At 37.0% G+C, this 288,358-nt stretch overlaps 2 protein-coding genes and 2 non-coding genes across 6 annotated transcripts; 3 read left to right on the top strand and 1 right to left on the bottom strand.

Annotated features, from left to right (window-relative positions):
* Positions 1-89,242: 89,242 nt before the first annotated feature.
* TRNAG-UCC (transfer RNA glycine (anticodon UCC)) lies at positions 89,243-89,313 on the top strand. Its single transcript has one exon. It is a non-coding gene; the product is annotated as a tRNA-Gly (tRNA).
* An 18,156-nt stretch (positions 89,314-107,469) lies between these two features.
* Positions 107,470-214,259, top strand: MNS1 (meiosis specific nuclear structural 1). 3 transcript variants are annotated; one of them, XM_077128009.1, is made up of 11 exons: positions 107,470-107,602; positions 108,457-108,678; positions 140,285-140,412; positions 159,354-159,456; positions 161,905-162,134; positions 162,728-162,944; positions 163,045-163,152; positions 166,354-166,611; positions 190,593-190,718; positions 190,845-190,952; positions 207,624-214,259. In XM_077128009.1, the coding sequence occupies exons 1-10, from the start codon at positions 107,600-107,602 to the stop codon at positions 190,935-190,937; spliced, it is 1,488 nt and encodes a 495-aa protein (XP_076984124.1). In that variant the 5' UTR covers positions 107,470-107,599; the 3' UTR covers positions 190,938-190,952; positions 207,624-214,259. The 3 variants fall into 3 exon arrangements, with proteins under 3 accessions (XP_076984124.1, XP_076984125.1, XP_076984126.1); XM_077128010.1 differs by lacking the exons at positions 159,354-159,456; positions 207,624-214,259 and having other exon boundaries at positions 140,285-140,398; positions 190,845-192,704; XM_077128011.1 differs by lacking the exons at positions 107,470-107,602; positions 140,285-140,412; positions 207,624-214,259 and having other exon boundaries at positions 108,565-108,678; positions 190,845-192,706.
* Positions 174,994-175,098, top strand: LOC143656602 (U6 spliceosomal RNA). The gene has a single exon (XR_013162519.1). It is a non-coding gene; the product is annotated as a U6 spliceosomal RNA (small nuclear RNA).
* On the bottom strand, positions 191,667-280,971 carry TEX9 (testis expressed 9). Its single transcript, XM_077128012.1, has 12 exons — positions 280,767-280,971; positions 280,575-280,666; positions 253,735-253,798; positions 236,429-236,508; positions 231,527-231,575; positions 221,436-221,518; positions 219,736-219,914; positions 216,129-216,211; positions 215,529-215,702; positions 207,567-207,701; positions 192,842-192,976; positions 191,667-191,986 (listed from the first exon to the last, which is right to left on the bottom strand). The coding sequence occupies exons 1-12, from the start codon at positions 280,791-280,793 to the stop codon at positions 191,909-191,911; spliced, it is 1,179 nt and encodes a 392-aa protein (XP_076984127.1). The 5' UTR covers positions 280,794-280,971; the 3' UTR covers positions 191,667-191,908.
* Positions 280,972-288,358: the final 7,387 nt, after the last annotated feature.

Raw genomic sequence — 288,358 nt, 5'->3', positions numbered from 1 at the left:
GGGAGGGAGGGAGAGAGAGAGAGAGAGAGAGAGAGAGAGAATGAATAAAATATGGCATATAAAATCCAAAGTACAAAATGGTAGAAGAAAGTACTGCCTTAACAATAACAACATTAAATGTCAATGGATTAAAATCCCCAATCAAAAGACAATAACTGGCAGAAATGATTAAAAAATAGGATCCATCTATTTGCTGTTTTAAAAAGACTCACTTCAGACCCAAGGACAAAAATAAGTTGAAAGTGAAAGTTTAGAAAAAGATATTTCACACAAACAACAACAACAACAAAAAGAGTGAAGTAGTTTTACTAATATTTGGCAAATTATACTTCAGATATAAAACAATTAAAAGAGACGTAGAAGGACACTATATACTAATAAAAAGTTCAATTCCTCAAGAAGATATAAGAATCATAAATATGCACTAAGCCAGAGTACCTCAAAATATATGAGACACACACTGGCAACACTGAAGGGAGAAGTAGACACTTCTGCAATAATAGTTGGAGACTTCAATACACCTCTCTCATCAATGGATAGAAAATCTAGACAAAGAATCAATAAAAAACAGAGATATTGAATAGTATGATGAATGAACTAGACTTAACAGACATTTATAGAATACTGCACCTCATGATAAAAGAATACACAATTTTCTCAAGTGCTCATGGATCATTCTCAGGGTAAATCACATGTTAAGTCATGTTTAGATTGTAAGCTGCTAGAATGTGATATACCAGAAGCAGAATGGCTTTTTAAAATGGGAATTTATTAAGTTGAAGATTTACAATTCTAAGGCTGTGAAAATGTCTAAATTAAGGCAAGGCTATAAAAATGTCTAAACTAAGGCAACCATGGAAAGATACCTTGGCTCAAGAAAGCCAATAATGTTCAGGGTTCTCTCTCAGCTGGAAATGGTGATGTCTGCTAGTTTCTCTCCAGCTTCTTCAATGGCTTCCCAGGGGTATTTTCCTTCTCCATCTCCAAAAGTCTCTGGCTGTGTGGGCTCTGTTGGCTCTGAGCTTTTTCCAAAATGGTTTCCTCTTAATGGGCTCCAGTAAGCAAACCCACCTTGAATGGGTGGAAACACATCTCCATGGAAACCATCTAATCAAAAGTTACCACCCACAATTAGATGGGCCACATCTCCATGGAAACTAGCAATATTGAATGAAAATTGGCTTTTCTGAGGTACATAATAGCTTCAAAGTGGCACAGATCACAAAGCAAGTCTCAATAAGTTTAAGAAGGTTGGAATTATATTAAACACTTTCTCAGATCACAATGGAATGAAGTTGGAAGTCAATAACAGGCAGAAGGTCAGAAAATTCACAAATATGTGGAGGCTGAACAATACACTCTTAAACACTCAGTGAGTGAAGGAAGAAATTATAAGAAAAATTGGTAAATATCTTGAGGTAAATGAAAATGCAACACAACATATCAAAACTTATGGGATGCAGCAGAGGTGGTTCTGAAAGGTAAATTTTTTGTCTTAAATGCTTATATTAAAAAAGAAGAACTCCCCAAAAAGAAAAGCCCAGGACCAGAGGGCTTCACATGTGAGTTCTACCAAGAATTCAAGAAAGAATTAGTACCAATCCTCCTCAAACTCTTCCAAAAAACTGAAGAGGACAGAAAGCTACCTTACACATTCTATGAAGTCAACATATCCTAATACCAAAGCCAGACAACAATACTACAAGGAAAGAAAATTACAGACCAATCTCTTTAATGAATATAGATGCAAAAATCCTCAACAAAATACTCACAAATTGAATCCAGCAGCACATTAAAATAATTACACAACGTGACCAAGTGGGGTTTATTCCAGGTATACAAGGTTGGTTCAACACAAGAAAATCAATTAATGTAATACACCACATCAATAAACCAAAACAGAAAAACCAATGATCATCTTGATTGATGAAGAAAAGGCATTTGACAAAATTCAACATCCTTTCTTTATGAAAACACCTCAAAAGACAGGAATAGAAGGGAACTTTCTCAACCTGATAAGGGAAATATATGGAAAACCCACCAGCTACCATCGTACTCAATGGGGAAGACTGAAAGCTTTCCCACTAAGGTCAGGAACAAGATAAGGATGCCCACTGTCACAATTGTTATTCAATATTGTGCTGGAAGTTCTAGCTAGAGCAATTATGCAAAAAATAAATAAATAAATAAAAGGCTTCCAAATTGGAGAGAATGAAGTAAAACTTTCCCTGTTTGTAGATGAAATGATATTATATCTAGAAAATCCTGGAAAATCTACAGCAAAGCTAACAGAGCTAATAACTGAGTACAGTGAAGTGTCAGGTACAAGATCAACATGCAAAAATCAGTACACTAGTAATGAGTAGTCTGAGGAGGAAATCAACAAAAAAAATCCATTTACAATAGCAACCAAAAGAACAAAATTATTAGGAATTTAACCAAACTTATTTAGGAATAAATTTAATTGTAAAAGACCTTATACACAGAAAACTGCAAGAAATTGCTAAATCAAAGAAGACCTAAATAAATGGAAGGACAAACCATGCTCATGGGTTGGAAAACCAAATGTAGTTAAGGCATCAGTTCTACCCAATTTGATTTATAGATTCAATGCAATACCAATTAAAATCCCAGCTCTCTGCTTTGCAGAAATAGTAAAATCAATAGCCAAATTTATTTGGAAGGGCGGAGTGCCCCAAGTAGCTACAAATATTCTGAGAAAGAGGAATGAAGTGGCAAGTCTCACACTACCTGACTTTAAAGCATATTATAAAGCTACAGTGGTCAAAACAGCATTGTACTGGCATAAAGACAGATATACTAACTAATGGACTGAAATCGAGTGTTTAGAAATAGACTTTCTCATTTATGGAAAATTGATATTTGATAAAGTGGTCAAACCAACTCAACTGGGACAGAGAAGCCTCTTCAACAAACGGTGTCTGCAGAACTGGATATCTATATCCAAAAGAATGAAAGAGGATCCCTATCTCACACCTTATACAGAAATGAACTCAAAATGGATCAAAGACCTAAGCATTAGAGCTAAGAACATAAAACTTGTAGAAGAAAATGTAAGGAAATATCTTAAAGATCTTATGTTAGGAGATGGCTTCCTAGAATCAAGTCATGAGGAATGAAAAAAGAAATAGATAAATGGCATATCCTCAAAATTAAACACTTCTGTGCATCAAAGGACTTTGTCAGAAAAGTAAAAAGGCAGTCTATGCAATGGGAGACAATATTTGAACAATATATCAGATAAGGCTTTAATATCCAGAATATATATAGATCATACAACTCAACAGCAAAATGACAAATATCCCAACTTAAAAATGGGGAAAGACATGGACAGAAACTCTTCTAAGGAGGAAATACAAATGGCTCAAAAAACATGAAAAGATGCTTAACTTCACTGGCTATTAGGGAAATGCAAATAAAAACCACAACAGGATATCATCTCACACCTACTGGAATGGCCCTTATCAAAAAACAGAAAACTACAAGTGCTGGAGAGGATGTAGAGAAAGAGGCAGATTTATTCACTGTTTTTGGGAATGTAGAATGGTGAAACTGCTCTGGAAGGCAGTTTGTCAGTTCCTCAGGAAGCTAACTATAGAATTGCCATATGATCCAGTAATCCCATTACTAAGTATATATTCGGAGTAATTGAAGGCAGGGACACGAATGGACATTTGCACATCAATGTTTATAATGGCATTATTCATGATTGCCAGGAAATGGAAACAGCCCAAATGTCCACCAAATGGCGAGTGGATAAACAAACTGGCCTGGTAAGACAGAATAAAGTCATGAAGCATGCAACAATGTGAATGAACCTTAAGGACATTATACTAAGTGAAATTAGCCAGAAACAAAAGGACAAATTCTGTGTGATCTCACTAATATGAACTAACATTAATGAGAATTAAATTTGAGAGCACAGGTTTTCAGGAGTTAGAAAGAGGATAGAGATCAGGTATTTCTTGCTGAGGAAGTACAGAATATTCATCAGTATTGATTGTACAGATCCATAAATGGATAGCACAAGAATATCTGATGGTAGCACAATACTGTAAGTACAATGAACAAAGATGAGTGTGAATATGGTTGAAAAATGAAGGCTAGGGGCATGTATGACACCAGAAGGAAAGATAGAAGATGATGACTGGGCTGTATAACTTAGCGAAACCTAGAGTGGTCAATGATGGTGATTAAATGTACAAATATAAGAATGCTTTTCTATTTATAAAAGGGGGGATGAATGAATGTCAGCATTACAAGGTGTTGAAAATGAGATGGTATATGAAAAAAATACAATCAATGCAAACTACAGTCTATAGTTAGCAGTAACATGGTAGTATGCTTCTAGTAAATGTAACAAAGGCAATATATGAAAGCTAAATGTCAATAAGAAGGGATTATAAGGGAGGGGTATGGGATTCTTAGTGTTGATGTTCCTCCTTTTATTTTATTTCATATTTTTTATTCTTCATTTTTCTTTTTCTTTATCTCCCTCTTTCTTCATGAAAGAAAAAGAAATGTTCTCACATATATTGTGGTGGTGAATGCATAACTAAGTGATTATACTAAGGACCATTTATTGTTTACTAAGGATGGATTATATGGTATGTGAATAAAACTGTTCAAAATAAACAGAAAGACACAAGTGCTGGAGAAAATGTGGAGAGAGGGATGTACTGTTCCTTATCTGCTATTGGTAGAGAAGTAAAATGGAGCAGCCCATCTGGAGAGCAGTATGATGGTTCCACAGGAGGCTAAGTATAGGAAAGCTATATGATCCAGCAACCATGTTGTTAGGTATATACTTGGAAGAAATGACAGCAGGGACATGAATGGACATTTTCATACTGGTGTTCAGGGTGGCAGTATTCACAATATGCAATAGATGTAGGTGGTCTAGAAGTGCATTGACTGATGCAGCTGCAAGAAGGAATGCAGTTGTGAGGTATGCAACTAGGTGAATTGATCTTCAGGATGGTATATTGAGTGAAATAAGCCAGAAATGAAAAGACAAACATTATAACACCTCACTAACATGGACTAACTATAATGCACAAACTCTAAGAATTGAACTCGAGAGCATGTATTATCAGGGAAAGGCTTATTATAAAGATTCCTAGATTGTAAGCTCTTACAGCAGTCATATCTATTCCTGAGTTGTAACAGTTACTTCTGGATTCTGAGATCCTGAGCTCTTTGTGTATAACCTGGCCGGTCCCTGGAATTTTAGGTATCTGGGTGATATCTGAGACTCAGAGCTAGAGGTTTTTAGCTCTGAAAGTCAGCATTACCCCATACAGCGAGTGTTTAAAAAGCTGAAAAAGAGATCAGACTTCAAATAGAGGTATGAATAAAGTGGATCTGGTTTAGACTAAGGTAGATCAGACTAAAGGGTGAAGGATGATATTGACTGTATTTTAAAACTTCAACATCTATGTGACACCAAAGGAAGAAATGTTTATTTGGTGCAAAATTTATATTTTTGGTAGCACACTATCTAACTTAACTTGTATTGTCAGTTTATTAGTACACCATAATTACATGGAACCTTGAATAGGGAGTAGGATCTTATTGGTTTGTACAGGTTAGTGTGATGCCCCAATACATCCCAGTGTAATTTGGGCAGAGAATAAGAAAGTATTTACAATCTCCCTTGAGGACCTGGGGAAAATATTGAATTTCCCCACCTGGGGAATTTTAGGTATTCTTTAAGCATTGGGGACTACCATTTTAATAGGCCAAGTCCTCAATCTTGGGGTTTTCCTTTATGAAACTTATTCATACAGAGGAGAAGCTAAACCAATTTATAATTATGCCTTAGAGTCACCCTCAGAGAACTTCTGTTGTTGCTCAGATGTGGCCTCTCACTTGAAGCCAACTCTGCAGCTAAACCCACTGTCCTCCCCCTCACCCCCACTATGTGGGACATGACTCCTAGAGGTGTAAATATCTCTGGCAACATGGGACAGGGTTCCCTTTAAACAGTGTATAGACAGGTGTGTAAAAAAGTAAAGACAAAAAATGAATAAATAATAGGGGTGGGGGATAAGGGGTATGGGATGTTTTGGGGGGCTCTTTTTCATTTTAATTTTTATTCTTATATGTATTTTTTTGGAGTAATGAAATTGTCCAAAAATTAATTGCAGTAATGAGTGCACAACTATATGCTGCTACTGTGAACTATTGATTGTACCCTTTGGAAGATTATAGGGTATGTGAATATATCTCAATAAAATTGCATTAAAAATGCTGAGCTGAGCAATTACTTATCTTTCTCATGATAACATGTAGAGGTTCAGATGGATAGATGCACAATCATTTCCCAGAACAAATTGAAAATAGTATGAATATGTGAAAAGTAGTATCATGCAGGACTGGAAAGATTAATGGAACAGACACAGTACAGAAATAAAGCCGATAGTTTTGTATGATGATTTGAAGCTCTATGTACCCCAGAAAAGATCATGTTCTTTAAGTGAATTTATTCCTGTGTGTGGAGATCTATTGTGAGACTTTTTTTTTGTATGCTGTGTGTGTGTGGGGGGTGTCACATTTCCTTCTTTTTCCATGTGAGTATCCCCCTATTGCAGCACCATTTTGTTTGTTTGTTTGATTTTTCATTTGTTTGCTTGCTTGTTTGGGAAGTACATGGGCTGGGAACTAAACCCAGGTCTCCTGCGTGGCAGGCTAGAATGCTACCACTGAACTATCCTGTACCCCCAAGTGAGACTTTTTGTTTAGGTTATTTCAGTTGAGGCATTAGTCTTAATACTCAAACTGGGGTCTTTTATAAGAACCTGCGAGAAAAGGACTTACATGGAAGCTAAGAGAAATAGAAGACAAAGAAAGGACAAAGTAGTTGAGAGAAAAAGCCATGGAACCAAGAAGGTGAAACCAATGAAGCTTGAAAGAGAAGGGAAAAACTAGCAGATGCCCATTGTGTGCCTTGCCACGCACCAGAGAAGCCAAGATCACGTGTAGCTGGTCTTCACAGAGAAAGCATTGCTTGTTGATGCCTTGCTTTGGACATTCTCATGGCCTCAGAACTGTAAGCTTGTAAGTTAATAAATCCCCATTGTAAAAGCCAATCTGTTTCTAGTATATTGCATTTTGGTAATGGTGGCATCAATGGAGAAAAGATATTCTTCAAATAAGTAATGGTTCAGGCAACTTATACCAAAATAAATTCCTCGCAAAGCAACATTTGAAAATAAAAAGGACCCAATGAGAAATAAGAAATGTAGATTATTATATACAATTTTAAAATGAGTGTTACCTTTTTTAGCATGATGTAGAATGAGGATTATATAAATGAAAAGAATAAGTGAATTTCACTACATAAAAATTAGAAAACTTTCATGAAAAAAATGTAATAAAGTTAAAAACAACATGATGGCAAGCATTTGAATATAATTTGCAAAGTACCATTTAAAAAAATCCAAATTGACTCTTACAAATCAGTAGGAATAGAAATATGGGAAACAACATAAAGAGCCAGCTCACATAAAAAAGTACTAAGGGAAGAAATGTTCATCCAGCACACACTTTAAAAGATTTAAGTGAAAAAAAAGCGATGAGATATTTTTTCTTTTTTACCTATAAGCTTAAAACCTTTGTTTGATATTACTCCTTGTTGGCAGGCATTATAGGTACATGTGCTCTTATAACCTGGGGATGCAAATTTAAATTGGTTGTAACTGATACAGCGAAATTTGCTACATAAATGATTTTTGTCAGGTTTATTGAGGTATAATTTTATACAATAAAACTTACTTTTCTAAGGTGTACAGGTTCATGAATTTTTGACAAACTGAGTCATATAATAACTACAACAAACATTTACATCATCCAAAAAAGTTCTCTCCTGTCCCATTGATGCAAATCCGTTTCCCTTATCCCCAGCCCCTGGCAACCTTTAATCCAATTTTTGGACCAGTAGTTTTGTCTTCTATAAAATATCATAGCTTTGTGTGTCTGTTTCTTCCATTTATCATAATGCTTTTGACTGTTGTAGTATGTATCAGAGGTCCAATCCTTTTTATTGCTGATTATTATTTCATTGTACAGATGAGCCAGAGTTTGTGGCACCTTGCTGAACATTTGAGTTGTTTCATCTTTGGCTATTATAATTAAAATTGCTATAAATATCCATGTAAACATTTTTAAATGGACATAAATGTTCATTTTTCATATGTAAACATTTAGGAGTGGGTTTACAAGGTTGTATGGTACATGTATTTTTAACTTTATGAAGTCCACTATTCTGTGTATCAGGGTAACTGTACCATTTTGCATCCCCACCACAAATGTATGTAAGTTCCATTGCTAGCACTTGATATCGTCAGTTTCTTTAATTTTAACCATTCTAGTGAATTTTTAGAAGTATTTTATTGTAGTTTTAATTTGCATTTGCATGGTGACTAATAATACTCATATTTTTGTACTTATATGACAACCATATTTCTTCCTTGATAAATTATCTGTTCAAATATTTTGCTCATATTTTTATTGGGTTGTTTGTCTTATTATTATTGAGTGATAAGCACTCTTTATATATTTTGGATTTAAGTCCTTTATCAATTATGCATTATAAAAATATTTTATCCCAGTTGTGTATTATCTTTAATTTTCATAACAGTATCATTTCAAAACCAGAAATTCTTCATCTTGATGATGTCCAATTTATCAATTTTTACTTTTATTGTTATGTTTTAAGTGCTCCTCTATAAGTAGTTTTTTTTCCTTTTTTTAAGAGAAGTTATGCACTTATACAACAATCCTACATAAAATGCAGGATTCCCATAAACCACCCTAATATTAACACCTTGCATTGGTGTGGAATATTTGTTACAATTGATGAAAGCATATTTTTATAATTATACTATTAACTACAGCCTATTTTTTAACTTAAGGTTCATTGTTTGTTTTGTTCATTACCATGGATTTATTTTAAAATTTCTATTCTAGAACCATATATGCAATCTAAAATTTCCACTTTTAACCACTGTCAATACATAATTAGTGTTGCTAATGACATTCAATGGTTACACTACCATCAACATCATCTATTACCAAAAATTTTCCATCATCCCAAATAGAAACTCTGTAAATCTTAAGCCTTAACTCCTTGCTCCCTGTACCCACCCTATCCTGGGGTAACCTATGTTCTGGATTCTAACTCTATGAGTTTACTTGTTCAATTTCCTATCAGTGAGAACATACAATATTTGTCCTTTTGTGTCTGGCTTACTTCATTCAACATGATGTCTTCAAATTTCACCCGTGTCGTCACATGAATCAAGACTTCATTCCTTTTACAGTTGAATAATTTCCATTGTTTGTATATATACCACATTTTGTTTATCAATTGTTCAGTTGATTGGCACTTGGATTGAATCCATCTTTTGGCTATTGTGAATAATGCCACTGTGGACATTAGTGTGCACGTCTAAGTCCCTGCTTTCAGTTCTTCTGGGTATATACCTAGTTGTGGGGTTGCCAGTCATATGGCCATTCTATACTTAACTTTCTGAGGAATTGAAAAGCTGTCTTTCACAACAGCTGCAACATTTTATATTGACACCAACAAGAAATATGTTCTTATTTCTCTAAATCCTAGCAAACATTCGTAATTTTCCATGTTTCAATAATAGCTATTCTAGTAGGCATGAAAGAGTATTTAATTGTAATTTCCTAGTGGCTAATGGTGTATATCATTTTTCCATATACTTTTTGGCCATTTGTATATCTTCTTTGGAAGAATGTGTATTCAAGTCTTTTGCCCATTTTAAAATTGGATTGCTTGTTTTTTGTTGTTGTTGAGTTGAAGCATTTTTTTAAATACTGGATATTGAACCCTTAATAGATAGGTGGTTTCCAAATGTTTTCTCCCATTGTGTAGGTCATCATTTTACTTTCATGAAAAAGTCCACTGAAGTTCAAACGTTTTTAATTTTGATGATGTCTATTATCTATTTTTCTTTTGTTTTTGATGCTTGGGTATAAGATCTAAGAAATCATTGCCTGAATCAGAGTGCTGAAGATGCTTCCCTATGTTTTCTGCTAAGATTTTTATAGTTCTGAGTCTTATATTTAGGCCTTTGATCCATATTGAGTTGATGTTGCATGTGGTATGAGGTAGCATACCACCTTCATTCTTTTACAAATGGAGATTCAGTTCCCCAGCACCATATACTGAGGTGAATATTCTGTCCCAATTGACTGATCTTGGCTCCTTGTCAAAGATCAGTTGGCCATAAATGTGAAAGTTGATTTCTGAACTCGCAATTCAACTCCATTGGCCTATAGTCTGTCCTTGTGCCAGTACCATGCTGTTCTGATTACAGTGGCCTTGCAATTAATTTTAATATCAGGAAGTCTAAGTTCTCCAATTTTGTTGTCTTTTTCAGTATGGATTCAGCTATTCAGGGCCCCTTATCTTTCCATATAAATTTGATGATTGGTTTTTACATTTCTGCAAAGACAGTGTTTGGAATTTTGATTGGGATTGCATTCACTGTGAATTGCTTTGGGTAGATTTAGGCTTCCAATATATGAATATGGAATATCATTCCATTTATTTAGGTCTTCTTTGATTTATTTTAATAGTGTTTTGTAGTTTTCAGTGTACAAGTCCTTTACATCTTTTATTAGGCTTGTTCCTAGATATATCATTCCTTTAGTTGCTATTGTAAATGGAATTTTTTTCCTCATTTCTTCTTCTGAATGTTCATTGCTAATGAATAGAAACACTATAGATTTTGGGATGTTGATTTTGTACTCTGCCACTCTGCTGAATTCATTTATTAATGATAGGGTTTTTGCTATGGTTTTTAAGAATTTACTGTATATAAAATCATGTCATCAGCATATAGGGAGAGTTTTACACCTTTCTTTCCAATTTGGATGCATTTTATTTCCTTATCTTACCTGATTATTCTGGCTAAAACTTCCAGTACAATGTTGAATAACAGTGTTGATGGTGGTTTTTCATAAATGCCTTTTATCATACTGAGGATGTTTCCTTCTATTCCTAGTTTTCTATGAGTTTTTATTAAGAAAGCATGCAAGACTTTGTCAGATGCTTTTAATGCATCAAATGAGATGATCGTATGTTTTCCCCCCTATATTCTGTTAATGCGCCATATTACATTCATTGATTTTCTTATGTTGAACCATACTTGCATACCTGGGATAAATCCCACTTGATTATGGTGTATACTTTTCCCCCCAATTTTACTGAAATATATTCACACATCACACAAATCATCCAAAGTATACAATCACTGGATCACAGTATCATCACATAGTTGTACATATGTCCCCTTGATCAGTTTTAAAACATTTCATTACTGCAGAGCAGAAGCAGGAATAAAAACTAAAATCCAGATCCTCCCATAGCCCTTATCCCCCTTATTGTTGACCCATAGTATTGGTGTAGTAAATTTGTTACTGTTGATGAAAGAATATTAAAATGTTACTGTTAATTATAGTCCATAGTTTTTAATAGCTATGTTTTTCACCTATACTCCTCTGATTTAGTTTGTTAATGCTGCTGGAATACAATATACCAGAAGTGGAGTAGATTTTAAAAAGGGAATATATAAAGTTACAAGTTTAGTTCTCAGACCACAAAAATGTCCAAGCTGAGGCATTCAGAGTGCTCTCAAGGTTCATCCATGTTGTCACATGCTATAGGACCTCATTTCTTTTTATTGCTGCATAATATTCCATTTTATGTATATACTACATTTTGTTTATCCACTCATCTGTTGATGGACTCTTGGATTGTTTCCATCTTTTGACTTGTGAATAATGCTGCTATGAACATTGGTGTGCAAGAGTCTCTTTGTATCCTTGCTTTCAGATCTTCTGGGTATATATTGAGTAGGAGAATTGCTGGGTCATAGGGGAACTCAATATTTAGTTTTCTGAGGAACTGCCAAACTGTCTTCCCCAGTTTTACCATTTTACAATGGCTTTACAATTTTACATTCCCACCAGCGGTAAATAAATGTTACAATTTCTCCACAATCTCTCCAACATTTGTAGTTTCCTGTTTGTTTAATAGTGGCTATTCCTTTACGTGTGAGATGATATCTCATTGTGGTTTTGATTTGCACATCCCTAATAGCTAATGAAGATGAACATCTTTTCATGTGCTTTTTAGCCATTTGGATTTCCTCTTTGGAAAAAGTCTATTCATATCTATTGCCCATTTTTTAATTGGATTGTTTGATCTTTTATTTTTGAGTTGTAATATTTATTTTTGTATATACTGGATATAAAACCCTTATCAGGTATAGAGTTGCCAAATATTTTCTCCTATTGATTGGGCTGCCTCTCCACCTTTTTGACAAAGTTCTTTGAAGCACAGAAGTGTCAATCTTGAGGAGTTCCCAAATATCTATTTTTTCTTGCATTGCTTGTGCTTTCAGTGCAAGGTCTAAGAAGCTACCTCCAATCACTAGCTCTTGAAAATGTTTTTATACATTTTCTTCTAGGACTTTTATGGTTCAGGCTCCTATATTTAGGTCTTTTATCCACTTTGGGTTAATTTTTTGTATAGGGTGTTAGGTAGTGGTTCTTTTTCATTATAGCACCATTTAATGAAGAGATTGTTCTGTCCAAGTTCATTGGATTTGAGGACCTTGTCTCAAAAATCAATTGACCATATCAAATAGAGCCAAGAGGTTACTCTGGAGGTTGCCCTTATGCAAGCTTCAGTTAGACCTTGCTGCCTATCATAACCTGCCAATCCCCAACCAGGACCATTCCAGCCAATCCTAAAGAACACCTATGGCAATTTATAAGATTCCACAAGTGTTTCAGGCACTAGAGTAACTTTCCAGAAACCTACAACCTCCAGATGGGTCCCTGGTCCAGATAAATCCTGATATCTAGCCCAGCCTCTCCAGGAAATCAGATAGTTCTATCTCCCTGACAGACCCTGCCAATATCAAAAATTTAGAATTACCATACCCCAAACAACCCCAAATGAGAGGTATGGAAAGATAAAAGGTGATGGTGGAATTATACTTATAAAAGATAGGATTTAACAAATGAATATGAATGCTGAATCATTAAATTGTTATCTTTTTTAGTCTCCAGTATTTTAGAACAGCTAAAAGTAAAACCCAAAAATTGTGAAATTGTAACTAATGTCAAAGTCTGAAACATGTTCTACAACTAATTGTGGTGCTGTGCTTGGAAATTTATAGCTTTTTTGTATATGTGTTATTGTTCACAAAAAAAGAAGGAAAAAAAGTCTATTGTGATGATAAAACTGTATTTAAGCCCTCTAGCCTCCTATATTCTGGAGCAGCTAGAAGGAAAAATATGAGAGGATCGTATGGTAGCCCAAGACAAGATCTGGGTTCTATCCTGTAACCAGTTTTTGTTTTTAATTTTATATTAATTTAAAAAAATTACAAGAAACAAACATTCCCAACACATACACTCAGCAATTCACAATATCATCACATAGTTGCATATTCATCATCATGATCATTTCTCAGAACATTAGCATCAATTCAGAAAAAGAAATAAAAATACAACAGAGAAATATAACAAACAGAAAAAAAAAATTTTACAGGCCATACCCTTTACTGATCCCTTTCATTGATCACTAGCATTTCAAACTAAATCTATTTTAAAATTTGTTCCCCCTATTATTTATTTTTATTCCATATGTTCCTCTCATCTGTTGACAAGGTAGATAAAAGGAGCATCAGACACAAGGTTTTCACAATCACATAGTCACATTGTGAAAGCTATATCATTATACAATCATCATCAAGAAACATGGCTACTGGAACACAGCTCTACATTTTCAGGCAGTTCCCTCCAGCCTTTCCATTACATCTTGGATAACAAGGTGATATCTACTTAATGCATAAGAATAACCTCCAGGATAACCTCTCAACTCTGGAATCTCTCAGCCATTGACACTGTCTCATTTCACTTTTCCCCCTTTTGGTCGAGAAGGTTTTCTCAATCCCTTGATGCTGGGTCTCAGCTCATCCTAGAGTTTTTCTCAATCCCATTGATGCTGAATCTCAGCTCATTCTGGGATTTCTGTCCCACGCTGCCAGGAAGATCCACACCCCTGGTAGTCATGTCCCATGTAGACAGGGGGAGGGTGGTGAGTCTGCTTGTTGTGTTGGCTGGAGAGAGAGGCCACATCTGAGCAACAAAAGAGGTTCTCTTGGGGATGACTCTTAGGCTTAATTTTAAGTAGGCTTGACCTATCCCCTGTGGGGTTAAGTTTCATATGAACAAACCTCAAGACTGAGGGCTCAGCCTATAGCTTTGGTTGTCCACACTGCTTGTGAGAATATCAAGAATTCAACTTGGGGAAGTTGAGTTTTCCCCCATTCTCACCATTCCCCGAAGGGGACTTTGCAAATACTTTTCCACTCACTGATCAAATCACATCAGGGCATCACCTGGACAAACCAGCAAAATCTCATGTCCTATACAAAGTTTCATGTACTTAAGGTGTTCAATCAACTATCTACATAAGTTATATTAGGAGATGCACTAGTCAAAGTATAGATTTGTACCAAATAAACATTTTTTGCTTTAGTCTCACACATTAGTTGAAATTTTAAAATATTAAGTACCATCTATTTTCAGCACACTGCAGTAATGACATTCTTTTGTACTTCCTCATGCAAAAACATTTTTTTAATTTGTACATTTAGTCACTATCATTATACACTCTAGGTATTCCTAGATTACACCATCTCAATCTTTATAGCCTATCTTTCTTTCTGATTTCATTTATGCCCCAGCCCTCCTCCCTCTATCGTTCTCATATGCAGCTTCACAGTGTTTTAACATAATTGTATTACAGTTAGGTAATATTGTGCTGTCCATTTCTGAGTTTTTATATTCAGTACTGTTGCACAATCTGTATCCCTTCAGCTCCAATTACCCAATATCTTATCCTATTTCTATCTCCTGATGGTCTCTGTTACCAAGGAAATATTCCAAGTTTATTCACTAATGTCAGTTCATATCAGTGAGACCATACAGTATTTGTCCTTTTGTTTCTGGCTAATCACACTCAGCATAATGTCCTTAAGGTCCATTCATGTTGTTATATACTTCATAACTTTATTCTGTCTTACAGCTGCATAATATTCCATCTTATGTAAATGTCACAGTTTGTTTAGCCAACTGTCTGTTGATGGACATTCTGGCTGTTTCCATCTCTTGGTAATTGTTAATAATGCTGCTATAAACATTGGTGTGTAAATGTCCATTTGTGTCCTTGGCCTCGTGTCCTTTGAGTAGAGACAGCATATAGATGGGTCCTGTTTTTTAATCCATTCTGCCAAACTATGTCTTTTGATTGGAGAGTTTAATCCATTACCATTCAGTGTTATTACTGCATGGGTAGTACTTTCTTCTACTATTTTGCCTTCTGGATTTTATATGTCATATCTAATTTTCCTTCTTTTTACCTTTACTCATAGTCTTCCTTTCTACACTCTTCTCCACACCTCTCTCTTCTGTCTTCGTATCTGTTTCTAGTGTTCCCTTTAGTATTTCTTGCAGAGCTGGTCTCTTGGTCACGAATTCTCTCAGTGATCTTTTGTCTGAAAATGTTTTAATATCTCCCTCATTTTTGAGGGACAGTTTTGCTGGATATAGAATTCTTGGTTGGCAGTTTTTCTCTTTTAATAATTTAAATATATTATCCCACTGTCTTCTCGCCTCCATGGTTTCTGCTGAGAAATCTACACATAGTCTTATTGGGCTTCCCTTGTATGTGATGGTTTGCTTTTCTCTTGCTGCTTTCAAGATCCTCTCCTTCTCTTTGACCTCTGACATTCTGATTATTAAATATCTTGGAGTATGTCTATTTGGATCTATTCTCTTTGGGGTACACTGCACTTCTTGGATCTGTAATTTTAAGTCTTTCATAAGAGTTGGGAAATTTTCAGTGATAATTTCCTCCATTAGTTTTTCTCCTCCTTTTCCCTTCTCTTCTCCTTCTGGGACACCCACAACACGTATATTCATGCACTTCATATTGTCTTTCAATTCCCTGAGTCCCTGCTCATATTTTTCCATTTTTTTCCTATAGTTTGTGTTTCTTGCCGGATTTCAGATGTTCCATCCTCCAGTTCAGAAATCCTATGTTCTTTCTCTCAAAATCTACCATTGTAGATTTCCATTTTTTTCATCTCTTCTACTGTGACTTTCATTCCCATAAGTTCTTTGATTTATTTTCTCAGACTTTCAGTTTCTTCTTTTTGTTCTTTCCTTGTCTTCTTTATATCCTCCCTCAATTCATTGATTTGGTTTCTGATGAGGTTTTCCATGTCATTTTGTACATTCTGAATTAATTGTTTCAGCTCCTGTATGTCATTTGAATTGTTGGTTTGTTCCTTTGACTGGGCTGTATCTTCAGTTTTCTTAGTGTGATTTGTTATTTTTTGCTGGCATCTAGGCATTTAATTACCTTAATTAATTTATTCTGGAGATTGCTTTCACTTCTTTTATCTAGGGTTTTCTTGCTGGACGAATTTGTTGTCTATCTGTTGTTTGACATTCTGTTCAGCTTTATCTGAACCTTTAGCTTAAGTTTTGTTTAACAGAGGAGAATTTTTCAGTTCTTGTTTTCTTGTTTCTTGCCCTGCTTGTGCGGTGTCTTTCCCCCACACACACTTAGGAGGGTCTACTTAGATATTATAGACCCCAGCCAGATTTTCCCAGACCAAACTGGCCTCCTATCAGGAGGAAAGAGTCACCTGCATCAGTTTTCCCTGAGGGTGAGACCCAGCAGGTTGAAAGACTTTCCTGTGAAGTCTCTGGACTCTGTTTTTCTTATCCTGCCCAGTATGTGGTGCTTGTCTTCCTGCAGGTCCCACCAGCATAAGATGATGCGGTACCTTTAACTTTGGCAGACTCTCCCTGCTGGGGTCGTGGTGGAGACAGAGGAGAGATTGTAGGCTGGTTTTAATGGCTTCAAATTACCAAGCCCTGGTGTCTGAATTCTTTGATGGAGGGATTCCACGTGGGTGGGGCTTCACCCCTCCCCTGGGAAAGGCACAAGTTCCAGATAAGCCCCCAAAAGAGCTCACTTCTGCCTATGCCTGGGGCAGTTGCAGCCTGAAAAGTCCTGCCGCTGTATCCAGAGGCAGTCAAGCCTTTTTACATACACAGCCACATAAACCTCTGTTTCCTTCTTTTTTTTTTTTCCTCTTTTTCTGTCAATCCTGCCCCCTTGGCGCCAGGGCAAAAATGAGCAACCCCCGCTTTGATCAGGTTCACCTAAGCTGGGGGCCTATTTTTAGTAGTCAGAATTTGTTAATTAGTTCCACAATTGGCGTTAGATTATGCCAGTCCCTGATGCTGGTAAAGTCCTTTCCTTTCCCCTCTGGGAAGCAGCCTGTGGGGGAGGGGCGCTGGCCGCTGCAGCTTTGGGAACTCACGGTTCTGGGGGGTGCTCGCAGCCAGTCCAGCTGGTCCAGACTGTGGTACGCTGTGTGTCCGGTCACTATTGTGGCTCCGGGAGCTGTTCTGTACTGTTTCTGGTTATTTAGTAATTGTTCTGGAGGACAAACTAAAATGCGCACATTGTTAAGCCGCCATCTTGACCCGGAACTGTAACTAGTTTTGAAGAGTGCTTTGAAAACTATTGCTTTTTTATTTGTTTGCTTTGTGTATATGTTATACTATACAATTAAAAAAAGTTTAAAAAAAAGAAAAAGAGAGAGAGAGAGAAAAACAATTTCTATCTCTCTCCTGGAATTAACTTCCTGAAAAAAAAATCAATTGACCACAGATCCCAGGGTCTACTTCCAAACTCTCAATTCAATTCCACTGATAAATAGGTCCATCTTTGCACCAGTAACAAGCTGTTTCGAACACTGTGGCTTTATAATATGCTTTAAAGTCTGGGAGCTTGAGTCCTCTCCTTTCATTCTTCTTTTTCAAGAAGTTTTTGGCTATTTGAGGCCCCTTACTCTCCCTCTCTCCCTTGCAAAACAGGTTGTTGGAATGTTGATTGGTATTGTATTGAGTCAGTAGATCGGTTTGGGTAGATCGACATCTTAATTACATTTAGCCTTTCTATATATGAACACCATATGTCTTTCAACTTATTAAGGTGTTATATTATTTATTTTAGCAATGTTTTGTAGTTTTCTGTGTACAGGTCTTTTACATCCTTGGTTAAGTTTGTTCCTAGACACTTAATATATATATATATTTTTTGTATACTGTATGGCAGGGGTCACATTTCATTCTTTTTCCATGTGGGTATCCCATTATTGCAGCACCATTTGTGGAATTTTTGTTTTTTTGTTTTTTCTTTCTTTGCTTGTTTGTATTGGGGAAGTGCATGGGCTGGAAATCAAACCTGGGTCTCCCGCATGGCCAGTGAGAATTCTACCATGGAACCACCCTTGCACCCCTAATACTTGATCCTTTTAGTTTTGATATTGTGAATGGAATTTTTTCTTAATTGCCTCCTCAGTTAGGTCATTGCTAGTGTATAGAAGCACTACTAATTTTTGTTTTTGATCTTGCATCCCACAACTTTGCTGAATTTGTTTATTAGCTCAAGTAGCTTTGTGATAGCTTTCTCAGGATTTTCCAAATGTAGGATCATATCATTTGCAATAATGAGAGTTTCACTTCTTCCTTTCTGATTTGGATTCCTCTTATTTATTTTTCTTGCCTAATTGCTCTAAGTAGAACTTCTAGCACAATGTTGACTAACAGTGGTGACAGTGGTCATCCTTGTCTCATTCCCAATCTTAGGGGAAAGCTTTCTATCTCTTACTGTTTAATATGATGTTGGCTGTGAGTTTTTCATATATGCCCTTTACCACAATGAGGAAGTCTCCTTATATTCCTACCTTTTGAAATGTTTTTTTCAAGAAAGAAGCTGAATTTTGTTGAATGCTTTTTCCACATCAATTGCGATGATCATATGATTTTTCCCTTTTGATTTGTTAATGTGTTGTATTACATTTTAAAATTTTCTTGTGTCACACCCCCCTCCCCTTATCAGCCTGAAATAAATCCCATTTGGTGTTGATGGATAATTCTTTGAATGTATTGCTGTATTTATTTTTAACTATTTGTTGAGAATTTTTGTATCTATATTCATTATAGATGATGGTCTGTATTTCTCTTTCTTATAGTATCTTTATCAGGTTTTGGCATTAGAGTGATGTTTGCATCATAGAATGAGTTAAGGAGTTAAGGAATATCATTATTCTTCAAGTTTTTGGAAGAGTTTAAGTGACAGTGGTGTTAGCTCTTCTTGGAATGTTGGATAAAATTCCCTCTGAAGCCACTTGGCCTTGGGCTTTTCTTTGTAGGGAGGTTTTTTATTATTAATTTTTAAAAAATATTTTGAATTGTGAAATACAACACATATACAAAAAAGCAACAAATTTCAAAGTACATTGTAGCAAGTAGCTATAGACCATGTTTAAGAGATTGGTATGGGTTACAATTCCACAATTTTAGGTTTTTCCTTCTAGCTTCTCCAAGGCACTGGAGACTGAAAGAAACATCAATATAATGATTCAGCAGTCATACTTATTTGTTAAGTCCTATCTTCTCTATTATAGCTCTTCTTTCTGCTTTGATCCTTCCCCCAATCTTTCTGGGTATTTGGGTTATGCCCATTGTCATGGTCAGGTTCATGTGTCAACTTGGCCAAGAAATAGTTGGGCAAGTGCTGGCTTGTCTGTTACAATGAGGACATTTCATAGAATTAAATCATGATCATGTCAGCTGCATCCACAGCTGATTCCGTTTGTAATCAGCCAAAGGGGCGTGTCTTCTGCAGTGAGTGATGCTTAATCTAATCATTGAAAGCCTTATAAGAAGGATTCAGAAGAGACAGGCTCTTCCTGTTTCGGCTGGTGAGCCTCTCCTGTGAAGTTCGTCCAGACCCTCCATCAGAATCGTTGGCTTCACAGACTACTCTGTGGATTTTGGCCTCTGTGTCCCGCGGTCACGTGAGACACTATTATAAATTTTATATTTGCTAGTGTTCCCTGTTGATTCTGTTTCTCTAGAGAACCCTAACTAATACACCCATCCTAACTCTTTCATGTTGGAAAGGGGTCATTGGTAATATGTGATAGATGTATGGAAGAAGTTGTTGTTCTTGGAGAGGATGGCCTCTCTGGATTTCAGGGCTTATCTGGCCTAGGACCCCATCTGGAGGTTGTAGGTTTCTGGGAAGTAATCTTAGTATATGAAATCTTTGTAGACTCTCAGATAAAGCTCTAGGTGTTCTTTAGGTTTCACAGGAATGGTTTTGGTTGGGTAATTAGCAATAGCTAGCTGAAGCTAGCATAAGAGTAGCCTATAGCCTATCAACTCTATTTGTATTCTCTTAGCCATTGATACTTTATTTTGTTACATTTATTTTCCCCCTTTTGGTCAGGAAGGCATTGTCAATCCCTCAGTACCAGGGCCAAGCTCATCCCTGGTAGTTTTGTCCCATGTTGCCAGGGGAACTTTCACCCCTAAATATCATGCCCACATGGGGGGTGAGGAGGGCAATAACTTCACTTGCACATTGGGCTTAGAGAGAGTGAGGCCACATTTGAGCAACAAGAGAGGTTTTCTGGAAGTAACTGTTAGGCATAACTGTAGGTAGACTTAGCTTCTGTTACAGAAATAGGCTTCACAAGAGCAAGCCTCAAGATCAACAGCTTGGCCTATTGACTTGGGATGTTTGGCACACTATCTGGGGTTACCTCAGTGGTAAAGTTTAATAGTTTCCTATTTTTTCTCCCATTCCCCGAGGGACTTTTCCAATATATATATTTTTTAACATTTTGATTGTATAGTATAACATATATACAAAGAAAAGAAATAAAGAAGCAATCATTTTCAAAGCACTCTTCAACAAGTAGTTACAGGACAGATCCCAAAGTTCATCATGGGCTATCATATGATCCTCTCAGATTTTTCCTTCTAGCTGCTCCAGAATATAGGAGGCTAGAGGGCTTAAATACAGCTTTATCATCACATAGACTTTTTGTGAAAAATAGCATATATACAGAAAAGCTATAAATTTCAAAGCACAGCAACACAATTAGTTGTTTAATATATTTCAGAGCTTAACATGGGTTACAATTCCAAAATTTTAAGTTTTTATTTCTAGCTGCTCTAAGAAACTGGAGAGTAAAAGAAATATCAGTTTAATGATTCAGCATTCATAATAATTTGTTAAATCCTATCTTCACAGTATAACTCTACCATCATCTTGATCTTTCCATCTCTCTCTTTATAGGTGTTTGGGCTATGGCCATTCTAACTTTTTCATCTCAGAAGGGTCTGTCACTAATATGGGGTAAAGAGATGGAACTATCTGATGTTCTGGAGAGGCTGGGCCCTCTAGGTTTCAGGACTTATCTGCACCAGGAACCCATCTGGAGGTTGTAGGTTTCTGGAAAGTTACTCTAGTGCATGGGACCCTTGTGGAATCTTATATATTGCCTCAGGTACTCTTTAGGATTGGCTGGAATTGTCCTTGTTGGGGTTTGGCAGGTTATGATAGGTAGCAAGGTCTAACTGAAGCTTCATAAGAGCAGCCTCCAGAGCAGCCTCTTGACTCTATTTGAATTCTCTCTGCCACTGATATTTTATTAACTCCACTTCTTTCCCCCCTTTTGGTCAGGATGGAATTGTTGATCCCATGGTGCCAGGTCTGGATTCATTCCTGGGAGTTCTCTCCCATGTCATCAGGGAGACTTTTACCCCTGGATGTCATGTCCACATAGGGGGAAGGGCAATGATTTCACCTGCAGAGTTGGGCTTAGAGAGAGTGAGACCATATCTGAGCAACAAAAGAGGTCCTCCAGAAGTAACTCTTAGGCATACCTATAGGAAGTCTGAGCTTCTCTCCTACCTCCATAAGCTTCAGGAGAGTAAACCTCAGGATCGAGGCAATGGTCTATTGATTTGGGTGTCCCTATTGATTTGACACAATATCAGGGGATTCCCTGATGGTAAGGGTTAATAGGGACTTTCTCCTATCTTTTAAGGGACTTTGCCAAAACTTTTTGATTATCTGCTTAATATACTCTAGGATGTATTCAGGTATTATAATAATCTATACAGGATTAAAAGCCCTCTTTCTTATTCTGTGCTCCCTGGGTTTCAGTTGTTCAAATGAGCTATACAGATAAGTTGAGTTAGATTATGTGCTACAGAAAATTTCATTTCCAGACCGAATAAACATTTCTTTCTTTAGTCTCAGAGAGTATGTGTGATTCTAAGATATAGACACTGCCTTCCTTACCCCTGCATTATGAATTACTTTAACCCCAACCTGATTGGCTTCATTCTTACCTCTAAATATCAGGTGATATATATATATATATATATATATATATCAAAATCTCAAAATTGAGAAATAATAATCTCCACTCTGGACTTACTGTGTCTGCTCTAAGTTTACAATCTAGGCCCCTGTTTTCTTATGAGCATTTTCTAAAGGAGACTATACCATTGTTGTTGTTCCTTTGTTTCTAGCTTTTTTTGCCAAATGTCCCACATGCTCATTCACATCATTGCATGCCTCATGACTCGGTTCCTTTTGGTAGCAGCACAACCTTCATTCATAAATATATAACATTGTTCACCAATCTATTTCTCAGTCAGTGCATCCTTTAGCCACCTGCATTCCTCAGGCATGATGTATAGTGCCCAAGTCCACGTCCATCAATAGTCTCAATTTTAGATAATTTCATTGTTCCCAAGAGAAAGAAAAAGCAATAAACCCTCCCTCGCCAAATAGTAAATCTAAACCTCCTCTTAACTCTTGTCCCTCCCCCCATTATTTACCTCTGCTGTAGCTGTGGTAGTGCTGATGTTTTCCTTTTGAACATAGCTCATAGCATGCAATAGCAGTTTTCCCTTGTAACCTGGACTTAAACACTCTTTGTACAAGAAACATATCTTTGAAGTAATGCTTGCGAGAACTAATTCATATTTCTAGGGTTAATCAGTGTGACACGTACGTCTATACAACACCTTTCAATCTTGTTCATCCTCAATATGGTAATATTACTTAGGAGACCCACTAGTGAACCTCCTTCACTTCTATCTATTCCCCTATATTGGAGTTCAACCTCATTAACTAACTGTTCACCCAACACTCACTTCTATGTATCTCTAAGTCCCCTATATTCTGTATTATAAACCTCTGATAGTACCTTTATACGGTCATAAAAGTGGAACCATACAGTTTCTATCCTTTTGTGTCTGGCTTATTTCACTCAGCATTATGTCCTAAAGGCTCATCCATTCTGTCATGTGTTTCAGGATGCCATTTCCTCTTACTGCTGCATAATATTCCATAGTATGTATATACCACATTTTGTTGATCCACTCATCTGCTAATGGGTATTTGATTTGTTTCCATCTTTTGGCAATTGTGAATAATACTGCTATGAACATTGGTGTGCAAATGTCTGTGTCATTGCTTTCTGCTCTTCTGGGTATATATTAAGCAGTGCTATTGCTGGGTCATACAGCAAGTTGATATTTAGTTTCTTAAGGAACCACAAACCAGTCTTCCATACTGGCTACACCATTATACATTCCCACCAGCAGTGCATGTGTCCCAATTTCTCCACACCCCCTCCAACATTTATAGTTTCCTCTTTGTTTTAATAACAGCCATTCTTAAAGGTGTGAGGTGGTGTCTCATTGTAGTCTTAATCTGCATTTCCCTTACGACCAGTGAAAATGAGCATCTCTTCCTGTGCTTTTGAGCCATCTCTATTTGCTCTTCAGAAAAATGCCTATTCATATCTTTAGCCCATTTTATAATTAGGTTGTTTGTTCTTTGGTTGTTGAGTTGTATGATATCTTTGTATTTACAGGATATCAAAACTTTGTCTGATATGTGATTTCCAAATATTTTCTCCCATTGAGTTGGCTACCTCTTCACCTTTTTGACAAAGTTTTGAGGTGCAGAAGCATTTGATTTTGAAGAGTTTCCATTTATCTATTTTTTATTTTGTTATTTGTACTTTGGGTGTGAAGTTTAAGAAGCTACCCCCTATTACTAGGTCTTGAAGATGTTTCACTACATTTTCTTCTAGAAGCTTTATGGTGCTAGTTCTTATATTTAGATGTTTGATCCACTTTCAGTTAATTTTTGGTTAGGGTATAAGATAGGACTCTTCTTTCATTCTTTTGGCTATTCATATCCAGTTTCCATGTCCAGTTATTGAAAAGACTATTTTGCTGTAGTTCAGAGGATTTGGGGTCCTTGCCAAAATCAGTTGACCATAGATTTGGTGGTCTATTTCTGCACTCTTAATTCGATTTCTTTGATCAGTGTTTCTATCTTTGTGCCAGTACCATGTTGTTTTGACCACTATGGCTTTATAATAGTTTTTAAAGTCAGAGAGTGTTAAAATCCCACTTTGTTCTTCTTTTTAGGGTGCTTTTAGCTATTTGGGGTCTCTTTCCCTTCCAGATGAATTTGGTAATTAGCTTTTCCAAGTCCTCAAAGTAGAATGTTGGAATTTTTATTGGTACTGTGTTGAATCTGTAGCTGAATTTGGGTAGAATTGACATCTTGACTATCTTTAGCTTTCTTATCCATGAGCAGGGAATGTCTTTCCACCTATTTAGATCTCCTTTGATTACTTTTAGCAATGTTATGTAGTTTTCTGTGTCCTTTACATCCCTAGTTAAGTTGATTCTTAAATACTTAATCCTTTTAGTTGTTATTTTGAATGGAATTTTTTCCTCAACTGACTCAGCTAGGTCGTTGCTTGTATATGGAAATGTTACTGAATTTTGCACATTAATTTTATATCCCACCACCTTGCAAAATTTGTTTATTAGCTCAGTAACTTTGCTGTAGATTTCTCAGGATCTTCCAAGTATAGTATCATGTCATCTGCAAATAATGATAGTTTTACTTCTTCCTTTCCAGTTTGGATGCTTTTTATTTCTTTGTCCTGCCTGATTGCACTAGCTAAAACTTCTAGCTCAATGTTGAATAATAGTGATGACAGTGGGCATCCTTGTCTCATTCCTGACCTTAGGGAAAGAATTTTCAGTCTCTCTCTATTGAGTATGATGCTGGCTATCAGTTTTTCATATATTCCCTTTATCATATTGAGGTAGTCACTATTGATGTCTATGTTTTGGAGTGTTTTTATCAGAAAAGTATGTTGAATTTAGTCTAATGCTTTTTCAGCATCAATCGAGATGATCATGTGATTTTTCCCTTTCAATTTATTAATGTGCTATATAGCATTCATTGATTTTCTTGTATTGAAGCATCCTTGCATTCCTGGTATAAACCCCACTTGGTCACGGTGTGTAATTCTTTTGATGTGCTGTTGGATTTAATTTGCTAATATTTTATTGAGAATTTTTACATCTATGTTCATTAGGGAGATTGGCCTGTAGGTTTCCTTTCTTATAGCATCTTTACCCGGTTTTGGTATTAAAATGATATTAGCTTCATAAAATGAGTTAGGTAGAGTTCCTTTTTTCTCAATTTTTTGGAAAAGTTTGAGCAGGATTGGTGTTAGTTCTTTTTGGAATATTTGATAAAATTCCCCTGTGAAACCATCTGGTCCTAGGCTTTTCTTTGTAGGAAGATTTTTGATGACTGATTGAATCTCTTTACTTGTGATTGGTTTGTTGAGACTTCTATTTCTTCCTGAGTCAGTGTAGTTTGTTTGTGTGTTTCCAGGAATTTGTCCATTTCATCTAAGTTGCCAAGTTTGCTGGCATATAGTTGTTCATAGTATCCTCTTATGATTTCTTTTATTTCTTCAGGGTCTGTGGTTATGCACCCGTTCTCATTTCTGATTTTGTTTATCTGCATCCTCTCTCTTTTTTTCTTTGTCAATCTTGCTAGTGGAACCTCAATTTTATTGATGTTCTCAAAGAACTAACTTTTGGTTTTATTGATTTTTCTATTGTTCTTTTGTTCACTCATTCATTTATCTCTGCTATAATCTTTCTCTTCTTCTGTTTGCTTTGGGGTTAGTTTGCTGTTCTTTCTCAAATTCCTCCAGATGAGCTGTTAAGTCCTCGATTTTTGCTCTTTTTTATTCTTTAATATAGGCATTTAGGGCAATAAATTTCCCTTTCAGCATATCCCATATGTTCTGATAAGTTGTATTCTCATTTTAATTAGTCTCCAGATAGCTACTAATTTCTCTAGAAATTTCTTCTTTGACCCATTGGTTGTTTAAGACTGTGTTACTTAATCTCCATATATTTGTGAATATTTTCATTATTTGGTGGTTATTGAGATCCAGCTTCTTTACATTGTGAATAGAGAAAGTGCTTTGAATAATTTGAAAGTTTTAAAATTTTAAAGACCTGTTTTGTGCCCCAGTATATGATCTATTCTGAAGAATGTTCCATGAGCACTAGAGAAGAATGTATATCCTTGTGTTTTGGGGTTCAATGACTTATATATATCTGTTAGGTCTAATTCATTTGTCAAGTTGTTTAACTTCTCTGTTTTCTTGTTGATCTTCTGTCTCATTGTTCTATCTGTAGAGGAGTGTGGTGTATTGGAGTCTCCTACTATTAATGTTGAAACGTCTATTGCTCCTTTCAGTTTTTCCAATGTCTGTCTCAGGTACTTTGGGGCTCCTTGATTGGGAGCATAAACATTTATGATTGTTATATATTCTTGGTGAATTGACACTTTAATTAGTATATAGTGCCCTTCTTTGTCTCTTATGATGTCTTTATGTTTAAAGTCTATTTTGTCCACTAGTAGCATAGCTACTCCTGCTTTCTTTTGGTTGCATAAGAAGTAGCTTTTTGGTTGCTTGTGCGGAAATCTTTTTCCACCCTTTCACTTTCGATCTATTTGTATCCTTGCATCTAAGATGAGTCACTTGTAAGCAGTATAAAGCTGTATTATATTTCTTATTCCATTCTGCCAATCTGTATCTTTTAATTGGTAAGTTTCATTCATTAACATTCAAAGTTAGTACTGAAAGTGTGTTTCTTGAATCCACCATTTTATCTTTTTATTTTATTTGTCAGAACTATATATTCTTTTCCCTCTTTCTCTTTTTATCCTTTAGGTTACCCTTACTGGTACTCATCAATTCAGTGCCCTCCTTCAGACCTCCCTCTCCTGTCATTTTTTTTTTTTTTTTCAGCCAGCAGAACTCCCTTTAGCATTTCTTGTAGGGTTGATCTCTTGTTGACAAATTCTTTCAGGACTTTGTCTGTGAAAACTTTAATCTTCACCTCAGTTTTGAATGACAATTTGGCTGGGTACATAATTCTTGGCTGGAAGTCTTTCTCTTTCAGGATCTTAAATATATCATGCCACTGCCTTCTCACCTCCATGCTGCTAGTTGAGTATCTGAAATCAGTCTTATGTGGTTTCCTTTGTATGTAGTAGACTGTTTCTCTCTCATTGCTTTCAGAATTTTCTGCTTTTCAGCATTTGACAGACTGATTAGTATGCATCTTGGGGAAGGCCTTTTTGAATTTATTCTGTTTGGAGTCTATTGGGCTTTGTTTGACTTGTTTATTTAGGTCCTTTATAGGGGTTGGGAAGTTTTCCCCCATCATACCCTCAACTACTCTTCTTAGCCCTTTACTCCTCTCTTCTCCTTTTGGGACACCAATGACTCTTATATTTGTGTGCTTTGTTTTGTCTATCATTTCCCTGAGATCCAATTCAAATTTTTCCATCTTTTGTTGCCATTTGCTCTCTTAAGTCTTCGAAGTCAGTTATCCTGTCCTCTATATTGCTTATTCTTTCTTCTGTCTCTTCAAATCTGCAGTTGTGTGCCTCTAATATGTACTTAATTTGGTCCACAGAGAATCTCTGTGATATCTGCTATTTTTCTGTTTATTCTTTCAAATTCCTATTTATGCTCTTCAACTGTCTTCTTGTTCTCCTTCATGCCATTTGTCATCCCACTTATTTTATTAAGTACAGTTGTATGAATATCTTTGACTAGTTTTCCAGCATCTGGTTCTACTCTGGTGTTTTAATTTGGTCATTAGGCAGGACTATAGCTGTCTGCATTGTAATATGCTTAGTGATCTTCTGTTATTTTCATTGCATGTAAATATCTTGTTCGATTTACTTTGAGAGTTGATTCTTTCAGTAGTCTAAGGTCTTGTGTTTGTGGGTTGGATATGCCACAGGGAGCAGGAGAGGAGGTGGGGCACAACAGTGAGGTGATTCACTGTAGCACACGTATCGGCGCAGGTTGGGGATGTTACGCTGGTGCTTGTGAATGTGGGCGCCCAGCGGCCAAGGAGGATGTAGCTGTGCAGGTGCAGTGGTCTGGGGGGCATAATCCTGTTGTGCTCTGGTCTATAGTGCAGGGGCCTTTGTGCATATGTGTAGAGCTGTGGCAGCAGTTTGGTGTTATGCCTTCGTGTGTTGGGGCAGATGTGACCTGGCTGCCCAGGTCAGCGCTTTCTTAGAGCTTGGAAGCGTGACTTAGGGCTGTGCACATGTGTGGGTCTAGGACTGCTGCAAATTGATGTTCCCAGAGCTGAAGGAAGTGATTGGGGCCTGTGCACATGTGCTGGTCTAGGAGTGCAGTAAACTGATGCACAGAGCTCAGGGGGGCAGGGTGAGGCTGTGCAACACTATGGGCAGGGGGCGGGGGTAGCCTGAGTACAGGTTAGTGCTCATAGCCTTTATGTACTGGTGACAGCCTGAAGGGAATAGAAAGGGGGAGGTAGTACTTGACAGAGGTGCAAGAGAGGTGGATTGGACTGCACTTGGGGTGGGGGTGTGGGGTGGCTACACACACTGGGGGCTGGTGGGGTGGGGTCACTTGGAGCATGGGGAATGGGAGTGGATGATGGAGTTTGGGTACATGGTGTGTGAGGTGAGTCACAGGTCACAGGTCTGCACCCGTGAGGGTAGCAGGTTCAAGGAATGCGGCCTGGCTTACTTTCTAGTCCTCAGCTCCCCATCCATGCACTCCTACGGGCTCTGCACCTCTGAGCCAGGGTCCAGCTTTCTGCCTCTCAGTTCCTCAGCCTCTGCAACCAGGGCCACCCTATGCAGTACAGAAGGCTCTACCAGGTCAGGTGCACTCTTGAATTGCCATCTCCCACTATTATTGTAAAAACATCTGTTGTTCCCTTCAGTTTTGTTAATGTTTGCCTCATGTACTTTGGAGTTCCTTAATTGGGTGCATAAGCATTTATGATTGTTTTTTCTTCTTGGTGAATTGTCCCTTTTACTAATATATAGTTTCCTTCCTTGTCTCTTAAGACATCTTTACATTTAAAGTCTATTTTGTCTGATAGTAATATAGCTATCCCAGCTTTCTTTTGGTTACTATTTGCATAGAATATCTTTTTCCATCCTTTAACTTTCCACCTGTTTGTATCTTTGGGTCTAAGTTGAGTCTCCTGCAAACAGCAGATAGGTGGATCATATATTTAATCCATTCTGCCAATCTGTGTCATTTAATTGGGGTGTTTGCTCCATCAATGTTCAAAGTTATAACTGTAAAGGCAGTTCTTGATTCAACCACCATATCCTTTGGTTTTTATTTATCGGATCTCTCTCTCTCTTCCCCTCTCTCATTTAACTTACCTTTACTAATTAATAATCTTCAATTCTCTGCTTTCCTCCAGACCTCTCTCTCCTTTCTTTTTTTTTCTCCTTCAGCCAACAGAACTCCTCTTAACATTTTTTGTAGAGCAGATCACTTGTTAACAAATTCTCTTAGCATTTGTTTATGTAAAGATTTTAACTCTCCCTCACTTTTGAAGGACTGCTTTACTGGATAAAGAACTCCTGGCTGGAAATTTTTCTCTTTCAGAATCTTAAATATATCATACCCTGCCTTCTCGCCTCAATGGTGCCTGGTGAGTAATCAGCACTTAGTCTTACGTGGCTTCCCTTGTATGTGGTGATTTGCTTTTCTCTTGCTGCTGTTCTCTCCTTCTCTTCAGCATTTGGCAGTCTGATTAGCATGTAACTTGGAGTGGATCTATATGGATTTATTGTATTTGGAGATCACTGGGCTACATTAATTTGCATATTTATGTCTTTTTAATGTTTGGGAAGTTTTCCCCAATTATCTCCTCTCCTAGCCTTTTACTCTTCTCTTCTCCTTCTGGGATACTAAAGATTTTTATATTTGTGCACTTCATGTTGTCAATCATTTCCCTGAAATCCTATTCAAATTTTTCATCTTTTTTGCCATTTGTTCTTTTGTGCATTCAAATTCCGTTGCTCTGTCCTATAGTTCACTTACTCTTTCTTCTGCTTCTTCAAATCTGCTATTATAGTTTCTAATATATCTTTAATTTGATCTACAGTATCTTTCATTTCTGTAAGTTTGGCTATTTTTCTATTTATTTGTTCAAATTCCTCTTTATGTTCTTCGAGTGTCTTCTTGGTACTTCATCTCTTTAACAAACTCATTGAAATTATTTAGAAGATTTGTATGAATATCTGGATTAGTTGTTCCAAATTCTGTGTCTCCTCCAGCTTTTTAATTTGGTCATTTGATGTGGCCATATCTTCTTGCTTCTTCATGTAATTTTGTAATTTTTTGCTGACTTCTTGGTATTTGTTTATCTTGATAAGGTTATTTTGAAAATTGATTTCCCTCACTCATCTTAGATTTTAAAGGTGCTTGGATTTCCATTGAATTTCTCTTTTGGCACTTGGTTTATCAGTAATTCCTGGCCAAACCAGGGCCAGGGCCTCAGATAGGAGGTGCAATAGTTTTGGGAGGTCCATTAGAGCAGGGCAGAAAAGCTGTTTGCCAAGCTGCACTTTCCCTATTTTCCTGGCGATCTTGGCCCTCCTCTTCCCCACAACCTCCTCTCCCTGATTGTGGCAGCCTGCTGTGCTGGCTCCCAATCCGGCTGCAATCCAGTAAAGGCTGCAGTTCTCCATGTGCGCTGAAACCCACTGACCCCAGGGGTAGGGGATGGGCATTGCACACCTTGGCTGAGACCCTGCCTATGGGCACGATGTGTCTGGTGAGTCTCAGGCTCCTGTGTGGAAAGACCTCAGGCTGGGGGACTGAGATTTGTTCAACTTCCCAAGCCAGTAGTCTACCAGGAGTGGTCTGCTTTTTGCCAGCCAGCAAGAGCTGGGTTTGTTTTAGGGCATGCTTTGACAGTTGGGTCATTTGTATTTCTCAGCCAAAATAGGGTCAGGTTCCTGTGCAAGAGGATATAGACTAGCTCCAAAAGCTCTGGCATAGGATCTGGAGAGGCTCTGAAAAGCCCTGCAGTTCCCCTGCACTTTCTGGCCTGCCTAGCAGATGGCATTATTTGGTGACTTAATCATCCTCAGGAGCTGTTTATGTCCTGGAACCCAGGCAGTGTCTGACTTGACAGGGCTGATATTGCTGTGTCATGTGCACTCACTTTGCTGGTCAGAATCTGACTCAGTGTAGGGCTATGTCCCCTGCTTTACTTGCCACAGAGGATTCCCCCAGCTGCCCCAGTCTGCATTTATCCCCCAGGTGAGGATCAGGCCACCTGGTGCTATTTCCCTCAGAATGGGGGATGGGCACCAGGTCCCAGGGCTGGAAACACAGTCTCTACATCTCAGTAGAGAAGACTTTCAAAAGGGTTCACATTCAGAGAGCTGCCGAGGACAGTTGAAAGGCTGCATTTGATGGGCATGGACCAAGTGAAGAAAGTGCAGCTTTGGGGGGCCATGGAAGAAGCTCCTAGTGCCCTTCCTGACCTCTCTTTCAACCTCTCTTGAAGGCACTTTGGAGCCAGCCACTGCTCCACTTGTGGGTCCCTGACCTTGTTCCAGCAGGAAAACACTGACTTGGGAAATATCTCTCTGGTGTGCCACCCCTCCTAGAATATGCCCTTCAGGTAAAAGCAGCATGAGACAATTAAAGCTATATAAGAAACAATTGAGGCAGATGGTTTGGGAAAAGGCCTACCAGCTTTAAGTCTGACTGTGAAACAGCCAGGAGAGGAAGAAAATCTGTCTTCTTGGAAGCAGAGGGACATTCAAGCTCCTGTAAACAGGGGAACTCTTAACGTCACTACCAAGCACAAACCAGGGACAAGACACAGGCTCAAAAAGACAGGGAGGACCTGGCCCCTTGCATTTGCCTGGGCAGGCCCTCTAATAGGAGGGCTGATGCTCCATTGCTGTCATATAATCAGCTGGATACAAAACAGACATCAAAGGGAATAAATTGCAGAGCTAACATTTAAAAATATTAATATGTACAGTGTGCAACAAAGGATTACAGAAATAAAAGCAAAGAAACAGGAATGGATGGCCCATCCAAAGGAAGATGATAAAAATCCAGGAAACACTGATAAAGAAGACCTATCTGTGGATATAACAGACAGATTTTTTAAAAAATTATCTTCCATATGCTCAAGGAGATGAAGAAAAATACAGAGAAACAATTAAAGGATGTAAGAAAAACAATACATGAAATATGTTAATAAAGTAAGAGAAATTTAAAAAGAAACCAAACAGATCACTGAAGTTGAAGACCACAATAATTGAAATAAAAAATTCACAGGATCGTTTTAGCAACCAGTTGGAGCTGGCAGAAGACAAAAATGAGCAAACTTAAAGATAAGACACTTATATGATCAGGCTGAGGAGCAAAAAGAAATAAGAATTATAAAAGTGAAAGTCTAGCACACCTATGGAATATCATCAAGTATACCAATATACTCATTATGGGAGTCCCAGAAGAAGAAAGGGAGAATGACAGAAAGAATATTCAAAGAAATAATAGCAGAGAACTTCATAAACTTAGCAAAAGACATGATTAGGTACATCCAAGAAGCCCAAAAAATACCAAACAGGATAAACTTGAAGAAAAAATATAGCCAGTCACATGTTAATCAAACTATCAAATGCAAAGGACAAAGAGAGAGTTCTGAAAGCTGCAAGAGAAAAGCAACATGTCTTATACAAGTGAGTTCCAGTTAGACTAAATAAAAACCTTGGAGGCAAGAAGGCAGTGAGTAGAATACTTAAAGTACATAAAGAAAAACAATTGCCAAAAAAGAATTTTATGTCTAGTGGGAACTTCTTTCAAAAATGAGGGAGAGAGTAAGACATTCACAGGAAAAAGCTGAGTGTGTCAACCACTGTAGACATGCCCTACTAGCGATGCTAAATGGAGTTCTTTAGACTAAAAGGAAAAGATGTTAGACAGTAGTTCAAAACAGCTAAAGAAATGAAGACCTCTTTGAAAAGTAACCATTTGGGTAATTATAAGAGTATAGGGACAGTGTACAGGCATACCTCAGAAATATTGTGGCTTCAGTTACACATCACCCCAATAAAGAAATAATACAGCAAGGCAGGGCACATGAAATTTTTAGTTTTCTAGTGCTTATAAACTTACACTATACTGTAGACTATTAACTGTACAATAAAATTATGTCTAAAAAGACAATGTATGTATCTCACACAAAATGAGAACATACAGTTGGAAAAATGGTGCCAATGGAATTGCTTGATGCTAGATTGTCACAGATCTTCAATTTCTAAAAAAACACAATGCTTGGGAAATTCAATAAAGCAAATCGCAATAAAATGAGGTATGCCTGCATGTGTATACTATTAAAGTCAAGTTAGTATTAAAATATTATTGTTATATATTTAGGATGTTACATTTTAACCCCATGATAACCACAAGGAAAATATATGAAAAATATTTCTAGATAGAAATGAGAAGTGACTCAATAAAGGCACAATACCAAAAAAGTCAAATAAATATAAACCATCAATGAAGAAACCCAAAGTTGGGTCATAATAAATACTTTAAAAAAAAGTCTTAAATATACTCAAAGAGCTACAGGAAAACAATGACCAGGAAAAAAACAGAAAAATGACATATGAACAAAATGAGAGTTTCAATAAAAAGATAGAAATCATGAAAAGGAACCAAACAGAGCTGAAGACCACCATAACTGAAATTTAAAAATTTCCTAGAGGGTTTCAAAAGCAGGTTAGAGCTGACAGAAGAATCAGTGAAGTTGAGATAAGACAACTGAAATTATTTAGCCTCAGGAACAAAAGGCAAAAATAATGAGGAAAAGTGAACCCAGCTTAGAAACCTGTGAGACACCATCAATAATACTAATATATGTATCATGGGAGTCCCAGAAGGGAAAGAAAGAGAGAAAGCATCAGAAAAAATGTACAAAAAAAGAATGGATGATCTTCCCAAATACATACCCAAGAAGTGCAATGAACTTCAAACAGAGAAACTCAAAGAGATCCACATCAAGACACAATATAATCAAATACCAGAATGCATTATAATCAAATACAGAATTTTCTTTGGTATTCAAAGAATTCTGTAAGCTACAAGAGAGGAGCAACATGTCATGTACAGGGAAGCCTCAGTAAGATTAAATATTGATTTCTCACCAGAAACCATGGAGGCCAGAAAGCAGTAGGATGACATATTTAGAGTGCTGAAAAAAAGTTACCAACCAAGAAAACAATATTTGACAAAACTGTCCTTCAAAAAGGAAGAAGAGAGTAAGATATTCCCATATAAACAAATGCTGAGAGAATTTGTTACCACTAGACCAAGCCTACAAGAAATTCTAAATTGAGTACTTCAGGTTAAAAAGTAAGGACAATAGACAGCAAATGAAGGCATATGGAGAAATAAAGATCTCTGATAAAGGTAATACTGGAGTAAATATAAATGCTGGTATTACTGGATTTTAGTTTTGTAACTCCACTTTTTACTTTTTAGAAGACCTAAAAAAGCAAAGGAATAAAAAGTAATGATAAATCTATGGTTTGGGATACACAATGTATAAAGATCTAAATTGTGACAAGAACAAAATTAAAGTGGATAGTGGGTAGAGGGGCATAGGAACATAGTTTGTGTGTATTATTGAAGTTAGATTGCTGTAAAATAAAATGAGATTATTATAGATTTACCAAGTTAAATTTAAGCTCCATGGAAATTCCAAAGAAAATATCTGAAAAATCTTCACAGAAAGAATTGAGAAGGAATTCTAAATCTTTCACTAAAAATTTCAACAAAATACAAAGAAAAACATTACAGAGAGAATTAACAGGCAAAAAAGACATATAATACTTACAAAAACCAAATAGCTAAATGGCAGAAGAAAGTTCTATATTATCAGTAGCTGTTTTAAATGAGTATATTAAAATATTCTGACAAAAGTCAGAGATTGGCAAAATGGATAAAAAAAACATGACCCAATATATGCTGTTTATAGGAACTCACATTAAATACAAGAACAAGTAACACATGGAGTTTCAAAGTGAAAGGATGAAAAAACATTCAACACAAATAGTAAACAAAGCACAGCAAGGGTGGCAACATTATAACCAGATAACATATACTTTAAAAGGGACAAGGAATACTATATATTGTTAAAACAGTCAATTCTTGAGGAAGATATGCAATTATGACCATATATGCACCTAATAAAATTATATGAAGCAAACATTGACAGATTTGAAAGGAGAAATATGCAGTTCTACATTAATAGGTGGGATCAACATACCAGTTTAATAATTGGTAGACCATCTGGACAGAAGATCAATAAAGAAACTGATGACAATAAAGAAACAATAACTAGGCCTAACAGGTATATTTAGAGCACTTCATCCAAATACAACAGAATATACATACTTCTCAAGTGCACATACATCATTCTCTATAATAGACCACATGATACATGATAAAACAAGTTCCAATAAATTAAAAAAATTTTGAAATCATACAAAATATCTTCTCCAACCACAGTGGAATTAAGCTAGAAATTAATAACAAGAGAACTGAAAAAATCCATAAATATGAGGATCTTAATACACTCTTAAACAATTGGTCATAAAAGAAATAATCACAAAGAATATTAGGAAATATCTTGAGTTGAATTAAAGCAACACTACAACATACCAAAAGTTATGGGATATAGCGAGGCAGTTGTTTTGGTTTGTTAAAACTACTGGAATGCAATATAACAAAAATGGATTGGCCTTTCTAAAGGGGATTTATTAAGTTACAAGTTACAATTCTAAGATTGTGAGAATGTCTAAATTAAGGCACCAAGAAGATACCTTCACTCAAGAAAGGTTGAGTTGGGATTGCTCTGTCACATGGGAAGGCACATGGCCACATTTGCTGTCCTTTTCTCTGGCTTCTGGTTTCAAACAGCTCTCTTACCATCTCCAAGCACCTGTGACTGAACTTTCTCTAAAATGTTCACCTCTTAGAGGACTCCAGAAGCTAATTAAGACCGAACTTGAATGGGTGGGATAACATCTCCATGGAAATAATTGAATCAATAGGTCCCACCCACAATTAGGTGGGTCATAGCTCCATAGACATAACCCAATCAATAGATTCCACCCACAATAAGTCTGCACCCACAAGATTAGATTAAAAGAGCATAGCTTTGGTTGATCTTGGTCAAGATGGTGGCTTAGCAAGGTGTGGTATTTAGTTCACCCTCCAGAGCAGCTAATAAATAGTCAGGAACAGTACAGAACAACTGCTGGGTCCACATCAGTGACTGGACACACAGCGTAAAACAGTCTGGACCAGCTGCACCAGCTGCAAGCCCACCCAGAACCGTGAGTTCCCCAAGCTGTGATGGCTGGTGCCCCTCCCTCACAAGCTGCTTCCCAGAGGGGAAAGGAAAGGGACTTTACCAGCAGCAGGGACTGAGTGCAACTAAGCTCCAATTTTGGAACTAATTAACAAATTCTGACTACTAAAAATAGGCCTACAGCTCAGCTGAACCTCCTGTAAAAGCAGAGGGATTTTTGCCCTGGTGCCGAGGGGGCAGGGCTGATGGAAAAAGTGAAAAAAAAAAAAAAAAGAAAAACAGAGGGCTTTTTACAAATTGAAAAGGTCTGGGCTTTGAAGGAAAGGAGGGGACATATAGGGCCTGGAGACACACAGAGCAACATACCAACTTAAGCTCTTGATTGGCAAACCCGAGGAATGGGGGTCCTGCTCTGAAAAGGATTTTTCTCTTTCATTTTGGTGGCTGTGTTTCTATGACTTGGCTGCTCTTTGGATACAGCTGCAAGGCTTCTTAGGTTCCACTGCCCCAGGCATAGGCAGAATTAAGCTTCTTTGAGTGTTTGTCTGGAGCTTGTGCCTTCCCCAGGAGAGGGGTGGGGCTCAGCTCAGGTGGATTCCCTCCCTCAAGGAGTTCAGACCCCAGGGTCTGGAAAAGTGAAGCGAATAAAACCGGACAACAACCTCTCCTCTGTCTCCACCATGCCTCCATCAGGGTGAGTCTGCCGAAATTAAAGATACTGCATCATCTTATGCTGGTGGGACCTGCAGGCAGACAAGCACCACATACAAGGCAGGATAGGAAAAATGGAGAGCCCAGAGACTTGATAGGAAACACTATCAATCTGCTGGGTCTCACCCTCAGGGAAAAATGAAGCAGGTGGCTCTTTCCTCCTGAAAGGAGGCCAGTTTGGTCTGGGGAAATCTGGCTGGGGTCTATAATACCTAAGTAGACCCTCCTAAGGGGGGGGGGGGAAAGGCACCATACAGGCTGGGTAAGAAACGAGAAAACAAGAACTGAAAAATTCTGATAAGCTAAACAAAACTAAGCTAGAGGGCCAGAATAAGGTGAACTGACTGTCAAAGAACAGATAGACAACAAAGTCATCCAGCAAGAAAATCCTAGGTAAAAAAAAATGAAACAATCTCCAGAATAAACTAATTGAGGTAATTAAATGCCTGGATGCGAGTAAAAAATAATGAATCATACTAGGAAAATTGAAGATATGGTCCCGTCAAAGGAACAAACCAACAACTCAAATGAGATACAGGAGTTGAAGCAATTAATTCAGAATGTTTGAACAGACATGGAAAACCCCATCAAAAGTCAAATCAGTGAATTGAGGGAGGATATAAAGAAGGCAAGGAATGAACAAAAAGAAGAAATAAAAAATCTGAAAGAACAAATCACAGATGGGAATGAAAGGCACAGTAGAAGAGATGAAAAAAACAATGGAAATCTAAAATGTCAGATTTCAAGAGGCAGAAGATAGGATTAGTGAACTGGAGGACAGGACATCTGAAATCTGACAAGTAAAAGAAAATATAGGGAAGAGAATAATGTAAAAATATAAGCAGGGACTCGGGGAATTGAATAACAACATGAAGTGCATGAATATACATGTTGTGGGTGTCCCAGAAGGAGAAGAGAAAAGAAAAGGAGAAAAATTAATGGAGGAAATTATAACTGAAAATTTCCCAACTCTTATGAAAAACTTAAAATTACAGATCCGAGAAGTGCAGCATACCCCAAACAGAATAGATCCAAATAGACAACTCCAAGACACTTACTAATCAGAATGTCAGATGTCAAAAAGAAAGAGAATCTTGAAAGCAGCAAGAGAAAAGCAGTCCATAACAATCAAGGGAAGCCCAATAAGACTATGTGTAGATTTCTCAGCAGAAACCATGGAGGCGAGAAGACAGTGGGATGATATATTTAAATTACTAAAAGAGAAAAACTGCCAACCAAGAATTCTATACCCAGCAAAATTGTCCTTCAAAAATGAGGGAGAAATTAAAACATTTTCAGACAAAAAGTCAGTGAGAGAATTTGTTATCAAGAGACCAGCTCTGCAAGAAATACTGAAGAGAGCACTAGAGACAGGTATGAAAACACAGAAGAGAGAGGTGTGGAGAAGAGTGTAGAAATGAAGACTATCAGTGAAGGTAAAAAGAAGGAAAATTAGATATGACATATAAAATCCAAAAGGCAAAATGGTAGAAGAAAATACTGCCCATACAGTAATAACACGAAGTGTTAATGGATTAAACTCCCCAATCAAAAGATGTAGACTGGCAGAATGGATTAAAAGCAGGACCCATCTATATGCTGTCTACAGGAAATGCATCTTAGACCCAAGGATAAACAGGTTGAAAGCAAAAGATTGGGAAAAGATATTTCATGTAAATAACAATCAGAAAAGAGCAGGATTAGCTATCTAATATGCAACAAATTAGACTTCAAATGTTAAACAGTTAAAAGAGACAAAGAAGGACACTATATATTAACAAAAGAAACAATTCAACAAGAAGACATAACCATCATAAATATTTATGCACCAAGCCAGAATGCTTCAAAATACATGAGGCAAACACTGAAAAGAGAAATATACACTCTATCATAATAGTTGGAAACTTCAATTCCACACTCTCATCAATAGACAGAACATCTAGACAGAGGATCAATAAAGAAACAGAGAATTTGAATAATGTAATAATGAGCTAGACTTAAAAGACATTTATAGAACATTATACCCCACAACAGCAGGATACACCTTTTTCTCAAGGGCTCATGGATCATTCTCAAGGATAGACAATATGCTGGCTCACAAAGCAAGTCTCAATAAATTTAAAAAGATTGAAATCATACAAAACACTTTCTCAGATCATAAAGGAATGAAGTTGGAAATCAAAATAGGCAGAGTGCCAGAAAATTCACAAATATACGGAGGCTCAACAACACACTCTTAAACAGCCAGTGGATCAAGGAAGAAATTGCAAGAGAAATCAGTAAATATCTCGAGGCAAATGAAAATGAAAACATGATATCAAAATTTATGGAATGCAGCAAAGGCAGTGCTAAGAGGGAAATTTATTGTCCTAAATGCCTATATTAAAAAAGAAGAAAGGCAAAAATCGAGAAATTAACTGTCCATTTGGAAGAACCAGAGAAAGAACCACAAACTAACCCCAAAGCAAGCCAAAGGAAAGAAATAATGAAGATTAGAGCAGAAATAAATGAAATTGAGAGCATGAAAATAATTGAGAAAATCAATAAAACCAGAAGTTGGTTCTATGAGAAAATCAATAAGATGGATGGACCCTTACTGAGTTTGACAAGAAGAAGAAGAGAGAGGGTGCAAATAAATAAAATCAGAAATGGAAGAGGAGACAACCACTGACCCCACAGAAATAAAGGAAGTAACGAGAGGATACTATGAACAACTTTATGCTGGTAAACTTGACAATGTAGATGAAATGGACAACTTCCTAGAAAGGCATGAACAACCAACTTTGACTCGAGAAGAAATAGATAACCTCAACAAACCAATCACAAGTAATTAATTGAATTAGCCATTAAAAAGTTCTCCAAAAAGAAAAGTCCAGGACCAGATGGCTTCACGTGTGAATTCTACCACGCATTCAAGAAAGAATTAGTATCAATCCTGCTCAAACTCTTCAAAAAAATTGAAGAGGAGGCAAAGCTACCTAACTCATTCTATGAAGCCAGCATCACCCTCATACCAGAGCCAGACAAAGATATTACAAAACAGAAAATTACAGACAAATCTCTGTTATGAATATAGATGTAAAAATCCTCAACAAAATTCTTTCAAATCAAATCCAACAGCATATTAAAAGAATTATACACCATGACCAAGGAGGATTCATCCCAGATATGCAAGGATGGTTCAACATAAGAAAATCAATTAATGTAATACACCATACCAACAAATCAAAGCAGAAAACCACATGATCATCTTGATTGATGCAGAAAAGGCATTTGACAAAATTCAACATCCTTTCCTGTTGAAGTTTACTTTATTTTGGAAGGGAAAGGATGATTAATCAAAAGGGGGTATGGGTTTTTGAAAAACAGAATGCTATATTAAAGAAAAATTTAATGGCTTAAGTAAGATTTAAGTTAGAAGGTACGTTGATATGAAATTTTAGGAATGAGTGAAGGAATTAGGATACACAAAAGTGTAAATGCATGATAATGCATATCATGATTAGAAAACAGTATACAAGTCAATCTGGAGAGAAAGATTATATTGGCAATGGTGTGAGATAAATTAAGGAGGATTAAGGAGTTTGAACTTTATCCTGTAGGCACTGAAGAATCATTGAACCTTTTAAAGTTGGAGTGGTAGTGACATCTGCAAAGTAACAATTGAGGAACATTTATTTGATCACATGAATAAGACGTCTTATAATGGAAAGAGCAGAATGAGGGGATCAATTTAAACTATTGCAATAGTCAAGGTGGAAAGTAACAAGGTCTGAACCACAATAGATCAGAAAGGAAGAGAGAGGTGTAAAAAATGAGGATAAAGTCTATGAATGTCAAAAGAAGAAACTTTTACTAAGTGCTTCCTAATAGTAGAATTTAAATTTATGCAAACTTACTACTTTGATAGTGTGCCTTTAACAACATTAAAGCCATTTTCTTAAATCAGACAATCCAAATCTAGTTTGATTATGAATGAGATTATATTAGTCAAGCAACTAGTGTAAGTATATTGTCCCATTATTGAAAGAAAGGTCTTTAAATTGTTGTGGCAGGAGGTGATTACATGATAAACTTAGTTAAACAAAAGGCAGGCCATTTTTGGTATCTTAAAGAACTTTGAAAACAAATTTGTTCCTCCCCCCTACATGGGACGTGACTCCCAGGAGTGTAACTCTCTCTGGCAATGTGGGACAGGACTTCTGGGGATTAACCTGGACCTGGCATCATGAGATTGAGAAAGTCTTCTTGACCAAAAGGGGAAGAGAGAAATGTCACAAAATAAAGTTTCAGTAGTTGAGAGATTTCAAATAGAGTTGAGAGGTCATTCTGGAGATTAATCTTATGCATTACATATAGCTATCTCTTTTTGAGTTTTTAGTGTATGTGAATAGTTATCAGGAAGTACTTGAAACTGGCCAAGATGGTGGCTTAGTAATGTGCGCGTTTTAGTTCATCCTCTAGAACAACTACTAAATAACCAGAAACAGTACAGAACAGCTCCCGGAGCCACGATAGTGACCGGACACACAGCGTACCCCATTCTGGACCAGCTGGACTGGCTGCAAGTCTCTAGAACACAGGGAGAGCCTTCCAAAGTTAAAGGAGCCACAACATCTTTTGCTGGTGGGACCCGCAGGCAGACAAGCACCACATACTGGGCATGATAAGAAAAACAGAGCCCAGAGACTTCACAGGAAAGTCTTTCAACCTGCTGGATCTCACCCTCAGGGAAAACTGATGCAGGTGACTCCTTCCCCCTGATAGGAGGCCAGTTTAGTCCGGGAAAACCCAGCTGGAGTCTGTAATACCTATGTAGACCCTCCTAAGGGTGGGGAAGGAAAAGGCACCTTACAAAAAGGACAAGAAACAAGAAAACAAGAACTGAAAAAATTACCCTCTGTTAAACAAAACTTAAGCTAGAGGCCCAGAGAAAGCTGAACTGAAGGTCAAAGAACAGATACACAACAAACTCATCTAGCAAGAAAACCCTAGGTAAGATAAGTGAAAGTAATCTCCAGAATAAACTAATTAAGGTAATTAAATGTCCAGACGCCAGCAAAAAATAACAAATCACACCAGGAAAATTGAAGGTATGGCCCAGTCAAAGGAACAAACCAATAGTTCAAATGAGATACAGGAGCTGAAACAACTAATTCTGAATATACGAACAGAAATGGAAAACCTCATCAAAAACCAAATGAATGAATTGAGGGAGGACATGAAGAAGGCAAGGAATGAACAAAAAGAAGAAATGGAAAGTCTGAAACAACAAATCACAGAACTTATGGGAATGAAAGATACAGTAGAAGAGATGAAAAAAAAAACAATGGAAACCTACAATGGTAGATTTCAAGAGACAGAGGTTAGAATCAGTGAACTGGAGGATGGAACATCTGAAATCCAAAAAGAAACATAAACTATAGGGAAAAGAATGGAAAAATATGAGCAGGGGCTCAGGGAATTGAATGATAATATGAAGCACACAAATATAAGTGTTGTGGGTGTCCCGGAAGGAGAAGAGAAGGGAAAAGGAGCAGAAAAACTAATGGAAGAAATTATCACTGAAAATTTCCCAACTCTTATGAAAGACCTAAAATTACAGATCCAAGAAGTGCAGCATACCCCAAAGAGAATAGATCCAAATAGATGTTCTCCAAGACACTAGTCAGAATGTCAGAGATCAAAGAGAAAGAGAGGATCTCGAAAGCAGCAAGAGCAAAGCAGTCCATCACATACAAGGGAAACCCAATAAGACTATGTGTAGCTTTCTCAGCAGAAACCATGGAGGCGAGAAGACAGTGGGATGATATATTTAAATTACTAAAAGAGAAAAACTGCCAACCAAGAATTCTATACCCAGAAAAATTGTCCTTCAAAAGTGAGGGAGAAATTAAAACATTTTCAGACAAAAAGTCACTGAGAGAATTTGTGACCAAGAGACCAGCTCTGCAAGAAATACTAAAGGGAGCACTAGAGTCAGATATGAAAAGACAGAAGAGAGAGGTGTGGAAAAGAGTGTAGAAAGAAGGAAAATTAGATATGACATACAAAATACAAAAGGCAAAATGGTAGAGGAAAGTACTACCCAAACAGTAATAACACTAAATGTTAATGGACTGAACTCCCCAATCAAAAGACATAGACTGGCAGAATGGATTAAAAAACAGGATCCTTCTATATGCTGTCTACAGGAAACACATCTTAGACCCAAAGATAAACATAGGTTGAAAGTGAAAGGTTGGGAAAAGATATTTCATGCAAATAACAACCAGAAAATAGCAGGAGTAGCTATACTAATATCCAACAAATTAGACTTCAAATGTAAAACAGTTAAAAGAGACAAAGAAGGATACTATCTACTAATAAAAGGAACAATTCAACAAGAAGACATAACGATCATAAATATTTATGCACCAAACCAGAATGTCCCAAAATATGCAAGGCATACACTGCAAATACTGAAAAGGGAAATAGACACATCTACCATAATAGTTGGAGACTTCAATTCCCCACTCTCATCAATGGACAGAACATCTAGACAGAGGATTAATAAAGGAAGTACTTGAAACTGTTGAGCTGTAATCCAGTAGACTTGATTCTTGAAGATGACTGTATAGCTATATAGCTTTTACAGTGTGACCATGTGATTGTGAAAACCTTGTTACTGACACTCCAGCAGATGGACAGATAAGTGAGAAAATAAAGATGAAAGATAAATAAATAATAAGGGGGTGTATTAGTCAGGGTTCTCTACAGAAACAGAACCAACAGGAGATATCTGTAAATATGAGATTTATAAAAGTGTCTGGAGCTGACAGCTCCAATGAAGGTCCTCAACAACCTGCCTAGGAGAGGCTGGCTGCCTGAAGCAGGAAAGAGAGGGTCTGTATTCTGAATTCTCCTTGAAAGCCTTTGAGTGATTGGATTAAGTTTCTCTCATTGCAGAAGACACTGCCCTTAACTGACTGCAGATATAATTAGCCATGTATGCAACCAACATGTTCATGATTTAAGTCCATGAAATGTCCTCACAGCAACAGATAGGCCAGTGCTTGCTTGACCAGACAACTGGGTACTCTCACCAGGCCAAGTTGACATATGAACTAACCATCATAGGGGGATAAGGGGTATGGGATATTCTGGGTGTTCCTTTAAATTTTTGTTCTTATTTTCACTTTTTTTGAGTAATGAAAATGTTTTAATATTGATTGTGGTGATGAATGCATAACTTTATGATGATACTGTGAACCATTGATTGCACATTTGGTTGATTACGTGGTATGTGAATATAGCTCAATAAAATTGCATTAAAACAAATTTGTTTGGAGACTTTGCAGTACATATATGTATATATTATATGGAAGATATAATTGGCAGTGGTTAGGTCTGGTTTGTAGGATTATATTGTATTTTCTGTTTTTGCATTTTGACAATTTTGTGGCTTGAATTATGTACCTCAGAAAAAACATTTTCTTAACCTTAATCCCATTCCTGTGGGTGTGAGCCTGTGGTAAATGAAATCTCTTGGAGATATCTTAGTTAGGTTGTGACCCAACTGATTGAATGTGAGTATTATTCTGATTAATGGAGTTCATTATGAGCAGAAGAAAGTCAGACATAGTAATAGAAAGCTGTGGGGAGAAGTGGGAAGCCAGAAGTCAGCAGAACCTGAAGAGAAATGAGAGGACATCATCATTTGATGGAAAGGCCAAAGAACCCAGGATTACCAGCCAGCGAAACATTTCAGACCCCAAGAGAAAGCAAACCCTCCAACTTCTGAAACCATGAGCCAATAAATCCCTCCTGTTAAGTCAGCCCATTGTGTGGTATTTGTTATAACACCCTGGAAACTAAGACAGAAAATAAATAGATATTTCTTTTTCAAAAAGGATCAAAACTAACATTTTAAATTAAAAAAAACAAAAAAACAAATAAAAAAAACCTTCTCGTTTCCAAAATGTTAATTGAGGGTAAACAGCAGAAAGAGTGGATGTGATGAAATATAAATATGCCCTCTGGACTGCTTTTATTTTTGCAAAGGAAGACAAACAGCCACTTCCAGAGGCAAAGGTATTCTTAGGTTGCACATGTGCCTTTGACTGTGGCCATCCGTGTTACCCTTGTGAAGTGAAGGAATTTCCACGTGACTCTAAGGAGGTTAGAGAGGTGAATGGGCGTGATCCTAAAAACTAAGGAAGGTTTTTAGCATAATGGAAGGTCCAGAGAATAAAGAAAATGACCCAGTGCAGAGAAGTTGAACTATCCAGTCAAGAAGAAACTTAAAATGTGTGTACAGGAATCTTTGATCGAGCTGATGGGAATGACACTCCCCCTCCTGGCCTTAGCTCGGAGAAGGAGAGTCTGGACTAGGAAAGCTAGAGAATTTTCCCTGTGAGGAGAACCCCAGGAGGATACCCGGTGAGCTGAGCTGGTAAGAAACATGCCTTCTAGAGTGGCTGGTTGATGAGGGAGGAAAAACAGAGAAGCAAAGACCCTGCTCCTGAGAAATGGAGGAACATGATAAAAGAATGTAGGTGAAGCAGGAAGCCCAGTAATCCCAGAGGCTGAGGCCTAGGAGAGAAATCTCTATAAAAAAAGGGCACTGCTACTAGGGAAGGGCCCAATTGCTCCAGATTGCTTCATACCAAAGTATTGCAGAATTGCCCTTACCGTTTGCCTTAGCTGTGAAAATATATAAAGCACTCACCTCCATATTTCCCTCTACTGTAAGCTATATTTGTATAACTAACAAATATATATATGTAGCTATAGTTATATATATATTTCTATATATAACTATAGGGCACCCAGTTGGTGGAAGAAGCATTGGTGAAGATGACAGAGTCAGAAAAGGAAGGCTTCTGACATTAATAGAGGGAAAATTGCTTCACAGAACTTGGCTAAGAGTGTTATGCATGCAGTGTTTTCTTTTAATTTTCACAAGAATGCTATGTAGTGGATAGTTTTATAGACTTGAAGAGAGAGGAGTTGAATAATTTGTGGCAGAACCAACTAGCCAACATAAGTTTGGTTTGAGGGCAAGGCCCTCATTTCCCACTTCAACACGTCCATAAGTCTCTTGCATTTGGAAATTCACCTAAATGTAGGTGAATCAAGAGAAATAATTTCAGTGGGAAGAATCATCTGTTTGGCATCCTTGTTAGCAGACAGTGTGATAAAGCCTAGCATATGACCTAATTTCCCAAGGATTCCAAGGAGATCCTTCTTCTTCAAGACCCCAAAAAGCAGAAGTTTTCTATTTTTCAAATGAAAAATTCCATGCAGTAACTCTTAAATGCAGCATCATTATATTTGTGGCGCTAATGGAATTAGACCAATTCAGTCACATAAGCAGGAAGCCGGGCATACAATGTTTAACGGGTATGAAAGGTTGAGGAAATTAAATATTATTAAATGTGATTTAGAGATGTATAAAGATAGCTCTCAGAGAGGAAGCCATTAGCAGAGTTATGTCTTGCCTAGATTTTTCTTTTCTATTTTTGTATTAGAGCACAGCTACTGATAATCAAGAAAGATTTCTTGTTTCCAGGGTGGAGGTAGAAAGTAACCAATTACACTAAATTGAAAGTATCATTGCCGGGGGTGGGGGAAGGAATAACAGATAAGAGTGATGAGTGCATTAATTTAAGTTTCGACAAAGAATTTTAATGAGAACACTTAGTTCGTTCATTCATCATTCATTCTTTCATTCTTTCTTTCCAATGCCAGGCATTGTTAAGTGTGAGAGAAACAATAATGAGTAGGGTATGGTCTTTACCTCACAGAACTCACAGTGCAGTGAAGGTGATAGAAGGCAATAGATATAGGTAGAATGAAGCGGAATAGGCTTTAGAGGGGCAGCATGAGCAAAGGGCAGTGGGAACCAAAAGAGGGAGGGAGAACTGTGTGACTGTGAAAGCTCTTCATGGGCCAAAGGCCTAGCCTGGGTCCAATCCCGGGAATGGCTGTTAACATTGCAGCTGCAGAGCTGTGGTTATACCGCTAAAGCAACAGACAGTGAGCTAGATGAAGAAGCTAGGACCGGCAACTTCAGTGTTGTGGTTAACAGGTGTTAAAGCAAGTACATGTATGAAGAAAATGAAAGAGGAAACTACAGTAGGGTTTGGAGAGATAAGTGCTCTATTAAATGCATAAAAAAAACAACAACGCAAGCAGGCAATTTCATTATTTTACTAAAGTTTAAATTCATCTTCAAATTATCAGGATCCAAAGCCTTTTTTTTCCCCCCATGATTTTTCTATGCCTTGAGACTTGCCCATTTTACAGCTCTGATTTGGAAAAGGGCAGAGATATTGGGAATCAAATGTTTGTAAGTCAAAGCTGGACCTCAGTAAGAAAGTGGCTAGAGGTTTGATTAGCACCTTATTTGGAATTTTCTCACCCTGCTAATTCTTCACACTCTATTCTTCTTCCCTTAGAATTTGCAATGCCACTTTCATTTGTTCATTCATTTGCTAACTAAACACAGAGTGCAAACTTTTCCTAATAACATTGAAGATACATTGATATTTACAATTGAACACCATCACCGCTGTCTGGTATTCAATCTGGATAGGAGGGCAAAACACAAACATTCCCAGTGCAAGGGAATCAGTGTGTAAGATGTACATTGGAAACACAATGGAAGGACTGACCTGCCTGGGAAAGACATCACAGTGGAAGACACTTGAATTCAGTTTCAATAGATGAGTAGAAGTTTTCAAATGGAGAAGGGTGTCAAAGAACTTTCCAAAGAGAGAAAATAGCCTGAGCCAAGACGTGGAGGCACAGAATTGAAAGGAATGTTCAAAAGAGGGTGACAGTGACTAGCTTTCAATAAGGATTAGAACGGCAGGAGATGAGCTGAAAGGTAGACTGGAACCACCGTATGGGGAAAGGAAACAAAAATTGCATTAAAAGCTTTAGCCCCTCTGAAGTTATGCATTCAGAGGTAATGGAGCTTGTCTTTAGTTGACCTTAGTTTGGCTTTTACCTGTTGTCTACTAACCCTGTCATTCCTAGGACAAAGACTATAAGTTATATGGTGATTTCGTTGTCAGTACTGATCAATAATCTATAAGCAGAGGGATCACTGTCCTAGTCTTTAAAACTAACGATGCTTCCCAGAGCCTGCTCTTCTTGAATGACTCTAACTAGCAACTATTTTTGCATACAATCCATTATAGGAGATATAGATTTCATGTATGTCCCATGTTCCAAGTGGGGGTTCTAGAAGATAGAGGGATGAAAGAGTTTAATGTTATTGATAAGACTTGGGGAATGTAACACTTTTTAGTGTGAACAAAATCAGTAGCAAAAACCTGCATTGTGGTTGTTAAGGAAGAGCCATTTGCCTTTCAGTGCGTATAATCTAATCCTTTTATAGTCTCTTATAAAAGGATGGTGGCAGCATTAGGTGGCAGAGATAAGGAAAGATACTAATAAGCTCTGATCTTGTAAATGCAGAATGCTGGGCCAAGAACTAACTATAAAAGCCTTTGCCAACAAGTAATCCACAACTGGCATTTAAATAAAATGTGAGTACTTCTCCTTTTCTCTCTCTCTCTTCTTTTTTTTGTACAACACCAGTCCACCCAACAAAGAAGCAGAGGCCTTGAGTATGTTTTCCTTTAATTCCACTGAGGGTCTTTGGCTTCATGAGCAAAGGGAGATAGGAATTTCTTTTTAAACCAACATTTTAAGCAGGTCAGCTGGGAACCGAAGTACAGTCACATGTTACTGGTGCCCTTAAGGGGATGATGACACCAAACAGTAGTGGGTGTATTGTATAGGCCTTCATGACAAGCATCGTGATCTAGGCTTTGGCGTATTTAAAACTGCTAGTTGCCAAAGGTGATGAGCTACCTCCATGCAGCACAGAAACGATTGTTGGAGGCTGTGAAGTGGAGTCTTGGGAAATTTGAGCATTATTGTTTTCTCCTGATCTGAGCTCCTTCCCCCCTTATATGACAGTTGCTATGCACAAAGCAGGTTACCCCATCGCCTTGGGTAAATAAAAATCCAAACTGAGGTTCACAGAGGCATTATCCATCTGCATCTTGGTGCACAGCTTTTCCATATTAAGACAGAACTCAATGAGTAGCAAGAGGATTGTTTGTGCCCGGGTTATGTCTGCTGCATTCCAAAACTAAGGTGAAATCTGTCCTCAGATCCCTGAGGTCTAACTAATCCACTAATGAACTGAGACAGCTTGATAGGCATTTCCACCGAATTCCCAGATTGTTCTGTTCTGGGAAAATATTTTTTTCCGTTGAAAATGCGGTAAATGTAATGGGCCCCACTCAAAAGTGACAAATCTCATTGTAAAATTGGCAATAAATGAATTGAGTCAGTGATGCCTTAAAATAGTCTGCTGTTCCTAAAGTTATATTCCAGAGTCTTATTGTCAAGAAAATATGATGGGTTTATTAAATGCCCTTTAGAATACTGTACTTGAAGTGCCTGTTTTATCTTATGCAATTTTTCTATTTAATCTGAGCTGTATGTATGCTGCTGCCGCTTCAAAACATCTGGGCACAGCAATTTTTTCCTTCCTGCACCTGCAAGGGAAGTACACACATAAACAAAAAAGAAATTAAATCTTCCGCAGAGCTGGGGGAAAAAAAGAACCCAACCAGCCATGAAGCTCAAGGGAGCAGTATGACAAGTGCTGAGCTGTAAACAAGCTTGAGAGGGATTTAATTCTTATGACAAGTGCCAGTGATGGCATCTCACATGGACTCAGCATATGCACACATTTCAGAGAGGAGCCACAGAGGATTTAATGCAAATAGAAAATAAGAAAAAAGAAAAAAGCTCTCAGCACATCAGCTTCTCCTCATCTATAAATAGCTAAGCAAATCAGGATGAGCTAGTGTTGTAATTATCTTGATTTTAAGAATTTTTGCCACTTAGAAGAGATTTTTAGAGTCTCCTCCCTGCTCTTTATAATTATAGCTGCTGTTCCAACCTCTGCCAAGGGCTGGTGTTTGCAATGTGATATTTGCCAGGTGGCCGCTCTGCAGCAGAGAAAATTACCAAGTTTCCTTGGTTGGTCTGGTTTTGTCATTTCAGATCCAAATCAAAACTTTAGAGGGCAGCTATTCATCATTTTGTGACAGCTACTTCTTCACTTTTGCTCCTAACTTTGGGACTCTGGTGCTGTGGGGCCCTTTTGAACTTGTATAAATGACATGACTATGATATCGGAATAGCTGTGCTCCACTTTGCTTAGAATCATAGGCAGTTATGTCCAGAAAGGATTAGAGACCAAGCCTCATGATAGCCCAGAAGCTGGGCCCCTTCCAAATGTGGACTCCATGTTTACTGATCCCTATTTTTTTGGTATTGTTCAAGGCCTAGAATGTAGGGTGAGAATCAGGGTGGGGAGTGATTCTTAAAATCAGACAGGTGGGATGGTGAAAACTCTGCTAGCTGTATAACTAATACCCATTCTTCCCTTCTCCTGTATCAAGAGTAGGCACGTTACAGTCCACAGGCTAAACCCAGCTTGCTGCCTGTTTTTGTAAATAAGGTTTTATTGGAACACAGTCTCACTGTGTATTGTCTATGTAGGTTTTCCTGCTACAACAGCAGAGTTGAGTAGTTGCACAGACAATGTATGACTGGTAAAGCCTAAAATATTTACTATCCGATTCTTTGCAGAAAAACGTTGTCAACTTTTGTCTTACATTAACGGAACTCCATTTTGGTTGGGGCGACCATGTGTCAGTTTTTAAAAAATCACTTTCTTGCATCCAGGGCAGCCACGTGGTCCAGTTCTGCCTAATGAAGTTGCAACAGAAAGAACCAGGTGGGACCTCCAGGAAAGCTATTGTTGTTCTCAAAAAATTAGCACCCGTCATTTGCCCTCTCTTTTTACTTTCTTCCTGTGTGGTCTGACTATGCTAATATTTTGATGATTCCCACTGATGGAACATGGTGAACACGAGGCTCTCTCGTGACCGTGAGAATGATATTCTAGGGATATGATGGGAACCTGAGTTCTCAATGACTTCCTTGAGCAGTTTCTCAAGTCCTACTACATGTAAACAGGGTTTCTACTGCATGCAAACAATTGGGCTTGGTGTGGCATGAGAAACTGCCCTCCCTGTCCTTCTTCAGTGAAAGCATTCTAGGACTAAGATTAAAAACCTCCAAAGTTTTGAAATGGAATTTCTATGTGCCTTCAGTGTTAAATGGGCACTTGGATCATTTTTCAATGAATGACTCAAACTATTAACAGTGCACATTGTCTGTATTGTAAGGGGAAAGTCCCCTGGATCTCTTTCCTAAGTGTCAGCTACCTTTGCAGTATACACCTCCTTAAACATATTAGCTAGCCCCACTGGTCAATAGTGACGTTCCTTTTGACTTAGTAGGCAATAGTGATTGAATTTAGAATGTGAGAAGAGATGGAACAAGGTAGAATATTCTCCAGGTCTTTATTTGTAGACTAGTTTTATTCCATTTTTGAGGAGGTAAAAACCATTTCTGAATAATTTCATCAGCTCTTCCTCTAATTAATTCTCCTTTCCCTCTTTTCTGCTCTTCTATGCAACCTTTTCTCTGCTACAATTTATGTGCTTGATACTTCAGGGAAGTGGTGGTGGTGAGAAATTAGGAAAGTGAAAGAATGGGGAATTCATGAAATAATCAGTGAAATTTCTTCCCCTCATCTCATCATATCCTGATCAAACTACGTCCATCAATAGACATCTCACAATACAATCACAAGAGTAATAAAATTGGTCCACGTCAAAAATGGTAGCTTCTTGGAACACTGCCAAAACCATCCCGCAGCAACCTCTGCTTCCTTCCCTGGACTTCAGTAGGACAGCAAAGATTCTGAATGAAAATCTTAAGCAGTTATTGGAATATCTTATCTTTTCTCATAAAATCCAAACAAAACCCATTGAGAATATGCAAAGATGTTATGGTAGAAAATATTCCTGATACTCAGGACTCCCAAGGACTCTCCTTAGGAGTCCTGAGTCTATAATCAAGTATCAAGTATGATCTCACCTTGTATGAGATCTATGTTGATTTTTAACAAAGTTCTAGAATTGAATTCCTATGAGTATTTATCAGTACAAAATTTCCTTCATTATTGAATAACAAAATGCTTAAAACATAGTCTAATGTAATGTGGTAGACTGAATTACATATTCCCTCAAAAGACATGTTCTTAATCTTAATCCACAATCCTGTGGGTGTGTAGATTTGTAAATAGATGCTATTATTAAAGTGTGGCTAACTGAATCAAGATGGGTCTTAATTGTATTACTGGCGGCATTATTAAGAGAAGGCTATGCAAGAAGACACCAGAAGTTACTGGAAACTGGAAGAGCAGACACAAGGAGAGAGAGACGGCCAGGTGATGAGAGACAGAGATGCAAGCTAAGGAACCACAGACATTGCCACAAACCAGTACCGGATGCTAGTCTTTAGAGAGAAAGCATAACCTTACTGAGACCTTGTTTTTCAACTAACAGCCTCTAAAGCTGTAAGCCAAAATATTCCTGTTGCTAAACCAATCCAGGTGTGGTGTTTGTCATAGCAGTCTGGCAAACTAAGACATGTGGCCATTTTTGTGAATGCATCTCTCACAGACATTGTTAAGAAATGTATAAAAAATATATTTTTTTGGTATTAAGTTTAAATATTATTCAATAAGCATTTGGTTCCTTCATTTGAGAAAGCCCTAAAGTTATTTTCTCTTTTCATAATTTTATTTACAAATTATTGAAGACTCTGACTACCACGCTTGTGAAGTTCCAAAGCCAAGTGTGGTGGCTTGGAGTTATGTAACCCAGAAACTCATATTCTTAATCTTAACCCATTTCTGTGGGTGTGAACCTATTGCAATAGGATGGTTCAATGAAGTTACTTCAGTGGATTGAATCAGGATGGTTCTTAACGCATTGTAGGGAGGCCAGAGAGAGAGAGAAAGCCAGGGAGCAGTCAGCAGCTGGAAATCAAGGGGACCCAGAGAAACAAGGAGAAGACATTACCATGTGCATTTCCATGTGACAGAAAAGCTCAGGACAAAGGATTGCCAGCAGCCAGCCCCAGAATGCCAGACTTCTGTGAAAAGGGATCATCTTGATGTCTTCTTGATTCTGGACTTTTTCCTAGTCTCATAACTAGGAGAATTTAAATTCTTCTTGTTTAAGGCAACCCATTTCATGATATATGCTTAAGCAGTGAAGAAACTAAAACACCAACAAATGTGGTTGAGTATATAAAAAAGTATAATCATGATATACAAGGCAGTTGGTGCTTTGAATACTCATATTGCCACAATTTAAAGCTGTCATTCTCTCCTCTTTCTTCTCCTATGAATGACATCAGCTTCATGACACTTGCTTGTCATAAACAAGGCCCTGATATGTAAGCAGATCCATTGATGTCCCAGCCACCTATACGTGCATCTCTGAAAGTACAAATGTTCTGGCAATATTCCTTAAATTAAAACAAACAAACAACAACAACTAGGGCTTAAGAGTCCTGGGACTAGGATGACAAATATAAATAGAACTTTTATTTGAATAAATAATGTCTGGGAAGTTTAAAGAGCACTAGAACTTGCATCTCTATGGCAGGGAGAATTCTAAGATGTCTCCAAGATTCCCAAGCCCTGGAGTGCCCACCCTGTATAACCCCCTCACCCTTGAATGCAAGCAGTACATGTGAATATGATGGGATGTCACATGTCAGATTACTAATAAATTGACTTTGAGCTCATCAGAAAGTGGTCCTGAGAAATTAAAAGTGTGAGACGGCCTCTGGAGGAGACCATGTAGCGAAGACCTGAGTGCAATGTTTAGGAATTACAAAAAAACCTCAGTCCTACAACTGCAAGGAAATGAATTCTGCCAACAATCTGAAAGAACTTTGATGAGAACCCTGAGCTTCAGCTAAGACCCCAGCCCCACCTGCACCTTAATTTCTGTCCAGTGAGGCCATGAGCAGAGGACTCAGGTAGCCCATGCTTGGACTCCCAACCCATGGAAACCGTGAGGTAATAAGTTTGTGTTGTTTTAAGCTACTAAGTTTGTGGTAAATTGTTATACAGCAAAAGAAAGAAAAAAAAATCACAAATCCAAAAGCTATCTTTGATAATGCTCAGAGCTATGGGAATTCCATATTCTACTGAGGGAAAGAGATATTTCTCATTAGAAATTTCTAAAGTTCTAAATGGATGGTTTGTTGGCTGGATGGCTTTACTTGGCAAGAATCACACAAAAGTTCATAAGGATGGCTTGATCAATGGTACAATTCATTCATTTATTCAAAAAATATTTGAGTGCCAACCATCTACCAGGCATGATTCTAGGCACCATTTTATAGGCAGGTGCTCACGTTTTTTCATTCCCCCCCCACCCCCCGCCCCAGATACTATTTCTGCCCTTCTCCCTTCTCTGTGTCTTGGAAGGCTTCATTCTATAGAATGCTAAGGGGCTTCCATGTACTCTGGATTCACCTAATGGAATAAATTAGCAGGATGTTAAAGGACAGAAGGAGTATGAAGTCACAAAATTTATTTCCAAGATTTTTCCTTGGTGGGCTACCTTAGGATGGCTCTTATTGTGCTCTTCTCCTACCCCAGTCTCTCTGAGTGTTGGTGCCTGCCCTCTCACCTTATCCCAGCCCAGGGATGATAAGAACTCCCTTAGTCCTGGTATACTACACTTTCCCCACTGCCGCACCTAAACCCTGCCCACACATTTTAAATCGGTTTCTTTACCAAACTCACCTCATCTCCCTGATGTTTGAGAGTGCTGTCTCTTTCCTGCAAAGACCTTGAGGATCAGCACTTATATTATCCCCACCTCATCCTACCCTCCCCCCTCCAAAACTTGGCATTTGGAACCATTTGAATCAGGAAACTTGGAGTCTACTTGCAATTTAGTCTCTACCTGACTACAGGAACATGGGCTTTCGAGGGGATGCTATTTCCTAATTTGTAAAATGAGAGAAGAGGTATTTCTAAGGCTTCTTCCAGATCTCATGGTCTATAAATTGGTAGGCAGATTGCAAAATGCACTTACATTATGTGAAGTGCAGGGAAAATATAATTTCTTTTTCTGTGACTGATCTGGACTTGCTCCTGAATCTCAACCCTTTGGTGGTGGAGAAAAATAAAACCATATTCAGGCCAATCCAATGGAATAATACAATTATCCATTTAGGTAATACTCAGTCTCTCTAGGTAGAATGCTAGTCTCTTAAGTTTCTTAACCCAGTTCCTTTTTCAACTTCTCTCCAGGATGGATTCTGGGCATATGGAGGGAGGTTGTAGCTTCATGACTAAGGAAAGGAGTCTAGCTCCTTGGATTTGCTGGCTCCTCTGGTCTTGGAAGCATTGTCTCTTCTCAGTCTCATTGTAGCCTGTCCTATGAGTCTTCATAAGGTCCAGGGAAGGAATCAGCAAACTTTGTGCATAAAGGGCCAGATAGAAAATATTTTTGGTTTTTGGACCATATGGTCTCTGTTGCAGCTACACAATTCTGCAGCTCAAAAGCAGCCACAGACGATATGTAAACAAATGAATATTTATCTACAAAAACTAGGCCTCCAGGTTTGATTTGACCAGTGGGCCATAGTTTGCTGGCTTCTTGCATAGAGGCTCCGTGATTGATTGGGTTTCCCTTCAGCTCTTTCTCACATAGACCCACCGCCTGCATCCTCACCATGCTGGGCTCCATCTGGCTCCCTATCCTAAGGTGTCCACTCCCAGCCTCTGCTGTAACATCACCTCACCACTTCTATGTTAAACCCTTGTGGCCCTCAACTCAGAAACATGTCACCTAGGAAAAGACAGGCTCAGGGGTATTAACTAGATCTAGTCTCTTTTTGATGCACCCTTCCCACAGCATATACCCCTCAGTTTAGCTGGGTGCTTCCATAACCACCTTGTCCCAAAGCTTTGCCCCAAGAAGAAATGGAGACCTAAGGACTGTGGAGTCCGTATAACATCTCTTCCTCTTCCTGTTCCCTCCTCACTGTCCCCTAGGGTCAGACATTCTGACCCTCATTCTTTTTCTGCCCTAATCTTATTCTTACCATAGAACAGTTAAACTTCTTGGTCTAGCTGTTATAGTAGAAGGAGTATATTCTCTGTATTATGAGAGAAAAATCTTTGAGCTAGCTCTGCCATACTTAGTTCTTTTTATGTTAAAGGGGGAATAAAGGAATTTTGAAAATTCTACCTAAAGAAAATAGTCTGCCATGTGGGAGACCCGGGTTTGATTCTCAGACCATGCACCTAAAAAACAAAAAAAAAGAAAGAAAATAGTCTGGCTTTAGCACTGACAATCTTCTGCAAAATTCTATTTTGAATATCAAGAGCTGAGTGTTAACTCTTTTACTCTCTTTGCATGCCTTCTGGAACAATCATCCCCACTCCCACCACTAAATACACACTTTGCCTCTAGTGGGCCATGGGAAAATCTTGTAAAGAGAAAAGCACATTACTATTTTTTTCTAAATATTACCTCTGTTACAAGTGAAAGAAACGGTGTGAGGTAGTTGTATAAGACACACCAGGAATGCAGCCTCATTTGTAAATATGTATGTTTATCTTTTACTCAAATCAGGACTGACCACTCACCTTACTCAACAAAATCTGGCTCCAAATGACCCTGGGCATTTGGAGTGTATATATATATATATATATATATATATATATATATATACACACATAGTAGATGTTCAATTAATGGTACTTTGATAGCTATAGCTATTATTAGTCGAAGTTTAAAATGCCTTAAGAAAAATGTCTTCCCAAATGACAACTTTGAAGGAAACAATGGCCATTTTGATTTATAAAAGCTGGTAAATTTGTTTAAAGAAAATTGATCAGATTAATGGATAGTCAAAACTCTGTTTTTGAGCTTGTAAAGGGTTTGTAAATGACCAGAATTGAACTAAATTGAATTGGATAATGCCCAGGTAAGTCTCTGCTACCTTAGACTGTGCTTCTTCACTCCTTAAGGGTGACTTCTCGCAGAAGAAAGCAGTGAAAGTTTGGATATTGATATTGGCATTGGATATTGAGTATAATTTGTGATAAGAATTATATATAGTTGCCTTTTCATTTTTTAAATCACAATGTTTGATTGGTAAAGTATAAGTAAACACACCAATAGAACATACCACTTTAACTGAACAAACTAGCATTTAGACCCTGAAGTTCATAACAAGAAGGAAGTGGTTTTAGATTTTTAGGAATAATTCTATCATTTTTAGAGCGGTTTCCATTCATCATTGTTGAATAGCAAAAAAAGAACAATCAAGGTAAACTCAATTTCCCCCCTTTTATTCTCTTCATTCTTATTAATTCTTATGGGAAATGCATTGTTAAATGACGTCAAATAACAAATAGGTTCAGAAGTGTTTAAAAGGCAGTACCAATTGTTACATTTCCCACAACACATCCACATCAGAAAATAGATTTGGTACCAAGCTTACTGATGCTAAGTCTTACTCCACTGATTTCTATTCTCTGTGGAGATGCAGACTCTACACTATTACCTGAAGATTGTTTTATGGATTTTACTTTCTTAACTCCCATGACAGACTTCAAACAGCCACAGCGCCAGTCTTATCAAAGTGTAGCTGCAGACAGCTGCACTGTTTCCCAGTGTTTTTGATATTCCTTTTTTTACTTTAACTTTTTACAATTTTACTTTTTTACAATTCCAAGTGATTGACCTGTACCCCTCAGTTTAATTTTTATCAGGTGTTTATTGGAGATAACAAAGGTGGCGAGAAGAGTGAGCTTCATGATAAAAACTGTGCAGAGGTAAAGAAACGTTTTTTGGGGGAGTCCTTGTCTGTGGAAATGAGGAAGTAGACTAAAGAGAAGAAAAAATTACACTCACAAAGGCTCTCAAGCTGGAACTCCATAGTAAAAACCAAAGGACTGTGGAAAGCAGGAAACAAATTTGAGAAAAGGATAATGAATCCTCGGTGCCATTCTCTTTTCCTTTGCCATTTGGCATTTTTGCTAACGCTCTGCATCTCTCTATGCTTCCTGGCTACCTCTACCTGGCACAAGGGCATCTCCCCTAGAACTCCCCTTCCTGTCTGTTATTTCCTTAACTCTCATCAGTGTGTACTTCTCCTGCATCCCTGCCCCAGGTAATGGTACTGCTAATTCTATGAGCTGATAGTGTATGTAAATGCATTGGTGTCTGGAAGACACTGTCTTTGAGGTCTATAATGAGAATTTGGGGTGCCTGGGACTTGTTTGACTCTAATGCAGATAATATCAATCATGAGAGCAGACCAGTTGGGAAAATCATTGTGGGTAAGTAGCTGCTCTGAAGGACCAGAGTCCCTCAAGCCATATCTGCTTCATCTAAGCAAAGAGCCAGTCCAGCTCAGGCACATCAGAACATCAAATTTCAGTTTTATGATGATAAAGGCACAAAACTGAGGGAAGATGGCAGGGCAGGTGGACATAAAAGTGACAGCAAAGAGGCAGCAGTTCACAAGAGAAAATCAGGAGGTCAGAAATGCTAAAAAAAAAAAATGCAGCTTCTGACACCTGCCTGCTGTAATTTATAGAGTAGTAGAGATAGAGTTCAAAAAAAAAAAAAAAAAAAAAGGAAGGGAAGGAAGCAGGAACATTGAAAAAATTGCATTTTTCAACATTTTTAGCTTAACAATCCTTCTTCTTTCACTACTCTAGTCTCCGTAACACTACACACTAGTGTTTTTCCGGGAGTTCTTTAGGAGGGTCTGTGGGCTTAAAATAAATACTAATTAAACATCTCTACAAATTTCCATGACCAAACACACATTCATTCATTCATTCAATCAATAGTTATAGGAAGCCTTTTTGCTCTAGGCGTGTTCTGGTGCCAAATAAGACAGAAGTGTATCCTTAATGAGTTCATTATCCAACCCAGGAGAAAGACATGCAAACATGAAATTGCAATGTTGTGGGGTGAGTGCCCCGATAGATGTATCTGTGGAAGGAAAAACAAGTGAAGGAGGAGAAAGTTCAAGGACGGCATTCCAGAGGGTGTGATGTTAAATGGCTAGGAGTTTGCAGGGTAGACAAGTGGGGAGAGAAGCATTGCAAGCAGTGGGAGTCCAGGAACAAAAACCCAGAGGAATGAAACAACAGAGCGCACCTGAGGATGCAGGCGGATAGGAAGCTTAATGAGGTTGAAAGGAAGCAGGGATCAGATGGTGAATGGTTTCGAATGAATTGCTAAGGAGCTCGGATTTTATTTTAAAGGTGATGAACAAGTTGAGGAATCCATGACACCTTTCTCCTAAACGCACTCTTGGCACTCCCCTTCCTTCCTTTCAATGGGCTTGTCTCCCCTCAGTGGCCAAGAACTGAGTCAATCACACTTCTCAGTTCCTGGCACCCTGTAAACTTGAGTTTAGGCATGGACCTTCATTTACTTCATTGTGTTACTTTTATTTCATTTTCTGTTTTTGGCTATGATCCCCAAATCCATTTCCTTCTCCCCAGAGAGGCACACACTGATAGATTTGGCAGATGTCCTCAGGTATTTATGTATCCTTGTAAATTGTCTATGTTCTTTTGTGTGTATGTGGGTTTTTTTCCCCATAAAACAACTTTCTTCACATACCATACAATCCATTCAAAATATAGAATCAGTGGCTCATGGTATAATCACAAAGCTATGCATTCATGACCACAATCAATTTGAGAACATTTTCAATACTCCAAAAAGAAAATCCTCGTACCCCTTACATCCCTCTATTATTGACACTTAGCGCTGGTATGGTACCTTTGTTACAACTGATGAAAGAATATTGCAACATTACTGTTAACTAGTGTCCATAGTTTGCATTGGCTGTTTTCTTCCCATATGCCACCCTATCATTAATGCTATTAGTAGTGATATACGTTTGTTTTTGTTCACAGAAGAACATTCTTATATTTTCACTTTCAGCCACAGTCATCATCCACATCAGAGTTCACTGTGTTATATCGTCCCATGTCTTATCCTGTTGCTTTCCTTCTAGTGACATACACGACCCTAAACGTCCCCTTCCCCAATCACACCCATAAATCAGCACTGTTGCTTACACTCACAATAATGTGCTACCATTACTCCTATCCATTTCCAAACCTTTACAATCACCCTTATTAAAAATTCTGCACAAATTAAGCATCAGCTCTCCGTTCTCTACCCTCCTTCTATCTCCTAGTAGCCTATACTCTGGATTTTAACTCCATGAGTTTGCTCATTATAATTTCATATTAGTGAGACCATACGATATTTGTATTTTTGTCTTTAATTTATTTCACTCAACCTGATGTCTTCAAGGTTCATCTATGTTGCTTGCATGCATCAGGATTTCATTCCTTCTTATAGCTGAATAATATTCCACATTTTTTTTTTATCCACTCTTCAGTTGATGGATACTTGGGTTGTCTCCATCTTTTAGCAATTGTCAATAATGCTGCTATGAACATTGGTGTGCAAATGTCCCTGCTTTCAGTTCTTCTGAATATACACCTGGTAGTGGGATTGCTAGATCGTATGGCAATTCTATACTTAGCTTTCTAAGGAGCAGCCAAACTATCTTCCACAGCGGTTGCACCATTCTACCTTCCCATCGGGAGTTAATAAGTGTTCTTATTTCTCCACATCCTCTCCAACACTTGCAGTTTTCTGTTTTGTTAATAATGCCATTCTAGTAGGTGTGAAGTGATATCTCATTGTGGTTTTTATTTATATTTCCCTAATAGCTAGAGATGTTGAGCATCTTTACATGTGCATTTTAACCATTTATAGTTTCTCTTTGGAAAAGTCATCAAATATTTTGCCCGTTTTTTTTTTTTTTTAACTTGGGTTATTTGTCATTTTATTGTTCTATTGTAGGATTTTAAAAATATATTCTGGATATTAAACTCTTATGGATGTGTAGTTTCTAAATATTTTCGCCCATTGAGTAGGCTGCTTTTTCACTTCCCACAAATGGTATTATGAATTTTTTTTCATTCAATACTGTGTTTTGCACCTTGTGGCTTTGTGTATATTTAACTTGTTGCTTCCTACTCCTGAATAATAGCCCCTACTATCTAGTCACATTTTCAGATCCATTCCCCTAAAGATGAATGAGAGGTTGTCCTTAACTGCCCCCCAAACAAACAGTGTATCAGTTTTGGGTAGGGGTTTCTTGAAGGTGTATAATCATGAACAGGGTTGTAGGTATAAATTGTAGGAATACTTGGTTTCACCAATAACTGGCAGATTGCTCTCCAGAATAGCTAAACCACTTTCCACTCCCACTAAAAGCACATTTCCCAGTATCCTCTCCAATCTAGGGTATTCAGGGGGCTCTGTAAGTTTTGCCAAGCTTATGTATATCAAGTGGCATCTCATTTTATTACATTTCTCTCACTGCTAACATGGTTGAGCAGCTATTCATTTATTTGATAACCACTCAGATTTCCCATTATTTGAATTTTTCATTTATATTCATTGTCTATTTTTCTGCCATTTTTTCTTTTTCTTGTTAATTTTAGGTATTCCTTGTTTACTTATGTATTAATCTCTTGGCATCTTCAATCATCACAAACATTTTTTTTCCCAACGTGTTACGCATCTTAAATTTATCCATGCTGGAAGTTCTCAATATTGATAATGTCAAATCCATTATGACATATGCCTATTAGAGCTTGTTTCTACCCTCAAAGAACAAAGACACTCTTTTACAATTTCTCCTTTGGCTTTATAATTTTACATTTTTATATTTAGTACTCATCGATTCAAAGTTTACTTCTGTATATGGTATAAGGGAGGGATCCAAATTTGTTTTTCTCCAAATAGTGAGCAAGTTACCTCAGATCTCTACTGAGGAGTACATTTCTCCCCACTGATGTGAGATGCCACCTTTATCATTTATCAATAAAATAATACATCCCTGGGTCAATTTCTCTGAATTCTATTTTGTTCCATTGCTCTGTCTATTTCTATAGCATTACAACAATGCTTATGAAACCTCTTGTTTCTGACAAGGTAGATTCCTCCACCCAAATTCTACTTTTTTCAAAATAGATGATGTTATCTGTGGACTTTTATTCTTCCATATAAATTTTAGAGCTTTTGTCAAGTTCATCAAAAAATGCTGCTGAAAATTTAGATTGGGATTTCTTTTGCAATTATGGATTAATTTGGGGGAGAACTGACATCCTAAAAAATTAAGTTATTCAATCCATTAACATGTAAAATCTCTCTATTTATTCAGATTCTCTTTTATACCCTTTAAAGGTTTTAGATTTTTCTCCATAGAAGTCTTGTGCTTGCTTTGTTATTTCATTCCCCGATGTTTTATAGTTGATGTTGCTATTGTAAATGATGTCATTTTTAAAATTACATTTTCTCTTTAATTGTTGATGTAATAGAAATACTATTGGATTTTTGTAAGTTGATTTTGTGGTTGACAAACCTTGATTCTCTTATTAATTCTAAGAGGTTGTTGAGTCTGTGGGGTTTTCCATTTAGGTGTTCATGTCGGCAGCAAATAATGACACAATAAAGTCTCTTCCTTTTCAATATTTAGGTTTCCTATGTCTTTTTATATTTTACTGCATTGGCCAATACTTACAAAATTAGGTTAAACGATGGTGGTGATAGCTGTCTGCTTGCGTTTTCCTGACCTTAAAATGTCTGCATTAAAGTTTTTCTAGTTAATATGATGTTTGCTGCAGAAGCCAATAAATATTCTGTAACAAGCTGAGGAAGTTCCCTTCTATTCCAAATTTTCTGAGATTTAAAAAATATATATTATATACACTTTGTTGATTTTCTTCAATGCGTTTTAGGCATTTATGAGATAATTGTGTCATTTTCCTTTTTAGTTCATTAAAATGGTGATTTATGTAGAAGGATTCTCTGTTGAGAGGCCTCCTTCACTCCTAGAATAAACCCTATTTTTATTATGATATTTAAAAAAACTGTTAGATTCAGTTAGCCAATTTTTAAAAGAATATTTGCACCCATTTCTCCTATGAAATGGGTATACTTTTCTTTACTACCGTCATTTTATTTTTCCACGTGAGTATCCCCTTATGGCAGCACCATTTGTTGAATTATGTTTGTTTTTGTATCCTGTATGGCAGGAGTGGTAGTTAGATTCAGTTGTCAGTTTGGCCAGGTGAAGGCACCTAGTTCTGTTGCAGTGGACATGAGCCAATGGTACGTGAGCCTCATCTGTTACTGATTTCATCTGATTAGGACGTGTCTGCTGCAATGAATGACGTTTGACTTAATTGGCTAGTGCTTAAATGAGAGAGCGCAACATAGCGCAGCCCAAACAGCTCGGCATACCTCATCTCAGCACTTGCAGCTCAGCCCAGGCCTTTGGAGATGCAGAAAGGAATCACCCCAGGGAAAGTTGTTGGAACCCAGAGGCCTGGAGAGAAGGCCAGCAGAGATTACCCTGAGCCTTCCCACGTAAGAAAGAACCTCAAATGAAAGTTAGCTGCCTTTCCTCTGAAGAACTAATGAAATAAATCCCCTTTTATTAAAAGCCAATCCATCTCTGGTGTGTTGCATTCCAGCAGCTAGCAAACCAGAACAGCAGGGATCACATTTCATTCTTTTTCCATGTGAGTATCCCCTTATTGCATTATATTCTGTTAGAATTCATGTTTTACTGACTTCATCAAGTGTTTTGAGAAACTTTCTTTCTTTTTCTATTTTCTGGAACAACTTCAATATGGTAGGACTTGTGTATTTCTATAAAATTTGATAGAATTCACTTTTTAAGATTCTGGGACTAAATGATTCTTATTACTTTTTTGTATGGGGTATGGAGGAGTCATATTTCATTATTTTTCCATGTGAGGATTCCATTATTGCAGCACCATTTGATACTTTTTATTGTTTTGGTTTTCATTTGTTTTGCTTGTTTGTTTGTTTTTTTTAGGAAGTGTGTGGACCAGGATTGAACCTGGGTCTTTCACATGGCAGGCGAGAATTCTACCACTGAACTAACTACCCTTGCACCCCCTCTTATTACTTTTTTAGAGGGAGAATTCTTTAATTATTTTTATAATTTTATTAATTGTTTTGGTCTAGTCACATTTTGTATTTCATCTTGCATCAATTTTGGCATTTGTATATTTTTCCAGGCAAAAATTTATTTTGACCAGGTTTTCAAATATATTGCTGTGTGTTTTGTGTGTGCATATAGAGAGGGTACATATATAATTTAAATGTCTAATTTCTGTGTTGTGTTTATTTGCACAGGCTCTTGTTGTTTTTCTTTATCATTCTTGCCAGAAGCTTATTTTATTGATTTAACAAAATACAGATCTCGCTTTAATGAAACTTTTCTCTATTTTGTGCATATGGTGTTATATTCAGTATCTCACTGATTTCTGATCTTATATTATTTCTTACCTTCTTATTTCTTTGGGCTTATTCTATTGTTCATTTTCTAAGTTCCTGAGGTAAACACTTTGCTTATTGTTTTACATCTTGTTTTCTGATAAATATATTATTTATTTAAGGTTGTAAATTTCCTTCTAAATGGTGATTTAGTGTGTTGTACGAAGTTTGACTGGAATATTCTAAAGTTATTCATTCTAAGTTTTCTCTTTAACCAAAGGGTTTTTGTACATTTTTAGTTTCTAGCCTGGAGAAAGGTAATCATATGTATGTGTGAGTGTGAGTGTGGGTGTGTGAGTGAATGAGTGGGAAGTACGTATGTAGACCTTTCATGAACTGGAATACTTAGGTACCAAACTGCTTTGATCTTAGACATCTTGGATGGTGGGGAAACACAAAGAGAGGGGAGACTTTACTATGACCTTCAAACTGCTGCTGCATGGATGAAATGAGAAAATCCTACACTGTGGTTGGCAGGAGTGGATGGTTAAGCTGGTACTGCTTTTCTTCATCGTTCTTGCTTTGTGAACTAATCTTAAGCTTATTAGTAATGTAGCTAGGAGTCATGCCTTAATGAGGTAGTTGATCCTGAAACTAAGCTTTTCTATGCACGTGAGCACTCTTGGAGACCTCAGAACTATTTTGGGTGATAAACTTTGTACAAGACTGGGTCGTCAAGCAGGAGAGGGTCATTATGTGTTGGCCATCAAATGTTAATATGGCTTAATTTGTACTTATTGGATATATTGGTTATGTGTGTGTATACATATTTATATATATGCATATGTGCATGCACATTTATGTATTACCACATTACACATATTCAGAAAGCTGTATAACATATTACTTTTTTTGGAAATAGGATATAGCTTTGCTAATCTTCTTCATTCATTCAACAATTTATCACGAATATAGTATTTTAATGGTCAATAAAAAAATTACTAATACTCCCTAATCAGAGAAAAATGAACATATTTGAAAATGTTAGGTATTCACCCACTACTAGCCTGTCTGATCAAGCCCAATTTACTTAGCAGGAAAGTATCCAAACATTTAAGTATGCAAATGTATAATGCCAAATGAGACATCGTTTAATTCCTTTATTGTCTTACAGTGAAAGAGAGCAAATGAGCAAGTTGATGGCTTTATGCCAGTTATTTTTACTATGATTTCTTTTATACTAAGGTATAGCTGAAGGCAAACCCTCAAATTCTAGTATGAACATGCTGCAGCAATAACATGAATATTTTAGGGGCTATAAGATTCCTTTCATGGGTTATGGTTGGAAATAAACATTTTAAGTTGTACTGCTTTGGCAAATAAGTAATAAAAGACTGGGACTAAATGCAAGAGTGTATGGCTCAGTCCCAGCCCTGCTTCTGACAGACCCAAGTTCTCAGTGTTCAAGGCCTTTCACGTTTAACCTTCTTTACTCTTATCTTTCTAGATTCCTCTTTTACCACTCATCCTCTTCAATTCATCCCACCTCCCTCAAGTCACATAAATCTCCTTAGAGGAGACCTGCATTTTCACACCTCCTGTTTTAGTTTGGTAAATGCTGCAGGAATGCAATGTAACAGAAATGGAATGGCTTTTCAAAAGGGGATTTATTAATTTACAACTTTGGGGCCATAAAAATATCCAAGAAAAGCCAATGTCTGTCACATGGGAAGGCATATGGCTGGTGTTTGCTTGTCCTTATTCCCAGTTCTGTTGCTTCCAGGTTCTGATACGGGTGGTTTCCTCTCTAAGCAATTGTGGGCCTTCACTTAGCTCCTCTGGGACACAACTCTGGTTCTTGCTTGCTTAGCATTTCACAGGGAGGTACACGGCAATGTCTGCTTGGCTTTGCATCTCCAAACATCCGTGCCTAGGCATCTGCTTTCTCTGTTGGCACTCAAAGCATCTCCAAATGTCTTCATCTCTGTCAGCTCTGAAGCAGCTGTGTTTTCTACAGAATACCTCCTCTATAAAGAACTCCAGTGAACTAATCAAGACCCACCTTGTTTGAACAGAGTCACATCTCTGTCAAATCAAAAGGTTATACCCACAATTGAATGGTTCAATCTCCATGGAAACAAACTAAAGGTTTATAGTCTACAGTATTGAAACAGAATGAAAGGACATGACTTTTCTGGGGTATACAACACTTTCAAATCAGCACACCTCCCTAGTATTGTTCATTTACTAGGAAAAGTAATGAAATGAGAATCAGAAAAAAATATTCATGAATTTGGGCTCTACCTCTTACCAACAGTGTGACTTGAAATCAGTCATTTAAGGCCTCTGAGTTTCAGTTTCTCAGTCTGTGAAATGGGGAGTAGGAAAAGAGAGGGGAAATAAAAATGTCTATGCCTACCTCACAGGGTTGTTATGTGGTCAAGTGATAAAATTTGTAGTCCACAAGCTGTCTCTGACATGTTCTTTAAGAATCAATAGCTCTATTGTTGCCCCTTATCATATGTTCCTTGACATCCCTAGTTGAAATTAATTATTCTCCTTTCAGTGCTCTCAAAGCACACTGGTTAGATCTTTCTTTTCCAATGTAAGAAATTTCTTTTAGAATTAAATCCTGTGAGATTTTCTTGTCCCATGGAACTGGTATTTCTTCCTTATGGATGATGAGAAACATGTAAGTGATCTTATTTTCCTTTACTCTAGTAAAGGCTTTAGGCCAAACCACAAAAATTATGACTCGAATATTATTTAAATAGTTTATTTAACATGTATTACTGAGTACTTAATTATTTGGGCTTTATCAGTGTACAATACAGACATTGTAACAATGGAGCTAACAGTGTTATATTGGAAATGGACAATAAGCAATAAATGATGCAGTAAATAAGTCAAATTACATGGAATACTAGAAGGTGCTAAGTGTTATAGAATAACAAAAAAGTTGAGCAGGATAAGGAGCACTGGCGTGTCAAGGGTAGGGGGATGTGTTGCAGTGTTTAATAGTATAGTCAGGGGATTCCTGGGTATTGAGAAGGTGGTATATGTTTATGTTTTTCTCCTTCTGGGCTTAATAATCTATTCCAGTATTTGTCATGCTACCTGTTTGTTAGTTTGTTTCATTATTTTGCAGTATTTGTTTCATATAGCCTACCTCAAATTCTTCATGAAATATAGTAGGTTATGATTAAGAAAATAAGATTTTAAAAGAGTACCTTTATTTTAGCACAATTCCCTTAGAATCAATTTGTAGGCATCTTTCTTCCCCTCTAAATTGTCTTTTTCACCATGGTATCCTCTCCAGCTCTCTGTCTAGTGCATTGCTCATTTCAGGGATTCAATACATGTTTCTGGAATTCTATTCAATTAGAAAAATAACTCAAAGAATATGTCCTACTGACCAAATACCAGCGTCAACCAACAGACATTACAACAGTGGCAGCACTGAGAAACTCAGATTGGCTAAGCTAAAGAGAGCGCAGGTTGTGGGTTTGCTTCACAGCCCAACAGCTGTATTTCCTCTACTCCTTTCTACCAGACTGCAAGCTTATCAGCATCACCTACCCATCTTGCAGATGGCACTATTAAGACCATATAAAGCCCCTTCCTTCAGCAAGCCTCAAAGCCCTGTCCCAATGACAACATATCCAGAGCATTCATTTGGATTCAAAGGAAGACATGATTATTCCTGAGAAGAACTACCTGTTCAGTCTTTAACCCATTTGTTTAGTTTTTTTTTCCATTTTCCAAAAAAAAAAAACCAAAAAATAAAAGCAGTATTTTTGTGTTTAAGGAGCTTCAAGAATTAGTGAACCTCATTCTCTTTCCCAAGGCATATCACTGCTTAAAAACACAAAGTGCTGACTTCATCAGTGGTTTCAGAACCCAAGGCCTCAGCACAGCTTTTTAAAGACTCATCCTCATAATAAATTACTATTTTAATGATAGTCCTGGTAACATATGGTGAGTGGAAAACACTTTCTGTAGATTAAGCAAAACATAGTTTCCATTAATGGCTTACTATACTTGAGAACTTAAAGAGATTTAACTAACTGTCTATGTGGTGCAGTTTCTGCTGAATTATTTAAAACATCTCCTTACTACTTAACTTTGAATTTGCCTGGGAAAATACAAGGCCAATTAAAACTCTGTCATTGCTGCCAATGCCCTAAAAATAAATAAATGCAAGCTAAATCCCAACCACAAACACATTTCTCTCTTTATACTATGACCTTGCTGCTATTTGAGATTTAGGCTAAAAAAATAAATAATATACAAAATTTGCAGAAGGAGGCAGCCGGAAGCTTAGGAAATTAGCAAAAGATTAAAATCTAATGGATGGCTTTTTGGATGTGCTGGAGACGTGTACATTTGCCTACTCCATTCAACATCTCTGGAATTACTTATATAAAACCTGACATTAAAGATGTTGGTTCAGTTGGTTGATTCAACTTTATTTATTGTGATAAAGAATCCAAATTGGATGCAAGCATAACTTTGGCTGACTAGGTTTTATTCGTGGTTTGCTTTGCTTTATTTTGTTTTGCAAAGCTGGGTGTACTCTTGTGCCTCCCCACCTTTCTTCTCATTTTATTGACTTGAAGTCTGCCTCAGATAACTTCTTCAGCATACACCCAAACTTTCATATTTCTTATACATACTTCTCTGGCTCCCAAGAAACCTATCTATAGGTCCCTTCTCCCATCTGGACTTTCTGCTTCTTACTGCCTCGTGTCCCTTCCACTCCATTCTAAGCACTCTACCTAATGAACCCCTCCCTTAAAGTAGTTCTCAACTTACCTCGTTTGGCTCCAGGCATTCTGATTACCCTGTCATGGTTGTGCTCTATTATTGGCATGCATGTCAACTTTCCTCAATAGTTTGCAAATATGGTTTCGAGTTACTTTTGTGTTCCTGCACATTAATACAGTGTCTTACAGTAAGCTCAATAAACGCTAGTGATAGGCAAGGGAAGCTTAGAGAATCCATTTGAATCAGAGCGCCACCTATTGGTATAGATGCTTAGTACTACCAACAAGATTCTGCCCCATAACATATTCATAAATACACAATATGCACACACAACAGTACTCAGTTTAATTAAGGAATAAGGAACATGCTATATCATATCAATATTTGCTCACACCTTTTATGAGATCTATGTTTTCAAAAAAGAAACAGCGATGGAATACGGAAAGATCTCCATTTGGATCCTCTAAATGAAACTGTCATCTCCAAAGGATGGATGTGAGTTCTGGCCTATCTTCTTTAGATATTTTACAACCTCAGTTTCTTACTATTTATTTAGAACAATCATATCTAAAATCAGTAACTGAGAGAATAGACAATGAAATGTCTAATTGCCATTAAGTTCTTATGGAAATGGCATGGTTTTGTAAGGAACACTAGTTTTTATTTTTTTATTTTATTTTTTTCATAGGTGGGCACTGGGAATCAAACCTGGGTCTCTAGCATGGCAGAGAATTTTGCCAATGAGCCACTGTGGCACCGCTCTGTAAGGTTTTTATTCCTGGAATAAAACCTTGTTTAAGTTGAGCTGTCCCTATAGAACTAACCACATCTTTGTGCCATAAACAGCTGAGGAAGCATAATTTCTCAACACAAAGTGGAGGGACGATATAAAAGAGCAATATTAAAAATGTATTCCAAAATAAATGTTGCTTTAGAGGGAAAAAGTATAATCCCTACTTGTCAGAGTGACATTTGAGCCTATTAAATATTTCCCAAAACTTTTAATAAATCTGACCTTTCTACTCACTATAAAAGGAACTGGATTGTAGGTAGATTTAAATAAAATGCACCGAAGTAGGTCTGTAAATTAAGAGAAAACTTTTCTTTCCTAACATAGAGGCTGATTTGGGTAGCATGGGATCATTAGTGACCGTACAGATCCCCCATCTAAAATCCAGAGACAGGCTCAGCTGCACAGAGAAGCTTTCATTTCCAGCAGAGAGGTGAACTCCAAGCTTGTCACTGATTTTTACACCCTCTTAATCTTCCTGTTTATTCTGTGCTTCATTAAAGTCAATCTCCACAGGGCAGACTGTCATCCAAGCTCGACCTGTCCTGCTGTCTGCTCTCTCCAGAGAGCATCTTTCATCCTGATAAACGGGTTGTGAGCTGTGCACGTGACTGAGCTCCTTAAGGTAAATAGATTACAGAGAACCCACTGGATAGACTCCTTCCATGCTGGCTCAACTGAATTTGATAAACAGAATCATTGACATGGAGACAATGCTTCCCAGAAAGATAGGTTTCAGATTTGCTGTTTTAAAATGAGATAGAGGTTGCTTATTTTTATCATCATGTCATATCATACCTTTAAGGCTACAATAGCTCATGTCATTCATTGGCCAAGTGTCTCTCTCAGGATTTGGTATCATCAATAAGCATTTATAGGATTATGTATATGTAATCTCTTTCTCTCTCTCTCAGAGAGAAGGGTGGCTGTGGTAGGAAACAGAGTAAAGCCTGTGTGCTGGGTTTGGTGTGTGCCTGTTTGTTGGACTTGCAAATCAGGTTATACCAGCCCAACTGTTAATTCTAGGTGAAAAAGCAACAACTGGGGCCAGAGACTGGTTTCTGTAAACTCACAACCTATCTAATGAAAAAGAAAAGATACCAAAAATATTGTGGTGAGGGTAAAGGTATGGGTAGTCTAACAGAAGTTGGAAGCTTCCATCCTAAATAGCATTTTTTTGGGAAAGTGTTACAGCTAAGCTCATTTTTACTTAGCTGAGGATGTCTGTCCAAGTCCCTGCTTTCAGTTCTTTTTGGTATATACCTAGAAGTGGGATTGCCAGGTCATATAGTAGTTCTATGTTTAACTTTTTGAGGAACTGCCAATCTGTTTTCTACAGCAGCTACACCATTTTACACCAACAATGTATGATGATTCCTATATTCCTGTATCATCACCAGCATTTATTTTCCATTTAGAAAAAATAATAGCCATCCTAGTAGGTGTGAGTGGTTTTGATTTGCATCTTACTAATGGCTATGTTGTTGACCATCTGTGCAGTCTTATTGACCATCTATAACTCTTCTTTGGAGAAATGTCTGTTCAAGTCTTTGTCCATTTTTAATTCTCCTTTTGTTCATCTTTTTTGTTGTTGAGTTTGTAGGAGTTCTTTATATATTCTAGATTTAAACCCTTACCAAATTTTATGGTTTCTAAACATTTTCACCCATTCTGTAGGTTGTATTTTTACTTTCTTTGTAGGTTGTCTTTTTACTTTCTTTATAAAGTTCTTTGATGCACAAAAGTTTTTTAATTTTGATGAAGTCCAATTAATTTTTTATTTTGTTGCTGAGACTTTCAGTGACAAGTCTAAGAACCCATTGCATAATACAAGGTCCTAAAGATATTTCTCTGTTTTCTTCTAAGAATTTTTTTAGTTCTAGCTCTTATATTTAAGTTGTTGTTCCATTTTTTAGTTAATTTTTGTATATAGTGCGAGGTGGGGTCCAATTTTCCTTTTGCATGTGGATATCCTGTTTTTACAGCACCATTTGTTGAAGTGAGGCCATTCTTTCCCCATTAAATGTTCTTAGTTCTCTTGTCAAAACTCAATTAGACACAGATGTATGGGTTTATTTATGTGTTTAATTCTATTCCATTGTCTATATGGCTGCTTTTGTGTCAGTAATACACTGTTTTTATTACTGTGGCTTTGTGATAAGTTTTGAAAACTGAAAGTGTGAGTCCTCCAACATTGATCTCCTTTTTAAAGATGCTTTTGTGTATTCAGGGTCCATTGCTATTCCATATGAATTTGAGGATTAGCTTTTACATTTCTGCGAAGAACCTTGTTGGATTTTTTTATTGGGATTGCATTAAATCTGTAGATTACTTTGAGTAGTAATGACATCTTAATGGTATTAAGCCTCCTAATCCATGAGAATGGAATGTCTTTCCATTTATTTCTGTCTACTTTAATTTCTTTCAGTAATGATTTGTAGATGTCTGCATTCAGATCCTTTACATCTTTGATTAGATTCATTCTGAGATATGTTATTCTTTTAATTGCTATTGTAAATGGAACTGTCTTCTTGACTTTTCTGATTGATCATTGCTGGTATATAGAAACACCACTTAAATTTGTATATTGATCTTGAACTTTTCCACTTTGCTGAATTCATTGTTTCTTGTATGTTGTGTTACCATATCAGGATCACAATTATGTCTTTCATTTCTTTGAAATGAGAAACACCAGTATCAGACATGTGGCAAGACTCTAATACTTATTCTAAATTTGGGAAACAGAAATAAGAATTCACAGGAACCATACACAGCTTCCTTCTTTCACAGAAGAGGAAATAGATCCAGAGAATTGCTACTTTATTCACTCCACAGATGTCTAATGAGAACTTTAAAGTCACTGTGCTGGGCGCAGTAAAGGAGATGGAAAACCCAAGGGATGGGTTCATTCTCATAGACCTTTTAGGGAGGAATAAATGAGAGGTCATGTGCACCAACCATCGAGGGGGAAAACCCATAGGAAGATAAAAATAAAGCCTGAGGTATCTCAGGTGAGGGGACTATTGCTTCAGATGAGGGAGCTATGCTTAGCTGAAGAACTAAAGGGTAGTTTTATAAAGAAGGTAGCAACTTAGAGGACTTGATGTATAGGAATGGGAGGGAAGAGTATACTAATGTGGATGAATTTTGACATCTACTGAGCTTTAAGTCCAACTGAAAACCAGACCACAGGAGTTGTATGTGACAGCAGTGATTGTGGCTCCTGTCATTGTCTGAGCTTCCTGAGGGTCTGCTGAAGGAAGACACTTCAACCTACCAGAATCAGAAGTCCTCTTCATGTGGCCATCCCAGTTACCCCCACTCATAGAGGGCTCTCTCTTTCTTCCTGCCATTTCTTAGTTTCACTTGTGTGCTGTTACTTTCCTACAAGTTCGAGAAAGCTTGCAGTACCTTAGTGCTTTTGGCAGCAGGCAGACTAAAGTGGGCCTCTGAACGTGTCTCTCCCCAACTCTGGTAGGCTGGAACAAGGCACTCTTATGGGCCTACCTCCTCACTGTTCTCCATAAACTGCAATTCTGCTCCCTGCCTTGGGCCTAGGCTGAGTATCACAGGGTTCAAACTGTGTTCCAGGAAACAGAGCAGCTGTACTGTCCACTTCTCTCTCAGTTCTGCCTATACACTACCTCCAGGGTTTACCCTTCCCATGGAGGGGTGCCAGGTTGAGTCTGTTTTGGGGGAAAGCCAGGATAGGCTGAGCAAGCTGAGCACAAGCAAGGAGTCTCTGAGCTCCACCTCTTTCTTCCATCAGGTTGGCTCTCCAGAGTCCTCCTGCCTGCCCAGAAGGGTCCTTTGCCCAAGTCAGGACACCTGGCTCCCTGACCCTGCCTAGAATTCTGATCCCACCCAATAGGAGGAGGAGCTTCAGCCTGATCTTGTTCTTACTCACTTGGCTCATTCACAGGCAACTCAACTGGCCAAAGCAATGTTCCACCCTCTGAATCTGCTTTCTTTTGTCTCCCTTCCTTATTTCCTTTGGATTTATAGAGAATGGAACATCACCAGAATGCCAGGAGAGCAGCAGGGAGGCACAGAAAGCCTGGATAATATGCTTTTTTTTAAGCTCAACTTAAGAGCATACCCCCACAATTTCCTCTGTTTTGTTTCTAAATCTTAGCATTCAGACTCTTGCCCTCAACTTAACTGGGTGCTGATTGACAGCCATACCAAGAAGGGTTCTGAAAGTGGCATCTAGATGAAAAGGGACCTCTCAGACACTCCCCTCTCCCCTTGATATGCTCTCCAGCAGCTCGTGAGACCCTTGTATCTTAAATCCTTAGTCTTCTGTCTGGTGTCACCGGTAGTACGTAGGGTGGGGAGACCCTCCACGCCAGGGTACCCTGGGATATCTTCCCCTGTGGTCCTCAGACTTCTCCCTTAAGCCTGGGAAAGCTCTAATTCACTATCGCTTCAGGTTTGAGGTATCTTTTTTGCTTTGCCCTTTTAAACTTCCTGTATGCTATCCTTTAGTAAAAATAAACATTTATACATATAAAAATAAAATATACCAGTCCTACTTTTTTAAGGATTGTAATTTCAAGTTGTTTAATGTCAGCCTATTTGTGGTAGGGTGATCAATCAGGGCTTACCCAATTTATTCTTCCCACCTTCCAACTACACCTCACTCTTACTACCTGACCATGGATGGGAGTCTCAGCCTTGACCTTGGTCTTTGCCTTGGGCTATTTGTTTATCAGGACTCAGAACCCAGCAGGACATTGGCGGTGGCGATACTGAACATGATGAGCTCACACTGCTGCTCCATAGCATCCAGGTATTGCAAACGCCATTTGCTTAGCACTTTCTGTGGTTTTGTCCCAAGTGAAAAGGTCAGAGGGGTGACTTCTGTGTGGTAACCAGTCCCAAAGGTTTGGTATTTGAAAGTATAGGGAGCAACCTCTAGATCCTGACCTGCTGCTGCTTCAACCTGGAGCCCTGGAAACTGGTGGTCACAGAACAGCCTGGCTCTGGGCCAGACTGAATGGGTGGAAGGTAACCAGACCCCAGGGTCCCACTTCCCCCTCTACGTCCATCCCCTGTTAGGAGTTGTTAAATGTCTTAGATTAGCTCTCGATCCAGAGATATCAACAGGCAAAAATGACATGAAATGCACAGACATATAAGTACTTAATATTTATGTCTCCTTTTAACATGAGTAAAAACTGAAAATAAGAACACACAAAGCAGAGTTTGCATTTCAGAAATTTTCATATAGAAATATTTAAATGTGTGATACAGATTATCCTTTACAATCTACTAAACAAATGTTTTAGAATCCATGAACCCAAGGTTAATCTAGCTAGAAAGCAGATTTCAAGCCTTGGCTCCCTCTAGTGTCCCTAACTCAACCTGTGTTTCTGGCCTAAAATGCTCAGTACTTAGGAATTCCTTCAAATGGAAATTCAAAGCCTATTTCAACTAACTGCTATTCCACTTAACGATCCATGTTGATTCTTGACCACATACATCTCCTCCCTCTATGAGCTCTCTTGTTATTTCTGTTGCTTACAGTGAGCATTTTATTATATTGTTCCATAATCTAATTGTTTCATGCGTATTTCCTTTTACCTCTTTAAATGGGAAACACATATTATCAGGTGTGGAATAAGCATCAAATACTTACTTTAAATATGGGAATCACTACATTAGAGTTAGTAGGAATGTTAATATAGAATTCTTTTTCCATAGAAAGGGGAAGAAATCTAGAGAAGGGCAGCTTTATTCATTCTACAGATGTCTAATGAGAACTTCCAAGTCCCTGTGCAGGGCGCAGTTGAAGAGATGGCCATATACAAGAGGTAAGCCCAGCTCTGGGGGACTTTCAGTTAGAAATGTAAACGAGGTCATGGGCAACAACTGCCAAAATGGAAACCGATAAGGCAGGTAAAAAATAAAACCTGACGGATCTCAGGTGAAGGAGCTATTCCTTCAGAAGAGAGACTAATAGGGACTTGATGGAAAGCCTTGAGGATGTGTAAGATTTGATTATGTGGGGCTAGGGGGAAAAGTGTAGTGGTATGAAAGCACTTTCAGGAAAAGAAGCGCAACAGGGAATGGTAGAAGCTGAGTCTGGAACACCTTAAGGTCAAATTATTGAAGACCTTGGATGCCAACGAAGAAGCATGCATCTAACTGATGAGAAGGAGGTACTACTGAAGGAAGAGAAATTTCAAGCTTTTTGAACTGGGCTCCTTGTTAATGATGTGAATTTCCTTAGAAATTCCTTAGAAATGTTTAAGTACGTATTGGATGGACTTTTACACACTGATCTACTTATCACTTACAGAGATCTGTAAAGAGGATTTATACATGGACTAGGTAACTGCTAAAGTTACTTCTAATTGAAATTCCACAGTTAGGATCTTTGTACCAGGAATTGACCCCAAATTAGAGGTTTCATAAAGAAAGAACTTGTATTTTATTTTTGCACTTACTAGGTGTTTGGTGAATCTTTCCTCAATTAAGAAATGGCAGGAACAGAAGTGTACTGTATAAGAATTATTTGGCCACGAGGTATAAAGTAGATTTTGCAGAAGGGAGAGACTGGATACAGGGAATCTGATCAGGAAATTATTATTCATTTTCAAGGCCTAAACTAGGTTACTGAAAATAGGAATGGAAAGTAGATTAACACTGTGCATGTAGAATCAAGAGGACACGTGATTTGATTAGATAATGAAACGTAGAGAAAAGGAAGAGTCAAAACTAAGTGAAAGGCATCAAATCTGGGTGACTAGAATAAGAGCTATTCCAGGGTCAGATATATAAGGAAACTAGGAGAAGGCAGCCAAGCCAAATAGCAGCAGTGTGAGACAGAAACCTACAAGACTCATGCTCATGTATTTGTTTGTTTGGTTTTTGTAAATAGATCGTGTTGTGTCCTTTGGTTGACTCATAATCATCAGAAGTCATTTAAAGCAGCAATTAAAATACTGTTGTTTATCTCAGAGAAGTTTAGCACTATCTGTAGACAGTGCCCATAATTCTCACTACAGAAACAGAGGTGGTTGGCAATTGATGGACGGAATGATGCTGTCTCATAGATGAAGAGTTCATATTTCTTACTGAAAACTGATAGATCATAGATTCCATAATATGTAGTCCTGCAGTCATGCCTTGATATTTCCACTCTTCTGCAAAACCATGTAGAAAGCATTAAAGAAAAGCTATTTATGTAAATTATAATATCCCATCTCCATCTCAGCAATGGCTTTTAGAGTGTTCATATATAAAAGTTCCCTTTTGTACATTGTCCTCCAAACCCACATTAGTTTTATTCTAAAACTCCATTTGCCCTCATTGACTTCTCCAATTAAGATGTATAGGTTTATCATTTCAATGCTGCAAAGGTAGTTAGAGATCATGTGCCTTCTAATTGAGTTGTGTGGTTAGGATTTTTGAATCAAGAATTGATACTATATTATAGATTTCACGAAGAAAGGTCTTGTACTTTTTTCTTTTGTTTTTTAATTATAGAAGTTATGGTTTTACAGGAAAATCATGCAAAGAATACAGACTTCCCACATGCCACCCTATTTTTAACATCTTACATTAATTTGGTACATTTGTTATAATTCATGAAAGTACATTTTTATAATTGTACTATTATCTATCATTATTTATAATAAGCTTGTGTTGTACAGCCATATGTTTTTTAAAATTTGTTATTCTAGTAACATATATACCACCTAAAATTTCCCCTTTACCCACATTCAAATATATAATTCAGTGCTATTAATTATGTTCACTGTGCTATGCTAGCCTTAAGAGTCAGAGTTTTTCTTAAGAGTATATATTCTTAAGAAAGGGAATCCATCTACTTTTGGACAGAGGACAAAATTCCAGAATTTCTGCATTCCTAACCATCCTTTCTCCAGTGGACAGAGAGAATCCCTCATTCTTTCATCTTTTATTCACTCGTCACGTTCCAACACGTCTCAACTCTCTGCTTCTATATCTAAGCTTGAGGCAAACAGTTCCTCTTCACTACCGGTTAGCTCCACTTCATCCTCCAAAACCTTACTCAAGTATCAGCTTTCTGGTGAAGCCTTCCCTTTGCCCTTTCAGTTAGAATAAATCCTTGGCAATCTGTGCATTTCTCCAAATGGCATTTAAGACCTTTCTGCATTATTGCATTGTGTTTAACAGCATAGGATTTAGAGTTTAACCAACTGTCTCTAGTCTCTACCACTTACAAGAGGTTAAGAAACCTTCAAGAAATTAGTTATTATTACTATTTTATTGTAATTATTTTTGACCCTCTTCCTCAATGGATTGGAGAGTTCCACAAGAGCAAGAAGTATATCTTATTTGGCTCTGTATCCCCACTGCCTGACAGTGACTGGCATATGGTAAATGCATACTGTTTGTTGAGTTGGTGGAATAAATGTTGACTGGTTTGATAAGTAGTTAGTTGGATGGTACAATTTGAGAGACACTGGGTATCCGAGACCCTGAGCAATGGACAGCCAGACACAATGGATCTGAGCCAGGGAGTTGGGTGATACCAGCCCATGGGCAGAGGTGACACAGGCAACAGCAGCTTTCTCCAGTTCTTCACTATCCAATCTCTCACTCCTGCCAGGCAGGCCTTCATGAGTTCATCCCTACAACCTCACTAGACCTTTTCACATGTAGGTCACCCACACCCTTCAGGCCCTTGTCTCCCCTCTCCTAATTTTACTTAACATCTCATCAACATTTGACACTGTTGACTACTGCCTCGTTGAAACACTCCTTTCATAATTATTCTTCTGGTTTTCATCCCACCTCATTGGATGGCCTCTCTTATACTGTTCATTCTGGATCAACCTCCTATTCACAATCTTTACACATCCTATACACAATCATTGTGTAATTTTCCAACTTAGCTGTACATTAGAATCACTGGGGAGCTTTTAAACCTCCAGTCACTCAAGATGAACCCAGACCAATTAAATCAGAATCTGTGAGGGATGGGACCAATTCAAAATTGTTTAAATCTCTCCAGGTCATTTCAATGTTCTTCCAATGTTATAAAATGCTGTTCTAAATATTGGAGTCCCATGGAGCTCTGGCCTCAATTCTCTTCCCTTCTCTGGCTATACTGCCTGGTTCCATGGGTTTCGATACATTTCTCATCATGTTGATATGATGATCTATACAGCTAGTGCCCCTGAACTACAGACTAGTACATACAACTGCCTATTCAAGGTTTCCACTGAGATATAGACATTGCAGATTTAACATGTCCAATTAGAGCTCTGTACTTTTCCTGGGTTCCAGATTTCCTTTTCTAGAACCCCTTGTTCTAGGAGATGGTGGCATCATTCACCTAGTTGTGCCAGCAAGGACAACCTGAGCATTATCTTTAAGTCATGCATTATTTTTTGTTCCCACATCTAAACCATCATCAAGTACTGTTTGTTTTATTTCTATAATATATTCTGGACCCAACCACTTCTCACCACCTCTCCCACCACCATTCACTCCTAAGTTGCCATCAGTCCTCACCTGATCTGCAGCTGTGGCTTCCAGACTGCTCTCTCTCATTTTACTCTTGTTCCTTTATAGTCCTTTCTTCATACAGCAGTTAGAGAGCTCTTTAATAACTGATCTCGGGTGGTGCAACCATGGCTCAGTGGCAGAATTCTTGCCTGCCATGCTGTGCTGGTTTGAAAGGATGTATGTCCCCTAGAAAAGCCATGTTTTAATCTAAATCCCATTTCATAAAGTCAGAGTAATCCCTATTCAATACTGTATGTTTGAAACTGTAATCAGATCATCTCTCTGGAGGTATGATTTAATCATGAGTGGTTGTTAAACTGGATTAGGTGATGACATGTCTCCACCCACTTGGGTGGGTCTTGATAAATTTCAGGAGTCCTATAAAAGAGGAAACATTTTGGTGAATGAAGGAGATTCAGAGTGGAGAATGCTGCAGTACCACAAAGCAGAGTCCACCAGCCAGCAACTTTGGAGATGAAGAAGGAAAATGCCTCCCGGGGAGCTTATGAAACCGGAAGCCAGGAGAGACAGCTAGCAGATGACACCATGCTCGCCATGTGCTCTTCCAGCCGAGAGAGAAACCCAGACTGTGTTCACCGTGTGCCTTCTCACTTGAGAGAGAAACCCTGAACTTCATTGACCTTCTTGAACCAAGGTATCTTTCCCTGGGTGGATGCCTTAGATTGGTCATTTCTGTAGACTTGTTTTAATTGGGACATTTTCTCGGCCTTAGAACTGTAAACTAGCAACTCACTAAATTCCCCCTTTTAAAAGCCATTCCATTTCTGGTATATTGCATTCCGGCAGCTAGCAAACTAGAACACATGCCAAAAAAAAAACACCTTATTTCAAATAATATTTTTCCCTCTTTTAAAAAAACCCTCCTATTATATTTAGAACAAAATCCAAACTCTTTACCCTAACCTTCAAGGTTTTCCATGATGTGATCCCTGCCAACTGCCATAACCCAGCTACCCTTCTCCCCTTCGCTTCCATGCTCCTGCTACACAACCTTCTTCCTGTTCGTGGAACGCGGCCTTTGCTTAGGATGTTCTTTTAACTCGATCTTCACATGGTTTGCTCCTCGCCATTCAGGTCTCTGCTCATCTGTTACTTCTTCAGAAAGGTCTTCACTGATCCCACCCCTCACAGCTAAAATGGCCACTGCCCCCCTCAGTTCTCCTCTCTCTTAACCTTATTCTCTCTGTTGCTCTTATTATTACCTGAAATTACAGTATTTGTTTATGTGTTTATTTCTTTGCCTCTCCCCAGTAGACTGTAAGCTCCACCAGGGCAGGGTCCTTGTCTGTCTTATTTTCTACTGTATCTCTGGCATCCAGTAGGTTTAACAATGAAGTGTTAGACCCATTGTTGAAATTTAAATGATTGTGAAGCAGACTGTGTTACCAAGGTGTTATTTTGAAGTGATAAGGACTTTCAGCTCAAGGTAGGAGTATTAGAGACTCTATGAATGATGACTTAGGAGAGTCTATGGCTCCGTCTGAGCAAACTGCTGTTCTTTCTGTAGTCATGGTGTCTGAAACTCTTCGGTTGGCAACTCAGATCCCTGCCTCTATGTTGCAAGGTTTGCAGACTTCTCTACTAAAATTCAATGGGAAGAAATTTTCTGAGGGACTATACCATGAGCAGAGGGGCCTAAGAAGAGCTAGAAGGCAGATGATTGTCATACTAAGTTTTCTTCGCTGTGCCCTAAATATCCGTGACAAAGCCCTTTGGGAAAACAGTCCCAGAGAAAGCTGGATGGCTCTAGGCCTTAACAAAAAACAGAAAGTAGTTCTATAATGGGTAATTTTAAAATATCCAGATAATCACATTTTATTAGTTAATAAATATTAAGAACATATATTTTCTCATTATGAAGTAATACTTATATTTTAAAAATATGTTAGAAGCAAAGAAATTGATTGCCCTAGTATTGCAATTAGGGTTCCTTAAGAAGGAGACTCAGAGACACATTAGCATGCAAAATATTTATTAGGGAATGCTCTTGGGATCAACATTTGTAGAAGGGAAGGAGGCAGGATTTGGCAGAGGGAAAAACTGAGCTGCAACGCAGTCTCTACAAAGGCCTAAACTCACCTTCTCGGGAGCTCTAAAGTTGGGATGACCCTTCAGAGTTGACTCCCCTTGCATTGAGGAGACTGAACCTTCATGCTCCCACATCAACCAGTATAGGATGCAGACTGATGCTGGGTAACAGCTCTCTGTAGCCAAGAACAATTTCTGGAGAGGGCTGTATCTAGAGGAATAAGTTCTCAGACCCAAAGATAGATTCGGGTAACACATCACAGTATCTACTATATCTGGTATTTTCATATTGATGTCAAGTTTTTATTGATAACATTATTCTGGGTTTCTCCTGCAAGGCTATTGGATAAGTTATGCGCTGAGAGTCTACACTGAGTTGGCTTTACCAGTGAGGCATCTTTTCTTGTTGATGTGCTTTCTGAAATACTTTCACTTTTCTATCCCTAATATGTGATATAATCATATTCAGATAAGAGTATTGCTTTTTAATGTTATCATCATTATTATTCTTATTTAACATTTTGTGAGGTATTCACAGGATGCTCTAGGGTCCTGGAATTGTTTTCTTAGCCATCTGTGGACAGTCAATCTGACGGATGAGAGACCTAGGATTTGACTCTCATTAATCCTACAGGCTTATTTGAATTCAAGTTCCAGGACTTTTCTTTAGAATAAACAAAATAAGTCTCAGCCTGAATAATGTTGGAAGAGCTAATTATTCACTCTTCCCATTACAGTTTTGCCTACATAAGGATTACAGGTTGGGGCTCTGAGTAAGCATAATTAATAATTAATGTGTTCTGTGGCTCAGAGATGGGAAACAAAACTAAGGAGGCTTACATGAGAAAAAAATGGGTTCTTCCCTTGTAAGTGGGACAATAGAATGCATGATTATAGGTTTTATTGCTCAGGCCTGGCCAGTGGGTATAAACAAAGTTATTTTCTTTCTAATATTACTTTTCACCCTGGCAAGCTTAATCTCTGAAATGACTAAAATACACCTTAGTTTTTTCATCTCTCTGCAAACACATGCACATGAAAGAGCAAGGAAGTTCTGCTTATTTTATTTTCCATATGCATTAGGAAAATAATAGATTCATCTTAGATATGTTCTACTTGTATGGAATTCTTATATTGTGATTGAGGTTAGGAGTTGGCACAAGATGCTTCTTAGGACCAACTCCCTTTCATTTCAGCATTTGAGGATGATGAGAGAAGTTTACCTGTTTCCCTACAGCTTCAGTTTATTGCTGAGGAGTTTCTACCTGGTGTTTTGTTTGAATGGCAATATGACTCAGCCATTGGACTCTCAAATCCTGGCTTCATCCCTTAGCACTTGTATTACCTTGGGCGTCCTTAATTAATTACTCTGTGCCTCAATTTCTTCCTCTTTAAATTAGCAACAATCATGGTGTCTATTCCTGGAGTTTTTGAAAGGGTTATATTCGATAATAACATGTGAAGTCCTTATGGCACATGGTCAAACCAGTAAATACTAGGTTTTATTAGTAAAACACCAGGTAGAAACTCCTCAACAATAAACAAAACTAAGGAGGCTTACATGAGAAAAAAAATGGATTCTTCTCTTGTAAGTGAGGCAATAGGATGCATGATTATAGGTTTTTTTGCTCAGGCCTGACCAGTGGGTATAAACAAAGTTATCTTCTTTCTAATATGACTTTTCACCCTGGCAAGTTTAATCTCTGAAATGACTAAAATACACCTTAGCTTTTTCATCTCTCTGCAGACACATGTATGTGAAAGAGCAAGGAAGTTATACTTATTACCAGAAAAATACATGGAAGTTCATCAGATGACAGAGGTATTATTGCATATCAATGGGGAAAGATAATGGTGCTGCGACAATGGGTTATCCATACAGACAAAAAATAATAATAAAATTATATGTCTTTCTCACATTATACAAAAAATATATATAAAGCCCAGGCGAATTATGGGTGAATTGTGAAAAACTTTATAATTTCAGCTTAGTATATGATTCCTTTGATAAGGTAAGCAAAAAAGTACCAAGATATAAGGAAATAACTGATCAATTTTACTACATTACATTCAAAGTTTCTGTGCATTAAAAGACATTGTAAAGGGCGGGCCGCGGTGGCTCAGCGGGCAAGAGTGCTTGCCTGCGGTGCCGGAGGACCCCGGTTCGATTCCCGGCCCCAGCCCATGTAAAAAATAAACAAACAAACAAAATATAATAAAACAAGAAAATGTTTAAAAATGTTTCCCTTTCTTCCTCCCTTCCTTCCTTCTCTGTCTTTCCTTCCTTTAAAAAAAAAAAAAAAAAAAAAAAAAGACATTGTAAAGAGAGTAAAAATACAAGCCATAGCTTGGAGAAAATATTTCTAATGCATTTCACCAACAAAAGATTAGTATCATATAAATAAATAAGAAAAAATAACCAATCCAATAGAAAAATAGATGGAAGATATGACTAAGCAATACACTGAAGAGCACACCCAAATAGCTCATAAATCTATGTAAAGTTGTTCAATCTCACCAATTATCAGGTACATACAAAATGAAGCCTCAATACTATTTCATACTGATTGGAATGGCAAAAGTTTAAGAGTCTGATGTTACCAAGTGTAGAGAAGAATATGAAGCAACACGAACTCTCACATTCTACAGGTGAGAATGTAAATTGCTACAGATACCTTGGTAGTAATTTGCTGATATTTGGTAAATGATCTCAAATAAATAAACTGACATCATCATATACAGCAACAAATAATAACAACATTAAAAACAAATAAAATAGATCTACACGTAATATTATGGAGTGATCTCACAAACAATGTGGAATTAAAAGCAATTTACAGAGGTATGACCCAATAAATCTTATCATGAAATCATGCAAAATAAGACCACATATTGGTTAGAAGTTGAAGCATGATATTGAAAGAATAAACACACACACAGAATTGATAAACACTAAATATAGATAATGGTTATTTCTGGGGGGAAAAAATGGAACAAGTAGAGGTACATTGGTTCACAAGAATGGCTTTCAGTTTTTCTGATGTCAGGTTATTGGGGAAATGAGTATTCATATCATCCACCATATCTTTTCTGTACATCAGAAAAATTGTCCATGCAAGTCAATATAACACAAGAGTAGAAACTAAATATAGGAAATCGAAGTTTACTAAAAATTGTGGGATTTAATTTTTTAAACCTAAGCTAGATATGAATTATAATATTTAAGAGAAAAACAGGGCAATATCAGCACTGTTTAAGTGAATAGACTTAAAAGGAGAATAAAATATTTCCTTATTAAATGGAAGTCAAAACTGAATTTTTTTTACCGCAAAATTTGCCAGTAAAAGTAATTGAACCCAGGTCTCCAGCATGGCAGGTAAGAAATCTGCCACTGAGCAACCATCACACTGCCCTTCATACCCTTTTGAGCCATGTATTTTCCTCTCTGGAAAAGTGTCTGTCCATGTCTTTTGATCATTTTAAAATTAATACATGTTTATACTAATGATTCATTGTTGACCCATAAAGGCAAGGGAAGGGAGTGGGAAAGCCAAAGAAGAATAAGAAAAACATGACAGAATTAGATAAAGTAGATGTGGGCAAGGCTAAAGTCCCTTATCACAGAAAGCCTAGAGCACACTGGAAATTGGTAAAGAATTTCAAAAAACCACTGTCTATCATTTTATACTGTTTTGGTAGTAGCATGCCTGCTGAAGTCCTGAATCCCAGGGCAAACAAAATAAAAAAAAAAGAAAAAGAAAAAAAGTCAGCATAATGGCTATTTTTTTTTAATGGAAAGGATTGGCCTTTGTTTGCAATATATCTATCAGGTCAAATTCCTTGTTCAGAAAGCTATTGAACCTTTTGTGAAAGCATTAATTTGCAAATCTTAAAAAATAATGTTGAACTTAAAATCTACATGAGATGGTGAAGATTAAATCTGTCAGTTGAATCTAATTTTCTTCTGTGATGGGTCTGTTAAAGGGCAGCAACAGTATAATTAATTGCTCAAGGCTCAAAAACCCAATTAATCTCTAAATCGACTTTTATTTCATAGAATGGAAGTGCTTGAAGAGGTCTCAAGGATCATCAAGCCCAACCTCTTCCTTTTACAGAGGAGGAAACAGACATGAGGGAGGTTAAATGACTTGCTCAAGGTCAAAGATGCTGTCTATTCTTTCCACTGTACCCTCTAAATAGGTTCAGTATTGCCTCCTTAAAGCTGTTATGAGTTTCTGTGAGTCTGACTGTGAAATATTATTGGAACACAAGTCATTCTTTAGTTATAGCCTTTCATAAGATACCTGGAAATTCATCTCATGAATACTTCTTTGCCAGGATTTCTAAGACTCAATATTAAAAATGGGAAGACTTTTTTCATAGTGTTTATGCAGATGGTTACAAAGGAGGGTGTGTGTGTCCTAATCTGTACAACCCACAGGGGAAGTCTGGGAACAGAGGAGTGGCCCTGTGTGGACTTGTGGAAAAGTGGGGTCTCAGGTTGACAGTATGAGTTCCCATCCTGGTGGTCTTTGCAGACTGTGCTGCCCCTCAAGAAGTCTATGTACTTGACTCCAAGTTGTACGTGGAAAAAGTCAGCATGTAGACTATTTTTAGAGAAGATCTCAGAGGGGCGACCATAGTAGATGACATCAGCAAAGATCAGAGGAAAGGACAGTCACCATAAACACTGGAAGCATGGTGGCATGCTGTATCAGTGTGGCAGCCATTGAGGTGCTCTGCTCAAACCTCCCTTTAAGGGGATCTTCTACAAGGAAAGTGGTTGCCTGAGAACCTCCAGTTGCTGCACTTCCAGATCTGCTGCAGAATTTGTGCTGAGGCCATGTTTCTCCTGAGCTGCTTCCAGTCAGTCCCTGAGCATGGCCAGGGGACTAGAACTGGAACATTTCTGCCCAATGTAAAATATCTCAAAGAGGCGGTCTTTGCTTAGGGACCCCCCATGGGTCTAATAGAAACTTCTCAGAGTTGGACTGCAGTTTCAGGCGCCTCCTTTCTTTTCTCTTCTCTCCTTTTAAAGATTGGGTTCATGTATCGACTTGGCCAGGTGATAGTGCCCAATTGTCTGATCAAGAAAGCACTGGCATAAACATTACTGCAAGGACATTTACTGACTGCTTAATAAAGCAGAAGCTGGCTTATTAAATCATCAGCACGTTTATTGCATTCATGGCTGATTACAACTGTGGTCAGCCAAGGGGAGTGTCCTCTGCAATTAGTAACATTTAATCTAATCAGCTGAAGGCTTTAAAGAAGAATTTAGAAGAGAGAATCTCTCTCTACTTCAGCCAGCCAGCCTCTCCTGGGGGTTTCATTAAGAACTTCATCAGAGTGAGCTTGTAGCCTGCTCTATGGATTTTGGACTTGTGCTCCCCCACAGTTGTGTGAGACACCTTAATCTCATATTTACAGATATCTCCTTTTGGTTCTGTAACCCTGACTAATACACAGGTGTCAGACCTACATCTCAGTCTGAAGGCTCATCCTTTAGAACCTCTACTGTCCTCTCCATTTTATCTTCTAAGGCCTTTCCCCAAAATAAATTTCTTGACTGTCCAATTCAATGTTAGTATCTGCCTCTCAGAAGACCCTAGCTGATGCAGAGTGTAGTCCTTGCCCTGTTTGATACCAAAGAGGGATAAAACATTAGCTTGAAAGAATTGCGATCCTATTCCGATGGTGGGGGCTCAGCAGCAATGGTTGTTGTAGTTGCGAGTATCATAATTCCTTGATTGTGTGCTTTTATTCTGGCATGGCCTTAGAAAACATGCATTGTATTAAAACTTACTTCTGGTAAAATATGTTTCACAGATCCTACGATATACCCCCCCTCCCATATTTTAACCTTTCTGAGATTGGGGTGGGTCTTAAAATTGATATTGTAACACGGTTTAGTTGGCACAGTGTTATAGATTGGTAATGCTGCCAGAATGCATTATATCAGAAATGAGTTGGCTATTATAAAGGGAATTTATCGAGTCCTAAGGCCATAAAAATGTCCAAACTAAGGCATCCAGAGAAAGATACCTTGACTCAAGAAAGTTCGATGGCATCTGGAATACCTCATCAACTGGGAAGGCATGTGGCTGGCATCTGCTGGTCCTTTGGCTTATAGTTTTAAACAGCTTCCTTGGGGGCATTTGCTTTCTGCATCTCCAAATGTCTCTGCCTGTGTCAGCTCTGAGCTTATTCCAAAATGGTCCCTCTTAAAGGATTCCAGTAAGTGGATTAAGACCCACCTTGAATGGGTGGGGCACATCTCCATGGAAACCACCTAATCAAAAAAAAAATCCCACCTGTAATTGGGTGGGTCACATCTCCATGGAAACAACCTAATCAAAAGGTCTAAACAATAGGTCTGCCTCCAGAAGACTGGATTAGGAAAATAACCTGGCTTTTCTGGGGTACATAACAATTTTAAACCAGCACATTCCACACTCTGGACCCCAAAAAGACATGTTCTTTCCATAAACGAAATAAATTTTTCATCTCAATATCACAAAAGCCTTAAACCTTTTCAGTAACAATACAAAGTCAAGAATTGTACAAAATCTCATCAAAGTCATCTACAGGCATGGGCTGCCTTAAGGCAAAATTCTCCTCTGGTTGTGGACCTGTAAAACTCAGAACAAGTTATTTGCTGCCAATCTGAAAAGGAGGGATGGTCATAGTATACATATTCCCATTTCCATGGGGAGAAATTGGAAGGAACACAGAGGCCACTAGACCCAAACAGTTCCTAAAACCAGCAGGGCAAACTCCATTAGATTTCAAAGTCTGAGAGTCACTTCTCTTCAGCGCTTGATAAAGTGGCAGTCCCACCCTCTCTAAGGGCTTAAGCAGTGGCCCTGTTCTTTTCAAACACTAGGATGAGTGTTGCAACATTAGGGGAATTGAGGAGACCACCTTTTTCTTGGCTCCACATTCTCCAAGAATCAGGGTAGCTCCTGGGCTCTCTGCCATTTCTGGGGCACATGTTCAGCCCCCTCAGAGCAATGGGTTGGCTGTGAGGTCATCCCCAACCCCCAGGCAATGTGCTTCATCCTGTCTGAGGCCTGAGGTGGAAAAACTCTTCCTGGGCAATGAAGCGGAAGGCCTGCCCTCTGCTTCCAGGACAAACTCACCCTCTCCACATGTATGGGTGGAATGTGCTGGTTTAAAATTGTTATGCACCCCAGAAAAGCCATGTTCTCCTGGCCTGAGATTTCCTGGTTCCAGACCTTAGCCTCCACAGGTCTACCTCTAAAGTAATTTTTGCTTCAGTTTGTCCCTTTACTGTTACTTTTTGTCCAGATTGGTAGTGGTTCCATTTATATAGATATCACAACATACTCATCAGTTTTCTATGCAGTATGCAGGGATCATAACTATTAGACAATAGGACTTTCCAGAAATCCCTTCTGGATAACTCCATCTCAAATCCTCACTTGTCCTGCAATGGCTGACTGCTTTTGTGCTTGGTTAAATCCTCACATGGAAGGGTGCATGGTTGGTTCAGTGGTAGAATGCTTGCCTTCCATGTGGGAGACCTGGGTTCGAGTCCCAGATCATGCACCCTCTACCCCCCAAAAAAACCCTCACATGAAGGCCTACTCACTGAGCTCTCACCTTCTGGAGGCCCAGAATTTTCCAGACCATCAATTACTGGTTTCTTTATACCCAAGAGTTCAGTTCTCAGTTTATCCCTTTCCTGTTGCATTTCACTATGAGCTGCAAGGAGAAACCAGGTCACACTTTACACATGTAATTTGGAAATCTCTTCAGCTATGTATCCCAACTCTTGGCTTTTAAATTCTCTCTTCTGTCTAACATCAGTCCTTAATTTTTCCAAATCCTTCTACTTTAAAACAAGGACAATCCTTATGCTTCCTTCTACTTTGCAGTAACACAGGCATCATTTCTGTCTAAGCCCTTATCATTAGTATCTTTAGAGTCCGTATTTCTACCAACAGTCTCTTCAAAGCATTCTAGGCCTTTCTTATTAAACTCCTCACAGTTCTTCCAGAATCTTTCCCTTATTCATTTAAAAAACCATTCAACCATGTTTGCAAACCACAGCACCCTACTCCTCTGGTTCCAAAATGTGTTTGAGTTTGCTAATGCTGCCATAATGCATAATGCAACCAGAAAACGGTTGGCTTTTATAAATGGGATGTCCAAACTAAGATATCCAGAGAAAAATACCTTGACTCAAGAAAGATCAAAGACATCTAGAACAACTCTGTCAGCTGGGAAGGCATGTGGCTTATGTCTGCTGGTCCTTTGCTTTTAGTTTCAAACAGCTTCCCTGAGGGCATTTTCTTTCTACATCTCCAAATATCTGTGTCTAGGCCTCTGTTCTCTCTGTTGGCAATTTAAGCATCTCCAAAAGTCTGTGTCTGTGTTGCTTCTGAGCTTTCTCTAAAATGTTTACCCTTTTAAAGGACTCCAGTAAACTAATCCGAACACACCTTAAATGGGCAGTGTCACATCTCCATCCAGCCAAAAGGTCACACCCACAATTTAATGGATTACATCTCCATGGAAACAGTCTAGTCAAAGAGATCCCACCCACGATTGTTTGGGTCACATCTCCACAGAAACGACCTAATCTAAAGGTATTGCCCTAAACTATAGGTCTGCCTCCACAAGACTGGATTAGGAAAAAAGAACATTACTTTTAAACCAGCTTTTTTCAAACCATAACCATTTCAAAGCAGCACACAGAGTTTTCCTTTTTTGCTCATAAATAATGGTACATCCTACCATTGATGGTGTTTATAGATTCAATAAAATACATTAACTCATTTTGTGTCACTGGATGCCATGTTCTATGCTAGATTCTAAATAATTGGGGTGGATTGGCCTTTTTTTTGGTTATTATTAGGCTATTTCTCAGATATATCTTCCATAAAAGGAAAGCAAAATCCTAAGGAACAGAAATATATGGTGGAGAGGTATACAGTGATTAACTATTGCTAAGGATATCTTAATCTGGGTCTTGCTAGGGATCCAAAGAAGCATAGAAAAAAATCATAGTAACCAAGAACATGTGCTCTTGTCACTTTTGACTCTATTTAATTCTTTTACTCTTTTTTTTTCTTTGCCTCTTTTGTGACTGATTCTTCCTTATAAGTCCCCATCACCTTGTTGTTCTGGTTCTTCTGTCATTCTCCCAGCAACATCATATGTAACAAGACCTATGATAATGAAGAATTTCACTCTATGCATTGAAGGCTATGTTGATATGTGGTCAGAGGTCACCAAGTAGAGGACCAAGCAAATTCTGTAAACTCACCAGTAGCCTCCAGGGAGATGATTAGATGGAAGGATCTATTACCTGGATTTACCATAATGTACCTGCTGATTTGTTTGTATTCCTTATTACTAACTGCTTCTAAAATTAGGACTGAAACCATTGTTTTCTTTCTCTCCATACCCATTTCTCCATTCTTGGATCAGTTTATGTTCCCTGTTTTTCCAAAGTGGGGAAATCTCTGCCTCTAAAAAATATGTTTGTTATTCCAGATATGGACACAAATCAGCCAGCATAGGCTACTCAATAAAGAGTTGTTATTGTTAATATTATTATTCTATAAATGCTATGTCAAACATATATTGTATAACATATATACTATTAGTACATGCCATATTTTATTGTGTATAAATTAAGAATAGGTTATATAATCTATGATATATTGCTAACATTTTATTTTGGTATAGTTGTTAACTATAATACTTATTTTAATAAAAATGAAGTTGGTCTGCTTAGAAAAGAGTACATGGGCAATCATTTTGGTTTGCTACTCTATAACCATTGAAAGGATGTGTACAATTTGTTGAAAATACCTCAATCATTTCTGATTCAATGATTACTTGAAAAAATGATTTGGGGTAGACTGATGCCCTAGATGTTGTAAAAAATATTCTCAAAAAATCTGAAATTTGCTATAATTCAGAAATTAAGAGCATCTTTCTGAAAAGAGGCAATGTGGTCTAATTTAGTGGTTTTTGAATTATTTTATCTTGACTGCCTTAGTTTGCCAGGGCTGCTATAACAAATACCAAAGACTGGTTGGCTTAGACAAGAGGACTTTATTGTCTCACAATTTTGGAGACTAGAAGTCCAAAATTGAGGTATAGGCAGGATCATAGTTTCTTCAAAATCTGTAGTGTCCAGTGGTGGCTTGCCAGCACTGTAACTCTCTCTACCTCTGTCACATGGCCTTCTGTTTCCATCTTTCTTCTACAAACTCCACATCCAAATTTCCTCTGCTTATCAGGACTCCAGTCATCTTGGTTTAAGGCCCACCCTGATTCGGTTTGGTCTTATCTTAATAGGAACTTCAAAGAGCCTATTTACAAATGTATTCACATACAAAGGATGGACGTTAGGACTCAAACATGTCTTTGTGGGGGACAATAGTCAATTCACAACATTGACCTATGCATAGTAAGAAACGTTTTACCTGATGATCCAACATATACATACTATATATACATATAACTAAATAGTTAACAAAGCAATACCTAGTTCACTTGTTTAATAGATTTGATGCTTTCTAGTATTTTTTGAGTTATTCTACTTTATTTTTAAATGCTGTTTGTGCCCTACAGTTGGAAAAATACTGGACACTTTGTTATCTTTTGCCTCAAGATAAGGCTGTTACAGAACTTCTGGCTATTCTTATTTATTTCCTCTTTCAGTTAATTAACTCAGCCTTGATTTTGGTCTGTCTGTCTGTCTTTCTCCAGTCTGGCAATGATTCAAGCAAGACTGGTGTGAGGAAACATAACCTTGTACCAGTATTTCTCTGCCTCGCCTCATGTGCTCGCAGCAATCTTGGGCTCCTTGAGTCTCCCTGCTTGGATGTCTGCCTTGTTCATCTGCTCTTCTTTCTGGAGGTTATTATGTCTCTTTTTATCCCAGGACCTAAGGGTCAATGAGCAGCTTCTGAGCATCAGGTCATCTGAGTATTAAGTCATTCTCCTTTCCTATGTGGCTACTTAGCATCCTCACAAATCACCTCTCCTGGGCCTCCAGGCACCCTTCATTCCTCTAGATACATAGCTGATGAATTATAACCTACCTTGCCATTCCCTTATCATTGCATGTTTGGACCACGCTTAGTTTTTCCCAAAACAGAAAATTCTACAATTAAGAAAATGCATTTATTGGCTCTTACTTTTTGGTCTGGCTATTTCATTAGGAAAAATTGCCATAAATGTATATCAAATTTGATTAAATTAGGCACTTTTCTAAAGTTAAGAAATGAATAATTAAAACCTTCTTAAAGGCTGCTTACATATATATGCACATATGTGTAGATTTGTGTGTGTGTATTTTTACTGAAAAGAGCTTATATAATTCAGAAGTGGTTCCATAGCTCTTTACAATGAATTAAACGTGGTCATCTTCACCTCACCAGTAACCAAATTGCAGTCTTTGTGTACCATAAGACAAGTCCCCAGATAACCGTTATTTACCATCACAAGTTGCTTACCCTGGTTAATTATACATTATATGTATATACATATTCTAGTCACCTGTTTTACTACTAATTTACATAGCTTTTAATGCAAAGCTATGTTATATCTGTCGTGTCTTCACTCGGCTTAGCTCCTATACTTAGACTGTGACTTTCAATGCACAAAAATGGACAATTGAGCCAATTATTTGGATTGAGGTAGTTTTTTCAATTATTTGGTGTTTTAAAAACAAATGTCTTTTTACAAGATTACTCAGATAAACTTTTATTCCTATTCACAATGAAGAAGCATTCTGTGTGGTGTTCTGCAACTCTGGACATTAGTGTATAGTACTGTAATTCTTTTTCTGGTTTTATTTTAGAATTCACAAAGTCAGCAATCTCTTGTTTCCTATAGACTTCATGAGGATGCAAGAACAAGAGTGAAAGTGAGAGAGCAAGAAAGGAGGAGACACACTAATATAGGTTTAAACGGAGTGGCAAAGAATCCATTTATGGTGGTCTTCCTCCCATCCCCCAACCAAGTATTTAGTACTTGATGACATCATTACAAAGTCAGTCTGGGGCTGGCCATGGTGGCTCAGGAGGCAGACTTCTTGCCTGCTATGCCAGAGACCCGGATCGGTGCCTGCCTATGTAAAAAAAAAAGAGGGGGGTGGAAAAAGTCGATCTGATTCTCAGATTATAGGGGCTAAAATATCCAGAAATATCTTTTATTGTATTAATGAAACAATCAGATTCAAGGCATGGAAGCAGGCCTATTTCTGAATTATCCAGAAAGTAGTCACTTTCTGACTGCATATAACAGAGAAAAAGTACTAAAGGGAAGTTATATACAATGAAACCATTAAATGCTGATTTGCCACAAGGCAAGATGGTAATGCTTGAACATTATGAACTACAAAAACTGCACAAACACATTATATTTTAAACACTTCATCTATTTAACAAACTATGTACACACTTCAGCTAAATAAGATGAATTGAGATTCAAGAGGCAGCACCGTACTGGCAAATCTCGTCCTAAAGGCATCCATTAATATAAATCAACAGTAGCAATTTGGTTTGATCATTTATTTGCAAGAATCATTAAAGTTTATTAGCATAATTATTCCCTGTGGGATTTTGCGTCAAGGAAATGAAAAATGGCATTATCAATATTTAAAAGATAAGTGTGTAATCTTCAGAGTACTTAAATAGTCATCTGCAGGTGGTGTCCAGCTGCAGCAAATTAGATTAGATTTGGGCATTTTCTGAACGAAAGAAAAACGGTTTTGTTCTAATTGCTTTGTTTCATGAAGCAATACAATTTTGTAAATAATTTCCACTGTATAGTTACAACTTATAGTGGATACTTATTAACATGCCTTATTTTAGATGGGCAACTCTGATATATTGAACACTGTTATGTTGTAACTATTGGGAAACATTAATCAATATAATTCATCATTTATTATTAGGAAAGGCTCTTTTCCTTCATTAATCTTGACCTTTTAGTCTAAATCTTAGTCTAAATCTGTGGGTGATAAGCTATATTCTAAAGGGAAATGAACCAGAAAAATTTTCCCTAAAGCTGGGAGGGCATAAATCCTCTGTTAACAATGAAGTATCATTTATGATAGTAATAATTTACCACTGGAAGTAATCTTTAAACTTAATAATTGTTTTTCAAAAGCGTAATAATTTTTAGGCTAATTTTCCAGGTAAAATCAGTTAATTTTTGCTGTTGCTTACATTTGACTTTGATTTATGTGAACATTTAGTCCAAAAATCCCTTTCTCAGACAGGTATATAATCTTTCCGCAAAATTTAGGGGTAGACTGGGAACAAGGAGCCACAACTAAAATTCAGTTTGGAGCCAAAAGTCCTCAGTTAAAGAAGCAAAAAATAATTTAAAAATATGCATGTGTGCTTAAATAATTTGCAATGCACTTTGACATTTTGGCTGCTAAGAATGAACAAACTCTAACCTGTACTCTGCTGAGCCTGTTATACCCTGTTTTACCTTGGATCTGTTCCCATCTGCTACCTCCAACACAGGGAGCCCAACCCTTTGGAGAGATGGTTATGCCAAGAAGAGAACTCTGCAGCAGGCTACCTGCTTCAGTTCATCCCAGGCCAATTTATGCAGAGACCAAGAAGGGGCGATTTTTTCCCATTTCTCTTTTCTTTTCAGGCAGTAATGCCAATGAGTAGAGCAGGAGAGATGATGTTGATATGCAATCATGTGATAAATGACTTTAGAGACTTGCCCAGAGACAGAGAGGATAAAAAAGATCTGTAGCTTCCAGAGCTTCTTTCCAGACTCAAGTTAAGCTTTTAATTTGTGCTTCACTTTTTCCTCATGATCTCAGTTTTGGCTTCATAGATACCCTTCCCACACTCCTCCCCAGAATATCCTCTAAGGTGATGTGTTAACCAGATTGTGCATGGTCTTACCTCCAATCACGGTTTTCTACGTTGGTATGCGTTTTTCTTATTACAATTCCGTTACCATAAGAAGGGGGCCACTTTTCCAGGGCAACCCAGGTGCAGTATGAACACCCCTTGACTGCGAACTTCAACTCTACTTGGTCAGAATCCCATTTGGTTCTTGGCTTCCCTCATTCTTTTGGTTAAAAACGTGAAATTGTTCACAGTTAATCCTTTTAAAAACTTATTTTGTCTCTCTTATAATTTCCAGCTGACCTCTGATTTCCTGTTAGTTTATTTCTATTGACTAAATGTGATGCCTTCTCTTCTCCTACACAACAGAGCCTGTCTAAATTACCCTGTCTAAATATATAGCCAATCCTTAGAGGTGTGTGTGTGTATATATATATATATATATATATATATATATATATATATATTTTTTTTTTTTTTTTAAGCTATATTATAGTCAGGTCTCTGTGTTAGCCACATTTAGGTGAGTTTATACATTTTGTAATGCATTTAAACGACTGTTAATATCTGTCTGTAGTGTTATAAAATATTAATTGCATATTTTAAGAAGCAAATGGTATTGATATATTCATTTTAATTGCTTTACTAACATAGTGATGAGTGAAGTACTTTAAATGTTTGATTAATAAACTAATTTTTAAGTTACAAATATTTCCTTGCACAGATTAATATAGTTGCATAATTAGAAGTCCAATGTGCCAGTAATCTAATTTCAGGTGTTTTTTTTTTTTAATGCATGATAAAACTCACTTTTTCAAGTAACTGAACATTTAATGATGAGATTTGTATCCTGTTTGTCTTAGTTTCCTAGGGCTGCCATAACACAGTACCAAAAACAAAGTGACTTAGAAAAACAACACACCAAAATATAGAAATAAAAATAAAATAAAAAATGAAGGAAAACTAAGTGACTTGAAACAACAGAAATTTATTGTCTTAAAGTTCTGGAGACTAGAATTCTGAAATCTATAGGAAAGAATCCTTTCTGGACACTTCCCAGTGTCTGGTGCTTTGCTGACAATTCTTAGGCTTTAATCTTTGTTTCAGTCATTCCAAGGCCTTAACCCATGTTTCTCTGTCTTTTACTGCTCTGTACCCTTCTTACAAAGAAGCCAGTCCTATTGGATTACAGGCTACTCTAACCAGGTTTGGCCTCATCTTAACTAAACATCTTCAAAGATTCTATTTTCAAATAAGGTCACATTCATATGACCAGGAGTTAGGACTTGAACATGTCTTTTTGTGGGATGCAAATAAACCCTTAATGCTGTTGAGGGTTTGGTAACATCCATATTTATTGACCTGTGGGCATTTTGGGAAAATACCATTGACCTGACTTTATGCAACCAAAATAACCTGTCATTTGGCTGTCAGGCATTCAATTGGATCTTTTAGGCAGATAAGGAAAATGAAGAAACCATAATGCTTCCAGACTTCAGGGAAATCTTTTTGGGAAAATTCTTGCAGTAAATTCTAATAGAAATAATTGTAGCATACAAGAAAAAATTGATATACTGGTAGCCAGTCAAATGATCATACTCAAAGTTTGCTGGTCTGTTTCCACTGGGAGAAATATTCAAGTGGTGTAAATCAGGGCTTTCTGTTCTCTCAGTTCTATTTTACATTTTCCCCTCAGAAGTATTTGAAAATATAAAAGGCATGCTTAACCAATTTTTAAATGACTTGTGCTGGGAGGTACCAAATTATGAGGCACACATATTGCATTGGTATATAGAAGACAAAAATTAAGAATCAAAAATGTAACCCCCAAATTGATCTATGGGTTTAATGCAACCCTAGAATCTCAGCTGTCTTCTTTATAGAAATTGACAAGCTGATTCTGAAATCTGTATGGAATTGCAAGGAACTAGGATGGCCAAAACAATACTGAAAGAAATATTAACGAAGTAGAGCTGATGCGGTGGCTCTGTGGTCAAAGTGAACCAAGGTTCCTTCCATTTTTCTGCTCTGACATCCATAGCATGCGTTATCTCATGGACAAGATGGCTTCTGGAAGTTTCAGCCATCACATACTCTTATTAAATGCCTCTGGACAGATAGATCCACTCATATGTAGTCCCTCTGGCAGGAAGGAACAAAAAGCAGTTAAATTTTTTGTTGTTGTTGGCCAATATTTTATTAGTATAACTTTAGGGTTAAAATGTTCTTTGCGTGTCTGGTCTGGGAAGTCAGAAACATTTTGCTTCAGGCTATCAAATTCTTTTAGCTTAGATCTTTTTGTCTTTTTCTTCTTAACTTTTTTTATTGTATAGTATAACATATATACAAAGCAAAGAAATAAAAAGCAATAGTTTTCAAAGCACTCTTCAACAAGTAGTTACAGGACAGATCCCAGAGTTTATCATGGGCTGCCATACAAGCCTCTCATATTTTTCCTTCTAGCTACTCCAGAATATAGGAGGCTATGAGGTTAAATTTTGAAGAAGAAATCTAGAAAGGTAAATATATAAGCCTTTATAGGCCAAGTTAAAGATTTTGGACTTTCTTCAAAGTCAATAGGGAAAGAGCAAATATTTGTCATTAAGGAAAGTTTATTTAGCTTAGGAAGCCCCATAGCAGAAGGCCAGGTGCCAGGGTCTGCCAAACACTGAGACTGGACTGGGATAACAGAGAGCCTCCCTCTTCCCACCACTGGGTAACAGGCATAAACAATCTCTTGCTAGTGGTAGCAGCAAGAATGTAGGAAGAGATACCATTTAAAGGACAGGGAAAATGGCAAGGCTTAAAGTTAAGAGTGGATCAGGAATATTGAGAGAAGCCTTTTGGAAAACCAGGCTCCAACATAAGCAGAAGGTAAAACTGGAGAAATTTGAAGATTGTGGTGAACTGAAGATAACTATAGTGTGTTAGTTAGATTCAGTTGTCAACGTAAGAACCATGGAAGCTCGGGTCTGAAGCCAAGAAACCTCGGCCAGGAGAGTGCACCCACCCATATACATGGAGAGGGTGAGTTTACCCTGAAGGAGGAGGATGAGTCTCCCCTCTCATTGCAGTGGAAGAGTTGTGCAGCCTCGGGCCTTGGAAAAGGCATAGCACGCTTCTTGGGGGACTGGGAGAGCCTGGCTGCCACCATGTGGAGGGGTTGAGCGTGTGCCCCAGAAATGGCAGAGAGCCCAGGGGTGGCCCTGATGCCTGGAGAGAGTGGAGCCCAGAGGTGGTCTCCTCGATGTTCCCCGAGGTTGATTTGGAAAGAGGCGGGCCACTGCATATGCCCTTGGAAGGGGTGGGACTGCCACTTTCTAAAGCCGAAGGATAAATGACTTTCAGACTTTGAGATCCCATGGTGCTTGCCCTGCAGGTTTTACATCTGTGTTTCTTCCAATTTCTCCCTATGGAAATGACAATCTATATCCTGTGAATATCCTCCTTTGCATCTTGGCACCAGACAACTTGTTTTGAGATTCACAGGTCCACAGTAAGAACAGAATTTTTTGCCTCTGTTTAAGGTGATGCTTGAAGTTACCAAGCTGACAAGGGGTGGACATGTGTTAGTTAGATTCAGTTGTCAACTTCGCCAGGTGAGCATACCTAGTCTTGTTGCTGCGGACATAAGCCAACGGTATGTGAACCTCATCTGTTGCCAGTTACATCTGCAGTCAGCTAGGAGGCGTGTCTGCTGCAATGAGTGACGTTTGACTTAACTGGCTGGTGCTTAAATGAGAGATTGCAACGTAGCACAGCTAAGCAGCTCGGCATTCCTCATCTCAGCACTTGCAGCTCAGCCCAGGCCTTTGGAGATGCAGAAAAAAGTCACCCCGAGTAAAGTTGTTGGAACCCAGGGGCCTGGACAGAAGACCAGCAGAGACCATCTTGTGCCTTCCACGTAAGAAAGAACCTCAGTGGAAAGTTAGCTGCCTTTCCTCTGAAGAACCAACAAAATAAATCCCCTTTTATTAAAAGCCAATCCGTCTCTGGTGTGTTGCATTCCGGCAGCTAGCAAACCAGAACAGATAGCCACAACAAAGCCTAAATCCAGGTCAAGTCTTCACTACATTGACTCAATGTCCTACACTAATGGTCTAAGAAGAAGAGGTGGGCTCACTTCCGGGCGTAATTAAGATTGATCTCGTCTCATTGTTGCCATGAGATTTTTCTCAGTCTCATAGCAACAATGAAGCCCCAATCCAGCTCCACGCCTCATGACATTTATCAAAAAACTTACATGAGTGATCTAGCGGATTAAGAGATATACTCACTTCCAAGCATAAATGAGATTTATCTTTCTCTCCAGCATTCAATAAAAAATTATAAGACACACATATAATCCCAAGAAAAAGCAATGTAAATGGTGTAAAAAATTAATAGTACACTTGACAATCAATAGGACAAAATTCAAATATTACCTACATGGTAAAATGACGAGATACAAAATTTTAAATACCATGATTAATATATTAAAAATGCTCATGGCTCAACAACAAAAAGTCAAACAACACAACTAGAAAAAGGGCAAAAGACTTGAATAGACATCTCTCCAAAGAAGATATCCAAATGGTCAAAAAGCACCTGAAAAGATGTTCAATATCATTAGCTATTAGGAAAATGCAAATAAAAACCATATTGAGGTACCTTTTCATACCTACTAGGATGGCTAATATGTAAAAATCCAGGAAATTCTAAGTATTGAAGATGATGTGGAAAAATAGAAACAGTTATTCCTTGATGGTGGGAATGTAAAACGGTGCAGCCATTGTGGAAAAAAGCTTGGCAGTTCCTCAGAAAGCTAAGTATAGAATTACCATGTGGCATGGCAGCCCCACCTTTTGGTATATATCCAAAAGAACCTGAAAGCAAGGATTCAAACAGATATTTGTACACCAATGTTCATAGCACCATTATTCACACTAGCCAAAAGATAGCACCACAACTGCCCATCAATAGATAAGTGGATAAGTAAAATGTAGTATATAGACATACAAGAGAATATTGTTCAACTATAAAAAGGTATGGAGTTCCGATATATGCGACAACATAGATGAACCTTGTGGGAAGAATCAGGTTGTGTGAAATAAGCCAGATACAAAAGGACAAATAGCTGTTGTTCTAGTTTGCTAGCTGCTGGAATGCAATATACCAGAAACGGAATGGCTTTTAAAAGGGAGAATTTAATGAGTTGCAAGTTTACAGTTCTAAGGCCGAGAAAATGTCCCAGTTCAAACAAGTCTATAGAAATGTCCAATCAAAGGCATCCAGGGAAAAGATACCTTGGTTCAAGAAGGCCGATGAAGTTCAGGGTCTCTCTCTCAAGTGAGACGGCACATGGCAAACACAGTCAGAGATTCTCTCTTGGCTGGAAGGGCACATGGCGAATACAACGTCATCTGCTAGCTTTCTCTCCTGGCTTCCTATTTCATGAAGCTCCCCGGGAGGTGTCTTCCTTCTTCATCTCCAAAGGTTGCTGGCTTGGGGACTCTCTGCATCTCATGGCTTCATCGTTCTGCTCTCTCTGAGTCTCTCTGAATCTCCAAAATGTTTCCTCTTTTATAGGACTTCAGAAACTAATCAAAACCCACTCAAATGGGTGGGGACATGTCATCCCCTAATCCAGTTTAACAACCATTCTTAACTAAATCACATCAACCAGGGAGATGATCTCATTACAGTTTCAAATATACAGTATTGAATAAAGATTATTCTACCTTTTAGAAATGGGATTTATATCAAAACATGGCTTTTCTTAGGGGGCATACTTCCTTTCAAACCAGCACAGCTGTTTACCTCACTGATATGAAATAATTAGAATAAGCAAATTCCTACAGTCAGAAACCAGGATATAGGTTACCAGGGGCGTCAGAGGGGTATGATGAGTTACTGCTTAAGTTGTACAGAATTTCTATTCAGGTTGATGGAAAAGTTTTGGTAATGTATGACAGTGATGGTAGCACAACATTATGAATGTAATTGATAGTACTGAACTATATAGTTGAATGTAGTTGAAAGGGTGAAATTGTAGGTCATATATATGTTACTAGAATAAAAATTAAAACAAGCAAGCAAACAAAAAAAATCCCATAGGACTGTACAACATAGTGAATTCTAATGAAAACCATGAAGTATAATTAATAGTAGAATTTTTTTAATGTTCTTTTTTGAATTTTAGCAAATGAACTACACACACATGATATTCCTGCAAACCTACAACTTTTCTAATTAAAAATTTTTAAAAGACTCTAGTGGAAAAGTTAGACAGCATACATGAAAATATGGATAATTTTAGTTCAGAAGATGGCAAGTAAAAAAGGTCTAATGAAAATGTTAGATAAAAGACAAAACAGTAATGGACATGAAGAATACCTTTGATGGGCCCATTCAAAGACCAGACACAACTGAGAAAAAGTATCAATGAATTTGAAAGTATATCAAGAGAAATTACCCAAAATGAAACACAAAGAGGAAAGATTATAGAAAAAAGAAGAGAACAGAATATTCAAGTGCTTTGAGGCAATATCAACACTCTAACACACTTAGGAATCTATGTACTGTGGATTTATAGCATATGTAAAAATAAAATATAACAATAGCACAAAATATGGGATGAAGGAATTGGAAATATTTTGTTATAAGATGTACACATGACACATGAAGCAGAATTATAGTATTTGAATATTTAAATTTGTATATTGTAAATCCTAGGGTAACCTCTGAAAAACTAAGGAAGCATGTATAATAATCCAATAGTGAAAATAAAACGGCATAAAAATACTCAAAAAGAAAACATAAAAAGAGAAGAAAATAACAAACAGATGCAACGACCATTAAAAAATAATCTAGAAAAATTATAGATTTTAATTCATTCATCTTAATTACATCAGATATAAATGATCTAAATATTCCAATTGAAAGACAACTGAATGCTGTCTGTTTGAATAGATAGGTTCAAAGTAAATGCATGGAGGAATATATACCATATGTGGCAGTTTGAAGTTGTTTGTACCCCCAGCTGTATGAATGGAACTACTGTCAATCTGGACTAAAAGGGACAAAAAAGGGACAGAGTAAAGAAAAAAATCACTTCAAGGGCAGGACCATGGAATGGTCTGGAATGAAGACATCTTCTTGGGCCAAGAGTGTGGGCATCATCTTGATTTGGATATTTTCATGGCCTCAAAACTGTAAGCTAATAAATTACCATTGTTCAAGATGAACCATTTTGTGGTATTTGCTTTAAACATCTTAGAAAACCAAAACACCATAAAAATACTAATAAAAGAATGCTGAAATAGCTACATTATTATCAAACAGACATAAGAACAACGAAAATCATCAGGGATAAAAATGGTCATTTGAAAATAATACATGCATAATAATATATATTATGCCAAGACATAATAATCCTAAAGGTATTTATACCTAACAATAGAAATTTAATGCAAATGGAGCAAAAAATGATACAACTGAAAGGAGAAATAAGCAAATCCACAATTATATTTGTCTTCAACACATTTCTCTTAGTAATTGATAAAGTAAACAGACAAAAGACTGCAAAAATATAGATTACCTGAACAAGATTCTCAATCAGATTGAATTCATTGACATTAATAGAACATTCTACTCAACGTCAGGATGCACAATTTTTTCAATGCATATGGAGCCTTCACCAGGATAAACTATATTCTGGACAATAAAATAAATGTCAAGAAATTTAAAAGATTTGAAATCCATATCAATTATATTCTCTGTGGCCAAAATGGAATGAAACTAGGAATAAATAACCAAAAGATTGGTATCAGATAATCTGAAATATTTGGAAAAACCAAAACACTTCCAAATAACCTGAGTCAATGAAGAAAGTCAAAATGGAAATAAACAATATTTTGAATTGAGTGAATGTAAAAGCATAATGTATCAAAATATATGGGAGGCCACTAAAGTGGGTCTAAGAAATAAATTTATAATATGTGTTTGTATTTTAAAAGAAAAAATGATCTAGGCTATACTTAAGAAAACTAGAAAAGGAAGAGAAAATTAAACCCAAAGCAAACAGAAAGAAGGAAATGATAATGGTAAGAGGAGAAATTAATATTGTTGGAGAATGTTCCTTCTTCAAAAATAATTTCTGTCAGAACATTCTCCTAGGTGTATAACAGTAATATAACTTCATTCATATTGTTCATTTAATAGATATTTATTTATCACCTATTATATATCAGGTATTATTTTAAGTTCTTGGGATTCATCAGTGTTCAAAACAGACAAAAATGTCTGGTGACAGTTTAGTCAACAAATTTTAATTGGTGGCTACTTTATGAGAAGCTGTACAGGAGCAATATTTTTTGTAGAGATTCTGTGGAGGTTGCTAGGCTAACAGGATTCAATGTACATAGCATTTGCATTCTGCATTCTTATTTCAAATGTTTTTCATTGTGAACACCCTGTACTCAATTTTACTTTTATGGCAACTGAATTTATAATGAGACCCTCAAATGACAGAGATGCTGACAATAAACCCCAACCTGTAGTTACCCTTCTCATGTAGGAAAATAAGGAATATGAGTCTAAGGTGAGATGCAAAAGACCAATAGAATTATCTCTTTACTATTAATTTCTTTGCATTCCACTTTGGGATCTTCAGTTGTGTCCAGCCTACTGATAAGCCCATTAAAGGCATTCTTCATATTTGTTACAGTATTTTTTATTTCTAGAACTTGCTCTTGATTATTTCTTAGTTTCCATCTCTCTGCTTACATTACCCATCTGTTCTCACATATTCTCTGCTTCTTCCGTTAGAACCCTTGACATAGTAATCATAGTTATTTAAAATTTCTGGTTGATAATCCCTAAATTTGTGTCAAATCTAGGTCTGGTTCTGATACTTGCTTTGCCTGTTCAAATTGCGTTTTTTTTTTTTCTTGTTTTTTTAGCATGCCTTGTAGTTCTGTGTTGAAAGTAGGACATGATGTGTTGGGTAATAGGAACTGGTCAAATAGTCCTTTAGTGTAGAGTTTATATTATCTGGCTAAGAGTTGAACTGTGTTTAATGTTTGTTGTAGCTGTAGGTGCCAAATTCTTCTAGTGTTTTTGTATTTGTCTCCCCTGTTGTCTTTGTATTTCTCTAGGAATTCCTCATTAGATAGTGTCATGGTTTGAGGCTGTATGTACCCCAGACATTAGAGCTAATCTATTCCTGTGGGTATAGACCTATTGTGGATGGGAATTAAGATCAGGTTATTTCAGTTGGGGCATGCCCCAGGTAGGTCTTAATCCTTTTACTGGAGTTCTGTATAAGAGGAGGAAAGACAGGGAGAAACACATAGAAGTCAGTGAAAAGGACTCAGAAGCTCAGAAAGAAAGCTGCAGATGGAGGGGCCAGAAGCTGAAAGCAATGAAACCCAGGAAAGAGACCATCAGATATTACCATGTGCCTGGACCATCTGATAGAGGCACCCAAGATTACTTGGTAGCTGGTCTTCAGGGAGAAAGCATTGCTTGTTGACACCTTGATATGGACATTTTCATGGCGTCAAAACTGTAAGCATGTGAGTTACTAAATCTCCATCGTAAGAACCAATCCTTTTTATTGTATCTGCATACAATATCAAAGCAAATACCAGTATAGTGATTCAGCAGTCATACTCATTTAATAAATCCTATCTTCTGTTACAACTCCTCCTTCTCCTAATCATTAGGGGGTATTTGGGCTATGCCTATTCTAACTTTTTCTTGTTGGAAAGAGATGTTGATAATATGGGATAGGGGGATAGAACTAGTTGATGTTTTTGGAGAGGCTGCCCTTCTGGATTTCGGGACTTATTTAGCCTAGGAACCGATCTGGAGGTTGTAGGTTTCTGGAAAGTAATCTTAGGGTGTGAAACTTTTGTAGAATCTCAGATAGTGCTGAGGTGTTCTTTAGGGTTGGCAGGAATGGTTTTGGTTGAGGTTTGGAAAACCCTTGTAATTAGTAGTATCTAGCTGAAGCTAGCCTAAGAGTAGCATGCAGAATAGCCTCTTAATTCTATTTGAATTCTCTTATTTTGTTACATTTCTTTCCCTCCTTTTGGTCAGGAAGGCATTGTTGATACCACGGAGCCAGGACCAGGCTCATCCCTGGGAATCATATCCCATGCTCCCAGGGAGACTTTTGCCCCTGAATGTCATGTGCTATGTAGCAGGAAGAGTAATGATTTTAATTGAAGATTTGGGCTTAGAGAGAGAGAGAGAGAGAGAGAAGGCCATGTTCTTTTAATCCATTACTGTGGGTGAAGACCTGTTGTTTCTGGGATCTTTTGGTTAGGTTATTTCAATGGAATCCTTTTAGTCTATTCTTTTATGAGAGGATAAGACACACACAGAAGCCAAGAGATGAAGCCCAGAGAGCTCAGAGAAGCTCCAAAAAGGTGAGAGAAAAGGACACACCCACAGAAGGTCAGAGAGGAAGCCACTGAAACCAGAAGCTGAAAGCAAAGAAATCTGGGAGCAAAAGACCAGCAGATGCCAACCATGTGCCTTTCCGTAGACAGAGTTTCCTGGAAGCCAGCAGCCTGACTTCAGAGTCCAGGTATTATCCTGCTGATTGCCTTGAGTTGGACATTTTCACTGTCTAAAAACTGTAAATTGCAAGTTAATAAGTCCCCATTGTAAAAGCCAATCAATTTCTGGTATATTGCATTTAGTCAGCCTTAGCAAACCAAAACATTCCACCTGCCAGTACCAAGAGAGGATCTTCCTTGGTTCTTCACTGTGAGAACCTGGTGAAATTCTAGGTGGTAAAACCCATAAAAGTGTGGGGATACCCTAAGACTTTTGTGGAGAGCCCCTAAAGCAGCAGCCTCGAGGAGTTACTTACTCTCACATTAGTCCACACTCAGTCTCCAGCAATTTATCAAAATTACCATTTAAACGTTCCTATTAGTCTGTGTGCAGCACCTTCTACTTTAGGTAATAGATTTCAGCTGGGACTCTCCAGGTCCACCTGTCTCTACGGATTTTGGGCCTGTGATCTCAGTTCTCTAATGGGTCTAAGAAAGTTGTTGATTTTCAGTTTGTACAGCTATTAATCTCTAAGCAGACAGACTGCTACATAAGGTGGACTTCAAAGTATAATTAACACAAACTGAGTCAAGTTCTGCTGCTCACTCCCTTTTCTTTTTAAATTTAGTTTTAACCAACTTCTCTATTAACTCTAAATAAAGTATTTTGACTAATTTCTCTGATCTATACCTCTTCTTAAATTTTTACATTTAAAATGGACTTCAGTGTTTCAGCTGCCGATAACATCTTGTACATCATCTACTTGTTCTCTCATTGATACCAAGGCTATATATTTTGTAGCAGAAATAAGATCCATACGGCCTATATACTTTATTACCAAAGTTTACCAACGTTTTCTGTGGGAGTAAGGTCCCTCACAGTATGCCAGCAAATGGGACAGCGACTCGGGCTAAGGACTCAGCGCCTGCTGAGGATGAAGCCAGTCATCAACCCTTGCAAAAAGGCATTGAGGACACAGGATGCTCCATGCGAGGAAATTCTCTTCGGCTCCACGTACTAACCAAGAGTTTGTGCAGTTCTCTGTAAACAGTTTCCACACACCTCAACTTGGCTCCCAAACCCACTCAAATTCCAGAGTTCAGCCCTTCAGGTAATTTTGGGCTCCTTAACAGACTGCAACGAGACTGTGAAGGACCTACGATCTGAACTTCCCGCCTGTCCGATTTATACCTATAGAAGTGGCTGCTCTGCCAGGCTGCCAAGAAGCCTTGAGCCGATTGGATCTTGCTGCACCCAATGGGAGGCCGAACCCTGCGCGGGTGGGCTGGGCCCGCAGTGACGCAGCGACGCAGCGACCGTTGCTGGGACACCGCGTAAACACCTGAGCGTGCCGAGCTGGAACTGCCCCGCGGCCCCGTGGCTCGGCTGGTGATTTTGTTTGCTGCGGGAGCCCATTGAAGCGTTTTTCATCAACTAAGATGGTGAGCCGTTTGGGGGACCCGGAACGACTGCTTATTTATTAATTTAATTATAGTTAGGCCCTCCTACTTCTAAAAAAGCTTTTGAAGTGCTTAATCTGAGAATTAAGTTGCTTGCTTTCCGAGGCCTCAGGAGCTATTTATTATTTTTGTGATGTCTTCCACCATCTCTGTACTTTCGCCACGCAGTTTGAGAGATATCTTTAAATCAGCTGGATGAAATCTTGATTCCTTTATTTCTTGAAATTTGGGGAAAGATGAAGAACCTCCGAACGAAATGAGTGGAAATAAAAATCTTGGCAAGAGTGAATGGAGGGAGTACCAGCTGGTTGACCCATTGAATTGATATTAGTAAAATCTGACCAGCATCAGAATGCCACTTTATTGCTGGGAGCTGGGGGTGAGATGAGGAATGGTGAAATTCCCAGGGTGGTTGGAGAGAGCTGAATCTCTAGAACTAGACTGTCTTTGAATCCTAGTACTGCTTTCTGTAATAGCTGCTTTTTACTTTTCATCCCTCGACTATAAAATAGGGAATAATAATAGTACCTACTTCTTAGGATTGTTTGTAATAGTTAATGAATTAATACAAGCAAAGCTCCTCAGTGCCTGGCACAGGATAAGCACTCAATTTTCTTTTTTCTTTTACATAAATATATGACTATAGTCCTCTACCACATTTACTCTTTTATTATGGTATTCATATGTAAATTTAGGAAGGAAGCCAAAGGTCGTTCGTTTATTAATTTCCTAAATTTGTATCATTTGTTATTGGGGTTTATATCAATATATTTTAAAATGACAGATTTTGGAATATTAAAGTATGCATACTTATTTTATTTTATTTTACATTCTAGACTTCCAAAAGGACACATTTGAGCTTTAGTGAAAGGCATCAGAAATTAGTAGATGAAAACTACTTAAAAAAATTGCATGTCCAGGCACTAAAAAAGATAGAGAATCAAATTAGGGACCTGAGAGTGAAGAATGAAAATGATGACCGTGTTGAACGCAAGAGATTCCTCCGATTATTACAGAATGAACAGTTTGAGCTGGATATGGAAGAAGCCATTCAAAAGGTACATTTTAATATTCATTATATTACATAATTTTTTCCCCCATTTTCTCCTTGAAAACGATGAATGTGAACTGCTAACACTGGAATTGAGTGGAGATACAATAGCATCAGGTAAAGGATGTCTCACTGTGAGTCAGCCTGGTGTAGTAGTAAAGGACTCGGTTTCTGGAGTTAGACTGCATGTCTTTTGATTCGTAGTACTACTGTTTGTTAGCTGTACAACTGTGGGTAAGTTGCTTTTTCTTTTTATGCCTCAGCTATAAAATGGGAAATAATAATAGTACTTATTATGTATTCAATAATATTTTTGATTTTTGAAATACTGCCTCAAATAATTGTTATATATATAATTATATATAGATATATATTCTGAAATATGCAAATAAGTTTTCAGTGGGAATTTCTAAATGTTTTAAGTGATCAGTAGAGTAGGAAAAGGGAAACAGATGAGAAAGCAAATCAGATTTATGAGAGAAATGAGTTCTCATAAATGTTCTTATATATTTTGTTATTGAAAAAAATTCTTTTTAAGTTTATTAGAGTAGTTGTACAGAAATATGATGTACAAAAGAGTTCTCATATATCCCCCCCCCCACGATTTTCTCTATTATTAACATTTTGCATTAGTGTGGTACCTTTGTTCAATTCACGAAACATTATTATTATAATTATGCTGTTAACTTTAGCATACTGTTTACATTTTGTGGGACAGTTGTATGGTTTCACATGCATGTGTGTGTTAACTTATATGCAACCTAAGTTTTCCTTCCCCCCCTGTTCTAGTTTGCTAGCTGCCGGAATGCAATACACCAGAAATGGAATGGCTTTTAAAAGGGGTGATTTAATGAGTTGCTAGTTTACAGTTCTAAGGCCGAGAAAATGTCCCAATTACAACAAGGCTATAGTAATGTCCAATCAAAGGCATCCAGGGGAAGATACCTTGGTTCAAGAAGGCCGATGAAGTTCAGGGTTTCTCTCTCAAGTGAGATGGCACATGGCAAACACAGTCAGGGCTTCTCTCTCAGCTGGAAGGGCACATGGCAAAACGGCGTCATCTGCTAGCTTTCTCTCCTGGCTTCCTATTTCATGAAGCTCCCCGGGAGGTATTTTCCTTCTTCATCTCCAAAGGTCACTGGCTGGTGGACTCTCTGCTTCGTGGTGCTGCAGCATTCTCTGCCCTCTCTGAGTCTCTCATTCTCCAAAATGTTTCCTCTTTTATAGGACTTCAGAAACTAATCAAGACTCACTCAAATGGGTGGAGACATGTCATCCCCTAATCCAGTTTAACAACCATTCTTAACTAAATCACATCAACCAGGGAGATGATCTCATTACAGTTTCAAACATACAGTATTGAATAGAGATTATTCTACCTTTATGAGATGGGATTTATATTAAAACATGGCTTTTCTTAGGGGGCATACTTCCTTTCAAACCAGCACACCCCCCTTTTCCAATATACAATTCAGTAGTGTTAATTATATACACCAAGTTATGCTCCCATTCCCATCGCCCATTGCCAAACTTTTCCATCACTCCAAACAGAAAGTTCATATCAAGCAAATATCAACTTTCCCTCTCCCCTCTTGGTAGCCCATACTCTAGTTTCTGATTTCATGAATATGCTCATCCTGCTTATTCTTACTTCAGTATTTTTTGAGTGCCTGATGTATGTTCATCATTTTGAGGGATGTTGTGGGAATAGTAAAAGCAAGTTTTAAAAGTCCAGTTTTTATGTGTTCCAAATTCCAAGTGCTAGTCTTTAACCCTGAGCAAACAGATCCTAAGGCTTATGTATTTTTTCCCTATTTGTTTTATAATTATTTTTCCTTAATTTTTAAGAAAATTCTAGATATCATATTGACTCTCTTGTGTAAACTTCAGTATGCATCATAGAAAATATGGATGTTTACTTACATAGTAGTACCATAATGCTGTTATCTCACCTAAGAAAATTATGAATAAATTCTGGATATCATTTAATACCATTCCATAATAACTTAATAATGTCCTCTGAAACATGAAAGTTTTTAATTTCGATGAAGTCCAATTTTTCTCTTGCTGCTTGTGCTTTTGGTGTCAAATCCAATAATCTATTACCTACAATAAGGACCGCAAGATTTTCCTCTATTTCTTCTAAGGATTTTATGAATTTAGCTCTAAGATTGAAGTCATTAATCCATTTTGGGTTAATATTGTATATGGTGTGAGGTAGGGGTCCATTTTCATTCTTTTTTTGAACTTTTTAAATTGTGAAATATAACATATACAAAGAAAAGAAAGAAAAAGCAATAATTTTCAAGTTACACTTCAACAAGTAGTTACAGAACAGATTTCAGAATTGATTATGAATTACCATTCCCGTCTTTCAAATTTTTCCTTCTAGCTGTTCCAAAACACTTGAGGCTAGAAGAAATATCAGTATAATGATTCATCAGTCATACTCATTTGTTAAATCCTGTTTTCTGTTATAACTTCTCCTTCTCCTCTGATTCTTCTCCCAGTCTATAGGGATCTTTAGGCAATGCCTGTTCTCACTTTATGTTGAGAAGGAGTGTCAACACTAAAGGAAAGGGGTTTATAATTAGTTGATGGTCTTCAACATCTGGTCCCTCTGGGTTTCAGGATTTATCTAGGAACCCTTTAGAAATTATGGGTTCCAGGAAAGCAAACTTAGTGCATAAAATTTTTATAGAGTCTCTGTTCTAGCCCTTGGTGTTCTTAAGAGTTAACAGGAGTGACTTTTTCTGGGGTTTAGCAAACCATGGCAATTAGCACTGTCAAACTGAAGTTTGCCTAAAAGTAGCCTCCAGAATAGCCTCTTGACTTTATTTAGTCTGTCTTAGTTATTGATGCCTTATTTTATTGCACTTCTTTTCCCCCTTTTGGTCAGGAAGGCATTATTGATCCCATGGTGCCAGGGCCAGAATCATTCCCAGGAGTCATGTCCCACATTATCAGGGAGACCTTCACGAACCCTGAGAGTCATGCCCCATGTAGGGGGGAAGGTAATGATTTTCCTTGCAGAGTTGGGCTTAGAGAGAGAGTGGACACATCTGAGCAACAAAACAGGTTTCCTGGAAGCAACTCTTAGGCCTTGTTATAAGTAGTCTTAGCTTCACTACAGAAATAAGATTCATAAGGGCAAGCCTCAAAATCAAGGGCTTGGTCTATTTTCTTAGGAGCCCCCAATGTTTGAGCAGGTACCCCAGGTTTCCCAGATGGGGAAGTTTAATAGTTCCATTTTTTTTTCCTTCAAACCCTCAACTTTCAATTATCAGCCCCCATAGTCTGAGATATATTTGAGTATTACATTAAGCTATACAGAATTATAAGTCCTTGTTTCTGTTCTGTGTCCAGGAGTTGTTTAAATTAGCTATCTAGACAGGTTGACTTAGAATTGTGTGTTACAGAAAATTTACGTTCTAGACATAATAAACCTTTCAGCCTTTGGTCTCATATAGTAGGTGAAGATCTAGAGTACATACACTATCATCTTTTACCCATATTCTGATTTACCTTAGTCCCAGCCAGATTGGCTTCATTTTTATCTCTAATTGAGGCCTGATCTCTTTTTCATTTACTTTAACTGTTATTGTATATAGCTATGCTCACTTTCAGGGCTGTAGCACTCCATTTTTGGGTCTTAGATGTCATAGAGTTACTGAAAGTCCCAGGGAGATACATGCTGATACACATATAGCTCACTGTCTTAGGATCTAGAAATATGCTTTAAGTTTCTACTCAGTGTGGCTGTTATAAGGGCTTGCAATTTTGGCTGCAATTTTCTTATAAGACTTTTCTGAACGAGACCTTAGCATGTTTGTTCTTTTGTTTCTGGCTTATTTTGCTCAACACATTGTCCCCAAGGTTATTCCGTTCATTGTGTAACTCTTGATGTCCTTCCTTTTTGTAGCTGCACCATATTCCATCATATAAATGTATTGGTGTGCCATTCTGCCTCTCAGTCATTGTTCCCTTCAGCTCCTTCCATCTGGTGGGCATCATAGATAATGTGCGTAATAAACAAGCCATGCCTTACAGTGTCCTCACCGGTTTTATGATCAGCAGTACTCTGAATTTTAGACAGTTTTCATTGGTCTATAGAGACAGACCGACATACAGCCTCACCAAATACCAAATCAAAACTACTCTTTATCACTTGTCCCTACCCCCCAATTAGTTGGTAGTACTGGGGTACTGTTGATGACTTCCTGTTAACTATTGGCCATGGCATGCATTTTTAGTTTTCCCCCTGTATTAGCTAGGGTTCTCTAGAGAAACAGAATCAGCAGGAGATATAAAATTTATAAAAGTGTCTCACATAACCGTGGGAATGTAGAGTCCAAGGTCTGCAGGGCAGGTCGCAAGCTGGTAACCCGACGAAGGTCCTCAACGAACTCTCATGAGAGACTGGCTGGGCAGCCGTGGGAGTGGAAGAGTCCAAAATCCGTAGGACAGGCTGTGAAGCTGGCGACTCCAATGAAGGGTCAGGATGTACTCCACAGGAGAAGCTTGCTAGCTTAAGTAAGAAGAGTGACTGTCTCTTCTGAATTCTTCTTAACAGGTTTTCAGTGATCAGATTGTGTCACTCATTGTGGAAGACACTCCCCTTAGCTGATTACATATGCAGTCAGCTGTGGGTACAGCCAACATATCATGATTTAAGTTCATGAAATGTCCTCACAGCAACAGATAGGCCAGCACTTACCCAACTAGACAATTGGGGACCACAACCTGGCCAAATTGACACATGAACCTCACTATGACACCCCCTATACCCCTCTGTTCTAGTTTGCTAGGTGCCGGAACGCACCAGAGATGGATTGGCTTTTAATAAAAGAGGATTTATTTTGTTAATTCTTCAGAGGAAAGGCAGCTAACTTTCCACTGAGGTTCTTTCTTACGTGGAAGGCACAGGATGGTCTCTGCTGGTCCTCTCTCCGGGCCCCTGGGTTCCAACAACTTTCCCCAGGGTGACTTCTTTCTCCTTTTCCAAGGCCTGGGCTGAGCTGCTTAGGCTGTGCTACATTGCACTCTCTCATTTAAGCGTCAGCCAGTTAAGTCAGATGTCACTTATTGCAGCACACACGCCTCCTAGCTGACTGCAGATGTAATTAGCAACAGATGAGGTTCACATACCCACTGGCTTATGTCCGCAGCAACAAGACTAGGTATGCTCACCTGGCCAAGTTGACAACTGAATCTAACTAACACACCCTCTACCATTGACGCTTTGTCCAATATCAAACCTTTGAAATAGTACATGAGACAATTTATAATTGTAGATTTTATCAGTGAGATACATGGCACTATACATCCCCTTTCAAACGTATTCACCTTCAGTATGGCAGTGTTACTTATAACCTCACTAATTAGTTACCATCACTTCCATCTGTTCTCTTGCATATATGTTCAACCTCATCGGGAATTTTTTTCCCTCTGTCTCTAGCTTCTGTGTGCCTCTGGGTCTACAGTGTAACTTCTGAGATTACCTTTACCAGAGTCATAATAGCAAAATTATACAATAATTATATAATAAGCTGTTTTTTTTTCTGTTGACTTAGCATTATGTCCTCTAGGTTCATTCATGTTTTCATATGCTTTGAGATCTCATTTCATACCTTTGAAGTAGTTCTTGCAAGAACTCATTTATATTTGTAGTTTTAATTGGTGGGATACATGGCTCTATACAACCCCTTTCAGTCATGTTCACCTTCAATATGACAATATTACTTATAAACCCACTAATGAACTACCATCACTTCTGTCCATTCCCATACACTTATGTTCAACCTTGTTAGGTAACCATTCACCTATGTCTAGCTTCTGTGTATCTCTAGTTCCCCTATGTTCTACATTGTAAGCCTCTGAATTTACTTTTACCAGGGTAAAAATAACGATATCATACAATATCCTTTTGTGTCTGTGGCTAATTTCACTTAGCATTATGTCCTCAAGTTTCATCCATGTTGTCATGTGCTTGAAGATCACATTTAACCATACTGCTGCATAATATTCCATTGCATATATATATCACATTTTCTTTAACCATATTTCTGTTGCTGGGCACTTGGATTGTTTCCATCTTTTAGTATTATGAATAATGCTCCTATAAATATCAGTGTGCAAATGTCTGTTCATGTCACTGCTTTCAGCTCTTCTGGGTATATACCAAGTAGTGGTATTGCTGGATTATAGGGCAACTCGATATTTAGTTTCTGAGGAACCACAAAACTGTCTTCCACAGCAGCTATACCATTGTACATTTCCACCATCAGTGCATAAGTGTTCCAGTTTCTCTACATCCTCTCTGACATTTGTAGTTTACCGTTTGTTTAATAGCAGCCATTCTTATAAGTGTGAGGTAATTTCTCATTGTTGTCTTGATTTGGATTCCCCTTACAGGTAATGAAAATCAACATCTGTTCATGTACCTTATAGCCATTTGTACTTGTTCTTTGAAAAAGTATCTATTCATATCCTTTGCCCATTTTATAATTTAGGTTGGTTGTTCTTTTGTTGTTGAGCTTTATAATTTCTTTATGTACACAGAATAGCAAACCTTTATCCAATATGCAGTTTCTAGATATTTTCTCCCATTGAATTGGCTGCCCTTTCACCTTTTTGACAGAGACCTTTAAGGCATAGAAGCTCTTGATCTTAAGGAGTTCCCACTAACCTTTTTTTTTTTTTCTTTTGCTGCTTGGTTTTAGGTGTAAAGTTTAAGAAGCTACCTCCTATTATTAGATCTTGAAGATGTTTCCCTAAATTTTCTTCTAAAAGTTTTATGGTACTGGCTCTTACATTAAGGTCTTCAATCTATTTTGAATTAATTTTTTGTATTGGGTGTAAGATAGGGGTCCACTTTCATTCTTCTGGTGAAATATCTATTGATATCCAATTCTCTTATGCCCATTTATTGAAAAGACTATCTGTCTCAGTTCAGTGAATTTGGGGGCCTTATAAAAGATCAATTGTCCATAGATTTGGTGGTCTATCTCTGCACTCTCAATTTAATTCTATTTGTCAATATTTCTGTCTTTGTGCCAGTACAGCAAAGTGTTTTGACCACTGTGGCATTATCATACACTTTAAAGTTAGGAAGTGTTAATCCTCCCACTTTGTTCTTCTTTTTTTAGCTATTTGTGATATCTTTCCCTTCCCCATAAATTTGATAACTAGTTTTTCCAAGTCTTTAAAGTAGGTTGTTGGGGTTTTGATTGGTGCTATACTGAATCTGTAGATCAGTTTGGGTAGAGTTGACATCTTAGTGACATTCAATCTTCTTGTCCATGAGTATGAAACATCTTTCCATCTATTTCGGTCATTTTAAAATTTCTTTTTTAGTGTTTTGTAGTTTTCTGTGTGTGAGTCCTTGACATCCTAGTTAAGCTTATTCCTAGATACCTGATTCTCTTGGTTGCTGCTTTGAATGGAAGTTTTTCCTTAAGTATCTTCTCAGATAGGTCATTACTCGTGTATAGAAACATTGCTGATATTTGTACAGTATAACTATATAGGATACACGATTTTGTATCCCACTACTTTACTGAATTTATTAGCTCAAGTATTTTTGTCATAGATTTCTCAGGGTTTTCTAAGTATAGGATCATGTCATCTGCAAATAATGAAAATTTTACTTCTTCCTTTCCAGTTTGGATGCCTTTTATTTTTTTGTCCTGCCTGATTGTTCTAGCTAGAACTTCTAGCACAATGTCGAATAATAATGGTGACAAGAGGGCATCGTTGCCTTGTTCCTGATCGTAGGGGGAAAGCTCTCAGTCTCTCTCCATTGAGTACGATAGTGGCTATATTGAGTTGGTTACCTTTGAATCCTATCTTTTGGAGTGTTTTTATCAGAAAAGAATATTGAATTTTGTCAAATACTTTTCCAGCATCAATTGAGATGATCATGTGATTTTTCCCTTTTGATTTGTTAATGTGCTTATTACATTAATTAATTATCTAGTGTTGAACCATCATACATTCCTGGCATAAACCCCTCTTTGTCGTGGTGTATATTTCTTTTAATGTGTTGCTGGATTCAATTTGCTAATATTTTGTTGAGAATTTTTGCATCTATATTCATGAGACAGATTGGCCTGTAGTTTTCCTTTCTTATAGCATCTTTACCCAGTTTAGGTATTAAAATGATAATCATAAAATGTGTTAGGTAGATTGCCAGTTTGAATCTGTGGTGGACCCCGGAAAAGCCATGCCTTTAATCCTCATTCAGTATTGCTGGCTGGGAGCATTTTGATTGTTCCCATGGAGATGTGACACACCCAATTGTGGGTGGTAACTTTTGAGGAGATAGCTTCCATTGAGTTGTGACTCCACCCATTAAACCTTTGAAAGAGGAAGAATTTTGGAGAGAGTCCCTTTTTTGTGAATGATGAGAACTAGAACCCATGCAACTGGAGACCTTTAGAGATAAAGAAGGAATATGTCCCTGGGAGAACTTCATGGAACAAGAGGCCTGGAGAAAGCTGTCACACATTGCCATGTTCGCCATGTGCCTTCTCAGTTGAGAGAGGAACCCTGATCTTCATCGGCCTTCTCGAACCAAGGTATCTTTCCCTAATGCCTTAGATTAGACATTTCTATAGCCTTGCTTTACTTGGAACATGTTCTTGGCCTTAGAACTGTAAACTAGCACTTATTAAATTCCCCTTTTTAAAAGCTGTTCCATTTCTGGTATATTGCATTCTGGCAGCTAGCAAACTAGAATATTTTGGTACTGGAGGAGTGGGGTGCTGCTGTGGTTTGCAAACACCAAATGTGTTGGAATGGCTTTTTTAAGTGGATAAGTGGAAGATTCTGGAGGAGTTTGAGGAACTTGATAGAGAAGACCTAGAATGCTTTAAAGAGACTGTTAGAAATGTAGACTCTAAAGATACCTCAGCGAGGCTGCAGGCAGACATGAGGCATGTGTTACTGCAAACTGGAAAGAAGGCGATCTTGTTTAAAAATGGCAGATAATCTGGCAAAACTGGCTAGTGTCTTTGGCTGGAAGGCTGATTTTAAAAGCCATGAACTTGGATATTTAGCAGAAGAGATTTCCAAATTAAATGTGGAAAGTGCAGCCTGGTTTCTCCTTGCAGCTTATAGTGAAATGTAACAGGAAAGAGATAAACCTGAAAACTGAACCCTTGGGTACAAAGAAACCAGAAATTGATGTTCTGGAAGATTCTGGGCTTCCAGTAAGGGAGACCCCAGAGAATGGTGCCCCCCATGTGGATTTGGCCAAATGTGGAACTTTCTACCATTTCAGAGAAAGCCAGGATTGGAGTAGAGTTATACAGGAAAGATTTGTGGAAATTCCTTATATCTGATGTGCACAATCCAAGGCTACTGCATAGAAAGCCAATGAGTGTTGTAGGATCTGTATTAAGAGAACCAATGCCAGGTAGAACTGAGAGGGACAGAGAAGGAACACATTGGAGGAAAAATAATTTTAGAGGCAGAACCATGGAGGCTGAGCTCTGAAGTTAAGAAGACTCAAGTTATAAGAGTTGACCCACCCAAGTATGTGGAGAGGTGAATTTTCCCAGAAGGCAGAGGATGGGCCTTCCACTTTGTTGCAGTGGAAGAGTGGTGCCACGTCAGGCCTTGGAGAGAGAGTATAGCACATTCTTTGGGGATTGGGGAGATCCTAGCTGACACCTCATGGAGGGGTTGAGCATGTGCCCCATGCTTGGAGAGGGTGGAGCCGAGACAAAGGTGGTCTCCTCAGTATTCCCCAAGATTGCATTTAGAGCGAGGCAGGCCGTTGCAAAGGCCCTTGGAAAAGGTGAGACTGCCGCTTTTTAAAGCCCCCAAAATAAATGACTATCAGACTGAAATATAATGGAGTTTGCGCTGCAAGTTTTCAAAACTGCTGTGGTCTAGTGACCACTGTGTGTGTTCCTTCCTCCCTTTGGAAATGGGAATAAGTGTCCTATGACTGTTCCTCCTTTGTATATTGCCAGCAGATAACTTGTTCTTAGTTTTATAGGTTCCGAGCCAGAGGAGAATTTTGCCTTAGGACAGACCATGCCTATAGCTGACTTTGATGAGATTTTGTACTTTGTTTTATATTTGTATTGTTACTGAAATGGTTTAAGGCTTTCTGATATTATTATGGAATGAATGTATTTTGCATTTGGAAAGAATATATCTTTTTTGGGTCCAAACAGTGGAATGTGCTGGTTTGAATCTGTAGTGGACCTCAGAAAAGCCTTGTCCTTTAATCCTCATTCAGTATTGCTGGCTGGGAGCGTTTTGATTGTTCTCATGGAGATGTGACCCACCCAGTTGTGGGTGTGCGGTGGTCTTTGCGAGGCCCTTTGTGCACTTGTGCAGAGCTCAGGGCGGCAGATCGGCATTGTGCTTGTATGGGCTGGCAGGTTTGTGGCCTGGCTGTGCAGGTCAGTGCTTGTCCAGAGCTGGGGGCTGCTGTTGGGGGCCATGCGCATGCAGAGATCTGGGAGGGCCATAAACTGATGTACATGTGCCCAGAGCTCAGGAGGGGTGGGGTGGGGTTGCATGACTGTATGGTCTGGGGCCTGTGTAGCCTGGATATGGAGGTAAGTGCCCACAGCCTTTATGGTTGCCACCTGCAGGGGCAGGGAGCAGGAAGTAGGGCTTGGGAGGAGTGGGGTGAGACTGAACTTTTGCAGGAGAGGTGGGTGGGCTGGGGCAGGCGTGCACACACTTGGGGTGGGGGTGCGGGGCCTGTGTGGGGCAGATAGGCACATGGGGTCTTGGTGGGGTGGGAGTGCTTGAAGCACAGGGAGGGGGTGGGTGATGTGGTTCAGGTGCGTGGGTATGGGATGAGTTGCGGGTCACAGGTCTGTACTGGTGAGGATGGCGCATTCAAGGAAACCAGCTTGGTTTGCCTTCCAGTCTCCATCTCCCCATTTGTGCACTCTAGAAGACTCCGGACTTCTGTGTTAGGCTGTTTGCTCCAGCCGGAAGGTCTCTGGTTCTCTACTTCTCAGTTCCTCAACTTTTGCAATCAGGGCCTCCCTATGTGGTGCCGAACTCTCTCCCAGGTCACTTATATCCTGGAATCGCCATCTCAGATGCCCTCCAGTTCCTACTCTAGCTGTTCCTTGGAGTAGGCGTGAACTTGACCTATCCTATTCCACCGTCTCTCCTGAACTTGAGATTGGCTTTTTATGTTTGTTGCACATTGCCTGGATAGCTAATTTAAACAATCCAAACACAGGGAGCCCAGAATAAGAATGAGAACCTTTAATCCTGAATAGCTTAATGTAATATCTGGATATATCCCAGAGTGTGTTAAGAGATAATCAAAAAGTATTGGCAAAGTCCCTTGAGAGATAGCAGAATAAATATGAAACTATTAAACTTTACCACTGGAAACCGTGGATATTGTGTTAAACATTAGGGACACCCAAATCAATAGGCCAGGCCTTGATCTTGAGGCTTGCTCTTGTGAAGCATATGTATATAGGGAAGAAGCTTAGCAGAGAGTCAGGTTCAGAGGACCTCTTTTGTCCTCTTTTGGCAGATATGGCCTCTCTCTCTCTAAGCCAAACTCTATAAATGTGACCACTGCCCTCCCCACTCTGTGGGACATAACATCCAGGGGCGAAAGTCTCCCTGGCGGCTTGGGATCACAATGCCATCCTAACCAAAAGGAGGAAAAGGAGTGTAACAAATAAGGTATTAGTGGCTGAGAGATTTTTAATAGGGTGGAGAGGCTACACTGGAGATCACTCTTACATATACTTTAGTTAGACAATGTTACCTATCATAACTTGCCAAACCACAACCAAAACCATTCCTGCTAATCCTAAAGACTATCTAGGGCATTATATAAGATACTACAAAGGTTCCATGTACTAGGGTAACTTTCCAGAAATCTAAAATCTCCAGATGGGTCCTTGGACCAGATAAGTCCTGAAATGCAGAGGGGCAAGCCTCCAGAATATCAGCTGGTTGTATCCTCCATCCCATATTATTGACAGACCCGGAAGGTCTAACATGAAAAAGTTAGAATGGGCATAACCCAGATACCCCTAAAGAGAGGGAGAAAGATCAAAGGTGATGGTAGGGTTATACAGAGAAGGTAGGGTTTAACAAATGAGTATGATTGCTGAATCATTATATTGATATTACTTTTAGTCTCCAGTGTCTTAGAACAACTAGAAATAAAAACTTAAAATTCTGAAATTGTAACCCATACTCTGAAATCCATTATACAACTTACTGTAATAGTGCACTTTTAAATTTATTGCTTTATTTCGTATATATGTTATTTTTCATGAAAAAGAAAAAAAAGAGGAGTATAACAGAGAAAATAGGATTTAACAAATTGGTATGACTGCTGATCATTATATTGATATTTCTTTTTGTCTCCAGTGTCTTGGAGCAGCTAGAAGAAAATACAAAAAATTGTGGAATTATAACCAATACCAAACTTTAAAATCTGTACTATAAACACTTATTAAAATGTACTTGGAAGTTTATTGCTTTTTTGTATATATGCTATGTTTCACAATTTACAAAAATGTTAAAAAAATTTTTTTAAATGGCATAAAGAAAACTGGTTAAATTAAAATTAATGTAAAATTTTTTTTGTACTATAATATTTATTCTTTCTGATGTACAGTTCTGTAAGTTTTGACAAAGGCACATATTTGTGTGCCTGCTTCATAATGTCATATAGAATAATTCCATCAAACCAAAAATACCCTTATCCTCCCTTTTTATAGCCAACCCTCCCCACAACCCTCAATCCCTGGGATCCATTGATTTATTCTTTTATACAAATGGTTTTTCCTTTTCCACAGTATCATATCATAAGTAGAATTATATGATATGTTGTTTTTTGGGTCTGGCTTCTTTCACTTAGCAAAATTCATTTAACCTTCGATATTGTTGCAAGCATCAGTCCTTTTAATTGCTCAATAGTATAATAAAGTAATATTCCATTGTATGGATTACCACAGTTTGTTTATTCATTCACAGGTTGAAAGAGATTTAGGCTTTTCTAGTTTTGGGCGATTTTATTAGCAGTGTTATAGATGTTTTCCTACTGGATTTTGTGTGAGCATACATTTCTCTTGGGTAGGTATCTGGGAGTAGGATTGCCATGTCATATGGTAGGTGTGCCTCATTTGATAAGAAACTGCCAGGCTGTTTTCTAAAGTTGTACTATTTTTCTTTTCCACAAGAAATGTATGAGAATTTCAGTTGCTTTGCTATTGCTTTTATAAATTGAAATTTTTATCTAAACAATTATAGATCTGCATGTAGTTGTGAGAACTCATACAGAGAGATCCTGTATACCCTTTACTCAATTTCCCCCATAGTGACTTCTTGCAAAAACCACCTTAAAATATCACAACCAAGATATCAACAATGATACAATCCAGTAGTCTCATTCAGATTTCCCCAGTTTTACTTGTGCTCATTTGTGTATGTATATATTTGTCTATACATTATTTTTAATCACATGTAGATTTGTATACCCAACACTGTAGGCAAGATACAGAATACTTCCATGACCATAAGGATTCCTTATTTTGCCCTTTTATAAGCATATCCGTCTCCCTCCATCTGCCCCACATCCCATCCGTAACTCCTGATAACTACTATAATCTGTTCTCCATTTCTACAAATTTGTCATTTTAGGAATTTTATATATACAACTCAACAATAAAAGACAATTCAATTAAAAATGAATAAAGTATTTGCATGGACGTTTCTTCAAAGAAGATAAACAAATGGCCTATAGACAGGTGAAAAGAATCTTACAATCATTAGCCAATAGGGAAATGCAAATCAAAACCATAATGAGAAACCACTTCACACCCACTAGGATTGGTATAATAAGAAAATTAGAAATTAAAAAATGTTGGTGACAATATGAAGAAATTGGAACCCATACATTGTTGGTGGGAATGTAAAATGGTGTAGGCAATGTGAAAGTTAAACATTGTTACCATAGGAATGGCAACTCAGATTCTAGCTGTGTGTAGTACTAGGTATTTGAAAACACAGGTCCACACAAAAACTTATACTTCAATGTTCATAGCATTATTCATAATAGCCAAAAAGTAAGAACACCACAAATAATGAAATGTTATTCAACCATAAAAAGGAATGAAGTTCTGATACATTACTACAGCATGGTGAACCTTGAAAACATTATGCTAAGTGAAAAAAAGCCAGACACAAAGGCCACAGATTGTATGATTCCATTTATATAAAGTATCCACAATAGGCAAATCCATAGAGACCAAAAGAACTAGTAATTCCCAGGGGTTGGGGAATAGGGGAATAGGAATGACTGCTAATAAGTATGAGGTTTCTTTTTGGGATAATGAAAATATTCTAGAATTAGATAGTGGTGATGCTTGCCCAACCTTGTGAATATGCTAAAACCATTGAATTCTTCAGTTTAAAACAGTGAATTTTATGTATATAAATTATATCTCAAGTTTAAAAAATGCCCTAAGAATGTTATATGATGGGGTTGTTAACCTTTTGGGATTGGCTTTATTTAACTCAGTATACTACCCTGGAGATTCACTGCATGTACCAATATTTTGTACTTTTTTTTTTTGCTAAGTAGTATTCCATGGTGTTCTAGTTTGCTAGCTGCCAGAATGCAATATACGAGCAACAGAATGGCTTTTAAAAAGAGGAATTTAATAAGTTGCTAGTTTGCAGTTCTAAGGCCAAGAAAATGTCCCAATTAAAACAAGTCTAAAGAAATGTCCAATCTAAGGCATCCAAGGAAAGATACCTTGGTTCAAGAAGGCCAGTGAAGTTCAGGGTTTCTTTCTCAAGTGGAAGGGCACATGGCAAACAGTCAGAGTTTCTCCCTCATCTAGAAAGGCACATGGTGAACACGGTCAGGGTTCACATCTGGAAGGGCACATGGCGAGCATGGTGTCATCTGCTAGCTTCTTCTCCTGGCTTCCTGTTTCATGAAGCTCCCTGGGAGGCATTTTCTTTCTTCATCTCCAAAGGCCGCTGGCTGGTGGACTCTGCTTCTCATGGCTATGTCCTTCTGCTCTGCTCTCTCTGACTCTCCTCATTCTCCAAAATGTTTCCTCTTTTATAGGACTCAAGAAACTTATCAAGACCCACCCGCATGGGTGGAGGCATGTTGTGACCTAATCAGCTTAACAACCACTCTTGATTAAATCACATCTCCAGGAGATGATCTGATTACGGTTTCAAACATATAATATTGAATAGGGATTATTCTGCCTTTATGAAATGGGATTTAGATTAAAACATGGCTTTTCTAGGGGACATACATCCTTTCAAACCAGCACACATGGTATATATGTACCACAGCGTTTTTGACCATTTACCCATTGAAGGACATCTGGGATTTTTCCAGTTTTTGCAGTTACAAATAAATCTGCTGTAAACATTCATTTACACGCTTTTGTATAAGCACAAGTATGCTGGTTTGAAAGGATGTATGTCCCCTAGAAAAGCCATGTTTTAATCTAAATCCCATTTCATAAAGGCAAAATAATCCCTATTCAATACTGTATGTTTGAAACTGTAATCAGATCATCTCCCTGGAGATGTGATTTAATCAAGAGTGGTTGTTAAGATGGATTAGGTGATGACATGTCTCCACCCATTCGGGTGGATCTTGATAAATTTCTTGAGTCCTATAAAAGAGGAAACATTTTGTAGTGAGAGAGATTCGGAGAGAGCAGAGAATGCTGCAGCACCACAAAGCAGAGAATCCACTAGCCAGCGACTTTTAGAGATGAAGAAGGAAAACGCCTCCTGGGGAGCTTCATGAAACTGGAAGCCAGGAGAGAAAGCTAGCAGATGACGCCATGCTCACCATGTGCCCTTCCAGCTGAGAGAGAAGCCCTGACTGTGTTCACCATGTGCCTTCTCACATGAAAGACACCCTGAGGTTCATCAACCTTCTTGAACCAAGGTATCTTTCCCTGGATGCCTTAGATTGGACATTTCTATAGACTTGTTTTAACTGGGACATTTTCTCGGCCTTAGAACTGTAAACTAGCAACTTATTAAATTCCCCTTTTTAAAAGCTGTTCCATTTCTGGTATATTGCATTCCAGCAGCTAGCAAACTAGAGCAATAAGTTTTTATTTGTCTGGGATGACTGCTCAAGAGTTCAATTGCTGGGTTGTGTGGTAATTACATAATGGCTTTAAAATGAACTACCACACTGTTTTGTAGACTGGCTGTACCATTTTACATTTTCACCAGAAAAGTAGGAGCAATGCAGTTTCTCTGTGTTTTACCAACATTTGTTGCCACCTCTATTTTTTACTTTAGATGTCATGATATATTTGTAGTGATGTCTCGTGATTTAATATGCATTTGAATTTCCTTAATGGCTAATGATGTTCACCATCTTTTATGCCCTTATTTACCTTCTATATATTCTCTTTGGTGAAGTTTTAATGTCTTTTACTCATTTTCTAATTGGGTTGTTTGTTCATTCATTGTTAACTTTTGAGAGTTCTTTATGTATTCTACATGCAGATCATTTGTTAGATACGTGGTTTGCAAATATTTTCTCCCAGTTTGTAGTTTGTCTTTTCATTCTCTCATTAGAATCTATTGGTGAGCAAAAGATTTCAGTTTTAATGAAGTTCAGTCTATCAGTTTTTTCCTCTATGGGTTTTGCATTTAATGTCATATCTAAGTACTCATTGCCCAGATCCTAAAGATTTTCTCCTGCTTTTCTCTAAAAGTCTTATGCTTTTACATTTACATTTAAGTCTGTGATCCATTTTGTGTTAATTTTTGTACAAGATGTGGAACTTAGGTTGGGATTCTTTTTTTTTTCTTTTGTCCATGGCTGTCCGTTTGCTTCAGCACTATTTGCTGAAAGGCTGTTCTTCTGTACTGAATGCTTTTTCACTTTTGTTAAAACACAGCTGGGCATATTTGTATTTGGTCTACTTCTGGGCTCTGTGTTCTATTCAATTATATATGTGTCTATCCCTCCATCAATACCACACAGTTGTGATTACTGCAGCTATTTAAGTCTTCAAAAACCAGGTTAGCAATTCCAGTTCCTTTGCTTTTCCATGTACATTTTAGAATAATTTTGTCTCTACAAATAATCCTGCTGAGATTTAGACTGAATATCAAGTTGGGGAAAATTGACATCTTAACTATGCTGAGGCTTCCAAACCTTGAACAAAATATAACTCTCCATTTCATCTTCTTTGAATTTTTCTGTTAGTGCTTTGTACTTTTCAGGATAAAAAACCTGTACATGTTTTGTTAGTTTTACACTTAAGTATTTCATCTTTTGCGCATTTATAAATTGATTTATTTTAAACTTTGGTGTCCATATGTTCATTGCTAGAATATAGATATACCATTAATTTTTAAATGTTTATCTTTTATCCTCTGACCTTGCTGAACTCACTTATTAGTTTCAGGAGGTTTATTGTAGATACCTTGGGAATTTATACATAGTCAATCATGTCTTGTATTAATAAGGACAGTTTTAATTCTTCCTTTCTGATCTGTATGCCTTTTATTTCCATTTTTTTCTGAATTGCACTGGGGGAGAATATTTGGGGGTGATGAAAATATTTTGGAATTTGATATGAGTTCAGGTTGCACAACACTGTGGTGGTTGTGCAACATTGTGAATATACTAAATCAAACTGAGTTGTACATTTTTAAATGGCTAATTTTATGTTGTGTGAATGTCACATAAGTGAAAAAATAAAAAATATGAACAAGAATAATGAGAATGAAATTCCTTGTTTCTGTGCTCAGGGGGAGAACATTAATCTTTTACTATTATGTGTAATGGTAATTGTAGGTTTTTTGTAGATGTTCTTTATTTAGTTGAGGAAGTACCTTCTATTCCTATTTTTATGAGGTTTCTTTAATCATGAAAGGGTGTTGAATTTCGTCAAATGTTTTTCCTACGTCTATTATTAAGATCATGTGCCATTTCTTCTTTAGCCTATTAATATGGTAGATTGCATTGATTTAATTTTGGGTATTGAACCATCCATGCATCCCTGGAAGAAATCCCATTTTTTCCTAGTGTATACTTTTATATAAGGTGAATTCTGTTTGCTAATATTTCATTAAGGATTTTTATGCTCGTATTCATGTGGAATATTAGTAGTTCTCTTTTTAAAAACTGGTATCAGGATAATACTAGCTTCAGGAAAGTGTTATCTCCTCTTCTGTTTTCTGGAAGAGATTGTGTAGAATTGATATTAAGTCTTCTTTAAACATTTCATAGAACTCTCCAATGAAGCTGGGCATGGAGATTTAATTTTGGAGGTTTTATGATTATGAATTCATTCAATTTCCTTAATAGTTATATGGCTATTTAAATAATTTATTTCATACTGAGTGAGTTTTGGTAGCTTGTGTTTCTCAAGGAAGCGATCCATTTTGTCTAAGCTGTGAAATTTATACAGGTAGAATTGTTCATAGTATTCACTTATCCTTTTATTTCTGCAGGTTCTTTGGTGATATCTTGTGTTTTTGGCAATTTATTCTTTGTCCTTTTTTGTCAGCTTTTAAAAGAGGTTTGTTAGTTTTATTGAGTTTTTAAAAGAATCAGTTTTTTTCTGTATTGTTTTTCTGTCACAGTTTCAATGATTTCTGCCCACATCTTGATTATTTCCTTCCATTCCCTTGTTTGGGGCTTATTTTGCTCCTCCTTTTACAAGGCCTTGAGGTGGGCCTTGGATTATTAATTTGAGACTTTACTACATGCTTGCATTTAGTGCTGTAAATTTCCCTTTCAAGACTGCTTTAGTTGCATTTCATGAATTTTGATATATCCTATTTTCTTCTTCATTAGCTACAATTTATTTTTTTATTTCCCTTGAAACTTCCTATTTGACCATGTATGTTTTAGAAGTGTGTTGTTTAGTTTCCTAATGTCCAGAGATTTATCTGTTATCTTTTTTTCCTGATTTCTAGTCTGATTCCATTATGGTCAGAGTATATGCTTCCTATGATTTCAGTTTTTAAAAGCTTGTTCTGTGAGCACTTGAAAAAAAATGTGTGTTCTGATCCTGTTGGGTGAAATATTCTATAAATGTTCATTAGATCATGTGGGTTGAAGGTATTGTTGAGTTCTTCTATATTCTTGATAATTTTCTGTCTAGTTCTATGAATTGTTGAGAGGGTATTGAATTCTCTAATTGTAATTGTGGATTTTTCTATTTCTCCTTTCAGTTATCAACTGTTGCTTCACATATTTGCAGCTCTGTTGATTGGTGCATACACATTTAGGATTGCTTTGTCTTCTTGGTGAATTGATCATTTTGTCATTATGCAATGTCCCACTTGAGTATAAATCTCCCTGGTAATGTGGAACAGAAATCCTGGAATGAGCCAGGACCTGGCATCATGAGATTGAGAAAGCCTTCTTGACAAAAGAGAGAAGTGAAACAAAATAATGTTTCAGTGGCTGAGAGATTTCAAACAGAGTCGAGAGGCTATCCTGGAGGTTATTCTTATGCATTATATAGATATCTCCTTTTTAGTTTATGGTGTATTGGAGTGGCTGGAGGGAAGTACCTGAAACTGTTGAACTGTGTTTCAGTAGCCTTGATTCTTGAAGATGATTGTATAAAGATATAACTTTTACAGTGTAACTCTGCGATTGTGAAAACTTTGTGTCTGAAGCTCTTTTTATCTAGCTGTTCTAGTTTGCTAGTGGCCAGAATGCAATATACCAGAAATGGAATGGCTTTTTAAAAGGGGAATTTAATCAGATGCTAATTTACAGTGCTAAGGCTGAGAAAATGTCCCAGTTAAAGCAAGTCTATAGAAATGTCTAGTCTAAGGCACCCAGGGAAAGATACCTTGGTTCAAGAAGGCCAGTGAAGTTCAGGGTTTCTCTCTCAAGTGGAAGGGCACATGGCAAACACAATCAGAGTTTCTCTCTCATGTCGAAAGGCTCATGGTGAACACAGTCAGGGTTCCTCTCTCATCTGGAAGGGCACATGGTGAAAATGGCGTCATCTGCTAGCTTCTTCTCTTGGCTTCCTGTTTCATGAAGCTCCTCTGGAGGCATTTTCCTTCTTTATCTCCGAAGGTCGCTGGCTAGTGTACTCTACTTCTTGTGAGTATGTCATTCTGCTCTGCTCTCTCTGAATTTCTTTCTTTCTCCAAAATGTTTCCCCATTTATGGACTCCAGAAACTAATCAAGACCCACCCAAATGGGTGGAGACACGCCTCCAGCTAAACTAGTTTAACAACCACTCTTGATTAAATCACATCTCCAGGGAGATGATCTACTTACAGTTTCAAGCATTCAATACTGAATGGGGATTAGAAGAAATGGCTGCCTTTACAAAATGGGGTTAGGATTAAAACATGGCTTTTCTAGGGTACATACATTATTTCAAACCAGCACACCAGGGTATGAACAGATGAGTAAAAAAATAAAGATTAAAATAATAACTAATGGGGGCACAAAGGATAAAATAAATTGGGTAGATGAAAATACTAGTGTTCAATAAGAAGGAGGGGTAAGGGGTATGGCATGTATGAGTTTTTTCTTTTTATTTCTTTTTTTTGGAGTGATACAGATGTTTGAAGAAAATGATCATGGTGATGAATACACAACCATGTGATGATATTGTGAGCCATTGATTGTACACCATGTATGGAATGTATGTGTGTGAAAATTTCTCAATAAAAATATACATTTTTAAATGTCCTTCAAGTTGGGTAAGTTTCTTTGCCCCTACTTTCCTTTGATTAATGTTTGCGTGATAAATCTTTTTTCCTCTTGCTTTCACCTTGCATTCCCAAATTTGAGAAACTTTCAACCATTATTTATTTGAGTACTTTTCAGCCTGTCTTCTTTCTCCTCTTTTTCTAGGAATCTGATATGTGAATGTTAGATCATTTGTTATAGTCCCACAGTTTCCTTTGCCTATCCTCATTTTTTTTTCATTTTGTTTTCTTTCTTGTCCAGATTGGGCAGGTTATTTTTTATTGTGAAATATAATACAAAAAAGCAATAAATTTCCAAGTACATTTTGGCAAGTAGTTATAGAACAGATTTTAAAGTTGTTATGCATTACAGTTCCATGATTTTTTGTTTTTTCTTCTAGCTGCTCCGAGACACTGGAGACCAAAAGACATATCAATATAATCATTCAGTAGTCATATTCATTTGTTAAATCCTATCTTCTCTGTTATACTCCTTCTCTTTTTTTCCCTTTTGTGATAAATAACCTATATACAAAAAAGCAATAAATTTCAAAGTACATGCAACAGTTAGTTGTAGAACAGATTTCAGAGTTTGGTGTGGGTTACAATTCCACAATTTTAGGTTTTTACTTCTAACTGCTCTAAGGTAGAGGAGGCTAAAAGAAATATCAATATAATTTCAGCAATCATACTCATTTGTTAAACCCTACCTTCTTTGTTTAATTCCACCATCACATTTAGGTGTGTTTGGGCTATGCCCATTCTATCTTTTTCATGTTGGGAGGGGCTATCAATAATATGGGTTGGGGGGATGGAACCAGTTGATGTTCTAGAGAGTCTGGCCCGTCTGTATTTCAGGACTTATCTGGTCCAAGGACCCATCTGGAGGTTGTAGGTTTCTGGAAAGTTATCCTAGTGCATGGAACCTTTGTAGACTCTTATTTAATGCCCAAGTGTTCTTTAGGATTGGCAGGAATGGTTTTGGTTGTGGTTTGGCAAGTTATGGTAGGTAGCAATGTCTAACTGAAGTTTGCAAAAAGAGTGACCTCGGCTCTATTTGAACTCTCTTAGCCACTGGTACCTTATTTGTTATACTTCTTTCCCCTCTCTTGTTCAGGATGGCATTGCTGATCCTCTGGTGCCAGGGCCAGGCTCATCTAGATTGGGTAGTTTTTATTGTGTTATTTTTCAGTTTAGTGATTCTTTTGCTCCCCCTCACGTCCCACCCCCATCCCCCATCCCTCAGTTCTGAAGTTAGGTTCATCCATTGAGCTTTTAATTTTCATTATTATATTTTTCAATTCTAAAATTTCCATTTGTTTCTTCTTTGTATTTTTCTGTTCATTTCCTGAGACTTTTCTATGCTGAAACTAAGTTCTCTCTGACTTCATCCTAATGAAGAGTGGGAGGAGTTCTTTGTCACTGCTGGATGGAGTTGGAAGTCCAGGCTCTCCATGTATTCTCACTGTGGGGGTTGTAGGGTCCTCACTACCAGATGGTAGGCATGAAATGCCTGGCTCCCTACTTGGCCTCCTTTGAACACCCTCTTAGGAATATTTGGATGCCTCATTATAGCCTCATGAGGTCTCCCGACCTGGCTTTTGCATGTAAGGGTGAGGATGGGGCTAAAGTTTTTTTTTTCTGTGTTGTTTATCTGGAATAGGTGGATATTATCTATTATTTAAATGTTTTCTAGTGCATTAGGTTGCCCTTTTCCTGTCTTGGCTAGAGAGAGCAGTCTTTAGTTGGGGCTTTTTTTTTTTGTCTGTACACATTGGAATTTCTTAGTTGCAGTCTTCATTAACTCCAAGTCTCAGATATGTGAGGCAAAAGGGAACTCACCATTGCGTCTTTCCTTGGGCCCTTTGTTCTCTAGCCAGTCTTCTGCCTCCTTCATTCTACTCCATGGAGACTTATGTTTATTTTATATATGACAGCTTGGGTTTTTAGTTATACTTAGCAGGATGAATAGGAGAAGTATGTCTATTCTGTCTTCCCAGAAGTAGAAATTCTTTTAAGTCTCTTTTAATCTGGAATACTCCCCTATTTGTTTGTTGTTGTTTTTAATTATTGTCAGTAATTTGTAGAGGTATTCCCATAGGATGAGCCATGAATATATCTGATTACTTCCTCCTATTGTCATTTACCTTGTTTTCTATCTTTTTTGTTTCATATAATATAGAAATAGGAATAAAGATATAATTAGATTCAAGAATATTTCATAAATGATATGTATTTCATATTATATCACACCAAGCAAAGCATGATGTCTGATTGTCTTAGTGAAGTTAATGTTGATCATTGGGTTAAGGTGATGACAATCTGAAGTCTTTACTGCAACCTAATTCTACCCCTTTCAACCAACTATTGTGTGTAATACTCATAGGCTATCTGTTTGAGTCACATCCTTATATTATAGGTTATTTGATATACCTGAAAATAAATTTGGTATCTGTAGTAGTTAAGTTCAGGTGACAACTTGGCCAGTTGTTGGTGCCCAGTTGTTCTGTTGCTGGGGACTTAAACGAGCATGTGAAATTCATCTCTGGTTGATGACTCTGTGTTCAGCTAAGGGGTGGGCCTTTCACAATGAGTGGTATTTAATTGAATTAGCTGGAGGCTTAAAGAGAGAGGTCAGAAGAGAGCTCAGTGGCCTTGCACACTTGGGCTCGCGCGCCAGCCGAGAACCTGCTCAGAGCCCACTCAGACCCAGATGGCTGGAGATACAAAAAGGAATTGCTTCAGGGAAAGCCATTTGAACCCAGAAGGTGGAGGGAAAGCCAGTGGACATTGCTGTGACAGTTTAGAAAGTCAGAGGAAAACTAGCTGCCTTTCCTCTGAAGAACTATAAATTTGTAACTAAATAAATCCCCTTTATAAAAGCCAGTCCATTTATGGTGTATTGCATTCTGGCAGCATTAACAAACTGAAACAGTGTCATATGAAATGATGGAGATTACAGCTAGAGAGAGAGGGGGAAAGAAGTAACAGTGACCATCAGGGTTTCTTCAACTAAAGGCATATCTTTGCACTTTGGTTGTAAATTGTAAAAAGCACTTAAAAATAATCAAAAGTGCATTTAAAAAGTTTATGGAAAAAATAAAAGTAATTTTCAGGTAGTTTTATATCTGGAAATTTTTATATCTTAAAATGATATTTTTAAATCATTCTACATGAATCAGTTGATCAATCTTAGTATCACTAAAAGTGGGGAAACCAGAAATTTTGCCTCAAAAATGTGATGTATAAGGAAATACATAGCAAACGTATTAAGTATTTTTTTTTCTGAAATATAAACTTCTATTAAGCCTCTAGCTACTTCTATCATTTTCCAGGAAATAGAAAAAGAGAAACCAATTAAATGATATTTGGGGAAGCAGTCAGTCAAATTCGGAATGTGGGACACTCTATGAGATATATGTATGTCCTAATTTCTACAACAAATCAAAAGGCCTGAAAAAAGGGGGGTTGATATAGAATAAACAATACTTAAGAGAAATAATAACCAAATGTAATATGTGGACAATGTTTAGATCCTGACATGAAGAATCATCTGGAAAAAATCTTAGAGACAAGTGAAGAAACTTGAATATGGACAGAGTATTAGACATTACTGAGGAATTATTATTAATCTTGTTAGATGTATTAATTTTGCATTTATTACTTAATATAAAAAGAAATTATCAAGTAGAGATCCATACTGAATTGTTTCATAGTAATACGTTGATATCTAAAGTTTATTTTTAAAAAACTCTAACAAAAAAAGGAAAAGAAATTGGGGAAAAATTGAATATAGTGGGAGGGTAGAAAAAAACAGATTGACAATATATTTATAATTATTGGAGATGTGTGATGTGTTCCTGAGGGTGTTATTTTGCTTTTTTTATTATTGGTGATACTTGAAATTTTTTTTTCTTTTTTTTATAGCTCAGATGCAGCTTCATTCAGTGTTTTCACATGATTACTTTACAATTAGGTATTATTGTGCTGTCCATTTTTGAGTTTTTGTATCTAGTCCTGTTGCACAGTCTGTATCCCTTCAGCTCCAATTACCCATTATCTTACCCTGTTTCTAACTCCTGCTGGACTCTGTTACCAATGACATATTCCAAGTTTATTCTCGAATGTCGGTTCACATCAGTGGGACCATACAGTATTTGTCTTTTAGTTTTTGGCTAGACTCACTCAGCATAATGTTCTCTAGGTCCATCCATGTTATTACATGCTTCATAATTTTATCCTGTCTTAAAGCTGCATAATATTCCGTCGTATGTATATACCACAGTTTGTTTAGCCACTCGTCTGTTGATGGACATTTTGGCTGTTTCCATCTCTTTGCAATTGTAAATAACGCTGCTATAAACATTGGTGTGCAAATGTCCGTTTGAGTTTTTGCCCTTAATTCCTTTGAGTAGATTCCCAGCAATGGTATTGCTGGGTCGTATGGCAATTCTATATTCAGCTTTTTTGTTGTTGTTGTTAATTAACGGAAAAAAAGAAATTAACCCAACATTTAGAAATCATACCATTCTACATATGCAATCAGTAATTCTTAACATCATCACATAGATGCATGATCATCGTTTCTTAGTACATTTGCATTGGTTTAGAGGAACTAGCAACACAACAGAAAAAGATATAGAATGTTAATATAGAGAAAAAAATAAAAGTTATAATAGTAAAAACAAAACAAAACAAAACAAAAACCTATAGCTCGGATGTAGCTTCATTCAGTGTTTTCACATGATTACTTTACAATTAGGTATTATTGTGCTGTCCATTTTTGAGTTTTTGTATCTAGTCCTGTTGCACAGTCTGTATCCCTTCAGCTCCAATTACCCATTATCTTACCCTGTTTCTAACTCCTGCTGGACTCTGTTACCAATGACATATTCCAAGTTTATTCTCGAATGTCGATTCACATCATTGGGACCATACAGTATTTGTCTTTTAGTTTTTGGCTGACTCACTCAGCATAATGTTCTCTAGGTCCATCCATGTTATTACATGCTTCATAAGTTTATCCTGTCTTAAAGCTGCATAGTATTCCGTCGTATGTATATACCACAGTTTGTTTAGCCACTTGTCTGTTGATGGACATTTTGGCTGTTTCCATCTCTTTGCAATTGTAAATAACGCTGCTATAAACATTGGTGTGCAAATGTCCGTTTGAGTTTTTGCCCTTAATTCCTTTGAGTAGATTCCCAGCAATGGTATTGCTGGGTCGTATGGCAATTCTATATTCAGCTTTTTGAGGAACCGCCAAGCTGCCTTCCACAGTGGTTGCAGCATTTGACATTCCCACCAACAGTGGATAAGTGTGCCTCTTTCTCTGCATCCTCTCCAGCACTTGTCATTTTCTGTTTTGTTGATAATGGCCATTCTGGTGGGTGTGAGATGATATCTCATTGTGGTTTTGATTTGCATTTCTCTAATGGCCAGGGACATTGAGCATCTCTTCATGTGCCTTTTGGCCATTTGTATTTCCTCTTCTGATAGGTGTCTGTTCAAGTCTTTTTCCCATTTTGTAATTGGGTTGGCTGTCTTTTTGTTGTTGAGTTGAACAATCTCTTTATAAATTCTGGATACTAGACTTTTATCTGATATGTCATTTCCAAATATTATCTCCCATTGTGTAGGCTGTCTTTCTACTTTCTTGATGAAGTTCTTTGATGCACAAAAGTGTTTAATTTTGAGGAGATCCCATTTATTTATTTCCTTCTTCAGTGCTCTTGCTTTAGGTTTAAGGTCCATAAAACTGCCTCCAATTGTAAGTTTCATAAGATATCTCCCTACATTTTCCTCTAACTGTTTTATGGTCTTAGACCTAATGTTTAGATCTTTGATCCAGTTTGAATTAACTTTTGTATAGGGTGTGAGATATGGGTCTTCTTTCATTCTTTTGCATATGGATATCCAGTTCTCTAGGTACCATTTATTGAAAAGACTGTTCTGTCCCAGGTGAGTTGGCTTGACTGCCTTATCAAAGATCAAATGTCCATAGATGAGAGGGTCTGTATCTGAGCACTCCATTCGATTCCATTGGTCGATATATCTATCTTTATGCCAATACCATGCTGTTTTGACCACTATGGCTTCATAATATGCCTTAAAGTCAGGCAGCGCGAGACCTCCAGCTTTGTTTTTTTTCCTCAAGATGTTTTTAGCAATTCAGGGCACCCTGCCCTTCCAGATAAATTTGCTTATTGCTTTTTCTATTTCTGAAAAATAAGTTGTTGGGATTTTGATTGGTATTGCATTGAATCTGTAAATCAATTTAGGTAGGATTGACATCTTAACTATATTTAGTCTTCCAGTCCGTGAACATGGTATGTCCTTCCATCTATTTAGGTCTTCTGTGATTTCTTTTAACAGTTTTTTGTAGTTTTCTTTATATAGGTTTTTTGTCTCTTTAGTTAAATTTATTCCTAGGTATTTTATTCTTTTAGTTGCAATTGTAAATGGGATTCATTTCTTGATTTCCCCCTCCGCTTGTTCATTACTAGTGTATAGAAATGCTACAGATTTTTGAATGTTGATCTTGTAACCTGCTACTTTGCTGTACTCATTTATTAGCTCTAGTAGTTTTGTTGTGGATTTTTCCGGGTTTTCGACGTATAGTATCATATCGTCTGCAAACAGTGATAGTTTTACTTCTTCCTTTCCAATTTTGGTGCCTTGTATTTCTTTTTCTTGTCTAATTGCTCTGGCTAGAACCTCCAACACAATGTTGAATAATAGTGGTGATAGTGGACATCCTTGTCTTGTTCCTGATCTTGGGGGGAAAGTTTTCAATATTTCCCCATTGAGGATGATATTAGCTGTGGGTTTTTCATATATTCCCTCTATCATTTTAAGGAAGTTCCCTTGTATTCCTATCTTTTGAAGTGTTTTCAACAGGAAAGGATGTTGAATCTTGTCAAATGCCTTCTCTGCATCAATTGAGATGATCATGTGATTTTTCTGCTTTGATTTGTTGATGTGGTGTATTACATTAATTGATTTTCTTATGTTGAACCATCCTTGCATACCTGGGATGAATCCTACTTGGTCATGATGTATAATTCTTTTAATGTGTTGTTGGATACGATTTGCTAGAATTTTATTGAGGATTTTTGCATCTATATTCATTAGAGAGATTGGTCTGTAGTTTTCTTTTTTTGTAATATCTTTGCCTGGTTTTGGTATGAGGGTGATGTTGGCTTCATAGAATGAATTAGGTAGCTTTCCCTCCACTTTGATTTTTTTGAAGAGTTTGAGAAGAGTTGGTACTAATTCTTTCTGGAATGTTTGATAAAATTCACATGTGAAGCCGTCTGGTCCTGGACTTTTCTTTTTAGGAAGCTTTTGAATGACTAATTCAATTTCTTTACTTGTGATTGGTTTGTTGAGGTCATCTATGTCTTCTTGAGTCAAAGTTGGTTGTTCATGTCTTTCCAGGAACCCGTCCATTTCATCTAAATTGTTGTATTTATTAGCATAAAGTTGTTCATAGTACAGTGTTATTACCTCCTTTATTTCTGTGAGGTCAGTAGTTATGTCTCCTCTTCCATTTCTGATCTTATTTATTTGCATCTCTCTTCTTCTTTTTGTCAGTCTTGCTGAGGGCCCATCAATCTTATTGATTTTCTCATAGAACCAACTTCTGGTCTTATTGATTTTCTCTATTGTTTTCATGTTTTCAATTTCATTTATTTCAGCTCTAATCTTTGTTATTTCTTTCCTTTTGCTTGCTTTGGGATTAGTTTGCTGTTCTTTCTCCAGTTCTTCCAAGTGAACAGTTAATTCCTGCATTTTTACCTTTTCTTCTTTTCTGATATAGGCATTTAAGGCAATAAATTTCCCTCTTAGCACTGCCTTTGCTGCGTCCCATAAGTTTTGATATGTTGTGTTTTCATTTTCATTCGCCTCGAGTTATTTGCTAATTTCTCTTGCAATTTCTTCTTTAACCCACTCATTGTTTAAGAGTGTGTTGTTGAGCCTCCATGTATTTGTGAATTTTCTGGCACTCCGCCTGGTATTGATTTCCAACTTCATTCCTTTATGATCCGAGAAAGTGTTGTGTATGATTTCAATCTTTTTAAATTTGTTAAGACTTGCTTTGTGACCCAGCATATGGTCTATCTTCGAGAATGATCCATGAGCACTTGAGAAAAAGGTGTATCCTGCTGTTGTGGGATGTAATGTCCTATAAATGTCTGTTAAGTCTAGCTCATTTTAGTAATATTCAGATTCTCTATTTCTTTATTGATCCTCTGTCTAGATGTTCTGTCCATTGATGAGAGTGGTGAATTGAAGTCTCCAGCTATTATGGTATATGTGTCTATTTCCCTTTTCAGTGTTTGCAGTGTATTCCTCACGTATTTTGGGGCATTCTGGTTTGGTGCATAAATATTTATGATTGTTATGTCTTCTTGTTTAATTGTTCCTTTTATTAGTATATAGTGTCCTTCTTTGTCTCTTTTAACTGTTTTACATTTGAAGTCTAATTTGTTGGATATTAGTATAGCTACTCCTGCTCTTTTCTGGTTGTTATTTGCATGAAATATCTTTTCCCAACCTTTCACTTTCAACCTATGTTTATCTTTGGGTCTAAGATGTGTTTCCTGTAGACAGCATATAGAAGGATCCTGTTTTTTAATCCACTCTGCCAATCTATGTCTTTTGATTGGGGAATTCAGTCCATTAACATTTAGTGTTATTACTGTTTGGATAATATTTTCCTCTAACATTTTGCCTTTTGCATTATATATATCATATCTGATTTTCCTTCTTTCTACACTCTTCTCCATACCTCTCTGTTCTGTCTTTTCGTATCTGCCTCTAGTGCTCCCTTTAGTATTTCTTGCAGAGCTGGTCTCTTGGTCACAAATTCTCTCAGTGACTTTTTGTCTGAGAATGTTTTAATTTCTCCCTCATTTTTGAAGGACAATTTTGCTGGATATAGGAGTCTTGGTTGGCAGTTTTTCTCTTTTAGTAATTTAAATATATCATCCTACTATCTTCTAGCTTCCATGGTTTCTGCTGAGAAATCTACACATAGTCTTATTGGGTTTCCCTTGTATGTGATGGATTGTTTTTCTCTTGCTGCTTTCAAGATCCTCTCTTTCTCTTTGACCTCTGACATTCTAACTAGTAAGTGTCTTGGAGAACGCCTATTTGAGTCTAATCTCTTTGGGGTGCGCTGCACTTCTTGGATTTGTAATTTTAGGTCTTTCATAAGAGTTTGGAAATTTTCAGTGATAATTTCTTCCATTAGTTTTTCTCCTCCTTTTCCCTTCTCTTCTCCTTCTGGGACACCCACAACACGTATATTTGTGCGGTTCATATTGTCCTTGAGTTCCCTGATGCCCTGTTCAAATTTTTCCATTCTTTTCCTGGTAGTTTCTGTTTCTTTTTGGAATTCAGATGTTCCATCCTCCAAATCACTACTTCTATCTTCTGTCTCTTTAAATCTATCATTGTAGGTATCCCTTGTTTTTTCCATCTTTTCTACTTTATCCTTCACTTCCATAAGTTCTGTGATTTTTTTTTCAGTTTTTCTATTTCTTCTTTTTGTTCAGCCCATGTCTTCTTCATGTCCTCCCTCAGTTTATCGATTTTGTTTTTGAAGAGTTTTTCCATTTCTGTTCGTATAATCAGCATTAGTTGTCTCAGCTCCTGTATCTCATTTTAACCATTGGTTTGTTCCTTTGACTGGGCCATATTTTCAATTTTCTGAGTGTGGTCCGTTATCTTCTGCTGGCGTCTGGGCATTTAGTCAGATTTCCCTGGGTGTTGGACCCAACAGGTTGGAAGATTTCTCTGTGAAATCTCTGGGTTCTGTTTTTCTTATTCCTGCCCAGTACGTGGCGCTCGTGGCACACGTTTGTATGGGATCCCCCCGTCACCGTTCTCCGCGGCCTGGGGATTTTCGATCCAATTCTCTCAGTTGGTCCGGGGGGCCGCGCGTGGTGGGGTGCCAGCCGCCGCGGCTTGAGGGGACCCTGTGGCTCCTTTATTAATGCCCCTATTGGTGTTTGGTTGGACCCCATCCCTGCCACTGTCAGAAATTCCCTCCTCTCCCTGGAGGGGTGCCGGTCGCTGGCCGCCGCAGCCTGGGGAACTCACCACCGGACCAGGAAGCCCCCTGTGGGGGAGGGGCACCGGTCGCCGACCGCCGCGGCCTGGGGAACTCGCCACTGAACCAGGAAGCCGCCCGCAGGGCAGGGGCGCTGTTGCTGGCCACCGCGGCTTGGGTAGTCCTCTGATCCGAGACTCGTAGCCGGTCCAGGAAGCCGCCCGCAAAAGAGGGGCGCCGGCCGCCGTGGCTTGGGAAGCTTGCCTCTCCAAGACTCTCAGCCGTCCCAGGAAGGAGGGAGGGAGGAGCTCCGGCCGCCAGCTGCCGCGGCTTGGGGAAGCGCGTGCCACTCAGGGATCTCACTGCAGTAGAGTCTCACAGTCAGTCTAGCCAGTCCAGACTGGGGTACGCTGTGTGTCCATTCCCTGCCGTGGCCCCGGGAGCTGTTCTGCACTTTTTCTGTTCACCTAGTAGTTGCTCTGGAGGAGGAACCAAGACGCACGTACCTTACTAAGCCGCCATCTTGGCCCCGCCAATACTTGAAATTTTTGATAATAAAAATTTGGAAAAGTATATTGAAATAAAGTTAAAATGTATTTTAAAATCAAACTTATTTTAATCTGAAGAATAAACAGGAATGTATTAAACAGTTATTTGATGAAGAAATTTACAGTAGTACAATTTGAACTACTTTCAGCTTGGAAAACATATCTACAAGGCTCTCTGATGTTATAAAACATAAGTCAACCTTGGTTCCTTTGGAACACTTGCAGTTTTCTATTACAAATCAAATAAATTTAGCCTTAATGAATGATTCTGGAGGAGAAATAAGTTAGCTATTTTTTTTTAATTCAGGCAGAAGAAAACAAAAGGTTGAAGGAACTCCAGCTTGAACAAGAAGAAAAATTGGCTACACAGTTGGCAAAACTAAAACATGAAAGCTTAAAGGATGAAAAGATGAGACAACAAGTAAGAGAAAACAGGTATCTTGGTTTCTCTAAATTTCATTCATTTAATCTTCATCTTTAAACTCTCATGCAAGTTTTACCATCTGAGAGTAAACTTTTTTGTTTCTATCATTGAACTTAGTTAGAATTTTGCCTGAAAATGTTTATTGCTTTGAATCTTACAGATATTCATTTGAGAAAAGAAGTTATACTTATAGAAGTAAAGTTAATATTTAATGTGAAAAATAAAATTTAATGTATGCTCTTTCCTTTAATGTAATTTTTAAAATTACCTCTTATTATGAAAACTGGACTTGTTGAATTCCAGTCTTGGAAGAAGCTTGAGGTGTGATATCTAATTCTATGCCCATACATAAATTTCCTGCAGTATTTCTGGAAAGTGGGTTTTCAGCCTATGTTTCAGTACCTTTAGTAACTGCAGCAGGAACTTTTTTTGTTCATTCCCAATTTTAATCCTTTTTATTTCTTGTTGCTACATAATTAATTCTCCTAAAAATATGTAACTGTTAAATTTCCCCACCTGGGAAATTCCTGACAGTCTCTCAAGCATAGGGACTCCAGAGTTAATAGGACAAGCCCTCAATCTTTTTTTTTTTAAACATTTTTTTCTTGTGAAATGTAACGTATGCACAAGAGAGCAATAAATTTCAAAGTAAATTTTAACAAATAGTTTTAGAACATATTTCAAAGTATGGTAAGAGTTACAGTCTCGCAATCTCAGGTATTTACTTTTACTGGTCTAAGTCACTGGAGACTAAAAAGAAACATCAGTAAAATGATTCAGTAGTCATACTCATTTGTTAAATCCTATTTTCTCTGCTATAACTCTTCTTCCTCCTTTGATCCTTCTCTCAATCTTTAAGAATATTTGGGCAATGACCATTTTTGTGTTGAAAAGGGGTATCAACATTAGGGTGCAAGGGGGTTTCAACTGGTTGATCTCCTCTTGGAGATAACTGGTAACTCTGGGTTTTAGGGTTTTTCTTGTATAGAAACAATCTAGAGGTAATAAGTTTCTGAAAAATAAACTTAATAAGTGAAACTTCTGTAGAATCTCAGATAGAGCCCTGGATATTCTTTAGGTTTTTCAGGAATGCTGTTGGTTGGGACTTGGCATACCATGGCAATTAGCAATATCTAACTGAAGCTTGCATAAGAGTAACCTCCGAAGTAGCTCCTGACTCTGTTTGAAATCTTTTAGCCACTGACACCTTATTTTGTTACATTTCTTTTCCCCTATTTACTCAGGTAGTCATCATTGATCCCACAGTGCTAGGGGCAGGCTCATCCCTGGGAGCCTGTTCCATGTTGCCAGGGAGACTTACATCCCTGAACATCATGTCCTGCGTAGGGGGATGATGGGTTATGTCCCCCTACATAGCCTTAGCTTCTCTGTTACAGAAATAAGTTTCATAAGAGCAAGACTTAAGATCAAGGGCTTGGCCTATTAACTTGGGAGTCCCTAATGTTTGGGAGAGTATTGGGGATTTCCCAGGTTGGAAAGATTAATAGTTGCATATTTTTTCTCCAGTCCTTCACGGGACTTTGTCAGTAGTTTTTAATTATCTGCCCAACATACTCTGGAATGTATCCTGGTATTTCATTAAGCTATACTGAATTGACCTTGCTCCCAATTCTGGGTTTCTTGTGTTTAGGTTGTTGAACTGAATTGGCCAGACAGGTCGAGTTGGGTTGTATGTTACAGAAAATTTAGGTTTTAGACAAAATAAGCCTCTCTTCTTTGGTCTCATATAGAAGATGAAGTTCTAAATACAGACAATATCATCCTTTACCCTGTATTCTGATTTACCTTAGTCCCAACAAGATCAGATTTACTCTTATCTCTAATTGAAGCCCTGTGTCTTTTTTTTGGCTTCTTTAACAGTTGCTATATGTAGAAATGCTGACTTTCCAAGCTGTAGAACTCCAACGCTGAGTCTGAGGTGTCACACAGGTACCCAAAGTTCCTGGAAAATACCAGGTTATACACATATACCACAGCATCTCAGAATTTAGAAATAGCTCTTAGTGCTTAGGAATAAAATGTAACTGCTGTGTGAGTTTACAGTCTAGGCTCCATTTTTCTTATAAGTATTTTTTAAAAGAGACCATGCAGTATTTATCCTTTTGTTTCTGACTTATTTTGCTCAGTATAATGTCCTCATGGTTCATTCACGTTGCATGCCTTATGACTTTGTTCCTTTCTGTAGCTGTACAATTTCCATATATATATACACACACACACCACCACAGTTCGCCCTTTTGCTTCTTAGTTTTATCCTTTGACTACCTCTATCCTCGGGTATCATGAGTAATGTCACCATAAACATCCATGTGCAAATGTCTGTTTAAGTCCCTGCTTTCAGTTCTTTCCAAGATATTCCCAGTAACAGGATTGCGTACTCATATGATGACTCTATTTAGCCTCCTGTAGATCCACTAAATTGTTCTCTGGAGGGGCTGCCCAATTCTTCTGCCCTTCCAACACTGAATAAATATACCTCTTTCTCCACATTTTCTGTAGTACTTGAATCTTTCTGTTTATTTATTTATTTTGAATCTTCAGATTTTATTGAGATATATTCATATAGCATATATTCTATTGCAGATAAACAGTCAATGTCTGATAGTTTCCTCGTTTAGTTGTACAGTCATCATCCATCTCAATTTTAGATAATTTTCATTGCTCCAAAAAGAAAAATAACAGATACACACACCCATAACAAAGAGAAAATCCAAAACTCCCTGTGCCAGTTTGAAACTATTATATACCCCAGAAAAGCTATGTTTTAATCCTGACCAATCTTGAGGGAACAGACCTATTGATTAAGGTGGGAAACTTTGACTGGATTGTTTCCATGGAGAAGTGACATACCCTGTTGTGGGTGTGACCTTTTGGTTAGATTACTTCCATGGAGCTGTGACACACCTGATTGTGGGTGTAGCCTTTTGATTAAATGGAGATGTAACTCCATCCATTCAAGGTGGGTGTTGATTAGTTTACTAGAGTCCTTTAAAAGGGATAACCTTTAGGAGAAACCTGAGATCCAGATGCTTGGAGTACAGTTGCTTCAGAGCTGACAGAGACACAGATGTTTGGAGATGCTTGGAGTGCCAACAGAGAAAACAAATGCCTAGACATGGGCAGAACCCAGCAGATTCTGGGTTGTCGCCTTGTACCTTCCCATGAGATACTAAGCAAACCAGAACGTATAGAGAGCCAGGGGAAACCCAGAGATGAAAACCAGCCCTGGAGAAGCTAGTGAGGAACCCTCATAAGAACAAAGGCAGAAAGCAACAGAGCCCAGGAGCAAGGAACCAGCAGATGCCAGCCACATGCCTTCCCAGCTGACAGAGGTGTTCTGGATGGCGTCAGCCTTTCTTGTAACCTCTAGTTTGTGCCTTAATTTGGACATTTTCATGTCTTAATAATTGTAAACCTGCAACTGAATAAATCCCCCCTTTTAAAAGTTGTTCCATTTCTGGTATATTGCTTTTCAGCAGCTTTAGCAAACCAGACACTCCCCTTAATTCTTAACTCCCTCTAGTTATTTACCTCTAATATTGTTGTGATACTAGTGATATATTTTCTTTTGCACATTTCAGAACTCTCCCTTATCCTTTGCATTCAATACATGATTAGAACATGATACGGTGTATTTTTCTTCATATTTATTCTGTTTGGGATTCTTTGGGCTTCTTGGATGTACATATTAACATCTTTTGCTAGGTTTGGGAAGTTCTCTGCCATTATTTCTTTGAATATTCTGGAATGCAATATATCAGAAATGGAGTGGCTTTTAAAAAGGGGAATTTATTAAGTTGCAAGTTGACAGTTCTAAGGTTGTGAAAATGTCCAAATTAAGGTATCCAGGGAAAGATACCTTGACTCAAGAAGGCCAATGATGTTCTGGGTTTCTCTCAGCTGGAAAGCCACGTGGCAACATTTGCTAGCTTTCTCTCCAGGCTCCTTCAGTGGCTTCCCCAGGCGCATTTTACTTCTGCATCTCCGAAGCTCTCTGGCTTTGTAGACTCTGTCAACTCTTTGCAAAATGGTTCCCTTTTAAAGTGCTCTACTAAGCAACCCCACTTTGGCTATCTTTTTTTTTTTTTTTTTTTAACATGGGCAGGCACCGGGAATTGAACCCGGGTCCTCTGGCATCACAGGCAAGCATTCCTGCCTGCTGAGCCACCGTGGCCCGCAGCAACCCCACTTTGAATGGGTGGAGACACATCTCCATGGAAACCATAATCTAAAATTACCAGCCACAACTGTGTGGGTCACATCTCCATGGAAACAATAAGAAAGATCCCACCTAGCAATATTGAATGAGAATTAAAGGACATGGCTTTTTGGGGTACACAACAGATTCATACTGGCACACATGGTGTATTTTTCTTCATATTTATTCTGTTTGGGATTCTCTGGGCTTCCTGGATGTACATATTAATATCTTTTGCTAGGTTTGGGAAGTTCTCTGCTATTGTTTCTTTGAATATTCTGTTTTCCTCTTTCATTCTCCTCCTTCTGAGACGCCCATAAATGTGTATATTGGTGTGCTTGATTGTGTCCCATAGCGCTTAGGCTGTTTTCACTTTTACAATTTCTTTTTCCTTTCTGCTCCTCAGCCTGACTCATTTCAAGAGTCTTGTCTTTGAGTTCACTCATTCTTTCTTTTGCCAGCCCCAATCAGCTCTTGAAAATCTCCTGGGAATTTTTCATTTCAATTATTGTGATCATCAACTCTAAATGTTCTGTACAGTTCTTTTTAAAAATTTCTATCTTTATAGAAATTTATTTTATTTCTTTCTCATGTTGATCTTTGTTTTCCTGGTAGCCTTTATTTCTTTCTCTGTATTTTCCTTCATTTCCTTGAGCATTTTTAAAGGCTTTGGTGTGTTCATATCCTGGTCTTTGTTGTTGTAGTTTGGATTTCTCTCCTCTTCCTTTGGATAGGCCATAATTTCCTGTTTCATTGTTTGTCTTGTACCCTTTTGCTGTTGTATATTTTGACATTTTAATATGTTAAATCTGGGATTTATTCCTGAGATGTCTGTTTCCTGATTTTATAATCACCTGGTGATAAGACAGAGATTCTCTTGAGCTTCAGCCTTCCTATCATTTGCCCAAGGCAAAAGCAGTGTGCTGGGGTTTCCCATTTCCCCTGTTTACAGGAATTTGGCTGTTCCCTCTTTTTCACAGTAAATAGACTTCCTTTACCTGGATGTTTGTAGCTGGCAAGCTACAAACAAATTCTGGAAGGAGGGGCACATTGGAGACGACTCTCCCTAGTCAGTCTTCCCCAGCTGAACCATGGCCAGGGACCCATGAGTGGGGTACAGACCTGGGTCAAAGTGCCCTGGGGAGGGGATCAGGAAACGTGCCAGGAGCTTCTTCCATAGCTTCTCAAAGCTGAGCTTCTTCACCTATCCAACAAATGAAGCCCTTCTACTAACTGTCCCCTGCAGCCCTGAGGGATCATAGCGTCTCTGTCTCCTTTGCCACTGTGTTTGTCTGGGACAGCTTGAAACAATAGCTGCTGCTGTGTTTGTCGGAAGTGGTTTGAAACAATGACCATCCTCAGAGCCAGGCCCCAGTTATCCAAAGCCACTAATCAAAAGCCATTATCATTGATTGGCTGTGTCCACCCCTGGTCTTGGGAAAGATGATTTTTATGTCCCTTTTTGCCATCATTGAGGTAGCCAGGGTGGAACATCATGGTGGCCTGCTGCAAGAATGGAGGATAGATCCTGGCAGCTGCCATGCAGAAAGAGCAGTTTACTGTTATTTTACATAATTTATCAGCCTCTCCCTTCCACTCTTCCCTGGATACTGTACAGTGTTCTTCTGGCCTCCAGAGTTCCAAGACAGTTGTTTCAGATAGTTCTTGCCTGTTTAACAGTTGTTCTGATGTAAAGATTGAGTCCTAGAGCTCCCTACTCCCTCATCTTCCTACAATCCTAGAATATAATTCTTAATACTGCCTAAGATCTAATTTCTTCTTAGGGATGATCATGCCACACTGTTGATTAAAACTTAGGGGCAACTATATAACCATCCTGTACTTATGGTGCTGAATACATTGGAAATTTACTTTGGTAGCTGTTATAGTTTATCTTGATTGAGCAGAGCTTCTGTAGAATCTTAGAGGATCCATGAAGAGCTTTAAGTGTGTATGAACCTTTCAAAATTTATCTTTATATTTTTGACAAATGTACCTTTGTATATTTTTCTGGATCCACAACTTTAATCAGATTCCGTTGTATCTTAGTTTGTCATGTTGCTATGACAAGTGCCACACAGTGGATTGGCTTAACAAACAGGCATCTTGGTTCATGGTTTCAGAGGCCAGAGATTCAAAATGAAGGCCTTGGCAAGACCCTGCTTTCCTCCAGGGTTGATAGCATTCTGGTGATGGCTTGCTGCAATCCTTGTGGTTCCTTGGCTTGAATTTCTGCCTCCTTTCACATGGCATTGTCCTCTTCTCTCTGCCTCTGTGAGTCTAGATTTTCTTTATAAGGTCTCCAATATTCCAAATTAGGGCCTATCCTCATTCATTTAGGCCACATCTTAACCAAAAATATCATCTTCAAGAGGTCCTATTTACAATGAGTTCATACCCACAGGGACATGAATTAACATGAAGATGTGTCATTAGAATACCTAAATCAACCTACTGTGTCAAATGATTCTTAAACCCTAAGAAAAGCTTTAAAATTACTGCTAAAGTCTAAATATTGTTCTAGTCTCAAAATATTTTTTGGACCCTAATTCTCCATTAATTATTAGATATCATTCATAGTTATATGTCATCTGAACAAATAATATTATATCACTTTTTTTTTGTCTACTTCATTGATAGAGGAATTAAATAGGGGACTCTCACCTTCTGCCAACCACAGAATAGGTGATTCAGATAAATGCTCCTTCTGAGGACAATAAAATCTTGAAAACACTGAAAATAAATATAAACATTAGCAAGCTACTAAGACAGTGAGGAATGTAGATCCAAGATTTGGGAGGGGGAAGGAAACCAGAATTGTGAGCATTGCATTTGTAGTGACATTTCCCGTAGAGGTTTCTGCTGATTTCAAAAGTATGGCTGAGATTAAAGAAGCCAAACAAGGTTAAGCATATGGGAAGGTGTTCAACATCATTTTAAAAGCTACTTAAGATTTGTATACTTTACTGTATGTTCTATATCAGTATTACAATTAGATTTTATTAGATTAGACACAAATGAAGAGATAATTTGTGAACTGGAAGATAGGTCAGTGGATAATATTCAGAAAAAGTACATAGAAAAAGAGGATAAAAAATATAGAAGAAAGCTTAACAGAGATATGGGCTATAGTGGCAAGTTCTAACACATATATGATTTTAGACCTGATAGTAGAGGTGAAATAAAATGATGCAGACATAGTGTTTGAAGAGATAATGGCCAAGAATTTTAAAAAATAATCAAAGGCATAAAGCCATAGATTCAAAAGCAATACATAATGAAAACCATACCTGTAGTCATCCTAGTCAAAATTCTGAAATCCAGCAATAGAAAAAATCATAAAAGAAGCCAGACAAAAAAGATATATTCCCTTCAAAGGAGCGACAATAAGACCATAGCTGACTTTCAGACAGAACCAAGGGAAACCAGAAGACAGTGGATTTAAAGGACTGACAGAAACTAACCTATCTAGAATACTATATCTTGTGAAAATTTTCTTCGAAACTGAAGGCAAAGTCATTTATTTCAGTACTTTTTCATTTAGAGTATGTGCAAAGATTTTTTTTTTAATTTTGTGCATAAGCCATGGCAAAATTTTGACTGACATGCAAAAAAGGACCATTTTTCAAATCAGTGTATTCATCTGCAAATTGCAAGGAAACATTTACTGCAGAGCTTAAAAGCTGTCCTAAATAATTAAAAATCCTTAGATTAGTCTGTTTATATTGAAAAGCAATTAATATTTTAAACCCATGATAAATTAAAGATCAGTGAAATTAATTTTGAAAATCTTTGCTTGAGTTCAGAAATCATGAATCTTGTTAATTGATTTTGAACACATGATTTTAAAATTCAAGCAAATATTTCAGCAACAATTTCGTTTCCATCATTGCTTTTAACAATGATGAGGTGAGAAACTCAGTGCCTATTTATAGAAATTCTATTTTATTTATGGTAGTATTAATAACTAATAATTACACAATTAACAACTGTGTTTATTACATAGTTAACACTTAGCTTTGTGGAAGCAAAAAAATTAAGTACCTCATATATAATTTGCATTTAAATGCAACCAAAAGACAGTTTAAAAGAGATAGTCACTTTTCCTTTATTTTCCCAGATATCATATTTCAGACTGATAATCAAGCTGTTAACTTATAAAGTAGATGTGATAAATAAAGATATGAACATAAAATAGACATTTTCACCTACCCACCGACACACATACACAAACCAGAGGATTGATCACTGGACTGAGTTGAATAGCATCCTCCCCAAATTCATGACTACCCAGAACCTCCAAATATGACGTTACTTGAAAATAGTCTTCACAGATGAAATTAATTAAGCATAATGGATTTTTGTAGCCCCTAAATTCAATGACTAATGTCCTTATAAGAAGTCAATGTGAAGATATACAGACACAAGGAAGCAAGCCATGTGATGGCAGAGGCAGAAATTAGAGTGAGGCACCTAAAACCAAACAATATCAAAGATTTTCAGCAACCAGCAGAAGTTAGGAGAGGGGCATGGAACAGATTCTTTTCTAGAGGCTTTAGAGGGAGCATGGCCCTGTCAACACCTTGGTTTCAGATTTCTCGCCTCCAAAACTGAGAATAATTTCTGTTGCATTAAGCCACCTAGTTTGTGACACTTTGTTATGGTAGCCCTATGAAACTAATACAATCACCAGTCATCTTGCATTAAAAGAAGTACTAGAAGTTGTTCTTTAGGTAGGTGGAAAATGGTCCCAAATTTTCTGCAGGTTACAGAACTGCAGGCAATAGTGAAGAGTGATGGAATTGGTAAATATGTAGTAAATTCAAGTGAAATTTGAATCTTTAAAACATTTATTATAATGTTTTGGTTGTTAAAATATGTAAAGAATAAAAATATAATAAAAATGTAGGCAAAAGTGAGACGAAGTGAATAAGTTGAGTTAAAGGATGCTTCAATTGTAGTAAGTAAAAATGAGCTAATTTTATTAGACTTAAAATACATCAAAGAAACATGTTATCACAATCATAAAAGTTTGGAAAAGAATATGTAATTTACAAATCAGTAGCAGAGAAAATATGATAAGAAATAATGACTGCAAGAAGAGGCTGTACACAGAAGAGTTAACATATCAGACCTGAGACTGCTATGCTTACAATATCCTACTTGTGTATCTAGGAAGATGACTGAATAGGGTAGAGTGAGTTTAGCTCTGCTCCAAGGAAAAGTTAGAGAAGGGACGGGCAGGCAACTGAGATGGCAGTTCAAAAGTGCAACTGACCTAGGAGAGACTTATGCACCACATAGGGTGGCCCTGGTTGCAGGAGCTGAGGAGCTGAGAAGCAGAAAACTGGAGCCTAATGTGTAAGCTTGGAGCCCACGGACAGGGAGCTGGGGACTAGGAAGTAAGCCAAGCCACATTCCTTGAACATCCTACCCTCACCAGTGCAGCCCCATGACCCACGACTCACCCCACACCTCACACACCTGAACCCTGTCACCTGCCCCCTCTCTGCTTGCTCCAAGTGCCCCCACCCCACCAACCTCCATTGCACACACCTGCTGCACACCCCCACCTGAAGTGCAGCCCAACCCATCTCTCCTGTAACCCTTCTGAGCACTACCTCCCCCTCCCTGCTCCCTGCAGGCTGTCATCAACACATAAAAGCTGCAGGCACAAACCTCCATATCCAAGCTACACCTGCCCTCCATCCATAGTGTCGTACCCTCACCCCCTGCCTCACCCCCTGCCGCCCCTCACCCCCTGCTGCCCCACCCCCACCCGATCTCTGTGTATGAGTTTATGACACTCCTAGACCAGTGCATGTGCTCAGCCGCCAGTCACACCCTTCAGCTTGGGGAACATCAGTTTATGGCATTCCTAGAACTGCGCATGCATACAGGCCTCAGTCACGCTTCCCAGCTCTAAGAAAGTGCTGATGTGCACAGCCAGGTCACATCCGCCCCAGCCCATGAACGCAAACCGCCAACATGTTGCAAAGCTCTTTGCATGTTCACAAAGGTCCCTGAACCTTAGACCAGGGTACCCCAGGGTTACGACCCCGAGACCTGTGCACCCACACAGCTGCATCCTCCCTGGCTGCTGGGTGTCCATGTTCACAAGCACCAGCATAACATCCCCAACCTGTGCCTATACCTGTGTTGCAATACATCACCGCACTGTTGTCCCTTATCCTGTATCCTGTATCCTGCTACACACCCACCCTGCAAACACAAGGCTTTAGACTACTAGAAGAAATCAATTCCCAGAATAAATCAATCAAAATATTTACATGCTATGAAAACAGCAGAACATCACTTAGCCTATCACAGTGCAGACAGCTATAGCCCAGCCTAACGGCCAAAATAAAACACCAGAGGGGACACAGACATTGCAACAATTAGTTATAAGATGTTCATATAACTCTGCTTAATAAATTAAGTGGGATAGTTAATGATATAAAGGAGATCAAGAAGACACTAAAGGACTTCCGGAGAAGATGGCGGCTTAGTAAGACGTGCGGGTCTTAGTTCCGCCTCCAGAAAAGCAACTAAAGAAACAGAAACAATACGAAACAGCTCCCGGAGTCACGACAGAGACCAAAAAGACAGCGTACCCCATTCTGGAACAGCTGAACGGGCAGGGAGAATCTGCTGCGGTGAGATACCCGAGGGGCGCGCGTTTTCCCGGCCGGGGCGGCTGGCGACTGGGGTCCCCTCCACGCACGTGGCTCCCCGGTCTGACTGGGAACGTTGGATAGCGGGGCCCTCCCGTCACGCTTGGTGTTTCGGGCCAGCTGGGCAATTAGGACTGGCACTCTCCCAAGCCGCGGCGGCCAGCGACCCCCGCCTCCACGCGCGGTTTCCCGGGCCGACTGCCGTGCAGACAGACGAGCGCCACGAGCGCCACCTACTGGGCAGGAAAAGAAAAACAGAGCCCAGAGATTTCACAGAAAAACCTTTCAACCAGCTGGGTCCCACACCCAGGGAAATCTGATCAAATGCCCAGACACCAGCAGAAAATAATGGATGACGCTCGGAAAATTGAAGATATGGCCCAGTCAAAGGAACAAACCAATAGTTCAAATGAGATACAGGAGCTGAGACAACTAATGCTGAATATACGAACAGAAATGGAAAAATTCTTCAAAAACCAAATCAGTAAATTGAGGGAGGACATGAAGAAGACATGGGCTGAACAAAAAGAAGAAATAGAAAATCTGAAAAAACAAATCACAGAACTTATGGGAGTGAAGGACAAAGAAGAAAAAATAGAAAAAACAATGGATACCTACAATGGTAGATCTAAAGAGACAGAAGCTACAATTAGTGAACTGGAGGATGGAACATCTGAATTCCAAAAAGAAACAGAAACTATAGGGAAAAGAGTGGAAAAACTTGAGCAGGGGATCAGGGAACTGAATGACAATATGAAGCGCACAAATATACGTGTTGTGGGTGTCCCAGAAGGAGAAGAGAAGGGAAAAGGAGGAGAAAAACTAATGGAAGAAATTATCACTGAAAATTTCCCAACTCTTATGAAAGACCTAAATTTGCAGATCCAAGAAGTGCAGCGCACCCCAAAGAGAATAGACCCAAATAGGCGTTCTCCAAGACATTTACTAGTTAGAATGTCAGAGGTCAATGAGAAAGAGAGGATCTTGAAAGCAGCAAGAGAAAAACAATCTGTCACATACAAGGGAAACCCAATAAGACTATGTGTAGATTTCTCAGCAGAAACCACGGAAGCTAGAAGACAGTGGGATGATATATTTAAATTACTAAAAGAGAAAAACTGCCAACCAAGACTCCTATATCCAGCAAAATTGTCCTTCAAAAATGAAGGAGAAATTAAAACATTTATAGACAAAAAGTCACTGAGAGAATTTGTGACCAAGAGACCAGCTCTGCAAGAAATACTAAAGGGAGCACTAGAGTCGGATACGAAAAGACAGAAGAGAGAGGTATGGAGTAAAGTGTAGAAAGAAGGAAAATCAGATATGATATATATAATACAAAAGCCAAAATGGTAGAGGAAAATATTATCCAAACAGTAATAATACTAAAAGTTAATGGACTGAATTTCCCAATCAAAAGACATAGAATGGCAGAATGGATTACGACCCAGCAATACCACTGCTAGGTATCTACTCAAAGGACTTAAGGGCAAAGACACAGACGGACATTTGCACACCAGTGTTTATAGCAGCATTATCAACAATTGCAAAGAGATGGAAACAGCCAAAATGTTCATCAACAGACGAGTGGCTAAACAAACTGTGGCGTATACCTACGATGGAATATTATGCAGCTTTAAGACAGACTAAACTTATGAAGCATGTAATAACATGGATGGACCTAGAGAACATTATGCTGAGTGAGTCTAGCCCAAAACTAAAGGACAAATACTGTAAGGTCCCACTGATGTGAACCGACATTCGAGAATCAGCTTGGAATATATCATTGGTAACAGAGACCAGCAGGAGTTAGAAACAGGGTAAGATAATGGGTAATTGGAGCTGAAGGGATACAGACTGTGCAACAGGACTAGATATAAAAACTCAAAAATGGACAGCACAATAATACCTAAGTGTAATGTAACTAGGTTGGAACACTGAATGAAGCTGCACCTGAAATATGGTTTTTTGTTTGTTTGTTTGTGTGTTTGTATCTTTTGTTTTTGTTTTTTTTTCTTTTTCCTTTATATATATATATATATTATTAGTTTTATTACTTTAATTCTCTTCTCTATATTAACATTCTATATCTTTTTCTGCTGTTTTGCTAGTTCTTTTCCTAAATCGATGCAAATGTACTAAGAAATGATGATCATACATCTATGTGATGATACCAAGAATTACTGAGTGCATTTGTAGAATGGAATGATTTCTAAATGTTGTGTTAATTTCTTTTCTTTTTTTTGATTAATAAAAAAAAATTAAAAAAAAAAAAAAGAAGACACTAAAGGAGCATAAAGAGGAATCTGAAAGAATAAATAGAAAAATAGCAGATATTACAGATTAAAGACTGATCAAATAAAAAACATACTAGAGGCACACAACACCAGATTTGAGGAGACAGAAGAAAGAATAAGTAATCTAGAGGACAGGATACCTGATTTTGAGTAGTCAAGACAGCAAATGGCAAAAAAGATGGAAAGATTTGAATTGGATCACAGGGAAGTGATAGACAAAACAAAGCGCACAAATATAAGGATCATTGGTGTTCCAGAAGGAGAAGAGAGGACTACAGGGCTAGGAAGAGTACTTAAGGATATAATGGGGGAAATCTTCCCAACTCTTATAAAGGACATAAAATATACAAGTCAAAGAAGCCCAACGAACTCCAAACAGAATAAATCCAAATAGACCTTCCCCAAGACATATACTAATCAGTCTGCCAGATGTTGAAGAGAAGCAGAAAATCCTGAAAGTGGTGAGAGAAAATACTACGAACAGGGGAAACCACATAAGACTAAGTTCAGTCTACTCAACTGGCACCATGGAGGCAAGAAGGCAGTAGTATGATATATTTAAGATCCTGAAAGAGAAAGACTTCCAGCCAAGAATTCTATACCCAGCCAAACTGTCCTTCAAAACTGAGGGAAAGATTAAAATTTTCACAGAAAAACAAATCCTGAAAGAATTTGTCAACAAGAAAACGGCCCTACAAGAAACACTAAAGGGAGTTCTGCCAGTTGAAAAAAAAAAAGAAGAAGAAGGAGATGAAGTGTGGAGGAGGGTACAGAATTGAAGAATACCAGTAAGGGTAACTTTAAGGATAAAAAGAGAAAGAGGGAAGAGAATATATAGATCTGACAAATAAAATAAAAACATAAGATGGTGAATTCAAGAAATACATTTTCAGTAATAACTTTGAATGTTAATAGACTAAAGATATCAATTTAAAGGTACAGATTGGCAGAATGGATTAGGAAATATAATCCAGCTATATGCTGCTTACAAGAGATTCACCTTAGACACAAGGATACAAATAGATTGAAAGTGAGAGAATGGAAAAAGATGTTCCATGCAAGTTGTAACCAAAAGAAAGCAGGAGTAGCTTTACTAAATTGGACAAAATGGACTTTAAATGCAAAGACATCATAAGAAACAAAGAAGGACACTATATATTAATAAAAGGGACAATTCACCAAGAAGATATAGCAATGATAAATGTATATGCTCCAATCAAGGAGTTCCAAAGTACCTGAGACAGACATTGGCAAAATTGAAGGGAGCGATAGATGTTTCAACAATAATAGTACGAGACTTTAATACACCACTCTCCTCTACAGATAGAACAATGAGACAGAAGATTAACAAGGAAGCAGAGAAGTTAAACAACTTGATAAATGAATTAGACCTCACGGACACATCATTGCACTGGAAAACACAAGGATATGCGTTCTTCTCTAGTGCTCATGCAGCATTGTTCAGGATAGATCATAGCTTGGGCACAAAACTGATCTTTATACATTTTAAAACATTCAAGTTATTCAAAGCACTTTCTCTGATCACAGTGGAATGATGCTGAATTTCAATACCCACCAAAGAACGAGAACATTCACAAATACATGGAGATTAAATAACACACTCTTAAACAACTAGTGGGTCAAAGAAGAAATCACTAGAGAAAGCAGTAGTTATCGGGAGGCAAATGAAAATGAGAATACAACTTATCAGAACTCATGGGATGCAGCAAAGGCTGTGCTGAGAGGGAAATTTGTTGCCCTAAATGTTTATATTAAAAAACAAGAAGGAGCAAAAGTCAAGGACTTAACAGCTTAAGTGGAAGAACTTGAGAAAACAGTGAACTAACCCCAAAGCAAATAGAAGAAGAGAAATAACAAAGATTAAAGCAGAGATAAAGGAATGGGAGAACAAAAGAACAATAGAAAGAGTCAATAAAACCAAAAGTTGGTTCTTTGAGAAAATCAATAAAACTGATGGGCCACTAGCAAGACTGACAAAGAAAAAAAGAGAGAGGATGGAATTAAACAAAATCAGAAATGAGAAGGGGTGTGTTGCCACAGACCCTGAAGAAATAAAAGAAATCATAAGAGGATACAATGAACAACTATATGCCAACAAACTAGGCAACTTAGATGGAATGGATAAATTCCTGGAAACATACAGACAACCTACACTGACTCAGGAAGAATTAGAAGATCTCAACAAACCAATCACAAGTAAAGAGATTTAATCAGCCATCAAAAATCTTCCTACAAAGTAAAGGCCAGGGCTAGATGGCTTCACAGGGAAATTAACAAACATTCCAAAAAGAACTAACACTGATCCTGCTCAAAATTTTCTAAATAATTGAGGAGAAAGGAACTCTAACTCATTTTATGAAGCTAATATCATTTTAATACCAAAACTGGGTAAAGATGCTGTAAGAAAGGAAACCTACAGGCCAATCTTCCTCATGAACATAGATACAAAAATTCTCAACAAAATATTAGCAAATCGAATCCAGCAGCAACACATAAAAAGAAATATACAGCATGACCAAGTGGGGTTTATACCAGGACTATATGGATGGTTCAACACTAGATAATCAATTAATGTAATACAGCACATAAACAGATCAAAAGGGAAAAATCATATGATCATCTCAATTGATGCTGAAAAAGCTTTTGACAAAATTCAACATCCTTTTCTGGTAAAAACACCCCAAAAGATAGGAATCAAAGGTGACTAACTCAATATGACAAAGGGAATATATGAAAAACCTATAGCCAGCATCGTACTCAGTGGAGAGAGACTGAAAGTTTACCCCTAAGATCAGGAATGAGACAAGAATGCTGACTGTCACCACTATTAGTCAACATTGTGTTAGAAGTTCTAGCTAGAACAATCAGGACAAAGAACTAAAAGGCATCCAAATTGGAAAGGAAGAAGTAAAACTTTCATTATTTGCAGATGACATACTATACTTGGAAAATCCTGAGATATTGACAACAAAGTTACTTGCGCTAATAAACAAATTTAGCGCGGTGGCGGGATATAAAATTAATGTTCAAAAATCAATAACGTTTCTATACACAAGCAGTGACCTAGCTGAGGAGTCAGTTAAGGAAAAAATCCCACTCAAAAATAGGAAAAAAGGTTTATTTGGTTTCGAACTGAAATTTCTTGTAGTGCATAATCTCACTCAACCTATCTGTATAGCTCATTTGAACAACTGAAACACAGGGAGCCCAGAATGAGAATGAGGGCCTTTAATCCTGAATAGGTTAATGTATGCCTGGATACATCCTACAGTAAGCAGGATGTGATTAGAGTAAGCAGATATGATTAAGCAGATAATCAAAAAGTATTGGCCAAGTCCCTTGAGGAATGGGAGAAAAAATATGGAACTATTAAACTTTACCATCAGGGAATCCCCTGATACTGTGTCAAACTTTAGGGACATCCAAATCAATAGGCCATACCCTTGATCTTGAGGCTTTCTCTTGTGAAGATTATGTATATAGTAGAGAACCTTAGCCTACTTATAGATATGCCTAAGAGTTACTTCTGGAGAACCTCTATTGTTGCTCAGATGTGGCCTCTCTCTCCCTCTCTAAGCCCAACTCTGCAAGTGCAGTCATTACCATCCCCCCTACGTGGGACATGACACCCAGGGGTGAAAGTCTCCCAGGAGATGTGGTAGATGACTCTCAGGGATGAATCTGGCCCTGGCACCATGGGATCGACAATTCCATTCTAATCAAAAGGAGGAAAAGAAGTGTAATAAAGTATCAGTGGCAGAGAGTTCAAATAGAGTAGAGAGACTACTGTGGAGGTTGCTCTTACACAAGCTTCAGTCAGACATTCCTACCTATCATAACCTGCTAAACCCCAACCAGGACCATTCCAGCAAATTGTAAAGAACACCTAGGGCAATATATAAGACTTCAGAAGGGTTCCATGCACTAGAGTAACTTTCCAGAAACCTGCAACCCCCAGATGGGTCCCTGAACCAGATAAGCCCTGAAACCCAGAGGGCCCAGCCTTTCCAGAACATCAGATAGTTCCATCTCCCTACCCCATGTTGGTGACAGACCCTTCCAACATGAAAAACTTAGGATTGCCATACCCCAAACACCCCTAAAGAAAGGGATAGAAAGATCAAAGATGATTGTGGAGTTATACAGAAAAGGTAGGATTTAACAAATGTATGTGATTGCAGAATCATTAAATTGATATCTCTTTTAGTCTCCAGTATTTTAGAGCGGCTAGAAGTAAAACCCAAAATTGTGGAATTGTAACCCATGTCAAACTCTGAAATATGTTCTACAACTGATTGTGGTGCTGAGCTTTGAAATTTATTGCTTTTTTATATATATGTTATTTTTCACAAAAAAGAAAGAAAAAATTGTGGTGATGAAAAAAATATTTAAGCCTTCTGGCCTCCTACCTTCTGGAGAAGCTAGAAGGAAAAATATGAGAGGATCGTATGATAGCCCATGACCAACTCTGGGATCTGTCCTGTGACTACTTGTTGAAGAGTGCTTTGAAAACTATTGCTTTTTTATTTCTTTGCTTTGTGTATATGTAATACTATACAATAAAAAAGTTAAAAAAAAAAAAAAGAGAGAGAGAAAAAGAAAGTCCTCCTTGCAAGGTTGAACTTTGGCTAACATCTAGAAATTAGATTTCAGGAGAGTTCCTACTACCCTAATGGTTAAGAGTGACTCACTGTGTCTATACTGTTAGTACAGATAGTGTGGTTTATGCTGAACCCCTGTTTCTTTTCTGAGTATCTAGAATTTTGGTACATGCTAGGTGAGGGTTCCTACCTGACCAGACCCTGATAAAAACCACTGGCACAGTCTTTAATATGCTTTCCTGGCAAATAACATTTTGCATGTGTTGTCACAACTCGTCCCTGGTAGAATTAAGTGATGTCCCATTGTGACTCTACTAGAATACTCTTTGGAATTGTGCACCTACATTTCCCCCAGACTTCACCCTGTTTTTTTGTTTTTTCTTTGCAGATTTTGCTTTGTATCCTTTCACTATAATAAATTGTATCCATGAGTATATGCTAAATCCTATGAGTCCTCCAGGTGAATCATCAAACCTGGGAGTGGTCTTGGGGATTCCTGACAAAGAAGCAAAAAGGGAAGAAAAGAGGACATAATACAGGGAAAACAACGAGGAAATACTATGATTGTAAATTGAAACCCAAATATATTAGTAGTTATTGTAAACATTTGAGCCATTTATTAAAGCAGACCATATATTGTGCTAGAATGCAAGTATCCACAGGTTTTCAAGGGATTTACTTCATATATGGTATGCTCTCTGACCATAGTAGAATTAATGGTGGTCAACTACAACTTGGGGAAGTTGATAGCAAAACTGAGGTATGGAAAGTTTAAGTAATTTGCTTGGGTTTTAACCTGTCCACTATTCTTCTTTTAGCTAGATAGTATTAGTAGCTGGACAGAAATTTTAACCAGTATTTATTAAGTACCTTCTCTGGGCCAGGCACTGGCAAAAGATTTTTAGTTGTGTTTATAAAATGATTGTTTAGTCCAAAAAATTAATTACAATATCTTATTTCCATAGCATTCTGATTTTTGTTTGGATGAAGAAATAAAAGGGCATTGTTCCAAAATATTGAAATACAATTTAAATATTTTTCCACATTTAGGAAAAAATCTTCAAAATTTCGGGTATTGATTATTTTTAAAGTAGTAACATATATATGATCCTCAAATTGAAACTTCTGTTTTTTAAACAGTATTGAACTCAGAGAATTGGAGAAGAAATTAAAAGCAGCGTACATGAATAAAGAAAGGGCAGCTCAGATCGCTGAAAAGGATGCCATTAAATATGAGCAGATGGTAATCATGTTTCTGGTCATTATGTTTTAAATTTTTAGGTTTGATAAGAAAACCAAAAGCAGATCTATTTTTTAAAAACTGTTATATACTATAATTTACACTGCTAGATTTCTCAAATACTTTTACATTTTTCAAGTCTTTAAGGTACGGAAAATCATGGATGATTTCATCTTGCTTAATTATATTTAAGCCTTTCAGAGACACAAAGAATTAGATTGCGCTTGAAATGAACAGCTGTATTCCAGTAACTATCAGCATTCCATGTGATTTCTGATTATTCTTTGGCAAACTAATTCAGTACAAGTTGTTAGCATGTTCAGTTATTTTAGAATGTTATTAAATTTTACTTTATTTTTAAAAATGTTTTAAAAAGTTAACTACTTTATAGTTTTATGTAGGAAATTTACCTGTTTTATAACAGCAGTCTCCTTGCCTTTATGTTTCTATTTTTACTTCCTTACATTTCTAACACCGCCATGCTACCAAGTTCAGGGTAAGAGTTACTCTTGGACAAAGGAGTCACAGACAGACTGACCAGTAATGTTACACAATATAAATATAAAATAGGGTTTACTGAGGAAACACTGGAAGGCATAGAAATAGCAGGGTACACATGAATACTTGAGATCACATTATCATACAGAAAAACCACACAGAAAGGGGAAGAGCTGATTAAGGGGTTACACAGCATTTGAGTTCCCTTTTCCCCTTTCTCTGTTAATATGCAGAACATTATGGTGGTATAGTCCCCTCTCTCATGGATCCCTTTCAAAGATATTAAACAGCTGTTAAAAAGAAATAGGTTGAGGTAAATGTTTTCTGGCTTTAAAGTTGGTCACAATATATGATAAGCTAAAAAGACAAAAAACTAGTTGCAGAAAATGTTGGTGAATAATATATCACAGACCATTTTTATTTTTTAAAAGCTACATAAATATGTATGTGTGTATTGACATACACATATGTGTATTATATATATGGACACACATATATGTTCACACATGTGATTATAGGGGTGATATCAAAGTACTTAACCAGTGCAATGTAGTATGAGTATCAAATAAGAATAGATGTTGGCCATAAATGACACAAATGTGTGTATCATATATGTGTATACGCATTTGTGTTAGTATAGAAAAGTCTGAAGGGTTAAACAGCATGCTATTAAAAAAGTTGGTAGCCTTTGATGTGGCAGGTGGTAGTAGAGAGTGGGGAGACTTCATTCATTTTCTAAGCCATATAGTTTTACCCTTTGAAAAATAGATGCATTATTAGATCACTTGTTTGCAGTTTTCATTGTCCTGATAATTGACATTATTCACGGAAATTATAAACGTTTCAGTCTGACTCCTAAGAGATTTGCTACTATTTTCCAATTAAAATTGATCCATAAAAATTAAATTCAAATGCCCCTAGGACTTGGCTAGCTGTGAGGGGATATCTGGTTGCTAATTTTGGCCCTACCTTTCTGAGCCTTAGTTTTCTTATCTGTAAAATGATAGCATTGTAGTTCTATATGTGTGTAGTAATCTGTACATAAATGTTTTGGTCATTTCATACTTTTTATATAGGTTTAGTACAACATATGCAAACAAAACATACGTAATATAGAATTTTGGTCAAGTCATATTAATAGGGTATATGCTGAAGGCATCAATTAGATTAGGAAAGTCATTTAACATTTGTATTTTAATCTGTTTATTCTTTTGTGTTTGATGCTGACAACCATTCTAGTACTTAAAGTGCAATTGCAAAGGATAATTCTTAAAATTGTCCCAATACATTTAACTTTCTTTGTTAAATGATTTGAAAATGTTCGAAGTAAGAGGTTTAACCTGTCTGTGAAACAAGATTATCTCATCTGCTCAAAGAGAATGGTCTTGAGTGAGTAAAAATTGCAGAAGGCAGGTGCAATGACATATCTGACCCTTTTAAGTTAAGGTGATTAAAAAGGACTTTAAATAGGTGAGAAAGGAGAGAATTTAAGGGCCAGTGGCAGGAAAGAAATTTAAGCTGGGAGAAACTTAAGAGTTGGTTGGAGTATTCCAGTAGACCTGTATGTGAGAGGAAGTACATCTTTATTTATATAGTAGCTGACACACAGTGGAGCTAAAAACTATGAAAATTTTATAAATAAAAGAAAAAGATGACTAGTATATTTAAAATAGTTATGTTATTAAGAAAATATAATTTTATTTAATTGCTTTTTAAATGAAGAGTTTTCAGTTATTTTTTTTCAGATATTGCCCTGAAGTAATAGAAAAACCTCTTTAGGGTTTGACTAGTCAGTCACACCCTTCAGGTGACAGTGATTTACCTTTGCTTTTTATCTAGATGAATGAAAATATTTATTTTATGTAACAGCCTTTATAACACTGAATTACATCTGTGTAAAATATTCTGCCATAACATTTGAGAATAGAAAGATGAATTTTGTTTTAATAACAGAAACGTGATGCTGAAATAGCCAAAACCATGATGGAAGAACATGAGAGAGTAATAAAAGAAGAAAATGCTGCAGAAGACAAACGGAACAAAGTAAAAGCACAATACTATGCTGACCTAGAGAAACAACTTGAAGAACAAGAAAAGCAAAAACAGGAAGCTTATGAGCAGTTGCTGAAAGATAAACTCATGATTGATGAAATTGTCAGGAAAATCTATGAAGAAGATCAATTGTAAGTTTAACCCACCTTTCTTACATGTTCTAGAATTTACATTAGATTTATCATAGGCTTGTTTTGAAAGATGTCAAGTACCTAGAACAGAGCCTGATACATAGCACATAATAAATGCTATGACATAAACTGAGAACCTCTCTGTTTATCTTTGCTAGTCAGGTATCTGATACGTAATTAATAAATTTAAGTGACTGAAGGACTTAACCTTTGATATGAAATGAAATATGCCAGTATCATGTCAGAGGACTTGCTTTCTGGTGAATTTTCTTGGTAGACAGCTTAAGTGTAGAGTTTTGTAAGGCTGACGTCAACAGAAAGGCTGATGTGGCCTTTTTGAAATGACATGCATAAAACTTCATAAATAGGTTAGAGAAGAGGCATAGCAGCATTTTACTGAGAGAAAATGAATACTTGGCATTTTACTTAGTGGCATATAGTAGGCACTCAAAATCTTCCATAAATGAAAGAACAAGCTGTAAATATGAAAGCCCTTTACCTCAAATTGTTATTGTCAGAGGGAAATGACTTTTATATTTTTGATATTTCATTATTTCTGGTTTAATAAAACTGTACCTGTTACTGCTTTTTAGGGAAAGACAACAAAAGTTAGAAAAGCTGAGTGCAACTCGAAGGTATATAGAAGAGTTTCAGAGAGAGCAGGCTCTGTGGAGAAAAAAGAAACGTGAGGAAATGGAAGAAGAAAACAGAAAAATCATAGAGTATGCCAATATGCAGAGGCAAAGAGAAGAAGATCGGATGGCAAAAGTTCAAGAGAATGAAGAAAAAAGGCTGCAGCTTCAGAATGCGGTATTAAAATAGCCATTTTTTTAAACATGGGACAATTTCTAAAATATTAGTTGTAGAATTTGGTTCCTTTAATTATTTGCATGTGTGCGTGTTTTAATAGCTAACTCAGAAGTTGGAAGAGATGCTGCAGCAACGTGAAGATTTGGAAAAAGTGCGACAAGAATTATACCAAGAAGAACAAGAGGAAATGAATAAGAGAAAGCAAAAGGTAAGTTTTAGAAATTGAAAGAATGATTAACATAGAGAAGAATATCATTTCAAGATGAAACAGTAAAGCTGCATTTTAATATGTCCCATTACTTTACTGTATACAACCAGTATTCAATATTGTGCAAATTATTATGTATTGCATGTGACCTTTTATGATTATTCACAGGAGAAACAATGAGGTGTGTTAGGCTGTTAAAATATCCATCACATTAGACTGTTAAAATATACATCACATTAATATATTTGCTGGTATAGTGCTTAAAAAAAGGAAGTTTGAGGTTATGCTGTTAAATGCTTTTCCAATCATTTTCTCTAAAGCATGTGCCAGGATTTTAAGTTTTTCCTAGATAATGAGAATTCCTTATACTAGAACAGCCATCTAAGTTTATGTAAATGGTGTTCCCCGGAGTTAGTCAACATAGGTTCTGTCCCAGAACCAAGCAAGCACAATAATAGCAAATGCTATATCAGAAGAAGCACGTTTACTTCCTAGAAAGCTTTTCTCATAGCTAGGAAACAAATAATAATAAAACTCAAAGTCAAAATTCCTGCCCTGGTGTTTGTCTCCCAGATCAGGGTGTTGCACTATGTATTCTGAAAGCATTGCATCAATACTCATTAAACTATACTCAAGTCATTTTGTGTCACTCACTATGTGTTTATATAATTTTTCTTTATTCCATGGATAGCAGGCTAACCTAAGCTGGAAGAGAATGGACCTGGAGTCATGACAATAGCCTGAGGAAGGGCCCATGTTGTGTGTGTATATATACATATAACACATATATATACATATATACATATATATACACACACATATATATGGGAAAATATTTAGAAAAGCAGGGAATTTACCATTTTGAAAGTATAGAGTTATTTTATTTTTTGTTTCATTTAAATATTTGAACTAATTGGGGTCTGTAAGTAGAAAGTGAAATTTATAAATAATTACTTTGCTTGAAAATTAGGGCATAATTAACTTCTTGCTCTTTCACAGTATTTTATAACCAACTTAAAGAACCTATTGGCTCACAAGTATATTAGAAAATTTTTTAACCGTTTCAACTTAGGTATTTTCTTAGGTAGAATTCAAAAGTATTGCAAAAAAGTGCACACATCAGATTTTAAGGTGTGTAACAAAAGTTCTTTTACTAAATAACTAACCTTTTAAAGTGTGCTAATTAATTTTTAGGTAAGGGTTTGATTGGCTTTCCTATTTTATCTATCATCCCTATTTAAAATAATATATTTCAGCTTAAAGGATATGTATAGTTTTACTTAAACGAAAACTTTATAAAAATTTTCCTTTAAGATGAAAATCCTTTCTAGTTCTTAGAATGTTTCAGAAAAAAATTAAATGCTTGAAATTTTCTAACTTTTTTTTTCTTATATGGCAAGCAGATTTGAGAAATCTTAAAAATAGAGACTTCCATTAGTGAATTTAATGCGGTCAATTACAAAATATAATTTTTTTGCTAGAATCATGAGGTTGACAAGAATCATGAGGTTGATTGTCACTGCAGATAAAATGTCGTCAATTTGTGGCTTCATGTCTTGGAATGCCAACTGTGCTAGTAATGATTTTAAAATATAGTAGTCCTTATTTAGTCTTTCTAACTAATAACAATTATTGACATTGCCTTCAGTGAGCCTTTTAATTTCTATATAATACATGGCAAATACATATACAATATATATTGTAAAAACGCCATGTGCCTAGCATCCCATAGAAAAATAAGATATACTCTTCAGGAATTTATTTTTCACTATTTATTTTTTGCTATGACATGTAATATATGAAATAATGTCCAGCATTTTGTACTAGAAAAATTAAATGCTGTTAAGAGGCCAGAGAGATGAGGATGGGTTGAAGTTATTGGGCAAGACTTGAGGAGATAGGATTTGAAAAGTGGATTAGATATGGGTAGGTGAATAAAAAGAGGTTGAGTACTCAATCTAGATTATAATGAACAAAAATGCTATAGTTGATACTTCAGGTTGGCTCACTTATCACCCATCCTTACTTACCCTTTATAAAATTCTGTCTTACTGTGTAATAAAGACTAGATAGTTAAGCTACACTTCTCAGACTCTTTTTTTAAAAAACTAGTATTCTTCATATGACCTAGGTTTTCTCCAGCAATTACCATCCTCCCCATTGTGTCCCCCACCCCAACCTAATGGATGATAAAAGTGAGCAAAATGAGATAGCAGCCACACATAGAATGAAAGAAAAGATTATTTGGAGTAGCTTTGGTATAGTGACCATGATGTAATTTCAGTATTGGGCTGGAGCTTGGTTCCCTGTCCTCCTGGAAATTCTACATGCTGCCTAACAGCCTGTAGTAAATCCCTTTTGCTTAAAGTAGAGTAGATTCTGTTAGTTCTAAGAACCTGGCCAATACTTTGAATGCCTTGAGGATATTGGCCTGACTCAAGCTCCAGTTAGAATTGGGCAGTGTTGATTAGATTAGAGAAGAGCTTCTAAATTTGCATCAGTTATAGTTAAATAGATATATGATGAAGCAATAATAGTAAAATGTTATTGATAAAGTGTACATATTAGGAATATTGCTGATCACTAAAATTCCTTAAATGTTTTTTGAAAATTTTCATGATAAATGTTGGTGAAATAAAAGCTTATAGGAACAGATTTATATGCTCAAAGGAAATTAGGATTTCCTTGTAAAGCTTCTGATTGTCACTGCTGGATTATTGTTTGTAAACTTTTAAGAATTTTTGAGAATGAAAGAGGTATTAGGAGAGCAGAGATGGGTAAATTGAAAGGAGGGAAGAAGTTGGAAACTGAAAAATACTTAGTGGGCTGCACAGTAGTTTCAAGCAAGATTCTTAGAATGATTCATTGATGGTATAGTATCACTGACCACAGATCAGGTGTGCAAAAAAAAGTTTTTATATCAGCTCTATTCAAAGTACAATTATGTTTTAATTCTGAGTACAAAAACACAATGATAAATATATACAATTTAAAATAGAAGGCAATCCAAAGGTAACATGTCCTTTATCCAACTAGTTTTAAAAGAATGGGGCAAAGTTATCCTGAAAAGCCATAATTTTTTAGTTTTATGATTTCATATTTTAACTCTAAGCTTAAGCAAACCATATCCTACCCTTTCTTTATAAGTCAGATATAAAGAGACAGTTACTGACTTAACTTTTTACTGTATTATTGTTATAGGAAGAGGCAGAAAGGAAATTGAGAAATCAAAAAGAGATGAAGCAAAATTTTGAAGAACAAATGGCCTTGAAGGAACTAATACTACAGGCTGCAAAAGAGGAAGAAGAGATCTTTAGGGAAATTATGCTAGCTAAACTTGCTGAGGATGATCGAATTGAATTGATGAATGCTCAGAAACAAAGAATGAAGCAACTGGAACACAGGAGGGCTGTGGAAAAACTCATTGAAGAACGTCGCAACCAGTTCCTTGCAGACAAAGTAAGAAAAAGATTTGGGCTTATTATCGGTCATTATCATTGAACAGCAATGGGCTTATCTATTCATCCACTAACTTTTTGTGTGCCAGGGTGTGAGGTATCTTGTCTACTAATTATATGGTATATAAACTTTTTTATCAGTTCTTAATTAGTGCATTAAAAATATTTAGCCTTGCCTTGTATATGCCAAACAATGATGACTAATTCCATGTCATCTATGAATTTATGATCTTGTGCAAGAAAAATGTATGAAAACAATAATTATGGAGCTATGTCAAGTACATGTGACAACATCATAATTATACAGGTGTAGATGTGTTATATCAGAGAAAGGAGAAGCAGATTGTGAATGCTCTGGATGCTATTTTAAAGAGGGTGGACTTCATCTTATAGATAAGAAGAGCCATTGAAGAATTAGGAAAACTACATGATAAGATTCACATTTTGAAAGATGACTTAGCAATGGTAAAGTTAAACCTGGAGGGGAAGACTGAAGACAGTGATTGGTGCTGAAATCCCGTGTAGGTAGAGAAGGGAATATTTGGGAGATATTGAGAAGATAGACTTGATGGTACTTGGTGACCAATTAAATTTGGAGAGGTGAGAGAAGAATTAAGGTTACTACCACTAATAAAATCAACCTATCCCATTTTGTAAAACATTTTTTATTGTGAAATGTAGCATATATAGAAAAAAAGCAATACATTTCAAAATACATTGTACCAAGTAGTTATAAAATATATTTCAGAGTTTGGTATGGGTTACAGTTCCACAAATTTAGGTTTTTCTGCTGCTTCAAGACACTGGAGACTGAAAGAAATATCAATATAATGATTCAGCAGTCATACTCATTTGTTAAATCCTGTCTCCTCTGTTATAACTCCTCTTCCTCCTTTGATCCTTCTCCCAGTTTTAGGGTATTATTTCAATTTTTAATGAGTGGGTGACGATATCTTTAAGAAAGAGAATGTAGAAAGAAAATAGATTTGAGGGAGCGTATAATTTTGTCCTATTCATATTGATTTTGAGGTCCATCAGAAGATTTCTAATAGGCAGTTGAAAAGAAAGATTTAAGAGTTGAAGAGAGAACTAGGTTTGTGACTTTGGACACATTGAATTGTCTATGTTTCATCCATAAAACTGAAATAATACTCATTTTATCTTTCTCACTAAATTGTTGTTCTTTAAGAACCAAATGAGATAATAAATGTATCAGTGCTTTGAAAAGATAAAGAACTCTACAAAAATGAAAAGCACAGATGAGGCCTTTGGCAAATATTTTTAGATAATAGAGGTGATGGTAATAATATCTAATTAACATTTATTGAGCATTTACTACATCATTCATTATTCTAAATCCATTACAAGTAATAACTAAGTAATACCTTTTAACTTTGAATCCTTTGAGTTAGGTACTATTTCTATCCTCACTTTAAAGATGTAAAACTGGGCATAGCAAAACTATGCATACTGCTAAAATTTTACAGTAAGTAATTGACAGAGCTGAGATTAATAAATTAATATCATGGTGCTAATCTTTTGCTCCATGGGTGGACATAAAGAAACCTAAGAATTTCTTAAAAGCTGTGCTGACAGCTTTCCAAAGTGTGGGGCAGAGAGCAAACCTGGTAGACATTCTGCTAAGTGTTAGTGAGGGAACCAAACCAAACAAAAGCTCACCTAGTAGCTTCTAATGTAGTGCAGAAAATAAAGTATAAATACTTAAAACTATTGTTGAATAACCTGGATTATATAGAAGACCCTGTGGCATGCTGTGTTGGTTTGAATCTATTATGTACCCCAGAAAAGCCTTGTTTTAATCTTGATCTAATCTTGTGGGGACAGCTGTTTCCTTTAATCCTGATTCAGTATTGTAGCACAGAAACTTTTGATAAGGTTATCTCTACAGAGGTGTTGGCATACCCAATTGTGGGTGAGACCTTTTGATTAGATTGAGAAATAACTCCATCCATTCAAGGTGGGTCTTGATGAGTTTACTGGAGTCCTTTAGAAGAGGAGCTGGAGAGAGCTGACAGAGCCAATGTAGACATTTGGAGATCAAGACAGAAATAGCCAGAACCTAAAGAGAAGATAGTCTGGTCCTGGCAGATGCTAAGCTAAGAGATGAAACCCAGACTTTTGTCCTCGAGCAGCTAAGTGAACGCCCACAAACACTTAAGTAGGAAACCACTGTCATCAGAAGCTGGAAACAACAGAACCAGAAATCAGAACCAGCAAACACCAGTCACGTGCCTTCCCAGATCATACTTCCTTGAGCCAAGGTTTCTTTCTCTGGATGCCTTAGTTAGGACATACTTAATGGCCTTAGAGTTGTAAACTTGTAATGTGTTAAAATTCCCTTTTTAAAAACCATTCCATTTCTGGTATACTGCATTCTGGCAGCTTAACAAACAAATTCTTTTTTATATATATTTTTGCTGACAAATCATCACACACCTACGGTCCATACATGGTGTGCAATCACTGGCTCACAATATCATCAAATAGTTGTGTATTCATCACCACGATCATTTTCAGAACATTTGCATCACTCCAGAAAAAGAAATAAAAAAGGAGAAAGAAGAATCTCATACATTCTATACCCCTTACCCCTCCCATTCATTGACCACTAGTATTTTCATCTACCCAATTTATTTACCCCTTATCTCTCCTATTATTTATTTATTTTTTATCCATTTTTTTACTCATCTGTCCATACCCTGGATAAAAGGAGCATCAGATACAAAGTTTTAACAATCACACAGTCACATTGTAAAAGTTATATCTTCATGCAGTTGTCTTCAACAATCAAAGCTACTGGAACACACTCAATACTTTCAGGTACTTCCCTCCAGCCACTCCAATACACCCTAAACTAAAAAGGGATATCTATACAATGCATAAGAATAATCTCCAGGATGACCTCTCAATTCTGTTTGAAATCTCTCAACCATTCAAATTTTATTTTGTCTCAATTTTCTCTTCCCCCTTTTGGCCAAGAAGACCTCCTCAGGCCCATGATACTGGGTCCTGGCTCATCCTGGGAGTTCTGTCCCATGTCGTCAAGGAGATTTACACCCCTGAGAGCCATGTCCCACATAGGGAGAAGGGCCGTGAGTTCACCTGCCGAGTTGACTTAGAGAGAGATAGGCCACATCTGAGCAACGAGAAGTTCTCTGGGGGTGACTGTTAGGCATGAGTACCAGTAGGCTTAGCTTCTCCTTTGCAGGAATGTTTCATAGGGGCAAACCCCAAGATCGAGGGCTCAGCCAGCCTTTTGATTTGGTTGTCCTCTGCTTGTGAGAATATCAGGAATTCTCCAAATGGGAAAGTTGAATATGTCCTCCTTTCTCCCCAGGGGGGCCTTAGGAAATAATTTCATTATACACTGCCCAAATTATTCTAGGATACATTGGGGCATTACACTAACCTGAACAAACCAACAAGATCTCACACCCTATTTAAGATTCCATGTACTTATGGTGTTCAACTGAACTGATCATACAACTTAAATTAGTAATGTGCTACCCAAAATATAAATTTTGCACCAAATAAACATCTCTTCCTTTGGTCTCACATAGAAGTGGAAGTTTTAAAATATGGATGATATCATCCTTTACCCTGTATTCTGATCTACCCCAGCCCTATCCAGATCAGCCTCATTCATATCTCTAGTAGAAGTCTGATCCCTTTTTCAACTTTTTAAACAAGTTCCTATAAGGTGTAGTGCTGACTTTCATAGCTTCAGAGCTCTGACTTGGAGTCTCAGCTGTTACATAAATACCCAGAATTTCTAGGAATAATCAGGTTATATACAAATGGTTCAGTATCTCAGAATTTAGAAATAACAGTTACAACTCCTGAATATATGTGACTGGTGTAAGAGCTTACAATCTAGGACCCCTTACAGTAGCCCCCAACCTGATAATCCATGTTCTCGACTTCAGTTCACCAAGTTTTTATATTATAGTTAGTCCATATGAGTTGTGATAATATTTGTCTTTTTGCTTCTGACGTTTTATTCAACATACAGTCCTTAAGGTTCATACACATAGTTGGATGCCTCACAACTTCATTCCTTCTTGCAGCCACTCAGTAGTCTGTTGTATGTATATACCACTGTTCCCCCTTCCTTCCTTCAGTCATTGTACCCTTAGGCCACCTCCATATATTGTGAATAGAGAAAACTTCTGCCATAAACACCAGTGTGCAAATGTCCACTAATATCCCAACACTACATGTATATACTGAGCAATAAGGTTCCAGGATCATATGGCAAATCCACCCTTAGCCTCCTGTGGAACCACCACACCGCCCAAGGAATTGCACCTCTCAGTTTCCCCTCCAACAGTGAATAGGTACATCTCTTTCTCCACATTTTCTCTAGCACTTGTTTCTCTCTCTTCATTTTTAAGCAGTTTTATTCACATATCATACATACCAGCCTAAGTAAATAGACAGGGATTCACCATCATAATCTATGTGAAGACATTTCCTTTTCTTCCACAAAGAATCCATATCTCTCCCATGCCCCCCACCTGTTGACATTTAGTTTTGGTATAATATCATTGTTACATTCAGTAGAAGCATATTACAATTTTACTGTTGACTGTAGACCCTAAGTTGCATTGACTGTACTTTTTCTGGTATACTGTCTTTTAACACCTTGCAATGTTAACATTCATTATCCCTCATGCGATTACATTTTTATATTTGTACATTTAATCACCATTGTCCACTTTAGGCATTCCTAAATTATACTGTCTCAGTCTTTATCCTTTATCTTTCCTTCCGGTTTCATAGGTATCCCCAGTCCTTCTCCCTTAGTCAAACTCACATTCAGCTTCACTCAGTGTTCTTATATTATTGTGCTACAGTCAGATAGTATTGTGTTATGCATGCCTGAATTTTTTCAGTCACTCCTGTTGTACAGTCTGTATTCCTTCAGCACCAAATACCCAATCTCTACCATATTTCTATCTCCTGATAACCTGTGTTCTTAACTTCAGCTCTCCAAGTTCATTCATTAATGTTAGTTCGTATTAGAGAGACCATACAGTATTTGTCCTTTTGTTTTTTGCTGATTTCACTCAGCATAATGTCCTCAAGGTTTATCCACCTTGCTACATATTCCTGACTTTATTCTTTTACAGCTGCATAATATTTCATCATATGCATATACCACAGCTTGTTTAGCCACTCGTCTGTTGAAGGACATTTGGGCTCATTCCATTTCTTGGCAGTTGTAAATAATACTGCTATAAATATCAGTATGCAAATGTCTGTTTTGTCCTTGTCTTCAGCTCCTATAAATATATACCTAGTAATGGGATTGCAGGATCATATGGCAATTCTATACTTAGCTTCCTGAGAAACCGCCAAACTGCTTTTCAGAGCAGTTGTACCATCTTACATTACTACCGACAGTGGATAAGTGTGCCTCTTTCTCCACATCCTCTCCAGTACTTGCTGTTTTCTGTTTATGGCCAATCTGGTGGGTGTGAGATGATATCTCATTATGGTTTTGATTTGCATTTCCCTAATAACCAGTGGAGTTGAGCATCTTTTCACGTGCCTTTAGCTTTTTGTATATCCTCTTCTGAGAAGTCTTCATGTCTTTTGTCCATTTTTTAATTGGGTTGTTTGTCTTTTTGTTGTTGAGTTGAAAAATCTCTTTATATATTCTGGATACCAAACCCTTATCAGATTTGTGCTTTCCAAATATTGTCTCCCATTGCGCAGGCTGCCTTTTTACTTTCCTGAGAAAGTTCTTTGATGCACAGAAGTGTTTAATTTTGCAGAGATCCCACTTATCTTTTTCTTTTTTCAATGCTTGTGCTTTGAGTGTAAAGTCTAGGAAACCGCTTCCTATTATAAGATTTATGAGATATTTCCCTACATTTTCTTCTAAATGTTTTATGATCTTAGCTCTAATGTTTAGATTTCTGATCCATTTTGAGTTAATGTCTATCCTGGGTGTGTGATATGGATCCTCTTTAAATCTTTTACCTATGGATATCCAGTTCTCCAAACATCATTTATTGAAGTGGCTGCTCTGTCCCAGGTAGTTTGGCTTGACCGCCTTATCAAAGATCAATTGTCCATAGATGAGAGGATCTATTTCTGAAGATTCAGTTTGATTCTGTTGGTCGATATGTCTATCTTTATACCAGTACCATAAAGCTTCCTAATATGCTTTACCATCAGGTAGTGTGAGACTTCCCTTCTCATTTTTCTTTCTCAAGATAATTTTAGCTATTCAGTGCTCCCTGCCCTTCCAAATAAATTTATTCATTTTTCTATTTGTGTAAAGTTAAGTTGTTGGGATTTTAATTTGGTATTGCATTGAATCTGTAAATCAGTTTGTGTAGAATTGACATCTTAAGAATATTTAGTATTCCAATCCATGAAAATGGCATGCTATTCCATTTATTTAGGTCTTCTATGATTTCTTTTTAGCAGTTTCTTGTAGTTTTCTGTGTATAGGTTTTTTGTATCCTGTTCTGGTTTGCTGCCTGCTGGAATGTGACACACCAGGAACAGTATCGCTTTTAAAAGGGGGAATTTATTAAGTTGCAAGTTTACATGTTCTAAGGCTGTCAAAATGTGCTAGCACAAAATTAACTACACAAAAATCAAATCAAAGTGGATCAAACACCTAAATATAAGAACTAGCACCATAAAGCTTCTAGAAGAAAAAGTAGGGAAACATCTTCAAGACCTAGTAATAGGAGGTAGCTTCCTAAACTTTATACCTAAAGCACAAGCAACAAAAGGAAAAATAGATAAATGGGAACTCCTCAAAATCAAATGCTTCTGCATCTCAAAAGGCTTTGTCAAAAAGTCAGCTCAATGGAAGAAAATATTTGGAAATCACGTATTGGACAAAGGTTTGATTTCCTATATATACAAAGAAATCATATAACTCAATAACAAAAGAACGAACAACCCAATTATTAAATGGGCTAAAGATACGAATAGGCATTTTTCTGAAGAGCAAATATAGGTGGCTCAAAACACATGAAGAGATGTTCATTTTCATTGGCTATAAGGGAAATGCAGATCAAGACTACAGTGACATACCCCCTCACACTTATAAGAATGGCTGCTATTAAACAAACAGGAAACTGTAAATGTTGGAGAGAGTTTGGAGAAACTGGGATACTTGAGCACTGCTGGTGGGAATCTGTAATGGTGCAGCCACTATGGAAGACTGTTTGGTGGTCCCTTAGAAAACTAAATAGTGAGTTGCCCTATGACCCAGCAATAGCACTACTTGATATATACCCCAAAGAGTTGAAAGCAACAACACAAACAGACATTTGCACACCGACATTATTAGCGGCATTATTCACTATCACCAAAAGATGGAAACAAACCAAATGCCCATCAACAGACGAATGAATCAATAAAATGTGGTTCATACGATGGAATGTTATGCAGCAATAAGACAAAATGACATCCTGAAGCATGTGACAAGATGGATGAGCCTTGAGGACATAATGCTGAGTGAAATTAGTGAGACACATATAGATACTGTATGATTCCACTTTTATGACCATGGAAAAGGTTGAAGAAGATCTTGAAACCAGCTAGAAGGAAGAATATATCATGTACAAGGGCTCCTCAGTGAGATTAACAGCCAATTGTCACCAGAAACCATGGAGGCCAGAAGGCAGTGGGCTAACATATGTAAAGTATTGAAAGAGAAACTGCCAATAAAGAACTTTATATTTGATAAAACTGTCCTTTCAAAATGAAGGACACATTAAGACATTCCAGATGAACAAACACTGAGGAAGTCTGTCAGTAGTAGACCTAGTCTGCAAGAAATGCTAAAGGAAGGCCTTCAGGCTTAAATGAAAGGACGCTAGAGAGTAACTTGGAACCATATAAAAAAAAATAAAAGTTCTCAGGTAAAGCTAAATACATAGGTAAATATTAAGGCAGACACATGAAATAATAGTTATAAATATATGTTAATAGGCACACAGTGTATAAAGATGTAATTTGTGACAATAATTGCATAAAGTTGCATGGAAGAGTGAGCTGTGTAAGAGCAGAGTTTCTGTATTGTATTAAACCTAAGTTGTTATCAATTCAAACTGTATTGTTATAAATTTAGAATGTTAATTGTAATCCTTGTGGTAATCATACTGAAAAGGAAATGAGAAGGAAAAAGGATGCACCACAAAAAATCCATTAAACACAAAAGAAGGCACTAATGGAGGAAGAGGGACGAAACTTAAATGAGACACACAGAAAACAATTTGCAAAATGGCAGAACTCCTTCCTTATCAGTAATTACTGTAAAATGTAAATGGATTAAACTTTCCAATCAAAAGGAAAAGATTGTCAAATTTGATAAAAACAGTCATCTACTGCTCACTGCAGCAGCGCATATACTAAAATTGGAACAATACAGAGAAGATAAGCATGGCCCCAGCACAAGGATGACATGCAAATTCATGAAGAATTCCATATTCAAAAAAAAAAAAGAAACAAAAAAACCCCTATCATCCAAATATATGCTGTCTACAAAGACTCACTTTAGAACTAAAGACATAAATAGGCTGAAAGTGAAAGTTGGAAAAATATTTCATGCAAATACTAACTAAAAGGGAGATGGGGAATGACTATGCTAATGTCAGGCAAAATAGACATGAAATAAAAAATTGTTACAAGAGACAGTCATTATATATTTACTTATAAAAGGGTCAATTCACAAAGAAGACAAAAGAAATTTGAACATATATGCACCAACAACAGAACCCCTAAATACATGAAGCAAACATTGACAGAATTGAAGGGAAAAATAACGTCCTACAATAATAATTGGAGATTTCATAATGCCACTTTTAATAATTGATAGAATATCTAGATAAAATCTTTTTAAGGAATTAGAAGACATAAATAACACTATAAAACTATGCCTAACAGACATATAGTACACTCCATCCAAATATATCATCTCACATGCACATGGAACATTCTACAGGATAAATCATGTATTAAGCTACAAACAAGTCCCAATAAATTTAAAAGATGGAAATCAAAAAAGTACATCTTCTCTGTCAAAATGGAATGAAGCTACAAATCAGTAACAAAGGGGAGCTTGGAAAAATCACAAATATGGGGAAATTAAACTTGACACTATTGAATAACCAGTGGATCAAAGAAGAAATCACAAGGGAAATTACAAAATTCTTTGAGAGAGTGAAAATGAAAATATACTTGCTTTCCCCAGTACTATTCAACATTGTACTGAATGTGCTAGCCAGAGCAGTTAGTCAAGAAAAAAATAAAAAGGCATACAAATTGGAAAGGAAGAAGTAAAACTATTAGCAGGTCTAATGATCTCAAAGAATCCATGAAAAACTAATTAATACTAGGTTTTCTGTGGATAAACAAATTCATTATAGTTTCAGTGTACAAGATCAGAATACAGGAATCAGTTGTGTTTCTATACCACCAGCAATGAACAAACTGAAAATGAAATTAAGAAAATAATTCCATTTACAAGAGTATCCAATAAACTAACAAGGAAGAATTTAACCAAGGAGGAGAAAAACTTATACACTGAATAATGCAAAACTTGCTGAAAGAAATTTAAAATGACCTATATTAATGGAAATAACATCCTGGATTGGAAGACTTAATATTGTTAAGATGGTAATATAACCCAAAGTGATGCAGAGATTCAGTACAGTCCCTATCAAAGTTCCAGCATGCATTTTTGCATAACGGGAATGTCAATCTTCAAATTTATATGGAATTGAAAGAGGTCCCACATAGACAAAATAATGTGTTTTTTAAAAACTTTTTCTATTGTATAGTATAACATATATACAGAGCAAAAAAGAAAAAAATAGAATAGTTTTCAAAACACTCTACAACAAGTGGTTACAGGATAGGTCCCAGAATTTCTCATGGGTTACCATATAATCCTCTTATATTTTTCTTTCTAGCTGCTCCAGAATATAGGAGGCTAGAGGGCTTAAATACTTTATCAACCTGATCGATTTTTTTTCTTCTTTTTGGTGTGAACAATCGCATATATACAAAAATGATATAAGTTTCAAAGCACAGCACCACAATTAGTTGTAGAACATATTTCAGACTTTGACATGGGTTACAATTCCACAGTTTTAGGTTTTTACTTCTAGCTACTCTAAGGTCCTGGAAAAGAAATATCAGTATAATGATTCAGCATTCATATTCATTTGTTAAGTCCTATCTTCTATGTATAATTCCACCACCACCTTTGATCTTTCCATACCTCTCTTTGGGGTTGTTTGGACTGTAGAAATTCTAAATTTTTGCTATTGGAAGGGTCTGTCATTAGTATGGGGTAGGGAGATGGAACTATCTGATGTTCTGGAGAGGCTGGGCTAGATTCTAGGACGTATCTGGATCAGGAACCCATCTGGAGGTTGTAGGTCTCTGGAACGTTAATCTAGTGCCTGAAACTCTTGTGGAATCTTATATATTGCCCTAGGTGTTCTTTGGGATTGGCTGGAATGGTCCTGGTTGTGGGTTGGCAGGTTATGAAAGGTAGTAAGGTCTACCTGAAGTTTGTGTAAGAGCAACCTCCAGAGTAACATCTCGACTCTATCTGAACTCTCTCTGCCACTGATACTTTATTAATTACATTTCTTTTCCCCCTTTTGGTCAGGATGGAATTGTTGATCCCACAGTGCCAGCTCTGGATTCATCCCTGGGAGTCCTCTCTCATGTCATCAGGGAGACTTCTACCCCTTGATGTCATGTCCCATGTAGGGGGGAGGGCAATGATTTTACTTGCAGAGTTGGGCTTAGAGAGACTGACGCCACATCTGAGCAACAGCAAAGGACCTCTCCAGAAGTAACTCTTAGGCATGACTATAGGTAGTCTAAGCTTCTTCACTACCTACATAAGCTTTACAAGAGTAAGCCTGACGATCGAGGACATGGCCTATTGATTTGGGTTTCCCTGAGGTTTGACACAGTATCAGGGGATTCCCTGATGGTAAGTTTTAATAGTCCCATAGTCTTTTTCCCCTTCTTCAGGGGACTTGCCAATACTTTTTGATTATCTGCTTAATATACCGTAGGATGTTTCCAGGCATTACAATAATCTATACAGGATTAAAGGACCTCTTTCTTATTCTGAGCTTCCTGTGTTTCAGTTGTTCAAAGAGCTATAGGTTGAATTAGATTATGTACTACAGAAAAATTCAGTTCCAGACCAAATAAACCCCTCTTACATTGGTCTCAAAGGGTATGTGTGGTTCTAAAATATAGACAACTGTCTTCCTTGCCACTATGTTCTGAATTACTTTAACCCCAACCTGTTTGGTTTCATTCTTATCTCTAAATATCAGGTTATATATATAAAACAGCCTCTCAAAATCCAGAAATAATAATCACCACTCTGGACTTAATGTGTCTGCTCTAAGTTTACAATCTAGGCCCCTCTTTTCTTATAAGCATTTTCTAAAGGTGACCATACCATTGTTGTTTTTTTGTTTCTGGCTTATTTAGACTCACCAAATGTCCCACCTGCTCATTCACATCGTTGCATGCCTCACAACATTTTTCCTTTTTGTAGCAGCACAACCTTCATTCATAAGTATATATCATTGTTCGCCAATCTACTTCTCCATCAGTGCATCCTTCAGTCACGTGCATTCATTGGGCATCATGTAGAGGGCCCAAAGTCCAGAGTCCATCAATATTCTTAATTTTAGAGAATTTCATTATTCCCAAAACTCAGAAAACCAATAAACACACCCTCCTCAAATAGGAAATTTAAACCTCCTCCTAACTCTTGTCCCTCACTCCATTAGTGCTGTGGTAGTGCTGGTGGTTTCCTTTTGAACATTGCTCGTAGCATGTAATAGCAGTTTTCCCCCTGTACCCTGGACTTTAAACACTCTTTATTCAAGAATCATATCTTTGAACTCGTTCATATTTCTAGAGTGAGTCAGTGGGACACGTAGATCTATACAACCTCTTTCAATCTTGTTTATCTTCAATATGGTAATATTACTTCTAGACTCACTAGAGAATCACCTTCACTCCTCTCTGTTCCCTTACATTGGAATTCAACCTCATTAGCTAATGCTTCACCCATCTCTCGCTTCTGTGTATCTCTAAGTCCCCTATCTTCTGTATTATAAGGCTCTGATTATACCTTTTCCGTGGTCATAAAAGTGGAATCATACAGTATCTGTCCTTTTATGTCTGGCTAATTTCACTCACCATTATGTCCTCGAGGCTCATCCATCTTGTCATGTGTTTCAGGACATCGTTTTGTCTTACTGCTGCATAATATTACATCATATGTGTATACCACATTTTGTTGATCCACTCATCTGTTGATGGGCATTTGGTTTGTTTCCGTCTTTTGGTGATTGTGAATAATGCTACTATGAACATCAGTGTGCAAATGTTTGTTTGTGTCATTGCTTTCAGCTCTTCAGGGTATCTATCAAGTAGTGCTATTGCTGGGTCATAGGGCAACTCGATATTTAGTTTCCTAAGGAACCACCAAACAGTCTTCCATAGTTGCTGCACCATTATAGATTCCCACCAGCAGTGCCTAAGTTTCTCCACATCCTCTCGCAACATTTAAATTTTGTTTAATAGCAGCCATTCTTAGAGGTGTGAGGTGATAACTCGTTGTAGTCTTGATTTGCATTTCCCTTATAGCCAGTGAAAATGAGCATCTCTTCATGTGCTTTTGAGCCATCTGTATTTGCTCTTCAGAAAAATGCCTATTGATATCCTTAGCCCATTTTATAATTGGATTATTTGTTCTTTTGTTGTTGAGTTGAATGATTTCTTTGTATATACAGGAAATCAAGCCTTTGTCTGATATGTGATTTCCAAATATTTTCTCCCATTGAGTTGGCTGCCTTTTCACCTTTTTGACAAAGTCTTTTGAGGTGCAGAAGCACTTGACTTTGAGGAGTTCCTGTTTTTATCTATTTTTTCTTTTGTTGCTTGTGCTTTGGGTGTAAAGTTTAGGAAGCTATCTCCTATTACTAGGTCTTGAAGATGTTTCCCTGCATTTTCTTCTAGAAGCTTTATGGTGCTAGTTCTTATATTTAGGTGTTTGATCCACTTTGAGTTAATTTTTGTGTCCCTTGGTTCTTGGTATCCAGTTCTTCCATGCCCAATTATTGAAAAGACTGTTTTGTTCCAGTTCAGAGGATTTGGGGGCATTGTCAAAAATCAGTTGACCGTAGATTTTGTGGTCTATTTCTGCACTCTTGATTCAATTCCATTTGTCAGTGCTTCTGTCTTTGTGCCAGTACCATGCTGTTTTGACCACTGTGGCTTTATAATAGGTTTTAAAGTCAGGGAGTGTTAATCATCCCACTTTGTTCCTTTTTAGGATGCTTTTAGCTATTAGGGGTCTCTTCCCCTTCCAGATGAATTTGGTAGTTAGCTTTTCCAAATCTTCAAGGTAGGTTGTTGGGAATTTTGATTGGTACTGTATTGAATCTGTAGATCAATTTGGGGAGTATTAACATCTTAAACTATATTTAGCCTTACTATCCAAGAGCAGGGAATGTCTTTCCACTTACTTAGGTCTTCTTTGATTTTGTTTAGCAGTGTTATGTAGTTTTCTATGTACAAGTCCTTTACATCCCTAGTTAAGTTCATTCCTAAGTATTTAATTCTTTTAGTTGCTATTTTGAATGGATTTTTTCCCCTAACTGACTCCTCGGCCAGCTCATTGCTTGTGGTTAGAAATGTTACTGATTTTTTGCACATTAATTTTATATCCTGACACCTTGCTGAATTTATTAGCTCAAGTAACTTTGCTGTAGGATTCTCAGGATCTTACAAGTATAGTATCATATCATCTGCAAATAATGAGAGTTTTACTTCTTCTTTTCCAATTTAGATGCCTTTTATTTCTTTGTCCTGCCTGATTGCTCTAGCTAGAACTTCTAGCACAATGTTGAATAATAGTGGTCATAATGGGCATCCTTGTCTTGTACCTAATCTTAGGGGGAAGGCTTTCAACCTCTGTCCATTGAGTATGATGCTGGCTACCGGTTTTTCATATATATCCTTTATCATATTGAGGAAGTTACCTTTGATTCCTATCTTTTGGAGTGTTTTTATCAGAAAAATATGCTGAATTTAGTCGAATGCTTTTTCAGCATCAATCGAGATCTTGTGATTTTTTTTCCCTTTTAATTTGTTAATGTGCTGTATTACATTAATTGATTTTCTTGCATTGAATCATCCTTGCATTCCTGGTATAAACCCCACTTGGTCATGGTATGTAATTATTTAATGTGCTGTTGGGTTTAATTTGCTAATATTTTATTGAGAATTTCTGCATCTGTGTTCATTAGGGAGACTGGCCTGTAGTTTTCCTTTCTTATAGCATCTTAACCTGGTTTTGGTATTAAAATGATATTAGCTTCATAAAATGAGTTAGGTAGGGGCCAGGATGGAGGCTTAGCAATGTGTGCATTTTAGTTCATCCTCCAGAACAACTACTAAATAACAAGACACAATACAGAACAGCTCCTGGGGCCACATCAGTGACCAGACACACAGCGTACCCCCAGTCTGGACCAGCTGGACCAGTTGCGAGCTCCTCCAGAATCGTGAGTTCCCCAAGCCATGGCAGCTGGCTCCCTTCCCCCAGGCTGCTTCCCAGAGGGGAAAAGAAAGAGACTTTACCAGCAGCAGGGCTGAGCCCAACCAAATGCCAATTGTGGAATTAATTAACAAATTCTGACTACTAAAAGTAGGCCCCCAGCTCAGATAAACCTGGTCAAAGTAGAGGTTGCTCATTTTTGCCCTGGCACCAAGGGAGCAGGGCTGATGGAAAAAGAAAAAAAAAAAAAGGAAGCAGAGGTTTTTGTGGCTGTGTTTCTACAAAGGCTTGTCTGCCTTTGGATACAGCAGCAGGACTACTCAGGCTGCAACTGCCCCAGGCATAGGCAGAAACAACCTTGTTTGAGGGCTTGTCTGGAGCCTGTGCCTTCCCCAGGGGAGGGGTGAAGCCCAACTCAGGTGGAATACCTCCCTCAAGGAATTCAGACACCAGGGCTTGGTAATTTGAAACCATTAAAACCAGCCTACAACCTCTCTTCTGTCTCCACCATGCCTCCAGCAGCCTGCCAAAGTTAAAGATACTGCATCATCTTATGCTGGTGGGACCTGCAGGCAGACAAGTGCCACATACTGGGCAGGATAAGAAAAACAGAGCCCAGAGACTTCACAGGAAAGTCTGTCAACCTGCTGGGTCTCACCCTCAGGGAAAACTGATGCAGGTGACTCTTTCCTCCTGATAGGAGGCCAGTTTGGTCTGGGAAAATCCGGCTGGGGTCTATAATAACTATGTAGACCTCCTAAGGGTGGGGGGAAAAGGCACCATACAAGCAAGGCAAGAAACAAGAAAACAAGAACTGAAAAATTCTCCTCTGTTAAACAAAACTTAAGCTAGAGGTCCAGAAAAAGCTGAACTGAATGTCAAAGAACAGAAAGACAACAAATTCATCCAGCAAGAAAACCCTAGGTAAAAGAAGTGAAAGCAATCTCCAGAATAAACTAATTAAGGTAATTAAATGCCTAGACGCCAGCAAAAAATAACAAATCACACTAGGAAAATTGAAGATATGGCCCAGTCAAAGGAACAAACCAACAATTCAAATGAGATACAGGAGCTGAAACAATTAATTCAGAATATACGAACAGACATGGAAAACCTCATCAAAAATCAAATCAATGAATTGAGCGAGGATATAAAGAAGGCAAGGAATGAACAAAAAGAAGAAATCGAAGTCTGAAAACACAAATCACAGAATTTATGGGAATGAAAGGCACGGTAGAAGAGATGAAAAAAATGGAAACCTACAGTGGTAGATTTCGAAAGGCAGAACATACAATTAGTGAACTTGAGGATGGAACATCTGAAATCTGACAAGAAAAAGAAAGTATAGGGAAATAATGGAAAAATATGAGCAGGGACTCAAGGAATTGAAGGACAATATGAAGCGCACGAATATATGTGTTGTGGGTGTCCCAGAAGGAGAAGAGAAGGGAAAAGGAGGAGAAAAACTAATGGAGGAAATTATCACTGAAAATTTCCCAACTCTTATGAAAGACTTAAATTTACAGATCCAAGAAGTACAGCGTACCCCAAAGAGAACAGATCCAAATAGACATACTCCAAGACATTTACTAATCAGAATGTCAGAGGTTAAAGACAAAGAGAGAATCTTGAAAACAGCAAGAGAAAAGCAATCCATCACATACAAGGGAAGCCCAATAAGACTATGCGTAGATTTCTCAGCAGAAACCATGGAGACAAGAAGATAGTGGGATGATATATTTAAATTATTAAAAGAGAAAAACTGCCAACCAAGAATTCTATATCCAGCAAAATTGTCCTTCAAAGGAAGGGAGAAATTAAAACACTTTCAGATGAAACATCACTGAGAGAATTTGTGACCAAGAGACCAGCTCTGCATGAAATACTAAAGGGAGCACTAGAGACAGATACAAAGGCAGAAGAGAGAGGTGTGGAGAAGAGGGTAGAAAGGAAGACTATGAGTAAAGGTAAAAAGAAGGAAAATTAGAAGGACATATAAAAGCCAAAAGGCAAAATGGTACAGGAGGGTACTGCCCGTGCAGTATTAACACTGAATATTGTTGGATTAAGCTTCCCAATTGGGGAACATGGACTGTCAGAATGGATTAGGGAATGGGACCCATTTATATGCTGTTTCTACTCAAAGGACATGAGGGCAAGGACACAAATGGACATTTGCACAACAATGTTTATAGCAGCATTATTTACAGTTACCAAGAGATGGAAACAGCCAGAATGTCCATCAACAGAGGGGTGGCTAAACAAACTGTGGTATATACATACGATGGAATATTATGCAGCTGTAAGACAGAATAAAGTTATGAAGTGTGTAACAACATGGATGGACCTTAGGGACATTATGCTGAGTGAGATTAGCCAGAAACAAAAGGACAAATACTGTATGATCTCACTGATATGAACTGACATTAGTGAATAAACTTGGAGAAGTTCATTGGTAACAGAGACCATCAGGATATAGAAAGAGGGTAAGATATTGGGTAATTGGAGCTGAAGGGATACAGATTGTGCAACAGGACTGAATATAAAAACTCAGAAATGGACAGCACAATACTACCTAACTGTAATACAATTATGTTAAAACACTGAATGAAGCTGAATGTGAGAATGAGGGAGGGCTGGGGGCACAGATGAAATCAGAAAGAAAGATAGACGATAAAGGTTGAGATGGTATAATCTAGGATTGCCTAGAGTGTATAATGACAGAGACTAAATGTACAAATTTAAAAAATGTTTTTGCATGAGGAAGAACAAAGGAATGTCATTATTGCAGGGTGCTGAAAATAGATGGTAATTAATATTTTAAAATGTCACCTTATGGGTGAGACTAAAGCAAAAAATGTTTATTTGGTACAAAATTTATATTTTGACTAGTGCATTTCCTAATATAACTTATGTAGATAGTTTGATTGAACACCATAAGTACATGGAACCTTGGGTAGGACATGAGATTTTGTTGGTTTGTCCAGAGTGATGCCCCGATGAATCCCAGAGTGATTTGATCAGTGAGCAGAAAAGTATTTGCAAAGTCCCCTTTGGGGAATGGTGAGAACGGGGGAAAATTCAACCTCCCCAAGTTGAATTCTTGATATTTTCACAAGCAGTGTGGACAACCAAAGCTATAGGCTGAGCCCCCAGTCTTAGGGCTTAACCCCACAAAGGAAAGTTCAAGCCTACTTAAAATTAGGCCTAAGAGTCACCCCCAAGAGAACCTCTTTTCTTGCTCAGATGTGGCCTCTCTCTCTAGCCAACACAACAAGCAAACTCACCACCCTCCCCCTGTCTGTGTGGGACATGACTCCCAGGGCTGTGGACCTTCCTGGCAACGTGGGACAGAAATCCTAGAATGAGCTGAGACTCAGCATCAAGGGATTGAGAAAACCCTCTCGACCAAAAGGGGGAAGAGTGAAATGAGACAAAATGTCAATGGCTGAGAGATTCCAAACAGAGTCGAGAGGTTATCCTGGAGGTTATTCTTACGCATTAAGTAGATATCACCTTGTTATTCAAGATGTAATGGAGAGGCTGGAGGGAACTGCCTGAAAATGTAGAGCTGTGTTCCAGTAGCCATGTTTCTTGAGGATGATTGTTTGATATAGCTTTCACAATGTGACTTTGTGATTGTGAAAACCTTGTGTCTGATGCTCCTTTTATCTACCTTGTCAACAGATGAGTAGAACATATGGAATAAAAATTAATAGTGGGGGAATAAATATTAAAATAAATTTAGTTTGAAATGCTAGTGATCAATGAAAGCGAGGGGTAAGGGATATGGTATGTATAATTTTTTTTCGTTTTCATTTTATTTTTCTGTTGTTTTTTTATTTCTTTTTCTGAATTGATGCAAATGTTCTAAGAAATGATCATGATGATGAATATGCATCTATGTGATGATATTGTGAATTACTAATTATATATGTAGAATGGAATGATCACATATTAAGAATGTTTGTGCTTCTTTCCTGTAATTTTTTTTCAAAAATTTAAAAATTAATAATAAAAATTAAAAAAAAATGAGTTAGGTAGAGTTCCTTTTTCCTCAATTGTTTGGAAAAGTCTGAGCAGGATTAGTGTTAGTTCTTTTTGGAATGTTTGATAAAATTCCCCTGTGAAGCCATCTGGCCCTGGGCTTTTCTTTGTAGGAAGATTTTTGATGATTGAGTGAATCTCTTTACTTGTGATTGGTTTGTTGAGATCTTCTATTTCTTTCTGAGTCAGTGTAGCTTGTTTGTGTGTCTCCAGGAATTTCCCCATTTCATTTAAGTTGTCTAGTTTGTTGGTGTATAGTTGTTCATAGTATCCTCTTTTGTTTTATTTCTTCAGGGTCTATAGTGACGCACCCCTTCTCATTTCTGATTTTGTTTATTTGCATCCTCTCTCTTTTTTTTTCTTTGTATTTTAGTCTTGCTAGTGGCCCATCAGTTTTATTGATTTTCTCAAAGAACCAATTTTTGGTTTTACTGATTCTGTCTATTGTTGTTTTGATCTCTCATTCATTTATCTCTGCTTTAATCTTTGTCATTTCTCTTCTCCCATTTTCTTTAGGGTTAGTTTGCTGTTCTTTCTCAAATTCTCCCAGGTTTGCTGTTAAGTCCTCGATTTTTGCTCTTGTTTGTTTGTTTGTTTTCTTGCACAGGTAGGCACCAGGAATCGAACCCAGTTCTCCGGCATGGCAGGAGAATGCCACTGTGTTACCATTGCCTGTCCTCTTTCTTGTTCCTTAATATAGGCATTTAAGGCAATAAACTTCCTCTCAGCACAGCCTTTGCCACATCCCATAAGTTCTGTTAAGTTGTTTTCTCATTTTCAACAGTCTCCAGATAGCTACTGATTTCTCTAGCAATTTCTTCTTTGACCCATGGTTGTTTAAGAGTGTGTAATTTAATCCCATATGGTTGTGAATGTTCTCGTTCTTTGATGGTTATTGAGAGCCAGCTTCATCCCACTGTGATCAGAGAAAGTGCTCGGAATAATTTCAGTACTTTTAAATTCATAAAGACGTGTTTTGTACCCCAGCATATGATCTATCCTAGAGAATGTTCCACGAGCACTAGAGAAGAATGTATAACCTTGTGCTTTGGGGTGCAATGACCTATATATGTCTGTTAGGTCTATCTAATTCATTTATCAAGTTATTTAACTTCTCTGTTTCCTTGTTGATCTTCTGTCTGGTTGTCTACCTATAGAGGAGAGTGGTGTGTTGAATCTCTTACCATTATTGTTGAAACATCTATCACACCCTTCAGTTTTGCCAGTGTCTGTCTCAGGTATTTTGGAGCCCCTTGATTGGGTGCATAAACATTTATGATTGTTATATCTTCTTGGTGAATTGATTCTTTAATTGGTATATAGTGTCCTTCTTTGTCTCTTATGATGTCTTTACATTTAAAGTCTATTTTGTCTGATGTTAGTATAGCTATTCCTGCTTTCTTTTGATTACAACTTGTGTGGTAAATCTTTTCCCATCCTTTCACTTTCAGTCTATTTGTGTCCTTGTTTCTAAGATGAGTCCCTTGTAAGCAGCCTATAGCTGGATTGTGTTTCTCAAACCATTCTGCCAATCTGTATCTTTTAATTGGTAAGTTTAGTCCATTAACATTTAAAGTTATTACTGAGAAGGTGTTTCTTGATTCCTCCATCTTATCCTTTTAATTTTACTTGTCAGGTCTGTATGTTATTTTTCCTCTTTCTCTTTGTATTATTTAAATTACCCTGAGTGGTACCCTTCAATTCTGTGCCCTTCTCCAGACCTCCCTCTCCTGTCTTTTTTTTTCCAGCCGGCAGAATTCCTTTTATTATTTCTTGAAGAGCCAGTTTCTTGTTGACAAATTCTTTCAGGACATTGTCTGTGAAAACTTTAATCTCTCCTTCAATTCTGAAGGATAATTTGGCTGGGTACAGAATTCTTGGCTGGAAGTCTTTTACTTTCAGGATCTTGAATGTATCATACCACTGCCTTCTTGCTTCCAGGTGAGGGTGGGGCGCCCAAGGAGCACAACCTGGCTTACTTCCTAGTCCCGCGTTCCCATCTATGCACTCCTGCGGACTGTGTGGCTCCATGCCTCCCCACCAGGCTCTGGCTTTCTGCCTCTCAGTTCCTGGGCCTCTGCAACCAGGGCTGCCGCATGTGGTGCAGAAGGCTCTCCCAGGACAGCTGCACTCCCGAATTGCTGCCTCAGTTGCTCTCCTGTCCCTTCTCTAACTTTTCCGTGGAGCAGGGCTAATTTCGAGCTACCCTAATCCCAAAATAATGTTGACAGGGAAAAAAGTTAAAGGACTCACATTTTAAAAAATATTTAATTTTGAAATAATATCAAATCAATAAGACAGATGCAAAAATAACATAAAGCCCATTTGGAGAACTCCAACACATCCCTCACCTAAATATCCCGATTACTGGCTTTTAACATTTTCCATATTTGCTGTATCACTTTATCCATTTATATCTCCATCAATCTATTTTCTAAACAGTTGTTCTAAGCAGTTGATGGTAGGTTGTATATATCGTGAACCTTGAGCACTTAATACTTCCATGTATATTTTCTAAGAACAAGGATATTCCTTTATATGCTTCTCTTCAATATGGCTATATTAAAAAACACTCAAGTGTTATAAAGCTTATAGCCTATATTCCACTTTTTTAATGTGTTTCCATCATGTTCTTTTGTACGTTTTCTCCTCCTTTATTAAGTCTAGTCTAGGATCATGTATTGATTGCATGTAATTGTCAGCACTCTCTCTTTTGATTGTAGAATCTTATATAGAACATAAAATTCCCCATCTGAACACTCCCAAGCATACAGTGCAGTGTTGATCATAGTCACAGTGTTGTGCGTCCCGCACTGTCATCCATTACCAGAACACTCCCATCCCCCCAAGCAGAAACCCTATACCTGTAATTCCCCATTTTCCCTCACCTCCTGCCCCTGATATAATCTACTCTCTGTCTCTGAAAATACATATCATTATTTCATATAAGTGGAATCATACAGTATCTGTTCCTTTGTGTCTAACTCAGTTCATTTAATATGAACTTTGTCTTCAAAGTTCATGTTATAGCTTGTATCAGAACTTCATTCCTTTTGATGATTCTGTGATATTCCATACATGTTTTGTTTATCCATCTATTAATAGATAAACTGTTGATGGATACTTGGATTGCTTTAACTATTGTGAATAACAATGCTATGAACATCGGTTTACAAATACCTGTCCAAGTCTCTGCTTTAAATCCTTTCAGGGATAAATTTAGAAGTAGGATTGTTGGGTCATATGATAGTTCTGTATAACTCTTTAAGGTACCTCCAATTCGTTTCCACAGTGGCTGCACTATTTTACATTGTCACCAACAAATGTTTTAGGGTTTCTGTTTCTTCATATCCTCATTGGCACTTGTTGTTTTATGATTTTTTAATAATAGCCATTCTAGAGGGTGTGAGGTACCTCAGTGTGGGTTGTTTGTTTGGCATGGGCAGGCACTGGGAATCGAGCCCAGGTCTCTGGCATGGCAGGCAAGAACTCTGCCACTGCCCACCACTGCCTGCCCCTCAGTGTGTTTTTGATTTGCATTTCCCTAATGGCTACTGCTGTTAAGCACTTTTCCTGTGCTTATTAGCCATTTGTACATCTTTGGAGAAACATCTATTCAAGTCCTTTGTTCATTTTTAAATGTGTTGGTATTTTGTTTACTTTCAGGCATTCTTTATACATTCTGGATGTTAAATCATTATCAGACATGTGATTTCCAAATATTTTCTCCTATTTTGTAGGCTGTCTGTTCATTTTCTGGATAATGTCCTTAGATGCACAAAAGTTTTAATTTTGAAGAAGTCCAGTTAATCTATTTTTGTTGTTGCTTATGCTTTTGGTAGAAAGTCTAAAATCTACTGCCTAATACAAGTCCTGAAGATGTTTCTGTAAGTTTTATAGTTGTAGTTTGTATATTTAGGTTCTTGATCCATTTTGAGTTAATTTTTGTATGTGATGTGAGGTAAGGGTCCACTTTCATTCTTTTGCATGGGAATTCCAGTTTCTCCAGTCCCGTTTGTTGCAGGAACTATTCTTTTTCCCATTGAATGAACTTGGTACCTTAATGAAAAATCAATTGGCCGTAGGTATGCTTCTTTATTTCTGTATTCTCAGTTCTATTCCACTGGTCCAAAACTCTGTTTTTTTGGCAGTACCACATTGATATTTCGGATTACTGTAGCTTTATAATAAATTTTGAACTGGCGAAGAAAACATACATTCTCCTGTATGTCTTACATGTATTTGATAAGGAGTGGTCTGAAGAAATTATGACCTCTGTAAGCTTATTTTAAGGAGAAGCTCATCATTAATAATACTTTAATTCTTGGCAGGAATTCATTAATATCAATGATGTGTCTTTAGGGTCCTTCCAACCAATGGGTTTATTTGCTTAGTTCTCTGGACATATTAAGTTGGATACAATTCCATAAGTTATTTTAAGCCCTAAAAATTTTTAAAACTAAAGTCATCACTTCCATATAAAAGGTACAGAATTTTGGCGGGCCGCGGTGGCTCAGCGGGCAAGAGTGCTTGCCTGCCGTGCCGGAGGACCTCGGTTCGATTCCCGGCCCCAGCCCATGTAAAAAAACAAAAAACAAACAAACAAAATATAATAAAACAAGAAAATGTTTAAAGATGTTTCCCTTTCTTCCTTCCATCCTTCCTTCCTTCTCTTCTTTCCTTCCCTTCCTCCCTCTCTCTTTAAAAAAAAAAAAAAAAAAAAAAAGGTACAGAATTTTGATGGGGTTATCTGAGAATATTCACTCTCTCCTGAGAAATCTGACTCTCCTGCTGTACCTCTTGGTACTACTTTTATTTACACTTGCTACTACTCTTATTTTATATATACGTATATGTTTAAACAGTTATCCTTCAGATATCCCTATTTGTTTATACACAAATGTTTTATCTTACATGTAGGCTGTCTTTAGCACCTGGCGTACAGTAAACATTCAATAAAAATTTGTTGACTTAATTAGGATATCATTCCTTTAAAGATTTATTCCTTGATAATTAAGATATTATCCAAAAAATCTGTACTTGCCTCCTAAAATCCCAATAAATATTGTTCTTGTAGCTTTAAAGGAATAGTGAAGGTAAGTGCACATATGTACATATATGTATGTGTACACATAAATTCATTCATATATTTACATATATAAGCATACATAAACATATTTTATCTATCTAGTATCTTTTGAACTTAGTGTTATAAATATTTCATCAATTTTATAATCTAATTCATTGCAAGACTAGTTTTATTTGAAAACCTCTTAAGCAATTAAAGTATTTTCTGAAAAGTATTGAAGTTTGATTTACATTTCTAGCAACATGAACTGGAAGAATGGCAGTTGCAGCAAAGAAGACAAGGATGTATTAATGCAATCATTGAAGAAGAAAGACTAAAACTTTTAAAAGAACATGCTACAAAATTACTAGGATATCTTCCCAAAGTAAGTAAATTCAACTCGTGTGTAATCTTTCTGACCTCCATGTAGGTGTTAGTCTTAAAAGCCTCTAGTGAAATAAATACTTTGGCATTCAAAAGTAAAGTAACCCATAAAAAATTTTTCTTGTAGGGAGTATTTAAAAAGGAAGATGATATTGATATGCTTGGTGAAGAGTTTAGGAAAGCATATCAGAAAAGGAGTGAAATTTGTGAAGAGAAATGATATCATCAAGATTTGGTAAAACTTGGATTCTTTTATATTTTTGCCACTAGATGTCAGCATAACTTATATTTTTACAGTTCAGTGACAGTAGGTATCTATGTCTGCTTGATTTTCTAAAACATCACTTTATTTCATTATTTGTAAACAGCTATCTATAAGAAGCATTTGGGTTTCGTTAGTAAATTAAACAAATTACTGCATAATTTTGTAATTGCAAATTAATTGCTTTTAGTCAAACAGTTATTTTTGTACAATTTAAAGCTCTAAATTCCACAGAACGTATTTAACATCACATATAAAAAAACAGACTATATTATAGGCGTAACCCAGGATGCTAATTTCTTTACTTCTACTGTTCAGGGTGTTTTTCTGCAGCCCCATATCTCAAGACAATATATTCTTCTTGACTAACTGTAGTCCAATGTGTAGTCTATATTACTGTGTTTTGTTTAGGAACTTTACTTCCCTGATTTGGCCAGGGAAAATAAATATTTAGAATTAATTTGGTTTTAAAGCAACTTTTTCTGTCTGTTATAAGGGAAAAGTATATAGTGAAGAATTTCAAAGAACTTTATTACCTAAAGTAATTAATTGTCAATAAGAACTTAAAAACAGAATTTCTCTCATATAAATTATCATTTTTTAAAATAGAGCTGACTCCCTAGAACATAAAATATTCAAGTACACTTGGGAAAACTCAAAAGAAAAAGGGCTAGTAGATCCAACAAAAGAAAAGACTGAAAAAGTTTCGTTCTTATTACTTTATTTTCCAAGTTATTTTCTTTTTCTAATAATTATGTTTTGTACCCCCTAAATCTAAACATAAATTTTCTGAAGTCATTTTGATTTCATTATCAAATAACTTCATTACTTTTAAGAGTAAAAATAATTGAAGCCATTATAGCTGGTTCAGGTTAAATAGATATCCATCATACATTTTCAGTTATCTTAAACTAATTGAAGTAAATCATTTATGAATTTCCCCATTCAAGTGCCTTCATAAATTCCTCTTCAGTGAAAGACAGCATCTTGGCAGCTTCAACATGCATCTGTTTTTAAAAAAAAAAAATCAATATATTCTAATTTAATATTAAAAGTAGACCACAGAATTATAGGAAAGGGGTGTGTGTGTGTGTATAAGATGCTATCAAGTTACAGGCAAATAATCTTGGAGGAATGTATATTCTAATTCCAATAAACACAAGAATTAAAATGGTAATTCAATTCATGGGCCGGCCTATAAAAAAGCCTTTTTGTCCAGCAGTGCCATTGAACCACCCTACGTTAAAATAATAAAGCATAGTATTGTAATACATGGCCTTTGCAAAAAAGGAAAGTGGAAGAAACATGAATTCATATTTTCTGTATACCAGGTGTACAGAGAAGGAAACAACAATAGTCGGGAATCAATATTCACTCTTCAAGGTTTCAAAGAGGCAATTAAATCCCTTAAGTAACAGTCATACTTGCTTATGATACTTTCTTATTTAGGAAGGACCCTGTTGTATTTAGAACAGAAGTAATCGCAGGTTAGCTTGTGTTGAACCAACTGTTCTGACAATAACAAATATTGACTTTGAACAAAATTTGAAAACATATTTGAAGGCACAGATGAGTAATCAGTAGTGAACAGAAACTGGAGGTGGTATCTTGAAACAAGGGGGGCACCCTGGTTTAGAAATTAGTAATTTTCCATGTTACTAAATATACTTGCATAAAAATAACTATTTGCTTGATGATCCCTATATATAAATCTTAACATGTAAATTATATTTTATATAAATAAAATTTTATACCTAAAGAAGTCAAAATAGAAATTATATATACCTAAAAGAAAAAAAATATTAAATGTTTTAGAAAAGTCCAAATAATATCTATGATTAACTTTAATAGGACAGACTTACCTTCTGCCTTTTTAAAACATCAATTAATTTTAATTGTTTCTTGAATCCAATCATTAATTCTCCCTTTTGTTTTTCTAACTTCTTGTTTTCGGATTTTAATGCCTCATTTTTTTTCTGTTCTTCATTCAGTATATCCTGTAAAAGGAAAAAAATAATCCCGTATTTTCTTTCTTTAATATGCAGGCTTTTAATGAAAAAAATATACATGCAAATAGTAAAAAAAGTATTTTTAAAACTCAAATCTAGCATTTAAAAACTGTCTTTGAATTATAAATTACAGGACTTTGACAGCTTTTAATCATGTTCAGGTCTTTCCCAATTTCAAAAATGTTTTAAAAATAGTTCAGTTCTAGGCCCAGTAGTGTCAGGTTAGCTTGTGTTGAACCAATTGTTCTGACAATAATAAATATTGACTTTGAACAAAATTTGCAAACATATTTGGAGGCATAGATGAGTAATCAATAGTAAGCAGAAGCTAGAAGTGATATCTTGAAACAATGAAGGCACCCTGGTTGAGGTCCACGTTTATCTGGCTGTTCCCTTGAGAGCACTTTCCAGTACATCCTGGTTTATAGGATACACCACAAGCACAAAGTACCATTCTTACAGGGCTGAGCAGTCAGACAACAGGGTAGAAAGTTCCCAGTGGGAAATCCTGGAAAGAAAGGGAGTCCTCAAATTCTGCTTACATATTCCCTCAAATCCTTGGCAGACATATATAAATCACTGGTACAGAGTGAGACTCCAGAGAATCCATGAAATTTAACAGCTACAGACTAAAGAGCTGAGCAGATTTCGGCCTCTGCCCAGGGCAAGGGAGACCGAGTTTGTAATCTTGGTAGAAAATTAACTGGATGAGCTCTGTGCAATGTGCCCTTGGAGAAAACGGACTGACGAACTTTAAGGCAGGTCAATAATAAGTATGGAAAGATCTGTACTTTAAAAAACGTTAAAAGATCTTTCAGGCAGAAGGAAAATGATTTAAAAAAATATTCCAAATCTAAATGCACACACATACAAAAAAAAAAAAGGAAAAAAGGAAACAAAAATACCAGAAATGTTTTTTCAAGATAAACTTCTACAGCAGTTTTAGGTTTCAGAAAATAGAGTTCCCATATACCCCTCCCAACACATAGTTCCTCCTTTTAATATCTTCCATTAGTGTAGTCTGCTTGTTACAACTGATGGATCAAGGCTTTACATTATTAGTAACTACAGTCCATTGTTTATGTTAGGGTTCACTCCTTCTGTACACAGTTCTATAGGTTTTGACAAACGCACATACCATTACGGTATCATACAGGATAGTTTCATGCCCTGAAAATACCCTACATTCCACCTAATCATCCCTTCCCCCTAACCGGATGCCCTTTCCACATATAATTGAAGTCATATAGGATATAGCCTTTTCAGACTGACATTTTTCACTTTGCAATATGTATTTAAGATTCCTTGGTGTTTTTCATGGCTTGATGGCTCATATCTTTTTATTGCTGAATAATATTCCATTTATGGGATGTGCCAATTTGTCTATCCATGCACCAAATGGAAGGGGATCTTGTTTGTTTCTCATTTGAGACAATTATGCATAAAGCAGCTATAAACATTCTGTGCAGGTTTTGGTATGGTTATAAATTTTCAAGTCCTTTGGGTAAATGCGTAGGTATGCAATTGCCATACTAGACAGTAAGCGTATGTTTAGCTTTGTAAGAATCACCAAATTATCTTCCAAAGTAGATGTTCTGTTTTGTATTCTCACCAGCAATGAATGGAAATTTCCGCTGTTCCACATACTTAGCATTTGGGGTTGCAATATTTTGGAATTCAGCCATCCTAAAGCAGTTAGTATATTCCTTTGTTGTTTTAGTTTGCAATTCCCTAATGATACATGATGCTGAGCATCCTTCTTTTTTTTTTTGGCATGGGCAGACACCAGGAATCGAACCTGGGTCTCCGGCATGGCAGGCAAGAACGCTGCCTGCTGAGCCACTATTGCCCATCCTGAGCATCTTTTCATATACTTATTTGCCACCTGTAATATCTGTTTTGATGAAGAGGCAGTTTGGCTCTTTTCCCCTTTTTAAATTGGGTTGTTTTCTTATTGAGACTTACGAGTTCTTTGTAAATTTTGGATATAAATCCTTTGTCAGATATGTGTTTTGCAAATATTTTCTCCCAGTCTGTGGCTTGTATTTCAATCTCCTAAATTTTAATGAAATCCAACTTATCAATTATTTCCTTACTAGATCATGCTTTTGGTGTTGTGTAAGAAACCATCGCCAAACCCAAGGTCTAAATTTTTTCCTCTGTTATCTTCTAGATGTAGTTTTGTGAGTTACATTTAGGTTTATGGTCCATTTTGAGTTAACTTTTGTGGCAGGTGAAAGATCTCTTTTTTTTTCTTTTTTCACATGTGGATGACCTGTTGTTCCAGCACCATTTTTTGAAAGACTGTCCTTTCTCCATTGAAATGTTTTTACTTCTTTATAAAAGATCAGTTACCTATATTTGTTTGGGTCTGTTTCTGGGCACTTAAAACTATTGCACTATCTATTTGCCTATTCTTTGTCAATATCCTACTATCCTTGTAGTTAGTCTTGAAGTCAGGTCGTGTCTGTCTTCCAACTTTGTTCTTCACCGTGTGCTGGCTTTTCTGGATGTTTTGTCTTTCCATATAAACTTTAGAATCAATTTGTTGACATCCACAAAATAACCTGCCAGGATATTGATTGTGATAGTATTGAAGCTATATATTGAGCTGGGTTGAACTGACATCTTAATAATACTGAATCTTCCTATCCATGAACATGGAATATCTCTCCATTTATTTAGATATTTCTCATTTTTTCAACAGAGTGTATGGTTTCCTTCAAAAAGACTTAAGATTAATACCTAAGTATTTCATTTTTGGCGGGGGATGCTAATTTAAAAGGTGTTGTGTTTTTTTAACTTCACATTCCAATTGTTCATTGCTGGTATATAGGAAACAGTTGACTTTTGTATATTAACCTTGTATCCTGCAACCTTGTTATAACTGTTGTTGGTTTAGGAGGTTTTTGGTCAATTCATTGAGATTTTCTACATAGACAAGTGTGAGAATTAGATCATGTCTCCTACAAAGTATGTTCAAGAACTTACTTCCATCCTGTGAGCATAAACTCATTTCTAAGTGGGATTTTCAAAGATTGTATGATGAGGACAATCTGAATCAGGGTGAATCTTAATCTGGTATGACTGGAGTCCTTATAAACAAAGGAGATTTGGAACAGAAGTACAAACCACTAGAGGAGAAAGAGCCAGATCACGATGTATATGTGTGAGAGAGACATTGCCAACAAGCTACCACCACAACACAGTAGACTTTGGAGAAGGCATTGCCTGATACCTTTGATTTGGACTTCTGTCCACCTGTCAGCCAATACATTCTTACTGTTTAAGCCAGCGCGTTCCTACTGTTTAAACCAACCAGTGCATGGTATTTTGTTATAACAACCCTGGCAAACTAAGACAACAATCATATAACCTGCAAACAAAGAGTTTAATTCTTCCTTTTCAGTGTGTATGTGTACCTAATGTGTTATCTAGGACTTCCAGTACAGTATGAAAGGAGTTGTGGGAGGGGACATCCTTGTCTTGTTCCTGATCTTAGGGGTAAATCATCTAGTTTCTGACCGTTAGGTATGATGATGGGTGTAGGTTTTTTGTTTGTTTTTTTATATAGTATCAAGTTGAAGAAGTTGTCCTTTATTCCTACTTTCCTAAGAGTTTTTATCATAAATCCATGTTGGATTTTATCAAATGCTTTTAATACATTGATTTTTCTTTAGGCTGTTGATGTGAATTACATTAATTGATATTCAAATGTTGAACCAGCCTTGCATATCTAGAATAAATCCTATAGTTTTAGATTTGACTTTCTAACATTTTGCTGAGGATTACTGCATCTCTGTTCTTGAGAGATATTGATCTATAATTTTTCTTTCTTAGAATGCTTCATCTGGTTTTGGTATGAGGATAATGTTGACCTCATAAAGCGAGTTAAGAAGTGCTTTCTCTGGGTCTGTATTCTGGAAGAGATCATAGGGAACTGGTATCATTCTCCTTTAGAATTCACCAGTGAAACCATCTATCTGGTGGCCCCCTATTTTGGAAAGATGTTGATTCAGTTACTCTAAAAGAGATAAAAGCTCCTTGGCTTCTCTGTCTCTCCCCATGTAAATTTTGGTAGATTTGTTTTTCAGAGAATTGGTTAATTTCATCTAAGCTATCAAATTTGTGGGCATAGTATTGTTCATAATATTCCTTTGTCTTTGGGAGAGGCAGAAAGCTGGAGACTGGCATGGAGGTGCAGAGCCCACGGGAGTGTATGGCTGGGAGCAGGGGACTAAGAAGTAAGCCAGGCTGTGTTCCTTGGGCGCGCTACCCTCACCAGCACAGCCCTGTGACCAGCGATTCACCCCATGCCCCAGGTACCCAAACCCAGTTACCCATCCCATTCCCCATGCTCCAGGCACCTCCACCCCCCCAGTCCATGTACCTGCCCAACACTCCCACCCCAAGTGCAGCCCAACCCATCTCTCCTGCTCCCCTCCTGAGCACTACCTCCCCCTCCCTGTTCCCTGCAGGCTGTTGCCAGCACATAAAGGCTGCGGGCACTAACCTCCATACTCAGCCTCCCCCTGCACCCCCACCCAAACTCTGCGCATCAGTTTACTGCACTCCTAGGACCACACATGGGCCCCCAATCATATCATTCAGCTCTAGGAACTGCACTTTAGTCCTAGAACCGTGCATGTGCATGGCCCTCAGCCACATTTCCCAGATCTGAGAAAGTGCTGACTTGTACAGCTGGATCACTTCTGCCCCAAATCCACAAAGGTATAATGCTGACCTGCTGCCACAGCTCTATGCATGTGCACAAAGGGCCCCATGCCTTGACCAGCGCACACCAGGGTTATGCCCACCAGACCAGTGTACCCACACAGCTGCATCCTCCCTGGCCGCTGGACACCCATGTTCACAAGCATCAGTGTAACATCCCCAGCCTGTGCCTATACCTGCCCTGAAACAAATCACTGCAATGAGTGTCCCACGCCGTACCCTGCTCCCTGCTGAACAACCATCCCACAAACACAAGGCCTTAGACTACTGAAAGAAATCAACTCTGAAAGTAAATCAGTCAAGATTTAAGACAGCAGAAGATCACTAAGCATATCATGCAGACAGATATAGCCCTGCCTAATGACCAAATTAAAACACCAGAGGGGACGCAGACATTGGAACAACCAAAGTTGTTCATACAACTCTACTTAATGAAATAAGTAGGACAGCAAATGACATAAAGGAGATCAGGTAGAAGAGCATAAAGAGGAATTTGAAAGAATAAATAGAAAAATAGCGGACATCACAGAGATGACTCTGTTGACCAAATAATGAACATACTAGAATCACCACACCAGATTTGAAGAGACAGGAGAAAGAGTAAGTGATATGGGAGGACAGGATAACTGACTTTGAAGACTCAAAACAGCAAATGGAAAAAATTGAATTGGATCTCAGAGAATGAGTAGTCAAAACAAATAAGAATCATAGGTGTCCCAGAAGAAGAGAGAAGTAAAGGACTGGGAAGAGTAGTTGAGGATATAATGGGGGAAAACTTCTCAACCCTCATAAAGGATTTAAATATGCAAATCAAAGAAGCACAAAGAACTCCAAACAGATTAAATCCAAATAGGCCTTCCATAAGACACATACTAATCAGTTTGTCAAATTTTGAAGAGAAGCAGAAAATCCTGAAAGCGGCAAGAGAAAAACAATCTACTACATACAAGGGAACCCAAATAACACTGACTTCAGACTACTCAACTAGAACCCTGGAGGCAAGAGGGCAGTGATATATTTCAGATCCCAAAAATGAAAGACTTCCAGCCAGGAATTCTGTACGCAGCCAAATTACCCTTCAAAATTGAGGGAGAGATGAAAGTTTTCACAGAAAAAGATGCCCTGAAAGAATTTCTCAACAAGAGAGTGCCCCTACAAGAAATAATAAAAGGAGTTCTGCCAGCTGAAAAAAAGACAGGAGAGGGAGGTCTGGAGGAGGGCACAGAATTGAAGAGTGCCACTAAGGGGAATTTAAAGAATACAAAGAGAAAGAGGGAAAAGAATATATAGATCTGACAAATAAAAAAGATAAGATGGTAGATTCAAGAAATGCCTTTTCAGTAATAACTACGAATGTTAATGAACTAAACTTACCAATTAAAAGATACAGATTGGCACAGTGGATTAAGAAACACATCCAGCTATATGCTGCTTGCAAGAGACTCATTTTAGAAACAAAGATACAAATAGATTGAAAGTGAAAGGATGGAAAAATATGTTCCATGCAAGTTGTAACCAAAAGAAAGCAGGAGTAGCTATACTAACTGGATAAAATAGATTTTAAATGTAAACACATCATAAAAGACAAAGAAGGACCCTATATACTAATTAAAGGGTCAATTCACCAAAAAGATATAACAATCATAAATGTTTATGCTCCCAATCGAGGAGCGCCAAAGTACCTGAGACAGACATTGGCAAAACTGAAAGGAACGATAGATGTTTCAACAATAATAGTAAGAGACTTCAGTACACCACTCTCCTCTATAGATAGAGCAACCAGACAGAAGATCAACAAGGAAATAGAGAAGTTAAATTATCGAAAAATGAATTAGACCTAAGAGACATATATAGGTCACTGCACCTGAAAGCACAAGAATATATATTTTTCTCTAGTGCTCATGGAACATTTTCCAGGATAGATAATACACAAAACAGGTCTTTATAAATTTAAAAACATTGAAATTATTCAAAGCACTTTCTCTGATCACAATGGGATGAAGCTGGATCTCAATAACCATCAAAGAATGAGAACATTCCCAAATACATGGAGATTTAATAACACACTCTTAAACAACTAGTGGGTCAAAGAAGAAATTGCTAGAGAAATCAGTAGCTATCTGGAGATGAATGAAAATGAGAATACAACTTACCAGAACTTACAGGATGTGGTAAAGGCTGTGCTGAGAGGGAAATTTATTGCCCTAAATGATAAAAAACAAAGAGCAAAAATCGAGTACTTAGCTCACCTGGAGGAACTTGAGAAATTAGCAAACTAACCCCAAAGCAAACAGAAGAAGAGAAATAACAAAGGTTAAAGCAGAGATAAATGAATGGGAGAACAAAAGAACAATAGAAAGAATCAATAAAACCAAAAGTTGGTTCTTTGAAAAAATAAAATTGATGGCCACTAGCAAGACTGACAAAGAAAAAAAGAGAGGATGCAAATAAAATCAGAAATGAGAAGGGGTACATTACCACAGACCCTGAAGAAATAAATCATAAGAAGATACTATGAACAAGTATACGCCAACAAACTAGACAGCTTAGATGAAATGGACAAATTCCTGGTAAAACACAAACAAGATACACTGACTCAGGAAGAAATAGAAGATGACAACAAGCCAATCAAAAGTAGAGAGATTCAATCAATCATCAAAAATCTCGCTACAAAGAAAAGCCCAGGGCCAGATGACTTCATGGGGGAATTTTATCAAACATTCCAAAAAGAACTAACACCAATCCTGCTCAAACTTCTCCAAAAAATTTAGGAAAAAGGAACTCTACCTAACTCATTTTATGAAGGTAATATCATTTTAATACCAAAACCAGGTAAAGATGCTATAAGAAAGGAAAACTACACGTCAGACTCCCTAATGAACATAGATGCAAGAATTCTCAACAAAATACTAGCAAATGGAATCCAACAATACATTACAAGAATTATATACCATGACCAAATAGGGTTTATACCAGGAATGTATGGATGGTTCAACACAAGAAAATCAATTAATGTAATACAGCACATTAACAAATTGAAAGGGGAAAATCACATGATCATCTCAATTGATGCTGAAAAGCATTCGACTAAATGCAGTACCAACCAAAATTCCAACAACCTACTTTGAAGACTTGGAAAAGCTAGTTACCTAATTTATCTAGAAGGGAAAGAGACCCCAAATAGCTAAAAGCATCCTAAAAGAGAAAAATGAAGTGGCAGGATTAACACTTCCTGATTTTAGAACTTATTATGAAGCCACAATGCTCAAAACAGCATGGTACTGGCACAAAGATAGAAGCATTGACCAATGGAATTGAATCGAGAGTACAGAAATAGACCACCAAAGCTGTGGTCAACCGATTTTGACAAGGCCCCCAAATCCTCTGAACTGGGACAAAATAGGCTTTTCAATAATTGGGCATGGAAGAACTGGATATCAATAATCAAAAGAATGAAAGAGGACTTCTATCTTGTACCCTACACAAAAATTAACTCAAAGTGGATCAAACACCTAAATATAAGAACTAGCACCATAAAGCTTCTAGAAGAAAATGGAGGCAAATATCTTCAAGACCTAGTCATAGGAGGTGGCTTCCTAAATTTCACACCCAAAGCACAAGCAACAAAAGAAAAAGTAGATAAATAGGAACTCCTCAAAATCAAATGCTTCTGCACCTCAGAAATCTTTGTCAAAAATGTGAAAAGGCAGCCAATCAATGGAAGTTGGAAATCACACATCAGACAAAGGTTTGATATCCCATATACATAAAGAAATCATACAACTCAACAACAAAAGAATAAACAGCCCAGTTATAAAATGGGCTAATGATATGAATAGGCATTTTTCTGAAGAGCAAATACAGATGACTCAAAAGCATATGAAGAGATGCTCATTTTCATTAGATATAGGGAAATGCAGATCAAGACTACAGTGAGATACCAACTCACACCTATAAAAATGAGTGCTATTAAACAGGAAACTATAAATGTTGGAGAGGATGTGGAGAAATTGGGACACTTATGCACTGCTGGTGGGAATGTATAATGGTACAGCTCCTATGCAAGACAGTTTGGCAGTTCCTTAGGAAACTAAATATCAAGTTGCCCTATGAGCCAGCAATAACACCACTTGGTATATATCCTCTTTAGGAGGATCAATTAATTGGTAAGCCTCTAGTATGACTTTTCAGGAAAGAAGAGAAAACACAAATTACCAACATCAAGCATAAGAAAGAAACATCATTATAGACCATACAGATATTCAGCTCTTTCAGAAGAGCTGAAAGCAACGACACAGACAGACATTTATTTGCACATCAATGTTCATAGCAGCATTATTCACAATTGCCGAAAGATGGGAACAATCCAAGTGCCCATCAGCAGACAAGTGGATTAACAAAATGTGGTACATACGTACAATGGAAATATTATGCAGCAGTAAGACAAAAGGACATCCTGAACCACAAGACAAGCCTTGAGGATATAATTCTGAGTGAAATAAGCCAGACACAAAAAGACAGATACTGTATGGCTCCACTCTTATGACCATGGTAAAGGTAAAATCAGAGGCTTATAATACAGAATATAGGGGACTCAGAGATACATAGGAGGTAGAGATGAGTGAATGGTTAGCTAATTAGGTTGAACTCAAATGTAAGGGAATAGATAGAAGTGAAGGCCATTTTCTAGTGGGTCTATAAGTAATATTACCATACTGAAGGTGAAGAAGATTGAAAAGGGTTTTATAGACCTATGTGCCCCACTGATTAACACTAGAAATATAAGTTCTTGCAAGAAATACTTCAAAGGTTAAAAAAAATTAATAAAAAAGCCATCTGGAAATATCCCCCTAACACTTGGAAACAAAATGACAAACTACTAAGTAACATATTATTCAAGGAAGAAAATTAGAAAGTATTTTGAATGGAATGTAGCTAAAGCAGTGTACAGAGGAAAATTTATAGTGCTAATGCTATATTAGAAAAAAAGAACGGTCTCAATAACCTAAGCTTTCAGCTTAAGAAACTAGACAAAGAAGAAATCAAAGCTAAAGAAAGGAGAAAAGGGGAATAATAAAGAGTAGAGCAGAAATCAATGAAAGAGAAAATGAAATAATTTTGAATTATTGAAACCGAATATTGATTCTTTAGGAGGATCAATTAATTGGTAAGCCTCTAGTATGACTTTTCAGGAAAGAAGAGAAAACACAAATTACCAACATCAAGCATGAGAAAGGAACATCACTATAGACCATACAGATATTCAAAGACTAGTAGGGAAATACTAAAAAAACTTTTTGCCTATAAATCTGACAACATAATGGACTGATTCCTTCAAAAGGTATAACCAACCAAACTACACAAAAATTTTAATTTGAAGTTTAAGATCTTTCCACAAAAAAACTTCAGACCCATATTGCTTCACTTGTAGAGTCTATCAAACATTTAAGGAAAAAATACCAATTGTACAAAAACATTTTCAGAAAGTTATGGACGAGTGAGCAGTTCCTAGCTCATTTAATAAAGGCAGCAATATCTTTAGGCCAAAACCAAGATTCTACAAGAAAGGAAAACTACAGCCTTAAACTCCCATGTAAACAAAGATGTAACAAAGCTTAAAATAATACACCATCACCAAGTGAGGTTAATCCCAAGAATGTAAGGTTGGTTTAACATTCAAAAATCAATATAATTCATCATCTAAATAGATTTAAAAATAAAACAAATATGTTATCTCAATAGATGCAGAAAAAGCACTTAAACAAAATCCAACTTGCATTCCTGATAAAATCTCTCAGCAAACTAGGAATGGAAGGGAACTTCCTCAGGGAATAAAGGATATCTACAAAAAAAAAATAGTACAGTTAACACCATATTTAATGATAAAACTCTGATTTTTTTCTCTTATGATTGAGAACAAGGTAAAGATGTCTGCCCTCACCACCTCTATTCATAATTTTAAGGATCTAGCCAATGCAATAAGGTAACAACAGAAAATAAAAGGCACTGAGATTGTAAAGGGAGAATTAAAACTGTCTTTATTCACAGACAACTTGATTATCACTACTGGTCTGAATCCAGACTGCAGCCAGTTTTTTCAAGGCCAGTGACTAAAAATGGTTTTTACATTTTGAAAGGTTAAATAAAAACAAAAAAAAAAACCAAAACCAGTAAAGAATTTGCAACAGGGAACACATGTGGTCCATAAAACCTATATATATTTACTAGCCAGCCCTTTACAACCAAGTTTCTTGATCCTTGGCCTATGTAGAAAATCCTAAGGTTAGAACTAATAAATGAGTTTAGCAAAGTTGCCAGATACAGCATAAGTATACAAAAGTCAATTGTAGGGGTGCATGGTATCTCAGTGTTAGAATTCTTGCCTGCCATGTGGGAGACCTGGATTTGATTCCCAGCCCATGCACACACACAAAAATGTTGTGAACAAAAAATCCCTATAATATACATATCACATATCTGCCTCTGTATGTGTGTATGTATAGTTACAGAAGTACATATATATAAACAGGGAGACATAAAGTTAATTGTATTTCTATATTCTAGGAACAGTCAATCAGACATTGAAGTTTTAAAAACCACACTTAAAATAACATCAAAAAAGAAAAAATACTAAGAGTAAGGTTTGGTAAAAATGTATAAATCCAGTACACTGAAACTACAAAATATTGCTTAGAGAAAGCCTAAATAAATGCAGAGATTTTCTGTGGGCTTGATTTGGAATACACAATATTGTCAGTTTTCCCTAAATTGATCCATAAATTCAATGCCGTGCCAATCAAAATCCCAAAAGGATTTTTTATAGAAAATGACAGTCATTCTAAACTTTATGAAATGAAATGAAAGGAAATGAAAGAGATCTAGAATAGCCAAAATAACTTAGAAAAAGAACAAAGTTGGACATACACTTATTATAAATCTATAAAACCAAGGCAGTATATTAATAGCATAAAGGCAGCCATGTCATTGGAATAGACTAGAGATTCACACATATCTGGGCAACTGATTTTCAATAAAGTTGTCAAGGCAATTCAATGGTGAAAGAATAATCTTTCAAAATTGTACTGGAATATATGAAAAAAAAAACACAGACAACCAGACCTTGTCCCTCATACACATAAGTCACCTATATATAAAAGCTAAAGTTCTGCCACTTCTAGAAGAAAACATAAGATACAAACTTAGTGACCTTAAACTTGGAAAATAATTTTTAATTAAGACTCGAAAAGCGCAAGTTATAGAAGTAAAGAAAAAGTCTGTAAGTTGGACTTCATCAAGATTTAAAAATGTTGTTCTTAGAATGATCATGTTTAAAAATAAAAGGCAAGCCACAGACTAGGATACAATCTTTGCAAAACATATATCTGACAAAAGACTTGTAACTAGGACATATAAATAATTCTTACAACTCATTTATAATAATCAGACAGACAAGCCAATTATTTAAAAATGAACTAATGACTCCAGTTTTTCTTCAGATCATATAAAATTTTTGCCTTTTAAAAATGAACTAATGAGGGGGTGGAAGAGTAGTTCAGTGGTCGAATTCTCACCTGCCATGCAGGAGACCCAGGTTCAATTCCTGGCCCATGCACTTCTCCCCCAAAACAAACAAACCAACAAATGAAAAACAAACAAAAATTCAGTGGATGAGGCTGCAATAGGGGACACTCACATGGAAAAAGAATGAAATGTGACCCCCACAATAAAGCATACAAAAAAAAAGAGTAAAATTTAAAAAAATGAACTAATGAGGTAAACACTAAAGAAATCTGAATATAGTCTTTAGTTAATAAAAATGAATCAATATTGATTCATTAATTGTAAAAGATGTACCATACTAATATAGATGTTAACAATAGAGAAGACTGTGTGTGGAGTTTATGGGAACTTTGTTTTCTTCACAGTTTTTCTGTAAATCTAGAACTATTTTAAAAAATAAAGTCCACTAAAAAAATGAGCAAAAGTTTTGTTCAAACATTCATTAAAGATATGAAAATCGCAAATAAGCATTTGAAAAGATGCTCAACATCATCAGAAATTAGGGAAATTAAAATTAAAATCACAACGATATACTATCACACACCACTAAACAGCTAAAATTTATAAGTCTGGCTATATCAAGTGCTGGTGAGGAGACAGAATGGCTGATACTCTCATATACCGTTGGTGGGAACATAAATTAGCACAATCACTTTGGAAAACAGTTTGGCAGTACAGCATACATCCACTATACCCAGACATTTAACTCTTAGGTATTTACCCTAAAGAAATCAAAGCATATAATCGATCACATGAGACTCATAAATGAATGTTAATGACAGAGCTATCTGTGATAGCCAAAACCTGGAAACAACCCAAATGACCATCAACAGGTAAATGATTGAGCAAATTCTGGTATATTCATACTGTGGGTAAAACAGAAAGAAATGAACTATCATTAACAGGCAACAAAACAGATGAATCTCAGAATAATCAGGGTGAGTTAAAGAAGTTAGATACAAAAGAATTTATATAAAATTCTAGAAAAATGCAAACTAGATTCTAAGGATGGGGGTAGGAAGAAGGCATGGATTATAAAGGCACAGGGTTAATGAATATGTTTTTTATCTTTATGGTGATCGTTTCACAGTATATATATATATATATATGCACATATATATGTATAGTTAAAATTCATCAAATTTTACAGTTTAAATTGTATGTCTATTACACTTTAATAAATGTGAAAAAAATTAAAAATGCATACTTAAAGATCAGCAAATGAAAAAAAATTGGGGGATGCAACTAAAGGAGCAGTTTGAGGGAAATTTTTATTTAAATGTTTGATAGAAGAGTATTATAATCAATGATCTAAGCTTTCACTATAAGAAGCTAGAAAGAGGAGTGAATTAAACACAAAGTAATTAGACAAAAAGAAATGCAACTTCAATGAAATAGGAAACATAATTAGAGAAAATAAAAACAAAAGTTGTTTCTTTGAAAAGACTGATAGCTCATCAACAAGACTGATGAAGGGGGAAAAATAAAATTCAAAATGTGGATGAATCTTAACATTACACTAAATTAAAGAAAGCAGTTATGAAAGAATACATCCTCTACAATTCCATTTATATGAAATTCAAGAACAGGGAAAAATCAGTGCTATCTCTGAGACTGGAAAAGGATAGAAGGGAACTTTCTAGAGGTAATAAAAATATTCTATATATTGATTTATCTCATATTTTATGGTGGTTACAGAGGAATGTACAAGAGCCAAAACTTACTGAACTACACATATAATATTTGTGCATTTTACAATATGTAAATTAATTCAATGCAAAAAAAATCACTTATTCTTAATGTCAGCGCTAACATTTAAGCCAAACTGTATTTGAAGTCCTACTTTGTACCAGTTCCTTCACAGCCACCCTTATCTTTCATTATTTTGTCATCTTCTCTCCTGCCACAGTGCCATTTTTACATACTACTCACTCTTCCCATAATCCCTCCCCTAGCAGTTAACTCCTATATATTATTCAGAATTTTCAACAAATTCCCAGGTGATGCTTCTGCTGCTGGTTCTGAGACCACATTTTGATAACCACTGTTATAGAGTTACTATAAGGCTCACCATTGTATCTCTGACATCTAGCAAATTCTTCTCATAGAATTGACCTCAATTCTATAAATATCTGTTGAATAAGTTATGGCTCCAGTATCAATGTGTGAGAGCCCTTGTACACTATAATTATTGATTATTAATTTTTTTTAGTTCTATGTCTATTAAGTATTCAGACAAAAGGTCTTCATTACTGGTAATTAACATTAAAATTAATTTTAATACCTTGTTATTTTGTCTTAATTTACTTAATTCCAATTTGTACTTTTCTGCTTCTTCTAGAGCTCTATTCAAGCGAACTTCAATGGCATTTTGACTAGCAGCAGCCTGTTTTTGTAGTCTTCTTTTGTCTTCTAACTCCTATATTGTAAAAAAGATACGGAACATTTATAAACATACCATAAGTTCTCTTTTTATTATTTTGCAACACTTTCCATTTCCATATTGCTTGCTCCTCAGTCTCTTAAGTCAGGAACTAAGCAGACAGTCTCTATAATAAAAAGGCCAGTGACAGCACTAAGTGCAAAGGTCTCACTGAGATCTTAATCCAAATTTGTATTAGAAAAATACATACTAAAAATGTAGTCATGAACTAGGCTTTCAAATCACTTTTGTTTGGAATTTTCCGCTTTTTATTGACCCCAGATGCAGTATATATAACTTCTGTATTTATTTTATAAGCAACTCTTTTTAATTATAGTTCTTCCTTTGGGAATCTCTTAAAACACCAATATAAGAAATAAACTCTCTCATGAATACTGTTTTTGAGTAACCTGAAAAAGTATATTGTTTAAGAAAATATTAACCACAGAGCATTCTACCTTAGCCTTATAGAGAAATCCCAATTCTGAACAGAAGCAACAGATTTTATGGATGATTTCCATGTCCTGGAATGGGTTTAGATCATTTTTTCAAACAGTTTAGGAGATTCTGTTGCAGAGTCCACAGACCATGTTTTCAAGAAGGACCTATAAGACAAACTTCAAAAGTCCACCTGTCAGCTAGCCTCAACTCTTGCCACAGATGTTTACCTTCTCCTATATCAGCAATATTTGGATTTCTCCCACACAACTCATGCTCTTCCTTCTGCCCTGTTCCCTCCCCACTTCTTATTTTCCTCTGGCTAGCACCTGCTCATCCTTTAAGAATCAGCTAAGGTTCTATCCTAAGGCTTTAACTCCTCCAAGAAGTCTCCTATATCTAATCCTTACTGTCCCTCCTCCCTAGATTAGGTGCCCTTTCTTCAGAGCTTCTACAGCACCTTAATAGACATATATCATAGTACCTCTGGTGTGGTACTAAACCATCCACTTACTTCATTTCCCCCACCATAATGTAAACTCCTTAAGGATAGAAGCAATAGTTCTTTGTTCCCAGCACTTAAGAGGAATATAAAATGGACTAACAATATGCTTATTGAACTAAACTTATTTTGTAGTATTTAACCACTGTTCTTTGTATTCCTACAATGCCTAGTACAGGGTTTTATATAAAATAGATACTCAGTAAATATTGTAGAATTAAAATGACTCAGTTAAAAGTAAAGTTCTTTGTAATCTTTTTTTATTTTTTTAAATTCTTCTTTGTAGTCTTTTATAATTTTTTCTCCTGGCTGTATCACTGTGTTTTATTTGCAAATTGATCTCCCTTGCTTGGAGTAATTAAAGGGAAAAACAAAACAAAACACATGCTGCTCTTTATGTAGGTTTCTAAACAAATCCAAGTGTGTATGGATAGCATCTGCTATCACCAGCCTTCTTCACAGCTTCGTGGGTGGTAGCTACACTTAAGCCTGATTTATCTCACTGCTCACATCAGAAAGGCAAAGATGCTCATTAGCTACAAAGTCCACGATTCTTGCTGCCTCATTTTAAGCCTCCTCTCATAGGAATATGGAAATTAATCTTCTTTACCCTTCTCTTTCCTTGTAGTGAATTTGTAACCTACCTATTTCATTGAAAAATGAAAACCATCCTTTATCACACGATGTCCCCTGACCCCTGAGAATCAGTATTCCCCATCTTAAGAAAAATTTTTTAAGAAAAGAAGAGCCAGAAGAATAGTAAAGTAGGAAATAAAAGTTTCCTGTAAGAGTAAATCCACTAAAGAAATGGAAAACCTGCAAACATTTCTGTTTTCAAATGTTCTCTGTGAAATACCTTTTGAAAAGTGCAGAAAAGATACCATCAGTGTTAAAGGAGAGCCTGTGTCCAGAAAATAAATTCAGTAATGTAAATCTATTGTTACCCCAAAAATTAAGCAGTTTGCATGTTGCTAGGCAAACATTTTATGAAGAATCTCAAGCCCTGAATTTCACATTAGTTTTCAAAGAAAAAGCGATAGATTAAAGAAAATCAAATCTAATTTTAAAAATCTAATACTGTGAGATTCAAGAAGAAATAATTTGCCATTCTCTCATATTTAAAGTCATTCGTAAAAGGCATTGGTATGGGGAATGTGCAAGAAGAGGAGAGAAAATATGAAGATGAACAAGGTATGGTCCTTCAAGGTGTCTGTAGTCTGGCAAAATTAAAAAGGTACATGTATCAGTAATCACAGCACAAGATAAAAATTAAGGAAATTCCAGGAGAGTAACACAAAGTGTCACTGTAATTCAGATGAGGAATATATAAAATGAGGATAAATAAATGATCAGATAAGATTCCACAAACCTTATCTGGATTCAGTTTCCACATCTGAAATGGGGAGTAATAATCTATACCCAATAGAGTTCACACTCTCATTTATTCAACTCATTTATTGAGTATTTACTGTGTGCCAGGAAATATTCTATATGGGCAGAATAAATTAAAGTTCCTGCTCTTATGAAGCTTGCACTATAGAGGAAGGGACATAATAAATAATTGTATATATATATATATAGTTTTATATATGTGTGTGTGTATACAGACATATGCAATATCTGGTAGTGATAAGGGCTACAAAGAAAAATAAGAAGAGGACAGATCAATGGGTAACTAAGTCAGATTGGTTAGGGGAAAACTTCTAAATGAAGTAAGGGAGATAGTCATGTAAAGAATTGGGGTAAAGAACTCCAGACAGGAGGAAACAATGAAGATAAAGACCCTAAGGCAGGAATCTACTTAGCACATACAAAAATCACCAGGAAGATCATTATGGCTTCAAGTAAGTAAGGTCTTAAGATAGGAGAATCAGGCCTTGTGAGTCTTGGCAAGGCGTTTGGGTTTTATTCTAAGTGACGTGGGATGCTTTTGGGGTTTTAAGCAGGAGGGCAACATGATCTGATTTAAGGAAGTGTGCCAGTTTGAAAGGATGTATGTACCCTAGAAAAGCCAAATTTTAATCTTAATCCCATTTTGTAAAGGCAGCCATTTCTTCTAATCCCTATTCAGTACTGTATGTTTGAATCTGTAATTAAATCATCTCCCTGGAGATGTGGCTCAATCAAGAGTGATTGTTAAACTGGATTAGGTGAAGATGTGTTTCCACCCATTTGGGTGGGTCTTGATTAGTTTACTGGAATCCTATAGAAGAGGAAACATTTTGGAGAAAGCTAGAGATTCAGAGAGAGCAGAGAATGCTGCAGCACCATGAAGCAGAGAGTCCACCAGCTAGCGACCTTTGGAGATGAAGAAGGAAAATGCCTCCCAGGGAGCTTCATGAATCAGGAAGCCAGGAGAGAAACCTAGCAGATGACGCCGTGTTTGCCAGATGCCCTTCCAACCGAGAGAAAAACCCTGTGTTCTCCATGTGCCTTTCCACTTGAGAGAGAAACACTGAGCTTCAGTGGCCTTCTTGAACCAAGGTATTTTTCCCTGGATACTTTAGATTGGACATCTCTATAGACTTGTTTTAATTGGGACATTTTCTCGGCCTTAGAACTGTGAACTAGCAACTTATTAAATTCCCCTTTAAAAAGCCATTTTGTTTCTTGTATATTGCATTCCAGCAGCTAGCAGACTAGAACAGGAAGTGACAGGTATTTTGAGAAGTGATTAATTCAATGTACTTTGAAGACAGAATTGACAGGAATTGTTGATGGGTTGAATACAGGTGTGGGAAAGAAAAGGATCAAGATGACTCTTAGATTTTGGCCTGCATAACTGAATGAGCCTTTTACTGAGAGGAAAGGAGGAGACTCAGGTATGCCATATAGCTAAATGAGAAATGAATACTATTTTCAACAACTAGTACTGGATATCTTTATGAAAAAAAAAAAGAACCTTGACTCTTACCTCATGTCATATGCAAAATTAACGAAATAGATCATAGAGCTATCTATTTATAATCATGCATAGTACATATACACATGAAGATTAACACTATAAAATTTATAGAAGAAAATATAGAAAAAAATTCTCATGACCTTGAGGTGGACAAAGATTTCTTGGATATAAAGATAGGATAAAACACTCAAAAAATTTATATTGGAATTCATCAAGATTTAAGACTGCTGTCTTTTAAAAGACACTGTTAAGAAAATTAAAAAAAGCAAATCAGATTGGGAGAAATTATTCACAATATATATTATAACAATAATTTTAAAGAAAACATAAAGAAAATTTACAACTTAAAAACAACTCAGTGTTTTAAAAATGGGCAAAAGGTATGAACAGACACATCACAAAATAAGATACATGACTAGCCAGTGAAAAGATACTCAACATCAATATAACTGAAATACAAATTAAACCTCAATGAGATACTACTACCTCTTCTCCTTAAAATGGCTAAAATTAAAATACATGACAATACCAAGGTTAGCAAGGGTATGGGGTAACTGGAACTCTCTCACATTGCTAATGGAAACATAAAAGAGGAAAATCACTTTTGAAAATATTTTAGCAGCTCCTTAAAAAATTAAATGCATGTTTTCCATAAGATCCCTTCTAAATATTTAGCCATGAGATATGAAAACATATTTCTACAAAAAAAGACATATATGAATATGAATAATGGCTTTTTTCTTATAAACTAGAAACAAGTGTCTATCAACTGGTGAGCAGGTAAACAAATTGTGGTATATCTATAAATGGAATACTACTCAGCAACACAATGGAATGAACCACAAAAAAATGCAACAACATTGATGAATCTCAAAAACATCATGCTTAACAAAAGAAGCCAAACACAAAAAGAGTTTTCTATAGGATTCCAGCTTCATGAAATTTTAAAATAAGGAAAACTAATGTGTAGTAAATGCAAATCATTGGTTCCCTAAGACCATATTTAGGAGTTGAAGATTTATTGGGAAGGGAAACAAAGAAGATTATGGAGGGTAAAAGAAATGTTCTTTACCTTGATTGTGGATATTGTCTTAGTTTGCCAAAGCTGCTATGGCAAAAGTTAGCCCTGTGGATCCCAAAAGGACATGTTCCATCCAAATGCAAAATAACATTCACACCATCCCAATATCCCAACAGCCTAAAGCCATTTCAATAATAACCCTTAAATACAAAGTCTTATCAAAATCAGTTATGACTGAAGTCGAGAGCATGGGTTTATCAGGTTGGGTCATAGATTGTAAGGACCCAATTGTAATGAGTCCTACTTTAAGCTCTCAACAGCAATCACATATATTCAGGAGTTGTAACTTATTTCCAAATTCTGAGATACTGAGCTGTTCGTATATAAGCTGGTCATCCCCAGAAACTTCAGGTATTTATATGACATCTGAGACTCCGAGTTAGAGCCCTGAAGCTATGAAAGACAGCATTATCCCATACAGGAATTGTTTAAAAAGTTGAAAAATGGATCAAACTTCTACTAGAGATAAGAATGAAGCTGATCTGGATAGGACTGGGGTAGATCAGAATACAGGGTAGAGGATGACATTGTCTGTATTTTAAAACTTCAACTTCTATGTGAGACCAAAGAGAGAGATTTGATTGGTGCAAAATTTATATGGGTAGTACATTACCTAATTTATCTTGTATGGTTAGTTTAGTTGAACACCATAAGTACATGGGATCTTGAATAGAGCATGAGATCTTATTGGTTTGTTCAGGTTAGTGTGATACCCTGATATATCCCAGAGTAATTTGGGCAGTGAATAAAAAAGTATTTGTAAGGCCACCTTGTGGGGCTGGGGAGAAAAGAAATATTCAGCTTCCCCATTTGGAGAATTCCTGATATTCTCACAAGCAGTGGGACAACCAAATCAAAACGGCTATGGTGGCTCAGCAAGCAGAGTTCTTGCTTGCCATGCCGGAGACCTGGGTTGGATTTCCAGTGCCTGCCCATGTGCCTTCAATCTTGTGGTTCACCCCTGTGAAACTTACTCCTGCAAAGGATAGGCTAAGCTTACTTCTAGTTATGCCTAAGAATCACCCCCAGAGAACTTATTTTGTTGCTCAGATGAGGCTCTCTCTCTAAGCCAACTCAGCAGGTGAACTCACTGCTCTCCTCCCTATGTGGACCATGACTCCCAGGAGTATAAATCTCCCTGGCAACAAGGGACAGAACTTCCAGGATGAGCCATGACCCAGCACCATGGGCCTGAGAAAGCCTTCTTGAACAAAAACGAGAAGAAAGAAATGAGACAAAGCTTCAGTGGCTGAGAGACTTCAAACAGCGTCAAGAGATTATCCTAGAGATTATTCTTATGCATTATATAGATATCACTTTTTAGTTTATGGTGTATTGGAGTGGCTGGAGGGAGGTACCTGAAACTGCTAAGCTGTGTTCCAGTAGCCTTGATTCTTGAAGACGACTGTTTAACAATACACCTTTTACAGTGTGACTATATGATTGTGAAAACCTTGTGTCTGGTGCTCCTTTTTATCCAGGGTATGGACAGATGAGTAAAAAAAAATATGGGTAAAAAATAAATAAATAATAAGGGGGTAAGGGGTAAAATAAATTGGGTAGCTGAAATACTCCTGGTCAATGAGAGGGAAGGGGTAGGGGATATATGAGTTTTTTCTTTTTTCTTATTTTTCTGGAGTAATACAAATGTTCTAAAAATGATCATGGTGATGAATACAAACTATGTGATGATATTGTCAGCCACTGATTATACACCATGTATGAACTGTATGTGTGTGAAGATTTGTCAATAAAATTATTTTTAAAAAATCGAGTATGGTCCGTACAAGGTGAAATTCTGGAAACACAGAAAACAAGTTATCTGCTTCCAGAATACAGTGGTGAGAGAGGCATAGGATAGACATTCCCATTCTAGAATGGAGAAATTGGAAGGAAAGCAGGGGCCACAGGTTCTAAGGAAGTCTGAAATCTAGCAGGGCATACTCCAGTGTATTTCAAGGTCTGAGAGTCATCCAGGGATTGATACTATGTCTTCTGGGCCTTCTGAAGTGCCGTTCCACCCATTCCAAGCACTTGGACAACAGCCAAGCTCTTCCCAAACACCAGGGCCTAAGGCTCCACCCTCCCCAACACTGATGTGCCAGGTAGGATCTCCCAAATACCAGGGTTTAAGCGCCAACCTCAGCAAACATTGGGTTGATGGTTAAACACTCTACAGCAGGGCAGAAGGCCTAGCCCCTCCAATTACTGAGGCAAAAACTGCACTCTATCCAAAGACAAAACAAGAAGCCCCTCTCTCTTGACCCCAGACCTCTACTTCTATGGTTCTGTTCTTGAAGTCATTTTTCCTTCATTTTGTCCTGTCTCTGTCCCTTATTCCAAGGTGCTAGTATTTCTGCTCATACAAAATTCTCAAAAATCCAAATGTCCATCAACTGATGAATGGATAAATAAAATATGGTATTTTGAAATGACAATATTATTCAGCCATCAAAAGGAATGAAGTACTAATACATGCTACAACATATACTAAGTGAAAGAAGTCAGTCACAAAATATCACACTGTATGATTCCATTTATATAAAGTGTCTAGAATATGCAAATATATAGAAACAGACAGTAGATTAGTGGTTGGGGGTTAGACCAGTGGGTTTTGGGAGTGATGAAATGCACTAAATTTGATTGCAGTGCTGGTTTCACAACTCTGTGAACATACTAAAAGCCACTGTACACTTTAAAAGGTAAACTGTATGGTATGTGAATTACATCTCAATAAAGCTGCTAAAAATACTCTATGTAAAAGGAAAAAGTTTTCATTAAATAATAAATAAAATTAATGGGAACAAACAAAATTGGTGGCTATACAAACAAATGTGTGATTTTAATAGTTTTAGTGTAGCTCTGTTATTTAGTTAAGAAAAACAGCAAAACTGTTACCCTTTCTACTGAAGACAGCTGTTGCTGCAATCCATCACATTTTTTGTTTTGTTCTTCGGAAAGAGTTTTATATTTTTCTATTTGAGACTGCTGCATATTAATTGTTCGCTGCTGTCTCATACAATCTTCTTCAAAATTGTTTACCTGGAACTTCAAATCCTGAATTTCATCCTCCTATAGTTATAAAATTATAGATAAGTTTTTTACATGAAAAATACAAAAGATTTGGTATCAAAACATAAAGCAAAAACACTAAAAGGTTTTTTATGATCTTTGATGATATACCCATTTTTGAAGAAAAACAAATTATACTTCATTTTACAAGTGGAAGTCACAAGGTTCATTTGACTTTACTGATTTGACTCTACATTTCTAAGTCCAACAGAGATATTTCTAATTGCTAACAAATATTTAAAATTCCTTAGCTCTGTAAAAATTCAACACTGCAGAATAGAAGTTCGTAAACAAGTTTTAAATTCACAACTTGTTTGAACTTTGAATTATATCAATAAAATTTTTTAAATACCATTGTAAATTAAATTTCTCCTAAAATGATTTTGAATATCAGAGCATTTCTTTTTAGAGGTTTGAAAAGCTTACCTTTTTATTGCATTCACATACAACATTATCCAATTCCTCCTGCATAACATGGAGTTTGGCCTTTAGAAATCTGATCTGAGCCTCTGTGGATTCAAATAACTATATTTACTGTCTTTCACTGAATCTAAGATGCTTTCTATTGTAAAACAGACCACTATAAAACAGCAAAAAAAATTCTTAAGATGGGGAGTCTTCCTGCTTAAAGCTGTAACACAAAAAAGCTATACACCTTGTATAAAGATAAATGAGAAATAAATCCACGCAACTGAAAGGAACAGCAAAGAAATGTTCACATTTCAACACTGGAACTGAGTATGGGAGGAGGGAGCACAGGGGGACCTAAAACCTCTGAGACTGAACAAGCCAAGTACTCACATGTTTGAAGATTGAATTAATACTTACCACGGTGGCCCAAAATACCTCAAATGCAGAATTTAAAGTAGTCTCAGGTCAGTAATATGCCCAATATATAAAAACATAAATGCTCCCTGGCAAAACTCAACTTCAATCCCAGCCAATGAAAGTATAAAATGCCATTAAATTGCAACACATCCCAATTTCAGAGAAGTTACAATGTACTGAATGTCTCTTATGATGACAGAAATACACTAATGACACTATCTTACTGCTGAAGCTTTCTATCACAAATCTTCATTAAGATTTACCTTTGCTATTTAGAGGTAAGAATGAAGCCAATCAGGTCAGGATTAAGATAATTCTGAATACAGGGGTAGGGAAGACATTGCCTGTATTTTAGAACTTTACCTACTCTATGAGACTAAAGGAAGAAAGGTATATTTTATCCAGAACCTAAATTTTCTGTAGCACATAATCAAACTCAACCTGTCCGGATAGATCATTTAAACAACCCAAATACAGGGAGCCCAGAATAAGAATGAGGGCCTTTAATCCTATACAGCTTAATGCAATACCTGGATATATGCCAGAGTATATTAAGCAGATAATCAAAAAAGTATTGGCAAAGCCCCTTGAGGGATGAGCAAAAAAATATGGAATATTAAACTTTACCACCAGTGAAACCCCTGATACTATGTCAAACATTAGGGACACCCAAATCCATAGGCCAAGCCCTTGATCTTGAGGCTTGCCCTTGTGAAGTTTATGTATGTAGTAGAGAAGCTTAGCCTACCTATAGATATGCCTGAGAGTTACTACCAGAGGCCCTCTTTTGTTGCTCAGATGCGGCCTCTCTCTAAGCCCAACTCTGCATGTGAAATTATTGCCTTCCCCCCTACACGGCACAAGAAAGTTTCCCTGGTGCCGTGGGAAATGAATCCCAGGGATGAGCCTGGCCCTGGCACTGTGGGATCGGCAATGCCATCCTGATCAAAAGAGGGAAAAGAAGTGTAACAAATACGGTATCACTGGCTGAGAGAATTCACATAGAGTCCAGAGGCTATTCTGCAGGTAATGCTTGCACACACTTCAGTTAAACATTCCTACCTATCATAATTTGCTAAACCCCAATCAAAACTATTCCTACCCTAAAGAATACCTAGGGCATTAATATGAGATTCTACAGAGGTTCCATGCACTAGGGTTGCTTTCCAGAAGCCTACAACTTCCAGATGGATCCCTGGACCAGGTAAGTTCTGAAATGCAGGGGAACCAGCCTCTCCAGAACATCAACTGATTTCATCCCCCTATCCCATATTATTTACAGCCCCTTCCAATATGAAAAAGTTAGAATGGGCATAGCCCAAATACCCCTAAAGAGTGGGAGAAAGATTAAAGTTGGAGTTATACAGAGAAGGTAGGATTTAACAAAGCAGTATGATTGCTGAATCATATTGATATTTCTTTTAGTCTCCAGTGTCTCAGAGCAGCTAGTAGTAAAAACCTAAAATTGTGGAATTGTAACCCATACCAAATTCTGAAATCTGTTCTATAACTGTTGTGCTGTGCATTGAAATTTATTGCTTTTTTGTATACATGTTATTTTTCACAAAAAAAGAATAGTAGTGTGGTGATAAATGCACAGCTATATGATGATATTTTGAACCACTGATTATACACTTTGGATAATTACATGGTATGTGAATACACAATATATATCAATAAAATTGCATTAAAATTTTTTTAAAAGATCTACCTTTGATATTTCATTGTTACCAAATCTTTTTAAATCACTAATGTAATCAGTAAATCTCTGAGGTTTATAATAAAAAGGTTTAAAAGTAGAAATGAAAACTGAAGTTAAAACACCCTCATCATTCATTCATTCATCCAAAAAATATACAATGACTTCCTACTATGTTGAAGATGTAGTAGGGTTATCATAAGGCAAACGTTGCCTTCGTGGAGCTTATCTTGAGGAAACACTCTGAATTGCCTCTGGTAAGTCATTCATATGCATGTGATGTAGAGAGCACAAACCATCTCCATTCCAAATCTTATCTTATGAAGTGGCCCCAGTATTGCTTGTCACTCCAAGTGAAATGGGATAAAGGAAAAATGATATATTAAAAAGTATAAAGATAGCAGCAGTTAGTCTTTAAGGAGAAAAAAGGAAGAAAGAATGGGAAAGGACTTTGCCCCTTTCTCATGTCTTTTTTTTTCATCCCAACGCTAATCTCAGTATCAGCTTCAGGAGTTGAGGGAGCTCATCTTTGGGGGTCCACAATACAAATCTGCTCAACCCACCCAGGTTTTAATCTTACAAAGCAGTTTGTGTTCCCAAACTACTTGATCTCCGCTTCCCATATGTAGTTTAGCCATTCCGAGCAATCATAAAGAATAAGTTTTGGGAAGACACCTAGGCCAAAGACACTGAAAAGGGAAAATAGGGAGGCAAAATGGTACAAAGTGATCCAGCAATAAAAAACCAACTAGCAACTTAAGGTAGAGACTGTCGACCTGGTTCCCTGCATCTAGGAGCAGGAACAGTTGTAACAGGGCCACAGGTGACTGCTGGGGAACAGCTGAAGTCAGACCATCAGGCCCTTGAAGGCATCTTAAGAGCAACCTAACCAGAAAGCTTGGCTCCGTGAGTAAATGTAATCAATCAATCAGTTAATTAATTAATTAATAGCTAGTCATTTATGACTTACTAATATGCAGCACAACAATCATCATAAGTATAAACTGCTATCACTTTCCACAGAACTAGAATTTTAAGGAAAAACTATAAGTAACTAATACAAACTGCTAAATTTTCAAGTAAAGAAATTGCTATAAGAGAGGCTAATTGCCTGAAGTCACAATTGTACAGCATTAAACTATCTTCATATATACCCAGTTGTCATATTTTTTGCTTATATAGAATAAGTGGCTCCTCATAAATTTAAACATTTTAGAGGCATTTTAGATTATCTAAACTATTTTTTTTGTGGTATGCAGAGAACCAGTTTATAAAGAAGGAAAATTATATTCATTACAAAATTCATTTTATTATTTTACCTGGTGCTACATCAATAATTCATATATCCTTTTGCACAAGTTTATTTAATGTGCAGTAATAATAAAAATATAGTAATATTAAATGAAAGGAATCAGAGAAATATGTCTTCTATATTATTTTAGAACTATATTATTTTAGAAAGTATAAAGATATGAAGATAAAGATAACAAGCAAAAAAACCCTTACCTGTTCCAATGTCTTTACTAACACTGGAGAAAACATCATCATCTATACAATCAGGTAAGCCTCCCTCCTCCAGTTGCCCTTCAATTTTGCTAATTGTTTTTGCAAGAGAAAAGTCCAAAAAGTCGTCTGGAATGGCAACATCATTGGCAGTTTGTACATCAGAATATTTCAATTTTACACTAAAAGAAAATACATATATATATATTTATGATATAGAAAGGATATATCATATATATGATATAGAAAGGAGATATGGCTTTTACCCAAATAACAAAGCAGATGAAAATCATAACAAATTTTTAATTTATGATGAAATTTACAATTGATCCTTTCAAAGATGACATTGCAAGGACAATATTACAAATATACTTGTGATCTTTATGAATCACATCATCCTGGAGCTGGAGAAGGCTTTATGAGGCCAGTTGATTTAGAACTCGTTTCCAGACAGGTGAACATCAAAACCAAGAGTACTGTACTTCACCTCCTAGGTCAAGTCCAGCCTGTGGCTTTTAGTCCTGCACACCCCTGGAGAAAAACTGTACAAATTGACAGAGGTCTAGCAAAAATTCTACAAATATCAAAGAATAATATACCTTTTGAGAAAGAACTACAGAGGGAATAGTTACCTCAGTGAAACTCAACACCTTTTCCCACCTAAAGAAACACATTCTAACAAGGATAAAAGTTGACCAAAAAGTTGTATTTGTTTTTTTTTAATGGAATGGAGGGAAGAAATGTGAAATAAAAAGTCACTTCCAAAGGCACTAAGGAACTGACCAGGCCTAACCCACCAACAAGTCTAAGGTTTCAAAGTCAATTTACCTCTAACACCAAGCAAAGTCTTCTGAATTCCATTTGGAAAAAGCTTTTCTTTAAAAAATAAATTTGAAGTCTGAAAATGAGATAACCCTTTGCAGTTACAAAATTACTAAGTACCAGTGTTCTCATTCCTTCTTTCAATCTATTTTATATTCTCTTTTTTTCTTACTTACCCTTTCATTGTAATTTTTCTCTTTTTAAACAAATAAAAAATTATTAAGCCAATGAAAAGGTACAAATATAAACCAATTTTTTATCCAGAACTATAATGCAAATAACAGCTTGGAAAAGTAATAGACATAAGCTTACTGAGATTAACAAACTAGTTCACACAGCATGCTGCAGGTGTGACTCTGCTTTTCTAGAAAGCTTCTCACCCCAGAGAGAGACTTTTGGTCCCTCTTTTTATATTCACCGTCTTATCAAAAACAATATACCATAAATTATAATCATAGTCTTATTTAGAGCATGCCCAGTCATTCTACATATCAATATATACAATAGGGTACATTACACTGTTAAATACCCAAAAAGTAGAAGACTACTAACTCTATTTTGAGAGGACTGAGCAGAGTGACAAGAAATCTAGGTTCTAGTACCAGTTCTAAGAAAATCTCTCACTAAAATTAGCATTTAAACAATTTGAAATGTGGTCATTTTGCTTAAGAGAGCATTACAAGTATTCATTAATTGCTGTAAGACATTTCTGTGGGGAAAATGTTTCAAATCATTGAATGTGAATAAGATATATACAGTGTAATTTTATATTTTGAGTATAAAATGATCTGGAGGAGCAGAAAAAGCTTAATAACTAAGTATGATGATACTATAAAATATAAAACTAAAAAAATAAAGGAATACTTTTAAAACTACTATACCTTGAATTTGTTTTCCTTCCTTTATTTGCAGAGTGTAGTTTGTTTTGGACCTTGTTTACCGAACCAACGTTTTTGGTCTTTGGCTACATGCAAATAATTTAAGCCATCAGTTAATTAGATTCTAATTATTTCCCAAAGAAAGCAATTTCATAATACATGGAACTGCTATTGTCATGGAATTAATCAAACTGTATTTTTTTGGGTGGGGGGGTGCATGGTCCAGGAATCGAACCCAGGCAAACGGTATTTTATAGAATTTCAGAATTTTACAGCTGGAAAAGACCTAGAGATTGCCGGGACCAAGAGATTTTGAATCCTAAAGATTCTAGGATGCACAGGCTAGTGAACTATTATACCCAGATGTTCTGACTCAGAATTTAGTTCTTCTCACTAACTGATTATTCACCAGATACGCCTTCCCTGGCCTTCATACCTTCTGTTCCCTTGGCCTAGGTCACCATGGATGGGAAACTTGTAGATTCCAGTATGCCTAGGACCTCTATGCTATAATTATTTACATGAATAAATGATTCTTTAGAACCACCTTCTTTGTATATAAGTACTTTTTCATATCTTCTATCTACTACTAGATTTACGCTACAGAAGGAAAACTAAAAGCCCTCAGGCTACAAACTATCTCCACTTAGATTTTTTCCCCAAAAGTTGGAAATTGTTCAGTGACATTATGAGACAAAAAAGGGTTCAATTTTATCCTCACAAGCAGTGGGGACAACTAAAGCAATAGGGGGAGCTCCCAATGTTGGGGTTTGTTCATATGAAACTTAACCCCACAAAAGATAGGCTAAGCCCACTTAAAATTAGGCCTAAGAGTCACCCCCAAGAGAAACTCTTTTGTTGCTCAGATGTGGCCTCTCTCTCTCTCAGCCAACACGACAAGCAAACTCACTGCCCTCCCCCTCTCTATGTGGGGCATAACTCCCAGGGGTGTGGACCTTCCTGGCAACATGGGACAGAAATCCTAGAATGAGCTGGGACTCAGGACCAAGGGATTGAGAAAACCTTCTCAACCGAAAGGGGGAAGAGAGAAATGAGACAAAATAAAGTGCCAATGGCTGAGAGATTTCAAACAGAGTTGAGAGGTTATCCTGGAGGTTATTCTTATGCATTAAATAGATATCACCTTTTTAGTTAAGACATAATGGAGAGGCTAGAGGGAAGTGCCTAAAAACGTAGAGCTGTGTTCCAGTAGCCGTGTTTCTTGAAGATGATTGTATAATGATATAGCTTTAGCAATGTGACTGTGTGATTGTGAAAACCTTCTGTCTGATGGATCTTTTATATCTACCTTATGGAGAGATGAGTAAAAAAATGGATTATAAATAAATAACAGGGGGAACAAATGTTAAAATAAATTTAGTAGATTGAAATGCTAGTGATCAACAAAACGGAGGGGGGAGGGGTATATGTATGACTTTTTTTGTTTACTTTTTATTTCTTTTTCTGAATAGATGCAAATGTTCTAAGAAATGATCATGATGATGAAGAAACAACTATGTGATAAAAAAAGAATGCTCATATTGTATGTTGATTGGTTTTATTAATAAAAATTTGTTTTGCTTGTTCGTTTTTTGGGAAGTGCATGGTCCGGGAATCAAACCCAGGTCTCCTGCATGAAAGGCAAGCATTCTACCCCTGAACCACCAAGGCACCACCTCTCCCTGACTTTTTAAAATTTTTTTTTAAATACAAAAAAAAAACACCAATTAAATGCAAACATTCCTATTTTGATCATTCCATTCTACATATATAACCAGTAATTCACAATATGATCACATAGATGCATATTCATCATCATGATCATTTCTTAGAACATTTGCATCAATTCAGAAAAAGAAATAAAAAGACAACAGAAAAAGAAATAAAACAAAAACAGAAAAAAATATATATATAGCTCCTCCTGCTCCGGCGGCTCTCCAACCACCACCGTGCCCTTTTCCGCCTTCACCGGCTCCTCCGCCACCGTCCTCAACAGCCTTGCCACCCTCACCTTTCCTCCTCCAGAACAGCTACTGGGGCAGTGGAGACGATACAGAGCAGCTCCCGGAGCCACGACAGAGATCAAAGGGACGGCGTACCCCATCCTGGAACGGCTGACTGTCTGGGAGAACCAGCTCCAGTGAGATCGCCGAGGGGCGCGGGCTTTCCCGGGCAGGATGGCAAGTGGCCGGAGTCCCTCCCTTCCTCCTTCCCAGGCCAGCTGGCAGAATTTGGCAGGCGGTCCCCTTGGGCCGCGGCGGCTGGCGGCCCCGCCACGCGAGGCCCCCCGGACCAACTGAGAGAGTTGGGGCGGAAATCCCCAGACCGCAGAGAACGGTGACCGGGGCGGGGGGGGGGGGGTCCCTTCCAAACACGTGACTCCACGGTCCGGCTGGGAACGGTGCACTCTTCCGGGCTGCAGCGGCTGGCGCCCTCCCGCCACGCTTGGCGTCCCGGGCCAACTAGGAAATTCGGTCGGGCGCTCTCCCGGGCTGCGGCGGCCGGCAACCCTCCCCGCGTTCGGACCCCCGGGCCGGCTGGCACTCTTCCAAGCCACTTCGGCTGGCGAACCTCCCCCACGGCGAGAGCTTTCCAAAGCTAAAGGACCCACAGCACCTTTTACTAGTGGAATCCGCAGACAAACGTGTGCCACGAGCGCCACCTACTGGGCAGGATGAGAAAAACAGAACCCAGAGATTTCACAGAAAAATCTTTCAACCTGTTGGGTCCAACACCCAGGGAAATCTGACTAAATGCCCAGACGCCAGCAGAAGATAACGGATCACGCTCAGAAAATTGAAAATATGGCCCAGTCAAAGGAACAAACCAATAGTTCAAATGAGATACAGGAGCTGAAACAACTAATGCTGACTATACGAACAGAAATGGAAAACCTCTTCAAAAACGAAATCGATAAATTGAGGGAGGACATGAAGAAGACATGGGCTGAACAAAAAGAAGAAATAGAAAAACTGAAAAAACAAATCACAGAGCTTATGGAAGTGAAGGATAAAGTAGAAAAGATGGAAAAAACAATGGATACCTACAATGATAGATTCAAAGAGACAGAAGATAGAATTAGTGATTTGGAGGATGGAACATCTGAATTTCAAAAAGAAACAGAAACTATCAGGAAAAGAATGGAAACATTTGAACAGGGTATCAGGGAACTCAAGGACAATATGAACCGCACAAATATACATGTTGTGGGTGTCCCAGAAGGAGAAGAGAACGGAAAAGGAGGAGAAAAACTAACGAAAGAAATTATCACTGAAAATTTCCCAACTCTTATGAAAGACCTAAAATTACAGATCCAAGAAGTGCAGCGCACCCCAAAGAGATTAGACTCAAATAGGCATTCTCCAAGACACTTACTAGTTAGAATGTCAGAGGTCAAAGAGAAAGAGAGGATCTTGAAAGCAGCAAGAGAAAAACAATCCATCACATACAAGAGAAACCCAATAAGACTATGTGCAGATTTCTCAGCAAAAACCATGGAAGCTAGAAGACAGTGGGATGATATATTTAAATTACTAAAAGAGAAAAACTGCCAACCAAGACTCCTATATCCAGCAAAATTGTCCTTCAAAAATGAGGGAGAAATTAAAACATTTATAGACAAAAAGTCACTGAGAGAATTTGTGACCAAGAGACCAGCTCTGCAAGAAATACTAAAGGGAGCACTAGAGGCAGATACGAAAAGACAGAAGAGAGAGGTATGGAGAAGAGTGTAGAAAGAAGGAAAGTCAGATATGATATATATAATACAAAAGGCAAAATGGTAGAGGAAAATATTATCCAAACAGTAATAACTCTAAATGTTAATGGACTGAATTCCCCAATCAAAAGACATAGACTGGCAGAATGGATTAAAAAACAGGATCCTTCTATATGCTGTCTACAGGAAACACATCTTAGACCCAAAGATAAACATAGGTTGAAAGTGAAAGGTTGGGAAAAGATATTTCATGCAAATAACAACCAGAAAAGAACAGGAGTGGCTATACTAATATCCAACAAATTAGACTTCAAATGTAAAACAGTTAAAAGAGACAAAGAAGGACACTATATACTAATAAAAGGAACAATTAAACAAGAAGACATAACAATCATAAATATTTACGCACCGAACCAGAATGCCCCAAAATACGTGAGGAATACACTGCAAACACTGAAAAGGGAAATAGACACATCTACCATAATAGCTGGAGACTTCAATTCGCCACTCTCATCAATGGACAGAACATCTAGACAGAGGATAAATAAAGAAATAGAGAATCTGAATATTACTATAAAGGAGCTAGACTTAACAGACATTTATAGGACATTACATCCCACAACAGCAGGATACACCTTTTTCTCAAGTGCTCATGGATCATTCTCAAAGATAGACCATATGCTGGGTCACAAAGCAAGTCTTAACAAATTTAAAAAGACTGAAATCATATACAACACTTTCTCGGATCATAAAGGAATGAAGTTGGAAATCAATAATAGGCGGAATGCCAGAAAATTCACAAATACCTGGAGGCTCAACAACACACTCTTAAACAACAAGTGGGTCAAAGAAGAAATTGCAAGAGAAATTAGTAAATACCTCGAGGCGAATGAAAATGAACACACAACATATCAAAACTTATGGGACGCAGCAAAGGCAGTGCTAAGAGGGAAATTTATTGCCCTAAATGCATATATTAGAAAAGAAGAAAAGGCAAAAATGCAGGAATTAACTGTCCACTTGAAAGAACAGCAAACTAATCCCAAAGCAAGCAAAAGGAAAGAAATAACAAAGATTAGAGCAGAAATAAATGAAATTGAAAACATGAAAACAACAGAGAAAATCAATAAGACCAGAAGTTGGTTCTATGAGAAAATCAATAAGATTGATGGGCCCTCAGCAAGATTGACAAAAAGAAGAAGAGAGAGGATGCAAATAAATAAGATCAGAAATGGAAGAGGAGACATAACTACTGACCTCACAGAAATAAAGGAGGTAATAACAGGATACTATGAACAACTTTACGCTAATAAATACAACAATTTAGATGAAATGGACGGGTTCCTGAAAAGACATGAACAACCAACTTTGACTCAAGAAGAAATAGATGACCTCAACAAACCAATCACAAGTAAAGAAATTGAATTAGTCATTCAAAAGCTTCCTAAAAAGAAAAGTCCAGGACCAGACGGCTTCACATGTGAATTCTATCAAACATTCCAGAAAGAATTAGTACCAACTCTCCTCAAACTCTTCAAAAAAATCGAAGTGGAGGGAAAACTACCTAATTCATTCTATGAAGCCAACATCACCCTCATACCAAAACCAGGCAAAGATATTACAAAAAAAGAAAACTACAGACCAATCTCTCTAATGAATATAGATGCAAAAATCCTCAATAAAATTCTAGCAAATCGTATCCAACAACACATTAAAAGAATTATACATCATGACCAAGTAGGATTCATCCCAGGTATGCAAGGATGTGGTTCAACATAAGAAAATCAATTAATGTAATACACCATATCAACAAATCAAAGCAGAAAAATCACATGATCATCTCAATTGATGCAGAGAAGGCATTTGACAAGATTCAACATCCTTTCCTGTTGAAAACACTTCAAAAGATAGGAATACAAGGGAACTTCCTTAAAATGATAGAGGGAATATATGAAAAACCCACAGCTAATATCATCCTCAATGGGGAAAAATTGAAAACTTTCCCCCTAAGATCAGGAACAAGACAAGGATGTCCACTATCACCACCATTATTCAACATTGTGTTGGAGGTTCTAGCCAGAGCAATTAGACAAGAAAAAGAAATACAAGGCATCAAATTTGGAAAGGAAGAAGTAAAACTATCACTGTTTGCAGACGATATGATACTATACATTGAAAACCCGGAAAAATCCACAACAAAACTACTAGAGCTAATAAATGAGTACAGCAAAGTAGCAGGTTACAAGATCAACATTCAAAAATCTGTAGCATTTCTATACACTAGCAATGAACAAGCGGAGGGGGAAATCAAGAAACGAATCCCATTTACAATTGCAACTAAAAGAATAAAATACCTAGGAATAAATTTAACTAAAGAGACAAAAAACCTATATAAAGAAAACTACAAAAAACTGCTAAAAGAAATCACAGAAGACCTAAATAGATGGAAGGGTATACCGTGTTGTTCATGGACTGGAAGACTAAATATAATTAAGATGTCAATCCTACCTAAATTGATCTACAGATTCAATGCAATACCAATCAAAATCCCAACAACTTATTTTTCAGAAATAGAAAAAGCAATAAGCAAATTTATCTGGAAGGGCAGGGTGCCCTGAATTGCTAAAAACATCTTGAGGAAAAAAAAACGAAGCTGGAGGTCCCGCGCTGCCTGACTTTAAGGCATATTATGAAGCCACAGTGGTCAAAACAGCATGGTATTGGCATAAAGATAGATATATCGACCAATGGAATCGAATAGAGTGCTCAGATGTAGACCCTCTCATCTATGGACATTTGATCTTTGATAAGGCAGTCAGCCAACTCACCTGGGACAGAACAGTCTCTTCAATAAATGGTGCCTAGGGAACTGGATATCCATATGCAAAAGAATGAAAGAAGACCCATATCTCACACCTTATACAAAAGTTAACTCAAAATGGATCAAAGATCTAAACATTAGGTCTAAGACCGTAAAACAGTTAGAGGAAAATGTAGGGAGATATCTTATGAAACTTACAATTGGAGGCGGTTTTATGGACCTTAAACCTAAAGCAAGAGCACTGAAGAAGGAAATAAATAAATGGGAGCTCCTCAAAATTAAACACTTTTGTGCATCAAAGAACTTCATCAAGAAAGCAGAAAGACAGCCTACACAATGGGAGATAATATTTGGAAACAACATATCAGATAAAGGTCTAGTATCCAGAATTTATAAAGAGACTGTTCAACTCAACAACAAAAAGACAGCCAACCCAATTACAAAATGGGAAAAAGACTTGAACAGACACCTCTCAGAAGAGGAAATACAAATGGCCAAAAGGCACATGAAGAGATGCTCAATGTCCCTGGCCATTAGAGAAATGCAAATCAAAACCACAATGAGATATCATCTCACACCCACCAGAATGGCCATTATCAACAAAACAGAAAATGACAAGTGCTGGAGAGGATGCGGAGAAAGAGGCACACTTATCCACTGTTGGTGGGAATGTCAAATGGTGCAACCACTGTGGAAGGCAGTTTGGCGGTTCCTCAAAAAGCTGAATATAGAATTGCCATACGACCCAGCAATACCATTGCTGGGAATATACTCAAAAGACTTAAGGGCAAAGACACAAACGGACATTTGCACACCAATGTTTATAGCAGCGTTATTTACAATTGCAAAGAGATGGAAACAGCCGAAATCTCCATCAACAGAAGAGTGGCTAAACAAACTGTGGTATATACATACGATGGAATACTATGCAGCTTTAAGACAGGATAAACTTACGAAGCATGTAATAACATGGATGGACCTAGAGAACATTATGCTGAGTGAGTCTAGCCAAAAACTAAAGGACAAATACTGTATGGTCCCACTGATGTGAACAGACATTCGAGAATAAATTTGGAATATGTCATTGGTAACAGAGTCCAGCAGGAGGTAGAAACAGGGTAAGATGATGGGCAATTGGAGCTGAAGGGATACAGACTGTGCAACAGGACTAGATACAAAAACTCAAAAATGGACAGCACAATAATACCTAATTGTAAAGTAATCATGTTAAAACACTGAATGAAGCTGCATCTGAGCTATAGGTTTTTGTTTTGTTTTGTTTTGTTCTTACTATTATTACTTTTATTTTTTTCTCTATATTAACATTCTATATCTTTTCCGGTTATGTTGCTAGTTCTTCTAAACCAATGCATATGTACTAAGAAATGATGATCATGCATCTATGTGATGATGTTAAGAATTAATGATTGCATATGTAAAATGGTATGATCTCTAAATGTTGGGTTAATTTCTTTTTTTCCGTTAATTAAAAAAAAAAAAAAAAGAGAAGGGATAATTGGAGCTGAAGGGATACAGACTGTACAACGGGACTGGATATAAAAACTCAGAAATGGACAGCACAATACTACCCAATTGTAATGCAATTATGTTAAAACACTGAATGAAGCTGCATGTGAGGTATAGGTTTTTTGTTTTTGTTTTTTTTTTTCTTTCTATTATTGTTTTAATTCTTATTCTGTTGTCTTTTTATTTCTTTTTCTAAATCGATGCAAATGTACTAAGAAATGATGAATATGCAACTATGTGATGTTATTAAGAATTACTGATTGTACATGTAGATTGGAATGATTTCTAATTGTTTTGTTAATTCTTTTTTTAATTAATAAAAAAAAAAAAAGAAAAGGAAGTAAAAAAAAAAAAAAAAAAAGCTGAATATAGAATTGCCATACGACCCAGCAATACCATTGCTAGGTATCTACTCAAAGGACTTAAGGGCAAAGACACAAACGGACATTTACACACTAATGTTTATAGCAGTGTTATTTACAATCGCAAAGAGATGGAAACAGCCAAAATGTCCATCAACAGAAGAATGGCTAAACAAACTGTGGTATATACATACGATGGAATATTATGCAGCTTTAAGACAAGATAAACTTATGAAGCATGTAATAACATGGATGGACCTAGAGAACATTATGCTGAGTGAATCCAGCCAAAAACTAAAGGACAAATACTGTATGGTCCCACTGATGTGAACGGACATTCGAGAATAAACTTGGAATATGTCATTGGTAACAGAGTCCAGCAGGAGTTAGAAACAGGGTAAGATAATGGGTAATTGGAGCTGAAGGGATACAGACTGTGCAACAGGACTAGATACAAAAACTCAAAAATGGACAGCACAATAATACCTAAGTGCAAAGTAATCATGTTAAAACACTGAATGAAGCTGCATCTGAGCTATAGGTTTTTTGTTTTGTTTTGTTTTGTTTTTTTTTAGTATTATTATTACTTTTATTTCTTTTCTCTATATTAACATTCTATATCTTTTTCTGTTGTGTTGCTAGTTCCTCTAAACCAATGCAAATGTACTAAGAAATGATGATCATGCATCTATGTGATGATGTTAAGAATTACTGATTGCATATGTAGAATGGTATGATTTCTAAATGTTGGGTTAATTTCTTTTTTTCCGTTAATTAATAAAAAAAAAAAATATATATATATATATATATATATATATATATATATATATATACACATACCATACCCTTTACCCCTTCCTTTCATTGATTACTAACATTTCAAACGAAATTTATTTTAACATTTGTTCCCCCTATTATTTATTTTTATTCCATATGTTCTACTTATCTGTTGACAAGGTAGATAAAAGGAGCATAAGACACAAGGTTTTCACAATCACACAGTCACATTGTGAAAGCTATGTCATTATACAATCATCATCAAGAAACATGACTACTGGAACAGAGCTCTACATTTTCAGGCAGTTCCCTCCAGCCTCTCCATTACATTTTGAATAACAAGGTGATAGCTACTTAATGTGTAAGAATAACCTCCAGGATAACCTCTCGACTCTGTTTGGAATCTCTCAACCATTGACACTTTGTCTCATTTCACTCTTCCCCCTTTTGGTCGAGAAGGTTTTCTCAATCCCTTGATGCTGAGTCTCAGCTTATTCTAGGATTTCTGTCCCACGTTGCCAGGAAGGTCCACACTCCTGGGAGTCATGTCCCACGCAGAGAGGGGGAGGGTGGTAAGTTTGCTTGTTGTGTTGGCTGGAGAGAGAGGCCACATTTGAGCAACAAAAGAGGTTCTCTTGGGGGTGACTCTTAGGCCTGATTTTAAATAGGATTGACCTATCCTTTGTGGGGTTAAAATAAAAATTTTTTTTAAAAGGTTCAATTTATTTCATGAGTGACATTACATTAAGGTATCCCTTCTGAGTATCAAGGTTCATATTCTATTTCTACAGAGTCAAACCCCTTCTCTATTTTGTCTAAAAAAAGTATAAATAAAACAACCTAACATGTTTTGAATATAACGGCATCTACAGAAACTTTGATTCCATACCTTAGCTTCTGAATGTAGATGGACTTTCCCTTCAGGTGATAACAGACCTCTACAGACCAAAAATAAATACTATACATTAATAATCAATGATACTAAGCTGAGACACACTAAAGTACAACAACCATTATATTTAAAGATAAAATATAAAAACATCAATAGAGTTTGCTATAATTCTAGTTATCCACACATTAATTATTTTGAATGTGTAACAAATAAAAGTGCTTTAGTTCAACTTTGAGACAATATACTATAGTCCCATGTATAATGTAGCACAAATTTTAATAAGTAAAAATCATAAGGAGTGATTATGGGCTGCACACAAGGATTTTCTATTTTACAAAATGACTCACTACAAGGCTTTTTATTCTGAGCTCACTCACAGTTATCACTTCTGCTGGTGTGAAATTATTATGTACCCCAGAAAAGCCCTCCAGTCTTGCAGGGGCAGCCATGTTCTTTTAATCCTGATTCATTATTGTAGGGTAGGACCTTTTTTTTTTTTTTTTTTTTTAAAGGAAAGACAGAGAGAAGGAAGGAAGGATAGAAGGAAGGAAGGAAGGAAGAAAGGGAAACATTTTTAAACATTTTCTTGTTTTATTGTATTCTGTTTCTCCGTTTTTGTTACATGGGCTGGGGCCGGGAATCGAACCGAGGTCCTCCGGCATAGCAGGCAAGCACTTTGCCCGCTGAGCCACCGCGGCCCGCCAGCCAGGGTAGGACCTTTTGATAGGTTCTTTCTATGGTGATGTGACACACCCAATTGTGGATGTGACTTTTTATTAGATGGAGTTGTGAGCCTGCCCATTTAAGGCACATCTTAATTAGTTTACTGGAGTCCTTGAAAGAGCTGACATAGATACAGGTGTTTGGAGATCAAGACAGAAAAAGGCCAGGTGCTAAGCAAGGACTCACAGAAATAGCCAGAACCTGAAAAGAAAGCATCTCTGGACCCAGGAGATGCTAAGCTAAGAAATGAAGCTCAAGATTTTGCCTTGGAGCAGCTAAGTGAGGGCCCACAGACACTCAGAGAGGAATTCACTGGAATCAGAAGTTGGAAGTAGTGGAAACAGGAACAAGAACCAGTAGACACCAGCTACGTGCCTACTCATGTGACAGATATTGGCCTTTCTTCAAAGTCAAGGTATACTCTGGATGCCTAAGTTTGGACATTTTTAAGTCCTTAGAACTTAAAATGTTTAATTTAATAAATCCCCTTTATAAAAGCCATTCTTTCTGGTTTATTGCATTCTGAAAGCATTAGCTGTCACTTTTCTAATTCATTGAATTACTTGCTCAATTTCTGTTTTCCCCATCATATCGTGAGCTTCATGAGGGCAGGAATCGTTATCTGCTTGTTCACTCTCTATGCCCAGTTCCTGGCATAATACCTGGTATATAAGGTATCCAATTGGCCCTAAATAAATACTTGTTGAATGAATGAATACATATAAAACTACAGTTCATTTTTATGAACAAAGTTTTCAAAATATTTGTAGTTGAAAACATGGAGTGTTACAGGAGTCTGAGAACTATGACCCCAAGGTTGAATCCATCCACACCCATTCATTTGTTTATGGCTATTTTCACAACTACAACAACAGAGTTGAGTTATTGTGACAAAGACCACATAGCCTACAAATCCAAAACCATTTACTAATTGGCCTTCTACAAAAAAAGTTTATCTAACCCTGATCAATAGTCTAGAGCAAGTGAACACAGGTATTAAAATTTCTAAAAACCTATCAAGTTAGTCTATTGTTTCCATGAGTAAACAATCATCAGATCCCCTGAGAACACCTACCTATAGTAGAAGACAAAAAAATAAAGTTACTTACCATCAGATGCAACCTATTTAAGTAGTCATGCATAGGTTTCTTCAATATTAAACACAAAATTACACTCTGTAGATAATAGTGAATACAACCTCTTAAGACTAGAAATAGCTCAGGGACACACATGCAAACAATGGTTTTCAAAATAATTTAAAAATACAGAGACTAAAGATTCATTCTTGTATATGACATAAAAATTTTTCCAAATATTATACATACTTTAAATGTTCTATTTAATCACTACCACTTCAAATTAATATTTGCCATTTCCTTAGACAAATGCTACACTCTACATCCCCCTTCCACACATACATATACATATTGGCCAAAAGATATTTAACAGCTAAGTATCTCTCTCAGGTTTGGCAGAGTGACATTACTTTCCTAGCATAAAATGAAAACTGAACTATATTCCAGGAATATACCCACAAGGTTTGAAAGAAGGGACTCAAACAGACATTTGCACACCAAAGTTCATAGTGGCATTATTTATACTTGCCAAAAGACAGAAGCAATCCATGTGTCCATCAACCAATGGAGGCATAAACAAAATAAGGTATATATACACAATGTACATTTTCAACCATAAAAAGGAATGAAGTCCTGACACATGGCAAAATGGTCAATCTTGGAGACACCATGTTGAGTTAAATAAGCCAGACACACTAGGAGAAATATTGTATGATCTCACTGATAAAAAATTAACATTTTCTTAATTAAATCTCAAAATATTTGATGTCTAAACATAACTGATTCTGAAGAGAAAGGGTAATCAAGATAGTGTAGTTCTGGCATAAGGATAGCCATATATATCAGAGAAAGAGAACCAAGTAGAAGTGAATTAAAACCATGCGTTTATTTCCAACTGATTTTCACAAGGTGCTGGGAAAGGATAGAAAAAATAATATCTTTAACCAATAGTATATAAAAGAATTAATTTTGACCCTTCCTGCATACTATATACAAAAATTAACTGACATGGGTCAAAGATTTAAATCTAAGAGGTAAAACTATAAAACTCTTAGAAGAAAGCAGAGGATAAAATTTGGAAGATATGCCACCAAAAGCAAAAAACAATAAATTCTGTTTCCAACCTCATCCTAGAGTCATCTAGGATCTGATGATCATTCAGCACCTATTCTGCCTTCCAATTTACCACAAATGACAGTTTTACTAAATACATGGACACAACACTAATCGTCTATCTTTCTAGTGTCTAATGAGTTTCCATGTACTTACCATCGAACTGCTGAGATGCTGAATATACAAATGGTCAATACCAGGAAACTCTGACCCACAATTAGCAGTAACCAGACCAAAAAAATCTGGCCCACTGTCTCCAACAATCAATCCAGGAAGCTGGCCATTATTTATAGCAAACATCCCAGGAAGTCAAACCATAAACCCTGTAACATTTGACCCAAAACAGCCAGAACTTGATTGATACTGATAACCACTCTAATTTTTGCCCCAACTTCCAACTTAAGGCCAGTTGAAGAAAGCTAAATATGCTCCCCTAACCAATCACACAGGCTACCTGATGTTATCCCACCTCCAGCTTCTTCACGCTAACACTCCAATCAGCACATACCTGAAGTCTTACCTTTTTTCCACTATAATGCTTTCCTACTCCTCTGCCTGCTTTTGAGTCTGCTAAACATAAGTGATGGTGGCATACTATCATGATATAGCAAGCTCTGAATAAACAGCCTTTATTATCTTTGGGTGATCTTCATTTATTTCCTTACTGCTAAGCTAAAGCCACACTTTAAGAATCTTCATTATGCAGTACCCCACTCCCAATACCAATCTCTATATTGGTTAGGATAGGCTAGGATATTAACCTGAAAATCTCAGCGGCTAAACATACTTGTAATAGCAGTGAAGGGGGAGAAAAAGCCCTCTTTAACCTACATGATGCACACAGTAACTAAGAGACCAGGCTAGAAGGTTCCACCAACTGGAATAGCACTGATCTTCATGGCAGAAAGGGAGTCATCTGGAGTGCCACATACCAACTCTTCTCTGTTTTAACTCAGAGGTCATTAATTTCACTTCTGCCCATAGCATTGACAACTTTTAAGAGTCTTGGAATGTTTGGTGATCACCATTGCCTGTGCTACAATAAGATTTTATAGTTTTATTCACATATATCCAAACATTTCCTCTTACATTTATTTCTAAAAATTTTATGGTTTCCTAATTTCTCAACATATCACATGAAAGTAAACCTAAAATTCAAGGGAAAAATTATCTAATATATATTATCTTTACTAATTTATTATCTTTACCTACTCTTCATATGCAGTTTAAGATAATTTTAATAGTATGAGAACAGGTAGAAATCATACCAACTGGGTTTGACTCTTAGTGAACCTGTATACTATCTACATGACCTCAAGCAGCATATTAAACATCCCTAAGCAGCAATAATATTTATCTTAATATTTTGAGAATTAAATAAGATAAAGTAAATAAAGAGTCTGCATTGCATCTGATTGGTATAAGTCCTTATTATTATTATTTTAAATTTTATTGTGGTAATATACATATATAAAACATGAAATTTGCATTTTAACCATATTTAAGTGTATATATAATTCAGTGGCATTAATTACTTTTCAAGTGTTGTGCTAACATCACCACCTTCCATTATAGAAATTTTTTCATCACAGGAAACAGAAACTCTTTGCCCATTAAGCAATAACTCCCCATCTCCCTTCCCCTCAACTCTTAGTAATCTCTAACCTACTATCTTGTCTCTAGACACTTCATATAAGTAGAATTATACAATATTTTTCCTGTTGTGTCTGTTTTATTTCACTCAGCATGGTTTCAAGATTCATCCATGCTGTAGCATGTATCAGAGTTCCATTTCTTTTTATTTTTCCATTCATCTGTCAATGGACATGTGTTGTATCCACTTTCTGAAGCCTCCAATTATTATAAGTTACATTTTTCTTCAAATTATAGATTTCCAAGATTTATATGCAAAAAAACTTTGTACAATAAAAACCCATCCATGTCATTAAAAAAACACCAATGGTATCTGAGAATTTAATTCTCTTACCTTAAATTGCAATCATCTTCCTCTTCATATAATTTAATTTGTGTTGAAATAGGCTTGGATTGTACCTCTTGCTGATCTCTCTAGTTATGTGAGCAAAAATGTCACAAAATATAGAAAAAAAAACAAAATTAGGATAAACTCAAGAACTTTTATGATGATTAATCATTTCAGAATTGTCTACAGTTCCTTTGAAATGAGGCCACAGAATTCTAAATGCTTGGCTATGAAAAGAAGGTATGTAATATTACAGTTTCACCTTTCATTGGCTCTGGGCTAAGAAAGAACAGTCTCTTTAACAAATGGTTGTGGGAAAACTGGATATCCATATGGAAAAGAATGAAACTGGACCATTACCTCATACCATATACAAAAATCAACTCAACAAGTGGTGGGGCAAGATAGCAGCATAGTGAGGTGTGGAATTTTGTTTGTCCTCCAGAACAGCTAGTAAATAGCCAGGAACAGTACAGAACAACTCCTGGGGCCACATCAGTGACCAGACACACAGCATACACCAGTCTGGACCAGGTGGAATGGCTGAGATCCCACACAGAACTATAAGTTCCCCAAGCTGCAGGGTCTAGCACAACTCTCCCACAGACCTGGTAGGCTGGTTCCCCAAGGGGAATGGAAACAGACTTACTAGCTATAACAGTTTAGCTCAACCAAGCTCCAATTTCGGAATGAATGAATAATTTCTGACTACTGAAAGAGGTCCCCAGTGAAGATAAACCTGGAATAAGCACTACAGGTACTAAGAGTTTTTGCCCCCACAGAGAGGGGGAGGCGCTGAAAGAAAAAAAAATGAGGCTTTTTAAGTTGAACCCAAAATACTGGAAAAGGGCTGGACCACAAGAAAAGGGAGCACAGAGCCTGATGATACACATAGAGCCATGTACCAACTCAAGCTCTTGACAGACAAACCTGAGGAGCGAGGATACAGCTCTGAAAAGGTTTTTTTGCCTTTATTTTATTTTACTCCTCAAACAGCTCATTAGATAGTACTGGAAGCACTCTCAAACTGCAGCACTGCCCCAGGCAGGGGCAGAATTAAGCTGTCTGAGAGACAAAGTAACTAGTCAGGTGAAAGGAGTTAATGCCCTAAAGGATGTATCTTTGCCAAGAAAAATGGGGTGGAAACCAGCTTAAATGGATTTCTCCTTCAAGGAATTCAGACGCCAGTGACTGGAAAACAGAAGCAATTTAAGTCATCCTAGTACATGACCTCTGTCTCAACCACAACCCCTGGCAGGGAGAGTCTGCTGAAATTAAAGGCATTGAATCATTTTAAGCTGGTGGTAAGCCAGGGACAGACTAGCACCACATGCTGGGCAGGAAAGGAAAAGCACAGAGTCTAGAGGCTTCATGAGAAAGTCTGACAACCTGCTGGGTCTCACCCTCAGGGAAAACTGGTGCTGGCTACTCTTTCCTGCTGAGATGCAGCCTTGCTGGCCCGGGAAAAACTGACTGTGGTCTATAGTATCTGAGGAGACTCTCCTAAAAATAACAAAGGCCCCATATAAGCAGGGCAAGAAACAGAAAAAAGAAGAACTGAAAAGTTCTGTTCAGTTAAAGAGAGCCTATGCTAGAGGTCTAGAATAAAGTGAACTGAATGTCAAAGAACAGATAGAGAACAAAGCAATCCAGTAAGAAAACCCTAGGTAAGAGAGGGAAAACAAAACCTCCAGAGTGAACCAATTAAGGAAATAAAACGCCTAGATATTTTTTAAAAAGGCAAAAAATAACAAATCACAGTAGGAAAATTGAAGATATGGACCAGTCAAAAGAACAAACCAATACTTCAAATGAGATACAGGAGTTGAAACAATACAGGATCCTCAAACAGACATGGAAATTCTCATTAAAAATCAAATCAACACATTGAGGGAGGATATAAAGAAGACACTGGGCAAACAGAAAGAAAAACACAAACGTTCACAAAAACAAATCACAGAACTTATGGGAATGAAAGGTACAATAGAAGAGATGGAAAACAACAATGGAAACCTACAATAATAGATTTGATGAGGCAGAAGAAATGATTAGTAAACTGGAGGACTGGACATCTGAAATCTGACACACAAAAGAAAATACAGGGAAAAGCATGGAAAAATATGAGCTGGGTAACAGGCAACTGAACAACATGAAGCACACAAACATATGTGTTGTGGGTGTCCCAGAATAAGAAGAGAAAGGAGAAAGACTACTACAGGAAATAATTACTGAAAATTTCTCATTTCTTATGAAAGACATAAAATTACAGATCCAAAAAGTACAGCATACCCCAAACAGAATAGATCAAAATAGACATACTCCAAGACACTTAATAATCAGATTGTCAAATGTCAAAGACAAAGAGAGAATTTTGAAAGAATCAAGACAAAACTAATACATCACATACAAGGGAAGGTAAATATGACTATGTGTGGATTTCTCAGCAGAAACTATGGAGGCAAGAAGGTAGTGATATGATACATTTAAGACTAAAAAAAAAAAAACCTGCCACCCAAGAATTCCATAGCCAGCAAAATTATCTTTCAAAAATGAGGTAGCAGGGTGGGCAATGGTGGCTCAGTGGCAGAATTCTCACCTGCCATGCCAGAGACCTGGGTTTGATTGCTGGAGCCTGCCCATGCAAAAAAAAAAAAAAAACGAGGTAGAGATTAAAATAATTTCAGACAAACAATCATTGATGGTATTTGTGAGAAAGAGACAGGCTCTACAAGAACTACTAAACAGAACAACTGCAGGCAAATAGGAAAAGGCAAGAGAGAGAGGTCTGGAGAAAAATGAAGAAATGAAGACTATAAGTAAAGGTAAGAAGAGAAAAAACATAGATATGACATATAAAATCCAAAAGACAAAATGGTAGAGGAAAGTACTGCCTTTACAATAACAATATTAAATTTTAATGGGTTAGGAGAGTTCCAGGAAGCTGGCAGAATAGGACAGATCGAGGTCAGCCCTGCTCCAAGGAAAAGTTAGAAAAGGGACAGGAGGGTGATACAGATGGCAATTCCAGAGTGTAACTGAATTGCCTTCTTCTGCACCACATAGGGCGGGCCCTGGTTGCAAAAGCTGAGAAACTGAGAAGCAGAGAATAGGAAACTAAGAGCAGAAGCCCAGAGTGCTCAGAAGTGCACAAACAGGGAGACGAGGACTAGGACGTAAGGCAAGCCTCATTCCTTGAACACATTACCCTCAAATAAACAAAATCAGAAATGAGAAGGGGTGCAATACCACAGACCCTGAAGAAATAAATCATAAGAGGATGCTATGAACAACAATACACCAACAAACTAGATAACCTAGATGAAATGGACAAATTCCTGGAAACACACAAACAAGCTACACTGACTCAGGAAGAAACAGAAGATCTCAACAAACCAATCAAAAGTAAAGAGATTCAATCAGTCATCAAATATTTTCCTACAAAGAAAAGCCCAGAGCATGATGGCTTCACAGGGGAATTTTATCAAACATTCCAAAAAGAACTAATACCAATCTTGCTCAAACTTTTTTTTTTTTTAAAATGAGGAAAAAGGAACTCTACCTAGCTCATTTTATGAAGCTGATATCATTTTAATATCAAAACCATATAAAGATGCTATAAGAAAGGAAAACTACAGGCCAATCTCCCTAATGAACATAGATGCAAAAAATTCCCAACAAAATATTATTAAATTGAATCCAACAGCACATTAAAAGAATTATACACCACAACCAAGTGGGGTTTATACCCGGAATGCAAGAATGGCTCAACAGAAGAAAATCAGTTAATGTAAAACAGCACATTAACAAATTAAAAGGGAAAAATCACATGATCATCTCCATTGATGCTGAAAAAGCATTCGACTAAATTCAACATCCTTTCTGATAAAAACACTTCAATAAAAAGGAATCAGAGGTAACTTCCTCAATATGATAAAGGGAATATATGAAAAACAGAGAGCCAGCATCCTACTCAATGAAGAGAGACTAAAAGCTTTCCCCTAAGATCAGGAACGAGACAAGGATGCCTGCTGTCACCACTAAATTCAACATTGTGCTAGAAGTTCTAGCTAGAGCAATCAGGCAGGACAAAGAAATAAAAGGTATCCAAATTAGAAAGGAAGAAGTAAAATTTTCATTATTTGCAGATAATGTAATACTATACTTAGAAAATCCTGAGAAATCTGCAGCAAAGTTACTTGAGCTAATAAATTCAACAAGGTAGCATCTTATAAAAGATCTTGTTCTAAAACAAGATATAAAATTAATGTGGAAAATTCAGTAACATTTCTATACAAAAGCAATGACCTAACTGAGGAGTCCTTTAAGGAAAAAATTCCATTGAAAATAGCAACTAAAAGAATCAAGTACTTAGGAATGAACTTAACTAGGGACATAAAGGACTTGCACACAGAAAACTATATAACATTGCTAAAAGAAATCAAAGAAGATCTAAATAGGTAGAAAGGCATTCCCTGCTCATGGATAGGAAGGCTAAATATAGTTAAGAGATCAATTCTATCCAAACTGATCTACAGATTCAATGCAGTACCAATAAAAATTCCAACAACCTACTTTGAAGACTTGGAAAAGCTAGTTACCAAATTCATCTGGAATGGTAAGAGAAAAGCATCTTATAAAAGAAGAATGAAGTGGGAGGTTTAACACTTCCTGACTTTAAAACCTATTGCACAGCCACATTGATTAACAGCATGGTATTAGCACAAAGATAGAAACATTGGCCAATAGAATCGAATCAAGAGCACAGAAATAGACCACCAAATCTATGGTCAACTAATTTTTCACAAAGCCTCCAAATCCACTGAACTGGGACAAAATAGTCTTTTCAATGAATGGGTATGAGAGAAGTAGATATCAAGAGGCCAAAAGAATAAAAGAGGATCCTTATCTTACATCTTATACAAAAACTAACTCAAAGGGGATCAAACACCTAAATATAAGAACTAGCACCATAAAGCGTCTAGAAAATGCAGGGAAACATCTTCAAGACCTAGTAATAGGAGGTAGCTTTCTAAATTTTACACTCAAAGCATAAGCAACAAAAGAAAAAAATAGATAAATGGGAACTCCTCAAAATCAAATGTTTCTGCACTTCAAAAGACTTTGTCAAAAAGGTGAAAGGCAGCCAAATCAACAGGAGGAAATATTTGGAAATCACATATCGGACAAAAGTTTGATATCCTGGGTACATAAGAAAACATACAACTCAACAACAAAAGAACAAACAACTCAATTATAAAATGGGCTAAGGATATGAATAGGCATTTTTCTGAAGAGCAAATACAGATGGCTCAAAAGCACATGAAAAGATGTTCATTTTCACTGGCTATAAGGGAAATGTAGATCAAGACTACAATCAAATACCACCTCACACCTATAAAAATGGCTGCTATTAAACAAACAGGAAACTATAAATGTTAGAGAGGATGTGAAGAACTTGGGGCATTTATGCACTGCTGGTGGGAATGTATAATGGTGCAGCCACTATGGAAGACAGTCTGGCGGTTCCTTAATAAACTAAATATTGAATTTCCTATGTCCCAGTAATAGCACTACTTGGTATATAACCAGAAGAGAGGAAAGCAATGATACAGACATTTGCACACCAATGTTCAAAGCAACATTATTCACAATTGCCAAAAGACGTAAACAATCCAACTGCCCATCAACAGACGAGTGGATTAACAAAATATGGTATATACATACAATGGAATATTATGTAGTAGTAAGATGAAATGACATCCTGAAGTACATGACAAGATGGATGAGCCTTGAGGACACATGATGAGTGAAATAAGCCAGACACAGAAGGAGAGCTATTGTATGATTCTACTTTTATGACCATGGTAAAGGTAAAATCAGAGACTTATAATAGAGAATATAGGGGACTTAGAGGTACATAGAAGCTAGAGATAGACAAACAGTTAGCTAATGAGGTTGAATTCCAATGCAAGGGAATAGACAGAAGTGAAGGTGGTTCTCTAGTGGGTCTATAAATAATATTACCACCCTGAAGATGAAAAAGACTGAAATGGGTCATATATAGACCTATGTGTCCCACTGCTTAACACTAGAAATATAAATTAGTTCTTACAAGAACTACTTCAAAGGTATCACTAGTGTACAAAGAGTGTTTAAGTCCAGAGTACAGGGGGAAAAGTGCTATTGCATGCTATAGGCTATGTTTAAAAGGAAAACATCAGTAATACCACAGCAACAGCAGAGGTAAAACATGAGGGAAAGGACAAGAGTTAAGAGGAGTTTTACATTTTCTATTTGGTGAGGGTATGTTTATTAGTTATTTATCTCTTGGGAACAATGAAATTATCTAAAATTGAGAGTGATGATGGACTGTGGACTTTGGGCATTATACATGATGCCTGATGAATGCAGGGGGGTGAAGGATGCACTGACTGAGAAGCAGATTGGTGAACGATGGTGTATACATATGATTGAATGTTGTGCTGCTACAAAAAGGAACAAAGTCATGAGGCATGCAACGATATGAATGAACATGTGGGATATTTGGTGAGGCAAAATAAGCCTGAAATGAAAGAACAATTATGATTTGGTCTCCTTTAGAAAATGCTTATAAGAAAATAGGGGCCTAGGTTGTAAGCTCTTCCAGGAGACCCAATTAGTCCAGAGTGGTAATTATTATTTCTGGATTTCAAGAAGCTGTTTTATATATATATATTTATTGACAAAAATTGATATTTAGAGATAAGAATGAAGCTGATCAGGTCGGGGTTAAAGTAACTCAAAACACAGGGGTAAGGAAGATATTGTCTATATTTTAGAACCATACATGCTCTTTGAGACCAAAGAAACAAAGGTTTATTTGTTCTGGAACTTAAATTTTCTGTAGTACATAATCTAAGTCAATCTATCTGTATAGCTCATTTGAATGACTGGAAACACTGGGAGCCCAGAATAAGAAAGAGGTTCTTTAATCCTATACAGCTTAATGTAATACCTGGATACATCCTAGAGTATGTTAAGTGGATAATCAAAAAGTATTGGCAAAGTCCCTTGAGGAATGGGAGAAAAAAATGGAACTATTAAATTTTACCATCAGGGAATCCCCTGATTCTGTGTCAAATTTCAGGGATACCCAAAACAATAGGGCCAGCACTTGATCTCAAGGCTTACTCTGGTGAAGCTTATGTAGGTAGCATAGAAGCTTAGACTACCTATGGGCATGCCTAAGAATTACTTCTGGAAGACCTCTTTTGTTGCTTAGATGTGGCCTCACTCTCTACAAGCCCAACTCTACAAGTGAAATAATTGTCCTCCCCGCTACGGGGGACATGACATCCACGAGTAAAAGTATCCCCGGCAATGTGGGAGATGACTCCCAGGGATGAGTTCGGCCCTGGCACCATGTGATCAATAATTCCATCCTGACCAAGAAGGGGGAAAAGAAGTGTAAGAAGTAAATATCAGTGGCAGAGAGAATTCAAATAGAGTTGAGAGGCTATTCTGGAGTATGTCCTTATGAAAGCTTCAGTTAGACATTGCTACCTATCATAACTTTCCAAACCCCAACCAGGACCATTCCAGCCAACCCTAAAGAATACCTAGGGCAATATATAAGATTCCACAAGGGGGCGGGCCACGGTGGCTCAGCAGGTAAGAGTGCTTGCCTGCCATGCCCGAGGACCCAGGTTCGATTCCTGGTGCCTGCCCATGTTAAAAAAAAAAAAAAAACATATTCCACAAGGGTTACATGCACTAGTATAACTTTTCAGAAACCTACAACCTCCAGATGGGTCCCTAGACGAGATAACTCTAGAAACCTAGTGGGCCCAACCTCTCCAGAACATCAGATAGTTCCATCTTCCTAACCCCATATTATTGATAGACCCTTCCAACATGAAAAAGTTAGAATGGCCATAGCCCAAACACCCCTAAAGAGAGATAGAGAAAGATCAAAGGTGATGGTGGGATTATACAAAGAAGATAGGATTTAATAAAGTAATATGATTGCTGAATTGTTAAACTGATATCTCTTTTAGTCTCTAGTATCTTAGAGTAGCTAAAGTAAAAACCTAAAATGGTAGAATTTTAGGTCATGTCAAACTCTAAAATATGTTGTACAACTAATTGTGGGGCTGTGCTTTGAAATTTTATTGCTTTTTTGTATATATATGTTATTTTTCACAAAAAAGAAAAAATAAGTCGATTGTGGTGACAAAAAAAAATACTTATTCCTTATAGCCTCCTATATTCTGGAGCAGATACAAAGAAAAATTTGAGAGGATTGTATGGTAACACATGACAAACTCTGGGAACTGTCCTGTAACTACTTGCTGAAGACAGCTTTGAAAGCTATTGTTTTTTTCTTTCTCTGTTTGTATATACACTATATAATAAAAGAGTTAAAAAAAAATTAATGGGTTAAACTCCTCAATCAAAAGACACAGACTGGCAGAAAAGAGCTATATGCTGTCTATAAGAGACTCACTTTAGGCCCAAGGACAAAAACAGGTTGAAAGTGAAAAGTTGGGAAAAGATATTTCAGGCAAATGACAATCAAAAAAGAGCAGGAGTAGCTATGCTAATATCCAACAAATGTACAACAATTAAAAGAAACAAAGAAGGATACTATGTATTAACAAAAGGAACAATTGAACAAGAAGACATAACAATCAAATATACATGCACCAAGCCAGAGTGTTCCAAAATATATAAAGCAAACATTGACAACACTGAAGGGAGAAGTAGACACCTCTACCATAATAGTTGAAGACTTCAATTCCCCGCTCTCATCAATGGACAGAGTATCTAGACAGTGGATCGATAAGGAAACAGAGATTTTGAATAATACGAAAAATGATTTAGACTTAATAGACAATAACATTACACCCCACAACAGCAGGATACACATTTTTCTCAAGTGCTCATGGATCACTCTCAAGGACAGACCATATGCTGACTCACAAAAAGATAGACAATATGCTGGTTCACAAAGCAAGTCTCAATAAATTTAAAAAGACTGAAATCACACAAAACACTTTCTTGGATCATAATGGAAAGAAACTGGAAATCAGTAACAGGCAGAGGGCAAGAAAATTCACAAATATATGGAGGTTAAACAACACACTCTTAAACAACCAGTGGGTCAAGGAAGAAATTATAAAAGAAATCAGTAAATATCTCAAGGCAAGTGAAAATGAAAACACAGCATATCAAAATGTATGGGATGCAGCAAAAGCAGTGTTGAAAGGGAAGTTTATTGTCTTAACTGTCATATTAAAAAAGAAGAAAGAGCAAAAATCAAGGAATTAACTGTTCAGTTAGAAGAACTAGAAAAAGAGCAGCAAATTAACCCCAAAGGCAACAGAAGGAAAGAAATACCAAAGATTAAAGCAGAAATAAATGAAACTGGAATATGAAAAATGGTCGAGAAAATCAACAAAAATAGAAGTTGGTTCTTTGAGAAAATCAATAAAATCGATGGACCCTTAGCTAGGTTGACAAAAAAAGAGAGGATGAAAATAAATAAAATCAGAAATGGAAGAGGAAACATAATGACTGACCCTGCTGAAATAAAGGAAGTAATGAGAGGATACTACAAGTAACTACATGTTAATAAACCAGACAATTTAGATGAAATGGACAATTTCCTAGAAAGGCATAAACAACAGCACTGATTCGAAAAGAAAAAGACGACCTCAACCAACCAATCACAAATGAAGAGATCGAATCAGTCATCAAGAAGCTCCTAGAAAAGTCCAGGACCAGATGGCTTCACATGTGAACTCCACCAAGCATTCAAGAAAGAATTAGCACCAACCATCCTCAAACTCTTCAAAAAAATGGAAGAGGAGGGAAAGCTCCCTAACTCATTCTATGAAGCCAACATCACCCTCATACCAAAGCCAGACAAAGATACTACAAGAAAAGAAAATTACAGACCAATCTCTTTAATGAATTTAGATGCAAAAATCCTCAACAGAATACCTGCAAATTGAATCCAGCAGCACATTAAAAGAATTATACACCATGACCAAGTGGGATTTATTCTAGATATGAAAGGCTGGTTCAACATAAGAAAATCAATTAATGGAATACACCATGTCAACAAATCAAAGCAGAAAAACCAAATGATCATCTCAATTGGTGAAGAAAAGGTATTTGACAAAATTCAACATCCTTTCTTGATTAAAACACTTCAAGGGTAGGAATAGAAGGGAATGCTATTACATTACAACATGATAAAGGGAATATATGAAAAACCCACAGCTAATATCATCTTCAATGAGGAAAGACTGAAATCTCTCCCACTAAGATCAGGAAGAAGACAAGGATCCCCACTGTAACCATTGTCGTTCAACACTGTGTTGGAAGTTCTAGCCAGAGCAGTTAAATAAGTAAAAGAAATAAAAGGCATCCAAATTGGAAAGGAAGAAGTAAAACTATCACTGTAGAAGACATGATACTATATGTCAAAAATCCTGAAAAATCAACAGCAAAGCTACTAGAGCTAATAAATAAGTAGAGCAAACTGGCAGAGTTCAAGATCAACACCAAAAAATCAGTAATGTTTCAATACACTAGTAATGAGCATTCTGAGGAGACATTCAAGAAAAAAATTCCATTTACAATACAACCGAAAAAGTCAAATATTTAGGAATAAATTTAACTAAGGATACAAAAGACCTATATGCAGAGAACTACAAGACATTGCTAAAAGAAATCATGGAAGACCTAAATAAATTAAAGGGCATACTATGTTCATGGATAGGCAGACTAAATATAGTAAAGATGTCAATTCTACCCAAACTGATTTATAGATTCAATGCAATAGCAATTAAAACCCCAACAACTTACTTTGCACAAATAGAAAAACCAGTAAACAAATTAACATGGAAGGGAAGGGTGCCCCAAATAGCTAAACATATCTTGAGAAAGAAAAATGAAGTAGAAGGTCTCAAACTATCTGACTTTAAAGCATATTATGAAGCTACAGTGGTCAAATCAGCATGGTACTGGCATAACTCTGGCCAATGGAAATGAATTACATATTCAAAACTAGACCCTCTCATCTATGGACAATTGATATTTGATAAGGCAGTCAAGCCAAACTACCTGGGACAAAGCAGCCTCTTCAATAAATGCAATTTGGAGAACTTGATACCCATATGCAAGAGAATGAATGAGGGTCCATATCTCACACCCTGTACAAAAATTAACTCAAAATGGATCAAAGACCAAACATTAGAGCTAAGACCATAAAACTGTCAGAAGAAAATGTACGGAAATATCTTGTAAATCTTGTAATACAGGCAGTTTCCTAGACCTTACTCTCAAAGCACGAGCATTAAAAAAAAAAAACAGATAAATGGGATTTCCTCAAAATTAAACACTTTTGTGAATCAAAAAATTTTGTCAGGAAAGTAAAAATGCAGCCTATGCAATGGGAGCCAATGTTTGGAAACCACATATCAGATAAGGGTTTAGTATCCAGAATATATAAAGAAATTCTTCAATTCAAGAACAAAAAGACAAACAACCCAATTAAAAAATGGGCAAAAGATATGAGCAGACATTTCTCAGAAGAGGAAATACAAATGGCTAAAAGTTACATGAAAACATGGTCGATTTTACTGTCTATCAGGGAAATGCAAATCAAAACCACAATAAGATGCCATCTGATACCCACTAGAATGGCCATTATCAACAAAATAGAAAATGACAAGTGCTGGAGAGGGTGTGGAGAAAAAGGTACACATCTCTGGTGGTGGGAATGTAAAATGGTACAACCACTCTGGGAGGCAGTTTGGCAGTTCCTAGGAAACTAAGTATAGAATTGCCAAATGAACCAGCAATTCCATTACTAGGCATATAGTCGGAGGACCTGAGGGCAAGGAGACAAACAGACAACTACACACCAATGTTGATAGCAACATTATTTATAATTGCCAAGAGTTAGAAACAGTCCAAATGTCCTTCAATAGATGAGTGGCTAAATATACATACGATGGAATATTACACAGCTGTAAGACAGAATACAGTCATGAAGCATGTAACAACATGGATGAACCTTGAGTGAATTATGCTGAGTGAAATTAGCCAGAAACAAAAGGACAAATACTGTATGGTCTTACTACTGTGGACTAACATTAATTAGTGAACTTGAGAGTTGAAGTTGAGAACACAGGTTATCAGGAGATAGAAATATGGTAGCAATTGGGCATTTGGTGCTGAAAGAATACAGATTGTGCAACAGGACTGACTGTAAAAAATTAGAAATGTATAGCACAACACCATCTGATTGTAGCAGAATAATATAAGTACACTGAATTAAGCTGAATGTGAGTATGATTGAGGCAGAAGGGCTAGGAGCATGTATGAAACTAGAAGGAAAGATAGAGGATAAAGGCTGAGAATATAATTTAGGAATGCCTAGAGTGGACAATGATGGTGATTAAATGTGCAAATGTAAAAACATTCTTGCACGAGGGAGAACAAATGAGTGTCAACATTGCAAGGTGTTGAAAATGGATACTATATAGGAAAAAGAACAATCAATGCAAGCTAGAGTTTATAGTCAACAGTAACACTGTAACATGCTTCAAATGAATGTAACAAAGGCATTATGCCAAAACTAAATATTAATAGGCAGGGGGTATAGGGAACAGGTATTGTTTATTTGAGGGAGAAAAGGAACTGTCTTCATATAGATTACAGTGGCAAAGCCATCTCTATTGTATGATGTGTGAATAAACTGTTTAAAAATGAACAAACAAGTGCTAGAGAAAATATGAGGAAAGAAATTTATCTATTAACTGTTAGAAGGGAAACTGAGAGGTGCAGCCCCTTGGAGGGCAGTGTGATGGTTCCACAAGAGGCTAGGGGTGGGGTTGCCATATAATTCTGAAACCTTATTGCTCAGTATATACCAGGAGGAACTGAGAGTTGAGACAAGAATGGACATTTGAACATTGGTGCTTATGGTGGCAATGTTCGTGATACACAATGGATGTAGGTGGCCTAAGAGTACAATGACCAAGGAATAGAAGGGGGAACTATGGTATATACATACAATGGAGCATCAGCAAGAAGGAATGAGGTTGTGAGGCATGCAACCAGATGAATGAACCTTAAGGACTATATGTTGAATGAAATGTCAAAAACGAAAAGACAAATATTATCATGCCTCACTCATATGGACTAACTATAATACAAAAACTTAGTGAACTGAAGTCAATAGCATGGCTTATCAGCTTGGGGCCTGTGCAAGTATGAAAGCATTATGTACCCCAAAAAGTCATGCTTTAATGTTGATCTAATCTTATGGGAGCAGCCATTTCTTTTAATCCTGATTCAAAAATGTAGGCTGGAGATTTTGATTAGATTATCTCCATGGAGATGTGGCACACCCAATTGTGGTCATGAACTTTTGATTAGATGGAGATGTGACTCCACCCATTCCAGGTAGGTCTTGATTAGTTTACTGGAATACTTTAAAAGATGAAACATTTTTGACAGAGAGCCAGATAGGACAGAAACCTCAGAGCTAACAGAGAGAGCCGCCAAAAACTTCACAGCAAAGCTGACAGATGCCGACACTTGGGGAACAGAGACACAGATGTTTTAAGATGCTTAGAGCCCAGCAGATAATACCATGAGAAGTTAACCAAGTTAGAACCTGGAGAGAGCCAAGGGAAGCCAAGAGATGAAGGCCAGTCCCAGAGAAACAAAGTGAGGAACCCCCAGAGGAACAGAGACTGAAAGCAAAAGAGTTCAGGAGTAAGGGACAAGCAGATGCCAGCCACATGACTACCCAGCTGACAGCGGTGTTGCAGACGCATCAGCCTTTCTTGAATTACGGTATCTTTTCCTGGATGCCTTAATCTGGACATTTTTCATAGGCTTAGAAATGTAAACTTGTAACTTATTAAATTCCCTTTATAAAGGCCATTTCAGTTCTGGTATATCACATTACAGTAGCTTGCAAACTAACACAGTGCCTACTGTAAAGGGTCTCTAGATTGTAAGCTCTTACAGCACTCACATATATTCAGGATTTGTAACTGTTATTTCTAAATTCTGAGATACTAAGCTGTTTGTGTACAACATATTTATGTTACACTCGAGACTCATTAGAACTCTGAAGCTATGAAAGTCAGCACTACCCCAATATAGGATCAGTAGAAAAAGGGATCAGAGCTTGACTAGAGAAATAAATGAAGCTAATCTGGATAGGACTGAGATAGGTCAGAATTCAGAGTAAAGGATATTGTCCATATTTTAAAACTTCAACTTCTGCGTGAGACTAAAGGGAAAGACGTTTAGTTGGTGCAAAATTTCTATTTTGGGTAGTACGTTACCTAATTTAACTAGTATGAATAGTTTAGTTGAACACCATAAGTACATGGAATCTTGAATAGGGCATGTTAGTGTGATGCCCCAATATATCCCATAGTAATCTGGGCAATGAATAAAGAAGTATTCACATGGCCCCTTTGAGGACTAGGGAGAAACGAGAAATATTCAACTTTCCCATTTGGAGAATTTCTGATATTTTCACAAGCAGTGGGGACAACCAAATAGGCTGAGCCCTTGATCTTGAGGTTTGCCCCTATGAAACTTATTCCTGCAAAGGACAGGCTAAGCCTACTTAAAATCAGGCCTAAGAGTCACCCTCAGAGAACCTCTTTTGTGATCAGATGTGGTCTCTCTCTCTAAGCCAACTTGGCAGGTGAACTCACTGCCCAACCCCCTATGTGGGACATGACTCCCCATGTAAATCTCCCTGAAAATGTGGGACAGAAGTCCTGGGATTCACCAGGACCTAGCATCATGGCATTGAGAAGGCCATTATGACCAAAAGGGCTTCCCTTAGTGGCTGAGAGATTTCAAACAGAGTAAAGAGGTTATCCTGGAGGTTATTCTTATGCATCATATAGATATCCCTTCTTAGTTTATGGAGTATTGGCGTTCTTAGTTTATGATGTATTGGAGTGGCTGGAGGGAAGTACCTCAAACTATTAAGCTGTATTCCAGGAGCCTTGATTCTTAAAGACAATCGTATAATGATATAGTTTTTACAATGTGAGTGTGTGATTGTGAAAACCTTGTGTCTGATGCGCCTTTCATCCAGGATATGGACAGATGAATAAAAAAGTATGGAACATAAATAAATAAATAATAAGTAGATAAGAGGTAGAATAAATTGGGGAGATTGAAATACTAGTGGTCAATGAGAAGGAGGGGTAAGGAGTGTGGGATATATGAGTTTTTTTCTTTTTTCTTTTTATTTCTATTTCTGGAGTGATGCCAATATCCTAAAAATGATCATGGTGATGAATACACTATACTATGTGATGATATTGTGAGTCACTATTTGTTCACCACATGTGGACTGGATGTGTGTGAGGATTTATCAATAAAAAAAATGTTTTTAATCAACTCAAAATAAATCAAATATAAGAAATAAAACTATAAAAGTCTTAGAAGATAACATAGGGGCAAAACTTTATGGCCTGGTATGCTGGTTTGAAATGATGTATGTACCCTAGAACAGCCATATTTTAATCCTAATCCCATTTTGTAAAGGCAGCTGTTTCTTCTATTCCCTATTCAGTATATTATGTTTGAAACTGTAATTAGATCATCCCCCTAGAGATGTGATTTAATCAAGAGTGGTTGTTAAACTGGATTAGGTGGAGACATGTCTCTACCCATTTGGGTGGGTCTTGATTAGTTTACTGGAATCCTATAAAAGAGAAGAACAAGAGAGAAAGCTAGGAGATTCTGAGAGAGCAGAATAACCAGCTAGGAGAAGCAGAGAGCCATCAGCCAGAGACCTTTGAAAATGAAGAAAACACCTCCTGGGGAGCTTCACAAAAGGAAGCCAGGAGAGAAAGATAGCAGATGACGCCTTGTTCACCACATGCCTTTCCAGATGAGAGAGAAACCCTGACCCTGTTCACCATGTGCCTTTTCACTTGAGAGAGAGACCCTAAACATCAGCGGCCTTCTTGAACCAAGATACCTTTCCATGGATGCCTTAGATTGGACATTTCTATAGACCTGCTAACTGGAACATAATCTTGGCCTTAGAACTATAAACTAGCAATTTATTAAATTCCCCTTTGTATTAGTTAGGGTTCTCTAGAGAAACAGAATCAACAGGGAACACTTGCAAATACAATATTTATAGAAGTGTCTCACGTGACCGCAGGAAGGCAGAGTCCAAAATCCACAGGAGGATCTGGATGAACTCCGCAGGAGAGGCTCACCAGCCGAAGCAGGAATGGCGCCTGTTTCCTCTGAGTCCTCCTTAAAAGGCTTCCCGTGATTAGATTTAGCATCACTAATTGTAGAAGACACTCCCCTTTGGCTGATCACAAATGGAATCAGCTGTGAATGCAGCTGACGTGATCATGACCTAATCCTATGAAATGTCCTCATTGCAACAGACAGGCCAGTACTTGTGCAATCAGATAAACAGCTACCACAACTTGGCCAAGTTGACACATGTCCCTAACCATGACACCCTTTCTAAAAGCCATTTCATTTCTGGTATACTGCATTCTGGCAGCTAGCAAACTAGAATACCTGGGATTCTGAAATAGACTCAACATATGATTCCAAAATCATAAAGCAAACAAAGAAACAATATACAAACTTGATTTCATCAAAATTAAAAATTTTCATGTTTCAAAGGCAATTATCAAGAAAGTGAAAATATAATCCACACAATTGGAGAAAACAGTTTCAAACCAGGTATATGGGAAAAATATGTTCTGATACATTGATCATATAACCTTACTACATTTTTTTTTGACTATAAATCTGATTCTTGTCTAGTCATAAAGTTTTAGTTACATATATCTGCAGAGTTTATGAAAGAAATTATCATCTGATTATTAGTGATGATTATTATTCTTTATTCGACTTTTTTTCCAGAGACCATTTTATTTCTATCCTTACTGAATTATCAGTGTTAATTCTATAGAGATATTCTCAGAGATTAATTTTATGGTAGTGGGAAAAATTATTAAATATTAATGCTCTCTTTAAATAGAGGATTCAAACCTCTAAATATAAACACATTTTCAGCGGCTTTTAGAAAATGTGTGCTTACAAATAACATATGCAGACATGTACATAAACAATACCTATACCTATACCTCTATATTCATGTTCAGTTTGTGATAAGTCATTGCGCTGAGCATTTTTAGCATTGGATACTTTTGTGTGTGTGTGTTACATATCAAATTTAAAAATATAAAAACAAACATTCACATGGAATCACTAATAATTTTACATTTACTTACTATTACTTCCTCAGCTTGTCGAACCAAGTCAGCTGTTTTTGCCTCCAGTTCTGCATTTAAACGCCTAAAAGTAGAAAATAATTTAATAATTGGGATTGTGGAGGTTTGAAACTATGTATCACAGAAAAATATTTTTTTAACTTAATCCACTGCTGTGGATGTGAACTCATTGTAAGTAGGACCTCTTGATGAGATCACATCAGTTAAGGTGTGTTCCAACTCAATCACAATGTCTTAATCCTGTAATTGGATTCCTTTACAAGCAATATGAAATTCAGACAGAGAGAAAGCCCCAGGAAGCAAGAGCTGAAGCTAGAGAAACAGGGTCAAGGGAAACCCAGAAGAGAAGGGAAAGGCCAGGATGTGCACTGCCATGTGATAAAGGAACCCAGAACTAAAAATCACCAGCAGCCTTAGCCTGCCTTGGCACACCAGTCTTTAGGAAGAAAGCATCATCTTGATGTTGCCCTGATTTGGACTTTCCGAGCCTCAAAACTGTGAGCCAATAAATTCCCATTGTTTAAGCCCATACATTGCACAGCACTTGTTTGAGCAGCAAGGAAACCAAACCAGGAATATAACGAAAATATAATAAAAACTAAAATAAATTTCAGTAACACTTTGGCAAGTGATCCAATCAACAAATGCCAAAACATACACATTACATTTAAACATTTTTAGAGTAATTATAGGTCTGCAGAAAAAATCATGCAGAAAGTACAGAATTCCCATATACCCTCACACACACAGTTTTCTCTACTACTAATATTTTGCATTTCTGCATACACATTACATTTTTACTCCAAAGTTAACATAGCTATTAGTAATAACTTTTATCTCCAACTCCCCACTGATTCCTCCTTCCTTGTGGTAAGAATGCAGTGTGACTCCTAGTATCTCTCTGGCCCTTTACTCACGCCAGGTGGAATGAATTACTTGACTAATAAATTTGAGAATAAACTTAGTAGGTTCAATTTAGTCTATAAAAGACTTAAGGGTATGATTACCTCATTTTTCATATTTCCCTAATAAGAAACATGAGAACATAAATAGAAGCTTCTGGTCAATATAGTAGACCAAGATAACTATTCTTCTGCTTCAAACCTGTGGAAATGTTGGATAAAATAAAATGAAGAGGGTGCAAGCGTGGTTTAGTGGTAGAATGCTCACCTTCTACATGGGAGACCTGGGTTTGATTCCCAGACCACGCACCAAAAATAACGTATAAGTATAAGCATATGTATATGTATAATGAAGAATATAATGCTAAGCTCAAACTCAGACAAGGGAAATATTCTGGTACTAAGAACAAAGCATTCACTCAAGGTGAGAACAGTAACAGGAAAAGAAGCCAAAACTGCTAAACAGGTAAAGTCTGATGGATGTGTGGGAGTCACGAGGAAGTTTGTCACATAAAGAAACAAACTACCCTGGGAATACAGACCACAAAAACTCTAACTGCAACCTTAAATGAACAGATATAAAGCTAGGGCCATGGGTTGAAAAGATTCTCTGTGAATAATAAGAGGACAGAGGAGTAGAATCCAATAAACTTTAATATGGAAAGTTGGCCCGAAACGAATGACAACTCTAGTAAGCTAGAGAGTAAACCCAAAACTGCCGTATAGGGACATTTACTCACCTAGAAAACACTGGCCTCTCTCAGAAAGCAAACTCTGCTAAAGATGACCTCACAAAGATAACAAATCCACATAAAGAAAAAACTACCATGAGGAAGAACCAGCAGATGCTACAAAAAGGAAACTTTGTAGCTCAAGAACTAAAGATAATCAAAATCTAACGATGCTTTTTAAATAAGCATTTTTGTTTTGCAAAAAAATAAAAGAATAAGGTAAGAATAGAAACCAAATAGAAAAATAACCAAATAGAAATTACATAAATGAGAAACACAGTCACTGAAATTAAAAACTCAGAGGACAAGCTGAACGGACTGGACTGAAGAAGTGATGAATGAATTAGAAGACAGATATGAGAAAATAACTTAAAACACAATACAGAGAGACAAAGGGATAAAAAAAAAAAGCACAAGAGACATCCATAGGAAACAGACTGTATAACAAAGACAGATGTGTATCTACTACCTAACAGAGTTACAGAAGGAAATCCCAAGAGAAGAGGGTGTTAATATCAGAAAAGATAATGGCTGACAATTTTCAAGAATTGAAGAAAGACATGGATTTCAAGCAGAATAAAGAAAACAAATCTATATCTATACATACAACAGTGAAACTGCAGAACTTCAATGACAGACAGAATACTCTTTAAACCAAAGAGACTATTTCAAAAGAACAGAGAAAAAGCATCTATCGTGTGATTATCGAAAAAGCAACAGTTGATGGTTCATCAACACTCTAGATTCCAATAGACAATGAAATGGGATCTTCAATGGGCTGAGGGGGAACAGGGGGAATTGGCCATCTATAATTCTATGTTTGGCTAAACTGTCATTGAAGAAGCGCAAAGTAACCAAATTTTCAGAAAAGACCAGAGAGTTTAAGACTCAGATTTTCACATAAAGATTTTAACTCATATTTTCACTTCCATTATAGGAAGGAGGAAATTGAACCTGGACAAAAGAATCATGATGAGTAGTGAAATTAGAAAACTATTATAAATTAGTACAGACTGCAAAAATAACATTAATTATAAACTTAGGAGGTGCTCAAAATGTAGAAGACAAACTATCATCTAACTTGAAAAACAAGGGAAAAGCATTTGAAGGTTCTTCTAAATCAGTAATGGAAAAATAAGGCAAAAGGAAACCTCGTTAAATCTAACAAGACAGAAAAGAACTAAAATTTTAAAATTTTTGTGTAAAGAAAAAACACAAACTAATATATCTGAAAAACCATTTCAGATATATTAGTAATTCCAATAAGTGTAAATAAATTAAACTTATTTTTACAAGATAGCAATTATCAGACTGGACACAAAAGGAATCACCTTAAAATGCTACCCAGTAAACTGGAGAGAGGCAAATACAGATATCACTGCAATATCACTGCTTAACAGGAACAGAAGCTGCAAATGGAGTAAGAAACAAATAGGAGCACTTCAAGGGCAATTGACTAGCTTCTGGAGACTAAATTTGGATGGACTTAAAAGATAAAAACTCCTAGGGGCTCAGCCTTAGAGGGGGGCCTACACAGGTCCATGAGTTTTACCTCAGGACCCCCACTAGGTTCTCAGGGTGAATATCAGAAAAAAACACCTTTAGTGATTCCAACAAAGGGAGAGAAAAAATAACCATTCTGAAATATACACAGAGCACTCTGTTCTTAAAAACAACTAATTTACCAAGGCCTAATCTGCTTGGTTTTACCAGAAACTAACTGAGCAAGGGAAAGAAAATACCCAACTTTAACCCCCTTTAGCCTTCAACATGCAAACAGGGAAATACCCACTGCAGTCCTCCACAGCCTTCCTGTTTCATTTAAGGGGTGGGAGTGGGGGTGGAGTGGTGGCAATGAGAAGCACTTGCGAAGGTACCAGCCCAGGGGCACAGGCTCACTAAAACAAGACCTAATCATACAACTATACAATGGTACCCAACCCTTCTCACATACACTTTACCACATCAGTAGGGATCCTATATGGTAACAGAGGATTACAACTGTAAGATTAGATAGGTTAAGAACGTACTTAAGGAGAAGTATCTAGGAAAAGATAAAGACAACAGGAGAGACAAAAACAATGACACTAGAGGAAATTTTAACCTTTAATATCTATAGCTACAGCAAACAGTAAAAACTCTAACTCCTAGCCAGACAAACAAAATCTCACATGAAAGTTCTATTTACCTCAGTTCTTAGCCCATCATGTCCAGTTTCCAACAAAAATTACAAGGCATGCTAAAAGGCAAAAACCACCATCTGAAGAAAGATAGAAAGCATCAGCATCAGATTCAGATATGGCACAGAATTTGGACTTGTCAGACCAGGAAGTGAAAATAAATATACTAGTAGCCAGAGGAAAAAAATGGAAAAAAGTAAAAAACATGCAAGAACAGGAAAATAATGTAAGCAAAAATGGGAATTCTAAGAAATGATCAAAAAGAAATGCTAGAGCAGGTCACAGTGGCTCAGCAGGCAGAGTTCCCGCCTCCCATGCCAGAGACCTGGGTTCGATTTCTGGTGCCTGCCCATGTAAAGGAGAAAAAAAACAAAAGGAAATGCTAGAATTCACAAACACTTTGATAGAAACAGACTGAACAAGGTCAAGGAAAGAATCAGTGGGCTTGAGGATACAGTAGAAACTTCCAAAAAAAAAAGTGAAAAAGATAGAACAGAATATCCTAGAACTGTCAGACAATTACATAAGGTGCAACACATGGGTAATTGGAGTATCAGAAAGAATAGAAAAGGAGAAAGGAACAGAAGAAAGATTTGAAGTAATAATGGCCAAGAAATTTCCAATTCACCAAGCAGGATAAATAGCAAAAAATATATACCTAAGCATATCATTTTCAAGCTTCAGAAAATCAAGAACAAAGATAAGAATCACATTGGACTTCTCTTCAGAAATTATGCAGGCAAGAAGAGAGTGGAGTGAAATATTTAAAGTGTTGAAAGAAAATAAAACCAACCTACAATTCACTGTCTAGCAAAATAATCCTTCAAAAGTGAAGGAGAAATAAAGTCTTTCTCATATAAATAAAAGTTGAAGGAATTTGTTGCCAATAGACTTGCCTTTCAGAAATGTTAACAGAAGCTTTTCAGAGACAAGGAAAATGAAACTCAAACTCTTATCTACAGAAAGAAAGGAAGAGCATCAGAAAAGGAATAAATGAAGGTAAAATAAATTTACTTATAGTTCTTATTCTTAATTGATCTAATAGATAACAGTTGGTTCAAAATAACAGCTACAATGTATTAAGTGATTTCAGTTTATAGATAAATGAAATAATTGATGGCAACATTGAAAGGGACAAGAGGGAAAAATTGGGAATACTCTGTTAAAAGGTATGTGCACTACACATGAAGAAATATAGTGTACTTGAAAGTGGACTTAGATTAGTTGTGAGGATATACTGCAAATTCTGGGGCTACCACTTAAAATATTTTTAGAGGAAGTATAATTGTAATACAAAGCAAAGAGGAAAAAATACTCATACAAAATGCTCAACTGAAACCAGAGAAGGCAGAAAAATAACAGAAGATTTAGGAGAGGGGCCAAGATGGCGGCTTAGCAATGTGCACGTTTTAGTTCGTCCTCCAGAACAATTACTAAATAACCAGAAACAGTACAGAACAGCTCCCGGAGCCACGTCAGTAACCGGACACACAGCGTACACCAGTTGGGACCAGCTGGACTGGCTGCAAGCCCCCTCAAAACTGTGAGTTCCCCAAGCCACGGCACCCGGCGCCCCTCCCCCACAGGCGGCTTCCCAGAGGGAAAGGAAAGAGACTCTAAACCTGGTCAAGGCAGAGGTCGCTCATTGGGCTCACGGGAAAAGAGGAAAGGGGAGAAAACAGAGGCTTTAGAGGCTGTGTCTCTACAGAGACTTGGCAGCCTCTGGATTCAGTGGTGGGACTACTCGGGCTGCAACTGCCCTACGCATAGGCATAAACAGACTGCTTTCAGAGCTGTCTCCCGCCTGTGCCTTCCCCAGGGGAGGAGTGAAGCCCAACTCAGGTGGAATCTCTCCCTCAAGGAATTCAGACCCCAGGGCTTGGCAATTTGAAGCCATTAAAACCAGCCTACAACCTCTCCTCTGTCTCCACCACACCCCCAGCAGGGAGAGTCTTCCAAAGTTAAAAGTGCAGCAACATCTTTTGCTGGTGCAACCCACAGACAGACGCACAAAATACTGGGAATGATAAGAAAAACAGAGCCCAGAGACATCACAGGAAAGTCTCTTAACCTGCTGGGTCTCACCCTCAGGGAAAACTGAAGCAGGTGACTCCTGGCCCCTGATAGGAGGCCAGTTTAGTCCGGGAAAACCTGGCAGGAGTCTATAATACCTACGTAGACCCTCCTAAGGGTGGGGAGGGAAAAGGCACCATACAAGCGGGGCAAGAAACAAGAAAACAAGAACTGAAAAATTATCCTCTGTTAAACAAAACCTAAGTTAGAGGTCCAGAAAAAGCTGAACTGAAGGTCAAAGAACAGATAAACAACAAATTCATCTAGCAAGAAAACCCTAGGTAAGAGAAGTGAAAGCAATCACCAGAATAAACTAATAAAGGTAATTAAATGTCTAGACGCCAGCAAAAAATAACAAATCACACCAGGAAAATTGAAGATATGGCCCAGTCAAAGGAACAAACCAATATTTCAATTGAGATAGAAGAGCTGAAACAACTAATTCAGAATATACGAACAGACATGGAAAACCTCATCAAAAACCAAATCAACAAATTGAGGGAGGATATGAAGAAGGCAAGGAATGAACAAAAAGAAGAAATGGAAAGTCTGAAAAAACAAATCACGGAACTTATGGGGATGAAAGATATAGTATAAGAGATGAAAAAAACAATGGAAACCTACAATGGTTGATTTCAAGAGACAGAGGTTAGGATTAGTGAACTGGAGGATGGAACATCTGAAATCCGACAAGATACAGAAACTATAGGGAAAAATATGAGCAGGGACTCAGGGAATTGAATGATAGTATGAAGCGCACAAATATACGTGTTGTGGGTGTCCTGGAAGGAGAAGAGAAGGGAAAAGGAGGAGAAAAACTAATGGAGAAATTATCACTGAAAATTTCCCAAATCTTATCAAAGACCTAAAATTACAGATCCAAGAAGTGCAGCGCACCCCAAAGAGAATAGATCCAAAGAGACATTCTGCAAGATACTTACTAGTCAGAATGTCAGAGGTCAAAGAGAAAGAGAGGATCTTGAAAGCAGCAAGAGAAAAGCAATCCATCACATACAAGGGAAACCCAATAAGACTATGTGTAGATTTCTCAGCAGAAACCATGGAGGCGAGAAGAGAGTGGGATGATATATTTAAATTACTAAAAGAGAAAAACTGCCAACCAAGAATTCTATATCCAGCAAAACTGTCCTTCAAAAACGAGGGAGAAATTAAAACATTTTCAGACAAAAAATCACTGAGAGAATTTGTGACCAAGAGACCAGCTCTGCAAGAAATACTAAAGAGAGCACTAGAGACAGATACGAAAAGACACAAGAGAGACGTGTGGAGAACAGTGTAGAAAGAAGGAAAATTAGACATGACATATAAAATACAAAAGGAAAAATGGTAGAAGAAAGTACTACCCATACAGTAATAACACTAAATGTTAATGGATTGAACTCCCCAATCAAAAGACATAGACTGGCAGAATGGATTAAAAAACAGGATCCTTCTATATGCTGTCTACAGGAAACACATCTTAGACCCAAAGATAAACATAGGTTGAAAGTAAAAGGTTGGGAAAAGATATTTCATGCAAATAACAACCAGAAAAGAGCAGGAGTAGCTATAGTAGTATCCAACAAATTAGACTTCAAATGTACAACAGTTAAAAGAGACAAAGAAGGATACTATCTACTAATAAAAGGAACAATTCAACAAGAAGACATAACAATCATAAATATTTATGCACCGAACCAGAATGCCCCAAAATACATGAGGCAAACACTGCAAATACTGAAAAGGGAAATAGACACATCCACCATAATAGTTGGAGACTTCAATCCCGCACTTTCATCAATGGACAGAACATCTAGACAGAGGATCAATAAAGAAACAGAGAATTTGAATATTACAATAAATGAGCCAGACTTAACAGACATTTATAGAACATTACACTGCACAACAGCAGGATACACATTTTTCTCAAGTGCTCATGGATCATTCTCAAAGACAGACCATATGCTGGGTCACAAAGCAATTCTCAACAAATTTAAAAAGATTGAAATCATACAAAACACTTTCTCAGATCATAAGGAAATGAAGTTGGAAATCAATAATAGGCAAAGCGCCAGAAAATTCACAAATATGTGGAGGCTCAACAACATACTCTTAAACAACCAGTGGGTCAAGGAAGAAATTACAAGAGACATCAGTAAATATCTCAAGGCAAATGAAAATGAAAACACAACATATCAAAACTTATGGGATGTAGCAAAGGCAGTGCTAAGAGAGAACTTTATTGCCCTAAATGCCTATATCAAAAAAGAAGAAAGGGCAAAAACTCGGGAATTAACTGTCCACTTGGAAGAACTGGAGAAAAAACAGCAAACTAACCCCAAAGCAAGCAAAAGGAAAGAAATAACAAAGATTAGAACAGAAATAAATGAAATTGAGAACATGAAAACAATTGAGAAAATCAATAAAACCAGAAGCTGGTTCTATGAGAAAATCAATAAGATTGATGGGCCCTTAGCAAGATTGACAAAAAGAAGAAGAGAGAGGATACAAACAAATAAGATCAGAAATGGAAGAGGAGACATAACCACTGACCTCACAGAAATAAAGGAGGTAATAACAGGATACTATGAACAACTTTACGCTAATAAATACAACAATGTAGATGAAACAGACAAGTTCCTAGAAAGGCATGAACAACCAACTTTGACTCAAGAAGAAATAGATGACCTCAACAAACCAATCACAAGTAAAGAAATTGAATCAGTCATTAAAAAGCTTACCAAAAAGAAAAGTCCAGGACCAGATGGCTTCACATGTGAATTCTACGAAACATTCCAGAAAGAATTAGTACCAATCCTGCTCAAACTCTTCAAAAAAATTGAAGCGGAGGGAAAGCTACCTAATTCATTCTATGAAGCCAACATCACCCTCATACCAAAACCAGGCAAAGATATTACAAAAAAGAAAACTACAGACCAATCTCTCTAATGAATATAGATGCAAAAATCATCAACAAAATTCTAGCAAATCGAATCAAGCAACGCATTAAAAGAATTATACATCATGACCAAGTAGGATTCATCCCAGGTATGCAAGGACGGTTCAACATAAGAAATACAATTAATTAGTGTAATACACCATATCAACAAATCAAAGCAGAAAAATCACATGACCATCTCAATTGATGCAGAGAAGGCATTTGACAAGATTCAACATCCTTTCCTGTTGAAAACACTTCAAAGGATAGGAATACAAGGGAACTTCCTTAAAATGATGAAGGGAATATATGAAAAACCCACAGCTAATATCATCCTCAATGGGGAAAAATTGAAAACATTCCCCCTAAGATCAGGAACAAGACAAGGATGTCCACTATCACCACTGTTATTCAATATTGTGTTGGAAGTTCTAGCCAGAACAATTAGACAAGAAAAAGAAATACAAGCATCAAAATTGGAAAGGAAGAAGTAAACCTATCACTGTTTGCAGATGATATGATACCATATGTTGAAAACCCCGAAAAATCCACAGCAAAACTACTAGAGCGAAAAAACGAGTACAGCAAAGTGGCAGGTTACAAGATCAACATTCAAAGATCTGTAGTGTTTCTATACACTAGTAATGAACAATCTGAGGGGGAAATCAAGAAACAAACTCCATTTACAATTGCAACTAAAAGAATAAAATACTTAGGAATAAATTTAACTAAAGAGACAAAAGAACTATACAAAGAAAACTACAAAAAACTGTTAAAAGAAATCACAGAAGACCTAAATATGGAAGGGCATACCATGTTCATGGATTGGAAGACTAAATATAGTTAAGATGTCAATTCTACCTAAATTGATTTATAGATTCAACGCAATACCAATCAAAATCCCAACAACTTACTTTTCAGAAATACAAAATCAATAAGCAAATTTATCTGGAAGGGCAGGGTGCCCCGAATTGCTAAAAGTATCCTGAGGGAAAAAAAACGAAGCTGGAGGTCTCACGCTGCCTGATTTTAAGGCATATTATGAAGCCACAGTGGTCAAAACAGCATGGTACTGGCATAAAGATAGATATATTGACCAATGGAATCACATAGAGTGTTCAGATACAGACCCTCTCATCTATGGACATTTGGATAAGGCAGTCAAGCCAACTCACCCGGGACAGAACAGTCTCTTCAATAAATGGTGCCTAAAAAACTGGATATCCATATGCAAAAGAATGAAAGAGGACCCGTATCTCACACCCTATACCATAGTTAACTCAAAATGGATCAAAGATCTAAACATCAGGTCTAATACCATAAAATAGTTAGAGGAAAATGTAGAGAAATATCTTATAAATCTTATAATTGGAGGCAGTTTTATAGACCTTACACTTAAAGCAAGAGTACTGAAGAAAGAAAGAAAGAAATGGGAACTCTTCAAAATTAAACACTTTCGTGCATCAAAGAACTTCATCAAGAAAGTAAAAAGACAGCCCACACAATGGGAGACAATATTTGGAAACGACATATCAGATAAAGGCCTAGTATCCAGAATTTACAAAGAGATTGTTCAACTCAACAACAAAAAGACAGCCAATCCAATTACAAAATGGGAAAAAGACTTGAACAGACACCTCTCAGAAGAGGAAATACAAACGGCCAAAATTTACATGAAGAGATTCTCAATGCCCCTGGCCATTAGAGAAATGCAAATCAAAACCACAATGAGATATCATCTCACACCCACCATTATCAACAAAACAGAAAATGACAAGTGCTGGAGAGGATGTGGAGAAAGAGGCACTTATTCACTGTTGGTGGGAATGTCAAATGGTGCAACCACTGTGGAAGGTAGTTTGGCGGTTCCTCAAAAAGCTGAATATAGAATTGCCATATGACCCAGCAATACCATTGCTAGGTATCTACTCAGAGAACTTAAAGGCAAAGACACAAACGGACATTTGCACACCAATGTTTATAGTAGCATTATTTACAATTGCAAGGAGATGGAAACAGCCAAAATATCCATCAACAGACAAGTGGCTAAACAAACTGTGATATATACATACGACGGAATACTATGCAGCTTTAAGACAGAACAAACTTATGAAGTAAGTAACAACATGGATGGACCTTGAGAACATTATGCTGAGTGAGACTAGCCAAAAACTAAAGGACAAATACTGCATGGTCTCATTGATATGAACTGACATTAGTGATTAAACTTGGAATATTTTGTTCGTAACAGAGACCATCAGGAGATAGAAATAGGGTAAGATATTGGGTAATTGGAGCTGAAGGGATACAGACTGTGCAACAGGACTGGATGCAAAAACTCAGAAATGGACAGCACAATACTACCTAACTGTAATGTAATTATGTTAAAACACTGAATGAAGCTGCATATGAGAACGATAGAGGGAGGAGGGCTGGGGACATATTGAAATCAGAAAGCAAGATAGATGTTAAAGATTGAGATGATATAATCTAGGAATGCCTAGAGCGTATAATAATAGTGAACTGTACAAGGTACAATTTTAAAAATGTTTTTGCATGAGGAAGAACAAAGGAATGTCATTATTGCAGGGTACTGAAAATAGATGGTAATTAATATTTTAAAATGTCACCTTCTGTGTGAGACTAAAGCAAAAATGTTTATTAGTTACAAAATTTATATTTTGACTAGTGCATTTCCTAATATAACTTATATAGATAGTTTGATCGAACGCCATAAGTACTTGGAATCTCAGGCAGGACATGAGATTTTGCTGGTTTGTCTAGAGCGATGCCCTGATGAATCCCAGAGTGATTCGATCAGTGAGTGGAAAAGTAGCTGCAAAGCCCCCTTCGGGAAGTGGTGAGAACGGGGAGAAATTCAACTTCCCCAAGTTGAATTCTTGATATTCTCACAAGCAGTGTGGACAACCAAAGCTACAGGCAGAGCCCCCAGTCTTGGGGTTTGTTCATATGAAACTTAACCCCGCAATGGATAGGTCAAGTCTACTTAAAATTTAGGTCTAAGAGTCACCCCCAAGAGAGCCTCTTTTGTTGTTCAGATGTGGCCCCTCTCTCCAGCCAACACAACGAGCAGTCTCACCACCCTACCCCTCTCTACGTGGGACATGACTCCCAGGGGTGTGGACCTTCCTGGCAACGTGGGACAGAGATCTTGGAATGAGTTTAGACTCAGCACCAAGGGATTGAGAAAAACCCTAGAATGAGCTGAGATGTAGCATCAAGGGATTGAGAAAACCTTCTCGACCAAAAGGGGGAAGAGGGAAATGAGACAAAGTGTCAATGGCTGAGAGATTCCAAACAGAGTCGAGAGGTTATCCTGGAGGTTATTCTTATGCATGAAGTAGATATCATCTTGTTATTCAAGATGTAATGGAGAGGCTGGAGGGAACTGCCTGAAAATGTAGAGCTGTGTTCCAGTGGCCATGTTTCTTGAGGATGATTGAATAAGATACAGCTGTAACAATGTGATTGTGTGATTGTGAAAACCTTGTGTCTGATGCTCCTTTTATCTACCTTGTCAACAGACAAGTAGAACATATGGAATAAAAATAAATAATAGGGGGAAGAAATGTTAAAATAAATTTAGTTTGAAATGCTAGTGATCAATGAAGGCAAGGGGTAAAGGGTATGATAGGTATAATCTTTTTTTTCTTTCCCGTGTTAGTTTCATTTCTTTTTGTTTCTTTTTCTGAATTAATGCAAATGTTCTAAGAAATGATGAATATGCAAGTAGGTGATGATATTGTGAATTACTGATTATGTATGTTTTATTTTGTTTCTTATTTTTTAATTAATAAATTTTAAAAAAGAAAAAGAAAAATAATAGAAGATTTAAAAAGAAACAAAGAACAAAGGTAAAGAATAGAAAATAGTTACATAGGAGCTATTAATCCAATAATATCAATAATCACTTCAAATATAAATTATGTAAATAGCCATTTAGAAGACAGTCAAGATGGTCCCAGTGGATTTTAAAAATATCCCAACTATATATTGTCTACAAGAACACTCACTTTAAATATAAACACACAGATAGATAAAAGTAAAGAGGTTCCAAAAGATACTCAATCAAAAGAAAGCTGGAGTAGCTATATTAATTTCAGGCAAAGCAGACTTCAGAGATAATTATCAGCGATAAAGAGAATTACATAATGATAAAAAGGTCAATTCCCCCAGGAAGATATACTAACCCTTAATATATATGTGCCTAATAACAGATGGTCAAAATACATGAGGCAAAAACTGATAAAATTCCAGGAGGAAATAGATAAATTTACCATTATATTTGGAGACTTCAGCACTCCCATGTAAGCAACTGATAGATACAGCAGGTAGAAAACCAGATTAGGCATAGTGGAAGTGAAGAGCACTATCAATCAACCTGATATAATACATTTATCAAATACTCCATCTGACCACAATAGAATACACATTCTTCTCTAGGTCACATGGAATATTCACAAAAATGGACCATATCCTAGGCCATAAAATGCACCTTAAAACTTTTAAAAGAATAGAAATCATACCAAATATGCACTAAGATCAAAATGGAATTAAACTAAAAATAAGAGAAAAATTGTTAGAAAATCCCAAAACATTTGGAGATTGAACAACACACCTCTGAATAACATATGGGTCAAAGAAGAAACTTCAAGAAAAAATTTAAAATATTTTGAACTAAATGAAAATGAAAATGCAACACATTAAAATTTGTGGAATGCAACAAAAGAGTGCTTAGAGGAAAATTTATAGCATTGAACTTATACATTAGAAAAGAAGAAATATCTCATATCAACAATCTAAACTTCTACCTTAAGAAACTAGAAAAACAAAAGCAAATTAAAACCAAAATAAGCAGAATAAATATTAGAGCAAAAATCAATTAAATTGAAATCAGGAAAACAATAGGCAAAAAAATCAACAAAACCTAAGCTGTTTCACTGAAATGATAAATAAAATTGGTAAACATCTAGTCAGACTAATCAAGAAAAAGGAGGGAAGACATAAATTATTAATGTCAGAAATGAAAGAGGGACCATCACTACTATTGGCTTAGATAATTAAAAGAATAATACAGAAAAAGTATGAAAATTCTATGGCCACAAATTTGATAACAGATGAAATGGACCAATTCCTTGAAGCACAATTTATTAAAACTCACATGAGAAACTGATATCTGAATAGGATTATATCTATTAAAGAAACTGAATCAATAATGAACAACCTTCCAAATTACAAAGCACAAGGCCCAGGTGCTACTGGTGAATACTACCAAACATTTAAGGAAAATATATCACTATGCAACAATCTCTTCCAGAAATAGAAGCAGAAGGAACATTTCCTAACTCATTCTATAATTCTATTAGAATTACTCTAAAACCAAAATCAATCAAAGAAATTACAAGTATACTGTCTCTTGTGAACACAGATGCAAAAATCCTCAACAAAATATTAAGCAAATGAATCCAACACTGTGTAAAAAGAATTACACACCATGACCAAGTGGGGTTTCCACATATGCGAGACTGGATCAATATTCAAAAATCAATTATTGGAGACTTCCTGGAAGATGACGGCTTAGTAAGACGCGCGGATCTTGGTTTCTTCTCCAGGACAGCTACTAGGGGAGTAGAAACGATACAGAAAGCGCCCAAAGCCACAACAGAGATAAAAAAGACAGCGTACCCCATCCTGGAACGGCTGGCTGGCTGAGAGAAGCAGCTCGGGTGAGATCGCCGAGGCGCACGGGCCTCACCGGGCGGGGTGGCAAGCGGCTGGAGTCACTCCCTTCCCCCTTCCCGGGCCGGCTGGGAGAATTGGAGAGGCAGTCCCCTGAAACCAAGGCGACTGGCGCCCACACCACGTGCAGCCCCCCAGACCAACTGAGAGAATTGGATCGGAAATCCCCAGGCCACGGAGAAAGGTGACGGGTGGGGGAGGCCCTTTCCAAACCCGTGACTCCCGGGGAACGTGCAATCTCTCAGGCGGGCCACTGCCGCTGGCGCCCTCCCGCCACGCTTGTTGCCCAGGGCCGACTCGGAAATTCGGACGGGCTTTTTCCCAGGCTGCGGCGACCAGCAACCCTCCCTGCGTTTGGACCCCGGGCCGGCTCAAGCCATTTCGGCTAGCGAACCCCCCGGACGGCGAGAGTTTTCCAAAGTTTAAGGTCCCACAGCACCTTTTACTGGTGGGACCCGCAGACAAACGTGTGCCACGAGCGCCACCTACTGGGCAGGATAAGAAAAACAGAACCCAGAGATTTCACAGAAAAATCTTCCAAACTTTTGGATCCAATACCCAGGGAAATCTGTCTAAATGCGCAGACGCCAACAGAAGATAACGGATCACGCTCAAATAATTGAAAATATGGCCCAGTCAAAGGAACAAACCAATAGTTCAAATGAGATACAGGAGCTGAGACAACTAATGCTAAATATACGAACAGAAATGGAAAACCTCTTCAAAAACGAAATCGATAAATTGAGGGAGGACATGAAGAAGACATGGGATGAACATAAAGAAGAAATAGAAAAACTGAAAAAAACAAATCACAGAACTTATGGAAGTGAAGGACAAAGTAGAAAAGATAGAAAAAACAATGGATACCTACAATGATAGATTCAAAGAGACAGAAGATAGAATTAGTGATTTGGAGGATGGAACATCTGAATTCCAAAAACAAACAGAAACTATCGGGAAAAGAATGGAAAAATTTGAACAGGGTATCAGGGAACTCAAGGACAATATGAACCGCACAAATATACGTGTTGTGGGTGTCCCAGAAGGAGAAGAGAAGGGAAAAGGAGGAGAAAAACTAACGGAAGAAATTATCACTGAAAATTTCCCAACTCTTATGAAAGACCTAAAATTACAGATCCAAGAAGTGCAGCGCACCCCAAAGAGATTAGACCCAAATAGGCGTTCTCCAAGACACTTACTAGTTAGAATGTCAGAGGTCAAAGAGAAAGAGAGGATCTTGAAAGCAGCAAGAGAAAAACAATCCATCACATACAAGGGAAACCCAATAAGACTATGCGTAGATTTCTCAGCAGAAACCATGGAAGCTAGAAGACAGTGGGATGATATATTTAAACTACTAAAAGAGAAAAACTGCCAGCCAAGACTCCTATATCCAGCAAAATTGTCCTTCAAAAATGAGGGAGAAATTAAAACATTCTCAGACAAAAAGTCACTGAGAGAATTTGTGACCAAGAGACCAGCTCTGCAAGAAATACTAAAGGGAGCACTAGAGTCAGAACCGAAAAGACAGAAGAGAGAGGTATGGAGAAGAGTGTAGAAAGAAGGAAAGTCAGATATGATATATATAATACAAAATGCAAAATGGCAGAGGAAAATATTATCCAAACAGTAATAACACTAAATGTCAATGGACTGAATTCCCCAATCAAAAGACATAGATTGGCAGAATGGATTAAAAAACAGGATCCTTCTATATGCTGTCTACAGGAAACACATCTTAGACCCAAAGATAAACATAGGTTGAAAGTGAAAGGTTGGGAAAAGATATTTCATGCAAATAACAACCAGAAAAGAGCAGGAGTGGCTATACTAATATCCAACAAGTTAGACTTCAAATGTAAAACAGTTAAAAGAGACAAAGAAGGACACTATATACTAATAAAAGGAACAATTAAACAAGAAGACATAACAATCATAAATATTTATGCACCGAACCAGAATGCCCCAAAATACGTGAGGAATACACTGCAAACACTGAAAAGGGAAATAGACACAAATACCATAATAGTTGGAGACTTCAATTCCTCACTCTCATCAATGGACAGAACATCTAGACAGAGGATCAATAAAGAAATAGAGAATCTGAATATTACTATAAAGGAGCTAGACTTAACACACATTTATAGGACATTACATCCCACAACAGCAGGATACACCTTTTTCTCAAGTGCTCATGGATCATTCTCAAAGATAGACCATATGCTGGGTCACAAAGCAAGTCTTAACAAATTTAAAAAGATTGAAATCATACACAACACTTTCTCGGATCATAAAGGAATGAAGTTGGAAATCAATAATAGGCGGAATGCCAGAAAATTCACAAATACCTGGAGGCTCAACAACACACTCTTAAACAACAAGTGGGTCAAAGAAGAAATTAAATTGCAAGAGAAATTAGTAGATACCTCGAGGCAAATGAAAATGAAAACACAACATATCAAAACTTATGGGACGCAGCAAAGGCAGTGCTAAGAGGGAAATTTATTGCCCTAAATGCCTATATCAGAAAAGAAGAAAAGGCAAAAATGCAGGAATTAACTGTTCAATTGGAAGAACTGGAGAAAGAACAGCAAACTAATCCCAAAGCAAGCAAAAGGAAAGAAATAACAAAGATTAGAGCAGAAATAAATGAAATTGAAAATATGAAAACGGTAGAGAAAATCAATAAGACCAGAAGTTGGTTCTATGAGAAAATCAATAAGATTGATGGGCCCCTATCAAGATTGACAAAAGAAGAAGAGAGAGGATGCAAATAAATAAGATCAGAAATGGAAGAGGAGACATAACTACTGACCTCACAGAAATAAAGGAGGTAATAACAGGATACTATGAACAACTTTACGCTAATAAATACAACAATTTAGATGAAATGGACGGGTTCCTGGAAAGACATGAACAACCAACTTTGACTCAAGAAGACATAGATGACCTCAACAAACCAATCACAAGTAAAGAAATTGAATTAGTCATTCAAAAACTTCCTAAAAAGAAAAGTCCAGGACCAGATGGCTTCACATGTGAATTCTACCAAACGTTCCAGAAAGAATTAGTACCAATTCTCCTCAAACTCTTCAAAAAAATCGAAGTGGAGGGAAAACTGCCTAATTCATTCTATGAAGCCAACATCACCCTCATACCAAAACCAGGCAAAGATATTACAAAAAAAGAAAACTACAGACCAATCTCTCTAATGAATACAGATGCAAAAATCCTCAATAAAATTCTAGCAAATCATATCCAACAACACATTAAAAGAATTATACATCATGACCAAGTAGGATTCATCCCAGGTATGCAAGGATGGTTCAACATAAGAAAATCAATTAATGTAATACACCATATCAACAAATTAAAGCAGAAAAATCACATGATCATCTCAATTGATGCAGAGAAGGCATTCAACAAGATTCAACATCCTTTCCTGTTGAAAACACTTCAAAGGATAGGAATACAAGGGAACTTCCTTAAAATGATAGAGGGAATATATGAAAAACCCACAGCTAATATCATCCTCAATGGGGAAAAACTGAAAACTTTCCCCCTAAGATCAGGAACAAGACAAGGATGTCCACTATCACCACTATTATTCAACATTGTGTTGGAGGTTCTAGCCAGAGCAATTAGACAAGAAAAAGAAATACAAGGCATCAAAATTGGAAAGGAAGAAGTAAAACTATCACTGTTTGCAGACGATATGATACTATACGTCGAAAACCCGGAAAAATCCACAACAAAACTACTAGAGCTAATAAATGAGTACAGCAAAGTAGCAGGTTACAAGATCAACATTCAAAAATCTGTAGCTTTTCTATACACTAGTAATGAACAAGCTGAGGGGGAAATCAAGAAATGAATCCCATTTACAATTGCAACTAAAAGAATAAAATACCTAGGAATAAATTTAACTAAAGAGACAAAAAACCTATATAAAGAAAACTACAAAAAACTACTAAAAGAAATCACAGAAGACCTAAATAGATGGAAGGGCATACCGTGTTCATGGATTGGAAGACTAAATATAGTTAAGATGTCAATCCTACCTAAATTGATTTACAGATTCAATGCAATACCAATCAAAATCCCAACAACTTATTTTTCAGAAATAGAAAAACCAATAAGCAAATTTATCTGGAAGGGCAGGGTGCCCCGAATTGCTAAAAACATCTTGAGGAAAAAAACGAAGCTGGAGGTCTCGCGCTGCCTGACTTTAAGGCATATTATGAAGCCACAGTGGTCAAAACAGCATGGTATTGGCATAAAGATAGATATATCGACCAATGGAATCGAATAGAGTGCTCAGATATAGACCCTCTCATCTATGGACATTTGATCTTTGATAAGGCAGTCAAGCCAACTCACCTGGGACAGAGCAGTCTCTTCAATAAATGGTGCCTAGAGAACTGGATATCCATATGCAAAAGAATGAAAGAAGACCCATCTCTCACACCCTATACAAAAGTTAACTCAAAATGGATCAAAGATCTAAACATTAGGTCTAAGACCATAAAACAGTTAGAGGAAAATGTTGGGAGATATCTTATGGATCTTACAACTGGAGGCGGTTTTATGGACCTTAAACCTAAAGCAAGAGCACTGAAGAAGGAAATAAATAAATGGGAACTCCTCAAAATTAAACACTTTTGTGCATCAAAGAACTTCATCAAGAAAGTAGAAAGACAGCCTTCACAATGGGAGACAATATTTGGAAATGATATATCAGATAAAGGTCTAGTATCCAGAATTTATAAAGGGATTGTTCATCTCAACAACAAAAAGACAGCCAACCCAATTACAAAATGGGAAAAAGACTTGAACAGACACCTCTCAGAAGAGGAAATACGGATGGCCAAGAGGCACATGAAGAGATGCTCAATGTCCCTGGCCATTAGAGAAATGCAAATCAAAACCACAATGAGATATCATCTCACACCCACCAGAATGGCCATTATCAACAAAACAGAAAATGACAAGTGCTGGAGAGGATGCGGAGAAAGAGGCACACTTATCCACTGTTGGTGGGAATGTCAAATGGTGCAACCACTGTGGAAGGCAGTTTGGCGGTTCCTCAAAAAGCTGAATATAGAATTACCATACGACCCAGCAATACCATTGCTGGGAATATACTCAAAGGACTTAAGGGCAAAGACACAAACGGACATTTGCACACCAATGTTTATAGCAGCGTTATTTACAATTGCAAAGAGATGGAAACAGTCGAAATCTCCATCAACAGAAGAGTGGCTAAACAAACTGTGGTATATACATATGATGGAATACTATGCAGCTTTAAGACAGGATAAACTTATGAAGCATGTAATAACATGGATGGACCTAGAGAACATTATGCTGAGTGAGTCTAGCCAAAAACTAAAGGACAAATACTGTATGGTCCCACTGATGTGAACAGACATTCGAGAATAAATTGGGAATATGTCCTTGATAACAGAGTCCAGCAGGAGGTAGAAACAGGGTAAGATAATGGCCAATTGGAGTTGAAGGGATACAGACGGTGTAACAGGACTAGATACAAAAACTCAAAAATGGACAGCACAATAATACCTAATTGTAAAGTAATCATGTTAAAACACTGAATGAAGCTGCATCTGAGCTATAGGTTTTTGTTTTGTTTTGTTTTGTTTTGTTTTGATTTTACTATTATTACTTTTATTTTTTTCTCTATATTAACATTCTATATCTTTTTCGGTTATGTTGCTAGTTCTTCTAAACCAATGCATATGTACTAAGAAATGATGATCATGCATCTATGTGATGATGTTAAGAATTAATGATTGCATATGTAGAATGGTATGATCTCTAAATGTTGGGTTAATTTCTTTTTTTCCGTTAATTAAAAAAAAAAAGAGAGAAGGGATAATTGGAGCTGAAGGGATACAGATTGTACAACGGGACTGGATATAAAAACTCAGAAATGGACAGCACAATACTACCCAATTGTAACGCAATTATGTTAAAACACTGAATGAAGCTGCATGTGAGGTATAGGTTTTTTGTTTTTGTTTTTGTTTTTGTTTTTGTTTTTTCTTTCTATTATTGTTTTAATTCTTATTCTGATGTCTTTTTATTTCTTTTTCTAAATCGATGCAAATGTACTAAGAAATGATGAATATGCAACTATGTGATGTTATTAAGAATTACTGATTGTACATGTAGATTGGAATGATTTCTAATTGTTTTGTTAATTCTTTTTTTAATTAATAAAAAAAAGACAAAAAAAATCAATTATTATAATCCACCATATCAAGAGGCTAAAACAGAAAAATCACATAATTACATCAATTGATGCAGAAAAAAGTTTTGACTAAGTCCAACAGCATTAATGATGATAACTCTCAGTAAAGCAAGAATAGAGGGGAACTTTCTCAAGTTGATGAGGTACATCTACAAAAACACTGCAGCTAACATCTAATGCTAGTGCTAGATGTTTTCCCCGTAAGACTTGGAACAAAGCAAGGACGCTGCCTTTCACCACCCTATGCAATATCACACTGGACATTCTAGCTAATGCAGTAAGACAAGAAAGGTATACAGACCAGTAAGGGGAAAGCAAAGCTATCTTTGTTAACAGAAGGTAGACAGTCCCAAAGACTCTCTGTCTGTGTAGAAAATCATAAAGAATCAGTAAAAAAAAAAAAAAAACTCTTGGAACGAATATATGTAGCAAAGTTGCATGATACAAGGTTAATACTACTTTTCTATATAAAGTAGCAATGAACAAGTAGAATTTGAAATTAAAAACGCAGCAATATTTACATTAGCATCAAAAAGTGAAATAGGTATAAGTCTAACAAAATATGTACATATCTATATGAAATAACTGTAAAACTCTGATGAAAGAAATCCAAGAAGATTTAAATAAATCAAATATCAATAATATTGATAACAAAATAAAAAAGAGAAAGAATGATATCCTATATTCATGGACAGGAAGACTCAATGTTGTTAAAATGTCTGTTCTTCCTAACTTGAACAATGAGTCAACAATCCCGATCAAAACTGCAGTTATTTTGGACAAATTGACAAACTGATGCTAAAGTTCATAGAATGTTGTAATCCAGATACCTTGATTTTTTTGTAACGATTATATTACTATATAATCTTTACCTTGCAATTGTAAAAGCCTCATGATAACTCGTGACTGACCCTACTTGTACCCCTTTGTCTTGTTTTACAACTTTGAAGTCTTCTGATTATGAAGACAGCCCCTTAATGTTTATTAATTAAGGAAATCAAGAAAGCCCACAGAGGGAATATTATTTAGGAACAGAAAGAACTGTGCTACAAAGCCACAAAGAGACACGGAGCAATGTTAACAGCATATTACCAAATGAAAGAAGACAGTCTGAAAAGGAAACATACTGTATGATTCCAAGTTTATGACATCCTAGAAAAGGCAAAACTATAGTGACAGTAAAACATCACTGCTTGCTAGGGTTTGGGCGTGAGGGGTAGGAAGAAGGGATGAATAGATGGAGAACAGGATTTTGGGGACAGTGAAATCATTCTGAATAATACTGTAATGTAGATACATGACTATGCATTTGTACAAACCCACAAACTGTAGAGAGATTTACCTAATGTAAATTATGGACTTCAATTAATAATAATGTATGAATATTGGTTTAGCATTTGTAACAAATATACCACACTAATGCAAGATGCTAACAACAGAGGACATAGTGAGTGGATATGGGGTTTGTGGGACCACTACTCTGCTTAATTTTTCTGTAAACCTAAAACTTCTCTAAAAATAATATTTGCTAATTTAAAAAAGATATAACAGACACTACATAACAATAAAAGGTTTAATTCATCAAGACGACTTACGTAAAACGAACTATATAGCCTCCAAGCAAAAAACTGATAGAATTATGAGGAGAAATTTTTTCAACTATAATTAAAGATGATTTGATATGTCTCTCAAACCAATAGAGCTAACAGGAAAAAAATGAGGATACAGGTGTTATGAGCAACAAAATTAATTAGTTTGATCTAATAGGTTAGTCAACAAATAGTAAATATATTTTCTATCAAAGAACACATTATTACTTTACAAAAACTGAACATATTCTTGGTCACAAAATATGTTCAAATGCATTTTAAAAATCATGTCATGTACATTTTCTGATCATAGTGCAATTAAATATAAAATTTAAAATAAAAACAAAACAAACAAGCAAACAAAAACCTTATATGCTTGAGAACTAAAAAAAAACACTAAATAATCTAAAAGAACATGCACTATGAAAATTATAAAATATTTAGAATAATCACAGAATAAAAACATATCAAAAAGGTCCTGAAATACAGTTAAACTGTAGTTGGAGAGAAATTTACATGTATTAAAAAAAAAAACAGGGAAAGCAAAATATATGAACTCAAGAAGCTAAAAAAGGAAATAATAAGCCCACCACAATTAAAAGAGATGGAAATAATAAAGATAAGAGAAAACTAAGAGAAGAAAAATTTACATAAAGAGATAGGCAAGAATACCAAAACCTAGTTCTCTGAAAATACCAATAAAATAGATACCTCTTCCAGCAAGCATGACAGACAAAATGAAAGAAAGCAAAAATAAACAATTTTGGAACTCTTCCAAAACAGGCTGGTAGAAAAGGTAACAGATAGTTAAGACTTAAAACATAAGAACATAATCAGAATAAATTTATGTCAATATATTTTAAAACACACAAGAAATGGACATTTTACTAGAAAATCATCAAATAACCAAAATTTATTCTGGAACAATAGTATAGCTAAATAATTATTAAATAAATTGAACTGAGGCAAAAATTTCCTTCAACAACAAAAGTAACACCAGACCCAGATTCACAATTTTAATCAAACTTTCAATAGGCATAAAATTGCTATTTACAAAGAGCTTCCAAGAAAAGGAAAATTATTCAGCTTATTTCATTTAGTAAGAATAATATTGCTAACAAAATAAAGAGAAAGAATTAGAAAAATATATAAGACCAATCTCACATTTGTTCATAGATATAAAAGAAATAATAATAACTTGTATAAATTATAGCAATCAAATTCAGCAGTCTTTAGGAAAACAAGAAATTGGCTTTGAAGTTCAGTATGTTACAACATTAAAAGGAGGGGGCAAACCATATGATCACCTCAATTAATGCAGGAAAAAAACATTCTGTTAAGATTTAACAGTCATTCAAATCAGAAACCAAAGAGCATAACTTCTTTAAATCTGACAAACGGAACCTACCCAAACCTACAGCAAGCCTCAGCTACAGTGATAAAAGCAGACCCCTTAAAATCATAACCAATATAAGGATGCTCACCATCACTTTTTCTATTCTATATTCCACTGGAGGTCATAGTCAGATCAAGAAAAATGAAGATGCATGAAAAATTGTAAAGGAACATCTATCGGAATTTACAAGAGACATTTACCTGAATGAATAAGAAAGCACAGCAGGGCTGAAGATCTGTAAAGGTAGTAAATACAGATGTAAGAGCAACAAACAAAATCGATGTTACTATACATTTCACCAATTAGAAAATGTGATGTAGCAACAGAAACTAAAAGGCACTTTGAAACAGACTATACATGCAAGACTTTTATGTATTAAAATGATAAACTACTATTAAAAGACAAAACATATCAATGAAAATGTACCATATTAATGCAAGGGAAGATTCAGTAAAACAGAAAGATGTCAACTCCCTGCCAATTAACCTACGAATCCAATGTAATCTGGATTTGGGAAGAAGGTATGCTCACCTCACTAATCAAAACTGACCAATTAAAACCGAGGTCAGGTTATTTTACTCTTTAGTTGTCTGGTTCACAAAACAGGCAGAAAGCCTGGAAAATCTACTGAATTGAATGATTAGCATGTTTCTTAGTCAATTCTCTCAAACAGTGATTATTTTCTCCAACTATTTGACAAGAACTGAATTCTGGATTGAGGTCTCTCAGAAGTGCTGTGTTATGCTGATTGAAAAAAACCATAACACCAAGACGACAGGTGGCAAAACAGATACTCTTTTATGAACTCACTTTCTCACCAATGCAGATGGCACAGAAATACAACAGAAGCTTCCAACAGCACCAACGAGCTGCTCTGTTCATATGCCTCAGATCTGCACACCTCAGAGCACAGATAAGAGAACAAGTAACTGCAGGCCACCTTTACCATAAAAAGGCTTGTGCTATTTTATGTTAGCTCCTGTAGATGTCTTAGTTTAAGCAGGACTGTATACCTAAGGACCCACCATAACTAGGCACAAAATATACTCTAAATGAATTAACTAAATGAATTAACCTAATCAACAAAGGTATTTACCTGTCTGATAAATGATAATGAAAATAACCATTTGGGTTTGGGTACAGCTGTTTCGGAACTGTTTATGGACAACAGATACAGCTGCTCGATGCACACCTGAACTGAGATAGTAGGCCCATTTCATTAGATAGAATATACTATTGAAAATTGACATGTGTCTAGTTCATCTAAAAACAGTACAGTTGAGTTTTAACTTTGAATATGCTTTAATTTTAAATATAGATGATTTGGTTTAACAGTTTGAAGAACTGCCAGCTTGTTTTCCAAATTTTAAATTAGTTACTTTATTTTACAATAACAAGAAAGTTGTTAAAATGTATCTCATAAGGGTATATACAATGGCAAATAAAAGTCAAAGTCCCTACCCTTGTGGAACTTGCAGCTGAATGGAGAAGAGGCAGGCAAAAAAAAGTAAACAGATGAATCTATTGTAACAAATGATGCTAACTGCAAAGAAAAATTAATAAGATACAATGGAGAATAATAACAGGGAAGCCTACTTACCAAAGTCAAGGAAGGCCACCCTGGGCATTAAACGTAGAAGGCATGGCCTTCAAGATAAAAAGCAGGAAAACAGCTTCAAGAACTAAAAGGCCAGAAAGTTAGAGAGTGGCAGTTAAAGAGGAAAGGACATAAGATCAAGCAAGAGGTTAGGCAGGAGTCAGAGGTGTCAGAGCTTTTGAAGTGCACAAGAAACTACCGCAGACTTCTAAGCAAGGGAATGACAAGAATACTTTGGCTGCTATGTGAAAACTAGGGAAGTAGTGTAATAAGCCAAAAAGAAAGCACCTGTTCATCAGGATAGTTGTAACTAATTTGAGAGCAGATAAACAGAGAAATCTTCCTCCCAGATCCACCAAATGAAGATAAGAACAATTTCTGGGCCTCTATACACTTAGGCATGTTAAGAACAGAATCATAGACAGCTGGAATTGGAAGAAATTTCCCAGATCGCAATTTAACCCCGTTATTTTACAAGTGAGTAAGCAGTTGCTCAAGATTAAAAAATATATATACATATATATGTATATAATACATATATACACATATATGTGTATATATATATTTTAAATAAAAAGTTAAAACAAACAATGTTGTGATTGCATTAGACGGGTTTAATTTGAAAGAACTGACATGGTTACAGTACTGAATTTTCTAACATGAGAATACGGTATGTCTCTCAGTTTATTTATGTCTTCTTTAACAGTAAGTTGGGAGGCATGGATTTTAAATTTTAAAAAATCAAACTAAAAAGTATGTAGGAATTGGCACTCGAACTAACTCCCGGAACGGTACGCTTTCCCTCCAAAGCTAAGCTTCAGTTTTGCTTTTAAAATGAGTAATCCTGAGTTGTACATGCAGAAAAAGGGAAGAAAAGCTTGAATAGGAGTCAAAAGAACGGGAATTTTACTTCTAACTTTTGTCATAACAAACGAGAGATTAGAGGATACATCCATCTGGGCAAATCATTTCCTGTCTCATTTTCCTAGTGTAAAATGCCGACGATTGCACTGAGAGCATTCTAAGGTCCTTATGAGAAACATGTTTTCAATGTAGAAACAAAATCAAAATTTCCCTACCTAAATTCTAGGTGTTAAAAAATAAAGCAAAATTCCCAAACTAGCAATTGAACTATTCGTGGGCAATTCCTGCTATCAAATCACTTATAGCGATATCATCTTACTGACGAACATGTTTAATTGGTCAAAATTTTCGCCCCTTCCAAGTATCTTCTATGAGGCGGGAGAGTTATTCCTGTGAAAGAGACGAGGGACAGACGAGCTGGTGATGGGAAGGGAATGCGGGTCAGGGAGTAATCCTAAAGAACCCGTCAGTTTCAAACGTAAAAATACTTGTAAGCAGTCTCATTCAGAAAGAAGAAGCTCAACCGCCGAATTTCTTACTTATATTCTTGCTCCTTGGCAAGGAGATCCAGTCCAGGTGTAGCAGGTTGCGGAAAGCGTGGCGGCAGAGGAATCCCTGGAACTCTCTGTTTCTGTAAAAGACAGATACTTTCAGTCCCGATGTTAGAGGTTCGCCGTCCCTTCGCCCGCTGGGAACCTACTCGCTACCCGGGAGTTTGGAGTTGAACTGACCCTGAGGCCAAGACTTCGCCCCGCCATCTTTCGCGACCGCGACGCGGTTACCGAGGCAACCGCGCATCTTCCCGCGAGAGCCCCGGTAGCCTCCCGCCCTGGGCGCGGACTCCTTCTTATTAGCGCGCTCCTTCCGGATTGCGGCTCCACGCTCCGGGCGCGGTCTGAGGGCTGCGGAGGTGGGCGTGGTCGGCGATCAGCTGGTGCGAAGTAACCACCCGCCGGGCTGTGCGCAGCGGTAGGAATTTAGAACAGATCGACCAAGGAACGCAGGTGGGGCTGTTTTTAATACTCAGTAATAAGCAAGCTAGCCCCCAGAGGTCAAACTATGCTGAATTAAGGATACATACTATTAAACATGATTTATCACTGTTGATGCTAGTCTTGATCATCTGGCTTGAGGTAACCTTTATAGGGTTATACTTTTCCACTTTTCCATTCTGTCTCCCTTGAGAGGTAGTCACTATATGCAGCCCATACTTAAGTGGGGCGTTATGGTTCCCCTCCTTGAGGGCAGAATATCTACTTAAATTATTTGGAATTCTTCTGAGCAGACAAGTTGTCGATTTCCCCTATATATTTATTTAATCGTTAATCTAAATCATTATTAAATCATCATTAGATTTATCATTAATCAAAATCTAAATCTGTGCACTTGTGGGTGTTTAATTTATTCTTTGGGTTATAATCCAATACTACTTTATTTTGTTGATTCAATTCTTCCAGTTTGGGTCACCGGAAGCCCTTTTAGTTGGCCTCTGTGTCCCTCTGACATACCCCCATATGGTAGATTGAACTAGGAACCCCAACAAAGACATATTCCTAATCTTAATCCATGCTCCTGTGGGTGTGAACCCCTTTGTAAATAAGACCCTTAAAAAATGATGCATCCTTTAAGGTGTGGACTCATTTGTGAATAGGATCTTTTAATATTCTATTTAATTATGGCCAAACTGAATCAGGGTGAACCTTAATCCATATTACTAGAGGTTTTTTTAAAAAAAAAAAAAAGTCAGAAAAAGCCACAGGAGGAGATCAAGGACATCACCATGTAAAGGGAGGCAAAGACACAAGCCAAGGAATCACAAGGATTGCAGCAAGCCAGCACCAAAACACTACACACTTTTGGGAGAAAGCATGGCCTTACCAACACCTGGATTTGTGACTTCTGGACTCTAAAACCATGAGCCAATAAATTGTTGGCTAAGCCAAGTCACTGTGTGGTATTTGTCATAACTGCCTGGCAAACTAAGACATCTGATCATTGTGAGTTTTCTGTGTTTTTCTTGACATTATTGTTGTTTGTTTGTTTTTAAAGCACTTCTGTACTCTCTAGCACTACAGACTCACCTTGCCTATTTTCTTCCCTGGTCCTAGGTCGGCCATTTCTCCAAGGAGGCCTTGTTTCTTTTATTGGAGAATGATATTAGAAAGATCTGGATATTTGATGGTCAGGTTCATGTGTCAGTTTTGCCAGGTGATGGTACCTGGTTGTTTGATAAAGCAAGCATTGGCCTATCTGTTGTTGTAAGGGCATTTCCTATACTTAAATCATCAGCATATTGGTTGCATCTATGGCTGGTAACTGCAGTCAGCTAAGGGAGTGTCTTCTGCAATGAGTGATGTTTAATCTAATCATCTGAAAGTTTTTGAAGAGACTTCAGAAGAGAGAATCTCTCTGTTTCAGCCAGCCACCCTCATCTAGAGAGTTCACTGAGGACCTTCGTTGGCGCTGCCAGCTCACAGCCTACCATACAGATTTTGGAGTCTTGCATCCCCACAGTTGTGTGAGACACTTTTATATATCTCATATTCACAGATATCTCCTGTTGGTTATGTTTCCCTGAGAACCCTGACTAATACATTATACTTTTAAAAATTCTTTTTAATATTTCCTGCCTTGTAAAAGTGAAATGATGGTCACTGTAGTTTAATTTGGAAGTTAATAATAAGGTAGAACATCTATTCATGTTTATGAGTTTATGTACTATTTATGTTTCCTTTTCTGCAAAATGGATCATCATGTACTTTACTGGCAAATCAAGTTTCCATATCTTGGTCTGTACCTGGGCTTTCTATTCTGTTCTATTGAGCTGTCTATTCCTTTATTAATACCAGTGTCTTAATTACTAGAGTGCTATAATGTCTTACTGTCTCACTAGGAAATTCCCTCCACAGTGTTATTCAGGTACATCTTGGCTATGCTCTTTCACTTAAACTTTAAAATCAGCTTTACAAGTTCCCTGAAAATAACCTGCTGAGATTTAACTGGAACTATATTAAACTTATAGACTAATTTGAAGAAAACTGACATTCACAGTGTTCAGTCTTCCAATTTCAAAATAAGGTGTTGTGCTAGTTTGAAAGGATGTATGTCCCCTAGAAGAAGCCATGTTTTAATCTAAATACTGTATGTTGAAACTGTAATCAGATCATCTCCCTGGAGATGTGATTTAATCAAGAGTGATTGTTAAACTGGATTAGGTGACAACTTGTCTCCACCCATTTGGGTGGGTCTTGATAAGTTTCTGGAGTCCTATAAAAGAGGAAACATTTGGAGAATGAGAGAGAACAGAGAATGCTGTAGCACCACGAAGCAGAGTCCACCAGCCAGCGACCTTTCGAGATGCAGAAGGAAAACACCTTCCGGGGAGCTTCATGAAACTGGAAGCCAGGAGAGAACGTTAGCAGATGATGCTGTGTTTGCCATGTGCCCTTCCAGATGAGAAAGAAACCGTGAACTTCATTGGCCTTCTTGAACCAAGGTGTCTTTCTCTAGATGCCTTAAATTGGACATTTCTATAGACTTGCAAACTAGCAACTTATTAAATTCCCTTTTTTAAAAGTCATTCTGTTTCTGGTATATTGCATTCCGGCAGCTAGCAAACGAGAACAGGTATAGGTGTGTATCTCCATATATTTAGGTCTTTTCTGCTGTTTTACAAGACTTACTAAAAAGCCTCAGTAATCAAGACAGTGTGATGAATAGACATAATGATCAATGGAATATAAAAGAAAATCCAGAAATAAACACTTACTTACGTTTATGCTGAATTGATTTTTGACCATGTGCGAAGGCAATTCAATGGGGAAAGGATAGTCTTTTTAAAAAGTGGTGCTGGGGTAATTAAATATCCCTATGCAAAAAAACTGAACTTACTTTATGAGTAAGTTACTATTAAGAAAATAGTAATGGAAGCAACAATTCCATCCTGACCAAAAGGGGGAAAAGAAGCATAATTAATAAAGTATCAGTGGCAGAGAGAGTTCAAATAGAGTTCAGAGGCTACTCTGGAGGTTGCTCTTACACAAGCTTCAGTTAGACTTTGCTACCTATCATAACCTGCCAACCCCCAACCAGGACCATTCCAGCCAATCCTAAAGAACACCTAGGGCAATATATAAGATTTCACAAAGGTTCCAGGCACTAGAGTAACTTTCCAGAGACCTTCAATCTCCAGATGGGTCCCTGGTCCAGATACGTCCTGATACCTACCCCAGCCTCTCCAGAACAGCAGATAGTTCCATCTCTGTACCCTATATTAGTGACAGACCCTTCCAATATGAAAAATTTACGATGGCCATAGCCCAAACACCCCTAAAGAGAGGGATGGAAAGATCAAAGGTAATGGTAGAGTTATACAGAGAAGATAGGATTTGACAAATGAATATGAATGCTGAATCATTACATTGATACCTCTTTCAGTCTGCAGTGTTTTAGAGCACTAGAAGTAAACACCTAAAATTGTGGAATTGTAACCCATGTCAAACTCTAAAATATGTTTACAACTAATTGTGGTGCTGTGCTTTGAAATTTATAGCTTTTTTGAATGTATGTTATTTTTCACCAAAAAAAAAAAAAGAAGACGAAAAAGTCAATTGTGATGATAAAAAAATATTTAAGCTTTCTAGCCTCCTATATTCTGGAGCAGCTAGAAGGAAAAATAGGAGAGGATCATATGGTAGCCCATGACAAACTCTGGGATCTGTCCTGTGACCACCTTTTGAAGAGTGCTTTGAAAACTCTTTCTTAGTTCTTTGCTTTATATATATGTTATGCTATACAATAGAAAAAAATAGCAGAAAGAAAATGTATATTACATCAAAATTATACTTAGTAATCATTTTATAGTATTGCATTTCACTTATAAATTAAGTAGGAATCAAATATTATTCACTAATTAGCTTGATTTGCTATAGAAAGGGAAATATCCTCATATAGATTGTGGTTGTGAAGGCATAACTACGCTACTGTACTAGGAACCGTTGACTTTTGACTTAGGTGGGATTGTATAATGTCTGAACAAAACTGTTTAAAAATGAACAGAGAGAAACGAGTGCTGGAAAAAATGTGGAGAGAGATATGTAGGTATTTACTGTTGGTAGGGAAACAGAGTGATGCAGTCCTTCTTGAAGGCAGTGTGGTGGCTCCAGAGGAGGCTAACGGTGGAGGGAAAAAAAAAAAACAAATGAAAACACTGGGAGAAAACCTCCAAATCGTATATCTAATAAACTATTTGTACCTAGAATTCAAGAATTCATAAACAACTCTTGCAACTCAATAATAAGAAAACAACCTATTTAAAAAGGGAGAAGAGGTTTGAAGACATTTCACCATGAAGATAAACAAATAGCTATAAGCACAAGAAACAGTGTTCAACAGTATTAGTCATTAGGGAAATAGATAAATCATAATCAGATACCACTAGAATGTCTCCAATCAAAACAATGAAAAATACCAAATGTTAACAAAGGAATGGAGAATAAACTGTGGTATATTCTTACAATGGAAGAGTATTTGACAGTAAAAAAAATGAACTGCTATTAAACCCTATAACATTGGTGATTCTCAACAAATATGCTGAGCAAAAGAAGCCAATAAAAAGATGCTACATACTGTATGATTTCATTTTTGTTAAGTTTTAAGCCAGACAAAATTAATCTATAGTGACAGAAAGCAGATCATGGTTGCTTGAGGATGGGGCTGAGATTGGGAACTGACTGCAAATGAGCTTTAGGGAACTTTTTGGAGAGATAGAAATGTCCTAAAACTGGATTGTGATGATGGTTACATAACGATGTAACTTTTCTAAAACTCACTGAACTATATACATTCAATGGGTTATTTTTATCATATGTAAATTTTACCTCAAAGTGTTGAATATATAAAAAGAAATGTATTTCTCTCTCACGTAACAGTACAATTGATTGAGGTTATCAGGGCAACTCTGTTCCACAAGTTCTTTCCTAGGCTCAGGTATTTCCCATCTTTTTGCACTGCCATCTGCTAGGGTATTGTTTTCATCTGCAGGGTTAAAGCTATGCCTCAGGTATGTCTGTGCTCCAATTTGTGAGAAGAGGGAAAAGAGAATTGAAAAGTAAATACTTAATGTTTTAAGGCCCAGAACTATAAGCAGCACATCTTTCTTACCCTTACATTCCATTGGTGAGAACTTGGTTATATGTCATACCTAATTGCAAAAGAGGTTAGATAATAAAGGCTGCAGTTGAAGGCCAGATACCCAGAAATAAAGGACGAGTAGACTTGGGACTGAGAAAACCAGCAGTCTTCAATATTTGTTAAAGTCTTTAATTCTAATAATTTATTGTAAAATTATCAGCATAGCTCAGAGATATTACGGGTTCAGTTCCAGACCACCATTGTAAAGTAAATATTGTGATAAAGCAAGTCACACAAATGTTTTGGTTTCCCGGCATATATAAAAGTAATGTTTACAATAAACTAATTGTATTAAGTGTACAATAGCATTGTCTAAAATAAAGAGGACATACCTTAATTAAAATGTACACAGAGACACAAAGTGAGCATATGCTGTTAGGAAAAAATGGCACCAATAGACTTGCTCAATGCAGGGTTGCCATAAAAACCTTCAATTTGTAAAATACTCAATATCTGCAAAGCACAGTAAAGTGAAGTGCAATAAAATGAGGTATGCCTATATTTAGAGTTCTAAATGTAAGCAATCATATAATCAGTCCATAACGGGAGTTTCATTTCTTCCTTTCCAAACCTCATAACTTTTATTTTGTAGTCTTGTCTTACTGCATTGTTAGGACCACAAATAAAATATTAAATAGATGTGGTAAGAGATAGCCTTCCCTTGTTCCTGATTTTTTTAGTAATAGTTTTTATTTTTAAACTTATTTTGAAATAGATTGAAATGTGCAGAGCAGTTAATAAGATAGTACAGAGAGTTCTAGTGTATCTTTTACCTATGTCCCCCTAATGCTAACATTTTACATAACTGTGGTACATTTTCAAGACTAGGACATTAACATTCCAACAACTATTACCTAAATGACAGACTTTATCTTTTATGCACTTTTAAATAATTAAAAATATATTAATTTATTAAAAATACAGTTAAACAAAGAAGTAATTGCTAGGTCCCCTTGGGGCACTGGGAAGAAAGGAGAAAATATTCAACTTCCCCATTTGGAGAATTCCTGATAATCTTGCAAGCAGTGGAGACAACCAAATCAATAGGCTGAGCCCTTGATCTTGGGGTTCGCCCCTATGAAACTTATTCCTACAAAGGATAGGCTAAGCCTACTTAAAACTAGGCTTAAGGATTGCCCCCAGAGAATCTCTTTTGTTGCTCAGATGTGGCCTCTCTCTCTAAGCTGACATGGCAAGTGAATTCACTGTCCCCACTCCCCACTCTCCCACCACGTGGGACATGATTCTCAGGGGTGTAAATCTTCCTGGAAACATGGGACAGAAATCCCACAATGAGGCAGGACCTAGCATCAAGGGACTGAGAAAATCTTCTTGACCAAAAGGGGGAAAACAAATGAGAAAAAATAAAGGGTCAGTGGCTGACAGATTTCAGAGTTGAGAGGTTATCCTGGAGTTTATTCTTATGCATTATATAGATATCCCTTTTTAGTTTATGGTGTTTCGGAGTGGCTGGAGGGAAGCATCTGAAACTGTAGAACTGTATTCCAATAGCCTTGTTTCTTGAAGACGATTGTATAATGATATAGCTTTTACCGTGTGACTGTGTGGTTGTGAAAACCTTGTGTTTGATGCTCCTTTTATCTAGGGTATGGACAGATGAGTAAAAATATGGATAAAAAATAAACAAATAATAGGGACGACAAAAGTTAAAATAAATTGGGTAAATAGAAATACTAGTGGTCAATGAGAGAGGGGGTAAGGAATATGGTGTGTATGAGTTTTTTTCTTTTTAATTTCTTTTTCTGGAGTGATGCAAATGTTCTAAGAAATGATCACAGTGATGAATACACAGCTATGTGATGATACTGTGAGCCATTGATTATACACCATGTATGGAATGTTTGTATGTTGAGAATGTTTATATGTTTGTACGTTAAGATTTATCAATAAAAATATTTTTTTAAATGCAGTTAAACATTGGCATAATCTCTTAGGTACCACTGAGGAAAGAGAACCTGGAATTCTGTTTATTCTAATTCTAATTACCATCTTCAGTATTAAAGCCATATCATGAATACAAGGTCAACCTATAGAATTTCTGCCTTTAGATCAGTGCCCCTTGTCCAATCATGTGTGTCTGAGGGTGGAATGTAGCCATTCTGCACAAGAA

Source organism: Tamandua tetradactyla, chromosome 14, assembly GCF_023851605.1.
Source record: "Tamandua tetradactyla isolate mTamTet1 chromosome 14, mTamTet1.pri, whole genome shotgun sequence".
NCBI lineage: Eukaryota > Metazoa > Chordata > Mammalia > Pilosa > Myrmecophagidae > Tamandua > Tamandua tetradactyla.
This window is presented reverse-complemented; position numbering and strand designations above follow the sequence as displayed.

Coding starts and splice junctions, on each gene's coding strand:
- TEX9 (XM_077128012.1), bottom strand. CDS start 280,793: ATGGCGGGGCGAAGTCTTGGCCTCAGG. Junction 236,509..253,734: donor GACAAGCTGAGGAAGTAATA/GTAAGTAAATGT, acceptor TCACATAACTAG/AGAGATCAGCAAGAGGTACA. Junction 219,915..221,435: donor GGAAGGAAAACAAATTCAAG/GTATAGTAGTTT, acceptor ATTTTCTTTTAG/TGTAAAATTGAAATATTCTG.
- MNS1 (XM_077128009.1), top strand. Junction 163,153..166,353: donor TGAATAAGAGAAAGCAAAAG/GTAAGTTTTAGA, acceptor TTATTGTTATAG/GAAGAGGCAGAAAGGAAATT. Junction 166,612..190,592: donor ACCAGTTCCTTGCAGACAAA/GTAAGAAAAAGA, acceptor TTACATTTCTAG/CAACATGAACTGGAAGAATG.